This window comes from Phascolarctos cinereus, unplaced genomic scaffold, assembly GCF_003287225.1.
Source record: "Phascolarctos cinereus isolate Bilbo 61053 unplaced genomic scaffold, phaCin_HiC Scaffold_4;HRSCAF=312, whole genome shotgun sequence".
NCBI lineage: Eukaryota > Metazoa > Chordata > Mammalia > Diprotodontia > Phascolarctidae > Phascolarctos > Phascolarctos cinereus.
Window position 1 is genome coordinate 181296890 of NW_027555847.1, and position 281148 is coordinate 181578037.

At 38.2% G+C, this 281148-nt stretch overlaps 2 protein-coding genes across 5 annotated transcripts; both read left to right on the forward strand.

The window, feature by feature from the left end:
- Positions 1 to 3009: 3009 nt before the first annotated feature.
- On the forward strand, positions 3010 to 123809 carry TJP2 (tight junction protein 2). 3 transcript variants are annotated; one of them, XM_021001810.2, is made up of 23 exons: positions 3010 to 3092; positions 72544 to 72597; positions 78766 to 78890; positions 82499 to 82601; positions 83960 to 84515; positions 88692 to 88795; positions 89725 to 89878; positions 93314 to 93422; positions 93527 to 93654; positions 95400 to 95466; positions 98288 to 98438; positions 101834 to 101942; positions 102528 to 102738; positions 106264 to 106451; positions 107404 to 107499; positions 107635 to 107714; positions 110058 to 110268; positions 114286 to 114386; positions 116750 to 116962; positions 118423 to 118533; positions 120324 to 120656; positions 121224 to 121309; positions 122705 to 123809. In XM_021001810.2, exons 2-23 carry the CDS (start codon positions 72553 to 72555, stop codon positions 122868 to 122870), a joined length of 3447 nt encoding a protein of 1148 aa, XP_020857469.1. In that variant the 5' UTR covers positions 3010 to 3092; positions 72544 to 72552; the 3' UTR covers positions 122871 to 123809. The 3 variants fall into 3 exon arrangements, with proteins under 3 accessions (XP_020857469.1, XP_078008936.1, XP_020857467.1); XM_021001808.2 differs by lacking the exon at positions 3010 to 3092 and adding an exon at positions 24766 to 25042; XM_078152810.1 differs by lacking the exons at positions 3010 to 3092; positions 118423 to 118533 and adding an exon at positions 24762 to 25042.
- A 59793-nt stretch (positions 123810 to 183602) lies between these two features.
- On the forward strand, positions 183603 to 260208 carry ENTREP1 (endosomal transmembrane epsin interactor 1). 2 transcript variants are annotated; one of them, XM_021001825.2, is made up of 11 exons: positions 183603 to 183804; positions 198072 to 198128; positions 234421 to 234531; positions 236989 to 237117; positions 239341 to 239448; positions 239570 to 239703; positions 249959 to 250088; positions 251070 to 251148; positions 252927 to 253079; positions 255345 to 255634; positions 258241 to 260208. In XM_021001825.2, exons 2-11 carry the CDS (start codon positions 198117 to 198119, stop codon positions 258442 to 258444), a joined length of 1350 nt encoding a protein of 449 aa, XP_020857484.1. In that variant the 5' UTR covers positions 183603 to 183804; positions 198072 to 198116; the 3' UTR covers positions 258445 to 260208. The 2 variants fall into 2 exon arrangements, with proteins under 2 accessions (XP_020857484.1, XP_020857483.1); XM_021001824.2 differs by lacking the exon at positions 183603 to 183804 and adding an exon at positions 184953 to 185477.
- The last annotated feature ends 20940 nt before the right edge of the window (positions 260209 to 281148 follow it).

The window sequence follows — 281148 nt, forward strand, 5'->3', positions numbered from 1 at the left end:
AGGAAACTGAGTCTCAGAGAAGTTAAGACTAAGACCTTTAGAAATGAAGTTACTTGCTCGTGGTCATACAGCTAGTATACACATATCAGGTCTTGAACCTAAATCTCCCTAGCTGCAAAGCCTGTTCTCTATTCATTATGTTACATTGCCTTTCCTATTCTGTTAATTTAATAAAACACACATTTTTAATACTGTATTGTTACTAAAAGTTCTACTCATTCAATATATCTGAGGATTATGGTGTTTTTTCCCTTTCTCTTCTTATCTCCAGTAGCAATAGTATAGTTTATGTTTAATGAATGACTGTTGACTTAATTATAGACTATTTTCTTAACTTTTCGCTAAACCCCCCCATTTATGCCTTTCCAATGTTGATCATTAGATAAACATATCTTTATTTAAAATGTTTATGTTTAAATACTTAAATGTTAAATATTTAAATAGTAAATGAGCTATTCAGTGATACTTGAAGAAGAGTCCAGGAAACTTTGTAGCAAAAGGTATTTGTTAATTGGGGAAAAAAATTGGAAATTGTATAGAAATCTTAGAGGGAGCTTTAGAATGATTTAAGTAGTTCTCTTTCATTGCTTCTTCCAAAAGAAAAAAGGTGATATATACATGCACATTTTTGTGATATGTTTGTGTGTCTATTCTGTATATTTACCAAATATATGATAATTAAGTTGTTTCACATGGGCAGCTCTCCAGGTATCTTGGAGAAGGAATGTGACTATAGATTTGGTAGCCTATACATTATACACCTATATCTTATGGGCAGCTGGGTCAGTGGTAGTTGGTCAGAGCTTCCATTGGAGGTTAGAGGAAGAGAACATTGATGCAAGAATGTTGAGAGTTGGGTTGGCTCTGCCATGGTGCTCCATCTATGGAGAGATCCTATTAAAAATGAACTAGAGAATTTCTGTCAGGTAGACTGCAGGACAGAGAATCTTTTTTTTTTTGGCTAGGCAATATGGTTAAATGACTTGCCCAGGGTCACACAGCTAGTAAGTGTCAAGTGTCTGAGGCCAGATTTGAACTCAAGGTTGTCCTGACTCCAGGGCCAGTGCTCTATCCACTGCACAACCTAGCTGCCCCGAGGACAAAGAATTCTTGAGAGAATACCATCTCTAAAACTCTGGTTTGGCCTTGAAGATCTGTTCCATTCTATATACACAGTTTTAGGACTTTTCCATCCTTACTGTTTCAGCATTTTATGACATAATTCAATGTTCATTAACTTCTGGACTACTAGATTTCTACTTCTCACTTATTTGGTTTTAATAATAACACTACTATCAGTAACTCACACATACATGGTACTTTAAGGTTTACATATTTACTTGTAAAGAGTGCCATATATGTGATATTCCTTGGTATACCACATGACCATGGGCTAGATGTACAAAATTAGCATTGTATGTAATGTCATAAATGCTGGGTTGTTGTTGTTTTGGTAAGCTCTTGTACATTTTTTATTCCCCACAGCATGTTCAGTTAGTAGGTTTCAAGAAATATTTCTTAATTTCTTTTTTAATAGTTTCATTAAGATCCCATATGCAGATAGAATAGTGTTAATGACACCAATGAGGGAGTTGAGAAAACCATGTTTCTTCAGAAGCTTTTATTAATTTTTTAGCTCTTGATACCTCTGTACCATATTTTCTCACCTTCAGATTACATTTAAAAATTGCCAGCTCTCTTGTTCATCAAAAATTGTCCCTACTTTTCTAGTCTGTCATATGAAATAACTTATTTTCTAAAGAATTATCTGGTCTAGAGGCCTTCAGGCAATGATGTTGTATTTTAGAAATTATTGACCTACTATCTTCTTAAGCTCCTTGCCTTTCTTGGAGCAAATACAATAAAGCAATAGCGAGAGAGGTGTTAAAAACTGAAACTTTATCCAGGACTAAAACTAGACCCAAGAGGGATGAAATGCTGATGACTGATTTAATTGGAAGAACAAGAATAATTTTGAAGAAAAACATCATTATATTTTGAGCAAATACATTTTCATGTCAGGGTCAAAAGTTTAATCAAATTCATATTGATTTGCTAGGCATTTATTTCTCTTTGAAAGGAATAATAAAAATTATTTATGTGTTGGGTTGTTAATCCCACTGACCTCCTTGTGGCTGTCCAGATGGTTTTGCTTTAGTCTATTCCTAAATTTCCTGCTGCTTCCTGGAACAGGAAAACATGTACCCAGCCTGTAAAAATAAAAACACTATCTTTTCTTACATTCCATTTCGTTGTTCAGGGAATATTGACATAGATATCACAGAATCTCTTTGTCCAGTAATTCAAAAACCATGTCCAATACTAGCTAGAAGTAACACCATTCTTCATTCCACATATAGTTTTTATTCTGCATAACAAAAGGCTAAAATGACCCAGTCCCCATCCAGGAATAAGCTTGCCATTTGTGGTTTTTTAAATATATGCAGAATTAATGCAACTATTTTTTTTAAAAACAGGATTTGGGTACTTTGCCTTGCTTCTGTAAATTTTTTTGGGAGGGAGAAAACCACATTGACTGTGTTCTGACAAATTATATTAGGAGGCAGACTAGTAAGTATAGACATGAGTTAATTTCCCAAACCCTAAGAGGATAAATCACTTTAAATAATGGTTGGCTTTTCTTTTTATTTCTCTTTCTGGATGTCAACTTGTCTGCTGACTTCTTTTTAAATTGAAGGATTAATTTTATATTGACAGCTTATTTCTTGGGAATTCTCTGACTGCTGACTATAAATTGCTATATGGTTGTTCAAATTTTCTTTCTTTTTCTAAGATGAAAAACATTTGCTTCCTAAGATGCGAACTCAGGTCCTCCTGACTCCAGGGCTAGCGCTCTATCCACTGTGCCACCTAGCCCTAACGTCCTTTTTTTTTATAAGCTTCCAGGATCTACACACAGATAACTTTGTTTCACCCTATAACTGGCCAAATTTGATGTCTTTTTCAGGGAGAGGAATACCACTTTGCTGTCATCTCCTTGTGAGTGGGACTGGCAACCTAGTTGTACCTCCAGGCACAAATACTCTACACAACATCATAGACTTGTGCCAACTGACAGACTGCCTTGCCAGGTACTTGCTAACACGTGTTTCTTTTAAAGTTTTGTTGACCTCTTCTGTTTTGACATCACAAATCCTTTCCATATACCCCTTCCCTCCCCAACCTTAGCCAAATGAGCCTTCCCTTTGTAACAAAGAGAAACAATTAAGCAAAACCAATTGACAGTCATAGTAGCCACAGTGTATACATATACCTTTAGCCTCACCTCCCCTTTATCTAAAGGAGTGAGATGGATGATGATTCCTCATCTCTTTTGGGAGCCACAAATGATCATTATAATTATTCAACATTCACGTCTTCAAATGTATTATTTAAGCTTAGTTCATTTATTATCCATCATCTAAAAACAAAAAAACCTAGTAAAATTTGCCATGTCATGGCAGGTTGCTAGTACCCTCTTTTAATTTTGGAGATAAAATAGTTGAACAAAATGTAGTCAAATTTTAATGGATAAGATCTTATTTATAAAAATGAATGAATGAATGAATGAATTTCTGCCTGCAACCAAGTTCTCAACTGACAAAAGAATGGTTTTTCATAGTCAGACAATCAGCTATTTGTTGAGTACTTACTCACTTGCTGTCACTTTCTAAATTATTCCCCCCATTTGTTAGCACTTATTCTAATAAGTCATTAGCTGAAGAGACTGTAGAGAAAGGTATTTTGGAAGTCATTTTGCCATCTAGCCGTCCTCATTACTAACACTGTAGTTAGAATTAAGGTTAGGCATTTGGCTGAATATATAACACCATCATCCTGGCTTTGGTGGATTAATTTTGCATAAGCTTTTAAAAATGGCTAGCAATCAACATTATCCATATTGCTGGCTCATGTCAAATAGGAACGAAATGAGGTTTGCAAGACATTAATTCAAGACATTATTTCAACTGATTTTTGGATTATTTATTCTCATTTGATTCTTTGGCCCCAGAAACATGCTCAAGTTACATGGCTAGCTAGAATGAGGGTAGATTTTCTCTTTTTTCCCCAATGTTTTTTATAAACTCTTTCAGTTCTTAGTTCCTCTCTAAGAATCTAAATGGATTCCAGATACACCTGAAGACTGCTTCACGAGTGAACTGTGGCCAATGCATCAATTTGACATTTATTAAGTGCCTACTCTGTACGTTAAATTGAGATAAAACAAAATTATTGGCTATTTGAAACTTACAGTATAGTAAGGGAATAACACAAACACAGATAATGCTAATGCACATTATTATATAACAAGTATGTCTGAGAGGCGCAGGGGGGAAAATGTTTATGGAGTCTGAAGGGGAAGGTTATCACCTAAAGGGCAATTGGAGAAGGCTTGATGGAGAAGGTAGCATCTGCTGGGGACATCCCATTCAATTGGGGCACACTAGTCATTGATGGGAAAGGGTTCCGTGTGTTTCCTCTGAATCATTTTAGTTATGTTGTTTAACCAGATGATCCTTTAACCCCAAGCAATGAAGAAGAACCCAGGGACCTCTCCACATACAGTTTTGGCTTCCATTTTTTGTAGATTGAGTTATACAGACCTTGATTGAAGTCAATCAGAAGTCACCAGGTACATGAAAATAAGATTAATGGGGAAAGTAAAAGATTAGAAATTAATCAGTCAATCACCAAACATTGTCTACATGTTTACTTATACGACAGGCAGTGTGCTAAGCACAGGAAATACAAAAACAGTCCCTGCTCTCAATGAGTTTCCGTGAAGGAGGCAACAGGTGTCAAAATAGCAACATACCAGATAGATACATAGTGGAATGAAGCTAACTCTAAGGGAGAAGGCTCAGTTAAGACAACGAAGTTCCAGTCTCTCTATAATGTTTTCTGTTTGAGTAAGATATTCTTCACTGACTCCTAGGATTTTAAAGCTAGAAGCGACCTTGTTTAAATTTTTAAACTGAAAATAAGCTACCTTAGTATCTATGCAAAATTGGAAAGTATATCAGTGCGCTATATAAAAGACTTTGAAATTAATTTAAGAATGGTTCCATGATGGTGATCTCACACACACACACACACACACACACACACACACACACACACACACACAATTTCAGATTAATAGTTAAAGTGAAATCACACATCAGAGTAGGAATGTGCCATAGCCTTCTCCACTGACTAATCTAAGTGTTGTTTGTCTCCCTGATCTTTAACAACATTGTATTCATTTGGCATTATTTTAGCCCACCAGTTATTTGGCAACCTTGCCTTAATTGTTATTCATGTGGGTAAAATTGTCAGTGTCAGAGAACAAACCAGGACCGAAACTAAAAAACATAAATTTAGGAATTGAGGATGTGTTGAGTTCGCTAACAGGGGAGTCCCACTTGCACAGACAGAGCCCGACTCACAGAAGTAACAAAAAGACAAAGCTTATATAGGTTTCAATTTAGGCAGGAAATGAACTGGGTATGGTGTACCTCAGAGTTGGACAAGGCTTGTTGATGAGGGCTTGCAGGGTAGGAATAAGGGATGTGGTATCCCTTGTTTGGACAGGCCTGTTGCAGGGCTCGTAACAGGAAAGGCTCTTCTTCAGGCTAGCTATCTCTTATAACCCCACCCTAATAGATAGAACTGTCCTTGCTGTTTCAGCAAAAAGGAAGGTTACAGACAGTGTGGTGGTTGCAGTACAAACAGGGTCAGGGTCAAGGTCAAGACAGAGAAACTACAGACAAAATGAAGTTGCTTTAGCTTTCTCAGCTGCCCATACCCAGTAACTGGAGTTTTAGATGGGCATAATTCTACAACTTTATCACTTCTAACTATGGCCAACTCTGTCCTCTCTCAACTCTGCTTGATTAGAGCCAAAACAGACATGCTGATCTACCCGCTGTTGATCATGCTGGCCTGTCACATAAATCATGTTAACAATGCGAAAACTTTTACTAAGAAAACCTTGGGTTTTCTTAAGGTAGGGTAAATGGAAAAGCATCATTATTCTTGTGATTGTAATGCTTTTTGTGTGGTACATAGACTATATTGTGTTTATATTGCTTCTCTGTAATAATGAGTAGGATGATGTGGTGGTTGGTTCTAGGTGCTAAGAGAACCTAGAAACCCAGGAATTATGTAGCAAACAAAAACCTCATGATCTCAATGAATGATGCATCCTGTTCCCATGTGGTGATTTATTTATCATTGCAAGGTTAATTCTCATTTATCATTAGATCAGAAAAACTGTTTGGAGTTCTTAGCCTAATCTCTCTGGGGATCTTGAATTTAGCTTTACTGGGTTTCACAGAATCACCAAATTTGAGAGATGGAAGGGACCTAGTTCAACCTATGCATAAAAGGAACTCCCACTGTAATGCACCTGACAATGGGTCCTCTAGGTTCTGCTTGAAGATTTCCAAGGAGGGGGACTCTACCATGTCTCAAAATAGTGCATTCTACTTCTGGCCAACTTCTAATTGTTATGAAGTTATTCCTGAAATTCAGCTTAAATTGGCTTCTTTGCAACTTCCATGTATTGCTCCTAGTTCTGTCCTTGGGGACCAAACAGGAAAAAAATGTAATCTTTCTTCCATATGACAGCCTTCAAATACTTGAAGATAGCCACTGAGTCTTCAGTAGCTTCAGTAGTTCAGGCTAAACATGCCCAGTTATTTCAATTACTCACCATATGATATGGACTCAAGGGCCTCTGGCATCCTAGTTGCCTTCTTCTGGACACTTTCCACTTATTAATGCCCTAGGAAGATGCCCATTTTCTTCATTTATCAGTAATAATGAATAATACTGGGTATTTATGTTGTGCTTTAAGGTTTTCTAAAGGCTTTTAAAATATCAGTTTATATGCACAACAACCTTGTGAGGTGGGTGCTATTATTATCCCCATTTTATGGGTGAGGAAACTGAGGCTGAAAGAGGTTAAATGATGATTTGAATTCAGGTCAGCTCTAATTCCATTTCAAGAGCTTTATCCTTTACTCTACATTGGCTTCCATTTAAGAAATGGAACATTTTTTAAAGTTTCCTAATACTTTTTTTTTTTGGTTAGGCAATGGGGTTGAGTGACTTGCCCATGGTCACATAGCTAGTAAGTGTTATGTGTCTGAGGCCAGATTTGAACTCAGGTCCTCCTGAATCTGGGGCTGGTGCCCTATCCACTGAGGGTTCTTGAAAACTTTGCCAGTAGAAAGTTAACCCTGGAGGTTATTTTACCAAACTGGAAAGGCCTTAAGCATTGACCATTAAATGGACTTGTGTGTCTATCATCTAAGGACCAGCCTGTGCTAAAGAGAGATCTTCATATGGACCCCTTCTCAGAATCATGCTTCTACACAGAGTCAGGGACATGATGGGATTCTTTATGAATGATGAGTTCTCCAGATGATCCTGTTTGCAAATAGCATTGTGCTGTCTCCTGTCAAGCCCCAGGCTATTGCAGAACCCCCTGGAAAGGAATGGTAATCACTCAGAAGAGTTTGGCCTGTTCCTCCATGAAGGAAAGACCACTTAGATAAGAATGTTGCTCAGATTTCAGTATGCATTTGGACAGCCACCTTCTAGAACTTTCCCCTTATTATCTGAGACAGACAAACCCTACAGATAAAAAGACATTGAACTGGGCTCAGAGCTGAAAAGGAGAGGAGAGTGGTCTGAATTGCTTTGGGGAAATTGCAAAGCTCTTTCACTAACCCCAAACAAAGGCCCATCTTTTCAATGCTAACATTTTATAGATATTGCTATGTGGCAGCCAGACATGGGCCACTACGCCTCAGAAGAACTAAAGGTGAATATCACTCAGCAGATAATAGAAAGGCAGGCAGCATTTATGGACAGACTGCAACACATAAGAAAAACAAGCTTAGAGGACATGGTATGGAATCTTATAATAAGAAGAGAAGAAGGGCTGGTTATGTGGCATGAGAAAGATACAGCAAGGAAAGAAGCAAGCAGAGGGCCCCACTGGTATCATCACAATGTCGGGAGAAAGCAAAGACATCCTCCAGCACTTTGGTGGACTCCCTGTAGTGAATTGTTGGAAGAACAGAGACAAGAATTGCACTAGATGGGTAGGCATGGATGGGTTACAATATAGTTGGAGGGAGCTCCTGAATTGATGAGACCACGAATCTGTTTGAGTATTGGAAGGGAGCTCTCATTGAGGAAATTCTTTCTACCGATGATGTAGGGCATTGAGAAGTTACTTGAATTGCCCATGATCACAGAGTCAGTATGCATCAGAAGCTCTCCAAGATATGTATAAAAAAAATCCTCCATAGGTTCACTAAATTAAAAAAAGAATTAAAGAAATTCAGAATATCAGCATATTCTGTTCATCACGTACGAGATCTAAGTACTAGTTTATTATTATGACTAGGATGACCAAATTTGGTCATTAGCCTAATAAGTAGTGGAATTTTTATTTGTTCTTCATGGCGTAATGCTGGAAAGATAGTATTTGAGTCTGATCAGGGAATCTGTAGCATTTAGACTTCCTTCTTTAAATGTTGGAGCGTGGCAGGTTTTTGAGCAGGTAAAGTGATGTCCTACGAGCTACAAACCATTGCCCGTTACTTCTATGTAGGAATAAATAATATTGGAAGGGCAAGAAATGGGAATCAGGGAGACTTCATTAGAAATCTATTGCAATAAAGTGAAATGAGCAGAACCAGTAGAACACTGTACATAGTAACAGCAATACTGTACAATGATCAACAGTGAATAAGACTTAGCTATTCTCAGCAATACAATGATGCAAGACAATTCCAAAGGATGATGAAAAATGCAGTCCACCTCCAGAGAAAGAACTGATGGTATCTTAATGCATATTGAAGGATATTATTTTTCACTTTATTTTTTTTCCCATGGTTTTTGGGGGGTTTTTTGGTCTGTTTTTTTTTCACAACATGACTAATATGGAAATATGTTTTACATGATTGTACATATGTAACCTATATCAAGTTGCTTGCCATCTCAGGAAGGAAGTAGGGGAAGGAGAGAGAGAGAGAGAGAAAATTTGGAACTAAAAATTAAAAAAAATTAATATAAAAATGTTTTTATGTAATTGGGAAAAATAAAATTCATTTAAAAAAAAGAATCTATTGCATTAGTACTGGTGAGAGGTAATGAGGGCCTGAACCCTTCGTGGCATAAGGGAAAGTGCTGTGCTTAGAGTTGAGAGACCTTGATTTAAATCCTGGTTCTTTTGCTTACTAGATATTTGATCTTATGCAAGTCATTCAACCATTTTGTGTCTTTGTTTCCTCATACGTAAAGTGAAGAAGTTGAAATAGATGATGAGATCTAAGATTCAGTCTATCTCTAAGACCGAAAAAAGGACAGAAGGAAATAGGAGAAAGCTTTGGCTCCAGAAAAGCAATTTTTAAAAATTGTACTCCCTCCTTGTCTGTAGTGAGATGGAGAACTATGGGTGTATAGCATTGTATATACTGTCAGACTCAATCGATGTATTGGTTAATTTTGCTGAACTGATTTTTCCTCTCTCTCTCTTTTCAAGAAAATGTTCATTTGTTTAACAAGGGATGGTTCATTGGGTAAGGGAGGGACATACCCAGAAATGAAGATGGTAGAAAAACAAAATATAGCAACAAACATTTTAAACTTAAAAAAAAAAAGGGCATAGATGGATTGAAGAGGTAAAACTCTATGTAGTATTTGGGAAATGATTTTTTGGGAAGGATTGGGAGTGAAGGACATTGAACTGTCAAATGACGCTAAAACTTTACACCTGGGTGACTTGGGGAATGGTTATATAATTAACAGTTTTCCGGAAGAAGATGAGTTTGGTTTTGGACCTAATCTATGTCTTACCTTAAGCTGGCCAGGAGGGAGGATACATACGGGTGGGGGAGGGGCGGGAGGGTGGTGGTGTTTAGGGGGAAACAAGTGGATAAACAGGAAACCAGGCTGAAATCAGCTCCAGGAGTTCACAAAGGCAGCAGATTCAGTTATCTAGGCAGAGGTTCCACCCCTGGGCAGAGGGAGCTCTGCATAGGGTGTGTCCTTGGAATGGGAGGGGAGTATAAAGCAGGTCAGCCAACTGACAGTTTTTCCTCACTCTGGGACTCAGCCCTATGGTGGTGGTGTACTACTAGCCATGCCCCTTCCTTCCTGAGCTTTGCTCATGCGACTGTGTGCCTGAACAACATGTCCAGATAACATTAAAAAAAAAAAACAAGCCACACACACAACAAAAAATTCTATTTGCTGTGCTCCTGACTTGACTTCATATGATAAGACTTTTTACCTGGCTCAACCTGTTTTGAAACTTGATTAACATTCCATCTGGCAGTGATTATTCTTTCTGCTGCACTACTATAATATAACACTGAACTTACTCTGGCAGCCCCCCCCCACACTATCTGGTTGAGTTCTCAGAGAGAACAAGGCTATAAATTTTCCTTAGGGGTCTAGGGGTCTAGGGGTCTGGGCAGTCAAGGGTATCTATCTATCCATCTATCTGTCTATCCATTTTATTTTTCCCCAGTTACATGTAAAAACAATTTTTAGCATTCATTTTTAAAACTTTAAGTTCCAAATTCTTTCCCTTCCTCCCCACTCCCCTTTCCCCATTGAGAAGCCAAGCAATTCCATAAAGGTTATGCATGTGTAGTCATGTAAAACATATTCATAATAGTCATGTTGTGAAAGAAAATGTAGACAAGAAAAAAAATTCAAAAAAAATTTTTTAAAAGTATGCTTCAGTCTATAGACAGAAGCAGTTCTTTCTCTGCAAATGGATAGCATTTTTCATCATAAGGCCTTCAGAGTTGTCTTGGATCATTGTATTGCTGAGAATAAGTCATTCATGAGTGATCATCTTACAATATTGCTCTTACTTTGTACCCAGTACATATCACTTTGTGTTAGGTCATGTACTTCTTTCCAAGTTTTTCTGACAGCATCCTACTCATCATTTCTTATAGTACAATAGTATTCCATCATAATAACAATGGGTATCTTTTTTTAATGCCATCAGCCTTCAATTAGCCCCCATCAATTAGATTTATAAAGAAATATTTATTGCAAGCATATAGAAAGAACTGAAGTCTTAATGCATTTCCTTGAACTATTGCCTCAGGCCCTGGGAGAAGTAAGCTCACACTTAAAGGATATGCATTAAACACCAAGCCCTCCCTGCTCCCCCCCCCACTTCATTCACAGATTCACAGCTGGATGAGTGTCCTCTTCTACAGTTGGAGGGGATCAAGCATATGGATCGGTTCACTCCTTAGTGCCTCAGCTCCTGGGCTAACCTGCTGCCTCACCTGTGCTTGGTCTCCCACAAATCCTGGTGTGAGCATCTCCTGGAATTCTGGTGCTTGTTCTGACTTTTCAAAGCTCACAAGGTCACGACCATTTCCAGGCCCTCTTCACCTAAAAGCAGGAAGAATAGACACAACAAAGACAGAAGCAACAGCAGGATCCCCCTCATGGGCCACATCGTGCTCTATTCACTATCTCAAGATCCTGGTGGGGAGATAAAGGCCTGAAGCTTCTGTTTCCTCACATAGGGCCTGCAGCAAGTCCTTGCTTCATTTGAGCACAGCCAGGCAGGAAAGATGAAACTCCTGGCCTGGTTAGTGCCCTTTATAAGCATTCTCAATTCTGACTCCCTTTCTTCACATGGTAAAGTGAGAACACTTGCATATCCTCTGAGTGGTGGAGCAGGGCCCCTTCCATTGCATGTGATCTTATCTTTCTGGAAGCAAGCTCACTGTGCTTTCTCTGAGGATGGAGTTCCATTGTCTGGGCCCCATTACACTCATGTCTATCTCTGGTTTACCATTTATCAAATACTGCTGTGTTATTTAAATATAAGCTCCTCAAGGGCAGGGACTATTTGCCATTTTATCTTTAGAGCTCTTGTGCCTGGCACATAGTAGGTACTTCATAAATGCTTGTTGGATTGGATAGATACATGTCTTATAGACTCAGATTACACAGATGGAGAGCTAAGTGGTGGTACAGAGCACTGGTCCTGGAGTCAGGAAAACCTGAGTTCAAATCTGGCTTCAGTCACTTAAAAGCCATGTGACCAGGGGGCAAGTCATATAACTGTTTTTTGCCTCAGTTTCTTCATCTGTAAAATGGGGATAATAAAAGCACATATGTCCCGGGGTTGTTGTGAGGATCAAATGAGTTAATAATCATAAAGTGGTTAGCACAGTACCTCCTAAACAGTAGGTGCTATATAAATGTTAGCTATACTTATTATTATTATTATTTGTTGTTGTTTTTATTGGTTTTAATTCTTCTTTATAACACGACTAATGTGAAAATATGTTTAATAGGAATGTATATATAGAGTCTATATCAAACTGCATGCTGTCTTGGGGAGGGAGAAGGGGAACAAAACTTAAAACTCAAAACCTTATGGAAATAATTGTTATAAACTAAAAGTAAATAAATTAAATTTGGGGCGGGGGCTAGGCAATGGGGTTAAGTGACTTGCCCAGGGTCACACAACTAGTAAGTATTAAGTGTCTGAGGCTGGATTTAAACTCAGGTCCTCCCGACTCCAGGGCCAGTGCTGTATCCACTGCCCTACCTAGCTGCCCCTAAATAAATTAATTTTTAAAAAATATTATTATCATTATTACTTCTTCTGATTTTCCCACTGTTCTCTCTCTCTCTCTCTCTCTCTCTCTCTCTCTCTCTCTCTCTCTCTCTCTCTCTCTCTCTCTCTCCTTGTAATACCTTGTGTTATATTTATCTGTGTATTACCCCCATTCACAGGGAAGAAAAAATCAGAAAAAAGTGGGGAGGGGACTCAAAGTGGGGTGTCTTGAACCTTTTGAACATGAACTCAATTCTGGCTCCATTTTCAATCCCACTGTCTCTGAAGACTACCAGAAAACTCCTTGTCACCGCACATCAGTCCCTCAGTCATTTACTAAGCTGTCATGTGTTGGATTGAAAACAGACAGGAAACATTGACCTTGCTCCACACGTCTGAGCCTGCTCCAAGGAATGGACCCTCATTGGCAGGTCCTCCCATCACATAGGTGTGAGGTGATTGATTGAATTGAATGAATGGAAGTTTTTCAAAGTGATTTTTTTTTCCTAAAGAGTTTCAAAGAGGGAGCTTTGGAATGTTTAAGTTCTTCCAGTCTTTTGAATATAGAATCCCATTGATCTGCCATCATTGATTCTTCTCTCTCCCTGACTCCCAGACAATTGCTGATCTTGTTCGTTTTTAACCCCATAATCTCTCTCTCATCATTCCCCTTCTTCAAATTCCCACTCCCTACCACCCTCACATGGTCTTCCTGCTTCTGACCTCTCCCACCTCTAGTCCCTTCTCCACACAGCTAACCAAATGATATTCCTGATGTGTAAGTCTAATAATGTTAGTCCCCTAATCTGTAGACTTGAGTATCTTCTACTACTAAGTCTAAGATAAAATACAAACTCCTCAGTTTATCATTCAAATGATAAATCACATCGTGGCTCCAGACTATCTTTCCAAACTCACTGCACATTAACCTCCTTCATGCACTCTTTAATCCAACCAGACTGGCTTTATTGCTGTTTCTCTTACATGACATTCTATTTCCCATTTCCATGCTTTATGCAGATTGTCCCCTATGATTAGAATACACTTCCTTCTTATTTCTGCCTCCTCTAATTCCTAGTTTCCTTCAAAGCTCAGCTCACACCCCAATCTCCTCCATGAAGCCTTTCCTTATTCTGCCTCCTCCTCAACAGAATTACCATGTATTTATTTTGCATATACTTAACTATGCATGGATTGTCTCCACTATAGAATGCAAGCTTTTCATTTTGTCTTTGTATACCTAGCACCTAACTCATACTGGAAACTAAATAAATACTTGTTGATTGATTTGTATCCCAAGTGGACGTTAGCATAGCATCCACTACATTTCTGTTGAATGTGTGGTAGGATTAGAGTTTTTCTGTATGAAAGTGGAGAGAGATGTGGTAGAGAGAAAACTAGCATTAGGGAATGGAAATTGCCAGGGGTCAAATCTTGACTTAACATAAGGGGGGAAAAAGTTTTTTTTAACAACTGTCACAACACAAAATAGGTTACCTTGGGAGGCACTGTGTTCCGCGTTATTGACAGGTCTTTAGGAAAAGGCTGAATGATGCACTTAGAGGGAATACCATAGAGGGGAATCATACTTCAGAAGAGGGTCAGCTCTGAGATCCTATAAATCTATTAATGAGATCCCCTTGTATTTGGACTTTGGACATTTGTTGCTCATTAACTAAACTGTTCATTCCATTTGTAGCTGCATTCATAATTCCCACCCTTGGACTATTTACAACTCATATCTATATCTATGTCTACATATACACATATATGTATTTATATGTAGCATATGTAGTTAGGAAATGTTTTCACTATAGGCTACATTATATCCCCATGTTACAGGTTAATGTCATTAGTGTCTAAATTAAGCACAGTTGTTGAATAAAAAAGAAAATTAGTGTTCTAAATATTGCAGTTACATCAAAATGAAGGATTTGGAGCTTTGAAAAAATAGGATAGGGACAAGCACTATGTTTGTGATTTTGTTAATATAGGAATTTCCCATGTGAGGGGACTCCCTCTACCAATGCAGTTTGGCACATCCTCTATTAGTTATAATCTTAGAGAGTTTCCCAGAACACCAAGATGTTACATGATTTTCCAAGGATCACATAGCTCACTGTATGTCAGAGAAGAGACTTGAACCCAGATCTTCCCGGCTCCCAGGCAAATTCTCTATCCATTATGTCAAGCTGCCTCTCCTAAGTGACTTGTCCAGGGTCACAGTTAGTAAATGTCTGAGGCAGAATTTAAACCCATATCTTCCTGCTTTCAAGTCCAGTGATCTATCCACCATGATATCTATTCTCTCAGTAGTAAGGGGTGAGAGTAGTGAATAATCACTATATAGCATACATTCATATCTTTTAACTACAGCATATGAAACATGACAGGAAAATGACTTGAACAATAATGCTCTAGATTAGCATGTTAGTGAGTAACCAGCACTTGTTAAAATAGAGACATTCTTAAGACTTTGAAAAACCATTTCATATTGCAGGCAAGAAAATTAATACTGAGTGTACTAATTAAGAGTTTCTCTATGTCAAATAAATTATAAAGAAGTATGTATTAAAGAACTACTATGTGTTAGGGATACAAAAACATATGAAATTGTTCTTACTCCCAAGAACCTTACCATTTGTCAGGGGTGACACAGTCAGTGTGTGTGTGTGTGTGTGTGTGTGTGTGTGTGTGTATACATATATATATATACATATATGACATATAAAACATAGTATAGCATAGTCTGGTCTAATCTTAGAATAAGACTATTTGGAGGAGGGCATTAGCATCTTAGGAAGGGGATCAGGAAGGGTCTAATGTAGAAGGCAGTACTTGGATGTGACCTTCCTAGAAAGGGAGAGGCAGAAATGATGAAAGAGTGCATTCTAGGCAAGAGAGACAGCTTATATAAAGACATGGAGATGGGAGATGGAGTGTTGTGTGTGTGGAATAGCAAGAAGTACAATTTGACTGTATTAGATATTGCATGAAAGGAAGTAATTTATAGGTTGGAAACCTAGGTTGGAATCTAGTAGTGAAGGGCTTTAAAAAGCATGAGAGAAATTTGTGTTTGAGCCTAAAGGCGATAGAATGGCCCAAGCAAAGAGTACATGAAGTAAGGTCTCACATTAAATTGGAACCAGAATGCAAAGGTCTTAAATGCCCAGTTTAAATCATTTGTATTTTACTTAGTAGTAAATAGAGAGTCCCTGAAGATTTTTTTTTATCAAGGAAGTTATGTGGTCAGATTTGGGGTAGGGGGGGGTTGGAGTCAATCAGGGTCAAGTGACTTGCCCAGGGTCACATAGCTAGTAAGTATCTGAGGTTGAAAAAAGTCAGGTACTCCTGACTCCAGAGCTGGTGTTCTATCCACTCCACCACCTAGCTGCCTCTATGTGGTCAGATTTTTAAATTAGAGTTTACTCTGGTAGAGATTTGAAGGATGGATTAGAAAGGGGAGAGATTGTAGGTAGGAAGGCCAGTTAATTATGTTTGCTTAGTTCATGTTGGGAGGGTTTCAATTAGGTGGTGATGGCAGAATTAAAAAGCAGAAGATAAGACTATAAAAATATTTCCAAGGTGGTAGTGACAAGACGTGGCAATTTTTTGAATGTGGATGGTGTGAGTGAGTCAGAAAAAGTAGAAAATGGCATGAGGCTTTGAGCCTGAGGGAAGGACAGTCACATCAATATAAAGATTATTTTTTATCGTTGATATTATGTGAGGTATATAACAGGGAGATGGTGTGTTCACCAAACCTATCCAGATACCATTGCCATAGAGAATGTGCTGGGGACAGCACAGGTCAGAGATGGAATCCCTACAAGTGGGGAGGTCCTCCACATGCTCCTGTTCGTGGATGCCATTGTGCTCATCACATCAAGCCCTATGACATTGTACAACCTTCTAAATTAGTTCCATAGTCACTCAAAAGAGTTTGGAAAAACTGAGTGGATGAGGAGTACCTGTTATCCCTTGTAAGATATGAAGTTGGAAACATAACCTGTATAGCTGGTGTGTTATTACATATATCTTGGAAAGACACAAAGGATAATGAACTGGGTCCAGAATTAAACACAAAGAGAGTATGCTGGATTACTTTTCATTAATTGCACAATTCTCTCAATGATCTCAAACTTTCCCCTGAAATAAAGGCTGATCTCTTTAATATTGCTTTTTCCAGTGATTCTATATGGCTTAAAGTCATGGAATATTGCAGTTCACATCATAGTATAAATCATAGATGAAGGCAAAGTAATTTCATCTTTCATAATCCCCACCTTCCACGCTTGACTTCTCACTTCTCTTTCCTATTCCAGTATTCTTTAAAATCACAGAATGCTGAGGGTAACTCTAGAGATCTTCCACTTCACCGCCCTCATCTTACAGATAATGAAACAGTCTCAGAGAGGCTGAATGACTTGCCTAGTTTCACACAGCTTAATGGCAAAGCCAATATGAGAACTTGGATTCCTATCATTTCCATTTTCCTGCTCATGTTCTTTTTACCTTATCACAATTTCTCTCTCTGTTTTTTGGGGGTGGGTGGGGTGAAGCAATCAGGGTTAAGTGACTTGTCTGTAGTCACACAGCTAGTAAATATCAAGTGTCACAGGCCACATTTGAACTCAGGTCTTACTGACTCCAAGGCCAGTGCTCTATCCACTGCGCCACCTAGCTGCCTCTCTCCCTATTTTTTTGCCCCCCCCCCAACTTCCTCTACTCTGTTGGTGAGGATACAATGTTGATATTTCTAGGCATTGTTACTACATGGTTAATGCACACTTACTTTGCTGCCAAGGCTCTGCTCAATGTACTGGCAGAGCAAATGTTACCAATATCTGTTACAACTGGTTAATACTATATTATTGAACACTACTCAAAGAAATGGAATATTTGTCTGAGGAGAGAAAACAGGTTTCATAGTAGCATTGGAATCCAGTATTCCCAAGTATCCTTTTCTGGTACCAAATCTAATTTGTGGTTCCACACACAATTTACTGCCCACCTGTCCGAGATTAAGATAACAGTGAGCCAGCTCAGTGTACTACAAGTTTACCATGTGATTTTAAATCTGGCAATTAATAGATCATTATCACATGTAGAGTTATGCCATAGAGAGCTGACCTCAGAACCAGAGAGACTTGGGTTTATGACCTGCCTCTGATACATATCAGCCTGGACAAGTCACTTAACCTCTTAGTTCTTTAGGAAGCTCTTTAAGACTATCATTTGCAGAGAGGTTGCTAACCTGCGTTAGTAGAGGAAGTTCCCCGCAGGTCTAGTTCATAGCCTGACAGTATTATACAATGTCTCAAAAAGTCTTATTCTCTTTTTTTGGGGGGGGGCAATCGGGGTTAAGTGATTTGCCCAGGGTCACACAATAAGTATCTGATTCTCAGTCTGGATTTGAACTCTGGTCCTTCTGACTCTAGGGTCAGTGTTCTATCTGTGTCACCTAGCTGACCCCCAAAAGTCTTATTTTAAGACTAGACCAGACTATGTTATAATAGATAGATAGACGTGTCCTGTCATATACTTACCGTATGACCCTGAGCTTATTTTATTTAACCTCTTAGTGTCCCAAGCAACTTTCTAAGACTAAAAGTTGCAGAGCAGTTGTAGATAGGCATCAATAAAGGGAGATTCCTTACATAGAGTTTTATATACCAATGAAATTATAGGTTTCGACCAATATAGATAGATAGATAGATAGATAGATAGATAGATAGATAGATAGTAGAGCATTTGTTAAGTGCTTACTATGTGCCAGGCACAGTGCTAAACACTGGGGATACAAATATAAGCAAGCAAGATAGTCCCTCAAGGTGTTTACATTCTAATGAGAAAAGACAACACAAACCTTTGCATGGTATGATGGAGGCCTGGAAAGCTCACTTACCAGAGGAGGAGAATCCACGGTTCTGGTAGGTAGGAAGATGGGGAGGATGGCTGAAGTGTTACATGGTGGGCAGGAAGCAGGAGCACAGGTCTGACCTTGGTATTCCTGTACTAAAATTTCACTGGCTTCCTATTGCTTCTAGAATAAAATATGAAGTTCCCTGTTTGGCTTCTAAAGACCTTCATGGCCCAGCCCCAAAGTACTTTTCCTGCCTTGTTATATATTATCCCACTTCCTGTCCTCTACAGTCTTGCCAAAGTGACCTTCTTGTGGTTCCTTACACACAATACTCCCGTCTCTGGGCCTTTGCATTAGTCACCACCAACACCACCCCCCACCATGCCTGAAATTCATTACCTCTTCACTTCCACCTCTTAGAATCCCTCAAGACTCAGCTCAAATACTGCCTTCCACATGAAGCCTTTATTGATCTCCCCAACAGCTAATAACCCTTCTGAATTACTTTGAATTTATTTTGTATTCTGTATACACATGTGTGTTATATGTGTGTGTGTATATAGTGTACATATACACTATAGGAGATTATATCAATAAAACTACATATACACATATACATATAAATATAAGATATAATATAATTTATATGTATAACATAATTTTTATATAATATAAAATATGTATAATATATAATATAAAAAATATAAATATAAAGAAAGTATATACATCATCATAAGGGGAACTTACATTTCTATCTAGTCTCCCTCTGTAGTATTCTATAATATGTATTCTCTTTCCTTCTCTGTGTACACACACACACACACACACACACACACAGAGTCTTCACCTAAAATGTATATGGTTGTTGTCCTTCATTCTCAAGGAGGATGAAAATGACATTACTGTATTGTGGTCAAGGTACAATGTGCCCAACTGTGGCTGATCAGACCAATATGAACCAAACAGGAATTTACTTTTGATCCTGAAGACAGTACTGATCCATTGGAATCTGAGTGAGGGAGATGAGGTGGTCAGATATGCACTTCAGGAAAATAATTGGCACCTGAGAAGAGGATGGATTGGAGTGGTAGGTAGAGATTAGGCAGGGAGACCATTTAGAAAACTGTTGTAGTAGTCCAAGAGGAGGTAATAAGGGTCTAAACTAGGGTGGTGGCTGTATGATTGTAGAGTGGGCCACTTATAGACGCAATGTTTAGAGGATAGAAAGGACAGGATTTGGCAGCAGATTGGATATAGGCAGTGAGGGAAAGTGAGGAGTTGAGGATAGATAACCCTGAGGTTTCAAGCCTGGTGACTAGGATGGTGGTTAGTGGTGCTAACCTTCAGTAGTAATAGAGCAGGGACTGTTTCATCTTTGTCTTTTGTTTCCAGCTCCTTTCACCTAGAGGCACATGAGGGCTTAATGAAAGCTAGTGGCATAATGATATATCACACTGCCTCCCAAATAAATTCTCTTCAGGAGAACTACAGTTATCATTTCCTCATCAAGGGGCTTAGGGGTGAACTACCCTCCTAAATCTGGAAAATCCACATAAAAGATTTTGGCCCTCCCTTTGTATCTGAGAAGAAGTCTGGATTTTTCTTTTTCTTTTTCTTTTATGGGGTATTTACAGTACCTTATTGTAAAATTTGGGTTGATGTTATATAATACTATATTATATTTTATAGTATACACTATACTATATTTTATGCATGTCTGAGTTTCTAAACTTTTTCTGTGTCATCTGCAGCTTCCACAAAACTCCCCCAAAATTCCTATTTAATTTCTTATGCCACCCCATGAAATATTGAAGCCATGATGGGGAAAGTCATGATGTAGAAGGAATAACTGTATTATTATTTAACTGTTAAAACAGCTAATCTAAAAAAAACCCAAACCAGCTAATCTAGAAGCAGTTGGCTCTTTTCTACATCAGAAGTTTTTAATCTGAGGTCTGTGAACTTGTTTTCTTTCTATCTATCTATCTATCTATCTATCTATCTATCTATCTATCTATCTATCTATCTATCTAAATATCTATATCTATATGTATAAATATCTATATTTATACATATAGTATGTCTATATCAATATTTGTCTCTATAGGAAGATATCAATATATACAGATGGGTAATTATATTTCAATATGATGGTTTCCTTTGTAATCATATGTAATTTATTGTATGCATTTAAGACCATTATACTCTGAAGGATTTATGAGGCAGCCAAAGGGATTCATGACACAAAAAAGAATAAGAACTCCATTTTACACGGTCAGTCTTTTTCTTTCATTAATATAAATGAAGTAGTGAATGTGATTATTTTATCTTGACTAAATGAAGTTGACCACATTGCTTCATAATATTCCTAAATTCATCTGAAAGTGGTTGGTTAGAAGCTGCTGTGTATGAACATAGTTTACTTTTCATAGCACCCTCTCAGGTAGAAAACTAGTAATATATCCATTAGACACAGTGGGAAATTTCATTACTAGACAGTGTTAACAACTCTTGCAGTCACTTGAGTCTGAGATACAAAATTTCAGATTATTAGGCCTCTTGGTCTGTATTTAGAAGGTTCAACAAGTTGCAAAAATAGAAAGTTAAGTTCAGCTCTGCAAAATGTTTTAGTAGCCTTCATAACATTAGTTTTGTCCTATCTGTGTTAGTATCATAGTGCTGGTGCATAGGATAACGTGCTAAACTCAAAGCTTCCTAGTACTCTAAGCCGTATTTTAGAATCTAATTTACTGGAAGACTGATTTCTTTTGGGCTTAGCCAAATTTCCTTTAGGTAGGCCTGTGCAAATATGACTGGCTGAGAACAGTATCTCTGCTGGGCGGGCTGATTTTATCTGTGGCCCAGGGTCGTGTGAGAATTCTTTTTATTCAGTCACTCCTTCCCAGGCACAGTTCTAGTTTCCCTGGAGGCCTTTTGTGTTTTATGTAGATGACCCCCCCAAACTACCTCAGAGCCTTCCTCTCTCACCCCTCCCCACCTCCACACACACTGAGAACAAAGGAAAGAAACAAATTTATTTTGTTTTATTGCTTAAAATGGGCTATGGGCTTTATTTAGATACAAAAGATCAAAGTTGGAGGGGAAAAAAAAACCAAAATAAAAAGTACCAGGGCACTGATCGCTTGCTAGAAAGTTTGTTTTACTTCAGCAAGGCATTTTCACTTTAATATTAATATTTGAGTGAATGATTCTGATCTACTGGTTCAATAAGTGAGATAAATCAGTAATCATTTTTCAAGGTTTTCTACTTAATGTGGCAAATATTTCATGTAAAGAATTTCACAGACTCAGTTTCCCAGAATTGGTCTTCATAAAGTGCTGAGAGAGCCACCTGCCCAAGACATGGTGGCTAGTGCTACTCTCATGAGATTTGGAAAGACTGGGGTTCAAATGCTGCCTCTGACTCTTGCTGGTCTTGTGACTATGGGAAAGTCATTTAATATCAGTGCCCCAGGCTACTCTTCCCCCCACCCTTTCTTTCCTTCCTTCTCCCTCTTCTCCCCCCTCTCTCTTTCCCTCTCCTCTCTTCCCTTTTAGGAGATCCCTACAATAATGAGATCACAGTCTCATTAAAAAAAAAACAAACAAACCCTCCATTTCCAAACAAAAAATAAGCATTTTCTACATCCCCTCACTATAATCTTATCCAGAAAAGTTCGAAGTACAGTCTCTTTGCAGCTCAAGGTTCTTTCTAATAATTATTTTTAAAAAGGCAGAATCTATATCCTCTGATAGAAACTTGCAGAATCAGAGATTCAGACTACTAGAGCTGAGCTAAGCCAATCTCATTTTATGAAGGATAAAACAGGCACCTAGAGGAGAAGTGATTTGTGTGTCTGGTAGTTGCATGCCTAAAGTGCTTGAGGATTCTTCAAGTTTTTTCTCTTAGGGCATATTTCTTGACCTCAAGCTAGACTAGTTAACATTTATTAATTTGACTAGTAAATCTTTATACCAGGTGTAAAGGTCAGCTACAATTCATCCTCTGTCTAGAATTATCACATATGAATTACTGATGTCATCGTCTGACAAAATTGCAAGTTTTTCAAGGGTTTCTGCCTATCACAACTTCATTTCTAATTAATTAACTTTCATTTCTAATCTCCCAAGTCCTTACTCTCCGTTCAGTGCTTACAAACACACAAAAAATAATAAACCCTGACCTTAAGTGCATATAGCTTGTTTGTACATAGTTATTTTTGTATTCTCTCCCCAATTAGATTGCTAGTTCCTTGAGAGCAGGAACTGTCTTTTACCTTTCTTTGTATCCCTAGCACTTAACACAGTACCTGGCACATAGTAGGAATTGAATGTTTATTGACTGGCTGACCAAAATGTAATGAAAAAGAAGTTCCTTTAAAAAGTCAGGATCATTGATGTTTCCTTTACAGAATGATTTCTTGTATAGTAGAAGGAATATTGGATTTGGAGGCAGAGAATCTGAGTTCAAATCTGGAGCTTTGCTACTTACTTGTTTGATCCTAAACAAGATAGTTTACGTCACTGGGTATCGGTTTCCTCATCCGTAAAATAACATGGGTGGATTAATCTCCATGGTTCTTTCTAGTTCTAAATATTATGTTCTGTGTATTGTAATGTAATGTATAATGAAAAGGTGATTCTCTAAGAAATTTAATACACAAATATTTGTGTGCTGCAAGGAAGGATGGAGAGAGAGAGATGCTCTGTAGAAAGGGTGACAATATTCTGCAGTCCTACTTTCCTTTTAAATTCTATGGTATGAATTCTATCCACTACAGCTGTGATTTGCTCAAATGCTTTGGTAGAGTGACATGGCACATCAGAAATTACAACCAAAATTTCTAAATTAAGAAGGCCCAAGCTACTTTGAAAGACATTCATTACAGTAAATTTTATTCTTGGGTGTGGACCCTATTACTTAAAAGGAGACCAGAAGAGTAACACTCTAGAAGAGGAGTTTGTCAGACTTGTTTTTCCTCCTGATCTGCCAACATGTTTGGATTGAGTAGGAAGTAAAGCAACTCCTCAGAGGAAGCCCAACATCTGTATCTTGTCAGATGAAGTAAATTGTACTTTTACCTTTTCCTTGAGAGGCTAGGCTGAATTTTTGGCTTCCAATTAGAGGGTGGAGGGAGAGAAAGCAAGGTGGACCAGACACTTCTTTTTCTACACAGTTATTATTTTAGATAGTAACTCAACATGTTACACCTAGAATAAGGGTTAGTCATAATTAATTGGTTGTTAGAACCTGACAAGGAGTTCTCTTAACAAGACTCATTGTAATGATGTCACAGTGATGATTAAGGCCACTTTGATTGGTTGAAGATGTTATCAAATGCAAAATAAGTGTAAGAACCATCCTTTCATTCAACAAACATTTATTAAACACCCAGTGAGTGCAAAGCACCCTGCTAACTCCTCAGTGACCTACTATAGCCTTTCAGGTTACATTTCTGAAGGATGATATACTTTTTTTTTCCTGGGAATTTGTGTTGGTAGAAAAGAGAGAATGATGATAGTTTTCAAAACTCCATGATAGAACCTACTGAAGGCACGAGAAATTATAGTTACTATTTTGGTACTTTCTGCTTTGTAAACTTCAAAGTTTAAATATAAATGTAATTATTTTCATATAATATCAGTTACTGCTACACAGTTTTGAAAAGCAAATGGTATGTTTTGGAGTATGGAATAAGACTGATTTCTTTGAGAAGATAAAGACATGATCCCAAGTCTTTTAGAGTGAAATAGCCATTTGGTGATAATAAATAATTTTTATTTCTTTTTCCATTTTCAATTACTTTACTCCCTGAAGATTGGCTGCATCTTTTTCTGGGTAGACTTTGCAAATTTACTTTCTTGCTTCTCTGTGTCTTGGACTTTGGCTTAACCCCTTCCAGCTTAAAGCCAGGACAGTAACCTGACTTGGGAGCAGGCCAGTCTCCCAGCTTATCTCCTGGTTTGCACTAGCCCTTCTAAATGAGATAGCTTAGCTCTGAGTTTTCCCCCTAGGACCGAACCAAAAAAACTCCGAAAGGGGGAGAAAGGGAAGGATCGGCATTCATTTTATCCTCACTCTCACGACTCTTTCTCTCCCGAGCCCGTCCCTCCTTACCGGAAATATGTGTTACCCAATGGACAGGAACAGAATCCTACTTTACTCACACCTGATGAACCATGTGATTCATTAGTCACCGTTCTCCCCTCTCTGGCTGATGGTTGCAGCTCATTAGAATGTTACCCGGGAATTTAGGGCTCGGCCGCAGGAATGTCTCGGAGTTAGTTGCCTTGTGGGTTCAGTGGGGTTAACGCTGTTGTGGGAGGAGGGACCTGGGGTGGATCCCCGCGTACTTGGAAATCTCAGTTTTTTAGAGGGTTGGAGCTCACGGGCTTGAGAGCACATCGTTTGGTGGTGCAGGATATTAAGCTGTGACACCCTGTTAAGAGAGGAGCTGGGGTGGCAGGGGGAACGAGGATTACCTCGTTCCTTCCCCCGGGAATTCAAGATGCCGGTGAAAGGAGACCGGTTGTTGCCCTACAGGCGAGAGCTGTCAGCCTGGGTCCCTGTGAGTATCTTACATTTGCTTGGGGGCTGGGCCCAGGGTCAGGCGCCTACTAGGAGAGGCTCTGGCTGAATGTTGAGGGGTGGATTTAGCTCTCTGGCCTCTGTATAGCTGCTCCACAGGTGCCTGAGGCTGGGAGTGTTTTCTGAGGAACATGCAAAACCTTCTTCAGCAAACTCCAGCTCTTCAATGCTGGAAAATTGAAGTTCTGATTTCCCAGAGTCAAAACCATGGATTACTGCTAACCACTCTTAACTTCAGGACTGCTACTGCGACTTCTCACCCAAGACTTGCTTTTCCTCATTTTCCAATGCCAGTCATAGCTCAGGATAAAATTCAGCCTCGGGCCGCTCTGTCCAGAAACTTAGAAAAAACTGTGCCTTGAATCATGGCCCGCTGGAATAGTGGTCTGGATTGATAATGCTCCGAAGTGCTTTCAGTTGTGGTCACTTTCTATCCAGCCTCCGCGAGGGGTAGAGAGGCAGTGAAAAGTCAGAGGTATTTAAGTAAGCTATCCTGTCAAGGCCTTTAAAGAGAAAGGTGTTTGAAACCATTCTGTCTCTTTAAAACATCCCACCCCAAAAAAGGTTCCTTTTGAAGTAAACCCAAATTGTTTTGAAAAGGGCAAGGGGTGGGGTTTAGCAGAGTGTTGGATCAAGAAATAAATACTTCTTTGCCCTTGTATAAGTCTTGCCGTTGAACACTCGAATGAATAAGTTTTATGTGAAGTTTCTTTTCTTTCTTTTTTTAATCTGTCAGTTTCAGTGGTGAGCCCTCGGGATCTCTACTATAGTTTTAACTTTCTTAAAATGTTCAGGAATTTGGGAGTGGTTAGCTCCAGGGTTTGGTAATGGAATATGCAGCCCTTTGCCTCTATTTTCATTTCAGAACTTAGACTTACTTTTTTAACGCTCTGGCAGCTGTTTGGCTTATGTGATGTTGGCGCTTTCTTTGCAGTGCTTAGCAGACAGTTGCCACCTCACAGAAACCAACATTGCAGTTGGTTCATTTGGGGTTAATAAGGTAGGGGAATTGAAAATCCAGACAGAGATGTGAAGGGAAGAATAATCCTAAAACTATTGGACTACTGAAATAGACTCTGAACAAACAGGTTTTCTGGCCTCTCCACTAGATGATTTACCTTCACCTTAGTCATAGAACGTTTCATATCACTTCTCAGCCCCCACACCTTCTGTGGCCCTTTTGACTGAAGATTAAAGATCAATTTCTTCTGCTGGGTATTTCCTTTGAAAGTATGTGGGGTCACCTGTATTTTGTTAGACTGTACCATATAAAAATATGTTGGGGATCCACCCCCACTTTCTTACCAGATCCTTCTTGTATGGGTCATTTGAGGTGCTCCACAATCTGGTACCACCCTCCTTTTCCAGCCCTATCTCATATTACTGCCCTCTGCTCTTCAGTCAAACTGAACCACTCTTTGTCCCCCAAATACATCCTGTATTTCCTCCAGTCTTCCATTATGGAACTTCTTATGGTTGAAATGTACTGCCGCCCCCATTTCTTTTGAATTCTACTCATCTTTTAAAGTCCATTTCAAGTGCCAACTCTTCGATGAAGCCTTGAATCTCCCTCCTCTTCAGTGAGCAAAAACCCCATCAGAACTTGTTGGCACTTTATTCGGGATCTCTCTTATCTTTTTATGGATATTTTTTATTTTTGACATTGCCTTCATTTCATCAAGGCGGCACAGTGAACAGAGCTCTAGACCTGGAGTCAGGAAGACCTGAGTTCAAATTCAGCCTTGCTTTAGGCAAATTACTTAACCTCTGTTTGCCTTAGTTTCCTCATCTTTAAAATGGGCATAATAACAATACCTACCTCCTAGGGTTGCTGTGAGGCTTAAATGAGATAATGATCGTAAAATGCCTGGCACATAAAAAGGGCTCTATAAATGTTACCTGCTATTATTATTGTTATTATTATTCTGTATCTGCCTCTCTGTGCTCTCCCAGGAAGACAGCCCTTGTAACAAAAAAAATCAAAAAGAGAAATAGCAGTTTAGTAAAACCAACCCATCAGTTTGAAGATGTGTGCAGCATTCCATATCTATTGTGCCATCTCCCATCTTTGCAAAGAAGGGAGGTCTGTTTTCACAACTGTGCCAGAGCCATGCTTGGTCAACTTGTCTACGTAGCATTCAATTTGTTTTATTTTTTTTTCTATTTACAGCCTAATAGCTATTGTATATTTTATTTTTCTGCTTCTGCTTCCTTCACTCTGAGTCATTTCAAGTAAATCTTTCCCTGCTTTTCTGAATTCATAATGTTCATTGTTGTTACATTCATGTATCTTAATTTGTTTTCTCATTACTCAACTGATAGGCATCTTTGCTTCCAGTTCCTTGTTACCACAAAAAAATGTTGCTGTGAATATTGTGGTGTATGTGGAACTTTATTTGTGTCTTTGACCTCTTTGGAATACATATCTGATAGTAAGATTTCTGAGTCAAAACCTTTTAATCTCTTTTTGATTCTTTCCAGAATCACTGTGCCACCATAGTTTAAGAAAGGGATCCTGTAGGAGTTGGAATTTGAGCTAAGTCTTAAAGGAAGCCAAGGAAACCGAGAGGAAAAGGTGGGGAGGAAGAACATTCTAGACATGATGGAGAATGGCCAGTGCAGAGGGATAAAGATAGGAGGCGGAAGTGTTGTGTGAGAGGAAGAGCAGGTAGTGAGGCCTTCAATGGGGAGTAAAATGTAAGAAGATTGGAAAGTTTAGGAAGGGACCAGGTTTGAAGGGCTTTCAAAGATAGATAGAACTTTGATCCTGGAGCTAATAGGGAAGTTTTGGGGTTTATTGAATAGGAGGTTGACATGGTCAGACCTACCCCTTAGGAAAATCACTCTGGCAGCTAAGTGGAGGATGAATTGGAGAAGGGAGAGATTGGAGGCAGGGAGACCAACCTGAAGGCTATTGCAGTACTTATGGAGTGAGGTGATGAGGCTTACACCAGGTGGCAGCTGTATAAGTAGTAGAAAGAAGGGAATACTTAGATGTTTTGAAGGTAGAAATGACAAGCCTGGAGAACATACAGACTGTATAGTCTATATGCTGTAGACATTTAATAATGTTTGTTGATATAATTAATCTTCTCAGATTGATCCAAGTCTGGATTGATAGATTTGTGGGAAGATCACTATCCTTGCCAGTTCTCTCAATTAGTTTTGAGATGATGTGACAGCCTGACTAGTTTGTATCATCTTTGCTGGGGAAATGAGTTTTTTTCAAGTGGAAGATTAAAGGCTCCATATAGCCTAAGAGAATGATAATTTTATTTGCTCATTCATTTAGTTAACAAATAGTTATTGAGTGTCTGTTAATCTGAGAAATATGGAACTAGAAGACTAGGACGATAGCTGGAGACCTGATTTGTGGAGGGCCTTGAATTTCAGGCACGGAATGAACATTATGCCTTAGTTCCATTTTATTAAATGGTGAAAACAATACTTAAATATGATGAAAAAAATTAAAAATCATTCCAACACATTAGTGACTTCAGAAGTTATTTATTGTAGAAGTTGATGCTTTCATCTAAAATGAGATATTTATCTAAACTTCTAAAATGATTTGTTTAAGAGATGAAAGTAGAACTGGGATCTCCTTTGCCCTAGTTCTGTAATCTTAATTTTCCCAAACTATATAATGTTTTTAAAAATAGATTTTTATCAAGCACTCATTTTAAGTCACCATTTCAAGGAAATTTACCTCCCTAACAAGGCCTCAATCCTATGAAATAAATTTTAATGCTACTCTTGAATCGCCACACCATTAATCATTGTTTTTTTTTCTTAACTTCTTCATTAAACTGTTGAAAAGATACATTTTTAAGGGTAAAATATTTTGAAAAATAGGAAGAAGCTAGATTTACTAGTATGCTGTTGCACTGATTTTCTAGTGTGGCTCTCAGAGGGTTAAAGAAGATGAATTTCTACACCTTGGCAGAAAATAACATTTGCACTCAATTCATCATTTATTTATTCAACTTTTGCCACAGTTGTTTGGACAATGATAAGAGGCTGTTCCAGTCCTTCAGCCTTATCAAATGCTAGAGTTTTTAAAGTTTGAGAGTGTGAGAACTTCTGAAAGGATTGAATAAGTTGAATCCATGAATTCAAATTTGAATTTAGTATAATTCTCTCCCTTTAAAAAATGAGTGCTAAAAGTTTATATTAGAAGCTTGCTAAGGGATTGGAGCTATGTAGAATTCTATACTCACTACTGGCCTAAGTTGTGAAGGGACTGTAATTTGCATTGGTAGAGAGGCCTACCAAAATGACATTCTATTAGGTCTATTGTAAATCAAAGGAAAACCCTCATAAAGAAGAGAATAAACTTTTTCTAGGTCAAAGGTGGCATTTTGTTTAAAAGAACTAGCTGATGCAATCAGAAAAGCTCTTTTGTAAGGTGTGAGACATTAACAACCAGAGAATCTCCCTCTTGCCTTTAAGAAAGATTATTAAGAAAAAAAAAACCTTGTTGTGCAAGAGAGCTTTGTCAATATGTTGTAAACTGTGACAGTAATTCACATACTGTTGACCATCCTCTCTTCCCTAGATACTGTCTCCTCTCTGGCTTTACTGCTCTTCCTAGAGTCTCTGATTCTTCTTTTCTCTGACTACTCCCCAAGTTCTTTTGTTGAATCATCATCCACATCCTGTCCCCTTAGGGTGTACTCCAGGTCTCTCAGTACTAGGCCCTTTTCTTTCTCTTTACTCTTTTAGTGACTTCATCATTTCCCATGGGTTTAATTATTACCTGTATGCAACTGACTTTAGATATCTATGTATCTCCACCCCTAGTCTCTCTCTTGAACATCAGTCCTTCACTGCCAACTGACTTTTGGACATTTTGAAATGGTTATCTTTTAGGCATCTCAAATTCAAATCCAAAACAGAACTTTTGTTATCTTTCCTCCCAAACCCACAACTCTCCTTTATTTCTGTATTTCTGTCTAGGGCAGGAGTTCTAAACCTGGGGTCCCTAAACTTGCCTTTAAAAATTCTTTTGATAACTGAATTTCAGTGTAATTGATGTCCTTTGTAATTAATCCTAAATTCTGTTTTATGCATTTAAAAATCTCATTCTGAAAGAGTATTGATTTCCCCAGACTACCAAAAGTGTACATGACCAAAAAGAAAAAGTTCAGAACCCCTGGTATAAGGTATCACCTATCTTTCCAGTCACCAAGGTTCTATCTAAACCCTAGAGTCTTTCTTGATTCCTCACTTTCTTTAACCCTAATTCACATATCCAATCAAGTGCCAAATTTTTTTTTGTTATTCCTCTGCACCGTTTTTCAAATCAATCCTTTCTTTCTACTCACAAAGCCACTACCTCCAGTTCCAGTGCATTCTTTCCTCCGCACAGCTGCCAAATTAATAATCCAAAATCACAGATCTAATCATGTCATTCATCCCACTGCTCATACTCTTATGGCTCCCTATACCCTCTAATGTCAAATACAGACTCTTCTGTTTAGAATTTCAAGATCTTTATTACCTATGCCTAACTTAAATTTTCAGGATTATCAATATCACTTTCTTTCACACACTCTTCAGTTCAGCCAAACATGCCTTTTTGCTTTTCCTCACACATGGCACTCCCCCCCCCATTTCTATTCCTTTTGCATAGGCTAGAATGCATTTGTTCTGCCTCTTAGAATAGCTAATTTTCTTCAAAATTCAGCTCAAGGGCCACCTCCTTTATGAGACCTTTCCTGGCTCCCCTGCCTCCAACTATTACTGCCTTTCCTCAAAATTACCTTGAATTTGTTTGTGTATATTTTTTTTACATGCTTTTGTGTACATACATTCTGCCAGGCTAATAGAATGTTAAGTTCTTGATGGGCGGGACTATTTTTGTACTTTTGTATTGTATTTTTGCTGTGCCTCACAAACTCTGGCACATGGACTTAATTATGTTTTTTATGAAGTCCATACTAATTAGTAATAATTAACAATCCTTTTTGGTTGATTTTGGTTGATGCTAAGTTTATTAAGTGATTCCAAGCACCTCAGATTGTACTGAGATATATTTTTAGGCAAGCAATTCAGTTTTAGTACTTGAATGAGTAAGTTCTTGAATATTTTTGAAAAAGTAAATGAACTGTGGTTGGCTAGTGTGAGAGAACTCACTAAATACTCTGGCTTTTTAAAAGGAATCTGTATGGGAATCTGTATGTATTTCACATGGCTGTCACATCATTAGCAACAAATGGAAGACTGATGACTTTGGGGAACTAGATTAATGAAATTTATATAGTGGAATATTGTTTTCTGTAGAGATGGTTTTACACATTTATGTTACTTTTAAAAATCATGTTTGTTCAACATGGTGGTGAAGATGTTTGTCCATGTCCAAGAACTTAACATATAGGAAGACCTGGGTTCAGGTGTTACTTCTGATATTAAATTGTGTGATGCTGGAATAGTCAGGACTCTCATTATTCCTAGGTAACCTCATGCCTTTAAATTACAGAAGAGTAATTCAGAGAAGGGAATTTTCACACAGTAGGGATCACAGTTTTGAACCTGTGAGCAAACAACAACAAAGTAAAACATGGAAATAATTTTTTGAGAATTTATGTTAAGTTGCTGTTCTGCTAGGCACAGTGGTACATGTACGTAATCCCTGTTTTTCTTGGGGAGGCTGTAGTTGGGGAATCTCTGGAGCTCAGGAGTTCTGAGGTACAGTAGGGCTAAAGCTGATCAGCTGCCTGCTTGAAGTCCAAACTATAATGATGAGTCTCAGGGAGCTGGATGACAGTAGGCTGCCTAAAGGGGAGAACCAGCCCAGGTCAGAAGTGAGATTGGTTGATGAGTGGCTGCTGCACTTCCAGCCTGGGTGAACTAGGGACACTCTCTCTGCTTTCTCTCTCCCTTCCCCCACCTACCCCACTTAGGTGATACTATTTTGTATATCATTAACACCAGGTGCTGTGATTTTTGAATTTAGCGTCCCTCCTACCCCACCTTGGAACCTCTATCTGGGGAAATTTTAGTTTTTAGTTTGTTCCAAGAAGGCGTTCTGAGTGAGCAGAAGTATTGCTGTGTCTATTTAGCTGGGAGAAGCAATGGGAAGATGCATTATTCAGTTGGAGTTTAAATAATGTACCAGTGTTGTGTGTCCTTTTAGGCCTTCCATATCTGGTCAGCAACCATGGACATTTCACATAGCCTTTTGATAAAATGCTTTCTGCTAATTCCTTCTCCACTCTTCCCATTCCCTTAGTGAAACTTTTATGCATTTTGGGGGCCTACCAATTTTCCCATCTTTTTTCCATACGTTTATCTCTCACAGAACCACCCTCTAGCCCTGGCATAGAAGGAGGCTGTTCTAATGAAGTTGAAGAGTGTTGTTGATTTTTTTTTTGTCCTTGGGCCCTTCACATGACTCCAGTTAAGCCTATTGGTTTCTCTTGCAAAGCTGCATTGTTCCCAGACTAATGCAAAATAACTCACTGTCTTTTATTCCTCAGTACAACTCCAGATGAGCTTCTTTTCATGGTTTTGCCTTACTTTCGGGCAGGTCTGTTCAGTGTCTGTGTGTGTTTTAGGGTTGTGGAGAGATGTGTGTTTTGGCCTCAAGGGTGAAGAAACCAGAGTGAATTCATCTTACAAAAGTACTTTGAGATTTCCCAGAAGTAGCACTGGTAACATTTATTTGTTCCTTTTCTTCTGGTGTTTTACAGCAAGGATTCCTAATCTGGCTCTGTTAACTTTAAAATATATATAGATATATATCTATATATCTATATATAGATATATAGATATATATCTATATATAGATATATAGATATATAGATAACTATTTCATATGATTGCTTTACTTTATAGTTGTATGTATTTTATTTTATGCTTTTAAAAATATCATGCCGACAAGCAGTCATGTTAGAAATAATGAGTTTTTGTTTGTTTCAGGGGAAGCTAGGTGGCACAGTGAATAGAGTTCTGGATATGGGAATCAAGAAGACCTGAGTTAAGATGCAGCCTCAAATATTTATGTCACTGTGTGACTCTGGGCAGGTCACCTATCCTCTCTCTGCCTTGATTTCCTCAACTCTACTTACCAGGGTTGTTTTGAGGATAAAATTAAATAGTATTTTTGAAGTGCTTTCTTTGAGAAAATGTTCTTTCCAATTGGGGAAGTCCCTTATCACCTATAGAGGACACTTTTCCTTCTGAGTCTCAGGCTGTTGTGAAAAGGAAGAGATGGCAGCTTGTGATTAGAAGGGGGCTGGGGCTTCCGTGACTACTGTGGGGAAAACTTGAGAGTCAGAAGATAGCAGCAGATTTTAGTAAATTTTTGCCATCAACACAAAGTCATTTCAGCCCCTTGGGTCTTTTAAAAAAATCATCTATAACATAAGTAAGTCAGACTAGATGACATCTAAAGTCATGAGATATTAGAATTAGGGGACTTTAGAGGCTATCCATGGTCTAACCTTCTTATTTAATTTTTAAAGAAATCCAGACTCGGAGAAAGATCAAATGACTGGTGCAAGATCATAGAATAATGCAAACATTTATTAAGTGCCATTATAGGCTATGCCCACAGATATTAAGAGCCAGGGATGGGATTTGAATCTAGATCATTTCTTTCTCTTACGAGATTGATTATGTGGAATGATATTATTTTGGATTTTTCACCTTGGGAGTTACTAACTCAAGATAATTTGAGGCTGGCATTAAAACAAAAATCTGATATTTAGCCTTTTGTTCTCAAAGTGAATTGTTGTGTTTTTAAATGCCCTTTTTTTTATAAATTAGAAACTCTAATGAAATATAGGTTAAACAAGTTTGTTTATAAAATGCATGGGAATCTAAAACCAGTAGAAAGAGACCTAACAGGCAGAATAGTAAGACTAAGGAATTGTCTTCAAAGTTATAAATCTAGACTTTTTTCCAGTTAAGATAAAAAAAATGTAAATATTCTGAGGAGCTTTTACTGCTGTTTCCATTTAGATGTTTTGTAGAATTTAATGAAGGCAGCCAAATGATGACCAAAAAGCATCTTTCTATTTTATGTCTTTTGGCCCTTGTAAGCAGTGAGGGGATGATCTGAAAAGCTGGCTTAGAGATGGGAATAAAGAGAACTTTCTCTTTTTTTTTTCTTTTTTCATTTTTTATCATTTTGACCTCCCACACATCTTTCTACAGATGAAATGGAAAGAGATTAGATTTTTATCAAGTATTTTGTACATCTAATATTTTGCTGATCAGTACACTCTAACTTCACATTTGGTAGTGGTGCCTGTTCTAGTCCTGGTTTCTATTCTCAGATTTTAAAATTAATAAACTACAATATTATTAGGTTTTTAAAAAATTAATTTTGGTGGAATATCTTAACAGTGGATTTTTGTTATTGTTTGCTTTTGGCTTCAGAACTTCAGGAAATCCCTTATCGAAACAATTACCCTGCCATAGTGACTTAATAATGATTTTTCCTCCCTCAGGGATCTTAAAATTGTTAGAAATCTTCTAGAAAAGAAATCTCCTAGAAAAAGAAAGTGGCTAAGTAGCTTACTGAAAATAAAGATGTGCTTTAATTTTAAAGCATTTAAAAATATTCCTGAGACCTTGGAGAAAAAATTAGCAAAGATAGAATAACGTCTATTCCAGGTGGCAGTTATAATTAGGTCCAGAGCTAAAATTTCAAAAAACCATCTCTCTCCATAGCAGCTAATGAGATTTAGTTGATAAGCAGGGAGTTGGCTAAACCCAAATGTGCTAGAAATCCGTTGACAGAAGCCCTGTTTTATCTTTTCCCCCCCAAGACCCATGCAATCAGCCAGTGCTAACAATGACCACACAAATAGTTTACAGTGGTTGATACAATAGACAAAGCGGTCATTGTTTAGTGAGTTGAAAATAGAGCATGGAAGCAAGGCTTCTTAAGGTTGTTGTCCAGATTAACCTCTTTGGCAAAATCGCTAGTTTTAATGTTTCAGGTAGCTGTAAATATTTTGAAACTCCAGAAAGGGAAGTATACAGCTTCTTTTGCTTATTTTTCCTAGTGAGATTTCTATTTTTATTTCCTGGACAGTATCTTCCAACTTTATGATCAAGTTATCTGTGAAGGGTTTGACTGAGTTAATGTCTCACCCAAAGTGGTGGCAAGTAGAGGAGTGGTTGAAATTCTGTTATCCTTATTAAACATTAACTTTCAGGTCTCCAATTAGTGATTAGGTTCTTTTTATAGGATTTTGTTCTGTTTTGTGACATATAGGCTGCTGTCTTTCTCTCCCCACACTGCCCCCTTCAAACATGAGTTTACAGCACTCTCTTTAAAGATGATTCAGACCCACCCAAATTTCCAAGCATTCTGCTTATGATTTACTTATACAGGAAATATAAATTGGCAATGTTTGTTCTATTTATTATTGTTACATAGAGTACTCAGTTCTTCACATAAAATTTCTTGTCTATTAATAGAAGTAGAGTAGAGAGTAGAAGAATTGTTAATGTGGAAAAAAAATGTAACTTGGCTGAATAGGGAACTCAAAACTACGATTTGTTTGAGCTGACTGGATTGTTATTCCAGCTATGAATTATTTCTCCCTCTCCCAACCCTCAATAGAAAAAAGAAGAAGAAGAAGAAATCATCCCCTTATAACCATAGAGAGTAACTGGGCTTACTTTGGCTTTATATGTGGGACAATGATTTATGCAATAATGTGAAAAATGACGGCATTCCCATTCCAAAGTCACAGAAAGTATAGCTCCAAGACACACAGTCTAAAGCTAATAATAATTAATGAGATTTCTCTTTCCTTCTTTTTTTTAACTAATCTCAATTAAAGATATATATTGGTTGGAAGCCAACTCTAGACCAGGAATTTCCCTAGGTCCTCTGCAAATATATTTAAGGTAGTTCTTTGTCATTGGGGCAGATAGGTGGTACAGCAGATAGAACATTGGACTTGGAATCAGAAGCACGTGAGTTCAAATCCAGCCTCAGACACTTCCTAGTTATGTTACCCTGGGCAAGTCACTTAACTCTATTTGTCTCAGTTTCCTCATTCATAAAATGAGCTGGAGAAGGAAATGGTAAACCACTCCAGTATCTCTGCCAAGAAAACCTCAAATGAGGTAATGAAGAGTGGTTCGTGACTGAAATGACCGCACAACAACAAAATAAGTAATCACATCAACAAGTCTATGTGGTGAGAAAAGGTTGATTTAGTTAGTAGTCTTCAGTACTATTTACTAACTTTAAACAACCACAAAATCTGAGTTTGAGAACACGGCTCTAGACTGGCTATTTCAGGAATTTGAGTTTAGTCATGAGGGCACGCTGGCTTTGTGAGAAAAGATTTGTACTCTTTCAGAGTATCCTTTGCAAGGAGTCTTATGCATTCAAGAAGAAAAAAATGGCTCATCTTCTTTCCGGGCACTAATTTTAGCCTAATTCATGATCAAACCTTGTGCTGTTATTCACAAATTAAACAGAGAGCATCAGTATAGCAGATTGTATCAAGACAAGCCAATTCACTTTCCTTTCCAGTGGTCCCATTCTCTTCCTAATAGCTAACTAGCATTTACTAGTGCTTTATAAGTTTTTTGAAGTGCCTTGCAAATATCTCATCTTATAACAACCCTGGGGAGAAAGTATTATGATTATCCCTATTTTACAGATGAAGAAATTGAGGAAAGCGGAGGTTATGTAACTTACCCAGAGTTAAGCTAGTATCTGAGATCACATTTAAACTCAGATCTTCCTGATTCTTAGTCCAATGCTCTATCCAGATCCAGCCGCCTTTAGCTAACACCCTCGTCAAGTAAAATGCATTGAGAAAGACTTGAACATTTCTGCACTTTAATGGTTTTTTCTATAATGTGCATAGAGTGCTTTATAAACCTAAAAGCCCTATATGCATAGCAGCTATTATTATTAATTAGTTACTATTAATTCCTGATGACCCAAAATACAACTTTCATAAATTTTCAGAGCAGTTTAATAGATGCTTACTCTAACTTTCATTTTCCATGAATCCTTAATTTTCACCCTGTTCTGCCATTAGAAAAACCAGTGATTAATGCACTTGTAAATAAAAGGATTTTGTTCTGGGGGTTGTAATCCTTTGCTTTAACCCTAATGTGATTTTTTTTATTAAAAAGAAACTAATGAAAATATTTTTCAAGTTATTAAAACAAATTCTGTGGTTGTATTGGAATTAAACAATCAACATATTTATTAAACACTTAATATGTGCCAGGCATGGCCCTGGGCCTAGCTTGGGATATAACAATGAATGAAACAATCCTTACTCACAATATATGGTCTTTAACACATTCAAATAGTAATTTAAAAAGATGAGATTCTTTTGTCATGAATAAGGGGGAAATAAGTTTTTAAAATAATTTTGTTAAACTATTTAAGACTTAGATTTTGGCTATATGAATTCTCATACATTTTAGAGTGTAATAACTGAGTCTTTCCTGAATCATACGGCAAGATAAATGTATGAGGGGGATTGGATTTTATTTTTAGGAGCTAAAATATTATAGCCAGGGTCACAAAACCTGAACAGTATGTATTACTGCATATCACAGAAAAGGTAATTATATGAATCCTTGCTAAGAAGAATTTTTCTGTCAATCTTCAGCACTACTTATAACTTTTTTCAGTTGGTATGATATGCTTCTATAGTCTTTAATTACAATAGAAATTATAAGAATTAGCATTACCCAGCATTAGTGGTAAAAACTAGTTAGATTTACATTTTCTTTTGTCATTACTATCAGTAATAGAATTCAGAAGAAAAGAGTTTTAGAGTTGGAAGGCTAATTTTAGTAATCAGCTGATTCCCCAGAAATAATCCATACTACATGTCCAATACATGGCAACCTAGGCTTTTCTTAAATCTCCAGTAAATGGGAATGCTTATCTTTAGCCCAACATGAACACTTTGCTGTCTATACAAAGTGAGTTTAATGTACTGTCCTTATATGAAGATGACACTATAGAGTTTTATATATTTTATGTGTACCGAGTTTCTATCAATAGGGCATTTGCTTTGGGTAGTCGTGGTGATAGTAGCAAGACTTAGTTTGCCGCATATCAGCATGAATTCAACTCCCTGAGGCCCTCAGCTTGTCAGCTGAAAAATGGCGTAAACATATAAAATGGTATTTTTGAAAAAGGTGACTTGAGGTAACGTATGTGGAAGTATTTCATAGTCTTTATTTTGGTGAATCTCTGACTTCATTGGGTGCATTTTTTTCTATACCTTTTCATGAGTTCTTACTGCTGTCTTTACTCAATGCACATAATATAGCACAGCATCTCCTTGTTTTGCATTTTCTGTTTCCCTCTATTGTTAGTCTTAGTGTATCATTGGCCCACTTCCTTTTCTGGTCCCAAGTAACTTCAGCATCCTCTAAATCACTTCTACAATGAAAGTCATCACTGAGTAAATACATTACAAACTGGAGACAGTACAATGGATAGAGTTTGGGCGTGGAGTCAGGAAAACCGGAGATCAAATATTACTTCCTGATACTAGTCACTTAATCCCTCTTAACCTCAGTTTCCCCATCAATTAAACAGAGATAAAAATACCACCTACCCATAAGGGTTGTTGAGAGGATAAAATGAGATAAGATATGTAAAATGCTTTGCAAACCTGTATTACTTATGTCCTCCATGCATCTTTCCATTGTCTCTTGCATCATTTGGAATCTATAATTCTATACAAATGTAAGGAATTGTTTGTAGGAACAGTTAAAACAGTTCTTGACTAAAGCCCAATTTCTCTCTGTATAAAAATCTTAATTGGCCTATCTGGGGCCATGATGTCAGCCTTAGTATTATGAACCATCAGGAAACACCCTTGAGTCACATTCGTTGTTTCAGGTGAGACTCTTTTTCAATCTCTTGCACAGAATCACTTATTTCTCCTTAGGCTACTTCACTAGGAAAGTATAACCACAGAGACAATTGAAGGAAGCGGGGAGGGAGGGAGGAGTAAGGAAGATCATGAATTGCACATTAGTAATTACTTGCTGGTGAGCTAACCCTTAGTGCAAAACATGAATAGATGCCCTTTTTTTTTGAGTCTCATTATTAGTTTTTATTTTTTAATCTATAATGAATCACATTTCTAAATATAAATAAGGCAGATTTCTTAAACTGTTTGAGATACATAATATAGATATTACCCTTATTTTACAAGGGAGGAAAGTGAGACTGAGGGATTAGATGACTTCTCCAGAGTCACATAGCTAGGATGTCTGTCAGAGCTAGAATTTGAACCTAGTTTCTTCATTCCAGATTCAGTTTTCCTTCCACCTGGAATTGACCTTAAAGGGGGTCTAGTTTCCTCCACCTTAAAAAACCGACAAAACTAATACCTAGAGAGATTTAATGACATGCCCAAAGACACGTTTAAGTTATGGAATCTGAGATGGAACCCACAGCTCCTTTCTTCCTGTCTGATGATTGATGCTTCCAGCTCCTAAACATGTGTCCATTATCAACAAATATTAAGCGTCTCTTATGTTAAGGCACTGAGGGCTCCAAAAACAGAAGTCATCATATTCAAGTTGCTTATAAATTCTCATGGGTGTTATAACAGATATGTGAATACATACACATATGTAGAGTACAAGGTGATTTGAGGAAGGATAGTGCAGTGAGGGGTCCAGGGAGGTGACAGCTGAATAATGGTCCAGTCAAACTGATATACTTGCTGGCTTCTCATACATGACACTCTATCTGCCATACCTATGCCTTTGTGCTGCCTATCTCCTATGCCTGGAATGTACTCCTTCCTCACCTCTAGGAATTCTTGATATTTTTTTTTACAAGACTCAGCTTCAGCACCATCTGCCTTTTAGTCAATCAACAAGCCTTTATTAAATGCTCACTGTGTGTCAGAAATTGTGCTGGAGATAACAGCCCCACCTCTGCCAAAAGTGAGGGTCTCTGCCCTCAAGAGTTTATGTTCTAATGGGGAAGGCATGTAACCACAGATCTGTTAGGAAGAGGAACAGTGCTTTCCCACCTACCGTAATGGTTAGTGTAATACAGGGTTCAGTTTCAGTGCTAGCCCCTCCCTGTTTGTCTATGGCACTTTCTCACAAGTAGATATTGGACAACTCGCAACTTTTTATGACATGAATTTAAATAAATTCCTCTGCACATATTCCGTGGTATAGAGTCCAATTTTGAACTTAGGAAGACCAGGGTTTGTATCCTGCCACTAACTTTTACTAGCTCTGTGACCATGAACAGGTCAGTTGATCTCTCTGAGCCTCAGTTTCCTTATCTGTAAAATGAGGGTAATCACAACACCTAGATCATAGAATTACCATGAGGCTCAAATGAGATATATGTAAAGTACTTTGTAAATCTTTTCAGTGCTGTATGTGTGTGCACATGTGCGTACGTGCATGTGTATATGTGTACATGCACATGGTGCTAAAGGTCTTACAAAAGGTCTACCTCTGTCTCATCACTAAATAAAGGTGAGCTCAGGTTCAGGTTCTTGAGGGCTATGCCAACAGAGTGAAAGCTATGGCAGGTCCTATCAAGCTGGGAGGGGAAATCCATGTAGGAACATTGGAAGATCAGCCAAGACCTGGAAAATGGTTAACACCAGAAGCTTGGACATAAATAAGCAAGCAACACATAATACCATGTATTAAGGCGTGGATGGGTTTGCAATTTGTTGGTGGAGAAATTATACACAATGATGAAATCACAGGTGTTTTGAATTATATAAGTATATTGCTCTCATCTGACTTAAATATTCAGGGATAGAAGTTCTGATTTCCTCAGCAAAGGGACCCAACCTGTCTATGACATCATAGATAAGTCCTAGAAAAGCATAGAGATGTTAAGGAACTTACTCAAGGTCACAAAGTTGGTCAGTCTTAGATTTATAAGTTTTCCTGACTCTAGGATGCCTTCCATTATGTAGACTATGGCTCTTTTTCTTAAATATTTTTAGAACAGCTGAAGAATACTACTTTACTGATATAATCTAGCAAATTAAGAGCATGTCAGCTTTACAGTACAGTCAGTCCCATATTTACAAACACTATTTTTGCCATTGGGAAGGAAAGGAGAAAGAGGAAAAATTGGAAATTTGGCTCAGAAAGAAGTTTCTGAAAACCTAGAAGTTAGAGGAACTGAAGGGAAGACAGAGGTAGGGAGGTACACTTTCTGAAAAATCTTTTGGTTTTACACTGGCTATTTTTTTTAAAAAAAGCTTGTTATATTTACTGAAATTTAACCAATTTAGATAAGACCTTTTGGGACAGTTTATTTTGTATCATTATGGTCATAACGTAATGTTTATGTCTCTTCCTCCTACTCCTGTGACCTCCATGAAGTCAATGAATTGATTTTTTTTCTGGGTTCATCTTATCTAAACTTTGTATCTCTCTCAGGGGTTATTTTATAAATGTATATTCAGTTAGTTTTAATGTGTGAGTCATTCACACCTTAGTATGCATTAGTATGAATTAATTTGATTAGCACTTCCTCCTACACAGACAGGGAGAGGGAGAGTGAGGGAGAGAGGGACTTAGTAGTCTAAGGCAACTAGGTGGCTTACTGGATGTAGCACTGAACTTGGAGTCATGAAGACCTGAGTTCAAATGTAGCCTTGGACACCTATCACCCTGGACAAGTCACTTAACCTCCTTTAATTTTGATTTCCCCGTCTGTAAAATGAGGATAATATAGTATCTGCTTCCTGGGATCATTATGAAGATATAATGAGATGATATTTATAAGGTGCCTTGCAAGCCTTGTTATTAATTAGCAATGCTGATTGTCTATGGGAACTTTGGTACAGGAAAATGTAGATAAGTCATTTTGAGACATGGACCATGGATCATGCAACATTTTGGGGGAAATGGCAGAATGAAAGAGCCAAAGCTTCAGATATAGGGAAGCTTGAGAGCACTAGGAATCTGGTGCCTTGGGAAAGGAGGCAAAGAGAATCGAAGAAGGGTGCCAAAGACAAATTTAACCTCTGTGAGAATTTTGTCGAGCTGTTCCTGTGTCCAGAAAAATGAAAACACAGCACTTTATTTTGCCTTCTCTACTGGATAGACCCCATGTTCCTAGGCTTCAGAAGTCAGATGATTAAATAGGTCTTTGTGGGCTAGCCTGAGCAGTAACAATTTATATAGAACATTTGTTTCTCTGGGGAAGATGTGTTGTGATTTAAAGACAAAAGACTGAATAAACTTTTGGGGAGCAACATTCGAAAGTTAAGGACTCTCCAAATAAGAATGTCAGTATCCAGCCATATAAATTCAGGCTCTGTGTTCTAAAATAAGCATAATTTTGATATGTTTGTAATTTTTTATTGATTTTCTTTAATCAGTCAGTTCCCAGTGACCTCTCACATTCCAGAAGTCAGTCAGTAAACATTTATTAAGCACCTTTTATATGCTAGTCACTGTGCTAAGTGCTGGAGATATGAAAAGAGGCAAAAGGATAGTCCCTGTCCCCAAAGAGTTTATAATTTAGTAGGTAGAACTCTCCCATGTAATAAATATAATCAAGCAAAATAAATAAGTAATTGGCTGCATCTGAAAATATCTTCTTCATGTCATACCTTCAGTCCAACTTACTTCAATGCTTTTAGGCATGTTTCACTCTCAATTTTGTGGCTTCAGTGACTGGTCCAAGTATTGATTAGTGTTCTGAAGTCTTTCAGTATTATTTTCCTTTTAGTTCTTGTGGTTGTCAGGTAAATTATTCTCCTAGTTCCACTTACTATACTCTGCTTCAGTCTATGTCTTTTCTTCCCAAGTTTCTCCAAATCCTTTATTTTCTCTTCTTAAGGTGTAATAATATTTCATTACATTCACATGCAATAATTTGTTTAGTCATTCCCCAGTCTTTACATATTTACTTTCCTTCTTGCCCCTTGCTACTACAAAAAGTCTAACTAAAACTATTTTTGCTTGTTATGTGCATTTGCAGATTGCCCTTTTCCTCTGTCCCTAAGAATATTTGCTTAGTAGTTGTGTCCTTGAGTTGTAGGGTGTTGTTCACAACTAGTTCACTCAGCTACAGAGCCTACCTAGGACCTAGGATTTCCCAATCACCTGAAGAATCAAGACCAGCTTGATCTTTCACTCCGAGCATGCATTGATGAGGCAGGAGAAAAGATGGCAGCAACTCCGTTTATTTTTAGCAAAGCACTTACTTATATAGTAAAATACCAGGAACTCTTTCTCAAGTTACAATGATGTATAACCCATGCTGTGCTCAAGGACAGTGCATGCACAGTCCGTGCACTTACCTACTACCAATCACAAATATACTGTTAATGACTAATGAGTAACTAGGGAAGTTAGAGATGCATAGGATGGAGCACTGAACCAGGCAACTTGCCCATAGATCATTCACCTGAGAGGGGCCTCCGCCCATCATTGAGACCTCATGAACAGCCTGTGGCCCTCTACATCCTTACAGATCCCCAACAGTAGGGTCTCTATGATATAATGCCTTTTTGGGTATAATTACAAGTTGTTTTTCCAAAACACTTAAATTCTAATCTCCAACAGTAGAATTGTGGGACTGTTTTTCCTAAAACCCATCTAACATTTTTTTTTTTTACTTTTGGCATCTTTTCCAATTTGATTGATGTGAGGCAGAACCTCAAGGTTGTTTTAATTTCCTTTTTGCTTATTATTGGTGATACAGAGAGTATTCTTTCATATGAATAATGATTATTTGCAGTTCATTTGAAAACTGCCTGTTCCTATCCTTGACTACTCATCTGTTGGGGAATGGCTCTTATTCTTACATATTTATATAAACTCCCTATATATTTTGGATAGTAAACCTTTATCATAGTAATGGCATTTATATAGCACCTACTATGTGCCATGCATTATGCTAAGCACTATACAAGTATTTTATCCTCACATCAACCCTGGGAGATGGGTGCCGTTGTTATTATTATTATTATTATTATTATTATTATTATTATTATTACTATTATTATTATTCCCATTTTTTTTTGCTAGGTAATGGGGTTAAGTGAGTTGCCCAGGGTCACACAGCTACTAAGTGTTAAGTGTCAAGGGTCTGAGGCCAGATTTGAACTCAGGTCCTCCTGACTCCTGGGCCAGTGCTGTATCTACTGTGCCACTTAGCCATCCCTATTATTCCCATTTTTATAGTTGAGGAAATGGAGGTTAAGTGACTTGCCCAAAGTCACACAGCTAGAAAGTGTCTGAGGTCATATTTGAACTTGAGTCTTCTGACTCCAGGCCTAGTGCTGTATGTACTGTGCCATCTAGTTACGAAATATCGGATATTTGCTGCAAAGATTATTTTCATTTAATTCGTTCTATTCCGGCTGCATTGATTTTTTTTGTAATTAAAAAGATCTATTTTCATATAAAAACCAAGACTTTCCATTTTATTGTCTTTGATTACTTTAAGATTACCCTTAAAAAGTTTTTCCTTAGCCATAATTGTAACAAGGTACCCCTTTCCATTCCCCTCTAATTTTTCCTTGTGATATGAACTTTTATATATAGGTCATGTATCCATTTGGAGCTTATTGTGGTATATGGTGTCAAAAACTAATTTCTTCCAGACTGCTTTTCAGTTCACACAGTCATTTGTCCAGTAAGGAGTTCTTTTCCCAGTAGTTGGTGTCCCTGGGTGTATTAAATGCTAGATTATGTTGTACTATCACTTTGTTTCTTGTTTGCCTAGCCTAGTTCATTGATCAACTTTTTATTTTTAAATGAAAATGATTAGTGCTTCATAGTGTAGATTGATATCTGGTAGCACTAGGTACCCTCACTACTCTCTCTTTCCCCTTTCTTTTCTCTCTCCTCCCATTACTTGTTTTGAGATTCTTGACCTTTTGTTCCACTAGGGAAATTTTCTTATTCTTCTGACTTGTTCTAAAAAACTAGCCCCTTGGTAGTTTAATTGGTATGACACCAATTATCTAAATTAATTTGGGTTATGCAGCATTTTTTATTGTATTGACGTGGCCAACCTAAACTATTAACCTCTTTCTAATCGTTTTTCTTTTATTTCTTTTTTGTTTGTTTGTTTGCTTTATTCATATAAAGCTTGAGCATTTCTTATGTGTCTACTTGGTAGATTGATTCCCAGATATTTTGTGCATTTTATAATTATTTTGAATGAAATTTCTTTTTCCCATGATGTTGGATTTTGTTAGTAACACAGAAAAGATGATTTTAAGAGTTTATATTGTATTCAATTACTTAAGTCATAATTTCAGTCACTTTTAAAATAAGTTTTATTGATGTCTTTTTTTCCACTACTATAATTTTCCCATGTCCTTCATCCTTTTGCTTCCTGAAAACCATATAACAAATACTGTTTTTAAAGACAAAAAGAAAAAAGAACTCAGCATAATTCATCAATAAATTTTTAGAAAGTGAGAATATGTACAATATTTCACATGCATGGACCTCCCACCTCTGTAAAGGGGAGGAGCAAGAGTACCTTCTCATATTTCTTCTTTGAAGCCATTTTTGAAATATTAATTTTTGATTTGTTTCTTGGTAGTGGTGGTTTTTTCCATTTACATTGTTGTAGTTATTGTATATATTGTTTTCTTGGCGCTGCTTACTTTAATTTCCATCAGTTCATGTAGTTCTTTCCTTTTATCTCTGTATTTGTCACATTCATTATTTCTTTAAACACAGTAATATTCCATTATATTCACTTGCCACAGTTTGCTCAACTATTCCCCCATGGATGGGTATTTACTTTGTTTCCAATTCTTTGCTATCACAAAAATGCTTCTATAAATATTTTGGTGTATTTGAAGACTTTCTTCTTATAAATTGTCTCCTTGGGGGCAGCTAGGTGGTGCAGTGGATAGAGCACCAGCCCTGGATTCATGAGGACCTGAGTTCAAATCCAGCCTCAGACACATAACACTTACTAGCAGTGTGACCCTGGGCAAGTCACTTAACCCCATTGCCTAGCTCCCCCCCCCCAAATACTATAGGCCTATAAATTGTCTCCTTGGAGTATAAACCTAGTAATGGGATCTGTGTCAAAAGACATTGACATTTTATCCACTTTTTCTTTTGCATAATTCCAAATTGCTTTCAATCATTTTTTTCACTGATACTCTAGTATTTTTTTTTTTTGCAGTTGGGGTTAAGTTACTTGCCCAGGGTCACACAGCTAGTAAGTGTTAAGTGTTTGGTCTGATGCTAGGTTTTGAACTCAGGTCCTCCTGACTTCAGAGCCGGTGCTCTATCCATTGTGCCACCTATCTGTCCCCATACTCAGGTATTCTTTAAGGAAACCATGATCATTTACAAATAAAGATGATAGTTATCTTCTTCTTGCTTGTGCTTCTTACCTCAATATTTTTCTTGCCTTGTTGCTATAGCTATTATTTCTAGAACTTTTATTAGTAACAATAATCATGGACAGCTATGCTTTTACCCCTGATTTTATTAGAAAGGCTTTTAGTATTTCTGTATACAATTCATGCTAGCTCTTGACTTTAGGTAAATACTGCTTGTCATATTAAAGAAAGATGACATAAAATCATTCACTTCGTATTTCTCCTGTAGCCATCAAAATTACTCAGCAGAAACATAAGGAATACTTTAGCTAGACCCTAAATAATCCAAATTCTTGGAGGACAGTGGAAATACCAATGCTTGGCATTCCTGTGTGGGGAAAACTTAGGGGCAGTACATGGGGATACGTCAACTTCTAGTATCCATGAGCAGCTGTAATGTCCTGATTAAAAGTTAGCTTCTTGTTGAGGAAATCTTTTTTTAAAAAAAAGCTCATCAGTTCTGCAACTATGAGTATTTATGTTGTTTAAAGCTAATGAGGTTTGCTTTTGGTTAGTCACTTGTATATAGAAATTATTTTAATTTTCTGCCTGAGACCATTGTTCATTTCTCCCTTTAGTTAAAGCTGAACATTAGTTAAAAGCTGAACATGACTTAATTCAAGTCTGATATTTTAGAGATAGGAAAAAATGAGTCCCTTAGGTTAAGTACTTTGTCCAAAATCATATAGAGTATTAAAAAGATACTAGGTCTTCTGACTCTGTTAGTTATAGCATATACTATTTCTCAGGGGAAAAAGAAAAAGTTTCTTTGGGTACCAGCATTCTCTGTTCCCTGCCCACTTTTTCTTCTCTCCTCTTTCCTTGTTATAAGTTTATTGATAGCAGCACTGCTTATGAGCTAACACTCAGTCTGCCTTGAATATAGTAGGCACTAAGCACTTTTACTCATATTGTTTACTGTGCTTAAAATGTCTTCTCCATCTCTTGAATTCCTATTCATCTACTAAAGCCCAATTCAAATGCTGCCTACTCTTATTGGTAACGACCTTCCTCTCAAACCAAATTATTTCCCCCATTTCTCTCATTTACTTTTCATGTAATATTGCCTAGTACAGCTATCCTGTCCTACACAATAAACTCCATTAAGGCAGGGACTGTGTCGTTTTAAACTTTGCATTTCTTCCTCAGCAACTTTCACTGGGTTCTGTATATGGTATGCGCTTCATATGTTTTTGAAAGAATGATTATAAGAAGTATAGTCAATTTTAAATGGTATGGATAATTGGAAGTGAAATTTTTAATGGGACCAAAAATTTCCCTTCTTAACTTAATTGGTCATTTCTTGTGTGGAGGAAAACAGAATAATACTGTTAGCTAAAACAAAAAAAAATTCTAGCAATATTTAGGTCAATGTCTAAAGTAGGGGTTCTTAACATTTTTTGTGTCATGGACCCCTTTGGAAGTCTGATGAAGCCTCTTCTCAGAATAACAGTTTTAAATGCATAAAATAAAATACATAGGATTATAAAGGAAACTAACTATATTGAAATAAAGAAGTAACAAATATTAAATAAATATATTTAATATAAATATATAACATATACATACATTTATATAATATATAAATTAATAGATTATATTTACTATATTATATAATAAAATATAAACAGTATAATTAAAACATATAATGAATAAAAATATGTAAATAAATATATAAATATTAAATAAAGATTTCCCATCCAAGATCATGGCCCTCTTGAAATCTTCGGGGACCCTACGTTAAGAACCCCTCTTTTCTAGGTAAATGAGATCTTTTATCTTTTAGAGCAGGGCTCTTTATACCTGGGGGCTAAGCATGCTTTTTTGGATGCTATGGCCCACCTAAGATGACTGAAAAATGAAATGGCAGAGGAGAAAAAGTTGTGTCTGTGGTGAAATATGTTCACTACAACAATAACACACGAAAATTCCATGAAGGCAAAGCAGTAATTTTTATAGTATGTTGTCTCCCCAATTTTATATGTAATAAGTGCCCAATGAATGAATTTTAAAAACCAAATCAAAGGCTGACAACCTGTTGAAAAATGAGGTGCCAAGTCATGGGTCTTTTTTTCCCGTCCTGTGTGTAAAAGGAACATTTGTTTGAGCATGGTAATTGTTAGAGTGATGGCAACAGGAGTCAATAGTTTCTTGAAACCTGAAGAAGCTACAGAGATTGGGGATAAGCTAGTCATTCACTTAAGCTTAAAATCCTTCAGGTAAACAGAGGATGTTCTACTTAGGAGTTTTTAACTTGGTATCCTTATATTTAAAAATACATACACACACACACACACACACACACACACACACACACACATAATTTGTTGACTGTGTTTCAATATATGTGGTTTTCCTTTGGAATCCTATGTGGTTAATTTTATGCTTTTAAAAACATTTCCTGAGGGGAGGCTGAGGCTGGTGGATATCTTTGAGCTTAGGACTTGGACTGCTGAAGGGGCCCATGACACAACAAAGAAACCTCGCCCTAAAAGTTATTTTCTGAGGAATTCCTCAATTAAACAGTTTTATAAAAAGCTTTTAAAAAAACTGTCACCACAAAAATTAGAAGAGAAATCCTTTAAAGAGAATTAGGTTTTCCCTAAGCAAGGAATATGGGACTAAAACTTTCTAATTGGTAGACTTCAAGCTGTGAACCTTGGCAAGGCTGAGAGCCACCTCTTCCTTAGAGACAAAAGCAAAAGATGAGTGTGGAGATACAGTGGGGTTTTGACCTTCTGAATGAAGGAAGTAAGAGTTCATGATCTGACAGCCTGCTTTTTTTTCTCAGCAAAGCAAGAGGCAAGATTTCTTCCATTTGGGCTGTGCTGCTGAGTTGCTGTGTTTCAAAGCTATTCTTTGCTCAACTTCCAAAACAATTGGTCATTTCCTGCATGGGAATAATCCTAAATGAAGCTTCAGAGTTTTGTAAAGCTGTTTTCTGTTTTAACAATTTGAAGAAATACAACAGTACACATGATTGTACTCATCTGTCTATGTCCCTGACTTAGATAAAATGTTTTGGATCACAATATTTGGAAATGGCTTGTACAAAATATGCTTACAATGTACTTTGAATTTTATGTCAAAATTATATTGACATGGTTTGGGTGGGGAAAGGGAAGATTGACCTTTTTTTTTTGAGTGAGGCAATTGGGGTTAAGTGACTTGTCCAGGGTCACACAGCTAGTGAGTGTTATGGGTCTGAGGCCAGATTTGAACCCAGGTCCTCCTGACTCCAGAGCCGATGCTCTATCGACTGGGAAGATTGACTTTTTATAAATTAATACTTTTTCAGCTCTACAATTCAATTTAGTATGACAACTATTCAGTTTTTTTAAACGTGTTTTGAAAATCCAACTTTGGTTTCTATCTCCTTTCAAATTAGAATATGTATCAAACAATGTAAGTGTGCCTATCTCAGCTGGCCTCTCTTCTGGGGTGATGAGAGGTTGGGATGGCCTTCCTCAGCTTCATAGTCTGTTTCCATTCTGTGATCTCTGTTTCCACTTCTGTCAGCTTGCTATCTGTCCATCTATCCTAAGCTGTTTCCTAGATGCATATGGTTTCCTTGAGGGGCTACATGGTTACACATAACTCACCAGGGAACTGTATGCAGGGCTCCTTTCCTCAACTATCCCTCATCTCCTCTTTGTCCAGGTCCTCTGAATTCTTTTTTAAAAGCCAAGTCCTGGAGTGAAGCTCAAGTGGATCAATATCTTTGAACTTGAGCTGGTGTCAGAATAGAGGCTGCCTCTTTGGGTTGTTAAAGAAATGGAGAATTCACATCTTGTCCAAGCTGCAGAGGCCATAGTAGTGTATTGCTTAACATGTGTAATGCACTAAGTAGAAATATTGTAGCTGATCCAGAGTTCCTAGAGTTGCTCAAACTATTATGTGGTCTTTCCCCATCTTGAAACCTTTATTATCTCTTCTTTTAAAATTTAATTTTTAAATTCTGAATTTAAAGAACACACACCCCCACACATACCAAAAGAACATTTCCATATACAAACTAGAACAGAAAAAGATTATTTAATCATCTCTTAATACTTTATCTCACCTGGAAGTTTTGGCTAAGCTTTGTGAGACCTTTTTTAAATTTTTTTTCAAATTGGAAAAATGGGAATTTCAAATGGGAAGCCATTTTTCTCCCTTTTTGTAAATGTAAAGATTTCTAGTCTTGAAAAAAACAGGGGATTTTGAGATTATAGTGTTTTCCCTTCTGTAGATTTGTTTTAACTTTAATTTTTTGGGATCTGGATCTGAAATTGGAAGAACTGCAGTTATGACATTTTCTAGGCATGTAACCATGGGCAAATAAATTTAACTTCTCTTGTTCTATTTTCCATTTTTAAAATATGACCAATACTTATACTTGGTGGTTGTGAGGTAAACACAGTAGCGCCATTTTGTATATGAGTAGTTGTTCTTGCCAGCAACCATTCTGGAATATTTGTGATTAATCACTTAGTTATTTTTACATTTTGTGACCTAGTTCATGAGATCATAGTTAAATAGATTTTTTCCTTAGAGCAACAGAAGTTTGCCTGGGTACCCTTATCTATAGCCCTTCCAAAAAAAACCAAAACCAACCTTCTTGGGTAAAATTATACTTGGGTGTGAGATGTTGAGTCTGATATCAGGTTTTTCTGAGCTAGAAACAAAAAATACTCAGGTTAGATTTCTTTTGTGATCCATTCAGTTCATCCTTGCGCTCTTTTACTCCAGTGATTGCTCCATTTTGTATTAATTTCTTAGAAATGCATAGTAAATATTCCCCTGACTAGTTTTAATATTATCCCCAAGCAGAGGCTCCTTAATTTAACATATTGAGTGGCTAGTACCTCTTTAAGTTCTATTTGAACACACACACACATACTCCTTGGATTCCTCTTCCCTCACTTGTGATGCTGAGATAAACACCTTTAGGGATACCTGAAAACCTCAGCTTTTCTCAAGATTGCCTAATGTCTACTTGAGTGTCACTCCCAGGCTAATTAATATTCTCTGAGCAGGACTTCCTTTTTAAGACTAAACTCCTGTCCTGGTATTCAAGTTTCTCCCTAAACTGGTCCCACTCAACCTGCAGGAGATTAATTCTCCTGCTCTCTAATCTTCCACCTTCAGTCTCCAATCTCCAGAAAAGACTGCAGTGATCCCTTGCCTTGGCTTTTTCAACCTTCTGTATACTCACCCCACATCTCCACCTATTCCCATCCTACCTGTCCCTCAAGATCTAGCCAACTCAAACTCCATCTCATCCTCCTCATCATCATCAACAACAGCAACAATGTGAGGGATGGGCATACTGAATCTGTGACTTATGTTTCTACCATTGTGTACACTCTCCCCACTTCAATTATCCAAATCCTCCCTGGCCCATTCAAGTCCCACTTCCTCCTCAGCAACAGAAATAATGCTTTTTGATAGCCACAGGGTGGGGAAGAGGGGAGAACGGAAGGATAGAGAGGTGAAATTATTTACCAGGATATTGTGTCTGAGATGATACCTGGACCTAAAGTCTTCCTGACCCAAACAGTGTATTATAAGCATAAGATATATGCATAGAGAACTGGCCACTGAATCAGTAAAATCTAAGTTTGTCTTGTCTCTGACACCTATTGGCCACGTGACCCTGGACAAATTTCCTTAACCTGTCAGTGCAACTCTCAGACTATAACCTGGAGAATCTTAGCCAGTCTACACTGGTAGAGAGTTTCCTCATTGGACATTCATTCTCAATGCCAATGAAATAACCAGTTGGTATATATATTTTTTAAAAGTTGGTATAGCCCTTTTCAGTTTATAAGTTTAAACATTAACATATATTCTCTTTTATGATCTTTCAACTATCCTTTGAAGTAGGCAGACTAGAGTCAGGTTAGGGTTTAATGGAAAGAACATTCCACCTGAAACCTGAGTGGGGATAGTAATTTTTCCACTACCATGTATTATGAGGATTAAATAATAGTATCTGGCAACATACATCCCTTCCCCCTCACACAAATATATGTGTGTATGTGTAGCATCAAGATTAAAAAGTGCTTTACACATGTTTTCATTTGATCCTTAAATAGCTCAGTGAAATAGATGTGGGCTGGACTATTAGCCTCATTTTACAGATGAGGAAATAGAGACTCAGGGAGGTCACTGACTGGACCACTGGACACACAGCTGGAACCAGAGGCAGAACTCAAACCCCACATTTCTGCGGACTTCCAGGCTGCTGATCTTTCTTTTACAACATACCTTACTCCTTAGAATTAAATGAAATAGTGAGAGTTTTATAAACTGAATTTTACTCCCTTTATTAATGCAAATTGGATGAGGATACATACTCCCTCTACCAATGCTAGTCTTTACTTTCTCTGCAATTTCTAGCCTTTTTTTTTTTTTTTGGCAAGGCAGTTGGGCTTAAATGGCTTGCCCAGAGTCACACAGCTAGTAAGTATTATGTGTCTGAGGCCGCATTTGAACTCGGGTCTTCCTGACTCTGGGCCTGTGCTCTATCCACTGAGCCACCTAGCTGCCCCTGCAATTATAGTCTTAGAGATTTACCTGGGGCACTGAAACTTGCCCAGGGTCAAATAGCTCACATGTTGCAAACACAAGACTAGAGCCCAGGCCTTCCTGGTTCAAAGGCAGCTCTCTGTCCACTATGCCTTATAATAAAGTGCAGCAAGGAATATAATGCTAATAGATCAACATTAATATAGCACTTCAGTCCACAATGTTTCTTAACCCGGAGTCCTTGAACTTCTTTTTAATACTTTAACTAAATTTCAGTATACTTATTTTCCATTGTAATACTGTGTATTTTATTTTATGCATTTGAAAACATTCTGAGAAGGGGTTCACAGATTTCATTACCTTGGGTGGGTCATAAATTTTATTGCATATCAAAAGGATCCATAACACACAACAAAGATAAGGACTTCTGCTTTAAGGTATACAAAGCAATTTCTTTTTAACAACTGTATTAGGTAGGTAGTCTAAGTATATTATCCCCATTTTACAAATAAGGAAGCCAGAACTCAGGGAGGCTAATGATTTGCTTTAGAGTCCAAAGGCAGGATTTAACCTAGCTCCCCTGATTTTTCTTCCATTGCTCCCTCCTTCCAAAAGTCTGAAAGGCACTGCCATCCTCCTGATCACCCAGGCTTGAAACCTAGGTGTCATCCTCAACTCCTCACCTTCTCTCATCCCACATATTTACTCTGTTGCCAAGGCCCATCCATTTTACCTTTTTAACATCTCTGACACACACACCCCCTTCTCTTCTGACACTGCCACCATCTTGGTGCAGGCCCTTATCACCTCGTGCCTAAACTGTTGCAGTAGCCTGGGGAAAGAGAATGCTGTGTGTCAGGCACTGTCCTGAGCCCTTCACAAATCTTTTGAAGACACTCTATCTCCCGACTCTGGGCATTTTCACTGCCTGTCATCCATGCATAGAATGTTCTTCCTCTCTGCCTCCTCTCTACCCTGACTTCCTTCTAGTCCCAGATAAAATCCTTCCATCCAAAAGCAACCTTTCCTGTTTACCCTAATTCTAATGTCTTCCCTCTGTTGTTTATCTCCAGTTTATCTGGTCTGTATCTTCTTGTTTGTGCGGACTTGTTTGCATGTTGTCTCCTCTATTGGACTAATAGCTCCCTGAGAGCAGGAACTGGCTTTTACCTTTCTTTGTATGCACAGTGCCTGGCACATAGTGCTTAATATTTATTGACTGATTATTTCTACTGTGCCATACTGCGGTATCCTAGTGCATTCACTATTTTCCTCAATTTACACTTTTCCACTGTTTGCAAAACTTAATCCTAGTCTATTATATGGGAAGTTTGTTGTTGTTTTACTAGAAATGGTCAGATTAATTCCTTTTTCTCAAACATTTATGTGCCAATCCATCTCTGTTCTTAAATATTCTTGCATTACTCTGCCACCTAGTGGAAATACAGATTGGTTACTATACATTATTTGCCGTTCACTTGATACTGTAGTTTGAAAAAAATAAGTGAAAAGGTATATCTGTGTTGATAGAGTGGGAAAAGAGAAGGAAGTAGAAGAGACCTTTTAATTCTTTAACATTGGAATCTGATTCTCTCTGGGCTTTTCATCTGAAAAGTATTTAGTGTTAAAATCAAATTTTATGCTGTTTTTCAGTTAATACATATCATTAATAAACAAAGCCAGTTTTCAGCAGTTACCATATTGTTCTTTAATTATTTTGGGTAGGTAGATTTACTTTCCTAATTTCACCTGCCTTTGAACTTGAAAGAGGAAACCTCACCTTTCCCCTTCCTGCCTCTGTCTTGGTACTCCTCCTGTTTGTGAGTCAACAGCTCAGTGTGACTGAGAATTAGTTCTTGACCTTTTGTGAATTTTCAGTGGAAGGTTTTGTAATTATTCAACATCACGTGAAATGAACCCATTTAGTGGTTGACATCTCATATAATTGGTATATGATAAAGACTACATCAATATTAGCTATAATTGATGATTATTTTTCCTCAACTCTCAAGATTAATAGTTAAATATTAAACTATAACTTTTCAGTGTGTTGCCAGCTAAATTTTATATACTAGCATAGTGTAATTTATTAATGTTTTATTAGTGTGCCATTGTAGATCTAACATGGTCTTTATTTACCTTTTTAATGAAAGCATAGAATCATTTTTAAAAAATGCCTTTTAATATATATCATGATCTTTCATATTTTCTGAACAGATAATATTCATATGTTGAGAAATCAAATTATATTTCCTCTGAGTGCCATCTTTGAGAGTTTTGTGTTCCTTTTTAAAGGTGCAGGGTACAGCATATTGGTATTGAATATATGTAATAGTGTATGTCTAGCCAAGTCTGAAGTTAGGGCTTCCTGGTTAGATACTTTTGAAAACTAAAAGGAATGAAGAAATGTCCTTTTCACATGGCTCCAAGAATTACTAATCCTTTTAAAGATCCAGATATGTTTCTTTTTTTTTAAAAAAAAAGTTATATTAAAGCCTTTTGTTTTGTTTTGAATTACAGTTAGTTTCAGGTATACTCCATTGTCACCTCACCCCTTACACTGTAACAAAGAAAAACAGTTAAACAGTGATGTGACAGTGTATACAGCATTCTGCACCTATGATTCCTCCCCTCCTTTCCAAAAGGAGGGGCAAAATAATGTTTAATTATTTGTTCTTTAGGACTAAGAATGGTCATTACAATTACTCAGCATTTGGCTTTCATTGACATTATAGTAGTCATTGTGTATTTATACTATATTCCTTGTTCAATTTCACTTTGTATTCATCCTGACCAGTTGATCCCGTGCTTCTCTGACTTTCTTATATTCATCACATCTTACAGTATGATGCTATTCAATTACACACATGTAACTCATATTAATAGGTATCCAGTTTGTTTCTAGATTTTTACTACCACAAAAAAATGCTGCTATAAATACTGTATTTTGGTGTACATGGAGCCTCCTTATCTATTTATTCAATTAATTAATTAATTGGTCTTTGAACAAAGTAGTCTCACTGGGTCAAAGCATATAAACAATTTAATGACTTTCCTTGAATAATTACAGTTTTCCAAAAAGGTTGGGTCAATTCATAGCTCCATCAGTAGTGTATTGGCGTGCCAGACTATTCATTGTGCCAGTCTCTCCAGTATTCACTACTTCTGTCTTTGCCAGTTTGAAGGTTGCGAATTAATTCTTCCCAGTGCTAATCTCCTGTTACATCTTTTGAGAATGTGGAATTGACTCTGAAAGGCAAAGAAATGGATGAAAATTATGTCCAAGTGAAGTTTTAAAATTAGAATCTCCTGTACATTGCACAGAAGGCATGTAATTAATCAGTGTTAACATACTGTTATGGTAACAATTTTAATGGCCTTGTTATATTTTTCATATTTTTGAGATTCTTTAAGAAAATTCCTTACCCCCCCAATATATCTGTTAAATCTATATCTTCCTTACAGCTGCCAAAGAGATTTTCCTAAAGCATAACTGTAACCTTGTCACTCCCTACTCAGTGAATTCCAGCAGCTTCCTCTCTATCTAGAATCACATATGAATTCATTTGTCATTTAAAGCTCTTCATAACCTAACTTTCTAGCCTTATTAAATATTATTCCCCTTTACACAATCTATAATCGAGCCAAAGGGCCTTCATATTATTCTTAATACACAGCATTTCATTTTCCACTTGTATGGGGTGGGTAAGATGTGTGTTCCCAGTCTCCTTTCTTGTCTAGCAATGTCCCTTGTCTCAAACATCACGCTCTATCTCAAGTTCTCCTGGATTTACCACTGATCCTTAAATTAATTTGTATCTATTGTTATATTGCTTTTTAAATTCTTAAATTACTTCCCATGCATATCAGGGTGCCCCTCTCTAGTTCTTATGCTCATTCATAGCCCAGACTATGTTTTCTATTTACTTTCTAATTCATTATACTTACTACTCTAGTCTTTTGCATGCAGTGAGTACACACTGACTTAGGAAGGTGAAAGAAATCAGGGAGGAATATTAGACAACAGAGTCAGGATCCTGCAAGATTTCAGCCAGCTAAACCAGTAAAACTTTTTGAGGGGTGGGCAGGTAGGGAGTTCTGATACTTTAAAAAGCCCTCCCCAAGAGTGACTGTGAGACTTGGAATATAAGGAAAGCTGGGTGCCACAGAATTGATATTTTTGAATTGTGGCATTGGAGAAGACTTTTAAGAGTTCCTTGGACAGCAAGGAGATGAAATCAGTCATACTTAAAGAAATTAACTCTTGTGTATTCATTGGAAGGACAAATACTGAAGCTGAAGTTTAAATACTTTGGCCACATAATGAAAAGACAGGACTCATTAGAAAAAACACTCTGTTGCTGGGAAAGATTGAAGGCAAAAAGAGAAGGAAACAGCAGAGGGTGAGATGGATAGTAACATGTGAGCAATGAACATGAACTTGGACAGACTTTGGAGGACAGAAGGGCCTGGTGTGCTATGGTCCATAAGGTCATGAAGAGTCAGACATGACTGAATGACAAATCAAGATTGGCAACTCATCTGTAATTTATCATTTTTGAGTTTCATTTAGGGCAGTGGTTCTCAAAGTGTAGTCTGTGGACCCCTGAGAGTCCCCAAAATCCTTTCGGAGTGTCCACTAGGTCAAAATTATTTTCATATTAATATTAAGACATTTAATTTCTAATATAGTCATTGAGATCAACCACATTAAACAGCTCTTTGAGATCTTCAATAATGTTTATGTGAAAGAGTCCTGAGACCAAGATAACATACTGCTGTCCTAGGTTAGGGAGAGGTTGAGTGATTTGCCCAAGGTCCCATGGATAAACATGTATTCCACTATTTGGCTCATGAGTGAAGGGGCCAGTGTAGTTAGGCAACAGTCTTTGCAGAGAAAAATTTCTAGGTTTTTAGCAGCTTAGTATGATTCAACAGTGTGTCATGGCAGCAAAAATGGCTAACAATTTTAGGCGGTATTAGTGGAGTCAAAGTGTTCTAAAAGGTAGTCTGCTGATTTAAAAAAATAAAGCCTATTTAATTGCAGTCCTCTATATTGTTGGGGATAGGGATTACACTTGTGCTCTCTCTGATAGGTGATATCTCTAGATGAGGATACTTGCTCTACCAATGCAGGACTTTATCCTCTCTGAAACTTGTAGTTTTAGTTGCATGGAGGACACTGAAAGTTTGTGTTTTGCCCACGGTCACATAGCATAAGTGGGACTTGAACTTCCTTGCTCAGAGGCCAACTTTCCTCTACACCATTACAGCCATATTGATAAAGTCCAACAAATAATATACTACAACTCAGCATGTGTGTGTGTGTGTGTATGTGTTAACTTTAAAGCATACAAATTAATTTCTTCACAATAACCCTGTTGAGTAGGTGACCTTAGCATATTATTCCCATATTACGGATAAAGAAACAGTGGTGCAGACAGAGAGGCAAAACAACTAAGTGTGAAAGAGAAATTGGATTTGTCCTGTTTGGGTTGAAATTTCGGAGAGGAAGATTTAGTCTAGTTTCAGGGTCACACAGTGTCTAAATTAGAATTTAACCCAGCTTTTCTGATTCCAAGCATAGAGCTCTCTCTAGAGTGCTACATTTCAAATTCTAGTTTGTTTATGAATAAATTGGAGCACTTTGAGTTGTGGGAGCCACATTTTATGAAAGGCATTGATAAACTGGAGGACACCTAGTGAATAACCTGCAGAATAATGAGAGGACAGGAGACTGGGCTATATAAACTTGAGTTGATAGAACTGGGAACATTTATCCTGGAAAAGGGAAGAATTGGTGGTGGAGACTTGATATTTATCTTTAAGTATCTGAATGGTGGTTATGTGGAAAAGAAATTGGATTTATTCTGTTTGGGTGGGAATTTCAGAGAGGAAGATTTCAGGGGAACACTTCCTTGTAATTAGAACTTCTCTTTAGTACAACAGGCTGCCTTAGGAAGTTATTCCGTTCACTGGAGGAGCTCAAGTTTAGACTGGTGACCACTGGCGATGATATATAGTGGGCATTCTGATTCAAGCTTATGCTGAACTACTGTCCTTTGAGGTCTATCTATTTCAGTCCTGAGATTCCATGCCTCTAAAAACTGTTTAATTCTGAACTGCAGTATCTTTCACCTTTAATTTCTAGAATCTGAATAGTACCAGGAATGTTGAATTTTGAAGGTAATATTGAATGGGGACTTTGTAAACATGCCCTTGCAATGTTAACTCTAAGATGTAGAATTTGACTTCTGCCTCAGTTTGAGAATTTGAAAACATCAATGACTTTTAAAGAGAAAAAGCAGGTCTCAGGCCAACATCATACGTTTTCATAGAATCCGATTTACTGTGGATTAGTCACTCACCTTAAGTATGAGTATAACAGTATATGGGATTTGGGTTACATTTCTTAAGAATTTTCTTCCTTTAACCTCAGCTGAAAGTGATCTCTCCTGCCTACAATCTTTTTTTCTTTCTTTTGTGGGGCAATTGGGGTTAAGTGACTTGCCCAGAGTCACATGGTTAGTGAGTGTTATGTGTCTGAGGCAGGATTTGAGCTCAGGTCCTCCTGACTCCAGGGCCAGTGCTCTATCTACTGTGCCCTCTAACTGCCCCTGCCTGTAATCTTTCTGATGCAGCAAGATACAGAGGAAAGAGCACTACCTCTGATGCTTACTACCTGTGTAACCCAAATGGATTTGTGACTAGTTGAACATGACTAAAATGACTGAACAAAAACCTTGGGGCAAGTCACTAACTCTGTGAGCCTCATCTGTATAATGAAGGGTTTAGACTGCATGATCCCTAAGATTCCCTCCAGCTCTAGGTCTTTTTCTTATGATCCTATTTATCCTGTTTTAAATTTTATCATCATTTTTTGAGGCATATGTTTCATATACACTGCTAGCCTGTCAGCTCCTTTAACACAAGTGTTTGATTTCATCTTTTTAAACTCAGTACCCAATATTAACATGTTATACATAATATGATAATTATCTGTTGTATTTAACAGTATTTTCCTCAGCAAATTAAAAAAATCTATTATTTTGTTTTTTGGTCTGAATTTTCTCCCTCCCATTTTCCTTCCCTTTCATCCCCACCCCACAATTAAGAAAACAAGAAAAATAAAACCCTTACAAACATGTGTAGTAAAGTAAAACAAATTCACACACGTTGGCCATGTCCAAAAAACCCCATAAGCCTTAATCTGCAATGTTAAGTGCATCACCTCCTCAACTGGAGGCATGTAGGATGTAGAACTCATCTGGAGTTCTCTGGAATTCTGGTTGGTCATTGTGCTAATCAGGGTTATAAGTCTTTTAAAAAAAATCTTAACTATAGCCAGGCTGAGAAAGCATTCTCTCAAGAAATCTTACATAATGGATGCGACTATAAAATCTCTTTAATAACATATTTTTTCAAGATATTGTGCTGATGATTGGAGGGGGGCTAGATTTTTTTTTCAGTGGTGGTCATGGTGACTGCCCCAGTGCCAGCAATAGAAAATAATGAGGGTCTTCAGTAGTCTACCAGCTGGAGTGATACAAAGTAGAAGCACCTGTAGAATGATGTTTGGCTATTAAGTTGTACAGTGTGCCAACCTAAAATGTAATTAGCCTAAAACTAATGGAGGTGTGCTATGATAGAGATGCATACACAAATGGGTAAAGGATCAAGTTGATATACTGGGGGAAGAGGTATACTTGACTTATTCTCAGATTAGGGTAGAAAAGATAAGGGACAGTTGTCAAACTATAGCTTATAAAGAAAGCTGTGATTGGGAGTATGTGAAGGAACTTGCTCCCAAAAGTAAACAAACATCACTTTTCCCCTTATATCCCCCATCAAAAACAAAAAACAAACAAACAAAAACAAAAACCAATCACCCCACAAAACTGTTCAATCCAAAGTTTCCTTTGGCAATCCTTAAACTATCTGCAAATAAATGTGTAAAAATATGGGTGTTCCTAAAGGTATATGGCACATTCCAAAAAGTGGATTTTCATTTCAAAGGACCCATGTTCAAATCCTGACTATATGACTTTGGGCAAGTCACTTCTCCCCTCTGAGATTGTTTCTTCATGTTTAAAAAAAAAAAGATAATCTATGAGGTTGTTTCCAGCTCTAAATTCTATGATCCTGTGGTATTTTTCTAAATCTTTCCTTAGATTAGTCGTAATCCTGAAAATCCATTGATGCAGAAATATCCACATCCTCTAAAAGTGAATGTCAATTCAGGGAGAACATAGATGTATGTGATAAAATGTAAATATAGCCTTTACACATTTAAAAAGTTGCAAAGGGTTCCCAGGGTCAAGATTTTCTTTAACATGACAGAATACTGGGAATCTTTTAGAGGAATTTATGCAATCTATTTCTAAAGATGGAGAATAGATTTCCAGACAGACTGATTGATGAGGTTTGGAGAGTGGTATGAAGTTGTAAAGAACTAAGAAAACTTTTTAAGAAAAATTGTAAGGGGAAGGGAAGAGAAAATAAAGACTTCATATAGTGTTGGTATTGGTGTAGCAGCCCAAGAGATTGGCATTAAGAAATTGCAAACTGGGGCAGCTGTTGTTGTTTGTCTTCATTCTCGAAGAGGATGATTACATCAAGCAGGTGTTGCCATGATGTGCAAGTGAATCCAGTTTAAGTGAGGGAGGGCTGTGCAAAGTCGTCATCCTCACTTTCTCCTCCAGAGCCATTTGTGTCAGTGGTGAGTAGAGATCAGGATGGCCCCTGAATGCAGTGGGAGACCTTGGCTTTTTAAAGCTATTTCCTCCAAAAACAAAAACTGAAATTGTAAACTCCCTAATCAAATTTTAAGCTCCTTAAGAATAAGAATTCTATGTCTTATTTGTCATTGTATCCTTAGCCTCTTGGTTTCACAGAGCATAGAAGTATCACCAGCTTCTCACGGGCCCTACCAACATCAGAAAAAGGACTAAATTTATACTATATGACTCCAGAAAGCAAAACTAGGACCAGTGGGAGGTTGACTTCTGCTCAATATATTGTCTATAAATAGTGTATACTTAAATATTTGTTTTCTATAAACAAAACTAAACAATAGAATGTTAAATGGGTTTCATTTTGGTTAGGAGACATAGCAATTTTGAAGAGCTATTCACTTCATCAAAATGAGATTCTGCCAGTATCTATTTTACACACTAATTCTGCTCACATGCAGTATGAATGAATTAATGAACCCTTTGAACCTAATCATCATACAGCTTTTTACCCCTTTGGTATAAAGGATGGTAGCAGTTGTTATTTGGGGGAACATGTTATAGGTACTTTTTGTGGTGATCGTACACAGCCTCATCTTAAAATATGAATCTTTAATATGTTAATTGTGTTTGGAATGAAAAAAATTTTACTTCAAAACCAGTAATTACACAGGAGACTGCTTTGGTTTGTTAATGACTAGTTTACTGCAAGGAGGAGTGGGGAGCGAGTTTATGAAAAGAAATCTTGGGTCAGTGCCCTGAAACTGAGTGAGTAGTTGTCAGAAGCATTCTCATTTTTAAAAGGAGAGGAAGACCTCCAGCATATTGGGTAGGTCCCCTCTGGGGAGGTTTATAGAAAGAAATGGATCAGAATGGGAAGGCATATGGTGTGATCTGCCTCCAGTAGAGGGGAGTCCCTCTATTCATTTCATCACCATCTACCAATACATTCTCGAATTAAGCACGTCTATTTATTCTGTCGGCACTGGGAAAATGCATTTCTCGTTGAATATATCTCACAGATATGCCTCAAATTTATACTGTTTAGCGGATTATAATCAGTAATTCCTAAATAATTATAATATTATAATATGTGATTCCTATTAGTAATAACCTGAACACAAGCCTGAATTTCACTGAACAAGACTATGGCAATTAAACCAAGAAAATGTTCATGAAGACATTCACAAAAGAAATGTTTGAAACTTGTTTTTTGCCTAGCCTAAGAGCTAAGCAGGTAAGCATTATTTGCAGTTTCTCTATGGGAATGTACCATAGTGAATGCTCAAGAATATTTGGTATTTTGGGACCTTCTGTGATATGGAAGAGAGAACCAAAATGTTCTCAGTGCTTTGCATCGTTCCCCATGCTCTTCTAAGAATTAAGGAATAATTGGCTTGGGAAATACTACTGTTAGAGGATTCACAGGAGAAAGGATTAGAAATTGAGAGCTGAGCAAAATCAAAGGAACTAGATTATTTTAATGTAGAGATGATAAAATGGAGGTGAGACGAGTATAGAGGCTGTTTGGAAAGATTGAGACTATTTGAAGTTATGGAGGGATCCTTCTAAAATCTATCTATGAATGTAACCAAACACTTAAAAAAATATAACTTTGTGGCTGCTTGGTGGCCCATTATACACACACACACACACACACACACACACACACACGTACACACACACATACTATTACTCTCTATGTATACTATATATGTCTGTCTATCTATTTACCTATCTATCTACATAGATAGATACACACCCATGCATACACATATAGTATAAAAGTGCACTGAACTTATAGTTAGGAAGACCTGAGTTCAAATCCTGATTCAGACACTTACTAGGTAAGGGAACTTAACACCTTACACAGCCCATTGTCTGCCTCAGTTTCCTCATCTGTAAAATTGGGATGATAATAATAGCACTAACCTCCCAGCTTTGATATGAAGATGAGACAATATTTGTAAAGCACATTGAACCTTAAAAGGGCTTAAATAAATGCTAGCTATTTATATTTCTCTCCACTGAGTGACTTTATAGACCTATTTTTCTTAGACATTAAAAACTGGAAAAGACTAAATTTACCATCCTGTTACCTTCAGTTCCTCTCCTATCAAGGGAGAAATATATTTCAACTATAAACTATCTAGTCAGGTTATTTTCCTTAAAGTCCCTTGGTTTTTATGTAAAAAAAATGTCTAGAAAGAAGCCATTCAATAACTCTTCCATGGGGAAAACAATAGGGTTTCCCTTTTAACTGACTTAGATAAAACAGCATTTTTTAGGTAAAATTTGTAGAAAAGGTAGTATAAAGAAAGCAGAGATTTTTTTTCTCAGCCGTGTGTTATCAAGCTATGCTACTTTATGTACCCATCCACATTTGGGGATATTCCTAATCTAAAAAACTGAAATTAACCTTTCTTTTTATTCATCTTTCCTTCCCAACAATTGTGGGGACACTGGTTATTTTCCTCTAGCTCTTTTCTTTCTAGATTGCATGAAGCCTACTAAAATTTTTTGTTGCAACATTAACCCATGATAGCCATGTTAAAATTAAATTATTAAAAAAAATTAGTCTAAGGTTAATAATATTTTAGATCAGCAGAACTTGGAAAATACTCTAGTAACTTATATCATTATAACATTGGCCTATAATGGAGCTGTTACAGTTATTGATTATATACTATAGTGTAACTAGTTTTGTACTAGTTACATTTTAGATTACTATGACTTGGAAAACATTATGGTAACTCACTGACTAAGCAACACATTTATAACCATTTCTTATACCTTACAGATGGCTAATTCTATTTATTAAAAAAAATCAAGTATCTGTTGGTTTTCTACTTTGTAGCTTCAGTAAAGCAATTACTAACTAAAATATTTATCTATTTTAATTTGTATTCTAACTGTAAAAGATTTTTAAAAGATGATTAAAATGTTAATGCTACTAAGGAAGAATATCATTTTCAGAAACAATCTATCTATATCTTTCCAGATCTCAGGACACTTCATTAATTTTATTCTGACCTTTTATGATTTAAGATTTTTTTTTAAAAAAAGCTGAAGTTCCTTGCAGCATGTGAAATAAACTAATCCTGTTCCCTTTAAGCTGAATCCTAGGTGCATCAGTTTTGAAGGTGATGTTTTTGTTCCCTAGTCTTGAGGATATTAGGGTTCTCCATTAAAAAAGACTGAAATGGACCTAGATGAATGACTGGTGGTTTTTAGTATCAGCAAAACTTCTTGTTTAATCATTATTTCAGGCATATTTGGAATTCCTAAAAACCCTGGGAAAGCTGTGGCTTCTGAGCATCATACACAAATTTGAGAGATACAAAAACAAATGTTGTGCAGAATGCTATGCTAGGTATTGGAGCATAGAGTTTAGATAAAAACAAATTTAACTATACCCGACCCCAAGCAGTCTATAGTCTAGTCGGGAAGTATGCTGGCCACAAGCATAATTATGGTATATAATCAGAACATTTGATATTACAGGACATAGAAATAATTGCGATATTCACCATTTCATTCACTGTTCACAAATCCTTTTAATGTAATTCTTTCCCTTTAAAAAAAACCTGCTATAAGTTGTAGTAGTAAGCCAGATTGTTTTCTCTTTTTTTTACAAGTGTGATTTCTTAGGGCATTAGGGACCTCCTCTGCTATGTGTAAAGATGTGTTGATGTGTGACATGACAGCAGGATTTGTTGGGTATGTAGGCCAATATTGCATTAGAATTACATAACAATGTGAAGTGATAGAAACTGAAGAAAAGACCTGAACCAGGGGATTCCCCTAACAGATGATTTCCAGCAGCAATGAAGACAGCTGAAGCTCTACATAGGATGTGGATCTGTGCTGTTAAAAAGTTGGGAATTTTGAAAGGATATGTGAGTTCTTTTCATATATATACATATATATATATGTTCTTCTTCCACATTTTTATTATACTTCTTTCTTGGGGGAGATTAAAAAAAAAAGGCCCAGCAGTTATTGCTGATTTCCATGTGATTTTGGTAGCTTTCAATAACATTTTGAAACTTAGTTGATGTTTTCAAATTCTTTAAAAAAAATTATCATATAATCCATGCGTATGAATCAAAGGCTGATGTTTTCAGAACATTGGTTTCCCTGAGACTGAAAATGTGATTCTGTGATAGCTTCTTCCTGGATGTGTTTCAAACACTGCCATTTATGAAATGCTTGTTCATCATTGGGAATTTACTCTTGATGGATATCAGTATTACTGCTTTCATTGTACTGTAGTAATGTGAATTTTTTTCTATGCATATTTGTTACTAGAACATGAAAATTCCTTTGCCTAAATCAATCAATCTATCTATAATATATATAATATGTGTGTATATATGTGTATATATATGTGTGTATATATGTATAGATATAGATATATAGATACATGGTGATTTGGGGGTTGGGGATTCTGTCATTTTCAATCCTAGTTCTTCACATCAGGAGTAGAAATAGTTTCAGAGCCTTTTGTGCATTAATCTGTCAGCACTGGTTAGCATCTCCTTCACTAGCAAGCAGCAGTATATTGTTAAAGGGTTTAATATTTGTTGAGGGAGATAGAGGACAAGACAAATTTTCTGGTGTCACTTTACTGGTGACCTTCCTAGGTGACTTATCTTATATTTAATATCATACTTCATGTTGTATTTCAAATCTATACAGAGTTGTCAAAAGAAATGAGTTAATCAAAAGAATATGCATAAAAATAGTGGTGCAGTGGGTTCAAATCCTACCTTAGACACTGATTAGCTCTGTGGGCAAGTCATTTCCCCTTTCTCTGACTCAGTTTCCTCATCTGTAAAATGAGGGGGTTGTAGCTTCCCTAAGTGGCCTCTAATTTCCTTCCAGTTCTAAATCTATGATCCCATACCTCCTTTTACACATTCCATATAATTCTTTTTTTCCCACACTTCCTCTTCTCTTTCTCAATGTCTCCTATCAGTGAAGACACATTTATTTCTGGAGGAATGAGATTTTTTTTCACATTACTTTCCATCAACCCAGTTTATATCTTATAGGTACCTAATTGTTTATTTTTTGTTTGCCTCATTAGAATATAAACTCCTGAAGGGTAGTGATTGTTTTTTGCCTTTAATTATACTCCTGGTACTTAGCACAAGGCTTGGTATATAGTAAGTGTTTCATAAGTGCTCCTTGGTGATTGACTGGAAAGGGGCAGACAAGCCCCTAAGCCTTAGGGTAAGGTCAAGCATCTTCTCATTCCAACCTCAGGACCTCCTGGGAGGATAGAATAGCTTGATTAAAACATTCCTGCATCCTCATCCTTACTCAAATTCCAGACTTGGGAGGCTCCCTCATGTTGTCTTGATTTTCTATTTTGCAAAGCTTGAGCCAGTAAGAAATATTTGGTTGAGTGGGAACCAATGTTTCTCAACATCCCACCTTCCTTATTTCACATACAGTATTTCTAGTTCCTTTAGCTATGTGAATAGCGACTAACAGTGGTTGAATTCAACATTCATTTATCAAACATTTATCAAGTGCCTATTTTGAGAAGAACACTTGAGCTAGGTTTTGGAGGAGATATAAAGGACATGACTCTGTACCTGCCCACATAGAACTTATTAGGATTAAAAAGAAGATAGTCTTTCCTTCCTCTCCTCATGTGTTCAATTTTCTCTGTACATATTGCCCTCTAAAATATCAACTTTGAGCTTTGTAAATGTTCTCTCTTGAACACAAGAAATATTTCTTTTCTCTATCTCCAGTGCCTAGTACAGTGGCTGGCACATAATGTTTCCCCTCATTGTAGCTTTAAAGTTTATAAAGTGCTTTGTAAATGTTATCTTATTTTCCCCCCTGGCAACAACTTCAGGAGGGGGATGCTATTATTATCTCCATTTTACAGATGAACAAACTGAACCAGACATGTTAAATGCCTTGCCTAGAGTCACACAGCTAGTGTCTGAGGCTGAATTTGGACTCCATTGTGTTGCCTAGCTGCCTACAGTCACATAGTAGGTACTTAATAAATGCTTTTTGAGTTGTCACTTCTTTGCTCAAAAATCTCTTTGGTGGCACTCCTCATTGTTTATATAATAAAATACAAACTCCTGTTCCTGGCATTTAAGATCATCTGTCACCTGGCTTTCACAGACTTTCCCAGACATATCTCCTATTCTTCCCATTTGTGAACTTTTGTGTTCCAGGCAAATTGTGTATTCTCCAAATTTAATGCTCCCGTTTTCCATCCCATATAAACAAGCAAGACTGAAAAGCATTCCCTCCTCTCATCTCTGGGAAAGGAGACTGGAATAAATATTTACATAGCCACCAGTATTTATCAGGTACTGTGCTAAAGTGGTTTTTTTTTTTCCAAACAAATATCTCATTTGATGTCAGCCTCTCAGTCTCTGGTGCCATTGCATTTGTAAATCCTTTCCTGATTTCCCTAGTTGTTAATGTTCTTTTCCTTTTTCTTTGGATTGTATTTAGTTATGTACATTTTGAATCTCCTCCACCCAGGATAAATTTCTTGAAGTCAGGAATGGTTTCTTTCTTTTTTTTTCCCATCTCTAGCATCTAGCACTTTTGAATTAAATAGCCCCTCCAGTGCTGCAGGTTGCAACCATAAATCTTGTATAAATGGTATATACTTCATGCACTAGAGTCCTTGCTCTGATTCTTTTGATACTTCATGGATACCACAGTGAAACATTTAGGACTATCCCTCACTCTTACTACATGACCAGCCAGCCCCCCACATCCTTTTTTTGTTTTTTGCTCATATATGTCTTTGATGATTTTCATGCTACTTCTCAACTGCAAGTCAGCATTTGTAATAGTCTGTGTCTTTCTGTCTCCTTTTGGGTCACCTGTGATTATAATATTTCTATGATTGTGTTTTATTATTTGTCAACAAAGAGCTTCAGCAAGGCAGTATGGTGGTTAAAGATGGGCTTTTGCAGTGGCACATAATAATTGCTTAATAAATACTTATGTATTGATTTTTGTATCATCCCCAAAGAAGTGTAAAATAAAACATTCAGCTAAAAATTGCCTTTTTTTCTTCTGCTTTGGCAACAGCTGCTCTGCATAGTAGCTTGAGAGATATTCTTCCTGTAGTCCTGCATTTAAATCTCTCCAAAACCCCTAAGCAGCTGGCCTGGCAACCAGACTCAGAATATTAATAGCAAATCTGTGACCTTCAGCCACAGATGCAGTTTTCCTAGATTCACATTAGATTCAGATGTAGAGTGTTCCATGGTCTGATTTGAAGAGCCTGGATTCTAGTCTTTGTTCTCCACTGGTAACTTCTGGGAGCATCAGCAAAACTCTGAGTTAGAGTTTAGCAAATTTTACCTCTGAAATGAAGCTTTTTACCTACTCCATATTCCAGAGGAGTAGAAGATTATGAAGTTTTCTGTTTCATAGGAGAAAAAGATGCCATGTAAATTCAAGGCATAATGCTGACTTGGAAGTGCAGGTATAACCATCTCCTCAGCCTGGTAGTTTCTAACTTGTAGCTATGGTAGCCTGAGAGCTGAAAGGGACTTTAGAAATAATCTAATTGAACCCATTCAGTTGACTGAGGAAGAAACAATGGCAGGGGCAGAACACCGGCCCTGGATTTAGGAGTTCAAATCTGACTTCAGACACTTGACACTTACTAGCTGTGTGACCCTGGGCAAGTCACTTAACCTCGATTGCCTCACCACAACAAAAAAAAATGAAAAAGTGGGGTCTGCTTAGTTTTTTTGTCTTTTTGCCCTCACCACCAAGCACAAATCCGTTGAACATCATAGTCCTTAATCAATGTTTATGGAATTGAACTGAATTATTTTTCCACAATCATTTCTACCTCCGTTTTTCTAACTGCAAATTTGAGATGTGATATTAGCCACATATCTGGTATGATAGTTTTGAGGAGTAAATTATTTTTAAAAGTATTTCATAAGGACCATTGAATTTAACTTTTTTGTTTAGTATTCTCTTTTTGAAACTGTTTCATAACTTATTAAATTGAATTGAAATTATGATTTATTTTTCCCTCGAGCTAGAAGGTGATCAAATTTGAGGCGTATTGTTATTATCATTATTTAAAATTATCAGTGCCTTTTATCTTTACATAATTTATTTCTGAATATGCCCCACCCAGTAGGCTTTCCTTTGAAACAAAGGAAAACTGTTGAGCTAACCCTGGTTATGAGAGTATATACAACATCCTTCATCCACAGTGCTGACCTTTCCCCTAGGTAAGGAGAGGAAATGGGTTTCTTTATTTCTTCTCCACCAAGATTGGTCAGAATGTCATTATGATTAACCAGTTATTGAACTGTCATTTCCTTGCTCAAAAATCTCTCCAGTGGCACTCCTCATGGTTTATTTGATAAAATACAAACTCCTGTTCCTAGCATTTAAGACCCTTAAATGTCTAAAGTCTCTACTGGCTGCATTGTATTAGCTGAAGGGGAAGACGAACAAAGTTTAGATAAGACTTGCTTTCTGCCCTCTAACAAAGTCCTTTCCTTTCTTAGACTTGGGGTGCATTGTTCTGAAAGGAGGTTTAGCTGGGTTAGTGGATATAGGAGTACCATGCCTATAAGGTTAGAATTCTGTCTCTGAAGCTAGGGAGAAGACTGGAAAGTTTAAGGAGGCTTCCTCCACTTGGACTAATTGAAGTATAGAGCTCCACTCACTGCTAGAGGAGCCTTTTTTTTTAAGTTTTAATTTTATTAACCGCACTTATATTCTAAACCTCTGGTTCCCCATGTGTAAAATGTAGATACCTCTACTGCTTACAGCACAGGGTTTTGTGGAGATAAAGCACAGTGTAAATGTCCACTATTATTTAAGAAGGAATCTTAATGGGCTAACCTTGGCTATCTCCTGCCCTCAATTTGAACTGTCTTCCCTTGCCCTTCCCCTCCCCCTTGCCTTAGCTTTCCAATTGATACCTGTGAATTATGTCTTTTCCTGGGCCCCAATACCGGGTATTGGATTGCTTTTCCTGGTTGGGAATACATAGACTTGGTAGCATATTGCCTGGGAATTACTCCATAACCAGCCAGTTATCAACCACCAAAGAACACTCCTCTTCTCCCTCCCCAGCCAAATGAATAGAGAAATGACTGTCATTTGACTTACTTTCATGCTAATTAAGTGAGGCCTTTAGGATCCAGGGCAAAATATCTATTCATTTCCTCATTGGTTAAAAGTTTGGTTATCCCTGTTAGGGGGAATTAATCCTCTTTATGACAAATCGAATTTCAATTGCCCAGCTGGGAGCACAGGAATAATTAAAGGGCACTGAGATCTTATTGTGGAGAGCCTTGGATTATAAATAGACTTCCAAAACTGGGACTGCTTATTTTACCTTTGGCCTCATTGTTTTATTGATTGTATGTGTGGTTTACTTAATTTGGTTGGATGAAATGGTAAAGAGTCCAGAGGTGTCCTGCTATTTGTTTTTTCAAACAGTGACAATAGCTGACATTTTTATAATGTTTGAAGATTCCCAAAGTCCTTGTTATCCATTGTCTCATTTGGACCTTGCTGCCAGTTTTACTGAAAAAGGTGACTCTACCTCTAAGCACAGCTGAGTGAGTGAGAAAGTATACCCTTTCACCCAGCTGTGGGATGTGAATCCAGAAAAAAAAATGGTCCTGACTGCAGATCTGTAATTTCCTCCAGTATTTTGTGTTTGGGAATTTTTTTTTTTACCACAGTAGAGCTAGCTCTGGAATAATACAACCATTCTAGTAAGTCACTCCACACATTAATTAGTTGAGCTGATTTAAAAATATATATATATACTAATTAAAATATCATTACATTATTTTGTAAATAAAACAGATTCTAATCAGAGATGAAATGGGTAAATGAGAGGTAATTCTTGTTTCTTTTCTAATTTAACTGGTTTCCTTCCCACAAACCCCACACTGATCCTCTCAGTCTCTGTTTGCCTGCTTTAAGAAAGTATGTGCTTTGGCTTGATTTTGAAGCCTGTGTTTCAATTACCATGGTGCTTTGAAAAGTGAACAGTGACAAGCCTGAAAGCCTGAAAGGCACAGGGGGTGGGGAGAAGTCCTTATAGGAAATTCACCAAAAGTGCTTCTGGTCTTTTAAAAATGTTTTGTCTTCTTTGAAGATCCCCAGGTAGGAGGGACTGACTGTGTTTTCTGGTGCTGAGAGGGAATGGTTGTCATTTTTTTCTATAAACAACCACACTGTTGCCACTCTGTTTCTGCTCCTATTTATTGTGGACACAAATCTCCCTTTGTCAGTCTGTGTCAGGCAAGTGTAAAAGAGATTTCCTAATTACTACCGCGAACTATTGAGTATTTGAGTTACTGGAAACCAGGGAGATAGCATGGATAAAGAAATTGTTAACACTCTTCCTTCCAAAAACCCTTCTGTTCTATTTGTTTTCCCAGAACTGCTAACAAGCCGTAAAGTTCAGGGTCATCTTTTATTCTTACTTTGGCCATTATCATTTCAGCTGAAGATGTCAAGTTAACAGAGGAAATTATGAAATGTGTAGGGGGTGGGGAACAAGGGTAGGGAGTCTGGAAACCTGGGTTCTGATGACTTTGGTGGCCATGCTGTTAGTTTCTAGCTGTGTAACCTTGGATACATAATTTAATCTTTCTTAATTAACATTTTCCTGTCTGCTTTTGAAAGCAGATGATGTTTTAGTTTGGAGGACATAGGTAGAAAAAGATAGGCACTGATTTAAAAAAAATAACAACTTCAAGGTTTTATTTACCAAAAGAATAGCTTAACTGATTCCTGGGTGTTGGGATTCTGTGTGTGTGTTGATATGATTATGAACTCTCATTTCAGTCTCAGTACTTGTCCTGTTGTGCTTTCTGTCTTAATTGGTTTTGTTTATTATATTATAGGCTCCAGGCATGGAAGAGCTGATATGGGAGCAGTATACTGTGACCCTGCAAAAGGTAAGTGTGTTTTCTGCCTTTCAAATGTTGAGGGAAGGAGACAAGCATTTTTTAAGTGCCTAATGTGCCAGGAACTGTGCTAAAAATATTATCTTATTTGATCTTGACAACAGCCCTGTGAGGTAGATGATAATTATTCCCATTTTAGAGTTGAGAAAATTGAGGCAGACAGGTTCAGTGACTTGCCCAGGGTCACACAGCTAGTTAGTGTTTGAGGTCATATTGGAACTCAGGTTTTGACTCCAGGCCCAGCTCTTTATCCATGGTGCCACCATGTTGGAATGTTGTTTTCAAAACTATAATATTAACTCTATTCATGTGTATATATATATAGTTTCAGCAGCGATAATATAAACCAAACTCATAATTAATGTTATTAAGACTAGTAATGCATTGTAAGGACTTTCTAGTACAAAATTGCTATCAAGAAAGATAGGTACACAAGTTTTTGATGATTAAGTAAATAGAACATGAGATTGAATTTTTTTTGGCCTTCTAACAACAAGAATTATGCATCATTTAGAGAAGCCCTTTAGTCTATTCACTTCCCAGCAAGACTGGGTAAAGCACAATTAAAATCTTTTGGGGGATACATAGGAAAGGAGGGAACTTGGGAAAAGACTCTATAGTATCTGCCAGTGTCCCTCTTGCAGGTTCATAGGACATTCCACAATGAGTTCTAAGTCCAAACTAAATTAAAGAGTACTGACCTAGGAGTCAGGAAATTTGGGCTTTAATGATAAAGAGATTTTGGATTTTTATAGTGTTTTGACTTTTGCATATATTGACTCATTTTATCCTCATGACTGCCCTGTAAAACTAGGCAAAGCAGTAGTTTTAGAAGCAATATAACTGAAGGCTGTGATTGACCCAGTATGTCATAGTCAGTGGCAGAGCTGACTAGAACCTGGGTTTCCTGATGTTGGGTCCAGCTTTTCTTTGCCTCCTGCATTATGGGTCTTGCATACCAGCTTAGGCAATCAATCCATTTGACCTCTCTCTGGGTCTTAATTTCTTCCTTTGTAAAATGAAGGGGCTAGATAATATAATTTGGCCCTGATATCTTATCTCTTGCTGAACTATATTTCCTTTATTCATTCAGTTCACTCAAGACTTTAGTGAACCTCAAAAGGTTCCTTCCAGCTCTACAGTTCTGTAATTCTCAATTAAGATTAAAAGTATAGTCAGGATCCTATTTTTTTCCACTCTATGATTCATTGCCTAATTTCAGGTTTTTTTAGCATTTAATACATAGTCTATATACTCCATTATTTTGGACTTGTTCACATATTACCTTGGAATCATTCCCTAGATCCCCTCTGTATGTGTATAGATCTTGTGTTTCTTTCAGTTTAATTCCTTAAGAACCAAGATGAACCTTTCTACAGTCTCCATGCTTTTGCATATAAGCTGTCTCCCATACCTTTAATTAATTAATTAATTCCAGGACTTGTAACTTTTCAGCTTAAGTACTGTCACCTGCTTTCCTGACCTCCCAAGTTGCTGGTGTCCCCCATTACCTTGTATTTGTATACAGATTCATATATTTATTGATTTCTGTATATACACACATTCGTGTGTACATGTGGGTATATGCTCACACAGAACCTGGCATAATGGATGGAGTTGGGAGTACCCAAATCCACATCTGACCATGTGTATGACCAGAACAGGAGCAAGTCACTGAATCTTTCATTGCCCCTAGGCAACTCTATTAAGATTATAAATTGCAGGGCTGGTGCCATCTACATTTGTAGAGAAAGTATCTCACCATCTGCTTCTTATAGGAATGAAGTCACAGGTCCAGCTTACCCTCCAAATATTTTGTATATAGTTAGGTACATGCATACTGTTTCACCTGATAGAATGTGAATTCCTTGAGGGTTGAGACTGTTTCAGTTTGTTTTTATATCCGTAATGAACAGCCTGGCACATAGAAAATGCTTAATTTTGATTGATAAATTTTTCTCCAATAATGTAGTTTCCTTTTCAGCTATGGTGCTGGGAATTGGATAAAGGGAAGATCCTTCACTGCTAAGTGCAGGCCTATACAACCTGTGGCCCTCCAAAGGATTTGGGGTGACCTGTGAAAAATGTAGAGGAAAACATCCTCCACATTTTTCTCAGGCCACCTGAAATGCTTTAGTGTGCCATGAAGCAGCTTGTGTGCTGTAGGTTGTGAAGCCCTGGCTAAGTGTAATGAGAGGACTTCTTTAAGGTCCATGACTGCTATTTTTCAGTATAAACCTCCCTGTGTTATTTTATTGTACCAGCCAGTCAGTCAAATCAATAGCTATATATTTGGTAACATGTTGTTGTTTAGTCATTTTTCAGTCATATCTGACTTTTCATGACTGCGGTTTTCTTGGCAAAGATACTAGAGTGGTTTGCCATTTCCTTCTCTAGCTCATTTTACAGATGAGGAAACTGAGGCAAACAGGGTGAAGTGACTTGTGCAGGGTCACATAGCTAGTAAGTGTCTGAGGCCAGATTTGAATTTGGTAAGATGAGTCTTCTTGACTTTAGTCCTAGCACTCTATCCATTGCACCATCTAGTGTCCCAAGCTGTTAGAAAAAAGTATATAACTTCATATTTTTATTAGTGGTTTGTGATTACCTGGTTTCTCTTTAGTTGCTTTTTAGTTCCCTGAATTCAATCTAACAAATACAGGAGAATATTCTTAATTTTTCTGTTTTCCTTTGGAGACAAGGATTTCCATGTTGGATTAAGCTTAATCAAATACTGTATTTAAAATATATTTTGAAAGATATAAGTAGATGTTTCAAAAATATTTAAGTATTTTGTCACAGAGTTCTGGACACTTCACAGGTGTAATCAAATTTAAATATACTTCCTATGTCTAAGAGGGTGGTTAAAAGCTGTACTTAATTATATGTGGTTATTTTATAGGATTTCAAAAATAGATTTGTAGTCTATAAACTTTGTGATTTTTCTTTTGTCTTTAGGAAATCAATTATCCTTGCCACTCTGTATTTAAAAGGAAGTACTATATAATTTTAAAGGTTGCAGAACATCTATTTTATTGGTCCAAATATAGCCTGTATTTTTCTTCCCAATTTGGCATGTATAAAATAAGTGCGGTCAATAATCAGTTTTATTCTTTTAGAATATATATCTCATACATATACATATATATATACACACACACACACACACACACATACACACATATATACATATATAAATATATTCTTTTTTCTTTCAAAGAGATCTAATTCTGGGAGAACAAAAGGTCAAGAATATCAAGGGAATCAATGGGGAAAAAAAAGAAACAAGGCAGCCTAGTAGTACCAGATTTCAAACCGTATTACAAAGCAATAGTCATCAAAACAATCTGGTACTCGATAGGAAATAGAGTAGTTGATTAGTAAAATAGAATAAGTACATAATATACAGAGGTAAATGACCACAGTACCTAGTCTTTGATAAACCTAAAGATACAAGATTTGGGGGTAAGAATTCACTATTCATCAAAAACTGCTAGGAAAACTGGAAAGTATTCTGGAAGAAACTAGGCTTAGATTAATATCTCATTATATACCAAGATAAGGTAAAAATGGATTCATGATTTAGATATAAAGGGTCATATAAATAAATTAGGTAAGCACAAGGAAAAAAAATTACCTGTGATATCTATGGGTAAGGGATGCTTTTATGACCAAATGAGACCATGAGGTAAAATGGATAATTTTGATTATATGAAATTAAAAAGTTTTTGCCAAAATGAGAAAAGCAGGAAACTGAGAAATTTTATGGCAAGTTTCTCTGATAAAGGTCTAATTTCTTAAATATTTAGGGAACAGAGCCAAATTTATGAAAAATAAGAGCCCTTCCCCAATTGATAAATGCAAAGGATATGAACAGGCAGTTTTCAGAAGAAATCAAAGTTATCAAAAGTCACATGAAAAAATGCTTTAAACCAATAATAATTAGAGAAATGCAAATTAAAGCAACTGAAGTACTTGCCTACACCTATCAGATTGGCTAACATGAGAGAAAAGGAAAATAAGAAATGCTGGATGGAATGTGGAAAAATAGGTACATTAATGCACTGTTGGAGCTGTGAACCAGTCCAATCATTCTGGAAAAAAATTTGAATTGTGCTCAAAGGTCTATAAAACTGCATACAGCAATACTACTACTAGGCCTGTACCTCAAAGAGATCAAAGTTAAAGGGAAAGGACCTTTATGTACAAAAATATTTATAGCTGCTTTTTTTGTGGTGCCAAAGAACTGGAAATGGAGGGGATGCTCACCATTTTTGTGGTATATGATTGTGATGGAATACTATTTTGCTATAAGAAATGACAGGGCAGCTAGGTGGTGTCTGGATAGAGCACTGGCCCTGAAGTCAGGAGGACCTGAGTTCAAATGTGGCCTCAGACCAAATACTTGATCCGTACTATCTGTGTGACCTTGGGCAAGTCACTTAACCCTGACTGCCTCACTGAAAAAAAAATGATGAGGGGGATGGTTTCAGAAATACCTGGGAAGACTTATATCAGCTGATGCAAAGTGAAATAAGCAGAACTAGGAGAACATTGTACACAATAATAGCAATATTGTAATGATGACCAACTGTAAAAAAAGACTTATCTACTCTGACCAATGCAATGATCCACAACAATTCCAAAAGACCACTGATGAAAAATGCTATCTACCTCTAGAATGGGAACTGATTACCTCTGAGTGCAGATTGAAGCATATTTTTTTACGTTATTTTTCTTGCTTTTTTCAACATGGCTAATATGGAAATGTATTGCATGACATCACATGTAAATGGGTATCATCGCCTGCCTTCTCAATGGATTGGGGAGGGATTGGAGGAAGAGAGAGAATTTGGAACTGAAAATAAAGAAAAAAATTGAATGCCAAAAGTAAATAAATGAATAAACACTCTTAAAAATAAATAAACTAAAAACAACAACAACAAAGAGAGCCTATTTGGGAAGGAGGTAAATATTTTTGGACTTCAATGGCACCTCTAAGAGGCAGCCTAACCCTAGTATGTAGAGAACAGGCTTAGAATTGGTAACACCTCTATTCAGATTCTGTCACTAACATTGGCTTGTGATTCTGGGAAAGTCACTTAACTGTTCAGTTCTCAAGACTATCATTTGCAGATTTTCATTTGTTGAAGGAATTTCCTTCCTTAAGATTTCCCCTACACCGGAAGTCCTCAATTTTTTAGTCTTAAAAATTATTGAGGATCCCTTTAGAGTTTTAACAATTACTGAAGACCAAGAGCTTTGTTCATGTAGGTTATATCAATATTTACTATATTGGGTATTAAAATGAACAAAAATGTAAAATACCCTTTTCAAAAGAACAATCATATGCCCATTGAAAGTTAACACAAGTAATATTTTTATGCAAAATAATTTTCCAAAACAAAAAATTTATGAGAATGACATTGTTTTATGTATTTTTGCAAATCTGAAGTATGACTTAACAGAAGACAGTATATCCGCTTTAGCATTCATTCCGTTGCAGTATGTTGTTTTGATTGAAATTTTCATGTAAAGATCTGGACTCACAGAGATATTAGCTGGAAAAGAGAGGAGTATTTTTATTAAAATATTAGGCAAATAATATCTTGGTATTATTATGAATATTATTTTGACCTTGAATACCCAATAAAAGGGTCTCAGCGTCCATTGGGGTTTCACAAACCACACTTTGAGAACTATTTGCCCATGTCAACAAAAGCATAGATCACACTTACTAGCTGTGTGACCCTGGGCAAATTACTTAACCCCAATTGCCTTAAAAAAAAAAAAAGCATAGACCAGCTCAGATGGAAATCTTTCTGTTTCAGGCCAGTATGACTAAAGCAGTTGCCTTTTCCATTCCTACTGAAATAGTGATATTAATGCTAAGTAACACCTTCCATCTTCTGCTAGCTTGGATCGCTGTCTTGGTCTATATTATCATTTTTCTCTCTTAGATTTTAGAAGATGGGATCATTTCAATGGTGATTTTGAAGTTCTAATTCTGCCTACCAACTGTGGCATACTTCTTTACTTGTTGCCTAGCAATTGGTTCTACCCTTATATTCCTATGAGTACTTATATTGAAATATGAATATTCTACACGGAACGAATTTCTGCTCACTTTTCTCATCCACTTTTTTCTTGTTATAAAAGGATTCCAAAAGGGGATTTGGTATCGCTGTGTCTGGGGGAAGAGACAATCCCCACTTTGAAAATGGTGAAACATCAATTGTTATCTCAGATGTACTTCCAGGTGGGCCTGCAGATGGACTACTTCAGTAAGTGTGTTTGTTTCTTCTTCCTCTACAGATTTGTCTACAGATATGAAGGTTCTGATTTGATTAATTTATTTTAAATTAGATCTCTTTTTAGGTTTAAAATGGGCCCAGGACATGGGAAAATGCCCAAGTCTCACTAACAATAAAATAAATAGCAAATGAAAATAACTCTTAAATTTTCATCCAAGACCTTTTAAACCAGAAAAGATGAATGTAAAAAGTTCAGTCTTACTGGGGCTATGGTGTAACAGGCACAGAAACATCGATCTTTTGGGGGGATCACACTTTGGCAAGTGTCTACTCTACATCTGTAAAATGATGGGGTTGTATTCAACTGCCTCAAAGATTCCTTCCTATTATCCTATGTCCTATGAAAATGTAACAAGAATTACAAAACATTCATTTACTCTTTAACCTATTGCTTTCACTTTTTGGTAGGTGTTTTTACTTTTTTGGTATTTACCACCCCTCCACCAAGAAATTAAATTTTTGAAGAGGGTAGGGTAATTTGTGTAAAAGTTGTTCCTATTTATAATGGGGGAGGGAGGAGAGGAAATAACCCAAATACCTCACAATTGGGAAGTGAATAAGCAAACTATGCTATATTAATCAGATGGAATGTCATATAAATATTAAAAATTAAATGTATACTGTGTACTGTGTCGATAAATACGCTTGAAGCGTCAGGTGAAAATATAATATGTAAGCAGTGATGACAGCTATCTAAAATAGATCCAAAGATAATTTGGAATGATGAAAAGTTTAGCACAAAGGTTTTTAACCTTTTTTCTGTCATGGACGCCTTCTCAGAAATTTTCAAGTGCATAAGATGAAATACCTAGTATTATAAAAGAAACCTATTATATTGAAATATATTATATAAACATTATATTATATTATATTATATTATATTATATATTATATTATATTATATTATATTATATTATATTATATTATATTATATTATATTATATTGAAATCGTTATCTATCTATGTTAGGAAAGCTTGGTTGAAAATTCTATATATGAAGCAACCTGGCATTGTGGATAGAAGGGTAGTCTCAGAGTCAGGAAGACCAGGATTCAAGTTTTATCTTTGGACCTGGGCCAGTCGCTGTACTCAAGGACTTCTTAGCACTCAACACAATTAGTTGCAAAGAAGGCAGAGTCAGTTTCCTCACTCATGGAGTTGATTAAACCAATGAAATCACGGGTTCAATCCCTATCTATTTATTTTCCTGTGTGTCTTTGGGAGAGAATTCAGAATAGGGATTCCAAGTCATTGTTTTCTGAACTCCCATCCCCACTTTGGGCACATCTTAAATCAAAAGACCATGTCACCATGAAGAAATATTTGGATAAGAAATAAGAAGCAAACAGAAGTCTTTGGTTTTATGAGATATAATGGAGAAGAACAAACAATAAAATCCTTTTATTTTCATTTTCTCCCTGCTTTCTCCTCAATAACCCTCCCTCAAATTTCTTTTACTAAATGCTGCTATCTTTATTGAAAAATAGAGTGCAGTGTTAAATGGTTCCTAATGTTTTCTCTAGTTGTAGGTTCTGCCTTTAGAGAATTCAGTTATGTAGATTTTTTTTTTGGGTTAGGCAGTGGGGTTAAGTGACTTGCCCAGGATCACATAGCTAGTAAGTGTTACGTGTCTGAGGCTGGATTTGAACTCAGGTCCTCCTGAATCCAGGGCCGGTGCTCTATCCACTGCACCACCTAGCTGCCCCAAGTTATGTAGATTTTTAAAAAGCTATTTTTGCAATATCTTTGGATAGCTCTATAGTTTTGTTTTGTTTTTTGGCATGGAGATGGGCAGGAAAGTAACGTAAGTCATTTGAATAGTTCCTACTAAAAACCAGTGAGATGTGATTTCAGCTATCTTGAGTGCATAATAAAGAAAGGTTCTCAAATTTGACTGTTGGGATTCTAAGACAAAGGTCCTTAACCTTTTTTGTCATGGACGCCTTTGGCAGTCTGTTGAAGTCTATGGATCCTTTCTCTACAGAATGCTTTTAAAATGCATGAAATAAAATACATAGGATTGCACAGGAAACATTATAGTGGAATACTGTTAGCAAAATATACATTTTATTTTTTTAAAAAAGCTAATATATTGCAGGTTAAGAACTTCTGGGGCTAGGCTCTCTTAAAAGTTTTTGCTTTGTTTTGTTTTTGAGAAAACAGATATACAAGGGCCAAAGGCCTTTCTTAACAACTCAGTCCTTTATAGGGGGTCAATTTAAGGCTACCTGATCTGGACCTGGAAAACAAGGAGGATGACCAGAACCCCTGGCCCCTACCTTGTGACCATTTCATTTCTGGCACCCAGCCTAAAACCCAGGTCATTAGCACCATCTTCTTGGTATTTCTGGCTACCAATCTTCCTCTGGTTTTCTCCCACCCAAATTCCAGCAGGATACAAGTTTTCTGTGCCATCTTCCTTTTCCAGGTCACCTGATTCAAGTGCACCAACTTTTAGGTATTTTAAAAGGGAATTAATTACAAAGCACTACAAGGAAAATATTTTTCTAAAGGAGAGAAAGTCATTTAATAACAGACAAAAGAATGTGTTTTGGAAATTGTAAATGTTCTTAGAATATTTCCCTAAACCTAAATATCTTAAATTGTTTTTCTTAGTTTTTTTCTTCCTTCTTAGTCTTGGCCGTGGCTTAGTTCCAGTGTATTTGTCATGGCTTTAGCTGTCCAGGCTACTGTCTTAACCCTCTGGATCCTTTTGAAGGTGGTGGGTTAGGAATCTTATGCAACTACTGTGAGAAAGGTTCATACTATTTTCCCATAGTACTACTACAGCTCATTCATTCCCAGAATGCCTCACATTGCTCATGGCTTGTGAAAGTCCCTGGACCTACTCACTTCCCTTCTGGGACAGACTTTTCCCAAAGGTATTTGTTATACCTCACCCTGGTCCTAAGGCTTTCTATGCACTGACCTATGAAAGCTAATGTTTCTTATACTTCTTCCCATGTCTCTGTTCTGGTGGGTCTGCCTGAAATGTATTTCACTAATTAGACTTTTTTGGTTGCCTGGTTCTAGATGATCAAATCACTGCTGCCTGTACCCTACCTTGGTCTTGGTGCCTTAATGCTATGGTCCATGCCAGACCACTGACTCTGTGGCACACTTTGTAGCTTTTAGCTGATCTCTCCCTAGTCCCCTACTCAGTGACTGAATAGATACATATCCTGGAGCTAAACAATTTTAAGAGCCTTTTCTTGTTCTCCTCTAGGTATCTAACCACTTTCACTATTTTAAGGAAAAGAATCACTAGGCTCCTCCTCCCTGGGATGACTTCTAAAGACTATATGCCCTTTACTGTATACAAAAGAAAGCTACATTGACATAAAACAGTATCATCATATCTTGGTAACTGGAGAAAGTATATTCATAATAGGTTTTTCTAAATTCTTTCAGATTGATAGGATCCTTCAGACTTAAGAGTTGTAATTTATTTGCTTTTGAGATATAGCATTGATGAGTATCAGTCATTAAATGTTTAAAATTGCTTTATGCTTAGAAGTGACCTAAAATTATTTTAGCTGAGAAGTTTATCATAATTCATTGTATATTTTTGTTTATAGAGAAAATGACAGAGTGGTTATGGTTAATGGCACCCCCATGGAGGATGTACCGCATTCGTTTGCTGTTCAGCAGTTGAGAAAAAGTGGGAAGATAGCTGCTATTGTAAGCCATGGATTCACACTCAGTTTTGTTTCAGTAGTTTTTTGTTTCTGTGCCCAGAAGAAAATTACCACTTTTAACCATCTCAAAGAATTACATAATCCAGAATCCAATTGCTTTTGTGTTTTTAATGCTGTTTTTCATATGTATGTACATGTGCTTTGAGTTTGAATGGGCAGAGTGGTTTTTAAAGGAAAGGATGGAAGAGACTTTTGGGGAGGTTTTTTTGTCTCTCCCCCCCATCTCCCTTAAGCTACTAACTTGTCAAAGCATATCATTCTAGGTTCAATGACAACCTACATTTTTTGAAAAATGAAATAGCTTATGAAAAGGTTAGAGTATATGGCAAGAATAAAAATAAAATAGGATAAAGGATTTTAAGTCATTTAAAAAGGGTTCTACATATTTAAGGGATTTATTACGATAAATAATTTTTGAAGGAAATAATTTTTTGAAGGAAAAAATAAGCTTACTTGAATAACAAAGCATGATGGCACAGTTCCTGTACCAATAGTGAACTCAATATGTATACTAGTAAGCAAAGGGACAGCTTTTGTTTTATTTCTCTAAAATTGTACAGAAGCTTATTTTTCTTTTTTCTTTTTGGTGAGGCAGTCGGGATTAAGTGACTTGCCTAGGATCACATGGCTAGTAAGTGTCAAATGTCTGAGGCTGGATTTGAACTCAGGTCCTCCTGACTCCAAGACCAGACCTCTATTCACTAGCTGCTCCTTATTTTTCTTTCTTTACATCCACACATGACTAACAGTTCTGAATTCCCCCATTCCCTATCTGTACTCCAGTGGAACCCTTGTGTCTAGGGACTATAGCTGAGTAAAACAGATAAACACAGTGATCATATCTGACAATATAAGCCTCATTTTGTACCTATAGTCCATCACCTCTGCCAAAGACAAGGCTTTTTGCTGCATATGTTGTTTCGGTTGTTGCAAGTGTGCAGCTTTCTCATGATAAGCAAATTCACATATAAAAAGAAGCAAATTTAAGTATTACCAATCTCTTTGATGTATAATGCTAACGTTCTAAAGAAGTGCGTCAGTTAACATGGAATATTAATGAGAAAAAAGAATTTTGAATAAATAAATGAATATAGATATAAACATCAAAGATATATTTTATCTTTACTAGGCTAGAAACACTTGAAGGAAAAAGATTATCTACATTGTTAATTCTATATTTATTAGAAATAAGTGCATAAGTAATAATCTTACTTATTGGAAATAAGAATATTTCACAGTGATCTGAGTTTTCAAATTTAGCTTTGAGCGGGAGCAGATTCTAATAGGAATGGTATTTTTATGACTATACTGCATTTTCATTGCAAGTGCTTACGTCAACAGGTTGTCAAGAGACCCCGCAAAGTGCAGCTTGCTCCTCTAAGGGGCAGCCCTTCCATGGATCCAGATGAACAGGCTTTTCATGTAATGGATGACCAGGCAGAGTTTGATGGCAGAAGTGCCCGCAGTGGATACAGTGAGAGGAGCTGGCACAGCGGCAATGGAGTATATAGCCGCAGTTGGGAAAATAGCCCTGAAAGAAGACTTCCCTATGACCAACCTCGTGACCAAGAAAGGAGCTACAGCCGTGACCGGAGCCGGGGTCGGAGTCTGGAGAGAGGTTTAGATCAGGACTATAGAAGAGAAAAGAGCCGAGGCCGAAGCATTGACCGAGATGATAGTTATGACCGTGGCTATCGAAGGGATTACAGTCCATCTGTGGAGTACAGCCAGAGGCATCCGTCTAATATTAGATATGAGATGAGGGGCCACAGTCGAGACCAACTGAATTCCGGAAGTCCCACTCCTGAGATGCAGCGGCGTCGGCCAGATCACATGGAGCAGCATGATATAGAAAGACCCATCGATGTTCTTTTGACAAAAAGCAAACCCAATGAAGGTAGTGATGGTTTATTACATGCAAATTCCTTCTGAAATAGTATGATATTAAAATGATGTCTTTTTTGAGGCAAAAGTCCATAGACACATTCCTTTTGAAAGGAGATGGCTCCATAAAGAAGTCAGTACATAGGGCAAAAAGAGAGAAAATAGAGTCAATAGTTTGGCCACAGGTTATAGATTCATAGGGTTTAGAAAGGGCTTGTTATCTAGTCCAACCCTTTTATTTTACAGATGAGGACACTATATCCCAGAATGGGGAGGCGAGTTGTCCAAAGTCACACAGGCAGTAAGTAGGGGAGCCAGGATTTGAATTTAGCTTTTCTGAATCCAAATGCAGTGCGTATCCTTCTGATTCAGCAGCCAAAGAATCATGATAACACAGGGTTGTCTTTATAGTCACTTGTTTTCTTCTCACTCTTCCATTTCTCTTCCATGTCTCTGACTGTCCCAATTAAGAAAGAAATAAGAGGTTTGTGGGGGGAGAGGTCTATATTATTTATCCCGGCGTAAATTGTTTTGCTTTAGAAGCTTCTATAAAAGCTACCAGTCTTTGTAAGTGGCTGGATTTATTTTCCTTGAAGAAAAATAAATTTTTAAAAGACCTCTTCTATCACTTATACAAATGTCTTTCTAATGTTCTTTTGAAAGAAATCTCTTTGACAGCTTACAGAAATGGCCAGAGGGGACATTTTTGCATGTGCGCACATGAGCATGCACCCTCCCCCCAAATATTCCTCCCCAAGTGATTATTTCCCCAAAGAAGCTCCTCTCCAAACTTATAAGTAACAGAAAAATAGTATTCAATGCACAGAGATTCTGTTTACATGCCACCTTTGTTAAAAGACCTATCTAATTTATAAAATCAGGTATGTCTACTATAAAAGCTGCTAGGGTTTATTTATTGTTGTTTTACAAGCATGAGACAAAGACTGTTTATTCACATGGGCCAAAATAGCCAATCACTTATCCTGGCACTTTTTTGATTGATTCTAAGGTGCTCAGAATTAGATTGATGTGGCTCCAGGTTAGCTGCTCCTTGGCTTCTGGTATTCTCTGCAACATAGCTTATAGGGATGTCTTATTTGTCTCTATCTGTGCCCCATTTTAGTAGGACTCATTTTGGTTTTGCAAGGAAGAAGGTTAGATTCTTTAACCTTATAACATCAGGAAAAATATAGCTTGATTTGTATTTAAATCTAATTGGTGTTCAAAGGACACATCATATCGGTCAGTTCTGGGCTGTTTTTTGAGGGGAAGGGGTGCTGTTTTGTTCTAAATAAAAGAGTGTAAAGGGCCTGGTTATATAACTGTATAGAAATGGTTGACTGAGGGAATGTTATTTTCTGGGACAGAATTTAGAGTGTCACATTACTAGGAGTGAAAGCTAAGAACTCTCCTTTCAGCAGGCTCTTTTGTCAGCACTGTACTTGAAAAGTTCAATTTAGGGGAGTGTGAAGACCTTAACTATTCACCATGACAGGGCACAAAGCAAGCACCCTTCCTTGCCCTGATAAATGAAAGACTTAAAAACAGTGTGAGAAAAGGAATAAGTGAATTCATTGTTATTATAAGGGCACTGTTCAGTACTGACTTTTCTCCAGTGGATCATGCCAGCAGCTTAAATTTCACCTTACAGAACTTCCCACTTATACCCTACCTCAGTGAACCTAGAGAAAAGGTCCCTTGGCTTTTCAGCATCATTGACTTCTCTAAGATACCCAATTATTTCTTCTGGTCTGTTCTGTCCTCTTTACATGGATGTTGTTTCTTTCTCTTTTCCCATATTTCAGCCTGGTACACTTGTAGTTTAAGCATCATTTCCTCTACCTTCAGAATAAGAAAAATAACACTTAGCTATCCTGAGGCTTATTTTCTGAAAAATAATAAACCAAGAGCTACCAAGAAATCAATCAGAGGTCTAGATTCTGCATTTGATACGGGAAAGCATGTTATCATACATTTCAGGCCACTTTATTACTCAACTGACAATTACCAAAATCTACCTAATTTCCCCCCACAATCTATTTCCAAACCACAGAATCAGAGTTGGAAAGGACCTCAAAGGCCATCCAGTCCTCTCTCCATTTGAACAACAATCTTCTCTACAATTTCACCAGCAAGTGGTCATATAGCCTCCATTTAAAGTATTCTAGTAAAAGGCAACTCATTCTACTTGGGGGCAATTTTTACTCGGGACTGCCTTCTTTCTTTTTTCTAATAAACCTACCTCTTTGCCACTTCTAAGCACCCCTTTCTCCTGTGTTTTAGATGTTTATCCCTATGACCAGGGACAAGTCACATGATTCTCTCAGTGCCCCTAGAAAGCTCCTCAAGACCAAAGTTATCAGGGAGTTGTTACCAGTCTGCATTAGTGCAGACTTTCCCCACACTGATAAAATCACCAATCTGAACCAGAAAAAAAGTAAACTGGTCCTTTGTTCTAGCATGTTGGTATCTTTTAGGGTCCTGGTTCTCTTGTCCTTTATCCCTCCCTGCTTTCTCTTAAGTTAGTAAACAAATAAATCTGTGTACTTGCTCTATGAGTTAACTTTAGCCACTGTAGCAAGGAGGAAAGGAAATAGAAAAGGATTACATTTAACACTGAGTGAGTTCAGGAGTCAGTAAAGGAGCCCCAACACTTAAATAAAATTTCATTTCCATAAGAGCATGGAAGAATGTTAAAAAAAAAAAAAGATATATACCTATTTGATCTCTGACTTAAAAAAACAAACAAACCACCAAATATGAATCCTGGTTCTGCTGCTTATTACTAATGTGACTTTGGGCAATTTACTTCCTTGGCCTCTGTTTTTTCCTCAACTGTAAAATCATAATCTTCTAGGTTCCTTCCAGTTCAAAATTCTATGATCCACCTCTCTGATGCTTCATTGAATAATTATTGTATGCCTGTCTTAAGAAGAAAAAGGTGGTCATAATTGTGATAATTGGGCCTGAATATGAGAACTCCTTCTGGCTAATGATGATGCTTGGACAGCAGGGTTCCTCCTCTTAAGAGTCCTCATCAGCAATTTTTTAATTGTAGGTACCATTATAATCATATTTGATTGGATTTCTTATGACCAATAGGCTAGGCACTGTGGATACAACTGCATTAAAGTGTGGAGCACCTTGCATTCTACTGGGAAGGAAAAACATACACAAATAGATGGCATCTGGGTAGCTTATGCAGAGGTGTCAAACATGTGGCCTGGGCCAAATTAAAATGTAATTGGGCAATATCTAACAAAATAAATTTTTAAAATCATAAAACTTAGATGGTGTTAATAGGTGGTTTTCTAAGTCAATATGTGGTCCACAGAGGGATTCTGATGTATGTGTTTAGTGACCCAGTTTCTATTTGAGACACCACTGGTATAGGGGAATAGAGTGCTTGTCTTGGAGTGAAGAAGACCCGAGTTCAAATCCCCTTCAGAGACTTACTAGCTAAGTGACCCTGGGTAAGTCAGCTTCTGTTAGCCTTAGTTTCTTCTTGTGTAAAGTGAGGTTAAAAATTGCACTTACCTGAAAGGGTTAAGAGAATTAAATGAAATGATACATATAAAGCATTTTGCAAAATTTAAAACAACTATGTAAATGGAAGCTGTTGTCCTTACATAAATACAGAGGAGTTTTTTTGTTGTTTTATTTTTTGGTTGAGTAGAGAACTTATAACTAGGCGACTGGGAAAGGCCTCATGTGAGAGCAGCTGAGTGGCAAAATGGATTGAGTTCTGGGCCTGAAGTTGGGAAAACTCATCTTTATGAGCTCAAATCTGGCCTCAGACACTTACTAGCTGTGTGACCCTGGGCAAGTCACTTAATCCTCTTTGCCTCAGTTTCCTCATCTGTAAAATGAACTGGAGAAAGAAACAGGATTTGCTTCTACTGAAATTCAGCCTTACGCTTTGGCTTTTCAAATGACACCACAATCAACCTAACACATTTCAAATATAAAAATTAAATTGTGTGGCATGTGAGTTGAGTGGTTAAAAGCATGCTTGATATGTTAGTGTGCCTCTAAGAATCACTTTGATCTTTAATTTTAAGAGAATGGCTTATATGCCAGGTATTCTGGAAGGGTGAGTAATGGCTTTAAAAATATATTTTTACCCAATTATCTAAACTAATTTCAACTTTCTATAAAATGTAATGGCATATATGTTTTTGCTTTCCAGAATATGGTCTCCGACTTGGGAGTCAGATTTTCATAAAAGAAATGACTAGAACTGGTCTGGCAACTAAAGATGGCAATCTTCATGAAGGGGACATAATTCTTAAGGTAGGTATGGGTAGAAGATTGTGAAATGTCTAGTTATATGCTGTTAGGACCCCCATATTTTATGTTTATATTTCTTTCCTCTGTTACAAGACAGTCATTCCTCTAATTTATTGTGTGAGTATCGATAGTTGTTTCAAGATTCTTTTTTTTTTTTTAGGTTGGGGAGTGGGAGGAAGAGAATGTATATTTCTGTTAATTTTTTGAAAATAGAGAAGTGTGGGGAGTTACAGTTGTAAAACGTTGCATGTACTTTCACTTTATTATTAGTCTTGTTTTTATTTTATTATAAGAGACCTTTCATGAAGTAGGAATAATCTATAAATGTCATAATGAACATACAAAATATCGATAAAACTGTTTTTAAAAATAAGTAAAATTTTAGGGTGAGCAGAAATAGGAGAATTTTATAGTTTTCTCTGAAAAAGACATTAGGAACACCTGGATTTCCAAGGGTTTCATTAAAAGATTTTTGCAGTGGGTTGTATCATTTCTCCCCACAAGGTAAATACTTTCTCTTTTCCCTTTGATACTGTGAAAGCTTGTATTGCCTACAAGGAGAGAGAGAAAAATTAAGAAAACACATTCAAATATGCGATTAACTCATTGAAATAATTTTGCTTGTGAACTGAACTACTTAAGTCATCCCTCAGATTCAGATCAACCATATTTTGTCTTGAGTTTAGGGGTATGAACGAGCAGAATACAGTTTAAACAGATTGTAAATGCTTTTATAGTGCTGTTTTTGAGAAGGACAATTCATTTTAAAGCTGTGCCTAAGTGTATCTGAATCTTATACGTCTGTTTAAATATTTGACAAATCTGCTGGATTTGACAAAATAATGAGTTTTTTTCTGATGAATACTTACACTGTTCACAGTGTATTTTTGTTAACAATTTAACAATTTAAAAAATATTTATATTGTTCACAGATCAATGGCACTGTAACAGAAAATATGTCTTTAGCTGATGCCCGAAAACTGATAGAGAAATCAAGAGGGAAACTCCAGTTAGTAGTCTTGAGAGACAGCAAGCAGACTCTAATTAATATACCTTCGTTACATGACAGTGACTCAGAAGTAGAAGGTAAGATAGCATGTAGGCTGATATAAGGTGAGTTTAGTTTAAGGAATGATACTGTTTTCTTTGTCTTTGTTTACATTCATAAAACTATCTAGAAAAGGAAGGATATCGACTCATATAAATTCAAGGAATAATTAGAAAATTCAGGTTCATATTCAAATGTTTATACTTTAATCTCAAAAGGTTAGTCATGATTAGTTTGAGTAATCCTTTATTGTTTGGTCATTGATGTTTTCATATGAAAATGTCCACTGAGCTAGATCTCTCTCTCTCTCTCTCTCTCTCTCTCTCTCTCTCTCTCTCTCTCTCAGGAAGCTCAAACATACTTGTAAAATTCCAAGAGGAGTTATTTTAGACTCATGGCCTATAATCAGGCAGAACTTGTTCCTGAATAAAAGATTATCTCTTTTAAATTTTACACAATAAAACCTAGGAATTTTCTAATTGTTCTTCTTTTTAGTTGGCAAACATATTGCATGTAAGGCCAAGCTGAAAGGGATAAAATAAAAGTTTGAGTAGAGTTCTATCCCTGTTTCCAGCAATCTTGAAATTTAAGGGAATTGAGTATTTTGCATAAATAGGTATAATTTTTTAAAAATATATGTTTTAATACATTCTAACTTTAAGAAATTTGGGAAGGGGGCAATCAAGGTTAGGTGACTTGCCCAGGGTCACATAGATAATAAGTATCCAAAGCCAGATTTGAACTCAGGTCCTCTTGACTCCAGGACTGTTGCTCTACCCACTGTGCCACTTCGCTGCGCCAATAAATAGTTATAATATTTTTACATTTGTAGTACGAGAAGAATAAAGTCCTAGTTCAAAGGAGATGTCATGCCTAGCTTATTGTCAGAGGATGGTAGTGGAGCAGAACCTGGGTATCAGGAAAGGCTTCCTGGTAGAGGGGGCATTTGTGCTGGACTTTGAAGTATATGGGCAAGTTATTCTGCATAAGCAAAGGTAGGGAGGTAGGAAAGTGTAGGGGGAATATTTAATGAACAATTGAGTGGTCCAGATTTCCTGAATTGGAATAATATGAAATAAGGCTGGAAATGTAGAATGGAGTAAGATCAAAGAGGATGCCAGAATAAGAAATCTGGTATTTAGTATCTACTGGAGAGCCCTTGAAGATTGTAAGCAGCAGAGTAGCATGTATGTCCAGAGTTGTACGTTAGGAAATTTTAACCTTCCAAAGAAGTGAGTGGGGTGGACCAAAGAAACTAAAAGTATCGAGATAAATTAGGAAATTAGGCTAAGTACGAACTAAATATGACTTTAACCAGAGTGGTAGAAGTAGAATCAGAAAGGTAATAGATGAAAAAGATAATATGGAGGTGGAATTATTCATAAAACTTGGTGATATGGAAGAGGAGGAAGGTTAAGAATGAATGATAGCTTCAGGGTTTTGAGCCTGGATGACTGCAATGGTGGTACTATTAACATAAAGCAGTGGACTCAGGAGCAGGAAGAGGAAGATCAGATTTTGTGGAAAACAGTTGTGATATAGGGGGAAGAATTGTACTGAGTGTCAAGAGACTTAGGTTCTGGTCCGTTTTTGCTACCAGCTACCTATGTGACCTTAGATGATTCACTGTATTTTGCTAGGTTACAGTTTTCTCACTAATAGGAATGAGGACAATTGGGCTAAATTATCTCTAAAGTTTTTTTTTTTAATTTTAAATTATTCAACTACAATGAGTTTAGTTTGGGGACTTACTGAGTTAGAGGTGTTGGTGTAATACCCTATCTAGGTGGAGAAGTTTGACATATAGTTGGAAATCTAAGTCAGAATTTGGGGAAAAGATTGGAGCTAAAAATGAAGATTCAAAATCCTTCTGCACAGAGTTGATGGTTAAGGTCATTCCCATGGAGAAAAGTGTAAAATAGTTTTGAGTATTTATATAGCTAGCACTTTACATATGATAATCTCTTTTGATTCTTATGGAAGACAAGCAAGGTGCTGTTATCCCAACTTTTCAGATGAGGAAACTGAGGCTGAGAGAGATCAAATAACTGGCCCAGAGTTACACAATGTCTGAGGCAGGATTCAAACTCCAAGTCACTATATCCCCCTTAGCTGCCTAACAGCTAAAAGAAAGAGAGGAAAAGCAGAAGAAAAAAGAATCCAAACTGGCCACCCACCATTTGTGTGGGCAGCACCTTTTATCTTAGTAAAAGGCTAGTTTAAAGGAAAAATAGGCAGTCTAATCATTTGGAAATAATTCATTATAATTGTGTCATACTAGAGCATTAACAACCAAGACTCTTTTTAAAAGTAATAAAGCATTGTTCAAGTCAAATTTCTATGTAAGACAGGATTTGAATCTAGCTATAACAGAATTAAACATGTAGGTCATTTCCTACTTGTTAAGCTCCTTTCTTTCCCATGGAAAAAACAACGGAAAATATGTATTTCTTTTTTTTTTTTGAGTGAGGCAATTGGGGTTAGGTGACTTGCCCAGAGTCATACAGCTAGAAAGTATTATGTGTCTGAGGCTAGATTTGAACTCAGGTCCTCCTGATTCCAGGACTGGTGCTCTATCCATTACCCCACCTAGCTGCCCTGAAAACATGTATTTCTTAAGTTTAATAGTTGCCCTCTTATCTCTCAAATACCTTTAAAATACACAGTAGTCTGTTACAACCAAATTGTAAAACTTTTCCAACTATTTTCATGCATAGGGTACCTTAAGTGAGAAAAGTTAGTATCTTTCACTAATACAAGGATTCTTAACCTGAGGGAGATCTCTGAACTTGTTATTTAAAAAACTATTTTGATAACAGGTTTTTACTATAATTCATTGCCTTTGTTAATCCTGCATATTTTATGTATTTAAGAATATCATGGGGGGCACCTAGGTGGCGCAGTGGATAGAGCACCGGCCCTGGATTCAGGAGGACCTGAGTTCAAATCCAGCCTCAAAACACATAACACTTATTAGCTGTGTGACTCTGGGCAAGTCACTTAACCCCATTGCCTAGCCAAATATTAAAAAAAAAACCCAAAAAACCCCAAGAATATTATGCTGAGAAGAGGCCACAGGTTTCAGCAGATTGTCAAAGGGTTCCATGACACAAAATGGGTTAAGAATCCCTTGCTACAATCAATTAATATAATAAGGTTGTGGGGGAGGTTACACAATAATAAGACCTGAACCCTATTTTCAAAGAACTATTTAGAGGGAGGAAAAATACATCTAAGACAACACTAGGGTGCAACTTCACAAAAGTTTTGGGTAGTGATTTTAGAAGATGCTTGAAATTCTAAAACTGATTCCTCTTTCTTAATTTTATTAATGTTTTCCTTTAAAATCTACTTTTTTCCTTGAGGAAGAATAGAATACTGTTCATTCCCTGTCTCTTCCCTTTTTCATGTTTTATGCCTTAAAATTTCAATTAAATATTTTAATAATATGCTTTTTTTACTTCAAAAACTAGATATTTCAGAAATAGAATCAAACCGATCATTTTCTCCAGATGAGAGGAGGCTCCATTCTTCTGATTTTGATTATCATTCCTCAAATGAAAAGCTGAAGGAGAGGACAAAGTAAGATGGTGCCTTTTATTTATTGCCTTTAGGCTATATTTCACTCACATTTTAAGAACATGCATAATTTATAAAGTATGTGTTTTTTTCCATACACTTTTAAGAGAGGATACACCAACTAGGCTTTCCAAGATGGGAGCAACACCCACACCATTTAAATCCTCTGGTGATACTGTTACTGCTCTTTTCCCAGAAAACAATAAGGAACCCAAATACCAAGAAGATCTCCCAAGTAAGAATTTAATTTAATTTTAAAAAAATAAATGGGGGTTAAAAAAAAACCTGTTAAAAAGTCTTTACTTCAACATTCCAGCTCATACATGAATAGCATTTTCTCTAATTCTTTCCTTCTTCCCCCTTTTTCTTGATGATGCTAATCTTCTTCCCAGTCACCCACACCCCAAACCCTGAGGTCAGCTTTTGACTCTCTCCCTCTCTCTTGTCCTCCATGTCCAATCAGTTTCTTAAGTTTTGTAGGTTCTGTCTGCACAATCTTTTTCAGTTGACTCCTCCTTCTACTTACTACCATCCTACTTCAGGTCCTTAATAGTTCTCAGTTAAACTATATTAAAATAGCCAACTAACCAGTCTCCCCTGCCTCTAGTCCATAAGTTCCCAAAATGGTCAATACTGCCCCCTGGGGGCATGCTGGAATTATCCAGGAGAGGTGATAGTAGCCTGGGGTACAACTGGGGGGGGGGTGGCAATTGAATAAAAATAAAGGGGCAGTAGGAACATAAGGAAAAAAGAGAAGATAAGAAACTTTTGAAAAACCATTTGTACGTGTTTCATCTGTTGTGTAAGAGTTAAAATCAAAGTAATTATATTATTTTCCAAATAAACATGCAAAATGCAAGTTATAACTGATCAGTGTTCAAGTCCACCGACAGGTCTTAACAAGCAAGCGTGTTGGCCAGCTTCCATGTCGGGAAGTCCAGCATGCATCAGGAGGAATGTGTATGTGTAATGACTTGTTTACAGTACAATATTATTTGGTTACATGATACAATATTGAGTCATCAAAATTTCAGTGCAGGAAAAACCCCACAAATTTACAATAAATTATTAAATTTAAGATGCATCACTTTTAAAAATATGTTTTATATTTGTGAAGTGACACAAATTAAAAAAAAACATTAAGGGGCTAAACAAAGTAGATTTCCAGGGGGTGCTGAGTAATTTTTAAGAAGGGGGCCAGGTAAGTAGACCTATTTGGGAACCTCTGTGGTCTAGTCTCTCCTTTCTCCAATCTGTTTTTGACACTGCTGCCAAGATTTAATCACTTCACTTGCATGATCAAGACCTTCTTTGGCTCTTAGTTGCCTATAAATAAAAACATAGCCTCCTTATCCTGTTATTTAAAGCTCTCCACAATGACTCCAAGCTACTTTTCAATTCTCACTTTACACAAATTTAGTTTGACTGAATTACTAATTTTATTTTTTTATTTCTTCCTGCTTTTTCTAGCCTGTATGCATTTGTAACAGCAACCCACCATACCTGGAATGCATTACCCTCTCATTTATCTTCATTTCTTAAAGCCTTCTTCCTTCAAGGCACTAAGTTGCTACTTCTTCTAGGTAGCTTGCCTGCCTTCCTTCCTTCCTTCAGCAGAATGAAAGTGATTTCTTCTTCCTCAGATTTTCCTAAAGCACTTTGTCAGAATTTCTCTCTTGCTCTTTGCCCCCGTTAAACTTGTGTTATACTTACTTCACTTCACTTCACATTTTACCCATCACTTTTTATTATTTATTTATTTTTAGTGAGGCAGTCGGGGTTAAGTGACTTGCTCAAGGTCACACAGCTAGTACGTGTCAGTGTTTGGTCTGAGGCCGGATTTGAACTCGGGTCCTCCTGACTTCAGGGCCAGTGCTCTATCCACTGTTCCACCCAGCTGCCCCTATCCATCACTTTTTAAAGTGTAAGCTTCTTGATGTAATTTCTTTGTTAATAATGGACACTTTTTTTAAAATTCAGTTTCTCAACCTAAAGCAGCACCAAGAACTTTTCTGCGGCCAAGTCCTGAAGATGAAGCAATATATGGGTATGTTCTGACTCCCCTTTTTTCTTATTCATAGCTTTGTTCTCTTAACTGGAGACAAGGGGGTGGGGTGGGGAGAAATACATACACACATAGGTATATATATGTATGTGTGTGAGTATATACATACATATATATTCAAATAGTTGATGATTTTATGTGTGAAGAAAATCAATAATTAATTACTTCAAAATACAATATTAGGTGAAATAATATTACAGGGAAATTAGTTTAGATTGTTTTTGACCATCTGATTAGCATCCTAACCATGGCATTTATTAGCTAGGTGATCATAGGCAGTTCACTTAGCCTGTAAGCTTCTCTTTTCTCATCTTATAAAATTAAAATGCTAGTATATGTCCTGTCAACCTCAAGGGGTAGCTTTAAGGAAAGCCCTTCGGTAAACTTCAAAAGAGAGTTATTTGGAGGGAATGGCCTTCTGATACTGTAGCCTATAGTAGGGGTTGGTTCTGATTTATTCATTCATTTATATTATTTTAAAACAAAGTTGCTTGCATTAGTATTGTGCAGAGCATGTCTGTATATACACCTGTATGATGGGTCATTATTTTTTCTCCACACCCCCTCTCCCTTTTTTTGTTTTTTTCCCCCCGCAAACTATAGTAGGTAGGGCTATATTTATAAAGCTATGTGGAAGAGAAAGAAAAGGCATACCTATGATGTGATTGGACTGATTTTTATTTGTGATATATAGACTTAGTCCATTGCATTATAGTACCCCCTCAACCTGCCCCAATACAAGGATCCTTCACTATAATGCTGTTGCCTTATAACATAATCCAATGCTCCATAGTGTGAGACCATCTTAAAGTCTTATGGAATTTAAGGAGCTAAATTCCATTGGTCCAAGATAGGTAGGACCTATATACATTATCCACTCTATGGGGAATAAGAGTGTTGATGCTTTAATACTTGACTATATTTCTTGCAAAGCCAATAAAAATGTATTTGCACAGAGACAGATGATCTCTTTCCAACTTTATACAGGATTTTGCTTTTTGTTTGTTTGTTTGAACCTGTGGTTTTCTCATTGGATTGTGGAAACTCTCTTTACCACTGCAGACTGCCAAATATCTATAACTCTTGAGAGTTGCCTGGGATTAAATGAATAGCATCTGGCTAACAATACTCCTTCCCTGGCATTTATATAGTGTTTTAAGTTTTTGCAAAGCACCTTAAGTGGATTATCTAATTTTATCCTCTCTTCTGTTATTCTGTAGTGACAGTTCTGTTATTCTCATTTTACAGCTGAAAAAAGTCAAGTAACTTGCTTATCAACACAGCAAAAAGATTCTTTTTATGTCTTATTTTTTGTGCCCCCCAAATATTTCAGCTTAAAAGAGCTGACATTTAAAACTACACATTTCTTTTATTTGCAATTTTGTTGAGGGCAGCACAATCAGTGCCTCTTCTGCCAACAAAATGACATCTTATTCCAATGGAGTTAGAGGCCATAACTGTAAGAGCAGACAGCCAGTGTGGGACCCCAAAAAGAACATTACCTCTGGAGTTAAAGGATCTGGATTCAAATACTTCCTTTGACACATATTATATTAGTATGACCTTAGACAAGTCACTTAGCCTTGTGGGGTTTCATTTTCCTCATCTATAACATGAAAGAGCTGGATTAAATGGCTTTTTGAAGTTCCTTCCTTCTCGAGATTTATGATCCTAAGATGTAAGTGCTAACATAATTGTGCAAAGCTGTTAAGAATATGTTATAATTAGATGAGCTACCAGAAAGAAATGTAGACTCTAATTACAAGAGAAATTTGGAAATTATACGGAAGAATACATGTTGATTTAGGGTCCTAGCATCTGTTACTTTTCAGTTCAGTACTCATCATATATCTTTATGTTTTCCGGGTGCTTTCCTATAATTTTTCATAATTGAGTTATTTTTATTCTATATAATTAAATTGTTCCTATAGAAGAAAAAACAAACTCAAAACTATACTATCTAAATCTGTCTTTCCCCACTAATTTGCCATGTTTAGGGGGAAAAAGTGTTACATGTAAAAAGATTTCCCCAATAACTGAACATAAAAGCTTTTTGAAAAATTTAAAAAAAAAGTTAAACCATTTTTATGAGCATCTTTCTAAAACATAGAATAGAGACTTTTATTGATGATTCAGGGACTTCATTACAAAAATCATTTGTTGTACCCAGCCTCCTTTACTGTCAGGCTGTCACTACTGACAGTGCCCACCTCTAGCAATCTTCCGTTCCCTCACTTCCTAATCTGTTGTTCTTCCTTCATTTTTAATCTTCTCTGGGGTGGAAAAAATACACTATAAGAGATGGCCTGTAGAACTCTCCTGTGACAAAAATATATACATGAACTTTGAATTCATAGAGTTTATGACATCTATTTCAGCTGCTCAAAGGCCCAGTTCTTGGCTGTGTTCCAAATAGTTAAGGTCACTGGATGAGAGGCTTTTGGGTAAGGCATAACCCTATTTTAGGAGTCATTTCTCTGTGATGGTCCCCCAGTGCAGCTTGAGGTACAGTGACAATATCAGTATTTTATAGATGTGGAAATTAATTTCATCATGGTCAAGTGATTTTTCCCTTGCTCGGTGAAGTAGATGAGAATGAATGTTCTTTAGGTTTCCAGTCCACTGGATCATACTGTGTTGCTATATTTACAAAGCATCATGGCACCATTAGCAGCCTGTGAGGAAGCAAGTCTCTAAAATGCTATCATTTAAATCTTTCTTTATCAGCACTATTTCCCTTTTATTGGATTTAAAAAAGAAATCTCTCTCTTTCTTTCTTCTCTGCTGGGTCATATATTTCCAGCCCAAACACCAAAATGGTGAAATTCAGGAAAGGAGATAGTGTAGGCCTCCGACTTGCTGGTGGAAATGATGTTGGGATATTTGTTGCTGGCATTCAAGAGGGAACTTCAGCAGAACAAGAAGGTCTACAAGAAGGAGACCAAATTCTGAAGGTAAGGGTGGTCATTGCTAGAACTTTCTCTTCATTGGAATTATTTGAGAGAAACTGAGTTTTTTTAACTATTGATTTAGAAAACAGTGAATAGTACAAATAAATTGATAGAAGTACACTAGATGAGGAATTTTCATTGACATTGAACATTGCTTGCTGATCCTTCATTGGATTTTACCTCTAGATCTCATGGAGCTGACAACAGCTAGGATCAGATTTTGAGAGAAGAGGTGACAGTTATCTGAGATTTTCTTTAATATTCTGAATATTTAGGAAGACAGCTTCTACCTCTGTGACTCAGAGTAAACTATAACTATTCAAAGTATTTTAAAATACTTGAATAAAAGCATTTTTTCTTAAAAAGCAGTTTCTTTGCAGAAAGGGGGTCACTAGCTTAAATAAACATTTTGTCATATAGTAATGGCTCAAGAATGTGGTTTTCTGATTAATCAGCTATGTGTTTAACTAAAAGTTACTGTACAGACTAGGTATGGATGACTAATTTTTTTTCCTCCAAAAAAGATTTATATCAGTGTTCCCCCCCTGCTTTTTTTTTACGTTTCTATCACTTCCCATTGACTCCATCTCCACCAAATAGAACTCTCCCATATATCAAAGAAGTAAAGTCAAACAAAATAGATCAACAAATTGGCTTCTTTCTATAATCTACCACCTCTCTAGTGAGAAATGATGACCAGTTTTCTTTTTTCTTTCTTTCTTTCTTTTTTTTTTGGCCAGGCAGTGGGGTTAAGTGACTTGACCAGGGTCGCACAGCTAGTAAGACCAGTTTTTAAAGAATTAAAATACTAAGAAGTGAGAGATACATTGGTTATAATTTTCTCTTTCTTTGATGATTCTGAAGGTAATAATGCAATATCTTTCAGTGCCTCATCATTATGAAGATCAGTAATGATTGCATTGCAGATATTCAGAAGTGTTGGTTAGTCAATCAGTCAATAAGCATTTACTACATACTATATACCCACTGGAGATACAAATAGAAGCAAAAAGAAAGTCACTGCCCTCAAAGAGCTTACATTCTAATGAGGGAAGACAACACAAGTGTTGAAGTAACTGCTTATGATAGGGGGATCCTTCCTGAAAATAAAGGTTCCAAGAAGAACTCATCTTGGTGGGAGAAAGGGGACACAGAGGGAAATGGATATTCCAGGGTAAGAAGGTTGCAAGCACAGAGAGAAGTTGGGTCTTGGTTTTTGGAACATTGGAGAAGCCAGCCTTATCATTTGGATTTCTTATGTTAGGCTGTTAGCATAAAGCCAGTGAATCTCCAGTTTTTATATTTGCTTAGTTCTTCGGTTCTACTTCTAACAGATATAAGGAAAAAAACTATTAGGAAAATGTCAAAATGACTAGATTAAGGGGAAAGATGGAGGGAGGCTGGACAGGGACATCAGATCTAGTAATCATCTCTCAAGGAAAAGGAGAGTAGAGTGCAAGAACAGCACAGCCTTCTTTCTCCCTGGCCACTGGCCCGATTGTGGGAGAAAGAGATACCATTTCTGGAGCAAATGAAAGGCAGACTTTGATCATGAGCTCTGCTAATGCTTTCCACTGAAATAGTAGACCCCCCACTGGTACCAATCGAGATTCCAGAAGGGTAAATTTACACATGTCTCAGGGTGAGGTTGAAAAGATGGTATATGTCACTAAAACATATTATTCAATAGTAGTATGAATTTTAGGCACAGTTGAAGCAGAACCCAGAATAATAAAAATTTACTGAACCAATAATAACTTTTAACAAATGTACACATGAGAAGGGTGAATGTCTGGAATAATGCAAGACCTAAATGATACAATGACCTAGAAATTTGGGAGACGGAGACTTTTTTTATGCTTCCCAAATCTAAATCCCAGTAACCAAAATAAATAAATAAATAAATAAATAAATTAATATATATATGTGTGTGTGTGTGTGTGTGTGTGTGTGTGTGTGTGTGTGATGTGTATATATATGTGTGTATACACACACATATATATACACATACACACACACACACACATATGCATGCTGTGGCATCACCTAAGAAGTACTTGGATCTCTTTGTGTCAGATGGTAAAGACAAAGTGGCGTTTTCAATGTCTGGAAAGTAATAGCATTCAACATTTATACCTAACAAAGTGTTTTGTTTCCTACTGTCATCCTGGCAATGTGGGAGAAGCTGTAGGATCCAACTTTTCCAATTAAGTGCTTGTATCTGGAGATCAGCAAGTAGATGGTCCATATCCTTGTGCCCAATTAAATTTTGTATTAATTACTCCTCCTTCCACTTCTCCCCCCCCCAAAAAAAAGCACTTAATTCTGCAAAGCAGAGAAGAATGGTATTGCCTTTTGTGCTGGAGAAACAACTAAGTTGAATTAATGCGTTGTAATCTGTAGCTGATACAGAATCCTCCTCAGGCACAGAACAGACATGGATACACCCTTTTACTAAATAACTAATGAAAGAAGATATTTGTTGGAGAGTGTTATACAATCTAACCTTACGTATAGAAATGTTGCTGTTGCTTTTTCTTTAGTTTGCTTCAGAGTTGTTTTACTACCGTCCATACTGAAAATAAGAAGTTAATTATTTTCATACATCTCATGCATCCAGTTTGTAATGCCTCTTCACAATTCACCTTTTTACTTTTATAAACTGAATATGGTGAAATGGGATAACTGTGCTTTGGTGATAACAGAGAAGTATGTTAGGACTACAGTAGTTTGCGTTTTGGATTATTGCTGTTGAATGATAGACGGGACAGAGGTTACATTGAAGGTTTTCCTTATGTTATCAACTTAGAAGTGAGCTAGGGAAACTTTCCCTTTTACAATCCTGTTTATGAAGAGGAAATATTTTTAAATACTGAGGAAGTTATTTGTTTTATACATAAAGCAATTTCATTAAAGGCAAGAGTTACCATGAAGAGAAGTAGCATGACCTTATTCAGAGGTGGGGGGGGGGAGAGAGGGAAGAAGGGGAAAGAGACAAGGACAAGAAGACCTAACTTTGAATACTGCCTCTGATACATATTAGCTGTGGGAGCCTAGGCAAGTCTACTTAATCTTTTTGTGCCCTAAGCAACTCTGTGATACTGTAGCTTTCAGAATGGTTGCTGATCTGCCTTGGTGAAGGGAATTTCTTTTCCTGGATAGTTCTTTACATAGATGATATCTTCAACTGAGACAAAAAAAAAGTGGCAAGCATATATTTTAGACTGGCTAATAACCATGCTAATTTAAAATCATTTGTCTTTCTTTTCTTTACTCAGAATCCTCGACCTAGGGTTAACTCTGAATAAGAAAACCTTGTATTTCTTTTCAAAGGGACTGAGGAATAATTTATGTCCAAAAAATATCATCTCTTTGCTACTTATTTCTTTTTGCATTAGGTGAACTCTCAGGATTTCAGAGGCATGGTTCGAGAGGATGCAGTTCTCTATCTTTTAGAAATTCCGAAAGGTGAAATGGTGACTCTTTTAACTCAGAGCAGAGCAGATGGTAAGGACATTTTTCTTTATGTTGAGAAAAATGGTTTGGTCGTTTCTGAGCAGGTTGTTGAAGCCCTAACTTGCCAGGGGAAAATGCAGAAAAAAATTTTTTTAACAGTAAAAGGTTTTGGTTGTTAAATAAAATGAAGGAAAATTTGTTCTCTTGTGGTAAGAGGTAATGAGTCATGGGGGGGCACTTTTGGAAGGAAAAGCACTTGAGTAGAGCTCTGTGTGTATATGTTACTAATGCAGTTTCATTAGCTACATGGACTTAAAAATGAATACGTTTCTGAACAGAGATGCTTCCTTGAGGAGCTGTAACTGAAAGTGTGCTTGGGTCTCCAGCTTTTAGTTTCAGGAGCAGGGTAGATGCCATTTTTTCAATGCAAATTCATTAGTGCTTTTTGTCATAAAGAGGAGGTGTGTCCCAATGGCTTTGAAGTGTGACAGGGTAATGGAGAAAAGGGAAAGGCATTTATCATATTCTTCAATAATGAGCTGAACTCCCAAGAGAAGATGATTTCATACATGGGAAGTAGTAGATAGTGAGGGATTATCATGGTTAGCCAATCTAAAGGATGCTTGTCTTTTTCAGTATATAGGGATATTCTGGCCTGTGGCAGAGGGGACTCCTTTTTCATCCGGAGCCACTTTGAATGTGAGAAAGAATCACCTCAGAGCTTAGCATTCACAAGAGGGGAGATTTTCAGAGTAGTGGATACACTGTATGATGGCAAGCTGGGTAACTGGCTGGCTGTGAGAATTGGAAATGAACTGGAAAAAGGCCTAATTCCAAATAAAAGCAGGTATGTGAAATACAACATTCATAAATGCCTTATAAAAGCAAACTTCCCCCAAACCCTGGGTTATCTGATCAAATTTATCATGAAGTACCCTGCCTTCATCTCTTTCCTATAAAGTGGGCTTAAATATGAAAGGGAACTGCAATTAATCCATCAACTTAGTACTTACGTGTTTGACATGCACACAACTGTTCCACCTCATGTTGGCATTTGAGTCATTTCCGAGGCAGTATTTATTCTCTTTACTGTACCTGTCTGAAACTAAGAGTTCATAATGTACACATGAGGACTGAGCAGTCCTTGTCTGAAACTTGAGTTGTTATTCAACCCAAAGTACCAGGAAACCTTCTGTGCACTCCATAAGTACTTGTTGATTCACTGACCTTGAGTAACTCCAGAAAAGTAGAGCTTGGTGGGCAAGTACTTTCTTTCTTTTAAATTTAACTGACAATTTTTTTCTCCTCCAGTAAAAAAAAAGCAAAACAAAACGCTTGTAACAAATATACATAGTTAAGCAAAACAAATTTCCACAATGGCTATGTCCAAAAAAATGTTTCAATTTGTACCTTGAATCCTTCACCTCTCTATGGATTGGTTAGAGGGCAAGTACTTTATATAATAATAATGACTCAGACTCAAGTAGTTCTTAAAAGCTAGTTTGACTAGTATGCTCTTTAAAAGCATCTTAGTCTCCTTTTACATATTTTCTACCAAGTTTTTTTTAGCTGGTCTATTTGGAATCCAGTGAGAAACTGAATTAATTATCCTACCCCACAACTGCACAAAAAATCAGCCATGAATCTATGGGAAATGGAGCAGTCAGCAAATAACTTCACAGTGCAACTAGAAATGAGCCAGGGAAATGTATAGCCTACTAGGCTCTGTATCTGGCCACAAGAAGGGAAGACCCATTAGAGAAAGCCTGGGGTAGGGGATGGGAGGTTCAGTGTCAGTAACCTGTAGAGGGAGCTTGGAAGCCCTGAAGAGTACCAGTAATTGGTGTGTCACAGCAGCATTCAGACAGGGACAGCCCAGGAGCTCCAAGGTGCCTGAAGATCATATACTCTCAATCCCAAAGATTCAGGGGTGGGCCAGCTCCAGAAGATGGAACTCAGCATAGGAAGTGAGTTGACCCAAAACAAGACTAAATAGGGCTCGCCATCCCACCTAAAATCACAGCAGGAAGCACTTACATAAAGCCTCCATGATCTAAAGCTGGAGAGATAAGTAAACCAAAGAAGACGCCAACTGGAATAAAAATATTACTGTTGATACAGAGTCCCCAAAATTAAGAGAGAGTAATTCCCTAGCAAATGCAAGCAGATATTCAAAACAAAAAACAAGAGGGGGAGGGTTACATAAAAGACTAAGTAAATACCTGTAATAAGTGAAGCAAGAGATAAAAAATAATAATAATAAATTAAAGCTTCAAAGGAAAGAATTGAGGTGATAAATAACTTAGAAGAGAAAGTTGTAAACTTTCTTTAGTTCACCTAAGTAAGGAAACCTAAGTAACAGTCTCCTTGAAAACCAGGATAGACCAAATAGAAATCAATGACCCCACGAGGGAGCAAGAAGCAAGAAATATTAGAACAAAATCAAAAGATTGTAAAAATAGAAAAAATTTAAACTATCTTATCAAAAGCAATTGACCTGGTAAGCAGGTCAAATAAAGATGATTTAACTTACATTTGACTCCATGAAAACAATAATTTTTTAAAAAAATAAGCCTAGACATTACATTTCAAGAATTCACAAGTAAAAATTGCCCACTATCTTAGAACTAAAAGGCAGAGTAAATATAGAAAAAGTCGCTGGTCTTCTGAAAGAAACCTCCAAAAGAGAAATCCCAGGGGACTCCCAAGTTAAAGAAAAAAATACAACAAATATCTATGAAGGAGAAATTCAGTTACCAAGAAAATATAGGTAGATTGACACAAAACTTGGCAGCCTGTACTACAGATTAAAGGACAGCTCGGAAAACAGTATTCTGAAAGACAAAAAAAAATATGCTTACAACCAAGAAGTATTTGCCTTGTAAAACTGAATATAATCTTTCTGGGAGAAGACAATGTGGTATGGGAGAGGGGGAGTGGTGTCATAGTGGGGGGGGGAAGTAGACCTTTAAGGGAGTGAGGATTTCTAAGCTTTTCTGATGAGAAGATCAGAGCCAAGTATGAGTTTAGAAATACAAGAAATCAAGAGAAAACTTACATATTTTATTTGAGCAACCAGAAAATTGTATGCTACTTGTTGATATAGCATCCCCAAAAGTAAGAGAGAGTAATTCCCTAGCAAATGCAAGCAGATATTCAAAACGAAAAACAAGAGGGGGAGGGTTACAGGAGGAAGAAGCAGGAAGGAATCTTTCTTGTAATTAGGATACATGAGAAGATTATGCAAAAATGGAGGGAGGAAAGTGAGCATCAGATGGACCTCACTTATCTGAAATGGATAAAATGAGGTTGAACACACTCAGAGTCTGGTTCAGAAGTAAAAAAACTCAGCAGGGCATCAAGCAGGGATCATTTTATAGGGAGGGTGAGTATGAGGAAAGATAATATGGAGAAGGAATACCTGAAAGGAAAACAAACCTCCTGAACCTGAAGGGGAGGGGATTAAAAGAGGAGAAAAAAGAAAAGAAGTAGAATCTAAGAGCCCATCAACTGGGGACTGGCTCAACAAATTTTGATATAGGAATATAAGGGAATATTATTGCTTCATAAAGAATTACCAAGAAGACAATTTCAGAGAATCCTGGGCCACATGAACTGATGCAGTGTAAACCAGAACCAGAACAGTTCTTTTACCAGGACATGGTAAAGAGAAATAACTTTGAACAACTTAACTCTGACCAATACAATGACTACTAGCTGTGTCTCCAAAAGATATATGTAATGAAGTATGTTACCTTCTGATGGATGATGGGCTGAGATGCAGAAGAGACATTTTTGACACACGATCTCATTTTATTTGACTGAGCTTATTTGATACAAGACTTTTTTTTCCTAGTTTTTGGTTTGGAGGAAAAGGGAGGTAGCAATGATGTTGCTAAAAAACATTGACACCTTTTAAAATACACAGGGAATAAAAAGTTCAGCAAGATGTAGAGACAAGAGAGCAGTTTTGAAAGTAACATGTGACATTTATTATGTACTTTTAAAAAGCAAGTCATATGAAATGGATATTCACAGTTTCATATCAATCTTTTTTTGTGCTCCGTGTTTTTGGAAATGCCCTATTTTTGACATTTAAGTTCATAATAAAAACCAAAATTTTTACCAAGTTTAGAATTGAATATCTCCTGTGTTAGTTCCCAGTTTCTCAGTAACATGTACCTAACACAATCCTTTTCTGGATTTAGAAATTTAATCCCTTGTCTCATTTATTTATGTATTTATTTATGCATTTATTCATTCATTCATTCATTCATTCATTCATTCATTCATTTATCTATCTATCTATCTATCTATCTATCTATCTATCTATCTATCTATCTATCTATCTATTTATTTATTTATTTTTTAGAGCTGAACAAATGGCCAGTGTACAGAATGCTCAGAGAGACAACTCTGGAGACAGGGCAGATTTCTGGAGAATGCGTGGCCAGAGATCTGGAATGAAAAAGAATCTGAGGAAGAGTCGAGAGGACTTGACTGCTGTAGTATCTGTTAGCACCAAATTCCCGGCTTATGAAAGGGTTCTACTGCGAGAGGGTGAGGAGTACAGAAGTTTTTTTTTTCTTCTGTGGTGGCCTGTTTGCCTTCAGAATAGGGTTATGTTAAGATCTAGTTTATCAGAGATTACCCAGACAATAAACTATGCCAGTTTCTTAGTAAAAGTGTTTTTGAAATTTTCTGAGGGAATATTTTCAGGGTTTTTCTTTTAAAGTGCTTTTTAGAAGCTTTTATCTTAACCTTACTCTCCAGTTTATTGTCACAAAAGGACAGCAAACATTAAAAAGTACTCAGTTTTATAGACAATCCTCTTTTTTTGTGGTCCTTTTGTATGGAAAAGCTCTTTTTTAGTGTTCAATTTTATTATAAAAAAGAAGGGTTTTTTTAGTCTAAAATTGAATCTTTCCTAGTTTTTACATTCCCATTTTCACAGTGCAATGAGCACCTGACCCAATCCTTTCCTGTCTTGAGAAATTTAATTCCCTGTTTTTTTTCTTTGTTATCTTCTCTTTCTCTCTCTCTCTTCAGAGCTAAACAAGTGGCCAGTGTGCACTGAACTTGCTCAGAGAGATGACTCTGGAGACGGGGAAGATTTCTGAATTCTGAATTTAGGAGGGAAACCCAACCTTTTTTTCTTTCAAAAAAAAGTTTTCTTTCAAACTAGATTTGTGATTTCATTAGTATAGGGAATTCCCAATAGGGAAAACTTCTATAAATGCAGATTAATACCTATTCTGCAACTTAAAGTCGTAGAGAGTTGCCTGGAACATTTAGTGATTAAGTGACTTGTTCAAGGTCACACAGCCAGCATATATCAGAGGCAGGATTTGAACCCATGTCTTCCTGACTCAGAGACCAATTTTTTGGTTCCTGTTCTACACAGCTTCTCACATCAAATTTTACTATCCTAAAGAGTCTAGAAAACCATTTTAAGTGTTCTAACAATATTACAATTGTATATTATCCTGAAGGCTTTTCTTGTCTCCTTTAGCTGGTTTTAAGAGGCCTGTAGTCTTGTTTGGACCTATAGCTGATATAGCCATGGAGAAGTTGGCCAATGAATTACCTGAAGTTTTTCAAACTGCTAGTAAGTCTCACTGTCAGAATTTTTTCATGTTTGGGTTTGTGTCTTTTAAATAACTTAATTACTTATTTATGTATGCAAAATATATATTTTCTCTATACATATATCTCTCTGAAACCAAAAATATTGTTTTCACAGAGACAGAACCAAAAGACGCAGGATCTGAGAAGTCCAGTGGAGTTGTGCGATTGAATACTGTGAGGCAGATTATTGAACAGGTAAGATAATTCAGGAAGCAGATAGGTGGTAAAGTAGATAGATTGTTGGGCCTGGAGTCAGGAAGACCCAAATTCAAATCCAGCCTCAGACACTAAGTGTTGTGTGACCCCTGGGCAAGTCACTTAACCCTGTTTGCCTCAGTTTCCTCATGTGCAAAATGAGCTGGGGAAAGAAATGGCAAACCACTCCAGTGTTTTTGAAAAAAAAGGGGGGGTACAAAGAGTTGGACATAACTGAAATGACTGAACAACAAGGAGATAATTCGATTTCTAACTTGTTTTTCATCAGGAGTAAATGGGGCAAACAATTCAGAGAGGTTCCTGTAGGGAAACCAGGCATAGAAGCCACAGTTTAAGTGCAAAGGTACCAAGAAGACAAACAGAATGTTGCCTATAGGAAACTGCAAGTAGGCCGGTCTCTCTGGAATAATGAATATGTGAATAGGAATAATGGGAAATAAACCTGGAATGGTAACTGGAATCAGACTGTGAACTCCCTTAAATGTCAAACAACAGACTTTGTATTTTATCCTAAAGGCAATAGGGAAGTGCTTAATCAGACTTGTGCTTTTTTAAAAAAGCAAAATTATTTTGATGGCTGTATGGAGAATGGAAGGGATTGGAAGAAAGGGGAGGTTTAGACGCCATAGTGTAGGCAAATGATAATGAGGGCCTAAACTAGGATGATGACTGTGTAAATGAGAAAAGGGGAAATGTGTGAGAGATGTCACAGAGAGGTAAAATCAACTAGATTTGGCAACGGATCATGCATGGGAGGCGAGGAAGTATAAAGAGTTGAGAATAACTTCAACATTGTTAACTTGGGTGACTAGAAGGATATTGGTACGCTCATTAGAAATGGAAAAGTTAGGGGGCAGCTAGGCGGCACGGTGGATAGAACACGGGCCCTGAAGTCAGGAGAACCTGAATTCAAATCTGGTCTCAGAACAAACACTTTGACACTTACTAGCTGTGTGACCCTGGACAAGTCACTTAACCCCAATTGCCTAAAAATTTAAAAAAAAAGAAATGGAAAAGTTAAGAGGAAGGATGGGTTTAAGGAAAGAAATAAGTTCTTTCAGGACATATTGAGTTTGAGATACCTGTGGAGCATCTAGATGGTGATGTCCAAGATAATTGATGTTACATAACTTGAGTTCAATAGAGAAATGAGAGATTCTATGTTGGATATATTGATTTTGAGATGTCTAAAGAACATCCAATCCAAAATGTCTAATGAGCAGTTAGAAGTTGTGGGATTTGAGCCCAGGAAAGAAACTAGGGAATGATATGTAGATTGAAATATTATCTTTATAGAGTTTTGAGCCTGTGAAAACTGATGAGGTCACCAAGTATGTACAGAGAGAATTTCCCTAGAGCCAGGGGAAAGGACATTGATGATGATCAAAGAAGACACCGAGGAGTGGTCAGATAGGTATGAAAACTGAGAGAGTACAGTGTCACCACCCTACCCCCCCAAAAAAAAACCCTCAGAGATAAGAAAGTGACAAGTAGCACCAAATGCTATAAAGAAGTTGAGATAGGTGAGGATAGATACGATAATTAAACCAACGGGAGGTGATAAAATCATGCAGAGAGTGTAGGGAGAGAAGAGAAAAGGGCTCAAAACAAAACTCTGGGATACACCCATACTTTACTGAGCTTATATTAGATACAGTGAATTGAAAAATAAATGATTAGACCAAGAGGAAAACTAAGAGGTAACAGGCAAAAGCCTGGAAAGAGTATCTAGAAGAAAGTGGTCAAAAGCTGAAGAGGTGTAAAAGAATGAGGATGGAGAAAAGACATATTTAGCAATTAAAAGATATTAGTGGTCTTGAACAGAGAAGTTGCAGTCAAGTTGTAGGGTTTAGAGGTCAGATTGCAAGGGAATAAAGAAGTGGAGGCTACAGATTAGGATAACTTTTTCCTAAGAGTTTAGTTGTAAGAGGGAAGGGGGAGGTATAGGAAGCACTTAAAGAGAATGGCAAGGTCACTTGAAAGTTTTTTATAAAAGGAGACTTACAGGTCTATTTGTAGGCAATAGGAAAGGGGGCCTTTCTGGAGTGTATTCTTAACAAAGTCCTTGTAATGTGCTAATAACTTAAGATTTGTTCTGGGAAAAGTGGTCATGAGGAAAACATGAATATTTGGAAAAAATTACTTTCCTTTAATAATAATCTTTAGATGATTATGAACTCCTCCTAATGTCTGCTGCTATTGCTGCCTTTGGTTACCATCATGTATTTGATTGATTTCCAAATGTTTAATTGCCTTAAGCCTATTTATACAATTTTTTTCTGTTGCTATTACATACAAACATTATCCATCTTTTTATAACAGAATAAGCATGCACTTCTGGATGTGACCCCTAAAGCTGTGGATTTGTTAAACTATACCCAGTGGTTCCCAATTGTGATCTTCTTCAGCCCAGACTCTAGACAAGGAGTGAAAACAATGAGACAGAGGTTGAATCCTACATCTAACAAGAGTTCTCGGAAGCTATATGACCAAGCCAATAAACTAAAGAAGACTTGTGCTCATCTTTTTACAGGTAAGCAAAATTTGACCTGTAACTCTTCCAGTAGTGGGGCAAGAAGGGTTGAGGAGGGAAGGACTAAGTGTGAACTTTAAATAGTGAATTTGGGAAAAGGTTTATGAAACTTTGGGAAAAGCAATGTAATCTTACAATGTTGAAATGTGCCATGATACATGAATTCTTTTTCATAGTCTAGAGTTTGAAATGACCCCAGAGGCCATCCAGTGTAACTTCATTTTACAGATGAGGAAACTGAGGCATGGGGAGGTTAAGCAACATGCCCAAGACCTCACAAATGGTATCAAAGATGGGATATAAATCTCCATCCTCTGACTCTTGAGCCAGTACTCTTTCTAATATAAGACATTGATTCTATCTAGCAGAAAGGATTGTTTTCTTTTGTTTTGTTGTTTGGGGGCTTCAAACTAATTGCTCATAATTGCCAAGTTTGTATACTCCAAATATAGGAGCCTTTCCCTTTTGAGCTTTTTGTGGCAGACTTTTTTATGAAAATGTGTGTTGGTAGGTGAAATCATTTATCATATTTGGTTCCTTTTGATGTCTGTGTTCTCCTTAGTCTGAACAAGTGGGTGTAGATCCATTGTGTGGTATGATGGTATTTTAGTGGGGAAATGGACATTCTTCACAGAATCACAGAATTTTGAGAGTTGGAAAGGGCCTGAGTGGCCATGTAGTCCAAACCGCTCATGAAAGCAATTAGATCTTTGATCCTTTCTGTAAGTCTTAGAATGTGCATATTACAGAACTACTTTGGGGTTATATTTGCATCACTATGGATCTATGTGGATTGGGACTGGGCATGTGATTTCATTGGTGTAGTCACCTCCCAGTGTGAGGAAAGTCTGTGTGTCCATACAGCTTCTCTGCTTCTTATGGTCTTAGAGAGTTACCTAGACCGTGAGAGGTTGAGTGAATGATCACACAGCCAGTATGTCTCAGATTCAGGACTTAAGCCTAGGGCTTCCTGGTTTTTTGCTGAGCTATCTATTCACTATTGCCACGATGCTTCTCTTTTATGAGGATTTATGTAACTTATGTGGCTACCATAAATTACCATGCAATAGTGGTTATTTCCTAGGCATCAGAACCTAGGGCACACACTTATTTTAAATTGCACATTTTAAAGCATCAGTAAATTTTGTAGGACTTTGGTTAAAATGACAAAAGACAACATATCAACAACTAGAATTGCTGATTTTTCTGCTGGAAGAGATTGATTCCAAGACAGTAGTTTACTGTAGCACTTAATTTCTTTTAACTCACAAACTTTTATGCTTTTCTCACTCTACTCCAAATAACAAGGAGTTAACAATAAAGTGTTGCCTTCATATAATATTAGTAAATTAACTGTTATTGTGCTCTTATTTTTAAAACATTATTTATTTATAATGAGAATGTGTTTTGTTGTTTAGGGTTTTTTTTTCCATTTTGTTCCTAAGTAGATCCACATCACTCCCTCTACCCTCTTTAGTTTGATTTATCTACATATAGAATCTGTTGTACTTATGTTTGGCTCCAGATAGAAACCAAGTTGTAATTTAGTAAACAACATCTTTGCCTCCTAATGCTCCTAGAATTTCCCATTTTATACTCAAGTGTGATCTTAGTCCCTGGAGGACTACTTTCAGATCATTTCTCTTGTATTATATAGCTGCTATGGCTACAGATGGCAAAGGCACAGATCATATAGGACCATAACTAGGAAATGATAAATCATAATTATTTTTTGAAATTTCCAGATAAAATAGCTTATCCCCGAATGCCAAGTGCAAGAGGTTTGAGGGGGTTTTTTTCCCCTTAACATGACATATTTTGGTAATGTTCTAGGCTTCTTTGGACAACTTGAGATTTGGGATTTCCAAAAGTCAACAGTAGAATTTCATCAAAAGAAATAATGGTATATGCCACTAATGATAGTACTCAAATACATAGTAATTTTTCACATTTATCTCTATTATTTAAACTATATAGTCTCAGAGATGGAAGGAACCTTAGACATCATTAATGAGTGGATCTACTTATTACATAATCTTTATAGCTTCACCTTTGTTTATGGGTATGTGAATATGTATGTACACTCCTGTTCTACAGAAATAAAACAGTATAGCATTGTCATTGTTTTTTATTTGCTTTGCCTGTTTTCTTTCATGTGTTTTCATTTCTTTACTGTCTTAGACCTACTGGCCACTATCATTTGCATGACTGATTTAGGCCTATTGTTAGACCTATAAATGCCAATTTTCTGAGAGTGGTTAAGAATTATGTTCCAGTGAACTGAATTATCACCATGCAAAAGTCAATAAGATTGCCATATTCCTAATGTCATCTCCTTCATCTTTTTTCCTCTTTGCTTTTTTCTGTCCTGTGAATGTTCATTTATTGTCACAGTTTGAAAAATAGTCTTTAGTAAATGTTATCCTTTAAAATTTTCATAAATACTAGAAGTATTTGCATAAATTTAAAAGTATGGTAAATCTAATACCATTAGTACAGGACAGATTGGCTTGAAGGGAGCAGGATGGTGAATAATCTAAAACCTTACAGATGATAAAAAATTCTTTAATTTAGAAAGCTTTTTTTTTTAACCAGAGGATCTACCCTCTAAATTATATTTCGAATGTTGTACTTTGTTCAGGCTAATTTGTTTATGTTCTCTGAACACCCACCAACTCAGAGTGGGTGGCAATAGCTTGAAAATCCTTTGGTTGAAAGTTGATAAAGCAGCCTAGGATTAAATTGCTGTGGGTAATCCAGGCACAGGCAAAGGAATTGCCTGTTCTTTTAATATAATGCTTAATACTTAATTCATTTTCATTTTCTCATTTTTGGTCCTCACAACAGTTCTGTGAGTGAGATTCTATTAATATCCTAGGTGCTATAGATGAAGAAACTAAGGCTCAGAGTGGTTGTGATGTACTCTTGGTTCACACAGCCAGGAAGTGTCAGCAGCAGAATTCCAAATTCAGACTTCACCATCCAATACTTCCTTCATTGTTAAATGATATAATAATGATTGTAAAGTCTTACAGAAACCTTAAAGGGCTATATAAGTGTTGCCTAGGAGAGGCAGCATGAGATAGAGGATAGAATGATAGAGTTGGAGTCAGAATGACCTGAGGTCACGACTTACCTCTAACATTTGACCAGCATGGGCAAATTACTTAATCTTTTTGAGCCTCAGGCAACTCTCTAAAGGCTAGAAGTTAGAAACATGTTTGAGATGTTCATGAAGGGAGTTCCCTATATTCTTTTACTGAATTGGATCAGAGGTATATTAATAAAGTATGTCATTGTTTTATATAGACAAATGAGCAGTGTTTATATAGTCCTTTTTTTAAGGTATGTTACCTATAATATACCTAATAGTTTATGATTCTCAAAATACAGTGTTATATTTGTTGTTGATGATGTTTTTAAGACAACTTTTCTGAAATAGAAACTTCAATAGGAAATCCACAAATGTGATTTTCAGCTACCAAAATAAAAAAGGCACTGGATTTGGAATAAGAAAACCTGAGTCTGAATCCCAATTTCACTAATTTGACTACTTGTATTATCTTAGGCAACTCATTTAATCTCTCTGGGTCTCAAGTTACCTCATGTACAAATTGAGAGGGCTGGAATTGATGAGCCAGGGGGTCTCTTTTAAATCTATGATGCTTATGATTTTTAACAGCTGAATTACTGTTTTAATTTTATTCTTATGTCTAATATTAAAATGGTCACTAAAATTTCTTATTTAGCCACACCTAGGTGGCTCAAAGGATAGAGCATTAGATATAAGAAGTCCCAAGTTCAAATCCTGCCTCAAACAATTACTTGCTTTGTGAACCTGGGTAAGTCACTTAATCTCTTTCTGCCTCACTCTTGTCTTCTATAGAATGAGGATAATAATAGCCCCTACCATGAAGGGCTATTATGAGGATCAAATGAGATAACATATATAAAGTAGAATATCTTTTTTTAGGCAAATATGGTCACTTTATGAAAATGTCTCTTTATTTTCAATAGGGACAATCAATCTCAATTCAGCCAATGACAGCTGGTTTGGCAGCTTGAAAGATTTAATTCAACAGCAGCAAGGGGAAGCAGTCTGGGTGTCAGAAGGGAAGGTATGTAAAAAGGGTGTCCTACTACTCCATCCAACTATTTCATTTTCAGAATCTAAACAAAGTAATGATGTAATAAACCTATTTCCATAAAAACAGAATTAAACATATGTTTAGCACAATTCTGAATTTAATAAATCCTTTTGCAACAAGTAGGAAATGTAAAGGACTTTGGAAAAGAAAGCCATATACAACGTATGGAAACCCTACACTTTTTACTTTTTTATGTTTTATCATACTTTATTTATTTTGTTAGATATTTCCCAAATACATCTTAATCTGGTTGGGCATGCAACCCATCTGTGTTTCTTTTTTTTTTAATTAATTTATTTAGATTTATCAACAATCACTTCCATATGTTTCTGAGTTTAAATTTTTTCTCCCTTTCCCCACCACCCTCTCCAAGACAGCGCACAATCTGATATAGGCTATACATATACCTTCCTATTAAACATATTTTCACATTTGTGATGTTGTAAGTAAGAATTAGAACCAATAGGAAGAACCACAGAAAGAGGAAACAAAACTCAACAGAAGAAAAAAAATAGCAAATAGTATGCTTCAATCTGCATTCTTTTTACTTTTAAGATTCATTAACATTAATGTTAAAATTCCTTTATATACAAGTCAAGAGCATGGGGAGAACTTGGAAGAGCAAATTCAAAAGGCAGTGATGAAAATAATTTTTAAAATATGATATGATGAGAAGCTTAAAAAAAAACAACCTGAAATTAATTGCCTAGAGAAGAGGCAAGGAGAGATTAAGTCATAGTCTTATTTGGAATAAATGACTAAATTGAAAGGATGCCCATCAGTTGGGGAATAGCTGAACAAGTCATGGTATACGAACGTAATGGAATACTATTGTGCTTATAAGAAGTGATGAGCAGGTAGACTTCAGAAAAACCTGGAAAGACCTGTATGGACTGATGCTGAGTGAAGTGAGCAGAACCAGGAGAGCATTGTATACGGTAACAGCAATATTGTGCAATGATCATCTTTGATAGACTTAGCTTTTCTCAGCAATACAATGATCTTAGACAATTCCAGAAGACTCATGATGGAAAATGCTATTCACATCCAGAGAAAGAACTATGGAGTCTGAATACAGATCGAAGCATACTATTTTCACTCTTTTGGGGTTTTTTTGGTTTTTTTCTTTCTCGTGGTTTTCCCCTTTTGTTCTGATCCTTATTTCATAACATAACTAATATGGAAATGTGTTTTACATGATTATACATATAAAACCTATATCAAATCGCTTACTGTCTTAGGGAGGGGAAGGAGAAAATTTGGGACTCAAATATTTTTGAAAATGAATGTTAAAAATTGTCTTTATATGTAATTGGAAAAAATAAAATGCTATTAAAAAGGGAAAAAAAGAGCTGCCCCTATAGCTTCTCCTGTTCACTGGGAACTTCCCAGTGACTTCTAGTCCATGGATTCTCTGGTGCAATCATCTTGTATTTGAGGTACATTGTTACTACTTTAAGATATCAAGAGTCTTTGTAATTGTTAATTTCTTGTGATTGACATTAGTAAACTATATAACTGTATTAGTTTTCTGGATGTTATTATTCAGGCAACAAACGTAAAGGAGCAATCCATTTATTTGAGATACAAAGTTGCACATAATAAATAATAAGGTTTCAGCCTTCAAGGAGCTTAAGTTTAGTAAAAAGACGATATAAGACTTACAGAGTAATAGCTACAATACGAGGCAATATGTAATAAATAAGTTTCTCATGAATGTTGCACAAACTTGGTACTATAGAAATGAAATGGAGGAAGAGCTTTATGAAAGGAGACGGCATTTGAGCTGGGCCATGAAGAATGAGTTGGCTGCATTTTGATAGGTGACTATGTTGTGGAAAGAGATTCTAGGTAAAACAAACATTATGAATAAAAATCACACCATCAGATGACTCTGTACAGTTATAGGAAAGAGTTACTACTCTACTATTCTAGTAAAACGCAAAGGGAAGTTTGGATCTAGAGTGTACAGGGTCTTGAATGCCTTGAAATTTTAGACTTGATTTAGTAGATGAGAGAGGTGTTGAAGTTTTTGAACAATTACAGTCACACTTCAAAAGACTTCTGTATGGTGGTGCAGAAGATTGGCACAAGGAAATTAGTTTGTACCTAAGAATAGAATTGAAGATTGTAGTCAATATTTAAAATTCAAAAAGAGAGTCATTAAAAAGGAATATTAAAATTTAAAAGGTAGCTATGAAGTCTTACCCTGTTGAGGAAAAGTTAGTTTTAAGAAAGGTCTAATTATTCTGTGACCCTTAAACTATTCTTGAACATTTGCTTTCAGCATTATCTAACTCCACAAAATCCTCTTTCCTTCCCTGCTCCCCAAGTTGGAAGGAATGGATGATGATATGGATGACCGAATGTCCTACTTAACTGCTATGGGTGCTGACTATCTCAGCTGTGATAGCCGCTTGATCAGCGACTTCGAAGACACAGATGGAGAAGGAGGCGCCTATACTGATAATGAACTTGATGAACCATCAGAGGAGCCCCAAGTTTCTTCAATTACTCGCTCATCTGAACCAGTGCAACATGAAGAGGTGAGAGAGAAACCCTGCCAACAATTAAAGTGCCCATTGACAGAAGAAAAAAAAATCTGTGAAGTGAACAAAGAGATGGTTTTCTCTTATTCATCTTTCTCCTTTCCTCACTTAATTACCTCAATGAGAAGAGTTTTGGTAATCATTTGTTACTAAACTGGATAGCAAAAGGCATCTGTTGATTGTCTAGGTCAGGGCTTCTTAAGCTTTTTTATATGTGTGACCCTGTTTCACGTTTCGGGAGCATTTGTTGGCATTGCATGGCATGACAGCATGCATAGTGCAAAGTGCGCATGCTGTGTGTTCAGAACCAAGGCTGCAATGAAGTTGCACAGTGCAACATGGGCAAGCGTTGCCAGAAACACCTTGGATTCATGATGTGTTTGATTTTGAATTGTTGCTCCTTGCACAATCAGAAACCTTTTACTGTTGTCATGACCCACAGTTTAAGAAGCACTGCTCTAGGTAGCCATATCCTCTGCTATGTAAGGATTCTAACTAGTTGGATATTCCTTTTTAATCCTGTTTTAAAATGTATTTCATGTTTATCATTTGATTCCATCTCTCCCCAGTCAACTTCCCCACTTTGATTTTTCAAATTATGATTAATATATGTGTATATACTCACAATGTATGTATATACATATGCTTCACACATGAATATAACCACATATATGCACATATATTGATCTATTCAAATGAGGTTGTGTATATGTGTATGACTGCTGCTGCTTTTTTCTTTTGTTCTACAGTTGATTTCAATGAATGAAATTTGTGAATTTGCTATTTATTAAATGAAAAGGGAAAATAAAATTGAGTGAAAAAGGCCGCTCTTCCTAAAAAACAGCTACATAAAACTAGAAAAAGGGGTTTTAGAGAAGAAAATCTTTAACTATTTCCGAGATAAAGTCCAGAAATAACATTAGGTGGTAATGATAAAAGACATAATGTGGGTAGCTGTGGGCAAGTCACTTAACCTCTTGGTGCCCTAGGCAACTTTCTAAGAGTATATAAATTGTAAACAATGGAGAGGTTTCCCTCCACTAATGAATTCACTGGTCTAAACCAATGAAAAGTAAAACGAATAAAATTTTAACTTGAATTTTTAATTCAAAATTTTTTTAGCTTATTAGATCCAAGGCTTCGAACCTGTCCCTGATCTCCATGGAGTTTATGCTCTATTGGAACAGACTTTTAACTCTGATGGGGAAATTGTTCTTCAATAGTGTATGCTTATAGCAATTCACAGAGCAAGAAATTTGCCTAAAAGCACAGAAATTTAAAAATTTTAAGTACTTCTAAAATATTTAAAAAATAAATATATCTATGTTCTGTTCAAAAATCTGACTCTACATTAAGCCTAACACAAAGTAGACAACATCCCAGGAAGTAAGAAAAACTGTTACTTAGGTCTCTTTGCACTGATGTTCTTATTGTAAGAGAACCTTCATCTCTTGTAGAGCATAAGGAAACCCAGCCCAGAGCCAAGAGGTCAGATGAGGAGGGCTGCTAGTAGAGACCAACTTAGGGATACTAGCCCACCTCCAGCATTCAAGCCCGAGCCACCAAAGGTATGTTGATGGGAAAGAAAAGAAACTTTTTTTTTCCAAAGTGGCACCCTAATCTCAGCCACAAGTCCTTTAAGAAGAATAAAAAACCTGCTTTTCCCTAAGATTAAGATGGAGTTTAACATTTTGGATTGAATGCTAGACTTTGAATTGGGAAGGCCTGTGTTCCAAATCCCACCTCAACTGTTTTTTAGCTGAAAAATAGAAATAACACCTATAGAAATTAGAATATTATTGTAAGTCTCAAGTGAGATTATTTCATTATATATGGTTATTATTTAGTAATTTTTCAGTCATGTCTGAGTCTTTGTGAACCCATTTGGGGTTTTCTTGGCAAAGACACTGCAGTGGTTTGCCATTTCCTTCTCCAGTTCATTTTATAGATGAGGAAACTGAGACAAACAGGGTTAAGTGACTTGCCGAGGGTCACACAGCTAGTAAGTGTCTAAGGCTAGATTTAAACTCATGTCTTCTTTACTCCAGGGAAAGCTCTCTATTTGCTGGGCCACCTACCTGCCCTCTATTATATAAATAATGCATTAAATATAGTCACTGTATATGTGTATATTTTCATAACATTATGTAACCTTAAAATATTATATAAATATTAAGTCTTATTTTTATTTTAGCCCACAGGGAACCCAACATTAGGGAATGAAAAGCATAAGAATGAAAGTCACTCTTAAGAAAGGAAATATTGGGCCTTGACTCTTTTAAACAATTGTTAGAAGTATTAGAAGCTTGTTATTAAAGATCTCTAAATATCTGCATTTTTCTTTCTAGCAAATGACAGCTCTCTGTCCATATTTTGGGAGTTGGCTATTCTCAGAAAATTTTTTGATTGTAAGAGTCTGTACCCAAACTAACATATGGAATATAGAGGGGCACAGAATAAATACAAGGCAATACAGATTTATATCATGACTCCTCTCCAACCACAGATCAAAGCTATTTCATAAACACCATATTTTCATTCTAATAAAATATTTCCCTTTAACTCAGTACTTTCGTATTTTTAGAATATAGGAAAGAAGTGAGAAAATTTTTGCCTTGGTCAAAAGCATTAATGACTTATTTAACATGCTGATCTGGAATCAAATTGATTCTGGAATTCGAATTGATAATCAAATTGATTAGTCTGGCACCCTATTATCCTACCATCATTTCTAGGATTAGTCTTACAGTTTGCATCTAGACTTGGACATCTGGTCCAGCTTGGTTTTCTTTGAAATGTTGGTGGGATTACCCTCATAGGAAAGAAGGGGATATGCTAACCATTGCTCATTTACCTTCCTATTTTGGAATACCATTTAAAACAGGGTGTCTACAGAAATGGATACCAAGAGTATATTAACCCACGTATTTAAGATAAAGTAATCTGAAGGGTAGCATGTTCCATTGGAAAGATCACTGATGCTAGAATCAAGTTGAAGTTAGAGGACCTAGGTTCAAAAAACCTGAGAGTTTTCTACTTACTAGATATGCACCTTTGGCAAATCACATAACCTCTCTAAGCCTCTGTTTTCTTCTCTGTAAAATAAAAATGTTTGATTACCTGGCCTTCTAAGGTCCCTTTCAGCTCAATCTGTGATCCATGACCTGGATTTAAATTTTACCTCTTAACTCTTAACTATCTGTATGGCATTGGGCAAATCATCTGTAACCTCCCTGGGGTTCAGTTTCTTTATCTGAAGTGAGGGGTTTAGGCTAAAGAAATTCTATGGTTTCTTGAAGTTCTAGACCCATGACCCTATGATAAAAACTCAGGCTAAATATGTTTTTGCTATCTACAGGCCAAATACCAAAACAAAGATGAACCCTATGACATTCCCAAGTCCTATGAATACAAACCAAACAATTCTGTTACTGCCAGTAATGAAATTCCTGGGGCAGCCACTAAAACGTATGCTCCACCTGTTCCTCTAAAACCTGCCTTTGGACGTCCTATAGTGAAGCCTTCTGCAGCTACTTTCCCTTCCCAAGAAAATGAGGAGGATGAAGGAAATGGGGAAGAAACAGAAAATGCTCCAAAGTCAGTTCTGGGCAAAGTTAAAATATTTGAGAAAATGGATCACAAGGCAAGGATACAGAGAATGCAAGAACTCCAAGAAGCACAGAATGCAAGGGTAAAATATGTTTTAAAAATGAAACCTGCCTGGGCTATTTTATTTATTTGTTTGTGGAATATAGGATCCCTTGAATAAATTGTGCATGTTAGCATATTGGTTTCCATTTGAATGTTATAGATTGGGTGAAAAACTTTTCTCTAAAGATAAATAAATTTACATTATCGAGTGTTTGAAGTTTGAACTGCTTCAAAAAAAACCTTTGTTACTGAAAATAACAATTTTTTTTTACTGCTAAATAAAAAGTCACGTGGGCTTCTTTTGCCCAGCAGATATACCTGTCATTATCAGTCAAATCTGTCACAGACAAGCATGAATGCTTATGGGTATCTTTCACATTTGGATATAGCACTGGATATAATCCACTCATGAAAAGTATGAGATAGCCCCATCTACTTTTCCCTCTTTTCCTAGAATTTACTAACAGGACTCCCCCCCATTAGATATCAATTTCAAACACTCCACTGGTATGGTTGCTCAGGGTCAGGGAAGCAGGAAGGAAAAAAGGAAAGTCTCGGCTCCCTTGAGGTTCACTGGCCAATTTTCTAACTTCATCTTTCATCACAGCTTGAAATTGCTCAGAAGCATCCTGACATCTATGCTGTCCCCATCAAAGCACCAAAACCAGACCCCAGCTCATCCCAGGTCACAAGGTAAGGGGCAAGTCTAGTCTTCCTTAAGTCTTATCTGTCTGACTGTGATGTTAAGAACCAAAGTTTTCAGATTTTATTTGTCATTCTCTGAAGCTATGTTGTCTGCCCTAAAGATTTTTAAAGCTCATTAAGTTTCTTGTTTCCACTGTTCCTCTGAATACCAGAGAAGTCCAGAGGGTTTATTTTCAAAGTCAACTAATTAATTTCCTGACTAAAATAAAAAATGTGAGGATGAAGGAGATGTCAAATGTTTCTGTGACTATACCAAAAATTCATTCATTTCCCAGTGAGACAACTGAAATGTTAAATGAGCTATTGGATTATTTGAGAGAAATCATATTTGAATGGCAATGGAATGAATAGCACAATGACAAAAGAACTTATGGGACCTAAAGTTGATTTTTGCAGGATTTTCTTCTGCGATTTCACCTTTTAACCCTTTCTGATATCTCCATTCTGTCACCTGTAAAATTAGGATTCCTTTGCTAAAATGTTTGCCTCAAGGGAGTTATAAAACTCAGTGGACTAGTGTTTGTAAAGTACTTTTAAGTTCTGGGAATTACAGTAATGTTTTACATCATAGCCAACTGTATCCTAGATTGTTTCCTAGTTCTTAGAAAAGGGGAAAAAATCAAATTTCTTTATTATGAGTGTGCCATGTAGATGCTAGAGTTTAGATTTACAGTTGTATAAAAATAAATGGAAGTTTCCTCCTTACTAATAGAGGGAGGGAGGAGAATGTGTAGCATACTCATTTGAATCATCAGTCTCAATGAAGGGGCACACCGATATGGATAATTGAAACTGGCAGATCATCTACCCTGCTGTGAATCAGATCTGCACACCCCATGGCAGGCAAACTTGTCACAGGAAATAAAGTCAGAACCCTGATTTACCTAGATGAAAGCAAAACTTGTATGAGTCGATGCTTTAGTTACCACCTTCCCCAAATGACTGTGAATTTGGCTGTTTTTACCATGTTAACCTTAGGTAGGAACAGAAATAATTCCTTATTTGTTCAGGAAAAAAATATTAGCTTTGCCACCCTTTACAGAAATGAATTTAACATGATTTCCCTTATATTGTTTCACTATTCCTTGTTATGCCACCACCATCACTTAAACCATTTAACCTAGGGTCCACAGACTACCATAAATTTAGATGGGAAAAAAATAATACCTTTAGTTTCACTAATCTCTAACTGAAATTTAGCACATCCTTCAATTAAGAATATATGCAATAAATATTGGTCTAAGAAATGGCCCATAGGCTTCATGAGACTGCTAAAAAGTCCATGATACCACCACCACCAACAATCCCCAAAATGGTTGAGTCCTTGATTTAAAGTGAGAAGAAATGCTTGGGTTATGTAACTGATAATGCTTAACTTATTAGTTCCAGACCCCCTGAGCCTCAGAAACCACCTTCAAGACTATACCAAGATTCTAGGGGAAGTTACAGCAGTGACATTGAAGAAGAAGAATACCGCCAGCAGTTGTCAGAACATTCCAAGCGTGGATATTATGGACAGCCAGCCAGATACCGGGATACTGAATTATAGATTTTACTGCGTTCTGAGTGTCACCACATCAAAATAGTACTCCTAGTAAATCATAGTGATGGCAATTTTTTCAGTTAAAACAGACTTTGAAGATCTGGTGGGACTTAAAATTATATTTTTTTGGAAAGGAGTGGGATGGGGGATGGAGGGAGGTCTATAGTTCAAGACAAATCTACACACTGGAACTAGAGCACCTCATTTTTGTGAATGGGTTGGGGTTTTGTTGTTTGTTAAGTGAAACACTACTGTCCTAATGCTGTTTCTTGTTTCACATGGACCAAAAGCTATTTCAAGAGGTGTATTAATTTGTTTTCATATTTTTAATATTTGTATTAAAATGTTAACTATTTTTCTTCATTACAGCTGCCTTTAGAAGATTATACCAGTATAGGCAGAAAAGGAATAAGAACACTTGGATGAAATTAAGTTCAAAGAAGTATTTTATTATTGCTCTCAAAGTGCCTTTAACAAGAAATGTCTTAAATTTTCTTCCAATAATTATGCAAAGCCATAATGGACTAAAAGAGTATTTTGACTAATTTTTGTACATGTTCATAGCTAGAGCTTCTCCTGCATGGCATCTGATTGCCAAGGTTTTTATCTATGTAATATTTTCCATAAGTCCTGGTTCTTTGCGTGTGTGCTTGTATGTGTATATAATATATATAAAAGATGTCCTTGGTAGTGTGGCTATACTACTGAGAAGCTTGAAGACCAAAAAAATGATGAAGAAATTCAGTTCGTTATGGTTTTTAATCTTGTATTCCACAGAATCAAATAAATATTCTACAAAAGCACTTCCCATTGTGCTTTGTTTAATATATGTATATAAATATATGTGCGTATGCATATATGTACACATACATATATACATACGCACATATATGTTGACAACGAGGGCTGTATGTGTTTTAACTCAATAAAAAGCAGTAATTGTAATGGTTCAGTGCGTTGCATTTCTTAGAGTTAAAAATATATCCAGAGTATAAACTTGGTAACTTGATATATGGCATGGGATTCAAAAAACACGGCATTTGGAAAAGAAGAAAAGAAGGAAGATATGTCTTGGTTTATTTGCTAAATTGGTGCACATTATATCATACTTCAAGTGGTCATTAAAGCTGGAAGAGACCTTATTAATAGTATTGGGAACCCCCCCCCCATCTTATAGATGGGGGAAAAGGAAGGGAACAAGGGTTTATTAAGTGTCTATTATGCACTAGGCACTTTACAAATGTTACCTTATTTGATCCTCACCACAGGCCTATGAGGTAGGGGCTATTATTATCCACAATTTATATATTACCAACAAAGCCGAATAGCAAAAGATAGAAAGAGAAATCCCATTTAAACTTACTGTAGACATTATAAAACACTTTTCACACAAATAAAATCAGATCTAAATAATTGGAAAAACATCAGTTGCTCATGGGTAGGCCGAGCTAATATAATAAAAATGACAATCCTACCTAAGTTAATTTACTTATTCAGTGCCATACCAATCAAACTACCAAGAAATTATTTTATAGAATTAGAAAAAATAATAACAAGATTCATTTGGAAAAACAAAAGATCCAGAATATCAAAGGAACTAATGAAAAGAAATGCAGGGGAAGGTGGCCTAGCAATTCCAGATCTTAAATTGCATTATAAAGCAGCAATCATCAAAACTGCTTGGTACTGGCTAAGAAATAGGGAGGTAGATCAGTGGAATAGGTTAAATATGCAAGACACAGTAGTCAATGACTATAGTAATCTATTATTTGATAAACCCAAAGACCCCAGCTTCTGGGATAAGAACCCACTCTTTGAAAAAAACTGCTGGGAAAACTGGAAAAGAGTATGGCAGAAACTAGGCATAGACCCAAATCTCACACCATATACCAAAATAAAGTCAAAATGGGTTCAGACTTAGATATAAAGGCTGATACCATAAGTAAACTGGGAGAACAAGGAATAGTTTACCTATCAGATCTATGGAGAACAGAAGAATTCATGACCAAACAGGAGATAGAGAACATTATGAAAAGCAAAATGGATAATTTTGATTACATTAAATTGAAAAGTTTTTGCACAAACAAAGCCAATGCAACTAAGATTAGAAGGAAGGTAGAAAATTGGGAAAGAATTTTTACAACCAGTCTCTCTGATAAAGGCCTCATTTCTAAAATATATAGAGAATTAAGACAAATTTATAAGAACACAAGCCATTCCCAATTGATAAATGGTCAAAGGATATGAACAGATGAAGAAATTAAAGCCATCTATAGTCATATGAAAAAATGCTCTCAATCATTATTGATTAGAGAAATGCAAATCAAAACAACTCTGAGGTACCACATCACACCTATCAGATTGGCCAACATGACAAAACAGGAAAATGATAAATGTTGGAGAAGATGTGGGAAAATTGGAACACTAATACATTGTTGGTGGAGTTGTGAAATCCAACCATTTTGGAGAACAATTTGGAACTATGCCCAAAGGGCTACAAAAATGTGCATACCCTTTGATCCAGCAATAGCACTTCTAGGGCTATATCCCAAAGAGATCAAACAAATGGGAAAAGGACCCACATGTACAAAAATATTCATAGCAGCTCTTTTTGTGGTGGCAAAGAATTGGAAATTGAGAGGATGCCCATCAATTGGGGAATGGCTGAGCAAGTTGTGGTATATGAATGTAATGGAATACTATTGTGCTATAAGAAATGATGAACAGGCTGACTTCAGAAAAACCTGGAAAGACTTATATGGTCTGATGCTGAGTGAAGTGAGCAGAACCAAGAGGACTTTGTACACAATAACAGCCACGTTATGTGATGACTAATATTGTTAAACTGAACCCTTCTCAACATTACAAGGATCTAAGACATCTCCAGAGGCCTCAGGATGGAAAATGCTGTCCACATCCAAAGAAAGAACTATGGAAGTCAAATCGCTATCACTTATTTTTACCTTCTGTTGAGTTTTGTTTCATCTTTCTGATGGTTCCTCCTATTGGTTTTAATTTTTACTTACAACTTCACTAATGTGAAAATATGTTTAATAGGAATGTAAATATAAAGCCTATATCAGATTGTGTGTGGTCTTGGGGAGGATGGGGGGAGGAAGGGGGAGAATAATTTTCAACTCAAAAGCATATGGAAGTGATTGTTGATAAATCAAAATAAATTAATAAAAAATTTTTTAAAACATCAAGGAAAAATGTAAATTAGACATAAGCCCAGCAAAAATGCCTAGAAGTTAAAAAGCTGAAAAGAACAACAACAACAAAAAGTCAAAAACCCAAATGAGAATATCAGAGGAAAGAATAGGAAAAGTGAGAGCTATGTAACCAAGAAAGATATGAAAAGAGAACTAACAGCTTGACCTTGGTAAAAAGTACAAAAATCTTACCAAAGAGTAAAATTCCTTGAAAAATTAAAATTGACCAAAGAAAACTGTCAAGGTATCTTAGAACCAGAGAGTACAGTACAAACTGAAAGAATCCATTGGTCATTTCTTGAAAGAACCACAAATATGAATCCAGAACTCACAGCTCAAGTTAAAAATACTGCAGATAGACAGAAAGAATTCAAGTACCACAGAGCCACAGTTGCGATCTTAACAAGATTTGGCAGCCACACCATAAAGAAAAGAAAGGCTTGAAATATGATATTTCAGAGGGTAAAGCATCTACAATTCCAACCAAAACAACCCATTTAAAAAACTGAGTATGGTCCTATGGGTATGGGAGAGGGAATGGATTTTTAATAAAGTAGAGAACTTTCAAGCCTTCCTGATGAAGAGACCAGAACTGAGTAGAAAATCTGACATTCAAACATAGGACTCAAAAGAAGCCTAAAAAGGTACATGTGAGTGAGGAATCATAAGGAACTAAACAAGATTAACTCCACCCCCACACCCAAACTTTATCATCACCAGGAGTCTTAAGGCCCTGGATATGATTCGATTTTGTTTGAATGATCTCAAAAAGAAGAATGGAAGAGTGGTGAAGAGAAATGCACTGAGAGAAGGGGGAAGGGATAAGAATGAAGAAAATTATCTCATAAATGGGGTACACAAGGAACACAATGGAGCAGGCAGTGGGTGGGGGAACAGGCAACACTCTCATCTGAAGTGGTTAAGGGAGGAAAAAAATATATGCAATTAGATACCAAATTCATCTTATCCAACAGAGAAGTAAGAGAGGGAAAGAGTTAAGAGAAGGATAAGAGAGAAGGTAGGTTAAGGAAGGCAGTGGTAAGAAACAAAAACAGACCCAAAGAGGAGATGGGGGGGGGAAGTAAGGGCAAAGTATAAGAATAGAATGGAGGAAACACATAGCAATCATAACTGAATTTGAATGGTATAAATGCACCCATAAAAAAAGATGAGAATAGCAAAATGGATTAGAAATTAGAATTCAAGCATATGTTGTTTACAAGAAATACTTGAAATGGAAAGATACACAAAATTAAAATAAGTGGCTAGAATAGAATCTATTATGCATATTTTGGTAATATTAGTATGCATATAATATAATATTAACCATTATGTATATTATGGTAACAAGCACGATCTTAGACAAAGCAAATACAAAAATTGACCTAAGTAAAAGAGACAAAAAAAATACTACATTTTGGTGAAAAGTATCACAGATGGCTAGCAGCAATGAGGTGGCTCCTCAGTTTCCTCATCTATTAAATGGGGATAATAGTACCTACCTCCCAGAGTTGTTGTAAGGGTCAATATGAGATAAGTATAAAGCACTATATTAATACTGAACATATGACCAAATGGTATAGTATCTGAATTTTTAAAAGAGAAGTTAAATGAGTTATAGGAGAAAGTAGTAGAACTATAATCCTGGGGAACCAAATTTACCACCTAAGACCTAGATAAATCTAACCATAAAATACACAAGAAAGAAATTAAGGAAATGAATAGAATTTTAGCAAACTTTGATAGGATAGAGGACTGGAAAATACTAAATGGGATACAAAGGAGTATACTTACGTCTCAGGGTATGCATGGCACCTTTATGAAAATTGAGCATGTAATAAAGATAAACCACTGGCCAGTTCAATTTTTTAAAAGAAAATGAAATCAGCATTAAAAATGAAAAAAGTGAATTCACCACTAATGAAGAAGAGATTAAAGCAAATATTAGAAGCCATTTTGCCCACCAATATGCCTATAAAGCCGGATGAATATTTACCAAAAAAAAAACATTAGAAATTGCCCAATTTAACAGAAGAGGAAACAGAATACTTAAATAACCCTATCTTAGAAAAAGAAATTGAACAAGCCATAAATGAACAAGCCAAAAAATGCAGGACCAGATGTATTTACAAGCAAATTCTACCAAATATTTAAAAAACAATTCCAGTACTATATAAACATTTGGAAAAATAGGGGAAAAGGGGGTCCTATTAAGTTCCTTCTTTGACACAAATATGGCCTGATGCCTAAATCAGGGGTGAGTCAAAATGGAGGGGAAAAAACTACAAACCAATTTCCCTAATGAATATTGATGCAAAAAAAAATTAAATAAAATACTAGCAAGGAGAATATACCAATATAACACAAAGATTATACATTTTGATTAGGCTGGATTTATACCAAGAATAAAGGACTAGTTCACTTTTAGGAATACTATCAGCATTATTGGCATATCAATGACAAAATCATCAAAAGCAAACATTAAATGCTTATCATTTCAAGAGATGCTGAAAAGGCTTTTGACAAAATACAATACCCATTCCTTTTAAATAAAACTACAGAAAACGGGAATAAATGAAGTTTTCCTTAAAATGGTAAGTACTATTTATTTAAAACAAAGCTAACATTATCTGTAATGGAGATAACCTAGAAGCCTTTTTAATAAAATCAAAGGTGAAACAAGAATGTTCATTATCACCATTACCATTCAAAATTATACTTGATATTGTGTGGGACAGAGACCACCTACCCAAATTAAAACTAGAGTCTTGACAAAAGTTTGCAAAAAGGAGAAAATCTCTTTATTGACTTTCTCGAGAAAGGGCACTCACATCAGCTCAAGAGAGTGTGAGTGCTCTTTGTTTAAGGCAAGAATATATAGACCTAAAGCAGCAGCCCACCCTAACCCCCTTCTCTTCAGCTCATTGGCTGAGCCTCAGGGGTACAATCTTTGCACATAAATCTACCCCCAGCAACAGAGAGGACAAAGAGGTATAGAAATTATGTTAGCATGTTCCCCTTTTCAGGGCCTCACAGTTTAGGCAGCCTTTTACCCAAGGTCATATAACTAGCTACAGGGTGAGATAGACAGGATGTTCTTACAGCTCAGGAATTTCCGCTAACACTATCTAAGAGTAGGGGAGGGAGAAGGAAAGGGGAGGGGTTCTTGTGTTCTGAGGGGTGTTCACTTAGTGCTGGTACACATGTACCACTCAATATGTTACATCTAACAATAAGACAAAAAAAAGAAATTAAAGGAATAAGCTTAGGCAAAGAAAAAACAACTATCACTTTTTGCAGATTATATGATGGTTCACTTAGAGAATCCTAGAGTCACCTAAAAAACTAATCAAAATACAACTTCAGTAAAATTCCAAGATATTAACAAAACTCAACAGGAGGAGACAGAGAAATTCTACTTAAAATGACTATGCAAAGTACAAAATATTTGGGAGTCTATCTGCCAAGATATGGACATAATTTAAAAATTCTCTTCACAAAGACAGATCTCAATAATTGGAAAAATATTAATTACTCAGGGATAGACTGAGCCAATTTAATAAAAATGATAATACCACCTAAATTAATTTATTCATTGCCATACCAATCAAATTACCAAAGCATTACTTATAAAGCTATAAACAAAGTTGATTTGGAAGACAAAAGGTCAAGAATATCAAGGAAATCAATTTTTAAAAGTGGGCAGGAAGGGGCCCTTGTACCAGATCTCAAAAAATACTACGAAACTTTGATAATAACCAGAACAATTGGGTACTGGGTAAGAAACACAGAAGTTGATTAGTGAAACAGATTAGATACATAACATACAAAAGAAAATGAGTACAATAACTTGGTGTTTGATAAACTCAAAGATTCCCGCTATTGGGCCATGAACTCACTATTTGACAAAAACTTAGGAAAACTGGGAAGTAATTTGGCAGTAATTAGGCATAGAGCATCATCTCACACTGTATGCCAAGATAAGCTCAAAATGGGTACATGATTTAGACAAAAACTGACATCATAAGGCAGATTAGTGGGACATGGAAGAATTTACTTATCAGATCTATAGATAGAGAAAGAATTCATGATGGGGGAGGGGAGTTCACAGGAGATAAATAGATGATTTTTATTACATAAAATATTTTTGCACTAAAAAAATCAATACAGATAAAATTAAAAGAGCAGGAAACTGGGGTATGTGGGGGGAAATCTTTGCAGCAAGCTTCTCTGATAAAAGCAAGAATAAGAGCCATTCCCCAACTGATAAATGGTTAAAGGATAGGCAGTTTTCATAGAAAGAAATCCAAGAAACCATCCAAGGGCATGGTTTCAGAAAAAGCTGGAAAGATTTATATGAACTGATATAAAATAAAGTGAGCAGTACCAGAAAAATAATTTATACAGTAACAACAATACTGTAAAGATAATTAACTTTACTCTGACGAGCATGATGAACCACAATTCCAAAGGGCTCATGATGAAACATGCTCCTGATAGAGAGCTGAGGGACTCAGAGTGCAGACTGAAGCACTATTGTTATTATTGTTATTGTTATCATTTCTTATGCTTCTGCTTCTTTTTTCTCTCAAAAATCTATTTTTCATGACTAAACATATTTGTAATGGTTTTGGGTTTTTTTTGCCTGCTTGAAGGGTAGGGAGGAGGGCTAGTATTCAAGACTTGAAATAAAACTGAATTTTAAAAAAAGAAATTTATTCACTTATGCCTTCCTAAATAAGCTAAATTGGGAGAGGGGTCAAGTGGAGATAGAAGAAAGAGAGTAGTCTCTGAGGTTCAGTTGCTCCAGATGCCTTCTCCTCCTACAATCATAATCCTGAGACTGAAGAATAAGAAAAACACTAGGGGCAGCTAGGTGGCACAGTGGATAGAACACCAGTCCTGGATTCAGAAAGAGCTGAGTTCAAATCCAGCCTCAGAAACATAACACCTACTAGCTGTGTGACCCTGGGAAGGTCACTTAACCCCATTGCCTAACAAAAGCAAAAACAAAAAACAAAAAACACTGGACAAGGACAAGGGGAATGGTGATAGCACTAGCCACCATGGAAACAGGTCTTGCTTGGATCCTTGGTATTTGTGGATCAGGGAAGGGAAAAGTTGAGGTTAACAGAACAAGACAGGTCTGTGCTTAAACCAAGGAAGGGAAAAACTGAGATAGAATGAATAGGTTTATATTTAGGCAGGGCAGACTTTATAGCATGGGAGTGGGAAAAGAGAGACTTCTCTTTCCTGATTGAGGAATTCCTCCATGCAAAAAAGCTAAACATCTATTTACCAAAATAATTTTTGTTCTGTCAAAAAAAGAAAACATCATTTAGAACTCCACCACCTAAATCCTCATTCCTGTCTCCCACAATCCTCCGATCCCAAAGTTACAATCAAATACCAACCAGCCTGCCCACTATGCCCTCTGGCAGGCCTGTTCCATGGGTAACAAATTTCACTCTGTCTTGAATCTTTTCCTCTTCCACTCCTTCCATCTATTTGTTTATTGAAACCTGGCTGTCCTCCACTCCCAACAACACAGCTTCCATGGCCCACCCTTTCTAGTACTAGCTACATTTTACTCCTTGACCCCCATTAGCTACTTCCACATTCTCCTACCTCCATCACTCAGTAACCTCCCTTCCTTTGAGGTTCATGCTATTCATATCTACCACTCAAATAAAATCCTGATAGCTGTTGTCTATAGACTCCAAGGCCATCCCCCTTTTTTCCTCTATGATTTTGATACCTGACTCACAATGTTTTTCTCTTCCCCAACTCCTGCCCTCATACCAGAGACCATACACATAGAGACTGTCTCAAGCACCATAACCACTTAGTTCCTCAACCTATTCATTTCCCATGACCTACTGCTCCACCCCACCTGTCACACATGAAAATGGTCATATCCTTGATCTTGCCACCATCCACAAATGTACCACCTCTATGTTCAAGAATTCTCAAGTCCACCTATCCAACTACAATCTATTGGCTTTTCACCTCTCCTTGGCACATAGTAGGTACTTAATAAATGTTTATTGATTGATTGAGGGGCAGCTAGATGGTGCAGTGGATAAAGTACCAGCACTGACTCAAGAGGACCTGAGTTCAAATCCAGTCTCAGATCAGACACTTGACACTGTGTGACCCTGGGCAAGTCACTTAACCCCAATTGCTTCATGTGTATGTGTGTGTGTGTACACACACACACACACATATACATATTTACACACACATATATATAATTTTAAAAAATTGATTGATTGAAAACCTACATTTGTAATTAAGGCTTTGCTCAAGGAGGCAGTTACTACAAGACAAATTTTGAAGTCTGTTGCTGTCATTTGGGCATGCTACATAAAAGATCCCACTCCTTGTCTCTTTGGTCCTGGATAGGGAGTAGGGAGGAAAAGGAAATGTGGATGTCAGCAGAGAGACTAAAAATCTGTCCTGGGAATGGAAGAGGTAGAGGGTAGCGTTAGTGAGGAAGTGTCATTGTGTGTAATAAAGACTAATTTGTAAATGGACTCAAGGAAAATTTAATATTGGTGTTGTTTATAGGTACTAAAGTAATAAAATTGAAAGAAAAAACTAATGGCTTATTTAGCTGTGCAAATGTAATATCAATTTGTCATTTATGGTGAATTCGCTATATATAAATATCACATAATACTTTATGTACATCATTAAATATGTCAACTTAATTTTATTTGGCTGAATAACAGCAGTAAAGTCTATGTAGGTTTTGCATTTATAATTGATACCTATCTGCCATAACTTTTTGCTCACAGAGCTTAAAAAGTTTAGAGGGAATATTTGTTCCTCCCCTGGGTTAACGTTTTTATCTAAATGATTGGACTCATATCCAGTTGAATCACCACACTTTAAAAAATGCCTTAAGGGGAAAAAAAGAAAAATATTTTAAGGCAAACATGAATTGTCTCATAAATCAGCTAAAGAAAGTCCACATTAACCAGGGAATATAAAATGATTTTAGGTATAACTTAGAAACTTATCAAATGGTGCCTCCATTCCATCGTTTTAGAGCTAAGTACCAATACTTAATTAGCAACTCATAAATTAATCAATACTAATTATTCTTATGACAGAGAATAAAGAGAACTTACTACATAATCTTTGTATTTAAATTAAAATGGGCTAAAAATGGCCTCATGATCAATTGGGTAGGACATTTCTTGGTAGAGGTAGGACAAAAGGACAAAGCTGAGTAATTATTCAAGGTTTTTCTGTGTACTAGCACAATTAATGGCCTGATGAGGGAGAAGGCTTTCTGATAAATAACTTCCAGTGCAGCACTTGGAGCTACAATTCTGCCTCCTTCTATGATGTAGTTGTGGACAGTGGCCCTCGTCCAAATAGACTGTGACTTTCACAAGTCGTTGTGTTGATCGGCCATGCAGTTTCCAATGAGTGGACTGGGAATGCTATAGAGGTGTTCATTGAGAGCCAGCATGCCGTGGAAAGAGCATTGTCCTGAGCTAAGAGATGGGGGGCTTGAGTCCTTGAATGTTCACTAGTTTGTGTGACCTTGATGAAGTTTATTTAAACTCTCTGAGCCTCCCTTGGTTTCCTCATCTGTACAAAGAACATAATGAAATTGGTGCCTTCCTATCAGGAAAAACACTTCGTAAACTTTAATGTGCTATAGAAATGCTATATCAATGTTACACAGTTGAATTGTCCTTGTGAACACAATGCCATTTCACTACCTGAACTCATTTTGAGGTCAGATTTAGACTAGACAAGAGTGGGCAGAAAACAGCTAGTAGGGCTCACATACCAACAGGACTTCCTCATGTAGCCCTTGCTCCTGGCAGCTGACATTCTTTGAGGGGGCTGTTTAGCAGATTGGTAGAGATAAAAGAAAGTTTAGAGGCTAAGTTAATGCCAAAAAAAAATTAATTTAGGGCAATAAGTGTATACTGCTCTTGAAAGGAGTTTGGAAATATAAAGGAGAAAGAAATTGGAAAGTAGTGAGAATATCCCAAAATTTCCCTAACTTTACCTGTTTATTCATTTTTCTCCCACTCTGCTCTCATAGGAAGAAATGCCCCACTCTCTCAAGGCTAGTTCTTCCATGTCTGGCCTAAAATCTCATTCCCTTCCATCTCCTCTAGGACCATCCATTGTTTCCTCTCTCTCAGTCCTTTATTTTCTCTCTACTGTCTCCTCGAGCTATAACCATACTTAGGTATCTCCAATAATTGAAAAAACAAAAACCCAAGCAACTTTCTTGGGAGGTATCATGATGTGATGGCAAGGACAATGGGGCAGCTAGGTGGCACAGTGCATAGAGCACTGGGAGTCAGTCAGGAGGACCTGAGTTCAAATCCAGCCTCAGACATTTACTAGCTATATGACCCTGGGCAAGTCACTTAACCCTGATTGCCTCCCCCCCCCCAAAAAAAAGAACAATGGATTCTGAATTAGAGGACTTTAGTTCAAATTCCAGCTCTGCTACTTACAATAAGCTGTGTGACCTTGGGAAGACCAGGCTTTTCATCCCTTTGGGCCTCATTTTCCTCATCTGTAAAACCTGTAAGCTTCCTTCCAGACCTAAATCTATGACCCAGTGATCCTCTGACCCTGCTATTCCTTTGAACCACTGTTCCACCTCTTATTACTCTTTTGCTGCTAAATCTGTGAGTATATTTCACGATCATACAGTACTTTGCAAAGAATTTTCCTCAAAACAACCCACTGATATCTGTAGTGTTATTACCATTCATTCAGTCATTCAACAAGTATTTATCAAGCATCTGTTATTGAATGAGATAGGAGGCAGCTAGATGGTTCAGTGGATAGAGAGCTGGGCTTGGAGTCGGGAAGACTTGAGTTCAAATCCAGCCTTAGACACTACCTGTGTGACCCTGGGCAAGTTACTTATAACCCTGTTTGCCTCAGTTTCCTCACCTGTACAATGAGCTAGAGAAGAAAATGGTAAACCACTCCAGTAGCTTTGCTAAGAAAATCCCAAATGGTGTCACAAAGAGTCAGACACAAACTGAAATGACTCAGCAACAATGACCCTGGGTAAATCACTTAACCTCAGTTTGCCTTGGAGGCAGCTAAGTGGCTCAGTGGACAGAGTGCTGGGCTTGGATTCAGAAAGACCTGAGTTCAAATCTGGTCTCAGACACTCACTTACTAACTGGGTGACCCTGGGCAAGTCACTTAATTTCTGTTTGCCTTAATCCACTGGAGAAGGAAATAGCAAATCACTCTAGTATCTTTGCCAAGAAAACCCCATACAAAATCACAAATAGTTGGGCACAACTAAAATGACTGAACAACATATCACACACACACACACACACACACACACACACACACACACACCCACACACACACACACACACGTATTCCCCTGAAAGAAAGAATCCCGTAACTAAATGGAAGCTCTTCATACTGCTGGTCACAACATGGTACATCATCTCATTTGGCTCAATAGTATATGTAAAGTAGCAACTTGAAAGCTAGGGAGACTGGATTTAAGATTTCATAAAAAATAGAAAACTGTCAGATGAAGAAATTTCCTGTATCAATGCGGGTCTACAATATATACTTTCATTTTATTTTATTTTATTTTAGGCAACTGGGATTAAGTGACTTGCCCAGAGTCACACAGCTAGAAAGTGTCAAGTGTTTGAGACCAGATTGTAGCTCAGGTTCTCCTGACTTAAAGGCTGGAGCTTTATCCACTGTACCACCTAGCTGCCCCTACCATAGACTTCTGAAATTCAACATGACAAAAACAAAGCTTACTCTCTTGTTTCCCCAATCTCTTTCTTCTGACAAACTTCCCTCTTCCTATTGAGGACACCACAATTATTCTAATCACCTAGACCTACAACCTTGATATCATTCTGAACTTGTCACTCACCATCACCCCATATATACAAAATATTGCCAAATCCTGTCATTTCTACCTTCATAACATCTGTCGTAAACTTTCCCTTGTCTCCCCTAATACAATGGCCACTCTGGTGAAGGTTCTCATCACTCTGATAATGGACTTTTGCAATAGCCTGTCTCCCTACTCTAATCCATCCTCTGGTCAGTTGCCAAAATGATTTTCCTAGGTGGAAGTTTAAGTATGTCACTGCTTACTCAGGAAGCTCCAATGGTTCCCTTTTATCTCCAAGATCAAATATGCTCATGAGGCAACCCTAAGGTGGTAGGATAAGACTTAGTCCCTCCTCTTCCCCCGCAGAACTCTCTAAAAATGGGGTCCCAAATGCTCCTCCAACTGCTGTGGGTCCATGCTGCCTGACAGCTCCCTGCTTTTCTTTTTTTTTTTAATGTATGAAATAACACAAGCATTTCCATAAGATAATAGAATTTTAAAAAGAGATGATTATACATGAAACTTCAAATCTACTATGCACACACAATTTGCTATTCATTTTAAATATATATTAAAGTTATCATGTAACTTTTTTCTTCCCTCTTCCCCCCCAGATAGCTACCATTAGACACAAATATAAATATGTACATGTACATATATGTAAAACCATTCTATGTGTGCCTCTCTTTATCCTTTCTCTGCATGAAGGTACCAGATTCCTTCATATGTACTTTGTAGTTAATTTGGGTATTTATAATAGTAATAATGACTCAGTTGCCCAAAATTATTTTTTTTAATTTAAAAAAATTTTTTTTCCTTAGGCAATTGGGGTTAAGTGACTTTCCCAGGGTCACACAGCTAGCAAGTGTCAAGTGTTTGGTCTGAGGCCGGATTTGAATTCAGGTCCTCCTGACTTCAGGGCCGGTGCTCTATCCACTGTGCCACCTAGCTGCCCCTCAAAGTTGTTTTTAAAACAATATTGCTGTTACTGTATACCACATTTTTTTAGTTCTGCTCATTTTGCTCTTCATTATTTCTTCCAAGTCTATCCATGTTTTTCTATAATCAATGAGTTCATCATTTCTTATAGCACAGTAGTATTCCATCACAATCATATACCAGGACTTATTCAGTCGTTCCCCAGTCCCTGAAATTTCCAGCTCTTTACCACCACCACAAAGCCGGTCACAACCAGACCCCTTCCTACTTCTCTAATTTCCTTATACTTTATTTCCTTTTACCCACTCTATCATCCAGCTACACTTGATGCTCCTTATATGAAAATGTCTGAGCAAGTCACTTAACCATTGTCTGCCTCAATTTCTTCAACCATAAAATGGAAATAATAGCGACTGCCTCTCAGGGTTGTTGTGATGACCAAATGAGAGAATATTTATAAATGCTTAACATAGTGCCTGGCATATAGTGCTTCTTTTTTTTTAAGTTAGGCAGTGGGGTTAAGTGACTTGCCCAGGGTCACACAGATAGTAAGTGTCATGTGTCTGAGGCCAGATTTGAACTCAGGTCCTCCTAACTTCAAGGCCAGTGCTCTATCCACTGTGCCACCTAGCTGCCCCATAAGTGCTTAATAAATGCCCGCTTGCTTCCTTCTTTCCTTCACAACAGTCTGCCTTCTAGCTCCATTATTTTCCTATGGCTGTTCCAGCTGTCCAACTTTTTTGTTGTTCTGTTATTGTAGTCACGTCCAACTCTTCGTGACCCCATTTGGAGTTTTCTCAGCAAAGATACTGGAGCCATTTCCTTCTCCAGCCCATTTTTCGGATGAGGAAATTGAGGCAACAGGGTTAAGTGACTTGCCCAGAGTCACACAGCTAACAAATATCTGAGACTAGATTTGAACTCAGGAAAATTAGTCTTCCTGACTTGAGGTCCAGCACTTTATCCACTGCCACCTAGCTATTCTCCCTCTTTACCTCTGCCTCTTAGCTTCCCTGGCTTCCTTCAGGATTCAGTTTAAATTCTGTCTTCCTTAGAAGCACTTTCCTGGTTCCCCCCAACCCCCACTGCTGGTCCCTTCCCTCTGAGATTACCTTTCACTTGCTCTCTCTCTATATATATTTTATATGTGCCTACTTATCTACATTTTGTCCCCTCCATTGGAGTATGATCTCCGTGAAGTCAAGAGCCTTTGCATTTCTTTGTATCTTTGTAGTGCTTGACACTAGTAAGCACTTAACAAATGCTTACTGATTGATCAGCAACAACCCTCAGTTTGAACACGTTGAGAACAGAATTGTTGACACAGGCAGAGTTTACTAACGGATATTCATTGGTTGATTGACATATTGATCTTTTTACATGAGGATCTGAGCATTTAAAAATTCTGTGGATTAAGGACTGTTAGCTTCTTAATGCATCTGTTCAGGTAAAGAAATCCAAAGAAAAATGCCTCAGTAAGAGCATGAAGCATAAGGTATTCCTTTTAATTTGAAGTGAAAAGTTTGTTTACCTTTTAGGATATTGATTTTTAAAGAACTTTTTATTCCTTGGCCCATGTCTACCAACTGTCAACCTTGAATTTGTGTAACTTCTATAATTGGCAAGAAACCCTGATCTAGCCTTTTCCCTAAAGAAAAGGGAAAGGCCCATTACAAATTCACTGGTGATTGGTAACAATACGACCTCCATCCGCCCACCATGTTCCTCTAACCAATTCAGTGGCTCTGCGTCATGGGTCCTTTCCCTATTTACATATACCACTTCTGGCTGTTGTGTTTCTTCAACTCCATTGATTATAACCTCTGTGACAATTAAGATATCTTAAACTAAGAATAGTGGTCTGACTAATGAACAGGCTGAACCCAGGCTAATAGAGGAACTAATTTCTTTTCCTTGGCTTCTTCAAAGTACCAAATAATAGTTTCCATTTTGTATGCTAATTTTTACATTTGGGAAACAATCTTGCTATTTGTAGTCCTCTGAAATATTGTCAGCTGCATAATGATGTGGGCTGAGTGAGTTAACTAGTTTTAACTACAAGAATTATCCACACATCTTAGGCAGTGTTCTTTTCTAAGCATATGCACAGTGGGAAGCCCTCTAATTAAGCTTTCCAGGCAGAGCTAACTCTCTCTCTCTCTCTCTCTCTCTCTCTCTCTCTCTCTCTCTCTCTCTCTCTCTCTCTCTCTCTCTCTCTCTCTCTCTCTCTCTCTCTCTCTTCCTCCCCCCCCACTTCTTTGCTATAGATGCAGTACTCAGTTGTCTGTCTTCTAAGAATTCTGGTTTGGAGTCAAAGATTTCTTCATTTTTTTTTAAAAAAAGAAATTTAACTAAACTGATTAGGAATTTTTCTCATCTTTCCCTTCTCTAATGAAATATGGGACCACTGACTTAGAGTTGTCAGTGATTTTAGAAGTCATCTAATTCAAGCCTCTCATTTTATAGATAGGGAACTGAGGTCCAGAGGAGCAAGGTCACAGGTAGTAAGCAGAAGAGAAGATTTGGACCCAGGTACTCTGGCTCCAAACCAGTAGTGTTCTTTCCACTGTATGACATTGCCTCTCCTAATAATTATTCAAGTTTAAGGACTTTTTTGGCTTTTAAATAAAAAGAGCCTGATAGGCTGTCTACATTACATTTGGAGAGTTTGAAGATTAGAATTAGTAACACCCATAAAGCCCCTCACTGTACAATAGGCCCATTCATCTTGAGTGGTCAAATGGGATCTATGTATATGATATCTTAAAAGCATTGACTATAATATAGAAAATTGCAGCTACTTTATTTATCTGGAAATGATCTAATTTAGAGAGGAGAACAAAGCAAGGACTTCCTAGGAAATCTGAAATTCAGTAGAGGTCAACTGCCACCCTCATTTTAGAAAAACAAGGCCACTCTGTGTGCCCAGGGAGAAGGTGTTGCCCATGAAGCCCAAAAGTGATAAGTGCCTGAGCTGCTTAAACTATTGACTTAGCTGTCCTCCTCAGGGACACTTAGCCTGTCAAAATGGCATCAAAACAACAATTAGCTTTGAGGACCAAAGAGTAAACACAAGCAGGATGTATTTATTGTGTCAGACTCCAAAGCATAGTCATAGCAATGGCTCCAGTGAAGGCTATAGCCATCAATTAAACCTACTATCAGGGTGAAAACAGAAGTATCAACATCTACCAAAATTGAAATCATTGATGTTCATGAAGTGATTGATGACAAGTATAATACCAAATATGTATTGCCATTGGAATACCATAGAATGCCATTTATGTGGGTGCATTCAGAATTATTCATTTTAAATGCTGTATGTGCTTTTGGATAGAGTGCCAGCCCTGGAGTCAGGAAGATCTGAGTTCAAATCTGGCCTCACACACTTACTAGCTGTATAACCCTGAGCAAGTCATTTAAACCCGTTTGCCTCAGTCCCTCCTCCAGAGCTGGAGAAGGAAATGACAAGCCACTCTAAGAAGACCCCAAATAGGGTCAAGGAGAGTTTGACATGAGTGAAACAACTCAATGTTCTTTTGCCAGGATGGGCTTCCATTAGAGCAAACCTAATAAATGGCCTGCTGGAGTTGGCAAAAAGTCACATTAGAAAAATTAGTATGATAGTTTAAAAAAAACACTGAATAATGGAAATATTCAGTACAAGTCTTAGAGAAGTAAGAATAAAACCTACCTCATCCCTCACGGCCAAGAGGTGGGCAACTGCTAGAGGAGAATATCATGCTTATCATCAGAAAAGGTTTATCAGGTTTTTGATTTTTTTCTTTGTCAACATGGAATCTTCAGTCTGGAAGGAGGCAGAAAATGACTGATGTGAAGGCAAAAATCATCAATGAAATGGTTTAATATGATGGTTAAAACCTAGTGCTAATATGAACTTGGGAGATTTGGTTTATGAGACTATACTAACCATAGTCCCTTCACACAAAAAAGGGATAGCATCTAGGGTGTGTGTGGAAGAGATCTGGGCACAGAAATGGTGGGGAATGATGCACTTAATCAAATACAGCCTTAATGAGAGCACTGAGATGATTCTCCCTTCCCCACCCCATCCCCATCCTCTGCCTTTTCTTAGTTTTGAAAAATAAACAAAACTAGGATGTCAATTGCCAAAAATAAGACACTGGCAATGTTAACATCAGAAATGGTAAATACCAGGCAAACTATATTATCGACTCCCACTTCTCCATGTGTATCATCACCATAATATAATAATCACTCATTTGTATATAAAGATTTAAGCACTTCACTTAGATTATCCAATTGGGTCCTCATAACAACCCTATGAAGTATGTTTTAATTTTTTTTTTTCATTTGAGAGTTTAGAGAATTGAGTTCAGTGAGATTGTCACTGGCCCAAGATCACATAGCTAGTAAATGTTTAGGTGGAACTGGAACACAGGCTTTCCTGACTCCAAATCCATTGGTCTGTGCACTATTCATTCTCTAATACGCATCGGAGAGCTTTTTTTCTAGAAGAGTTTCATCATTACCCAAGCCATGCACCTATGATTCACATTGATAGAATAAATGGGATAGCAGAGTCTTCAGCACACAAGTCCATAATGACAAGCAATTCCAGAGCAGAACTCAATATAAGGTGGGACTTGGATGTTTAATTTTTAAAGGACTAAAAAGACTTCATCATGCAATATTACATGCAATCTAGTCTACTTTTTATACTTAATTCACACGCCTTTCCCTAACATAGGAATTAAAAGGGAACATGTTGAGGTGTTCCCAGCCTCCTGGAGGAATAAAAATTGAATGAAGGAAGGGTGTTTAACTTAGAGGCAACATAGTACAATAAAAGAGTGTTGAATTTACAATTAGAGATCAGGGTATAATAAGGAGATTGGCCAACAAAGGTCCAGTCCTTAGAGTAATGGTACCACTTCACATGGAACTTTGTAAGCCTATTTCTAGGAACGCATGATAGAGGTACCTTTTTGCCTACTTCAGAATTCTGAGGTATCCTATGATTATTTTCTATTAGCTTATTGCATCATAATAAAAGGCATTTAAATCTGCTACTGAGTGAGAATGAGTACAAAAAGTTCTCAAACCTTGATGACTTTTGAGTGAGAAGAAAGAACTGCTATGGGCTTCTGACTGGGCCCTATCTCCCACACAACTGACATGTGGCCATGAACACATGGCACTTGCTTCTTTTATTTCTTGTGTCTATTCTTTCCTGATCATATGTGATAGAGTATTGGACAGAACTGACCAGGTTATGACCTCGTGAGCTTTGAAAAGTTGAAAGAGCCAGGGGAGATTCAGGAACTGGAGTCCATAGAAGAGTTTTCCAGTAGCCACAGCAGCTGAGTCCAGTGAGGAGTCAGCACAGAAACTGAGCGATCTACTTTACCCAACCCAACAAGGAGTCAACCCAGTTGAGAAAGGGTGCAATTCTCCTGCTGGCTGTGCAACACCAGAAGTAAATTTGTTGGATACTCTGTGAAGATATAAAGGAGCTTCCACGACCAAGAAGTATCTGCCCCAGGTGGGGTGAGGAAAATGTTTAGTATTAACTATTTTCATTTTGAGTCCACTTTTATCAGGGACTGAGTAGGCATATCTGGGGGGAGAGTAAATCTCTACTCATTTGGGGGCATTTTGTACTTTGGCTTTTGCTGTGCCTTCTCAGTAAATGTCCCTTTGTAAAAGCTAATTGGTATTATTTAGTTAATTGATATTGTGAAGATGTTAACTGGACAATCAATTTTGGAAGAAACACAATAGATGGGGGCTTATTTTGAGTGCCATCTGGAGCCTCCATCCCCACAGAGACACACCACAGAGTAGAGGTGGTAACCACTCTCTGGGGATCTGACCAGCTAGTCCAAGTGTGAGTTGGAAGACTGAATTCAGGGCTACATGAATTTCAATCTTAGCTTTGCTATTTACTGACCATGTAGCAGGGACCATTCTATAAAACATTTGTGAACCTGTATCATAGTCCCCTCCAGGGGGTCATATGTGCTCTGGACCCCTTTTTAAAGACTGTGGATGACTGACAATGCCTCCATTTGTCTTTATGACAAAGTTGTTAGTGGCAACTGAGCTAAGAAAAGTGGCCAACTCCATGAGCTTAAAAAAAAAAAAGATCCAGGAAAAATGACTTCCAATCAATGGTAACTCTGTCTTGGAGTTCTGTGGGGGGGAGGTGATTTCTCTCCCTTCCCCCTCTCCACCAACAGCTATAATAGTTACATGCACATGGCAGCAAAAATATGTGCTTGCCAAGTGGAACCTGACACTGGAGTTCAAGTCTCTAGCTGCCTCTTCTGTTTTGTTCTTTTGCTGAGCACAGGTGAATGAAAAGTGTTTCTGAAAAGGAGGTTTCCAACTTTTCTGTTAACCTTGTGAGCTCCATAATTTGAGAATTCTAGTATCAGCGCTAACCTCAGTGGGAGGTGATTCCTGCAATTGTCATACTTCTCTGAGAAAAATCACCACTACGAGGCAGGTTCTGCAGCTTAAGAGTTAAAGCCCAAGCTATGCTTAGAGATCTGGACTCCTGAGTCGTTCAAGCAGCATGGGTCAGAGGTAAAAACGAAATGCCTGTTAAGCAGTCCTACGAAGTGTCTTCCATTAGCACCCACTCTGGAATCATTTCTCCCACCTCACTCACAGGTTGTATTCCCAAAATTTCTCCGCTCAGCATTCTAGGGGTATAATCTTGAGGGGCAGGAGTTTCTAACACTGTAGTTACGAAGCCCCCACCTGATGTGTTCCCATTGATCAATTAACCATTGGAAGAACAGTTAGCTTGTAGGAAAGAATTTTACTGAGAAGGTGTAGCAATATGGTCACAAAACAGTTCCCTCCCAAACTGGAAACACGCTCCCAAAAGACAGGACAATAGTAATAAGTCCTACACATAGGGAGTATGTGTAGCATCCAAGGGATGCCTCCTGACTTCTACCAAAGGAAGTACTTTTCTCCCTTCATCAAGTCCTAGTAAAGTTCCCCCCAAACTGCTTCTTCCTGGGCTCCAAAGATAAGTCTCTTTTAGATACCCTAAGTCTCTTTTAGATACTTCTATCTTTCATAATGACTCACAGTCACCAAAGCTGCTGATGTCCTGGGTGACTAGCTTTTCCTTTGTAATCAGTCACTGCTACCACCTTCTCTATGGACTTCAATTGCTATTGATTCCATTTTCGATAGACTTCATTTGGGACCTCTTATGGCTCTTCTGACCTTTTTAAGTTCAAAAGGTTGTAACCTGATCAATTCTTCCTCTGCAAACTCTTTCACCTAAGATCAGGGATAAATAAACAAAAGAAACAGAGGCACCATGTGGGGGAATGCTGCTTATGAAATGAGATATTGTAAACAACTAGGCAGCATCCTAGAGATGAATGGAGATTGGACTTGAGTCAGGAAGACTTGGGGTCAATTCACATTTCTAACACTGTGTATGACTTTGGGTAAATTACTTAACTCTCTGGGCCTTACTTTCCTCTTGTATGTTAAATGAGGAGGTTGGACGCAGTGACCTCTTATAACTCTAAATCTTCAATCCTGTGAATTAACATCATCAGTCTCTAAGGCTTTGGTTTTGTTTTGTTGGGTTTTTGGGGTTTTTTTGCTTTTTGGTGAAGCAATCAGGGTTAAGTGACTTGCCCAGGGTCACATAGCTAGTAAGTGTCATGTGTCTGAGGCCGGATTTAAACTCAGGTTCTCCTGACTCCAAAGCTAGAGCTCTATCTACTGCACCACCTAGCTGCCCCTCTAAGGCTTTGAAAGTGCCTTGAAATCCTGTTTAGAAAATCAACAAGTTTTTCATTCCTCCTCTGCCGTCTCACATTTATATATGCCATTATGGTTTGTAAATTGCCTTATGTCTATTATCTCAATTGAGCCTTCCAAAAATGCTATGAGGTAGGTAGTATTATTATCCCCATTTTACAGATGAGGTGACTGAGGATTAGAGAGGTTGTTAATGTGTTTTGTAATAACTGAAACCGGAAGGCATAAGGATGTTGCTGCAAAATCAAAGGATGATCATAGGGTCTCCTTAGAGAGACAAATAAAGATGCTTGAGGAATTGGCCTTATAATAAATATCCAAAGACAACAAGAAACATGATTTCATTGGCCACTCCTTTACCTTGCCTTGCCAATGCTCATGCTGAAGATAAGCAAAAACAAAAAATTCATCCTGAAGACAATTGGAAACCATTAGCTACTTTATTTTTTAAAGAAAGATGAAAATCAAATTATGAACATCAAAAAGGAAAAAAGGGTAATTCACAGCAGATGAAGAAATAATGAAAATTGTAGGAAACAATTATATTCAAGTTATATAAAACTGGTAAATATTTACAAAAATCTGCAATGCCCAAATTAACAGAACCAAATATAGTGAATTTAAACAACCCAATTTCAGAAACAGAAGTTGATCAAGTCATATCTGGGAAAAATTAAAACATACTCCTAGATTCATTTAAAAATGACAATTGTATATTCTTCAAATTATTTGGAAAAATGGAGATAGAAGGTACCTTACCAAATGCCCTCCCTAAGACAAATATATTCCTGATACCAAAATCAGGAAGAGATAAATATTGATTTGAAATATTATGAATAAAATATCAGCAGAGACTACCATAACATATTCCAAGATTATTCACTATGACAAGATTTGGTTCATTCTGGGAATGCTTGGATGATTCAGCGGTGAGAAAACTATAAGTGTAATAGACCACATTAATAACAAAAATCATAAAAATTACATGATTATAACAATAGCCTCAGAAAAAAATTTAACAAAATTTACTATACATTCATGTTAAAGGCAGGAATAATAGAGCCCTGCACTGGTCATTCCCTATGCCTGTAATATACTCCCTCCCCTCCTTTTGTCACTTTTTAGGTTCATTTATTAAATTCAAGACTCAGTTGAACTACCTTTTTTAATCTCCCCAGATGCTACTGTCCCCTTTCCCCAAACTACCTTGTGTTTATACTGTATATAGTTACATATCAATCAGTACTTATTCTGTATATATTCATATAAAAGTCAAAAACATTTATTAAACATTTACTAAATATGATGCACTGTGCTAAACTCTAGGTATAGAGAAATGCAAAAACACGGTCTCTGCCCTCAAAGAGCTTTAAGTCTAATGCATATGTTGTGCTGTACCTTCCCCCATCTCCCAAAAGAATATAAGCTCCTTAGGGTCATAAGTGGTTTCATTCTTATCTTTATATCCCCAGCCAGTGTTCCGTACTGTCTGGTTCTTAATAAATATGTGTTGATTTACCAACTTGCACAGGGTCACACAGTTAGTAAGTATCAGACTTTAGAATTTCTCTTTGCTCAAAGCCAGCTGAATCACAATATTACAAATGTGAGTGTGTAGTTACTAAAACAAAAGGAGTTAATACATGGTTAAAGGGACCATGTGATAGAGTGTGGCATAGCTGGCCTCTGAGTCAGAAGACCTGTCTTGCCTCTGACATATCTCCTATGCAACTCTAGGCAAATCACTTAACTTCTCAATGACTTAGGTTACTCTCTGATAGGAGTTTTTAACCTGGAGCTATTGAGCCTATTTTTAAAAAATATGTATTTTGATAACTGTATCTCAATGTCTTCTATTTTACAAATTTAAAAACATTATTCTGGGGGGCAGCTAGGTGGTGCAGAGGATAGAACACCAGCCCTGAAGTCAAGAGGACCTGAGTTCAAATCCAGCCTCAGACCAGACACTTGACTTACTAGCTCCGTGACCCTGGGCAAGTCACTTAACCCCAATTGCCTAAAAATTAAAAAAAAAATTAAAAAAATTATCCTGAAAAGGGATTTACTAGACCACCAAACAGGTCTCTGACACAAAAAATGTTTCTAAGAAACTTTGTTCTAAACTATAAATTTCAGAACAGGGACCAGCTACATTGATAGAGGATATTTACTTAACCAGAGTTCCCCATACCAATAGAATTTTGGCTTGGGGAGGAAAAAAAGGTAACCAGATACCTTGATATTTTGAGACTACCTTGGGGTCAGGGAAAAAGGTTTATATCAATGTACTATTATATTCACATAATGTATCAAGGTGATAGTATATAGTGTGTAAAATATAATATTGACATATATCTTTGTGAACCAAGATGTGGCCTGTATCCAATTCTTTCTCTTCCTGCCCAGCTTCCCTACTCTATCACCTCCACATTCAAGATGGACAGGGATAGTATTCCCATGTTTTTTCTCCCCTAAAGGGCTGGCTGCATTTCCACACTTTTTTTTTTACAGCCAGCTTTGCAAAGTCCTACCAATTCCCAACTTCCTGAGCCTAAATCTCCATCCCACCCCCAAACTTCTGTTCACCTAGTCAGCACATCCTGCATGCTTGTTTCTTTCTTGTCTGCACCTCAGTACCCATTCAAGACCCTTTGGCCACACTCTCTGAGGAATGAATTGGGAAGCAAGTTGCCCTAAGCACCTGACTGTCTGTCCCTCAGGGTCCCTCAGGCCTGTCCACTCTAAAGACATACCTTTTGCTTCAGAGGACTGTGGGAGTAAAGATGCATACTGCTTTGTCCTAATGGAGCCTCCCTAACTGGCTGGCCTACTCTAGAAGTCTCAAGATATCTACTAAAAGGTTAACATTTCAGAGGTGGACTCTGTTGGCTTAACACCCACCCACGGGGAGTTCCCCCAATAAGTGTGGCCCTTGCTTTGCCACATCTCTAGCTCCCTAGCTACATACTCTTGTCCCTCTCATTACCAATGTGGCTCACCTGCTTCATTCAGGTGTGCCTTGCTTACTCCAGACTTTCTTCTTTACCCCACACCTCCATTACAGGACAGCTAAACTCTTGTCCAAGCCCTGCAATTCTGAGTCACAGTAAGAGCTGAGCTCTGACCCTCAGTCACCTGAGAACTGAGGTTACTGCCACCTGCCGGCTTAAGGCCCTCTGTCCTGACTCAGCAGGGAAGCAGCAGTGTCTGCCCCTCAGCTTGAGTTCAGGCCAACTTAGCTGGGCTTTTTGACCTCTCTGAGTAACTGCCCACAGAGCTGGGGAAAGAGTTAGGCTGAATTGTAAGCACTTACAGTGTGTCTCCTCTCCCCCTTTTTTGTTTGTTTTGTTTTGTTTTTGTTCTTTGCCTCTGTCTACTCTTTATGTAACGAAATAAGGCACCCCTAGGATTACCCCCAGATTGGAGCCTGGGGTGCAGGACCTTCCTCCCCCTTCTCTTCTCTGGTGCCATCCTCCCTCCAGCTCCTGCTCTTCTCACCCTTTACTGAAGCCCAGCTTAAACTCTGTTCAAGTGCACAACTATTTTTACTGCAGTATGAGGGCACCTCAGCACAGAGGAGGGAAGTTACAAATACACAGTCTCATGTTACTGAGTTGGCACAGGTTTAAATCATTACCCCTGTGACTTCCAGGTGATCCTGGTTGTCATTCCCCTTCCCGCTCAGGCTATTGATTCCTTCTCAAACCACAAGCCCTTGGGTGACTTGTTTCCTTCCCCAAGGAGCCTTCCTTCTCAACCAATTCTTTTTTCTTAATAACTATAACATTAGTAACATTATTGCTAATATCTTAATATAACAACCCAATTTAGCTTTTTCTTAATGTCAATAATAATAATAGCTTACATTTATATTGCACTTGAAAGTTTTCAAGTGCTGTTCTTTACAAAATCCCTGTGAATAAGGTGCCATGATCTCCATTTTACAGATGAGGAAATTGAAGGTCAGAGAGATTAAGGGACTTGTCCAAGGTCATATAATTAGTAAGAGTCTCAAGTAGGATTTGAACCCAGGCCTTCTTGTCTAATATTCTGATAACTATTACATTGCCTGTGAATACAAGGGAACTTGAAAAACCTCAATTCTACCATAATTGACACTTCCCTCTCCCAACTTCTAAGTATCACTGGTACATCTACATTTAATTGAAATCTAATTTTTCTGATTGCAGTCATACTGGGTAGGCCACCATGACTGGGGGGGGGGGCGGGGTTGTGTGTGACAGCTTAGGCGATTAAACAATTCTAACACTTATTAGGTCGCAGAAGCAATTGAGATATGCAGCAAAATGAAACTTGCTTTTGGCAAACTTGTAATCAAAGTTTTTCTTCCATTATGGTCTCATTCTCCAATCATCCCTCCCAAGATGCCATGTTTCCCTAGCTCTGTTCTCTCTGGCCTGAGGTCCTTTTGCTTGACCACTCTCTGAGGTTTATGACAGTCACCACCGAGGAATCATTGCATGTCCTGTCTCTCATTCCTTCAAGATCTGAAAAACTCATCCCAATGAATGTGCTAATGGATTTTTAGTTGTAAACCGCTGGAGACAATACTCCTTCCCTTCTTACCTGAGCTATTAATGAGATGAATAGTAAGAACTGATTTGATCACTCAAATCATACCTCAAAAGCAGCTACCTTCTACTTCTAGCTATGTCTTTCTTTGGTTTATAGGTATGTTGATGGTGGTAGCAATATGTGCCCTTGGTGGCAGAGGGATTCCTAAGTAGGACCATGTTGAAAGAGGAGGAGAGGGACCTTTGGAAAGGCAAAAATCTCCCACTCCAGGACCATGTTTACAATTGATGATGAGCCAGTCAAACCTTGGTCCTAGGACTGCTGGAGAGTTCTTCATTTGTTTGCCACTGTATATAGCCTGCCGTCACTAAAGCCAACTTAATTGTACTCTCCCACTCATTTATACTGAGTTAGTTCTTTTAAAAACATTTTTTCAATTAACAAAAATCTATTTTCTCTCCTCCACCTCTCTCCCCACACTGGAAATAAGAAAAAAGACAAAAAAAGAACAAAGCTCTTGTAACCAATATGCATAGTCAAACAAAATAAATGCCCACATTGACCATTTCCAGACATTCTGCATTTTGAGCCTATCCTTTGTGTCAGAAGGTGGGTAGCATCCCTCATTGGCAGTCCCTTTGGAACATGACTGGCTATTGCACTGGTCTGAATTCTTAAATCTTTCAAAGTTTGTACAATGTTATTATTATATAAATTGTTCTCCTCGTTCTGCTCACTTCCCTCTGTGCCAACACATACAAGTCTTCCCCACCATGGATAAGTTTTAATCAATAATAAATAAGCAAGGAAAAATATTTGAATTCCTCTTATCTGTCTGGCTTCTTTTGGCAAAGCAGGAGATGAAAAATATTGATGAGATTGTAGATGTACTCATGAAGCTGCACAAGTCACTTTATCATTATTTTTAAAGCCATAAAAAACCCCCATTGCAATCCATGTTTAAGAATAGAATTTACTAGGACAAGCATCCTCAATGATTTTAACCACTGTTTGTCTTTAACTAAATTACCAGGAATTTCATTCGTTTCCCAAGATATTGACTTAAAAGTTGGGTATTAGATTTTCAAATACATGCTTACGGTTTTATTAACAAATACCCACTTTTTCTCCTTGTCGTAAATATAGGAAAAGCTTATCATTCATTGCAGTTAGGTAAAGTTTGACTTGCTGTGGTTGACAAATAATAATATAAGTTTTCAAAGTCCCTCTTATTTCGAAGTCCTACTGTCTTGGGCCAGTAAAGACAGAATAACTGAACCTGGATGAAATACTGATTGAGTTTGTGGTAGAGAATTCAAAATGATTTATTATGAGCATTTTTTGTAAGGATCCAATCATTTTTTAAAACTACCCTTTTGATGATGACTCATAAAAATCCCAATTATTGCAATTAACCAATCTCCTCAAAGTGGTCACATGTATTTGAGTTACACTATTCAAAGTTATAATTATATAAAATATGGCAACTGGTGGGGCAGCTACTGTAGCTCAGTGGATATAATGTCTGCTCTGGAATCAGAAAAACTCATCTTCCTGAGTTTAAATCTGGCTCAGACAAGTACTAGTTGTGTGACCCTGGGCAAGTCACTTAACCCTGTTTGCCTCAGTTTTGGAAATGTCAAACCACCCCAGTGTCTTTGCCAAGAAATCCCCAAATGAGGTCACAAAGACTCGAACAAGACTGAACAACAACAAATGGCCATTGGTTCCATCCCAATGGGAATATGTAATGCAAATTCAAATAATATGACTACTACAGGGAATTCATTATTCAAACTCATCATGATCCAACTGCAGAAATCTCCCCAGAATCAAAGGAAGACCAGCATATAAAATAACAATACCATTCAGCAGTATAACTGAAAACACAACTCCAACCATTCATATGATGTTATTCAATCAGCATTTCCCAATGTTCCTGCCTAATATCATTTACTGCTCAGACCTTAGGTCCCCTGAGGGCAGGGACCATTTGTTTTGTTTTGTTTTTTTAGCTTTCTTTGTATCCCCAGCACTTAAATGCTAGTTGACCCCTCAATAGAGGCTGTGCAGTACGATGTACAGAGGTCTAGTCCTAAAAACAGGAAAAGATGGGCTCACATTCTGCCTCTGACACAAAGTGACTGAGAGACTGTAGTTAAGTCACTTAACCACTCTAAGACTATAAGCTGCAAAGGAGTTACAGATCTACATCAGTGAAGGAAGTTTCCACACCATGAAATCATAGGTCTAAATCAAAATTTTTTGGTTAACTACAATGTGTACAATCTGAAAAGAAACATCTCAGGCACAAATATAATGCCAAAGATGAAGATGATAGCTAGATAGTGCTGTAAGGTTTGCAAAGGGCTTTACAATTATTTCGTTTGATCCTCACAACAACCATGGAAGGTAGATGTTGTTACTACCCTCATTTTACAGAAGAGGAAACTGAGACAGAGGTTAAATAAAGTGCCTATTAAGTATCTGAGGCTGGATATGAATTCAAAGATAAGTATTTCAGAGGGTGAAATAGGGTCCACAGAGATAAGGAAAGTATTCGTGTCTTTATTCACTGAAGGGAGATGAAGTACACTTTGCTCTCCAAAGATGGCTTGAACCCTTTCCTTTCTCATTCAACCCACTGTTTCCTTAGTCAGATTCTTTTACTTCATATTCGCCTCCAAGAGCCCTCTGCTTTTGACTGAGAAGTGGATATTTCTCAAAGAATTGGCCTTCGGTAAAACTGTGAGGTAGAGAAAGTTTATATTTCAGGCTCTGCCCTCTTTGTGGAGTCCCTCTTCTCCAAGCTTGCTCTCTCCCAGAAGTGCCCAGCACAACTCCACCCTCATTAAAATATAGTTGTATTGGGGGCAGCTAGGGGGTTCACTGGCCCCAGAGTCAGGAGGACCTGAGTTCAAATCTGCCCTCAGACACATAACACTCATTAGCTGTGAGCAAGTCACTTAAACACAATTGCCTCAAAAAACCCAAACCCAAACATAGTTGTGCTATAATCTTTTCCTTAGGGTGCTTCACAGTTCTTGCTTAAGTTGAGACTCTTCCTCTATGCTAAAAGATGCATGTTAATGCCATTAGAGACACTATGAATCCCCATATTCATTGCCTATCAACTTCACATTTCTTGAAGCAATGATGCCTAAATTCATAGCTCCTGGATTCATCTTGTTCCCCAAACTTCAGATTTTTCACTAAAATTCTAACAAGGATCTGGGAAGACGATCTTGTTAAGTACCTCCTGCTGGCCAGGCTCTGTGCTAATGATCAGGAGACGGAGACAAATGAGAACCTTAAGTTCTAATGGAGAGAGTCAGAGAGGTCACTAATGATCCGAGAAGACAGAAAAGGATAGTCCCTTAGATCTGCTTCTCCTTGAGGCAGTCCCAGTAGTCACAAAGTTGCCCTTCTTTTGAACATCCTATCTCAGATAGGTAAATTTTTCTTTTTTCTTTTTTCTTTTTGGTGAGGCAATCAGGGTTAAGTGACTTGCCCAGGGTCCCACAGCTAGTGAGTGTTATGTGTCTGAGACTGGATTTGAACTCAGGTCCTCCTGACTCCAGGGCCAGAGCTCTATTCACTGCACCACCTAGATGCCCCAAGGTAAATTTTTCTGATGGTCATTCATTCAGCAATCTGATAGCAGATCTAGGAGGCATCCTGGGCCGTTGCCAGTCATTTATGTGACTTTTGTCTTGCCATTGGACTCCAATGACTCTGGAGGAGACAGTGAGGCTGAGGACTTTGTGTAATTCTGCCTCACTTAAATCCAATCCATTTGCAAGTCAAGACATCACCCTGTGATATCATTGGTCTTCTTCAAGAATGAAAGACAAAGGCAGAAATAGAGCTCATGTCTGTGTTTCATCATATATTATGTTCATTTTATAACATTTAGATTTGGAAGCAATGTCCCTTAGGGTAATGCCTGTACCATTCTACTAGCACAGCTCTGACTCAGCTGGGTAAGTAGTTCCTGGCTTAGTATTACATGTTACAAGTTTTCCATTTATTAGAGCCAAGGATGATTTTTTTGGCTAGGCAACGGGATTAAGTGACTTGCCCAAGGTCACATAACTAGTAAGTGTCTAAAGCCAGATATTAACCCATAAAGGTGAGTCTTCCTGACTCCAGGCCAGCATTGGGTCCACTGTACCACTGTTTAGTATAAAACAAACCTTTTGGGAAGAACCACAATAAAAATAAGACTTCTTAATTTAAAAATCTCAGTTATCCATATGGGTTTTCTTTCTTCTGACAGATATTTTAACCTCTCCATGCCCTAGTAGGTGATTTTATAAGCTGCTATCTTGCACCCTCCCCCCCCCAAATTGACTCCCATAGACAGCTTTCTAGTGATGAGTCAAGTTGCTGAATTTAGTTATCCTGGTCCTCATGTGACAAATATACAGTGTGTTGCCAAGGCTGTAGTTGAAGTCTTTCCAGTGAGGCAGGATCTAACAGAGTTAAGCTCCACTGTCATGTGCTTTGAGAACCTAAGATCCCACTTCCATGTCATAATTAAGAACAGGAAGAGGACTTAAGTAGACAAAGATTTCTTAACTGGTTTGAAATAGTACATTCACCTTAAGATATACTCTTTGGGGTAAATTATTTTTCTTCTTCCCTCCTCTTTTTATGAGAATCACATTCAGAGAATAATTGGTAGAGGGAAAAGACCATTGAAAATAAATTCACTTAAAATGAAGATCTACTTTCAGTCATTTTCCATTCTCACACCCCATATCTAATCTGGCTCTTTCTTGGCTTCTCTTCTTTTGTCTCTATATCCACTCTCTCAGTCATTTCACCAGTTCTTTAGGTTCAATTATCATATCTATGCAGGTCACTCTTGGATCTACATTTGACAACAATTAATAAATTCCCATCCCATCATACCCTCTCCATCCCAGTGATTCTAAATACCTAGTTGTCATTATTTAAACCCTATCTTCTGTCCCTTGACTACTCAATTCCCATCCCCCTCAACTCAAGCCTCCTAATATCCTACTCTAAAGCTACCCACCCTTCCACTGTGTTCTCTAGAATGCCTGTTCCATGGATAACAAACTAGCTCTTATCTTTAATTTTTGCTTTCTTGTTCCTCCCATCTTCTTGCATTCACTGCAACCTGTCTCCCTTCTGATGACACAGCTTCTTTGACTACCCTTTCCAGCACTGGTTGCACTTTCACCCATACCTCCCAACTCAATGAATATGCTGAGGAACCTGTATTACTCTTTGCTCTCTACTGAGACTTCTAGGCTCTCCCTGTACCAGCATCACTCAGTAACCTCTCTTTCTCTTGAGGCTCACATAATCCATTTTTACCACCCAATCTACCAATTATTGGGGCAATGTCATTTCTTTGACCATTTGAGGGTCTTACTTATAATCTTCCTCTCTTCTCCAACTCCTGTTCTAATACAGAGAGACATCAACATACATATTGTTATGCACTCTAATACCCTACTCTCACAGTTTTTCAATTTATTCACTTTACATGACCCTACTCCTCTACGCCAGCCCAGCGATACACAGAAATGATCATATACTTTATCTTGCCATCACCCACAAATACACCACTTCAAAGGTCATGAACTCTAAAATTGCCTTATCTGACCACAATCTGTTGTCCTTCTACCTCTCCCAAGGCCTTTCAACCTGATCTCTGTTCTTCTTCATCACCAAGACCTTTAATCCCTTGACTCCCTACCCCATTCCTTCTACACTAACCGCTCTCTTCCCTTCCCCATTTCGAATCAATCATGAATCAATTCAATTCCACACTATCTTCTATTTTGTAGTCTCTCCTTTCCTTATCCTAATGCTGATCTTGTTCTACCAAGTGACAGCTTGAATTACCCACCACCATCCACTGCTGTCACTCCTATTCACATACTGATGAACAAATATAAGATAATTACAAAACTGTGCTGACTGGGTCAGCTACAAATTTGTTATGTTACATCTGAAAACAAATCACCAAAAAGTCACAGGTTACTCAACGGCTGTTAAGCCTGAAAATACCAAACAGATTACACAGGTTATCACAACCACAGTTAACTCTGAAAATTATCCAAGAGCTCACAGAGTTAAACCACAGTTAACTCTAAGAAATGAAATAAAATAAAAACAAAGAGTTGACAGTAGTCAGAAGTGAAAAGCTTTTTTTATTCCTTTGGAGGAGTGAAACTAGACACATGTGCTGGGGCCTCCTTTAGGAGGAGACCCACTTTAGTGAGGCCAAATCTTAATGCAAATAGCAATGGTTATGCAGGGAGCTGTAGCCCTGACAATGAGGGATAACAGCAACAGTGAGACAAGTTTGATTTATAGCAAGGCTTCATGACCAAAACATGGGTCCTGCAGGTGCTTGTGTGAGCTCAGGAACCACCTGCTACTGGTGTGCAACGACTCTGGAATTTTGCTGTGGCAGAGTTCATCCAGAGAGTGAGTGCAAAGGACTGTTATGCTAAACTCAGGGCACAGGTTGCTTGCTGGGCCTTAGCTCTGGAAAACAGGGTGTCTCCTAACAGTAAAAAGAGAGGGGTGGTCCTGGCATGGGGATCTTGACAGTTACATAATCTCACCTGGGCCCTGACTCCAGCAAAGCAGCCCTTTCACACACCCCTAATTGAGTCACTATCCTACTCACCACATTTTTAAAAACCTTTTCATGCCTCCTCAGACCTCTTACAGCTCCCTCTAATCCCACTCCTCCTTAGCTGACAACCTTGCCACATATTTCCCTGAAAAATATTGATCCCATTTGCTAAAAGTTCTCTCTTTCTTCTTCTCCTCCTCATCTTGTATCACTCAGATGTCTTCTGCCAGTATCTCCTTCTTTACCCATCTCACATGAAAAGATGTGCCTTCTCATTAGCCAAAGCCAATCCCTTTACATGCACAACAGATCCCATGCCATCCCATCTTCTCCAGCAGATTGTCCTCACTATCATCCCTACTCTTACTAATCTTCAATCTCTCGCTTTCTAATAGATGCTACCCTACTGCCTACAAACAGTCTCCACTATCCACATAAAATCTTCACTTTATCTATCCATCCCCACTAGCTATTATTCCGTATCTCTCCTCCCTTTTGTGGCTAACCTTGAGAAGGCAATTACAAAAGGTGACTCTGTTTCTCCTACTTGCTCACTCTCTTCTTAGTTCTCTGTAGTCTGGATTCTGATCTCATCATTCAGCTGAAACTGCTCTCTGCTAAATTTCCCATGATCTCCTAATCAGGAAATCTAATGACCTTTTCTCAGGTCATTATCTTTTGACCTCTTTGCTGCCTTTAGCAATCACCCTCTTCTCCTTGATACTTTCCTCTCTCTAGGTTTTCATCACACATTTCATCCTTTCTCTCACCTCTCCTATCCAACCTTGTGTTAAGTCCTATTGATTCTACCTTTGTAATATCTCATATGTTCCTCCTTCTCTCTTCGGACACTGCTGTGCTCCAGGCCCTCACATCTAAGTAAGCTATTATAATAGCTTGCTGGTTGGTCTCCCTGCCTTATGTCTCTCCCTTAATGCCTCTCTTGGGCACATTCTGGGAAGATGGCAAAGAAGGTCAGAAATTTCCAGGCTTTCAGATTTCCTCCACAAAATTGCCATGAAATGAATGTAGGGCAGCAAAAATAAGGGGGTAAAGTAATTGTCCTCCTGAGATAACTTGAGAGAACTTCAGAAAAGAACAGTGCCTTCAAGGCCTGAGGGTTGGCCTGAGTGAAACTTATAGACACTTCTAGGACAACTCCCTGAATCAGCAAACAGTAGGCCCTGAGGATAGCTACTTTGGGAAGCAGAGTAGGCCTCAAGACATTTCACCTCGTGGGTGAACTTTCACCTCACAAACTTTCTTCTATGGAGCAGCAAGACAGCTGAATGGGGGAAGATTTAAGGATTTCCTCTGTTTCTGGAAGCCAGGCTTAGCAGCTGACCAGAAGTGATCCTGAGTGGTGGCTATGGGTGAGGAGGGATGAGCACATGCCTGGCAAGGGTGCTACCACAGGGAGCAAGAACATTTTGGGTAAAGTTGGCTAGGGACCCTAAATGTGGCTTAGGGGAAGACAGGAGTCCCTGAGATTGAGCCCTTGGACAGAATTCAGAAAATAACAGGAGGACCTGAGACCTAGGGCAACATTATCCATGACTTGGGTATTTGATTTTTTGGTTATTAAATAATTTGATTATAATAAGCTGCTAAAAATAAAATAAAACAAAATAAAATAAAAATGAATAAGCAAAAGAAATAATGAACCTAGAAAAAAACAGAAGAGAATCTGAAACAACTAATTTGGAGGACAGATTAAGAGACAGAATTGTCTGAAAGTTAAGATAAAAAAAAAGAATCCATAAACTTTTATTAAGAACCTACTGTATGTCAGGCACTAAGAACTGAGGATACAAAGAAAGGTAAAAAGTCCCTGCTCTGAAAAGAGCCCAAAGTCTAATGGGGAGACGACATGTGAACGATGCTGTACAAGATATCTATCTGTCTGATAAATTGGAAACAGGGGGAAGGCACTAGTATTAAGAGGAATTGGGAAAGACTTCCTGTAGAAGGTGGGATTTTAACTGGGTCTTGAAGCAAGCCAAGAGGGCAGGAAATGGAAATGAGAAGGGAGAGAATTTCAGGCCCAAGGGGACAGCCAGTGAAAATAGCCAATCAAGAGATGTAAGAAGATTGGAAAGATATGGAGGTAGGAGTAGGGGCAAGTTATAAGGGTTTTAGACTAGTCTCAATCTCCTTGGTCTTCAGTTTCCCCAACTATAAAAAAGTAATTGAATTAGTCTTCCAAAGTATTTTCAAGTTCCAGAACTATGAGCCTTTAAAATATATGTGCATATTTGTTAAAGATTGTCTAAAGCATTATTAACTGAGTTTGTGAGTGGTTGAAAATGAAAAAAGAAGGGGCAGCTAGGTGGTGCAGTGGATAAAGCACCAGCCTTGGAGTCAGGAGAACCTGAGTTCAAATCCAGCCTCAGACGCATAACACTTATTAGCTGTGTGACTGTGGGTAAGTCACTTAACCCCATTGCCTAGCCAAAAAAAACCAAACCAAACCAAAACAAACCTTGGGGGCAGCTAGGAGGTGCAGTGGATAGAGCACTGGCTCTGGAGTCAGGAGGACCTGAGTTCAAATCCAGCCTCAGACACATTTAAAAAACCTCATTAGCTGTGTGACTCTGAGCAAGTCACTTAACTCCAATTGCCTCACTAAAAAAAAAACCCCAAAACCAAAAAACACTTAAATAAAATAAACATGTAAAAAACAAAAAAGAAAATTTAAGATAGTTTACTATGATGATCAATAGATTGAATTTGAAATGAAGAATAATATAAAATAATTCTGTCACAATACCAGTAAACAAAACAAAAATAATAATTGAAGGATGGGGGAAGGGAATGCTAGTCTAACAACTCAACTGCTATGCACAGTGGGTAGAATAGGTGTGACTGGAAGGCAGAGTGGGTCAGTAAAGTCATATGTGTAATTGATAGCTCCCCAAAAGTGATTTTTTTCCCTCAAAAACCCATGAGGTAGGTAGTGAAAACTAGGACAGGTCAAGGGACTTGCCTGTGATCATTTACAAATAGTTAATGTCAGAATTGGGTTTTGAATCCGGGTCTCCTGGCCAGCTGTTGCTCCATCACCCCATGTTTCTCCCTACGTTTATAATGAGGAAAATAATTTCTATTGCTAAAGATAGCAAAAATAAAGATAGATGTTTCTTTTTTCTTGCTATTTCCTGCTACCTCTTTGACATGCTGGCTGTATGTATCACTTGTCATACTACCAACATAGCCTAGCAATGAACTCTAAAACTATCCTCTCAGTGGTCAAATGATTCAGTTTGAACCTGTTGCTACCCTTCAATCTAAATGATTCCCCTGTGCTGTGTCATAATGATTTTGGAATTGGACTTCTTAAGTACTTGATGGACTTTCCAGGCTCAGCATCCTGACTTCATCTTAGTGGACACTTGATTTTATTTTTTTTTTTGTTTTGTTTTTTTTTTGGCTAGGCAGTGGGGTTAAGTGACTTGTCCAGGGTCACACAGCTAGTAAGTGTTATGTGTCTGAGGCCAGATTTGAACTCAGGTCCTCCTGAATCCAGGGCGGGTGCTCTATCCACTGCGCCACCTAGCTGCCCTGGCCACTTGATTTTAAATGTTTTTTTTTATGTGTTAAAAACCAAAAACTTGATCAGTGCACTGGACTGGTAGTATTATTGATGCTCCCCTCCCAAATTATTTTTTTAACTTTTGAATAATATTTTATTTATTCCTAATTATACATAAAACAATTTTTAACATTAATTAAAAAAAATTTTCTTCCTCCTTCCCTCTTCTTCTTTCCTGAGAGAGTAAGCAATTTGATATCCATTATACATGTGCAATCATGCAAAATATATTTCCATATTAATCATGTTATGAAAGAAAATGCAGACCAAAAAAAAGCCATCATGAAAAAAATTAATGAAAAACAGTATGCTTCAATCTGCTTTTAGACTCCATTAGTTCTTTCTCCGAATGTGGATAACATTTTTCATCATGAGTCCTTCAGACTGTCTTGCTGAGAATGACTAAGTCATTCACAATTAATCATCATACAATATTGTTGTTACTGACTACACTGTTAGCCTGGTTCTGCTCACTTCATTTTGCATCAGTTCATGTTAAGTCTTTCCAGGTTTTTTTCTGAAATGATCCTGCTCATCATTTCTTATAGCACAATAGTATTCCATCACAATCATATACCATAACTTGTTCTGCCATTACCCAATTGATGGACATCCCCTCAATATTAAAATAGCTCCTATAAATATTTTTGTACAAACGGTTCTCTTTTTTTAAAAATCTTTGGGATACAGACCTGGTAGTGGTATTGCTGAATCAAAGGGTATGTACAATTTTATAGCCCTTTGCCTCCCAACTTATTTTTAAGAAAATGGCCATTTTAGCCAGGCAAGTCACTTATGTTCAACAACCATTTAAAAGTCAACAGGATTGAAACTAAGAGGGATACAAGAAAGAAAAAAATCGCACGACCAATCTCATGTGTATATATGAAGAGGGATAAGGTTGGGGTGTAAACTTTTTAATAATGTAAACACCTGGGCACTTTAAGTGGAAGAACAGGAAAAAGGTAGACCTTGGGGACAGGTTGGATTAGGGAGGATCCTCTTTAGAAAGGATCCCTAAATAGTACTAGAATCCCTGGAACACAAAGGATGAGTTATTGAAATGAAGACAGAATGAATTGTGGCTGTTGGGTGATGTTTTATCCTCTTCTTATCTCCCTTCTTCATATTTCTTTCTCCACTCTATCCCCCACCTACATTCTGACTACAACCTTTCAACACTACTAAACTGTGCAGAACAGCCTTCAGAACAGTGGTAAACACAGAGCAAACAGCTCCTTGCTTGCTTCTGACCTTGATGTTGATATTCAGAGGACTGTTGCACCTGATTATCTTTATTTTCTATCAAAAAATTTTGCACGATTTTAACAAGTACATTGGAGATATCTTGTGGGGGAAGAATCCTTCAGGGAACTATATTTGTTCTTTCTAGTCAAATGTGTTTTAAGAGCAAAGACAATGGGACTTTGAGTTCTCTATACTTTTCAGTCAATTGTGTGACTGAACATGTGGGCTATTGTGAAAAATTGCTTGAGAAACTTTGCTTTTTCTTTCTAATATTTTCATTTGTCATATTAAAAATATCTTTGATATGTGCAAGGATTATTCTCACAAGTATTTTTTTTAGTAGACATGCTTCCACAGTTAGGGATGTCTTCTCAGCCACCTATATTAAAAAAAATCGACAATAATATCAATAATATGTCTTCCATTCTTTTTTTGCATTATCACTCTTTGTAATGTTTTGAGAAGCAACCCTCATAGGTCTTTAAATTTGAGTTGCCTTCAGAATAGATTATTTTGGTATGTATTGGTCAAGTCCAAATGTTCTTTCTGACATTTTCTTCAATGTTATTCCCTTCCTTATAAAGCACACTGGATACTGAAGAATTAGGGTTCTAATGTTGTGATTCTACTGTTATTGATGATAAAAAATAGTTAATATAGAAATATAGGCAGAGCTAATACTTTTTATATTTGTTTTCCTCCTTATAGTTTCACGTATGAATGCTATTGGATGATTTGGGTCTCACGAAGTTTTCTGCAGTCTTGTTTTTCCCTTCAGTGTTCCTTATTGTTTCATGAGGCATTAATATTCATATTTCCTCCTATTATTCTCTGTAACATTTACAACTAAGTTTATATTTTAAACTACCTTTCCATCTGGCAAAGGAGTTGTGTTGTTGGCTACAGAGTTTTCTGATCTCTTTGTTTCCTTGTTATGCTGACTGCTTGACACTGGTTAAACTTCTATAGGAAGGTATAAACATCAGTATTAATGTTTTATCCTTTATCTGTTTCCCACTTGGGGTTCACTAGTAGCTTGTATGAATAAGTCAGTTAGGAGCCATCCTAATCACATGCTGCATCTTTTCCCCCCTCCTAATTTGGTATCGATTTTGACCTTTGCTCTATTTAGTTAAATGGTCTAGCTGCACAGACAGTTCATTCAGAAATGACTTCTCACATCAGTCACCACTTATTTCCTGTCAGTTAAGAACTAGTCAACTACTTAACCCCATTGCCTAGCCCTCCCCCCCAATGAACTAGTCAATTTCATATTTTTATGTTATTTGGCATTTACCATATCCAGTGGCTTCTGATACTCTGCTTGATGAAAATATTCACGATATACAAGTGCATGGTGTCTGAACAGCATACATACATACATACATGTATATATACATACACATATATGTGTATATATATATATATATATACACACACACACATATATGTGTGTGTGTGTGTGTGTGTGTATGTCCATCCTCTAAAAATAATCCTGAACCACATTTCCCAAAGTAGCAGAGGTAAGCAGGGGAACTCAATTTATTGGCCTGGAATACGCATGCAGTCTAGTCCTTTAGAAGGATGTCACTAAAGCTGATTGGCAACTTAGAGTCAGGAAGGGAGATATACTCCTTTTCATAGGAGACAAACCCTCTGTTCCAGGAGTAAGATGTACATCCCTCAGCAACATTCCACGATACAAGTCCAATATCATTGAAGGTACCACAGGCCAACAAATCGGGAGATCCCCTGATCACCCTTGGTGCACCAACAGCCTATAGTCTTCCTCTAATGCCTCATCATGATTTAGAACTGAATCAAATCTTTGGAGGGAAACTGAGCCAGTGCCAAAGGAGCAGGGTGAGATGTGAATAGTTTCTTTAAAATTATGTTTATTTACTTTTGACATTCATTTCTTTATTTTGAGTTCCAAATTCTCTTCCTTCCTCCAGCCCCTCCACAACCCATTGAAAAAGCAAGCGATATGATACCTATAATATAAAAAATCATGCAAAAAATATTGCCTTATTAGCCATGTTGGAGGGAAAAAGAAAAATAAAGAATGTAAAAAATATACTTCCATCTGCAGAGTTCATCAGTTCTCTCTCTAGAGATGGATAGCATTTTTCATCATGAGTCCTTTGGAACTGTTGTGGAACATTGCATTGATCAGAAGAGTTAAGTCTTTCAAATTTGATTATAATTGTTACGCATACACTGTTCTGGGTAGGCTCATTTTACTTTGCATCAGTTCATACAAGCCTTCCTAGGTTTTCTGAAACCATCACCTTCATCATTTCTTATAGCACAACACTATTCCACCACAATCATATGCCTCAACTTGTTCAGCTATTCTCCAATTGATGGGTATCTCCTCAATTTCTAATTATTTGCCACCACTAAAAAAGCTGCTATAAAAATTTTTGGTCTTTTTTCTTTTCCTTTTATTTCTTTGGGATCCAGAGCTAGTAGTGGTATTGCTGAGTCAAAAGGGACTGACAACTTTATAGTCCTTTGGGCATAGTTTCAAATTGTTCTCCAGAGTGGTTGGACCAGTTTACAATTCACCAACAGTGCATTAGTGTACCTATTTTTCCCCATCCCCTCTAGCATTTGTCATTTTCTTTTTCTGTCATGTTAGGTGACTAGTTATTATGCTTCATTTGCCCCTCCCCTCTCATTATTTAAACCCTTCAATAAAGAAAGGGAAGAAACCAGCATTTATTGTTGGGTTGTTTCAGTCAGGTCCAACTCTTCATGACCCCATTTGGGGTTTTCTTGGCAAAGATACTGGAGTGATTGTCACTTCCTTCTCCAGCTTGTTTTACAGAGGAGAAAAACGGAGGCAAACAGGGTTAAGTGACTTACCCAGATCACACAGCTAGTATCTCAGGTTGAATTTGAACTCAAATCTTCCTGACTGTAGACCCATTGCTTAATCTACTGTACCACCTACCTGCCCTATTTATTTATTTGGTATCTATTTTGTGCCAGGCACTCAGCCAAGTACTTTACAAATATTATCTCAGTGACTTCACAATGACCTCGTGGGATCGGTGCCATTATTACCACCATTTGAGGAAACTGAGGAAGAAAGAGGTTAAGTGATTTGCTCAGGGTCACACACAGCTGGTAGGTGTCCAAGACTGTATTTGAACTCAGGTCTTCCTGACTGCAAGCTTAGTGCTCTATCCACTGTAGACTTTGCTGCCTTTAAGGCCTATTTCTCTAGCTTTTGTCTCATCATCGAGTTATTCCTAACTAAACATTATTTTAGATGTAATTCTCAATTGAACTTACCCTGAATTTAAGGAGCTCTCACGCTGATATATCTGGCTCTCTCTGCTTCACTCCAAGTCAGTGGCATCAGTTTATATCCCCAGTCCTCAGACAAAGTCTTCTATAGATTGGCTTTATCATAGAAGTCTTGTCTCCTTAAGCTAGTTCCTGAGCCTTACAGGGAGCAATTATACTTGGGCTGGGTATGGGTTGTGACATCCATGTGTGTTGGTCTCCAGTGATTAGTAAACACATGTTCAAGACTGCATTCATTAATGCATTGTTGAATTTTGTTATCCTACCAAGCACCCTGCTTGTGTATTCTGCTGGCCTGGAAGGCACAGAGTACAAAGGGAGAGTACAGTCCCTGCTCTCAGCAGCTTAGGTTCAGCCAAACAGAGATAACACAGTTCTAATGAAAGATATACCTGATATACAGGCAGTAGTCTGATACCAGGACTGTGTGGCCTTGAGTTTTGTTCCAGCTTCCTTTAAAAACATACATTCCTCTGACAGTTTAGTCATAAGGAAGTTTTATCATCAGGATATCCCTAGTTTTAGGGAAACCAAAATCATTGTAGTCTAGGAAAGGGATAAAGGGAGTTAGTCAGCCACTGCTGGGTTGGCTTGTACAATTCTGAATGTACTGATGCAATTTGGAATCAAAAATTTGTTTCCTTTGTTTTTATATCCTCTGCACTGCCCCAATGTCTCTATCCCTTTTCTTCTCCCAGACAGCCATCCATTATAAGGAGGAAGGTGGGAAGGAAAGGAAGGAGGGGGAGGAATAAACATTAATATAGTGCCTACTGTGTATCAGGTACTGCACTAAGCTTTTTTTTTTTAACAAGTACCACCTTATTTGATCCTCATAACAATCCTGCAAGGTAGGTGCTATAATTGTCCCTGTTTATAGTTGGGGAAATTGAGGAAGACAGAGGTTAAGTGAGTTGCCCAGGGTCACACAGCCAATGAGTGTCTGAGGCTGGTTTTGAACTTAGATCTTGATTGCAGCCCAGAGCTCTAGTCACTGAGCTACCAGCTAGCTTGGGAAGGAAAATAAGGAAGGCAAGGAAAGAGAGAAGATTTATTAAACATCTATGTGCCTGGCACTGTGCTAAGCGTTTTACAAATAGTATTTCATTTGATCCTCACAATCACCCTGGGAGGTAGGTTCTATTAATATGCCCATCTTACAGTTGAAGAAACTGGGATAAAGAGTGGTTAAGTGACTTGCCCATGGTCACATAGTTAGTAAGTGTCTAAGGCTGCATTTAAACTCAGATCTTTCTGACTCCAACTCAGCACTGTATCCACTAAGCCACAGAGAAAAAAGTTCAATAAAACTAGCCAATATATATTCCATGTTCTACACACACACACACACACACACACACACACACACACACACACACACACCCTCTGCAAAGAAATAGAAAGAGGTACCTTCTCTTATTTCTTCTTTGAAGCCAAGTTTGATCATCATAATTGTGTAGCATTCAGTTTTGGAAATTGTTGAATGTTAGAGTTAAGAGAATTTTCAGATCACCTAGACCAACCCCTTCATCTTACAAATGAGGAAACTGAGGCTCACAGAGATAAGATGGCTAGCCCAAGATCACTTGCCTAAGTTAGTTGGTTATAGGGACAGAACTAGAACCCAGGTCTCCTGACTCAAAGTCTTATGCTTGCTCCTCTATCCCAGGGATTCTTAGAGGGCGTGTGTGCATGTGTGTGTGTGTGTGTGTGTGTGTGTGTGTGTGTGTGTGTGTGTGTGATGGACCCTTTTGAAAGCATAGTGAAGCCTATGTACCTTTACCTAAAATAATATTTTAAATGCATAAAATAAAATGCATAAGATTACAAAGGAAACAAGCTACGTTGAAATACGGTTCTCCAGGGGAGCTAGGTAGCACAGTGGATAGAGTGCTGATCCTGCAGTCAAAAAGACTCATCTTCTTGAATTCAAATCTGGCCTCAGACACTTACTATCTATGTGACCCTGGGAAAGTCACTCAACCCTGTTTTGCCTCAGTTTCCTCATATGTAAAAATGGCTGGAGAAGGAAGTGGCAAACCACTCCAGTATCTCTGCCAAGAAAACCCCAAATGGGGTCAAGAAGAGTCAGACATGACTGAAAAAGACTGAACAACAACAAAATGGTTATCAAAATATATTAACAACAACAAAAAGTTCACAGACCGCAGGTTAAGAACCCTTGGCCAATACCATGCTACCTAGAATTTTTTGGATACTTTTGTGACTGTAGGAATCACAATTTTCCACAATCCAATAAGAAAACTGAACTGGTTTCCCATTCATAGGACCCATATGGATACAGATACCTCAAAAGGAAGCATTGCTGTAGATGCATTTAGTTTGGTTATTAAAACAACTTCATTCTCTTAGGGCAAAAATTGATGTATCAATTGCTTTTTTTTTTGGTAGCTCAATCAACATTTAATAACGGGGTGAGCTCTACCCCATACTGGAGCTGTGGATGCCACAGAAATACTGCCTGTGTAAGGGCGGTAATTATCGATACTGGGTTACCAAGAAGTCCCTCTATACCCTTTCATCAGAAGCACTGTCCATCTTCCCCCCAAACAGAGGCCCAAAGGAAAATGAAAGGGGTCCAGTGAATACAGTCATCCAAATGCACTCCTGGTGATCAGCAGCTGCCCGCAGAGGAACTAGGCACCAAGGTAGCAGTTTCAGAGTATGGGGTCACTGCATGTCACTGTGTGAGGAACTAGTAACAATGGAAAGCCAAAGATAGATAAAAGGGATGTGCATGATGCTGGTCTATCATCTTAATAACCGAATGTCCCTTCTTCTATCAATAAATGAACTACTAGACTCAGTCCTCTTTGCTGGTCAAACGTCTGACACAGTAAACGATTTAATGACAAGGGTCATCGAGGCAAGGAAGAAACATGCCTCTAACGCTGAGATTGTCGCCAATTTATCCTGTGTTGGATAAATCGTGCGGCTCTATTGCCCGCGCTATCTTAGCTCGGTTTTTGATTGGGGGGCGGGGAGGAGGGAAGTGAGGCACTCGGAAGTCGTTGAACGTTTAACAGCGGAGGTTTACTTTGCCCTAACCCAACAAGAAGATGCAACAAGCATACAGAACGGGCACTCACTTTCCGTGGCCGACTCATCAGTATTTGACAACTCCCACGGCCTTGGTACTCATCGAGTCTGAGAGGCATACACTCTGGAACCTTTCAAGCTTCACTGGGAAGCTGGGGCCAATCAGGTCCCAGGGCAGCTTTGTCCTGAGCCTATCCCACGTTGGCTGAAGGGGTTAGAGGGGTGGGGAAGGAAGCTTCATCATCAAAGCTGAGGCCAATCAGTTGAGGGTGGGGCACAGGTTTGTCCTATCTCATTCTATATATTGTCTTGTTTGTACAGAGTTGTTTGCATGTTATTTCCCCTATTAGATTGTGAACTCCTTGAGGGCATGGCCATAATTTTTTGCCTTTCTTTGTATTCTTAGCCTAGCACCTAAAAGATGCTTAATAAATGCTTGTTAATGACTCCAGCCACTAGACCTCGACTATAACTACCGGAATGAGAAATAACAATTGTGGTAGTATATGGGTAGGAATGTGTATAACCTCTCCTAATCATCCAGTGCTTCGTAGTATAGTAATTTCAAAAAATAATTGTTCAGCAGTAAATTTATTTCACTTACTGAAATATTTCATCAGCGCTACTGTTAAGAGTAGATTAAAAACCCTATTTTTTTTTGCATGGCTGATTACAAGCAGCATTTTTATTTTTTAAATTAAATCATTCTTTCCTTCCAAATATATCTTATAAACAACTAAAGTAAAAATCTTTAGATGGAATATATGCCATTTGTTCCAAATTTTAAGGCTTTTTGTTTTCTCCCTAATAAAAAGAAATCTGTGATATTGTTACTATGAGGTGAACGGACCATATTATGTGTGATCATATGATGACATTTCCCTTGTTCCTCCACATCATCAAGTTAGTAATTAAAAAAAAATTTTTTTAAACCCTCTCTAATAAAACATCACTACAAATATTTAAATGCTGATTAACAATGTTTATAGAACAAATTTGATAGGGGATAAAATTGAGAGCTAAATTTAAAGTACTACAAACACCCAAGTTCAATTAAATACCTTTCTCAACTGTTTTTAGTCACTATAATTTCAACTTCCTTGGTTCTAGTCGGAAGAGAATGTTCAGCTTTTTTTCCACCTATAGCATTTTGAACCCAGGCCTTTACTGACAGATCCTAGTAGCTGGAAATACTGCTGCTACTTGGCCTCTCTGCACTGCTGGCACACCAATGAAGATTCCTTTGATGGTGTGGACTTCCTTCCCCTGATAGCAGAGCTCAGCTCTCACTAACAACTTGTTTGTCTGTGAATAAAAGAGAATTGCTATCTGTCTCTTCCACCTGACTTTCCGTTCCTGTGGCAACTCTTTGCTTCCTTTACTTTTTACTGCCAGAACAGAAAAGCAATGAAAGATCATGGGTATTTTCACCCACCTAGTACCCTATTGCCCTATGACTATCTTCTTCCAGGCAGGAGAGAATTTCCCCAAAATTCCCCACTCTACTAACTCCCTTCTTTCTTTACCAATGCTTACTTTCTATAGGGGGAAAAATGGGTTTCTCTATTGAATCTAGGTTCCTGAAGTTTTACAACCTGGCTTCTGTTAGGGACCTGAACATTTTACATATGGTAGAATAGAACAGAATCTTTTAAAAAATATTTTATTTCTTCCAATTATGTGTAAAAACCTTCTTTTATATTTTAAAAAATTTTGAGTTCCAAATTCTCTTCCTCCCACTCTGCTCCCTGAGACAGCAAGCAATTTGAAATAGATCATATACATGCAATCATGCAAAACATATTTCCAAATTGGTCATGTCATGAAAAAAAACATAAACCAAAATCCCCCCCAAAAACCATGAACACAAAGAAACTGAAAACTAGTATGATTTGATCTGCTTTCAGACTCCATCAGTTCTTTCTTTGTATGTGGATAGCATTTTTCATCATGAGTCTTTTGGAACTGTTGGATCATTTTATTGCTGAGAAGAGCTAAGTCTTTCATAGTTCATCATACAATATTGCTGTTACTGTGTACAATGTTTTTGGACAAGTAAACACATCAACTATGCTATTTCTTAGGAAAGAGACATAGGAGGGCTTCTTAGCACCTCTCTCACTATCAGGTTCGCTTTTGTTTGGGTCAGACAGGAAGACAGCAATGGAGTCATAATAAGGGGTTAATTAAGCTTACTTTATTCTAGTCTAGTCTTCTCAAAGGAGTTTGCTGATAATGGCAGCTCCAACTCCTACTGTATTCCCTAACAACCCTTCTTGCAGGGGCTGGGGTGAAGGGGGGCAACTACCCCTCATCTCAATGGGGTCAATGGAGACCAGCACAACTTATGTACCCACTAAATCCCCTCGAGCCTCAATGGGGGCCAGTTGAGACAAACACACAGATTTCCCCTCCCAAGCCTTAATGGGGGCCTATCAAGGCATGCACAGCATTTAGCCTGCACATTCACCCCTATGGGGGTCCCCAGTCACTGACCGGGGCCCACTTGCTTTATAGGGCAACAGGCAAAGAAGTCACATTGCCAGCAATAGCCTCACAATTTTACATCACTTCACCCCTATATCTACCACCACTGTGCAGTAGAAACTGTTTTGAACCATCATCATGAGAATTCATATCTAACACCTGGGAAGTAGAGATTGTTGTGGTTATGGATCCTGGGAAGAAAACTCTAAGAATAATAAAAAAGCCACTTTACACACACTAAAATTCACCTTACTTACAAATGTTCTCCTGGTTCTGTTCACTTAATTCTGCATCAGTTCATGTAAGTCTTTCCAGGTTTTAACAGAACCACTTTTAAACAAAGATTCACAGTGGTTTTCTTACAAAATGTAAGGTCAGCTTAACACAGTGTTGCACACATAATATTCCTTTCTTATTTCAAGGATCCATTGTTCTTTTAGAGGCACTATAGTAACATGAATGAAGAGCTGGACTCAGGAAGACCTGGGTTCAAGTCCTGCTTCTCACAAGTGTTGCTTCTCACACATGCAGGCTCTGTGACCCAGGGCAAATCACTTTAACTTCTCAGTGTTCTAAGTATCTCCCTATGACTGTAAGTTGCAGAGAAGGTGCCAGCTTGCTTTGGTGAAGAGTTTTCTCATCTGGGAGTTCCCTATATCAATGAAATGATAACTTCGGTCCCTGTCCCTATGATTTCATTGGTCATTCTCTCTCTATGGACACAGATTGCAATCTCTCTATGGTTTGATAGATATTCTTCTAGAGTTGTGGCAAAAAAATTTCATTACCCTCCAGTCAACCTGGTGGGACCAGCTTTACCAAACTTAGCTAGAGACTGATTCTCAGATTTAAGACACATAGTCCTGCCATTTGATCTATACTTTAAGGCTTTCTACCTGGGTGGGTCTTGTCAGAGTTTGTCCTCTGCCAATGTAGCCTTCAAGAACCCAAAGGACACTTGCGTAATGAGGAGCACTTTAGTGAAGGAGGCCCATGTAGGCACTCATAAGATCATCTCTTTAGACTTGGAAGAAACCTGTGGTCACACAACTTCATTTTGAGGTCTAGAGGTTTAGGGGTGCTGAGACCCCAAAATCACAACACTCGGGTCCTGTCCACAAGAATTAGACCCAAGCCTTCTTTCAGCCACAATAATGAAAAAGTCTCTTGTCCTCAAGGAGTATACGTTCTACTGGGGGATATGACATGTTCAAAGAAAAGTACACCCAATAAGTGTGAATCCTCTGAAGTGGTTGCAGTATTTGAATTTATACTGCATATTTCCATTGGCCTAGAACCAGTTTCCATATTTTACATAATTTATGACTCTGAATAGGTTGAATTTGAATACTTGTGGCCAGTCAGGGAACTCATCATTCACACTAATTAGGACCTAGCTGTAAACTAAAATAATATGCAAAGTGATCTCAGGAGAAAAAGAAAACTAAAAACTGAAAGGAATCAGTCAAAGCCTATATAGGAAGTTGAATTTGAATTGTGTGATTTGAAGGAAGGCGCTTGGAAATTGAGGGAATGCCCATCAATTTGAGAATGAGTAAGTCACGGTATATGGTTGTGATGGAATACTACTACTGTAGGAAACAAGCAGATTGATTTTAGAAAACATGGGAAGACTTGCATGAAATAATGAAAAGTGAAGTGTGCAGAACCAAGGGAACATTGTATATAGCAACAGAAATATTTGAAGAGTAACTGTGAATGACTAAGATCTCCTGAGTAATATGAATATTTAAATCAACTGCAAAGGACTTATGAAGGAAGATACTATCTACCTCCAGAGAAAGAATTGATATATGGAAGTATTTATTTTATGGTTTCACATGGCCTTCTCTAGTGAGGGGTTGGGAGGGATGGGGAGAGGGTGCAGAAACAGCTCTGAACTTAAAATGTAACCAATAAAATATTTTTTTCAAAGAAGAAAGGTAGAAATTTTAAGTGACTATTTCATTTTTAATTAGCCAATTTACTTTTTAATCAATTAATTGAGTGCCTCTTATGTTCAAGGTATTGGGCTAGGTCCTTTGCAGAGTACAAAAAGTATAAAATGCGGTCCCTGCCCTCAGGAAACTAGTAATCTAATTGGGAAGAAAATTATATACATGAATAAATAGATTACTAGTAACAAAAGCTAAAATTTATACTGTATACATCTTGTGTGTACAAAGTTGTTTGCATGTTGCCTCCTCCATTAGACTGTAAGTACCTTAGGGGCAAGGACTATCTTTTACCATTCTTCATAGCCCCAGTGCTTTGTACAGTGCTGGGCATATAGTAGATGCTTAATAAATGCTAGTTGATTAACTTCCTGAATATACTAAGACAGTACATCCTATAGGAATTTAGAGGAGGTAGAAATTACTGTGGAAAGGACCAGCCAGGGAAGGTTTCACAAAGGAGACAGAGTCTGAATTGGCATTGAAGTATGGGTAGGAATTAAAGTAAATAGAAGGATTGAGAAAAGATCTGAATGAAATGAGGGATAGAGGCAGGATAGTACAAAGAAAGTTGACCAGTATGACTAGACTAAAGAAGTTCATGTTGTGGGAGTTAAGTATTGAAAGCTTAATTGAGCCCAGATTATGGAGACCTTCAGATCCCAGGCTGAGAAATTTGAGCTTTATTCTGAAGGCAATGGGAATACATTGAAGGGGCCTTAGTTACTCATTACTTAATTTCTTCTTGCCATCTCCTGCAAAGCAGATCCATTTCCCTCAGCATTCTGGTAAGGTTTGAATTTGTCTTGTTTTGTTTTCAGAGACAAACAGATGGCAAAAGTGGTCCAAAACATATATTACTGTGATAGAGTACTCTTCAGACTGGGTCTGAGAGCCACTGAGCTTTCAAAGGATGAGTAATAGCCAGAACTTATTTTATTCCATATTTTGCCACAATGCTCTCAATAAGTCTCAAAGTTTGGTTGATTTTGGTTTTGAGTGGGCCTGTAATTTCATTGGCATGGGGAATTTCTCCTAAGTAATCTTCCTGTCCCAGTGCATCTGCTCTATACCTTATAGTTAAGTGACTTGCCCATGGTCAGGCAGCTAAGAGTATAATAGTCAGGTCTTCCTCATTCCAAGGTCAAACCTCTATCTACTCCACCAGACTACCACTTTTTGTGTTTGACCTGAAGAGCAATTAACTTTGTTACTACTTGGCCCTCAATGATAGGTTTTAGAGCTTTTGATTGTTACTGTCCCAGAAGTGGATGATGTTTGTGCCCTTTTCTATTAAAACTGCCCAAACAAATGGGAGTTTTTTAAAAGCTAACATTTTGCAGACTCCAGCATCATTTTAGTGAAATATAGCCCTTATTTTGGAGGATTTAACAGGAGTTAGGTTTAGCTCTTCAGCTCTCTTCCCAAATTATAACCCTGCACAGTGAGAGATGTAATTAAAGTTGCCACCCATCCATTTTTTTTTTCACATTTGACTTCATACAACAATGCTCCTCAACAGTGGAAAAATGAGGAGCACAGGGAAATTGACTCAAAGTTCAGAGCTCTGTATTATCTTCTTTGCTCTGGTATAGTTACTTTGCTGTTGTTGCTCAGTCCTGTCCAACTCTTCCAGACCTCCTTTGGAGTTTTCTTGGCAGAGATATTGGAGTGGTTTGCCATTTCCTTCTGCAGCTTATTTTACAGATGAGGAAACAGACAAACAGGTTAAGTAACTTGCCCAGGGTTCCACAACTAGTAAGTATCTGAGGTTGGATTTGAATTCTGGTCTTCCTGACTCCAAGCCTATCACTATATCAATTGCTTTGAATTACTTTGTTAATTACTTTGAATCTTGCCAGCAATGACTAAGAAAGACCCACCCCCCCATCACCCTGTGATTGTCACAGGACAATCTATTTCCTTTTCCTTTATAGAAATGGACAATGGAGGCATCCTTGAACTCCTGGGGGATAATCTCCTCTTGCCATACAACCTGGAAAATTTCAGTCAGCTTTCCTACTAGCAATGGACCCCTCTAGCTTGTAAATCTCAGTTGGAATACAATCTGCACCAGGTGCTTTGCCATATGAAAGGAGCCTAATGGCATTCAAAACCTCTTCTTCAGTTGGAACTTCAGCTAAGGAGGGATTGGCTTCAACCTGAGGTAAACAGTCAATGGCTTTAGCATTGATTGATAATGGTCTGTTGAGAACACTGTGGAAGTGTTCAGCCCATTTCTCTAGGATCATGTTCTTAATAGGTTGAACCTTCACCTGGAAGATAGTCATCTACCTGAGAGCCTCAGTGTGGCCTCAGAAAGGGCTAAGGAATATGGTGTTGGCTGCCCGACAACCCCAGGAGAAATGCCAAGAGCAGAACAGAGGTTTGTACACAATGTTTATAGTTCTGACAGAGGCCTTTAATACTGTCAGTCTTGAGGGCTTATGGAAAATTACATCAAAATGTGGTTGCATAGAGAAGCTTGTGAGCACTGTACGTCAATTTCATGACAGCAAGCTTACCTGGGTTCTGCATAATGGGCAATGTTCTCATGCTTTCCCAGTCACCAATGGAGTGAAAAAAGGCTGTGTGCTTGCTCTCATGCTTTTCAGCATGATGTTTTCAGTCCCGTTGTCAAATGTCTTCATTGAGGACAAACATGACATCAAGGTCAGCTACTGCACTAATGGTAAATTCTTCAACTTGAAAAGGCTACAAGCCAAGACCAAAATGGAGGGAGTATTGGTGCATGATTTTGTGTTTGCAGATGATTGTGCACTCTGAAGCTGAGATGCAACAAAGTATGGATCGATTCTCTGCTGCTTGTGCAAATTTTAGCTTAGCAATTAACACCAAGAAAACACAGGTGCTCCATCAGCCACCACCACACAATCATACTTGGAACCATCAGTTACAGTAAATGGAGAAGTTTTGAATGCTGTTGATAAGTTCACTTACCTTGGTAGTTTACTTTCTAGGGATGCACACATTGATAATGAGGTTGATGCATGCATTGCCAAAGCTAGCTCAGTATTTGGCAGACTCCAAAGGAAAGTGTGGGAGAGAAAAGGTATTAGACCAAACTGAGCTGTTGTGCTGACCTCATTGTTGTATGCCTGTGAAACCTGGACAGCACACCAGTACCATTCCAGGAAATTGAATTGCTTCCATTTGAATTGTCTTAGGAAAATTCTGAAGATCACCTGGCAGGATAAGATACCAGACACTGAGGTCCTGTCTTGAACTAAACAACCAAGCATTCAAACTCTGCTTCAGAGAGCACAACTCTGATGGGCTGGCCACATTGTTCAAATGCATAACATACGCTTGCCAAAAAGACTGTTTTATGGAGAACTCATAGAGGGCAAGCACTCACATGGTGGTCAGAAGAAGCAATACAGGGACACTCTCAAGATCTTTCTTAAGAACTCTGGAATTGATTCTGTGACATGGGAGATTTTGGCACAGGACCACTCATCAGGGCGTGCCCACATCAGTGAAGGTGCTGTGCTCTATGAGCAAAGCAGAACTATGCAGATTTAGAAAATCCATCCCAAACGTTCACATGGACTACTTGTGCCCAACCTCTGGTAGAACATTCTGAGCTCGTATCAGCCACAGTCAGACACACTGTAACTTGACTGTCACATAGTGATGTCATTGTGGTCCTCTTCAAGAATGAAAGACAACAACTGACCAACCAACCAGTTAGTTACTTTAGGAGTCATCACCTTAACTTCTATATCTTAATTTCTTCAATAAGTAAAACTAAAGGGGCAGCTAAGTGGCACAGTGGATAGAGTGCTGGCCCTGGAGTGAGGAAGACCTGAGTTCAAATCTGGCCTCAGAAACATGATACTTACTAGCTGTTGTGACCCTGGGCAAGTCATTTAGCCCCAACTGCCTCACAAAAAAAAAAAAACTAAATGAAAAAACCCTGATATTTCTGTGCCAAAGAAGTGCCATTTGACATTTGGGTACTTCAAAATGAGGCACAATGAAAACAATTTCAGTGCATATATTTAACATAAAAATAAAATGAGGGAGCTGAACCAGAATCAGAAGTGGGGAACCTGCAGCCTTGAGGCCACATGTAGTCCTCTAGGTCCTCAAGGCCAGTCCTTTGGCTGAATCTGTGAAGTTTGGATTCAGTCAAAGGACCATCCTTGAGGACCTAGAAGGCTACATGTGCCCTTGAGGCTGCAGGTTCCCCACCCCTGAATGATGTTAGATAGACAAGGTCCTGTGAGGGTTTGTTGAAGTCAGCTCCAACAGCTTATGAGAGCTATTTGTTAAATTTACACTTCAGATCAGGGCTTGATTGACAGTCTCTTTGATTGTCTAGACTAAGAAAGTGATGGAGAAAACATTAATAATGTAGGTTAAATTCAAAAATATATCACATGCATTTTTTTTTCTAGAGAGCAGACTGTTAAACATTTATTAGCACACTGCTGGTTTAAATCCTACTTGGCTACCTGTTTCACTTTGAGCAAGTCACATAGAATCAAAGATATCTGAGCTGGAAAATTATCTTGTTCAATCCCTTCATTTTGTAATGGCCTCTGTTTTCCTATTTGCAAAATGAGAGGGTTGGTCTAGCTTATTTTAAAGGTCTCTTACAGCTTTAAATTGTGACTTCACTCTTTCAAGGTGCCTTCGTGTCCTATTATGCTCTGTGTAGTTTTGTTTTGTTTTGTTTTAATGGGGGTGGAGGGAATTAATATTCTTAAAACAAATAATAAACCTTACCAGAGTGAGGTATGTTATAGGGCCAATAATGTAATACCTCACTATCTCAATTTCCTCATCTATAAAATAAAGGGATTAAACAAGATAATTTTCCAGGTCAAATATCTTTGATTTTATGATTCTAAAAATGGAAAAGCAAAACAACAGGACAGTTTTGTCGAATGCTAAGTAATTCCTGTGTGAAGGACAAGTTATTAGCCACTACAAGAATTTAGAGAATTGGAAAAGATATAGTCCTTATGATTCAGTGGCTTATAATTTAAAGAGGAGGCAGCTAGGTGGCACAGCATGGGGCCTGAAGACAGGAAGACTCATCTTTTTGAGTTCAGATCTGGCCTCAGACACTTACTAGTTGTTTGACCCGAGGCAAACTCTGTTTGTTCATTTGTAAAATGAGTTGGAGAAAGAAATGGCAAACCACTCCAGTATCTTTGCCAGGAAAACCCCAAATAGGGTGATGAAGAGTGGAACATGACTGAAAATGACTGAACTTACACTAGAATTTAAAGAGAGGAAATAATACAGTCTAACATCCTTAAAGCAGAGGACCTGGGTTTGAATCTTGGCTCTGCCAATTAATTCTTCTGTGAAGTGGGGTGAGGCCATGTAGCAGAGTGAAAAAAGTCCTAGATTTGGAGTAAAGAGACCTGGGTAATTATCCTGACTGCTATTTAATATGTGTGTGATATTGAACAAGTCACCTGGGCCTATGTTTCTTCAACTATAAAATGGAAGGGAGGTTGAACTAGATGATTTTAAAAGGCCCTGCCATGTCCAAATCTTTGACCTGAAGTCATTTAAACACTTTGATCTTCAGTTCCCTCACCTGGAAAATGGACTGGAAATCTATGACCTCAAAGGTCATCTAGTCCTACCATCTTATTTTAGAGATAAGGAAATTAAGGCCCAGAGAAATAAACTTTCCAGAAATCAACTGGGTAGTAAAATCTCAGGTCTAGAATTCGGTTAGGTCCCCTAATTCCAAATTCCAAGTTTAGCACTCTTTTCATTGTTCCACAGCTAGACTAAATGACTTTTAGGGTCCCTTCGATGTCTACAGCTCTGATCCCATGATTCCACCAAGTGCATATAGATATATCTGTGTCTTTATTTAAAAAACAGCTCACGTTTACATGCATTTACTTCCAGGTACATGAATAGGTGAGTAAAGTAGTAGAGCAAAGGACTTAGTTAAATCAATGATTACCTATTAGTATTGTTTTCTCTGACAAGGAGAGTAGAACTACTATACTTGGACTTTAATATCACAGAACCGAATCTACTTATAGAAAAGGTAGAAAGTGCACTAAAGAGAACAAAGAGAACAAAGAAAAGCAGACATTATCAGACAAAGTCTATACTGAAGAGAGCCATGTTGGAAGCAACAGAATTGAAGGAATTAAAAAAAAAACTTTTTTGAAAGAGAAAGATGTCAAATGTATAGAAAAAATCTTGGACCTTATTAATACCAAAAAAGGTAACTGAGACAATAATAATATCTACTGGCCTATATACCTACACTTCCATCTATAAAAAATCTTTATAAATTATCTATATTTGGATAGAGAGATTCATTAATGAAAGTATTTATGGGGAACAACCAGGTTTTGAAAGTGATGTTTAGCAATGGACCATATGTCACAATTAATTGAAAGATGTAGCAATCCCCCCACCCCATGGTTCTTTTTTGTTAACTAGCAAAAAAAAAATTGATTCAGTAAAATAAAATGCCACTTTTTGATCTTTTTTACAAGGTATGCATTAAAATCATTCAAGATTCCTTGAAAAATATAAAAACTTGAAATGACCAGGCTCATTGACCAGGTTCTGATCATAAACATTAGGTAAGGTGTAAAACAAGATTTATGCTCACCAAAGCAGTTTCACACTGTGATGGAGGAGATCTGGTGAAGAATCCAAGTTGTGGATGGATTCTCCATAGATGGAGAGTTCCTCCAGAAGCTCCTGTTTGTGGAAGACATTGTGCTGATTGGGTCAAACCCTAAACACAGTAGAGCTTCCTGGAAAAGACCTATAATTACTCAAAGGAGTTTGACCTAATCATCTGCACAGGAAAAAAAATGAAGTAGATGAAGAATGTCTATTGCCCAAGTTTCAACATATAATGAACAACCTATGAAGTTTTTCCATCAGGATATAAATATGGGACAAGTAGTACAGATGGACAAAATATCAGGCTCAGAGTTAAATAAAAGGACAGTGGGTAATTTTTTTGAGAAATTGCAAAACTCCGTTAATGACACCAAACTTCCCATGAAAGCAAAGTCCCATCTTTTTAATGACAGTATTCTATTGTTGTTGATATATAGCCGCAAGGCATGAGTTACAACATTTTCTAAAGAACTAAAAATGAAAACCACACAGCAAACAATGGAGGGACACACGGTAGTATGCACAGGCTGAAACTACATATAACAATGAGGAAAACTGAAGTAAAAGATACCAAAAATTATATGCTAGGAAGAAAGGTGTAGTCATATGGCTTGGGCAAGGGATGACAGTATGGCAGCCAGAATGTATCACCCATAAACTCTTGATATCAGGAGAAAGAGAGAAAGTCTCCAATATGTCCATAAGTATTTTGGAAGCCTGCCTCTATAGAGGCACTTTCAAATCACATGACATGCAACATGACAAAACAGGAAAATGATAAATGTTGGAGGAGATGTGGGAAAATTGGAACACTAATGCATTGTTGGTGGAGTTGTGAAATGATCCAACCATTTTAGAGAACAATTTGGAACTATGCCCAAAAGGCTACAAAAATGCGCATACCTTTTGACCCAGCAATAGCACTTCTAGGGCTATATCCCAAAGAGATCATACAAATGGGAAAAGGACCCACATGTACAAAAATATTCATAGCAGCTCTTTTTGTGGTGGCAAAGAATTGGAAATTGAGAGGATGCTCATCAATTGGGGAATGGCTGAGCAAGTTGTGGCATATGAATGTAATAGAATACTATTGTGCTATAAGAAATGATGAACAGGCTGACTTCAGAAAAACCTGGAAAGACTTGTATGGTCTGATGCTGAGTGAAATGAGCAGAACCAAGAGGACTTTGTACACGATAACAACCACGTTGTGCGATGACTAATATTGATAAACTTAACCTTTCTCAGCAATACAAGGATCTAAGACATCCCCAGAGGCCTCGTGGTAGAAAATGCTATCCACATCCAAAGAAAGAACTATGAAGTTGAATTGCTATCATTTTTTTCTCTTCTGTCGAGTTTTGGTTCCTCTTTCTAATGGTTCCTCCTGTTGGTTTTAATTTTTACTTACAACTTCACTAATGTGAAAATATGTTTAATAGGAATGTATATGTATAGCCTATATCAGATTGTGTGTGGTCTTGGGGAGGATGGGGGGAGGAAGGGGGAGAAAAATTTTCAACTCAAAAGCATATGGAAGTGATTGTTGATAAATCAAAATAAATTAATAAAATTTAAAAAATAAAATGAGAAAACTCAAAAAATCACATGGCATGGGCAACTGCTTGCTTTCTCTTATAGGGCTTAGAATAAGGGAGGAAAGAGTTTGCTTGAAAATGTTAAGACTAACCTGAACAAAGATTTGAATGCTAAAGGAAGAGAAAAGAATGTAAAAAGGAATTGGTAATGCGCTCCGTTAATACTGAAGGTAATATGAGTGAGAGAGGAGGAAAATGAAGTCTATGAAGGAGGGCAGAGGGAGAGGGTAAATTGGGGGAAAGGTTTGGAGACATCATTTTGGCCTTGATCCTGAGAAAAATGGGAGCTTTTGTTGTTTCCACAGTGATATTATTGTATTTTGTTATTGTTCCTGTGTTCTTTTTACCTACCTATATGTAGTACTATGGCCAAACTTTTCAGAAGTCCTTTTCAAAATATTTATAACACCTAAACTTCTTTGCTCACACTGGTAAGTGGACATCTCACCAAGGTGAGCATACAAACGCCGTTTTTGCATTCAAATTGGGCAGTTCTAACTTTCCACTTTAAAAATCATTGCAATTTCTGTATATACTATGCTTTACCTCCACTCCCAATGATAACAAATAAAAGCATATATTACAGTTCAAATGATTGAATCCGATAACGTATGCAACCTTCTACTCTTGAATATGCCACATTCATGCTTTGAAGAGGGAAATGTGTCCTTATCTGTTCTCCAGCATGAAGGTTGACTACTCACTTTTTAAAGTAATGAAACTTGCCTTCCACAAGAACCTGGGCATATAAGCTTTTGACCTGGATACTACCAGGTACCATGTTGGACATAAAGACTGTGTTGCTTGAATTGCTCATGGATATGATATTCTATTAAGATTTTCTTCATTATAATAGTGCATGCCTGTATCTTTAAGAGGCAATGTGCAACAGAGGAAATTGAATAGTGTCTCTGATGTCAGAGGACCTAAATTCATAAACTAATCTCTGAGATTTACTAACAATGAGACCTAGGAGAAATCTTTAGGCTTCAGTTTTTTCATCTATAAAATGAGGGGGTGGGATGATCCTTTGCATCCCTCCCAATTCTAAATCCATCATCCATTAAGGTCATCTATAAGCAAGAATATACAACAAAGCAAATTCAATTAATTAGCCTTCTAGGTAGAAGTCAAAGTTAGTGGTTTAAATGAGATTCCTGTATTCCCTGTGGCTTTCAATTATCCTTGATATCACTCTTTTATTTTTAATGGCTAATAGAACTATCAGCATAAATCAAGTACTATAAATTTGTGAGGGAAAAATTCTACATAGAATTAGGGACATATTCCCTGCTCTGTCCCCAAGATGCTTATAATCCAGAAATACAGACAATATCTCCTGTTCTTACATAAAAGTCTTTTCAAGGCAACACTTTTTAAAGTTTTTTTTTAAAGACCATTTGTCCTCAGGAGATATATATATATATATATATATATATATATATATATATATGTATGTATGTATATACACACACACACATATATACATATATATGGATATATGTATGTGTGTGTGTATATATATATGTATAGGTAGATGAATTATATGATGCGAAAAGAAGATGGGCTTATATAGTTAGGGTGAGGGATACAACATGGTGTGGTGGAAAGAGCTTTGGATTTGAAATCAGTGTATGTGAATTTGAATTCTTACTCAGCTACTTAATACTTGTATGACCTTGGACATTCCACTTATGCTCTCAGAGCCTCAGTTTCCTCATCTGTAAAATGAGAGAGTTAGACTATGTAGCTTCTGAAGTGCTTTTCAGCTCCAAATCTATGACCCTATGACGGAGAACTTATACATTACCTAACAGCCTTAAATAGCTCTAAATCTTTGGTCCTATGACAAAATGGCCGAGCTATAACATCCTTTCTACCTCTAAATCTATAAAACTATGACAATCCAAGGCCCTGCTCTAATATATCAGGAATCTTTTTTTTTTTATTGGAAGTGTCCTCAATTCCTATCCTTACTTTTAAATTATATTTAATTAATTAGTTAATTTTTACTTTTCAACATTCACTTTTATAAGATTGAGTTCTAAATTTCCCCTTCCCACCTCTCCTTCCCATGGTGGCATGAAGTCTGATATAGGCTATATGTGTACAATCATATCAAACATATTTCCACATTAGTCATGTAGTGAAAGAAGAATCAGAACAAAAGTGGAAAACCACAAGAAAGAAAAAAATGAGAAAATAGTATATACTTCAATCTGCATTCAGACTTTGTAGTTCTTTTCTGGATGTGGATAGCATTTTCCATAATGGGTCTTTTGGAATTGTCTTAGATCATTGCATTACTAAATCTATCAGAGGTGGTCATTGCACAATGTTGCTGCTACTACGTACAATGTTTTCCTTATACTAGGAATCTTAAAAGACCAAGAGTGAAGCTTCTACCTTGCTAGGTGTATCCTCTGTGCCTCTGACAGAATGGGAAGTCAGGTTGCTGCCTGAACCACTGGATGGGGTATCAATGGAATAATAACAATGACTGCTATTTCTAGGGAGCTTTAAGATTTGTGAAGTGTCTTTATATATAAAATGTGTGTCTACAATCTCATTTAATTTTGTATGTATGAGATTAGAGATCCATTGAATTACTGAGTTATTCATTCATTTGTTTGTTTGATCTTCCCCTGTCATCCATGGTGGTTATACTGCAGCTACTTTAGGGCTAGTCTCACAGCTGATTGGCCTCTTCCATTTCTGACCTCAGCTGGTCGTAAAGATGATCCCTGCTTAGACAGACTGGTGCCTCCCCCCCCCATATTGATAGCAGTCTTAGTAGGGACACCCCATCTGCTTTAGCTCTACTGAAGCTCAGAATTCCTAAGCTCAAGTGATTCCCAGCTTCAGCTCTAAATCTTTGGTCCTATGACAAAATGGCCAAGCTATAATGTCCTTTCTACTGAACCTAGCTGGAGTTATTCTATATTTCTATAAATTTAAGTCTTCATTTCCAACAGTAGTCTGTAAAGGGAATGTCTTCTCAAAATACTTTAGAAATTCTATAACTTTGTATGCAAACCTATTGGCAGTGCATATGACATATATTTAGGGTCATAAATTATGATGAAGTGGATACAATCTCTGGCCATATTTAAACCATAAAAGAAGGAAGTTTTATAGGAGAAACAGTTTGGTGTAGTGGAACCAGCTGGAGGATTGGAGGCAGGTGGATATGGGCTCAAATCTTGGCTCTGATACTCATGCTTGTTAATTGTGTGACAGGGGCAAGTCAAATTACTTAACCTCTTAACCAGCTTCAGGCTAATCTGTAAAATGAGAGGATTTCACTAGGTAACCCTAAAGTCCCTTTTAGCTTTAAATCCTAGGAATCCATTAAACAGGAGGACACTAAATACCCCCATCCCAAGATTATCTGCCATAACACCCAATATGACTTAATTGCAAAATCACACTGCCTTGGCTTTCATCCACCATAAAATCCATTAAAATCACCTTAGGTTTAGTAGCATTTTCGGAGCATTAAAGTTTCCCCTCATCGCATGTTATTGGGGTAAAGCATTTATCAAGGGCAAGTCACATTTAAAAGCAAATGTGAAAGTGTCTGGCAAATATTCAAATGAATTCAAGTGCCTAGATTGGAATTTCATTTGTTTTGGTTTTCCCTGGGAAGTTTAAGAATTTCTCTTCTATCTACCAAGGAATGATTAATTTAGAGTAGGGGTGTCAGGGGAGGTAGATGGATGTAGCATTCATTATACACTCAGTCCTTTCCAGACACGAGAAAATTCCTTTCTTGATATCGACTGGGGGGGGGGGAGCGGGCGGCGGCGAACAGACAAATATAAAAACCTGTGTCTCTGGCCTCACTCAAATACCGGGATGGGATGGACCTATCCTTTGGCTTTCTCCCATCATGGGTACTGTGAGTTTTTCCGAAAGAGCTTCTCTGTGGAACACCTCACTTCAAGATCTTCCTCCTAGCAGCCCCTCCCTTGCAGCTCTGCACTGCAGTGTCAGCATCCTGAAGCCCTGAGCCAAAGGCTGGGTGTGGGAATTGAACTCGCGACCTCCCTTCCCGGAGGTAAGCGGTGAACTCACCCAATCCTTTATTTCCTGATGCTTTGTAGCTATTTTCGGTGGTCCCGGGTACGACTGTTTGCTCCCATCTAGCTGCTCTAGGGCCCTCTCTGTCCCTTCCCAGTTTTCCCCATCCATTCACCCACGTGGAGACAGGACCCCCAGAAACAGGTTAAAGAAACGACGCAAAGTGACATCGTGCGCGGCTGCTTGGTGTAGTGAGCCAGGCAGAAATCATCAACAAGTGGAGACTGGAGAGCGACCCTGCCGGCTCGGGTCACCCTCTTGTTCCCGGCTCTGAGCCCAGCAGTTTAGAGACTTCCTCGGCCCCAAGGATTTCCTAGAAACGCAGGAACTCTGAGACGCAGGCTGGTGGCCGAGAAGCTAGAGCTGGCTGTGAGGTCATCCTCAGACCGCCTAACTCCAGCGAGACACCGGTTTGGAGGTAGAGACGCGGCTGGGGAAAGGGAGACCCGGGACCCAGCTCGGCGCCTGCTTGGCACTGGCAGCCGCGGCAGCGTCCAAACAAACCCAGTCTCCTTTCTTTCCCCCCCAACCCCCGCCGCTCGCTCTCTCCCAGGATCCCCTCTCTCTCTCCTCGAAGGGCCGGCAGCCAAGACCGACACGCCATCCAGCTGCTCCTGTGGCCGTCCCTACTACCCCAGGAGGAGTTATTTTAAAACTTCAAGCTCAGAGCCTTCCTCCCCGCCCTCACGCCTAAGGGGAACGCGGGCCGAGAGAGGCTGGCTGCTTGCTGCTCTCCCCCCCGGGCTATAGCAGAACCGTTGGGAGAGCGGCAGAAAGCGCGAGTGCCCGTGCACTTGACCGTGGGCGGAGGCTGTGGCGGCGGCCGCAGCAGCAGCAAGTAGTTTGGCGTCGGTGTGGGGGAGGGAGGAGACTGTCAGTGGCGGCAGGTGGTTTGGGTGGGTCCGGCGGCGGCAGCAGCCTCAGCAGCAGCCCAGCGGCAAGTGTTGGAAGACCGGCTCTGGCCAAGGGTCCGAATCCTCCGGTGTTTGGAGCGAGCTCAGCACCGGCAGCAGTAGCCGGGCTACCATCTCTCTCTTTCTTCGTTTCTCGGACAGCTCCTTTGCTCCCGCCCCTTGCCTCACTCTGGGTGGTGCTCGACGCCGCCGCCGCCTCCTCCTCCTCCTCTTCTTCTCCAGCTCCCGGTCCTCTCCACCCGGCGGGGATCCAGTCCCTGCCCTTCAGCGTCTCCTTGCCGCCGCTGCTGCCCACCCTTCTGTGCCCATGTCTCTGCCGGTGGTGCTCCCGGGCTCCTGCTGCCCGGTGGCGGGACTCTCCGCAGGGACGCAGGCTGGGGGTCCGGGCGCCGCGGCCGCGGCGGCCGCCGCCGCCCAAGAACCGCCGCTGGCCCCGCTCCGGCCCCGCTGGTCGCGGGCAGGGCTGCAGCCCCCGGCGCGGCCTCGCTGTGCCGCTGCCTCGGCCGCCTCCGTGCTCTCACCGCCGCAGCCCCCGTTGTCCGCCCGCCGGGCCGCCGCGGCCGCGGCCGCCGCTGGGGTCCCGGGCTCCGGACTGCTGCCCGCCCGCCCACTGCTGTCCCTGGGGCTCTTGCAGCTCATCTTAGGCTGCTGCATGGTGGCGCTCAGCTTCGGGGCGCTGTCTCTGAGTAGTTCCCCGCAGGTGAAGAACTCGTGCCCCTTTTGGGCTGGCTCCTCGGTAAGTCTCTGTCCGGTCCCCAAGCCAGGTGAGAGGGAAGCACGAGGGTGACACCATTCCTTTAGCGGCAAAGAAGTTCAGGTTTTTCTGCGCCCCTCCTAATTTTTTCTTTGGGGGTACCACTTTTGAGGTGCAATTCTTTTGTGGCTCATAGCTTTTTTTTTGAGAGGTGGCAGCCCTTTACGAAAGTATGTAAAGGTTGTGACTTCTTTCCCTCTGGGATTTAGAATTTTAATACTTAACTGTCATCTTTCTGGAGAAATGTCTAACAGCTATTTCCAGCAGTGAAGGCAGAGAGGAGCACACTGAGGGGAGAGAACGAGAGGTTTCCTGGGGAAAGTGACTTATGGTGAGCTTGTCTGGGATAGAATCCATACTTTTCCTTCACTCACCGGGTGTATGCATGTAATCGTTTTCAGGTGTGATATTTGCATAGTATTGCTAGAGTGTATTTGAGGGAAAGGTTCAAATGTAATGAGAGAGTGCAGGTGACTATAGGGTGTATTTTGTTATTTGGGTTTAAGTGCAGAAAAGTTTTAAGTAACTGTGTCATGTTTCTAGAGGTATGCCACGCTCTCTTACTACGTGCGTAAAGATTTTGCTGATAGGCAGAAAGCAATTTTAACCTAAAATCAGACACAGCACTTAATTTTAGAAAACCTAAACCCTGGTGTCTTCATTAATCAGTAGGCACAACTCCAGGAGATGCCTGCTTTTAGACTCGGGATTCCTGTCTTCCACTGCAGTTGCAATTTGATGCTGGCTCCCTGGTGAATGTGCTCTGCAAAGTGCATGAACCCCTATATAAACCTGGTCATAGGATCTCCATGTAGGCCTTTGGGAGTGAGAGAATTAGTGATGTATCCACAGTCCACTTAATGTGCTCTGATGAATCGAGGCTAGGCATGTGCATCCTTACAAAACATCACGACCCTAAAGGTTTCTATGAGGGCTTTGCCCTGTGGGCTAAGAGCCTTGGAAACAAAGGCTCACATTTCAACAAATGGGCTTTGTGGGAAAGCAGAAGGTCATTCACTATGAAGTTTAAAGCAAGTTAAGTTTCTTATGAACAAACTAAAACCCTAATGAAAATTTACAGAGTGCACCATTTTTTACACATTCATGTCTTTAGGCCTGTAATGAATGCACATTGTGTCAAGTCTCATACTTTCCTGTAATATATGTCCCTTAGAAAAGCAGAGTGAAACAATCATATAGAGAAAATAATAAGAGTCAAAAGTAACTTCCCACAATTCAGTCTTATTAATATACCATTGACATCAGAGCTACCAACTGGGCTGCCATTTTCTTCTTAAGTTTTTTCTTTCCTCACTTGCTACTGTAGTCTGATGATGATATTATCAATGGTACTTATGCTGTGACCAAGAAGATATACAATAATGTGTATACTCTACCATGTGATTGCTATTCTCACCTTCTAATGACCAAACGTTCTTTCTTGCATTGCTCCACATTCTGGTGCCTTACTTGAGGAGGAAATGTAGGGAATTTGTAATCATTGGATCATAGGTCTAGAGCAGAAGGGTACCTCAAAGCCCTTATCGGTCCGACTCCCCCTTCCCTATTTTACAACTGAGGAAACTGAAGTCGAGGTAGGTTAAGTGGACTTGGCCATGGTCACACAGGAAGTATCAGTGTCCTTTGCCTAGTACTGCACTACTTCCCAACTTCAGTCAGAGTTGTCTATACTTAACTGTTTAGGAATCATAGTTACAAAGTGCTAGACTATTAGAGTTAAATGGGATCTCAGAGATGATTGAAGGGCACCTGTGTACAATGGGAAGAGCACTAGATCTGGAATCAGAGGACCTGGTTTAGATCCTATCCCCAATGCTTATTACCTGCATATGTTCATGGACAAGTCTTAGTCTCCCTGAGCTTCAGTGTTTTCATGTATAAAATGAAGTGATTGGATTGGATGCTGAGGATCCTTCTAAATCTAAAATTGCCTTTCCTCCTCCTTTATATATGAAAGACTGAGGCCCAAAGAGGTAAAGGGTCTTGTTCAAGGTCACAAAGTTAGTGGTTACTCTGACCAAAGTGAACCACTCGTTATCCCTTGATATACATCTGGAGTCTTCCAGCCAGAATGCCTTCCCTTTTGCTTGCTAAACTCTTAGCAGTCCTTTAAAATTCCACTCAAATGTAATCTCTTCCAGGAAACCTTCCCTGATGCTCGGTGTACCTGTATCAATCTCAACCTCAACCTTCAACTTCAACTCTCCCCTCAGACCTACTGCCCATTTGTTTTGTAACTCGCCCACCGTGTCAAATTTTGTGTTCTAGCCCTCTCCATCTGTGTATCATCCCTCTTCAAATATCATGAGTTCCACGAGGTTAGGGACACTATATTTTCTGAACTTTTTAATCTCTCCATGTGCCAGTGGGGTGTTATGCACACAGTAGGTGCTTAATGAAAATATAAGGCACTGGAGGGAAAAAACAGTATCATTCCATCATTCACAATACAAAGAATATTAGTCCAATTAATCCAATCATCCTCATAAGAGCTTGTACTGTTTCCCTTCCTCTCCATCTCACCTGTGCCTCCTATGGTGAGATGCTTAGGAAATGGTAAACTAGCTTAAATAATTTGTGATTTGGAACCAAGAGATTCAGTTTTGTCTTGGATGATTTTTTGTTGTTGTTGTTCTAAATTCAACCTTTCCACTGAGTTGTTTCCCAATGAATAGTTTCTTTAGATTGATCCCAGTCTTTACTGGAATCATAAAATCAACAGCTACTTACTGTAGCTGAATAAAACAGGAGGACAGCAGTAAATGCCTTAATTCCATGAATTAATTGAGAATTATCATCTTGATAAAAGTTCACGTACCATTTAAAATTTTTTATATATTTTTTAAAGTCAATGAAAATCCAGCTTCTCTCTTTCCCATGTCATACCTTAACCCCACTAAGAAAGACAGAAAAAATAAAGCTCTGTTGCAAACATCTATATTTAAGCAAATCATATCCTTACATTGTCCATGTCGGAAAAAAAAATGTTTTTGTCTCAATCTGCACTCTGAGTTCATCACCTTTGTTAGAAGGTGAGTAGCATATTTCATCATGAGTCCTCTGATCAAAGTCCTGTGTTGATCAAAGTTCCTAAATCTCTCAAAGTTTCATGTCTTTACATGTTGTTGTCCTTGTATAAATTATTCTCCTAGTTCTGCTCTCTTCACTGCATCGGTTCATATATGTTTTCTTTTTTAAAAATTTTAATTAATTTATTTTGATTTATCAACAATCACTTCCATATGCTTTTGAGTTTAAAATTTTTCTCCCCCTTCCTCCCCACCCTCCCCAAGAGAGCTCACAATCTGATATAGGCTATATACATACATTCCTATTAAACATATTTTCACATTAGTGATCTAATAAGTAAAAATTAGAAAGAACCAATAGGAGGAACCACCAGAAAGAGGAAACAAAACTCAACAGAAGAGAAAAAATAACAATTCCATTCCAAGGCCTTTGGAGATGTCTTAGATCCTTGTATTGCTGGAAAGGATTAAGTTTATCAATATTAGTTAACGTGGCTGGCATATACAACGTTCTCTTTGTTCTGCTCACTTCACTCAGCATCAGACCATACAAGTCTTTGCAGGTTTTTCTGAAGTCTGCTTGTTCATCATTTCTTATAGCACAATAGTATTCCATTACATTCATGTACCACAACTTGCTCAGCCATTCCCCAATTAACGGGCATCCTCTCAATTTCCAATTCTTTGCCACCACAAAAAGAGCTGCTATGAATATTTTTGTACATGTGGATCCTTTCCCCATTTGTATGATATCTTTGGGATATAGCCCTTGAAGTGCTATTGCTGGGTCAAAGGGTATACACATTTTTACAGTCCTTTGGGCATAGTTTTATAGCCCTTTGGGCATAGCATACATATTTTTCTTAGGTTTCCCTGAAACCATCCCTTTCAATATTTTCTATAGCATAGGAGCTTTCTGTCACATTTATAAACTATAACTTGTTTAGCCATGCCCTAATTGATGGTTACCCACCTCAAGTTTCTAATTCTTTGACACCACAAAAGGAGTTGCTCTATTTTGATATGTGAGGCTCATACCATTTTAAGTCATTAATGTTCACAACTGGAATTTTAATATAGTCATGAAATTCTGGAACCAGGAAGCTTTTGAGTTATTTCAACACGGGAGTGACTAAAAATATTGACAGATCTCTTATTATTGGGCTCAACTCAAGTGTTCATGGAAAAGCCGAAAAACACCATGGGTGAAGAAGACTAGGTAGAAGTTTAAGATGCAAGGTAATTGATTCATTACCATTTGAAATGTAGGGAGCTAGATTAGAAATGCCAAGGATATCCTTATATGTCAGGATCTGAATGACCATTATTGGCTTTGGCCTGTGCCTAAGCAGACAAATCTATTGACTTTAGTTTTGCCCACAAGAGGAATGCAGATTAGGACCCATGAATAAATAAATGTATTACTTAATAGAGAAATATAACACTGGAATCTATGAACAACAAAGGTCTTCCAAACCAAGAAGACATCTGAGGAATTTCTGTCGTTTAAACACTGAAGAGTATGAGAAGTAAAAAAAATATAATTTTATACTTAACAAACAAGTCTTATTTGCTAAAATCATAAACAAAAGAACCCATTTTTAGAACTTTAAACAGTATTCCCAACAAGGAGGAAATAATTTAAAGGTATATTTGACATTAGCAGTTATTTATCTTCATAGCATATTTGGGAAGTAGTTAAAATACCCAGTCTCTGTCTTTCTTTCCACCTGATCCCCTACCTGTGATTCCATCAGTGCAGGGACCTCCCATTGTGCCCCTGCAAATCCTATGCAATTTGTGTTCCTTGAGAACACTGAGATTAAGTGTCCAAGGTCAGGCAGAGAGCATGAGTTAGAGGCCCAGCAAATGTTATACCTGAGATTTGAACCCAAGCCTTCCTAACTCTAGGGAGGAAGAATGTAATTGTTGTTGAGGCCTGGCCTCAGAGTCTGGAAAAGCTGATTTGAAGTCCTTCGCCTGAAAGATTCTAGCTAAAGGATCTTGGGCCAGACTATTCTCTAAGACTGTAGGTTAAAGGTAGTCAGGCTGTTGGAGGGAACTTCCACACTAGGACTACCCAAACACTGATAAAATGACAGCTATGAGCAAATAAATATATAGATATAGACATACACACAATACATACATACAGCATGCACATGTATCTTTACTTTTAACAGATCATGACATTAAAGATTACTTTTCTTACAAAAGAATCCAAAATTCTATTCCAGGTCAGTTGCAAAGTTAGAATTCTTCATTCTAAATCTTATGCTTTGTTCCTGAAAACCTGCATCCTGGTTAGGAGTTGTGTTTGGTTAATTAATATTAATTACATCCCACAGGGATATATTATTCTTTTAGATGACCTAGTTGATCACACTTTGATAGATTTAATTAAAAAGTGCAAAGTTTCATTGCTTCATGTTCTCCCACTTAAAAAAGAAAATCATGACCTTGTCATATAACTTTTCAAAGGTATGTGGTCGAGTTTTTTTTTTCATGTCAGTGAAATCTTGATTCTGACATTTGTATAGACATCCTACATACATAAGCACAGTGATTTCTATGGAATTCCATGTGCTACAGTGTTGACATGCATTTGGGATTCCATATCAATAACTCTGCAGTCCCCTGGCATAATGTCAGTTTCTTGCAAGAGACCAACTGTGGTTACCTTCCATTAGCTAGCCTTAAAAAAGAAATCTCAATTATTGACTTCAAAAGGAATGGTTAAAAGGATAAACAGAAAGAATCGGAAGTCTCTATTATCCATGTTAAGCATACATATTTATGTACATCAAATGATAGTCTATTATTTAAGGGGCCACTTTTGTTTTATTCCTAGGGATGGTTCTAGTGATTTGATTCTGCCCTTTGCTTTTAGAATGATAGATGTCGCAGAGAAATATTTAGCAAAAGCCAAGTCTAAGGCTTGAACCTACACAAGCTACTTTTGTAGACCCTTATAATTACCAGAGGAGCTGCTATATCATACAGGGCAGCACTGGAAATAACCAGTTACCTACTTCTCCTATCCAGGAGTGTGATGGAGTATGATGATTCATGCTGGCCAAGTTGAAAAGAATGCTGGGGTCATTTATTTTACTGCCAGTGCAGTTTTGAGGTTGGGACAGGGCAGAATGGTGGGACATATTTTTGGAGGGAGAATTAGTAAATTCTTTTGATGTTTACAAGGTTGATATAGGGGACACGCTACATGGTACTTCCCATCTCTACATCGACTATCACATAGGGTCATAAGATGGAGAACTAGAAAGGACATCACAGACTATGAAGTCTAATCCCCTCGTTTTATAGATGAGGAAATGGTGACCTACGTGGGGTTAAGTGACTTCCCCAAGGTCATATAGGTAGTAAGTATCCAAGGTGGGATTTGGACTCAGGTAATCTGAGGAAAGAGCCGGTGTTCTTTCCATTGTATATACTTAACAAATGAGCTAGAAAGTTTTGGTCCAAAGCTGGTGGGTGCATTAAATTAAAGTTAGCTTTTAAGCATAATGAGTTTATTTTAGGTTAGGTATTTCAGAGATAAAACTGTTCATCTTACAAGTGTAGTGGATTGGTATATTTTCAAATTCTCTTTCAAAAAAAAACACACCCTCAGCTTTCAATAATGTATGTAAGTTGCAAGAAATGGGGGGGGCGCACAATGATAACGATACATCACTAAATCTTATTTTGATTTGTGGTTCATTTAGTTTTTGAAAATAAGCTCTTGTTAACCTACTCAGGGCTAGTAGCAATTAGTATCAAGTGAATAAAATGTCTGTTTAGAGAGTTTTTTTCCCCTTTATTCTCAGGACAATTCCCTAATTTGGAGTAATTAGGTGGTTAAAAATGTGGGCTGCCATAGTCAACTTTCAGCTACTGCCATCTCTGGCTTATGGATGACCTATACACAGTAACAGCTGCTGCTATCCTCCCCCTACCACAACTTCCTTTTCCCCTTTCTAACTGAGCCCCAGCTGTTGCTGCCTGAGGGAGCTGATGCCCTTGAAAGCCTTGCCCCTCCCTTCTGGGAGCCACAGATTGCTGTCCCACACCCCCAACTCTTCCCTCATTTAGTTAGGCAATACAGGAGGTTCCACATCCATACTTTCCTCTCCCCATCCTCAGTTCACTCTCACCAGAGCTCTGCCCCTTCTTCTTCACTAGAGATTTTTGAGGAGTTGTGAAGGAGGAAGAGGGAATATTCACTATAGGTATAGCTGGAGAAAGTAGTTCATGTGCTGGGATGGTGGCAGGTGAGATGAGTTCTTAGCATCTCCAGTAGGAATTTTCAATACATTTTCCAAATTAAACAATTTTTTTAAAAAAAAGGTGGTTAGGTTCTATTATGCTGTCAGTACTGCATAGTGTTATTGTTGTTCAGTCATGTCTGACTCTTTGTGATTCCACGCACTTATACAGTCCATGGGGGTTCTCTTGGCAAATACTGGAATGCTTTGCCATTTCCTGTTCCAGTAGATTAAGGGGGGGAAATAGGTTAAGTGACCTGACCAGAGTTACACAGCTAGTAAGTGTTTGAGACCAGCTTTGAACCCAGGTCTTCTTGACTCCAGTTCTAGATCCACTGAATCATCTAGCTCTCTTGTGTTACATAGTACAACAATATAATATCGTAAGCAGATTATTGTGGCCTTACTTGGACACCTAACCACAACTTACAATATTTTTTTGGGGGAAAATTCATTTCAAATTGCAAACAGGTAGTTATAATAACATAATCCTTTAAAGCAGGCATTCTTAACCCTCTTTGTGGCATGGACCCCTTTGGCAGTCTGGTGATACTTATGGACCCCTTCTCAGAATGTTTATAAATGCATAAAATAAAGTACATCAAATTACAAAGGAAACCAATTTTATTAAAATAGTTGTCAAACTATTTTACTTTAAAAAATTTTTGTAACTTTGAAATAAGCACCTAATTTAGTTTTGTTATGCAGATATCAAAAGAGCAATAAAATGTACTTTTAAAAGAAGGCAGTCAAATTGTGGCTCAAACATTTCACTTATTAGCTGAGAGGCCTTAGATAAGTCACTCAACTTTTTTTGTGCCTCAGTTTTCTTATCTGTAAAATAAGAATAATGATGCTTACATGACCCTTTTCATAGGGTTGCTGTGCAAAAAATGCTTTGTAGACCTTAAATTAATATATAAATGTGGGCTGTTTTTATTTATTTTGATCTTCACAGAAACAGTTTTCTTTTTTTCTCAGCACATACCAGCGACATATCAGAGACACATAACATAGCAGAAACAGGACTTACAGAAATATATTAACTTTAATAGCTAGCATTTAAATAGTGTTTTAAGGTTTGCAAAACACTTTATAATTATTATCACATTGGATCATCACAAGAAACCTGGGAAGTAGGTCTTATTATTACCTTGGTATTACAGATAAAGAAACTGAGGAAGACAAAAGTTAAGAGACTTGCCCAGATCACAGAGCTAGTTAGTGTCTGTGGAGGGGTTTGAACTCAGGTCTCCCTGACTCCAGACCTAGTGCTGTAGCCACTGCTCCCCACCTAATTGACTAACTTGTATAGGAATATGATGCCAGTGTGAACTGAAAATTTTCTATGGGTAAACTGCAAAGTAGATAAATCATAACCAAATAAATAAGTGTTGACAAGGTATTTCATACATGTTTTGGGAGGGAAAGGAGAACCCCTTTTTGAAATATGTAGAATTCCAAAGCATTTATAAAAATTTTCTATTTAATAACATGTCATCTTTAAATCATAGTATGTTTTTATTTTAATAGATGATGATTCAGGGAAATCTGTTCTTCCCAGGTTGTTTTGGCCATGGCTATTACTTTCACAGAACATATGTCTGGTAGTCTCCTCCGTACCCAAAAGGGAATCCCCTTTGCAATACTTCCCCAAAAGTTGCCACCTCACCTGAATGATAGAGAACCCACTACCTTGGCAACTCTAATTGTTAGGAAGTTTTTCTTTGCATCAAGTCTAAATTTATCTTGTATGTATTGTGTTATATTTTATTATTTTTGAGGGAGGGCTATTTTATTTATTTTAAAATACTTTTCAATGATCTCTTTTGTCTTTATGTCACTGTGATTTTTGGAAAAGGAAAAAAAATACTATGGAACTCCCCCTCACCGAATTAACCCTCCTTTATTACAACTAAAATCAATTAGGCAAAAATAGCCAACACAAGGACCATCTCTGACATTGTATATAACATTCTGTCCTGGCAGTCCCTCATTAATAACACACACACACACACACACACACACACACACACACACACACACACACACACAATTGGGCATAGAAATCTCTCTTACTCTACAGGAAAACAGAAGGGATTAAGACTAGGGGGGATGCTAATAGAAGAGAGAGCAGATTGAAGGAGGCAATAATTAGAAGCAAAACATTTTTGAGGAGGGAGAGGATGAAAGGAGAGAGAATAGAATAAATGGGGGAGGGGAATAGGATGGAGGGAAATAGAGTTAGCAATCATAACTGTGAAAACATTTTTGAAGCAAGTTTCTTTGATAAAAGCCTTATTTCTCAAATATATAGAGAAATCAGTCCAATATATAAAAATAAGAGCCATTCCCTACTAGTCCTTCATTTCTCTGTGAAGTGGAAGCTATGTTTCATTATTTATCTTCTAGGACCTTCATTGTTTTTTTTTTTTTTTAATTACTTAGAGTTCTCTTTAGTGACTTCATGTGTGTAGTTTTATTCATTGTTTCTTTTGGTTTTGTTTATTTCACTCTTCAGGTGGAGCAGTTTCTATATGACCCTTAAATATGACCATATAGACCCTTGAATACTTAAAGACTGTGCTCCTGTCTCTCCCTCAATCTTGTGTTTTACCAGTTTTTTACCAGTTCTTTCACCGATTTTCTTATGACACAGTCTTGAGTCCTCCCAACACAGCCATTGCCCTTCTCTGGATACATTGCTGTGTATTGTAAAATGTGGTGCCCAGGATACACAAACACAGTCTGAGGAAGAGTTCAGTGGGATTACCATCTCCCTCATTCTCTAATCTATTATTATAGTTTAAACTTGAATTATCATTATTATTACTATTTTTGGTTGCCATGTCACACAAGTCTTGGCCCATTGAATTTGGCACGGAATTCTAATACCCTCAGTTCTTTTTTTATAAGCTGTTATCTGATCACAACTGTTTCATCCAGTATTTATGCAATTATTTTTTTTGAAGTCAAGGATAGAACTTTATATTTACTCTTATTAAATTATAACTTATTGTATTTTACAATCATACTAGCCCGTCACAATCTTTTTAGACCCCGACTCTAAATTAGCTATCACTCCCAACTTTGTTTCAACTGCAGATCCAAGTCATTGATAAAAATATTGAATAACAGAAAGCCAAGGAGAGATATCGGCATGCTCTGCAAGAGATCTCCTTCTAGGTCGACACCTGTCCGTTAATGACTACTCTTTGGGTTTTGTCATTCAACTGATCCCTAATCTACCTCACTCACATTCCTCCATCTTGCCCACAAGCATATTAGGAGAGACTTTGTCAAATGTTTTGCTGAAATCCAAGGAGACTGCAGCTATGGAATTCTTCTGATCTCTAAGTTTAGTAACTGCCAAAAAAGAAAATGAGTTTAGCCTGCAATGATCTATTGTTGATGAAACTATGATGGGTCTTAGTAGTGATCTTTCCCAAATGCTCGTAAACCATCCTTTTAATAACATGTTGCAGATTTTTGATGAGAATTACAGCTAAGCTCCCCAGCCTCTTGTTTTTAGACTCTACTCTTTTTCCTTTTTGGAAGATCAAGACATTTGCTTGTTGCTGCCCTGTGGTACCTGACCGATTATTGTCTGAATTTTATTTTTTTCAGGGATCAAAGACAGTGAGTCAGCAAGCATAACTGCTAGAGCTCTTTTACTTCCCTAGCTTGTAGTTCATCCAGGTCTGCTAACTTGAACTCACTGAGGGCAGCAACATAGTTATCATTTATATCTTATCATTTTCTCATTTGTTTTTGGTGCTAGCTCCATGTTGTCTCTTTTTTTGTTCTGTTCTTTCTAGTATGAAGCTAATTTTCCCTGGTAGAGAAAACAGAAGCAAAATTAGACTTTGAATGCCTTTCCTCCATTACCTGTTATCACTGTCCCATTTAACTGGATTATAGGCTCAATTCCTTCTTTAATCTTCCTTTAGCCCCCAAAATGACTGAAAAAAATCCTTTTTTTGTTGTCCTTAGCATTCATCACCAGCTCTATTCATCCCAAGTTTTGGCATTCCTGACACTTCTTACAGGACCACATTATACTTTTGTCTTCATCCTCTATTACCTTGTCCTTGTTTCTACGTGTCATTTAAAAATTTAAGCTGGTTAATGAGTTCCCAGAGTATGTATATACATGTCTCTTAAAACTTATATGTCTTATAAAAACTTGTAAAACTCTTGAAAGCTCCCTCTCTGATGTTTTCTTTCTTTTTCGGTGATCTCCCACATTTTATTCTCCAGAGTTCCTTGTCTCTCTGGGTTTATTTAATGCTGTGGCAAGATTTGCTCCTAATCCGTGAAGGTGAAAAGTGTTGCAAGCTTTCTTGAGTGTTTTTAAGTTGTTGAATATTTAACTTTTCTGGGAAAAAAAGATCCCCACAAGCAGTTTGTTATTAGTGAATGGTAATTATGAATTGCTGAACCTGTTGGATTTGGCAGTAAAAAGCATATGTGAATGAAAAAACTCACCGCACGTGGCCCAAACTTCATTGTGCAGTGATAATGGGCTTGAACAGTGACTGGAATGTAACCAAGGGGCAGAATGACTACTTCCATTGTGATTCATTGGCCAACTGCTTAGAATTATAATATCCACCGGGTAGATGCTAGTTTGAGGTTTTAAGGGAAAAAAAACTCTCTGGTTTCTTTTCCAGCTTTTCGAGCTTGTGTTTTATTGAAATGATACCTAACAAGATTCTTTTTAATTGAAATTTTGAATTTTGTCCCCGAGAGGCAGTGTTGAACGATGCAGAAGAGATTTGGGGTCAAAACACTTGGGTCCAAAACCTATCGCATACTATCTTTATAACTCTGGCCAAGTCGCCACCTCTCTCAGCCTCAGTTTCCTAATCTGTAAAATGAGTGGATTGGAATAGAAGGCCTCTAAGGGCCTATACCGGTTTAAATCTATGAGCCTATAATATCTTTGCTGGTGACCCCTCTAATAAAGAACTTTGAGAAGAACCATTTCTATCTGTGTAGTCCTACTTGGTTGAAAAGGAAAGACACCCAGTAAACCAGGTCATTGTGAGTGGGAGGAGTATTTTGTGAAGTAGCATACATTACAGAGCCAAGGTGGTGTCTGCCCGGGCTCTGAAGATTGTTTGTGACAAGCAGCAGTGGTAACACTTTTTTTTATTAGAGATTTTCCACAGTTTTTTACAATCTCTTTTAATATACGTCAGAGATTATAGGGACTGTTTTGTTTAAAGGGAGACTCATATCCGTGTTTACCTTTGCAGGTGATCCTCTCTGGAATCATAGGACTAACAACATGGAAAAGACCGATGATACTTTTGGTATGTAGTAATTTTACAAACTGTAAAGGGGGTTTAAATGTACTGTTAAAAAGAAGTCAGTTCTGATATAAAATTAACATTTGTAAAAGAGTTAAATTGCCTTTCTCTCTCTCTCTCAAAAAGGAGTGGTGCTAACAAAGGCAAAATATTGTTATCTTGCTTGTTCATGGAAATATGAGTCATGTCAAACATTTCATTTTTTTTTTTGCTTTTTGTTTTGTTTAAACAATAAAACAGGCTACAGCACTTTCCAGCACTGGGGATTTACTTAGGTCTTCTTGCATAGCTAGTGACAAATATTTTTAGTCTTAATTCTGCCAGTGAATCCATTCTGCTTTTTAGGCACTCTTCTCCCAGTTGTACGGAGTACATAATTTACAGGTACTTTGATAGTAGATGGGTCTGTATTCTCATTGGTATGGGTGCTTTCTCTTTATCTCTTCATTCCATATAGTTCTTCTCTATAGGATCTTCTATAAATCCTCTTTAGAGATTCTATTTAGTACTTAGAGGCCTTTCTCTTATTCTTTTAACTAACATATGTTGACTTAACACTCATTAACTGCCTCAAGCCCTATAATACCACAAACCCCTCTCCCCCCATGAAATTCATTGTCATTTGAAGGAGCTTGGTTTAACTACTTCTCCTGGAAAAACAAAATGGATGAAAAATGCATATTGCTGCTATGATAACATGCAGTTGGAGTTAGTCCAACAACACGTACAACCTGAACAGGTGTTGTTGCTGTTCAATGCTTTGGACCCAGAATCCTATAGGAGGAGGAGATCAAAATGGATCATATTTGGGAACTAATGCAGGTCCTTCGGTAATCCTAAACAGTTCACAGATGCAAAAGTCATCTTTTGAAAATAATATTCTTCGGGTGACAGAATGTAGCTGCAAATTTTGGAATGCCATGATTTCAGATGAGTCAAAATTGTGGGTTGCCCCAAAGGTAATGGGAAAAAGGTTGTGTGCAGGCATAATTTACACGGAAAAACGTATCATAGAAGATATATCTGGGCTAGTCATTTAGTGAGAGTAGGGAAGAATATTTGGACAGCCACTGGAAGAGCTATAACTTGGAATTCCAGTGCCTGAGTCAAATTCAATTTTTCTGGATCCCAGTGAACCACTGAGTTGACATGGGTGCCAGGTGTTAGACCAGAGGCCCACCCTGCGGAGGAATTGTATTCCTGAATGTTAGTGTCTTGGAGCAAGCTCCATCTTCCAGCAACTGGTACTGTTAAATGCTTGGCAATGTTAAAAGAACCCATGGATGGCTTTCCAATGGGAGAGATGATTTACAGATGTTGTTCAGTTGTTTCAGTCGTGTCCAACTCTTCATGTCCCCATTTGGGGTTTTCTTGGCAAAGATAAGAGAATGGTTTGCCATTTCCTTCTTCAGCTCATTTTATAGATGAGGAACTGAGGCCAACAGGGTTCAAGGCTCTTGCCCATTACCACACAACTAGTAAGTGTCTGAGGACACTTTAAACTCAGGAAGATGAATCTTCCTGATTCCAGAACCTGGGCTCTATCCACTGCACCACCTAGCTTCCCCCTGATTTACAGAAAGAGATAGACAAAATTATACAAGATAAGAAGGTGTAAAGGGGTTATAATCTGTGCAAGTGGAGGAAGCAATCAGATTGATGGAATCATGGATCTAAATAAAATCAAAGTATACCAAAGACAGTCAGTACACCATTTTAAAGGGCAGAAGCATATTGTACATATTGATTCATGTAGCAAACATTTGATCCATTGCATTCAACGTGAAAGGCACTGGGCCAGGTGCAGTGTCAGTACGGAGGTGAATAAAATGTGGTGCCTGATCTCAAATCCTTATAATTTAGTAGGCGAGATGTAGATCCACAGGTCACTAAAATGTATGTGTAATTCATTAGAAGTGTTCTTTCTAGTGTTAGAAGACAGCTGGGTGGCGAAGTGGATAGAGCACTGGACCTGGGGTCAAGAAGATCTTGAGTTCAAATGTAGCCATAGACACTTATTAGCTGTATGACCCTGGGCAAGTCACTTAACCTCTGTCCATCTCAGTTTCCTTAGCTGTAAAACTGGATAATAACAGCACCTACCTCTCAGGGTTGTTAAGAAAATAAAATGAGGTGATATTTCTAAAGCATTAGCAAACCTGGAAGCACTCTATCAATGACATCTATCATTATAATTATTATAAAACATGATAAGTAATTTTAGTCATGTACTCCAAAGAAATTTAGCATAAATTTGCTACATGTAGTATTTTTAATAAAAGACTCTCTGATGATTTGGGGAAGAAAATACATTGCTTATTTTATCTTATTTTTCCTATTTGGGTCATTTGGCAGCTAGTAATAGACTTTATATGTGAGTGTGTTCCTTTAGGCTTCTCTTCTAACACTTGTTTCTGTTTTCCAGAACTTTGTTTTCATTCCTCAGTTAATTCACAGTTGTTAGGTTGCTCTCACACACACATACACACACACACACACACACACACACACACACACACACACACACACACACACACACACACACACACCCATCCCCCCTTCTAAGGGCTCTTTTTGGGGGCAGTTCTTGGTAGCACACCATTCTAAGCGCTTGATCACCCTTTACTGAAGAACACTTATATGCCTGCTCCCTCTTTGATCATTGTTTCAGTGATTACATCAGGCTTCTTACTGTGTATGAACAAAGGAGGGTCAGTTTGACCTAGTTTCTTTAAACTCAAGTTTATTTGAAAACTTCAAGAACTGGAAATTCACACTAAGCCTCTATTCCTCATACAGATTAAACCTTTCATCTTATTGTATTTAAACACAGTAAGGATTAATATGTTTATAAGAATATATTTAGTTCCATTTGGATTTGAGCTAGGTTTTAGAGAAAGGTATTTGGGGGGGGGGTGTGTGTGTGTATGTGTTTTTAGGGGGAACATTCTAGGGTATTTTTCCCCACTGAGATCAGATATTCTGTATTTTTTTTCTTCAAAAGTTTTGTGTATGGGGGTAGGTAGGTGGTGCAGTGGATAGAGTACCGGCCCTGGTCAGGAGGACCTGAGTTCAAATCTGGCCTCAGATACATAACACTCACTAAATCACCAGCTGTGTGACCCTGGGCAAGTCACTTAACCCCAATTGCTCACCAAAAAAAAAAGTTTTATGTATTGTTTCTAGAGGTTATTCTTGTAAAGGATCTTAGAAATTAGAACTTTAGGGCTATCATCATCATCTCTAGCCTTTGGAAACTGAGGCTGAGAGTTGTTAAATGACTTGCCCAGGGTGACACAACCAGTAAGTATCTAAGGTAGAATTTGAACGTAAGTCTCCCCTGACACCACCTTTAATGCTCTATCTACTCTTACCTAGCTGGAAGGTCGTTTAGTAATTGTTGACTTTAACCCCTTCATTTTCCAAATGTCACCTTGAGATGCACAACCCTATTGCTTCTTGGTTGATTTTGAGGGGCTAGGATTTGGTGGGGATATTTACTCTGAAAGCCTACTTTAATGCTGCCTTTTTGAAGTTATATACCACTTAGTAGGTACTTTTTAAATTAAGTATTATTATAACTTTTTTTCTGGCTCACTTTGGAGCAACTGAGTTGGGAATAGGCTTAATCTCAAAACAAATGGAGAAACCACAATCATTCATTTTACTCTCAGAAATTCTGTCCAATAGCTCTTCTGGGTCATAGTTCAGGTATGTTATTTGTTCTAGTTTACTGGCCCTATTGACTTAACATCTCATGCTGCTGAAGGGATTGGCTAAATGTTTAAACCAGTTCAGTTCAGCTGACATTTTATTAAGTACCTGCTACAAGCAAGACATTGGTGATGGTCTAGCCCAGGGGTGGGGAACCTGCAGCCTCAAGACCACATGTGGCCCTCTAGGTCCTCAGTGCGGCCCTTTGACTGAATCCAAACTTCACAGAACAAATCCCCTTAATAAAAAGATTTGTTTTGTGAAACTTAGAGTCAGAAAGAAGGCTGTGCCCAATGACCTAGAAGGCCCCCACCCCACCAACCTGGAGTTGTTATTATCCAAAAGGGAGAACAAATGAAAAACATTCTTTTGATGGTAGAAGAAGAATCTCAGAAATAAACTAGTCCATTTACATCTAGTCCCAGAAATATACCTGAACACACCATTAAATATCGCAGAATGAACTTTAGAGCTAGAAGAGACTAACGTGGCCATTGAGTCCAACTTCTTCCTTTGAAAGATGAAGTAACCAGGTGGCGCGGTTGATAGAGCCTTGGCCCTAGATTCAGGAGGACCTGAGTTCAAATCTAGCCTCAGACATTTATTGGCTGTGTAACCTTGGGCAAGTCACTTAACCTTGTGTGCCTCAGTTCCTCATCTCTAAAATGAGCTGGAGGAGGAAATGGTAAACCACTCCTTTATCTTTGCCAGGAAAACCCCAGAAGAGTGGGGCACAACTAAAACAACTCAACAACAACAACAACAAAGCAGAAGTTCTAAGTGACTTGCCTGAGGTCACCAGCTAGTTAATGACGGAGGAAGATTTGAACTCAGGTCTTCCTGACTCCATGTCCAGCATTTCTACCCACTGCACCAACTAGCTGCCATTAGAAGATTTAGAAAAGATCATAACACACTGAAATCAAGGGGCAGATGACTGTACATTACAAATTCTGTCCAACTGAATCTCATTTCCTCTTTCCTCTGTCATTATCCTCTGTCCTCTATGGTATATGCCTGGCATATTAGTAGAAAACATGAGGTTTTAACTAACACTTTTATTCTCACTATCAGTGTCTGAAATCTGGCCTAGAGGCTTCCTAAGTCTTCATTTACTGGGATTTCTTCGTGCAGTACAGAAGCTTCATAGCTCTCTCCTTCATTCCATACATCCATTCAATTGCAAGTGGCGTCAATTCTACCTTCATATTCTTTATCATGTCTGTCTTCCCCTCATCCCTCCCACAGGGACCACTCTTTTTCAGGGCCTCAGCTCTTCTCACCTTGCTGTTGGGTCATTTTAGTTGTGTCTGACACTCATGACCCAACCCTATTTGGGGTTTTCTTTGTAAAGATGCTGGAGCGGTTTGCCATTTCCTTCTGCAGCTCATTTTACAAATGAGGAAACTGAGGCAAACAGGGTGAAGTGATTTGCCCAGGGTCACCTGGCTAGTAAGTTTCTGAGGCTCAGAAACTCGGGAATGTAAGTCTCCTGATTCCAGGATCTGCACTCTTATCAGCTGCAAAACCTAGCTGCTGCCGCCTTCTCATCTACAATATTGTAGTAGCCTTCTAAAGCAGCCGGGTCTCTCAGCACGTAGAGCACTGGGCCTGGTGTCAGAAAGACATAAGTTCAAATTTAGCCTCAGACACTTAACTAGCTGTGTGACCTTGGGCAAGTCACTTCATTCTGTTTGCCTCAGTTTCCTCATCTGTCAAATGAGCTGCAGAAGGAAATGGCAAACCACTCCAGTACATTTGCCAAGAAAACCCTAAATGGGGTCATAAAGAATCAGTCATGGGGCAGGTAGGTGGCGCAGTGGATAGAGCACTGGCCCTAAAGTCAGGAGGACCTGAGTTCAAATCCGGCCTCAGACCAAACACTTGACACTTACTAGCTATGTGACCCTGGGCAAGTCACTTAACCCCAATTGCCTGAAAAAAAAGGAAAAAAAAAATAAAAAAAGGGCGGCTAGGTGGCGCAGTAGATAGAGACCATCTCTGAAGTCAGGAGGACCCGAGTTCAAATCCAGCCTCAGACCAAACACTTGACACTAGCTGTGTGACCCTAGGCAAGTCACTTAACCCCAATTGCCTTAAAAAAAAAAAAGAATCAGTCATGACTCAAAGGACTGAACAACAATGACTAATAACTGGTCTTCCTGTCTCTAGTCTCTCCATTTTACAATCTAGTCTTTAAATTGTGGCCCAAATCATGGACTGCCACTATGATGTTGCTCTGCTCAAAACCCTCCTTAGCTCTTGCTTGCTGGATAAATTATAAATTCCTAATTTGGGCACTTGAGACCTGCTACAATATGGCTCTAGTTTATCTTTGAAACAGTATTTCATACTTCTCCTCTTACCCCACATTCCAGCTGGACTGGGTTATACACATAATGACCTATTCTCATTTTCCCATTTCCAGGAGTGTGGCAGAGTACCTTGTGTATAGCTGTGCATGGTGAATTAGATGTGTTGAATGTATGCCTATATGGTTTTTGGGTTTTTTTTATATATATACTATTAGGGAGTGAATACATTATATTTTTCAAGGATCTCCTACAGGAGGACCCATAAAGAAAGGCACAGAGGGAGAAAATGGAATAGCCTATGCAGGGGGACAGGTGACAGGTCAATTTGATTGTAATAGACAGCATTTACAGAAAAGTATGTAACACAAGGTGCAGACATATAGCCAGTTTACTTTTACGTGTGATAATTAGTGTGGCAGAAACACTTGATTAGACTTATCTTTCTCAGTGCATTCAATCAAGCTTTATTAGCCAAAGAGTAATGTGAAATAAGATTGGAAATTTGATGGGAGGCAGATCATTGAGGATGTTAAATGCCACACTGAAGATTTTGTATCTTATCCAAGAAGCAATAAAGAGACATTGAAAAATTTTAGGTAGGAGTGACATGATCTGATCTGGGCTTCAGGAATACCTATTTGGCAGTTGTATGGATTGGAGAGGGGAGAGACTGGAAGTAAGAGCACCATTGCTAGAGTACAATGTCTGTCTTTGGGCTTCGAAAGTCAAATGAGAAGTGCAGAAGCTGTGAGATTGCCTAGTGAAGAGCATTTTGATTAAGTTGACCTCTTCATTTTAGCAGACGTGAAAAGAATTGGGATTATTTATCTTTGGGAAGAAATGCTAAAGGGACACCTAATTATAGTTGTTAAATGTCTCTAGAGCTGGTATGTTTGCAATTTTAAGTATCTGCTTTCTGTAATGTGCTTAATGTTAGTGTAAGGGATTTAGGTGAGACATAATTATGGGTTGTTTTTCATTCAAATGACACTATGGTACACCAGAAATGCACATACTTTTGAGTTGTTTTCCCAGCTCTAGTGAGGGATTGTACTGACCTATTGGTGACCTCATTTTCAAATGTGAGGGAGTACCTTAGGGAAACCTAAGGTACATTTTCAGCTTAAGTTGGAGGATTTTCTTCTCTGGATTTTATGAATCAGATAGACCTTTACCTGGACTGATTTAGGTGCCATCCTAATGAACAGCAATAAAAAGGGATGGATGGTTTGGAGTAATTCCTTTTTAGCCTGATGGTGTGATGAGCTAAAAATGAAGCACATGGTCAGCAGATCAGTTTGAAATTCCAAACTTGAGATTGGATATCTTTTTAAAATTTTGGGCTACCTATGTTTATATTTAATTTATTGGTCTCAAATAATTTGGTTTAATAGAAGGAGCGCTGGAGACCTAAGTTTTTATCCTGGCTTTCCTGGTGCCTAGCTGGTTGACCTTGAGAGAGTCACTTCAACAGTACAACAGATGGCAGCATCTAGGTGGTGCAGTGGATAGAGAACTGGTCCTGAAGTCAGGAGGACCAAACACTTGACACGTTCTAGCTGCGTGACCATGGGCAAGTCACTTAACCCCAATTGCCTCACAAAAAAAAACAAGAAAAAAGTAAAAATTTAAAAAATCCAATACAACAGATATTTAATTTAAGTTCCTACTGCATGCAAGTTACTGTGTTAGGTACTGGTGATATAAAGGGAAGAATTTTAAATTCCTTGAGGACAGGGATTGCTTTTTGCCTCTTTTTGTATCTCTAGTACTTATCGCACTACCTAGCACAAAATAGGCACTTAATGAATGAACTGAAATTGTCCCTGTCCTCAAGGAGCTTACACTTCCTGCTCATTTAATTTACTTAATTCACTTCAACAGACTTTTATTAAATGTCCATTTTGTGTAAGGTAGGATGCTTTACACACAGTTAGGGAACTGGACTTGGAGCCAGAAATACCTGGATTCAAGTCCTCACACTGTACTCACTTAACCTCTTAATGCTCTAGTCAATTCTCTGAGACTGTGGCTTGAAGGAAAGGTACTGACATGCATTAATTAAATGGATTTTTCTCATTTGGGAGTTCCCCATTCCAATAAAATAACAGGTCCAGTCCCTATCTTACATGCAAGGTATTAAGATAGGCACTGGGGATTTAAAAATGACACGGTCACATCCCTCAAAGAGCTTACAGTGTAGCAGGGGGAATAAGATGTATGTAGGAATTAATTATAAAACAAGTGAGAATTAGTGCCGAAATAAGTTTAAAAGAAAGGGCTGTGAGATTCTAGGAGGAAGGAGATCACTGAAGTTCCCTGAGTCTGAGTTTCTTATTTGCATAGCTTATGGGTACTATTAATAATGCAACACCTGTCAAACTGTTACTGTTAAGAATTATCTCCTCCCTTGATGTGCTAGTCAGTAGCAGAACACACGTTTAAGAAGTCATATGCCTTGATTTAGATCCTAGGCTATCTATAATTTGGTGCTGTTTCTGAAACTTACTAGCTTTGTGAGCTAGTCCTGAGATCTGTCTAAGGCTCAGTTTCTTCATCTGCAAGATAGACATGATCTTTGCACTACTGACCTCTCAGGGCCTCTGTGAAGACAACACTTTGTAAACCTCAAAACCCCATATAAGTGCTGGTTGCTAATCATCATGTAAATGACAATGTTAGTTGTCATTTTAATGTGTTTATACAAATATGTTTTGTTTTGGGTCCAGACCTGTGATTTCATTGGTGGGGGGGGAACTCTGGGGTGAGGAGATTCACTCTGTCAATTCAGATCAACAATTGTAATGCAATTTACAGACTGTCAGTCAATCGACAAGTATTACATGGCTACTATGTGCCTGGCACTGGGGATGCAAGTACAAAGAATGAGACAATTCCTACTCTCAATAAGCTTCGGTTCTAAAGGGGAAGATAGTATACATACATATGATATATACAACATAAATACAAGGTCATTAAATACAGATATATATGAAGTCAATTAAATTCAACAAATTAAATTCAACACAATTTAGGAGTGAGGGCACTAGCAATTGGGGGAGTAAGGCTTTGTGCAGAAGATACATGGAATTATGTATTTTTTTCACATAAAAGGTAATTTTTTATTAATTTATTTTTAGTTTTCAACATTCACTTCCATAAGCCTTTGAGTTTTAAATTTTTCCCCCTCACTCCCCTCCCCAAGATGGCATGCAATCGGATATTGGCTCTACATATACGTTCATGGAGTTATATCTTAAAGGAAGAAGGGGATACTATGAGGCAGAGGTAATGAGAGACTATATTCCAGACTTGGGGTACAACCTGTACAAAGTGACAGAGACGGGAGATGAGGTGTCATATGTAAGGGACAGAGAGAAAGCCAATATGGTGGGATTACAAAGTACAGGAAAGGGGAGTAACGTCCAGTGGGGCTGGAAAGATAGATTGGGGTCAGATAGCCATAGGGCTTTAAAAACTCAGCAGAGGAGTTTATATTTTATCCTAAAGACAATAGGAAGCCATTGGAGTTGGTAGAATAGAGTGAGATTTGTGCTTGAGGAAAACAAGCGTGGCAGCCTTGTGTAGGGTACACTGAAGTGAAGGACTCCTGAGGTGTGGAGACAAATTAGAAGGCTGTTGAAATACTTCAAGTGAGAAATTATGAGGGCCTGAATTAAGAGGGCAGCTTTGTGAATGAAGAGAAAAAACCAGGTGCTGGAGATGTTGTTAAAGTAGAATTGGCAAGAATGGATATGCTGGGAAAAGGAAGAATGAAGAGTCCAGGAAAATGCTGAGGTTATGGACCTGAGACACTGGAAGGACAGTAGTGCCTTTGCTAAAAATAGGAAGGTTTGGAAGGGGTGGGGTAGTATTAGGAGGAAAGATAAGTTCACTTTTAGAGGAATTGAGCTTAAGATGTCTCTAGGACATCCTATTTGTAATGTCCAATAGGCAATCAATGATGCAAGACTGAAAGATCTCAGGGGAAAGACAAAGGGATAAGTCTAGACATCTGGGAGCCATCTCATGAGATGATAGTTAAACCCATGGGAGCCCATAAAAAGGAAGAAGATAAGAGTGCCTTGGATAGAACCTTGGGGAAAACTCACAATCAGGGCTCATGATATGGATGATCAGGTAGCAAAGGATCCTGAAAAGGAGTGGTCAGACAAGGAGAACCAAGAGATTAGTGTCATGAAAACCCATAGAAAAGAGCATATCCAAGGAGAATTATCTAGAGGCTTTGAGAGGTTAAGTCATGTGCCCAGAGTCACACAGCCATGGGTATAAGAAGTGGGATTTGAATCCAGGAATTGTCTTCCTGCCTCTGTGGCTGGCTCTCTATTCACTATACCCTGTTGCCTCTCATTTTTAAAAAATACAAGATAAGAGTAGGATTTTTCACTTTATAAAAGAATTCACCGTATTGTCTTTCTTGTAGTTCACCTATTCAACTATAGTTCAAATGCTCTTCAATTTCACTTAACTGGTCATCTACTGCCAAGGGCTTTGCTCCTTGTTGGAGGTATGAGAGGAGATGGAGAAAGTATTGAGGAACTCATCTCAGGGTTACCTTTAAAGTCTGGGCAGTATCCATCAACGTATCACACATATCAGAAGCATTCATTAAGTATCTTGTGTTGATGAGGGAAACTCCTATTCACAACAAGTTTTGCAATGTTGAGGTAGTTTAGATCCTCCAAAGAGCTCAAAAGACATACCTTTCTGTCATATGCTGTTATTCTTAACTTGGAGTCCATGAATATGTTAAAACTTTTTCGATATCTGTATTTCAATATGATTGGTTCCTTTTGTGATTCTATGTATTTTAACTTATGGATTTAAAGCTATCACTCTGCCAAGGGGCCCTTAGGTTTCACTAACCTACCAAAGGGATCCATGATACAAAAAAAGGTAGAGTCCCTGCATTATGGGCATTTTCTATGACATCCATGCAGTGGATGAAACACCATCAACAACAAAAATTAAAAATGCCCTGCATCATTAATTTTTATTAATTTGGCACAGGTGTCAAATTCAAAGGGGTGGGGGGGTACAGTAAACATAGGGATCCCTGCAGGCTGCATATTAACTTAGAAAACCACATATTAATATTATTTATGTTCTATTTTAATTTATTTTTGTTAAATATTTCCCATTATATTTTAATCTGATTAGGTAGCACTCAGTTATAGATGAAGCCAAGGTATTTGGCAACTCTAGTTTAATAGATAGCTTGAAATTAAAGAATATCCTAGTAGTAATGCACTTTAAGTATTATGGAACTAGAACCACTACCCACTGACAATAACTACATATATGTGTGTGTGTGTGTGTGTGTGTGTGTGTATGTGTATATATATTATATATGTGTGTGTGTGTGTGTATATATACACACACACACTTATGACATTGGTAAATCGAAGATCTGTGTGTTTTCATTGATTTGGGATTTCTCTCCCCTCAGGGTAGATCTGAACACATCTGTAACTTATACTCTTAGATAATTTCCACTGACATTAGTGGTCAAGGGAATTACCTAAGGTCACAAAGCTAGTGGCCACCATTTGGGGTGGAATTTGAACCCAGGTATCCTTGACTCCAAGTCTATGCTTGTTACATATACATATGGTGTAAGGATAGAGACTTGTGATTTTATTGGTATAGGGAACTTCAGGTGAGAAAATTCCTTCTACCAAGGAAGGTCATTACCTTCTCTGCAACTGATAGTTTGTGGGAGTTTTTAGAGCTCTGAGAAGTTGTGCCTGGGGTCACATAGTCACTGTAGTATGTATCAGTGGTAGGACTTGAACACAGGTCTTCCTTGCCTCAAGTGCCTCTTCTATTCACACATATGCATACATAGATGTATGCATGCATATTATATGACATACATATATCTGAATTTAAAACCATAAGAATTAGAATAAATTATAGTGTTATTGATAAGTCATCATTAATGCCTATGTACATATTTACTTTTCCATTTAAAGCTAATAAAAATGCAGTTTGAATAAAAAGTAATGTAGTTTTAAGAACTAAAACAAGAATAACAAAGTACAGCTGTCAAGAGGTCATTTAGACAACTTGCTTTAATGAACAGATAAGAATGATTTGCAGTCAGTTTGTAAATTGCATGTATATAGGCATTTTTAAAACTCTTTAAAAGAAAGTGCTTTTCATTATTCACTTGGGATTTTGTTTGTAAATTCAACTTGCACTTATTATATGAAGAAGAAAGAAGTTGCTAAACAAAGGCAAATTCTTTCCTACCTTTTCTCCAGATGGTCACAAATTAAAAAGTGAGAGATTTGCTGTATAAGTTTACTTCATATTTAAACCAATGTGGTTTTGAAAAACCTGTATTTACACAAATGATTAATTAAGGAGTGATTCTTCATTTTACAAAAGGAGTCACTGTGCTTGAATGCTTTGATACACTATAATGAATGCAATTAAATACAAAAAGATTCGAAATATGACTTTTTATTTTTTATCTGCAAAAAGTAGAGCCTTATTTTTTGGCACATGAAACTGAAAATTTATTATGTACAACTTGCTATTCATTTTAAATATATAATAAAGTTATCATGTAAATTTTTTTTCTCCCCTCACCCTGACCTAAGGATGGCTACCACTAGACACAAATCAGTATATGTAAAGTTATTCTATACATATTTATATTTATCAATTCTTTCTCTGGATGCAGATAATGTCATTCTTCACACTTTTTTTATAGTAATTTGGGTATTTATAATAGACAAAATGACTTATTCATTCAAAGTCATTCTTAAAACAATATTGCTGTTATTGTATACAGTGTTCTCTTGGTTCTACTTATTTTGCTCTTCTTTTTTCATACACGTCTTTCCATGTTTTTCTAAAATTATTCAGTTCACGGGGCAGCTAGCTGGCACAGTGGATAGAGTGCTGGCCCTGAAGTCAGGAGTACCTGAGGTCAAATCCGGCCTCAGACACATAACACTTACTAGCTGTGTGACTCTGGGCAAGTCACTTGACCCCAATTGCCTCACAAAAGAAAAAAAAAAGTAAAATTATTCAGTTCATCATTTCTTATAGCACAGTAGTACTTCATCACAATCATATACCACAGCTTGTTCAGCCATTCCCTAATTGATGGACATCTCTGCAATTTCTAGTTCTTTGCCATCACAAAGCTGCTATAAACATTTTAGAACATACAGGTTCTTTTCCTTTTTCCCTAATCATATTTTATTAAATCTATTTCCAAAGCTGATTTTTAAAAATAAACAATGCCCCTAGAATTTTTAATAATTATTTAATTTGCAAAAGTAGATTTACATTTTTTTCAGGTACCTATCTATCATGTAAACATCTTTATTTAAAATGTAAGCCAAGGACAAAATTATTTGTGTAGTATTCTTTTCTAGATTTCTCAAGATAACTTGATACCCAAATATCTCATGAAATCATTCAAAGGAGTGTAGGCTATGTGCTGATCCCCAGTTTCATTGATGGGAAAAATTCAGTCACTAATTGGGGTAAGCAACTTATCCTTTCAATCAGTAAGTAGATTAGCACAGTGTCTAGCTCATAGTAGGTACTTTATAAGTCCATCTGTCCTTCCTTCCTTCCTTCCTTCCTTCCTTCCTTCCTCCTTCCTCCTTCCTTCCTTCCTTCGTCCCTTCCTCCTTCTCCCTCCCTTTCTCTCCTCCCTCCCTCCCTCCCTCCCTCCCTCCCTCCTCCCTCCCTCCCTCCTCCTCCCTCCTCCCTCCTCCCTTCCTTCCTTCCTTCCTTCCTCCCTCCCTTCCTTCCTTCCTTCCTTCCTTCCTTCCTTCCTTCCTTCCTTCCTTCCTTCCTTCCTTCTCTCTTTCCCTTCCTCCCTCCTTCCCCAAATGTCCTTGTATGATAGCACAGGCAACAGTCTGTTTCTACAACCCCCACCTATATGATAAGGAAGGACTTGTGTTTTATCATACATTATCTAGGACCAGGCTTGGTCAATGTACCTAATCAGAGTTTGGCTGGGTTTTATGTATTTATTTATTTTGGACTAGACTCCTGATGAAGAAACTTTCTCTATTGATGCAGATCAGCACTTGCTCTGCAATTTTTATTGAGACAGTTGCTTGGGTCATTGAGAGGTTGAGTGAATTGTGCAGACACGCACAGCCAGACTATGTCACAGGTAGGACTTGAACCCAAGCCTTCCTGACTGCAAAGCTGGCTCTCTGTTAACTATGCCGTGATGCTGCTCCTGTCTGTCCTTTAAACACCAGAGTGTTTTAAACATATAATTTCTGACTTACTCCTTCCTCCATTTGCACAGTTTGCTTCCTTAACTCATGAGCATTGTATAAATATTTTTTTAAAGTACAGCTTTAGAGAAGACATTCCCAGTTAACTAAAAAGATTAAAAGAATTAGGTTTCCTACATATAACATTATGGTAAAAGTCATGGGAAATAGCTATTGGACAGAAAATAAATGTATGATTTTGAAGCCAGAATTTCTTGTATAAATTTGATGAGGAATGATTTGCTAGTTACCTGGATTTATCATTTGGCTATTTTTTATGACTTAGGCCATAACCTTCAGAAATGACCTCTAAAATTGGTCCTATTAGTAATTAGTATTAAGTCTAACTAGGTAATTATGTCCTATGACTTACCCAGATCATCCACCTTGTATAAATTTGGTAAATCTCAGTTTCAAGTTTAGGAGTCATTTCAAGAAGTTTCTTTAGAAAGTTTTTTTTTCCTTAGATATTTGAGGAAAAGCACTGTGAATTTTAATCATGTTTTTCATTCAAGGCATTTTCCTTTCTTAGCTTGAGGTGACACTTTTTTTTTTAAGGCAGTTGGGGTTAAGTGACTTGCCCAGGGTCACACAGCTAGTAAGTGTCAAGTGTTTGGTCTGAGACCAGATTTGAACTCAGGTACTCCTGACTTTAGGGCCGGTGCTCTATCCTCTGCTCCACCTAGCTGCCCTTGAGGTGATACTTTTAAAAGTATTTATTTTGAATGAAATAAACTCAAAGTATTCAATTTGGATAGTGAATACTCCTGATGATTAGTGTATGTTTTGTGTTTTTTATGGAAAAGACTGGCTGGGCCAAAGTACATTAATTTGGCAATGAGATGCAAAAAGGTTATATACAGCTGGCAAAAGTGATTCACAGAACTGTTCAGTGCATAAGTGCTCCTGCTATCTTTGCTGTGTGGTGGTTTCTGTATTGAATTTTGTTTGATAGTCTTGGATTTGGTAGAGCAAGTTGAGTAACCTTGACTGAAGCACGGAAAGGACATATTGATTCAGTCCAACTCTTTGCAAGTGGCTTAGTTGGAAAGTCATTTTTTGTTCGAGTGGAAGGGGAAGAAAAAAACCTACATACAGTATTATTTCTTAGTGGTTTGTTGATATGGCAAAAGATATCATCTGAAGAAAATAAAAAATATTTCATTTACAGTGGCACACTGCTGGGGTAGAGGAATTAAAAATGCCCTATTATTCTCTGAGGCATACAAGAGTGTGTAGATAAGGGAGCAGTGAGTAGAAAGAGCTTCCTTTTCTCTCCATCTCCTCCATTAGAGATGGTTACCTTTAGATTGAGGGCAAAGGGGAGATACTTGATTAAACTTTACCCAAAAAATTGAGAAAGGTAAAGCTATGGAGAAAACCACTATGCTAACACAGTACCCTAACTATCCCTTTCTATTTCCACTGAGCAAGAAAGGAGAAAGTCTAATCAATCACTCAGTCAATAAATTTCTACTTTGTACTATGCTCTATACTAAGACGTAGGGATACAAAAAGGCAAAAAAAAAAAATCAAAACCAAAACAGTCCCTGCTCTCAAAGAGACCACAGTGTAATGGCGGAGACGTCACAAAATAACTATGTACAAACAAGATTTATGTGTGTGTGTGTGTGTGTGTGTGTGTGTGTGTGTGTGTGTGTGTGTGTGTGTGAGCAGTGCCCTGCTTCCCCCAAACATAATGAGGATGGAGAAATCAAAGGAAAGTCACTGTCTCATATCTTATTCTCAGTTAGGGGTCTCCTAAGTAATCCTTCCTAGTTGAGCAAGGTATAAAAAAGGGAGACTCCAACTACGAGGTGGGAAGACTCCAAGTCGGGTTGAATCTCACCTTAGAGGTTTACTAGCTGCATGTTCCTGGGTAAGTCACTTGTCCTGTCTCAGCCTCAGTTTTCTCATCTGTAAAATGGGAATAATATTAGCATGTACCTCATAAGGTTGTTTTTGAGGATCAAATGAGATGATGTGTGTAAAGTGATTTACAAGAGATATCTGATGCAAAGATTTTTTCCCATTTGACAGTTTTTTCTTATCCTAACTGCTTTAACTGTTCTTACAAAAGTTTTTTATTTTTATGTAATCAGTATTGTCTATTTTATCTCTTATGACCTCCTCTATTTCTTGCTTCATTAAGACTTCCCTTAGGGGCAGCTGGATAGAGCGCCAGCGTTGGAGTCGGGAGGACCTGAGTTTAAATCCAGTCTCCGACCAGACACTTACCACTTACTAGCTGTGTGACCGTGGGCAAGTCACTTAACCTCAATTGCCTCGCCAAAACAAAACAAAACAAAGCAAAACTTCCTTGGCCATAGTTGTAGGTACCTAGGAATAAGAGATAACAAATACAGAAAGGTTAGGTTCTGAAGGTAAGATACGTTCTAGCAGGAGAATCTGGAATGAAATGTTAAATGAATAGGTAGGACAAAAATATGACTGGTAGCTGATGGCAATTAGATAGAGAAGATAGCTAAGTAGCTTTAATATTATACTTGGTGTCAACTTCTATATAAAATAGGAAATATAGGGGAAGTTGCTAAGAAAACTGGTGTATTATGTGTACTACCCTTTTGTTTAGGATTTTTTTTCTTAAGGTTGACTGTTTCGGTTGCTAATTAATTCAATATAATAAGTATCTCTTAAATGCCTCCTTTGTACAAGATGCTGTGGTAGCCAGTGGCAATACAAAGACAAAAATAAAATATGTAGCCTATATTCTGAAATCACTCTACTAGAGTAGGGCCATCTATGACTTCTCCTCAAAGTTCTAGAAATTAGCCTAGCGAGAATGGGGTGTCTTCCTTCTAATAGTACATATTATCTTGAATCCCCAGTCTGGTGAATTTTACCCAATTAGTGCTTCAGTTTCATCTAGCCAATTTACATCAATTAGCTTTTACAAAGGGACATTTACTATAAAGATATGGCAAGGACAATTCTCTCCACAACAAGAGTCATGCTGCTCATGAAATTTCCTTCCACTTGATCTTGGGGTTATTTACTAGGCAACTGTCAGGGCTGGTATTGCCCAAGAAATCTTCCTTCTCTTTCTTGATGATTAGATTTCTGGATCATGAGGCCTAGGAAATCCTTCCTTTTCTAACTAGGAGATATAAGTTCAGGGATGCTTTGTTCCTTCTTAGAACAATGGATGAACATATAGCTTTGTCTGCCATGTGTTTCTCCAAAGCTGCCCTTAATGCCTGGGTAGGCGTGGGGAATTCTCTCTTTTTTTTTGGTAATTAATTTATTTTTAGTTTTCAACGTTCGCTTACATAAGATTTTGAGTTTTAAATTTTCTCCCTCTCCCACTCCTCTCCCCCTGCCAAAGATGCTGGTGTGCAGTCTGATATAGGCTCTACTTGCACATTCATATTAAGCATATTTTCCCATTAGTCAAGAAGTAAAGAACAATTAGAATTAATGAGAGGAGCCACGAGAATGAAGCAATAAAACAAAGCAACAAAGGAAAAGGAGAGCAAATAGTATGCTTCCATCTGCATTCAGACTCCATAGTTCTTTCTCTGGATGTGGGATAGCAATTTCCATTGTGAATCTTTTAGAGTTATCTTAGATTCTTGCATTGCCGAGAAGAGCCAAGTCTATCAAAGTCAGTCAACCCATAATGTGGCTATTACTGTGTACAATGTTCTCCTGGTTCTGCTCATTTCACTCTGCATCAATGTAAGTCTTTCCAGGTTTTTTTGAAGTCTACCTGCTCATCATTTCTTATAGCACAATAGTATTCCATTACATTCATATACCACAACTTGTTCAGCCATTCCCCAATTGATGGGCATTCCCTCAATTTCTAATTCTTTGCCACCACAAAAAAGAGCTGCTATAACTATTTTTGTACACACGGATCCTTTAGAGCGGGGAATTCTCCTCTACATCCTTGGGATCTCTTCAGGAGAAAGATGGGAGCAAAAGATAAAAAAACACCCCAGTTCTAGTTTTAAAAGACTGCCTCAGTTTTCTTTTATAGGCCACATTAAAGGGGTAGCAAATACCTACCTCCCAGAGTCTGAGCCTTGCAATGAAACACTTTCTCCAGGAAAAACCTGCAGACAGTTCCAAACCATTTCATACAGTTGGAAAAAACTTTCATTTGATTCAGCTATTCCTTATACCTTTTGTCCTCATCTCTCCTCCCCTTCATGACTAAGTTCCTTGAGAAATCCATCTATACTCATTATTTCTACTTCTTTTCAGACACTTAATGGTTATGTAACTCTGGGCAAGCCACTTAGTCTCTGTTTACTTCAGTTGCCTCAACTATAAAATGGAGGATAGTAATAGTATCTACTTTTCAGGGTTGTAGTGAGGAGCAAATGAGATAATATTTGTAAAGCACTTAGCACAGTGTCTAGCACATAGTAGACAGTATATAAATGCTAGCTATATTATTATTATTACTATGTCTAAAACTACTACAATTTGACTTCCAACTTCATCTTTCAACTGAAACTGCTTTCTCCAAAGTTGACAATAATTTCATAATTGCTAAATCTGATGCTCTTTTCTATTCCTCATCCTTCTCAACGTCTGCCACTTTTAACACTGATGATCTCCTTCTTTTGCACACTGTTCTTTCTAGATTTTTGTGACATTGCTGATTGTTCTCTAATCTGGGACCATTCCTTTTCAATCTCCTTTGTTGGATCTTCATCTAGATCACACCTAGGGAACAGTGGGTATCACCCAAAGGGGATTTCTTCTCTTCTTTCTCTATGCTGTCTCACTTTGTAATTTTATCATGTTTGGAGGATTCAGTTATGATTCCTGTAGAGATGATTCCCAAACCAATATAACGTCTCCCTTGACCTCCAGTCTCATAACACCAACTTTGTTTTAGACATCTCATGTCCTGTAGACATTTCAAGCTCAACATGTCAAAACCAAAATGCATTATTTTCTCATCTAAACTTTCCCCTCTTTTCTTGTTATTGTTCAGTCGTTTCAGTTGTGTCCATCTCTTCATGACACCAATTGGAGTTTTCTTGGAAAAGATACTGGAGTGGTTTGCCATTTCCTTCTGCAGCTCATTTTACAAATGAGGAAACTGAAGCAAACAGGGTTAAGTGACCTGCCCAGAGTCACACAGCTAGTAGGTGTTTGAGGTCAGATTTGAACTCGGGTCTTTCTAACCCCAAGCCCAGCGTTTTGTCCACTGAGCCACCTAGCTGCCCCTCTTCCTAAACCTCCCTATTACTGTCAAGGGCACCAGCATCCTTCCCTAGACTTACAATCTTGATGCATTCCTTCACTCATCTGCATTCACCCTATATATGCAATCCATTGCTAACTTTTATCTTTTAAACATCTCCTATATATCCCCTTCTCTCCACTCACATAGTCCCCAACCATGTTGGTGCAGGCCTCATCATCTCATATCTGGACTATTGCAAATAGCCTAATTTAGGCCTTCCTGCCTCATGTCCCATTCCACTCCAGTCCAACCTCTACCCAGCTACCAAAGTGATCTTTCTTAAGTGCAGGTTTGCAGGTGCAGACTGACTCTCCTTCATAAATTACCGTGGCTCACTTTTTACCTCTAGGATGGAATATAAAATCCTGTTTGGTTTTCAAAGCCCTTCACAACCTGATCCTTTCCTACTTTCTGGTCTTACATTTTGATGATGATGTTCAGTTGTTTCAGGTGTGTCTGACTCTTCATGACCCCATTTGGGAATTTCTTGGCAAAGATTCTGGACTAGTTTGCCATTTCTTTCTCCAGCTCATTTTACAGATAAGGAAACTGAGGCAAACAGGGTGAAGTGACTAGTAAGTGTATGAGGTCACATTTGAACTCAGGTCTTCCTGACTCCAGGCTAGGCACTCCATCACACCACCTAGCTGCCCTTCTTATATTTTACTCCTCTCCATATACCCTATGGTCCAGTGACACCTGCCTTCTTGCTGTCTCTCATATATGATATTCCATTTCCTGTTTCTTTGCCATTTCTCTGGCTCTCCTTCATACTGGGGATGCTCAGTATCCTCACCTCTTCTTTCTGGCTTCCCGAGCTTCCTTCAAGACTCAGCTCAAACATTACCTTCTTCAGGAGGCTTTCCTGGGTCCTTCTCTTGCTAATGTCTTCCCTTTGAGATTATCTTTCATTTACACCGTATATATCTTGTATGTCCAATCTTTCACTTCAGAATGAGAGTTCCTTGAGGGAAGGGAAGGGTCCTTGTGTTTTGTTTTTGTTTTTTGCCTTTCTTTGTATTTCTAGCACTTAGCATAGTGCTTGGCATACAGTATTTAATAAATTCTTGTTGACTCATTGACTGACAGTGTCACAAAAGCCCAGAGAGGAGAGAGTCTCCTGGAAGAGAGAACAGCCAACAATGTCAGATGTTGCAAAAAAGTTAAGGGGTGAGAAAGGGCCATTAATCTGCCATGAATCTGGCAATTAAGAAATTGCTGGTGCCTTTGGAGAGAATAGTTTCAGTTGGGTTGATGTGATCAGAAGCCAGATTGCAGGAAGTTTAGAAGAGAGTGGAGAGGAGAGAAATAGGGGCATTCGAGTATTAAAAGCTTTTTTCAAGACAGAATTGGAAGGAACCTTACCTTTCATCTCATCCAACTCCATTTTAAAACTGAGACTCAGAGAGGTTAGGTGATTTATCCAATGTCACACAGCTCTAGAAAATGTGGTTATGTTTTTAAGATTATACCTGCCCTGGTACCCAGAACTCTTCTGGCTAGGAAGCAGTGATAACCGAGCCTCTACTTTTATCAACCACCTAATACTTCAAAAAACCTCACAAATTTAAATAGCAAATGAAACTATTTCTGAGTAGAGGCAGTTAGGTGGTACAGTGGATAGAGCTTTGGGCCTGGAGTTAGGAAAACCTGACTTCAAATTTGGCCTTGTACGTTGGCTAGCTGTACGACTCTGGGCAAGCTATTTAGCTGCTGTTTACTTCAGTTTCCTCAACTGTAAAGTGGGGATAATAACAGCACCTACCTCCCAGGATTGTTGTGAGGATAAAATGAGATAATATTTGTTCTGCCTATCTAGTTATAAATGCCCATTCCCTTTCCTTTTCCCACTTTTGAGTAGGTGGACAATTGAAATCAGGGAGCATAGGGCTAGAATGAGTCTATCCTCATCTCTCTCTCTTCTCTGAGAGGTTTTCCTATTTCTGTCTCCCAGGGTAAACTAATGTCACTGTCCAATTACCAAAAGGGAAGTCTGGTTCAGAGCTGAAAGAGGAGGACAGTTGATGTTTTTGAATCTTTTTCAGCTTAAAGTAGGGAGTAGAGTAGTTGTCACCACTGCTAATGGTCTATTAGAAGCTACAAAGAAGTAGGACAAGGGAGGAGGCAGGTATAGGGAAGGAGAGACTGAAAGAGTTGGAGAAAGGTTGGGATGAGGGACATAGAGAGTGGAGTGTGGGGAGTGGTGATAAAGACTCAAATTTTGCAACCAGAGGTCTATAATTCTAATGAAAATCTTGCTTGATTCCTTCTTTGCCGTCCTGAATTTATTTTGCCATTTCTATCCATCCTGAATTTATTTTGCCATTTCTATCCTGAGAGGTAAGGAGGAATTGCAACCAACCTTTTGATTAGCTAAAGCAGCAAATATGATGCCTAGAAACCTACAGCTGCTGTTATAGTCAGGATTCTTAACAGGTTGCTTTGTTAGTAGAATGTGCTGCAGAACAGACAGCAACAGCAAAATGATTAATAAAGTTCATAGAAAACTTTCAGTGTCCCAAGAATAGTTTTCATTGTCAAAAGCAGTGCTGATCCATGGAAAGACTATAATTAGTTTACGCTTTTATGCTCCATATGGAGGAAAGAGGTTGTAACTTCTGTCTAAGAGCTGGAGCCACGTCTAAGTCACTGAAAGGTGCTTTTGCCTTCTGGTGCTCAGCCAACCTACCTGTTTACTCAAATAAATTCACAGTTTGAGGGCCCCAAAATAGTCTGTCACTCATGTGGTGAATCTGAGAGGCGGCAACACATATACTAGGGGTACAGTGCCTGCCTATCTCCTTTCTTAAGTTAGCCTGTCAGCTTGCTAATAAAGTCCTTTCCTTGGAAGTAAAGGGAGATGACCTAAAAGTAAAGAAAGTCAAGGCAAGGAAAGTGGGGAGCCAAGCTGTAAAAAAGCCATGGAGAAAATCTGTCTTGGCAAGAGAGAATTTGCTTTTCATGGACCAGAAGTCCTAGAAGTACCATTGTGATTCGCAAGTATTCTTGCCAGGAATAAACAATTGGAGGTAATAAATACTTTTAGTTCTCCTGGTAACTGTGCTTGAACAAAACAGTTTGTATCTTCAGCCCTGGCAGGGGAAGGGAAAACAAGAGTCCTTTTAGCTTTACTTAGAGGGTAGAAGGATAATAAAAGTTGTCTTTAAAAGAAAAACAAACAAGAAAGGAGATCATAAAAATCAGGGCAGGGTCATTGCAAAATGAAAATATTTGAAAGGACAAAGAGATGGCTAATTCTATTTGCAGTTAACCCTGGCTAATTCTGTTTGCAGTTAAGCCCCTTGTCTGATTTGCTGGCAGAGGGTACCTGTTCTAAGATGAGAAGTTATTTGCCAGACTTCTGGATAATATTTAACGGATGTTAAAGGAATAGAATGCAGGAATAGGCTTTTAGGTGTCTGAGGATTAAAGAAGCCCAGGCCAACAATTCTGTGTTTATGTGAACTCCAGAAACGAATCTAAGGAAACTAGAGTCTTGGGCTTTGAGCTGGTTTGAAATATAATGTATTTGTTGATTTGCTTGGTACCGGATGTTCAGACGTTGAATTCCTTTTGCTAAATGGTACCTCAGAAAGATGTTATTTTGTTGTCTCACTGTAATTTTCTTTGAAACATCACTGTAGCTAATAAGTGGTTTTTAATGCCGGGCATTAAAATGTATGCCACAAATTAAATTAGTTGACGTCTTATTAAAATTAAAAGAATTGAGTAACTATGTAATATGTCCTGTGTGTCCTAGCTGTGCGAACCTACGCTATAGGAATTCCCTAATTTAGACTCAATTATATGGAACTAGAAATACAAACCAATTTTTTTTCCATAAAAGCGATCTAACAAATGGCAGCTGATCCTAAGAAAGTTATTTAATTTGTAATATACTTAAACTACTTGTCTGAACATTCCTCAGTCTCCTCGACTGGATAATCGCCCATATCATACTCTCCAACTGTGAATTACCCCAAGGCTCTAGCCTGGGTTCTTTTCTCTTTCCTGGTATAGATATAATTACTTTCTTTGTTTCTCCTAACGCTCTCTAGTCTTTACTCAGATTTTTGAGCTATCCTATGAGGAAGCTGAATAGAACACTGGACCTGAAGTTAGGAAGGCCTGAGTTCAAATCCGGCCTCAGATACTGACTAGCTGTGTGAGCCTGGGCATGTGGCTTACCTTCTCTCAACCTCAGTTTCCTCATCTGTAAAATGGGGATAATAATAACACCTACCCTCCCGGGTTTTTGTGAGAATAAAATGAGATATTTGAAAAGTGCTTTGTAAACCTTACAACACTATGTAAATGCTAGCTATTATTACTCTACTTTTAACGTAGTTTCAGAGTTTCTCTGAGCTAGCTCTAGCGTGGTAAGTTTGAGTTCATCCTTTCAATTGAAATCTTCTTGCATTTTTATTACATGTATTTCATATAGATGTGCTACATGCTAATAACACGTAATGAATTATCAATGATCCATTGATGCAGAATCTCAGAAATCATTATTACCATAATACACGTACAGAGCAATAAAGGGAGGTGAGCTTTTGTTCAAGATTTTGATTGTATCTCTCTTTGGAAGATATATGTCATCTCTGTTGAGTGGATGGAAGAACATTTACTGGGACATGTCTGTTAATACCTCATTTAGGATGAGTGATTGAGTGTCAGTTTTGTGGATGATTTGGTTGAATGGACTGTCCTTTTTGGTGTTACAAGTTCTGTATAGCCCCTTTGTGCTGGGCGTATGAAAGAGTCTTCATTCTAGAGTTATTGCTTTCCCCTACCCCTGCTTTAAAAAAAAAACACCTAACTAATCCAGAGAGAACTGAGTAGGGTGATACTTACATATTAGTACACACACACACACACACACACACACACACACACACACACTCTCTCTCTCTCCTCTCTCTCTCTCTCTCTCTCTCTCTCTCTCTCCTCTCAGAAATTGACCCATCATCCCTCCATCAGCACTAGAAATGGCACCCTCTCAAACCAAGAGATGGCAGAAATGGAAAAGCCAGAATTGTACCCCAAGTTTCTGGATGCTGTCTCTATGGAACCTACCCTAGGCATTGGCATAGGCATGTTCTGTTTGCGAATGCTCTCAAATATGTTGTATTTGCACATGCTCTCAAGCACGATGCCCAGGAGAGTAAAATTATTCCATATGGCTACATTGGAGAATTCTGGCTCAATCTTCTGAGGGAAATCTAGATCTTTAACCTAGTGTTACAAGACCTACGTGAGTGCCTGGGAGTTCAGAAGAGACTCACCAAAGCAGGAGGGGATTGCCTCTCCAGAAGTGGCAAATTTGATTTGCTTCAAAGGACAAGTGGATTCCAAACCACATAATGGCATTCTGAATCTAGTAGACTTGATAGTCCCTGTAAAGAAGGTGAAGCTCACTGGAGAAAGAGGAAAATTATATCAATTGTTCATGAGCTACTGTGTTTTCAATATTCTGCCTGTGGGGTATAAAATAAAGGCTGTACTACATACTATGCATTGTTACCTTGAATGCTTGCATAGGACCTGGAGATGCTTGTACTCGTATCTGTGCAGACCTAAACATAAGTTTCTGAGATTTCCCAGAGGAAATTCTGTGTAGGGGCAAAATGGGTAACAAAGATATGATCCTTGAAAATCTTCCTTCCCCCAAATTAAATCCAGTCCATGTAAACACAGAACTTGGGGCTCTGTTCATAGGTTGCACATGTATTTTTCCTTTTTTTTTTTTTGCACATGTATTTTTAACCATTCATTTCTAATGTCACCCTTTTCTAGGCAGGAGTATTATAAATAAGGGCAAGGTACATTCATGACCAATTGATAGGCAAGGGAAGACAAGATCTTCTGTGAAGAGGGATCCATATGGGAGAACACTTAGTGGAGCTCCCTTTGGAAGCCATGAGCATCTTCAGTGGGGCCTATAGGTTCATTTTTGAGCGTACAGGTTCCTTGTTAGAGTACTGAACTTAAAGTCAGGAGCCTTGGATTCCGTTCATGATTGCTACTAATTAGCTATGCGGTCATAGGTAAGCAAGTCATCTATGAAATAGGGATAATGAATCTTGTACTATCTATATAACTGGACTGTTGAGAGGAAGTTGCTTTGCAAACCTTAAATCAATTTGTAAACAGGAGTTACCGTTATCACCATTGCTGCTAAGACCTATACCTCCCTGGCCATTAACTTCTTAAGCAATGAAATCCAAGTCTATTGAAAACCAGTTGAGGGGTATGATTATAGATCATTGAGAGCCAAGATATAGTTTCCCATCTTCATTCTAGAAGTCATATTCTTTCTTTCCCCACTGGAAGCATCTGTTATGTAGCTTTTATAAGTTGTAACATTTATAAGAATAAATCATGGACATAGCCCACCACCACCCCTTGTTTGGCTCTCTATCAACAGGAGTTCTCTCTCAACAACTTTCTTTTTCTGTTGTGTTTTTTTTTTTCTTACTGTCTCCTCATTTGTAAAATGGGGATAATAACAGCATCTACCTCCCAGGGTTGTTGTGAGGTTTAAATGAGACAACAATTCTAAAGCTTTTAGCACAGTGCCAGGCACAGAGTAAGCACAATATAAATGTTAGCTATTATTAGATGTTGCAGGCGGAGGTTGCATGACCATTTGTTGGACATGTTATGGAGGAGAATCTTAACCAAGAAGAGGTTGAATTACAGCCCCGCCAATTCTCGGATTCTGTGACTATCCTAGCACTCTTTTTAACACCACAATAGATAATATGACATTTATTGGGTAGGAGTTACTATTCCCTTGACAGACACCAGATCAAGGTAGTTCTGGGGATTCAAAGATCTAAAGAAAAAACAAAACATATAGCCTTTACTCTCTCTATAGCTGATGCTTAACATGGGGAGTGAAGATGGAGGGGGAAGAAGGTAGGAATGAGATGAAATGACATGTAAAAGGATAAATATAATTAATACAAGGCAGGGTGTGATGAGCCAAAGAGGAAATGCCAAATGCTCTAGGAAAATTTTAGGAGGAAAGCAGTACTTTGACCTGGGAGGCTCAGGATAGACCTCATTGTGGGTTACAGTGCTTGAGCTGAGTCTTGAAGGAAGAGAAATAGTCTGAAAGCCCAAGAAAGATGAAGATACAGCATAGGAGATGCAGGAGAATGCTACCTCTCAGTGAATCCTGTTAAGTTTTCAGTGTGTGTTTTTTTGTACTTTCATTGTTACTGTTGAGTTGTATCCATCATATCTGATCTTCGTGATCCCATTTGGGATTTTCTTGGTTAAAGATACTGAAATGGCTTACCATTTCCTTCTCCAGCAAACAGACAAGGAAACTCAGGCAAATATGGTAAATGACTTGCCCAGGGTCACACAGCTAGTAAGTGTCTGTGGCCAGGTTTGAACTCAGGAAGATGGATCTTCCTGATTTCAAGCCTATTCACTGTACCATCTAGATGCCTGTTTTATATTTTGTTTCAGCAAGTACTACAAACCAGGACTTGGTTTATTATTCTCTTGATTACCTAAAGTTAGGAAAGTGATGGAAAAATGTTCATGATACGGATGAAACTTAAAAGTATGTCATGCATGCATTTTTTCCCCTAGAAATCCAGTTGTTAAACAGTTTGCCAGCACACTGCTGTTTGTATACATGATTAGACAAATGGCATGTCATAGAATCGTAGACTGAGAACCAGAAAGGACTTTGGAGGCCATCGTGTCCAACACCTTCATATTATAGATGAAGAAGCTGAAGTGCACTGAGGTTAAGTGATTTGCCCGGGGTCCCGTAGCTAGTGGAGGGGATCCAAACCTAAGTCTGTCTTCCGTGACCCCAAGTCCAGCCCGCCCAAGTCATTCCATGACATGATTTATTACCAGAACAGCTGGTAATGAATACAGTTCGGCTGGAACATGGAGTGTGAGAAGGGGAGAGTATTAGGATATAAGACTGGAAGGGTTGGTTTGAGCCAAAGAGTGGAGGGTTTTAAATGCCAGGCTAAGAAGTTGGTATTTTATCCCATATAAAGGAATAGGAGATCACAGAAAGTTATTGACCAGGCAAGTGGGATGGTGAGATATGTGCCTTAAGAAGATTATTTTAGTGGGTGCATTGAGGACAAATTAGAAATAGGAGAAGCTGGAGGTGGAGAGACCAGTTACGAAACAGTTATACTAGTCAAGAAGACAGTGAAGCTTGTAAGAATGCAGGAAAGGGTACATATGGGAGAGATGCTGTGGAGGTAAATTTAACAGTCCTCGAATCTGACTGGATAGAGGGAGTGGGCATTAAAAGACAGATAAGCATCAAAAATAACTTAGCCTCGAAACCTGGGACTCTGTAATCCTCCCTCTGAATCTGGTGGTTTCTTGATTCCTTGGATGGGGTGTTCTCCCAGACTGAACTTGCTTTTCTGACCTCCATGATAGAAATCCACTGATCTTGACCTTTCTAATAGAAACCCACTGGCTTCCAGGTTACAGGCAGCTTTCAGGTGATAGATAAGATATACTCCAGAGTCAAGCAGCAGCAGACATCTATCCCTTACCCAGCTGCCAGCTCCAGCAACCTCCATGCTGAGTCATGTTTTCATCCCCGAGGGAGTGGTTTAGTATTCTACAGATTCACAATTAGAAAAGAAATATCTTAACCCACAGAAATAGAAATCTTAACCCATATAAATAGCAAATGATTCCCCTCACCAGGAAGGCGGGATCTGGTATCACATGGGATGAGGTCCTGTAAAAACATTCGTGAATGGAAAGGAGTTAGTGGAAATGAATTGTTGAATTCAATATTTGTTTTTGGATATTCTGCTAGCTCATTATACAGCCTTGTAGCACATTATTTAAATGAGAGCTATTCTATGTTGGTGGGTGAAAGGTCAGGAAAAGGATAGAGCAAAGTAAGTTGAGATTACTGCATTGTTCACTGGATTGAAAAATAATTATTCTCTTTGCTAAATGCCCCAAAGGCATAAGAACCATAAAGCAATTTACTCATATTTAAGTATGCAGCAAAAAAAACCACCAACAAACCAAAAAACCAGACTATAGAAAAGTGTATATCTTGGGCTGCCAAGCAGAACAGTTTTTAGAAGCTTAGCTGTGTATTTTGCCATTAAAATAGTTAAATTAGGAAGCTCCAGGGTACAATAGTCAGGGGATGCCTGACATGTGAGTCCTTCACAGAGAATATCCTCCGTTTTCTGGCTTGTTAGGTATTAGCGGGCCTGGAGCAGTTTATAAACTCAAAGATTTTGAGAAGACATCTAGTTCAGCCCCCTGATTTTACAGATGAAGGAGATGAGTCACAGAGAGATTAAATTATTTGTCCTCTCTTCCACAGCTAGTGAGTGTTTGGCGTCAGGATATGAACCGAGGTCTGGGCTCTACCAAGGCCTTGAGTCATCACGAACTGATTCCACTAGGGCCTTTCAAGAAGCAAACATAGAACCTTGGTGCCATTTCTAGTAGAAAAATAATTATTAATTAATCTGAGGTTAGAATAAAAGGCCTTCAATACCTCATTGTTCTATGGAGCTGACTCTCAGATTCTGAAGCTTTGTTAGTGGAGTACCAGCTATATAATTGGAAAGGCTTCAGGTACGGGCCGGACACAAGCTAATTATACCAGGTCCATTCCCCCAGAGAAAGGATGGGTTGACAGCCTGATTTAGAGCTAGAAAAGACTTATTCCACCTCCCCTGGATTTTCAAATAAGGAAACTGAGGCCCAGAGAAGTGACTTGTTCAAGATTGCGCCTAGCCCCTGATATCAAAGACTTTCTACCAACCCCTGTGTTTATCCTATATTTGACCTCATTATTGGTGTATTCAAAGGCACCTGCTGTCTGTTTACTCTAGATTCGTACACTTGTAAAAGGTTCCAGTTCCCTTTGTTCACCTTGATATAAAACTAGGTAGCTTCTGGCGATTAAAGCTGATTTCTAGGGACCAGTTTGGAAGCAAAATTGAGACTCCAGGGTGGAGAGGAGCACACATCTCCTTGTCTGTCTGTCTGTCTTTCTGACTGTCTCTCCCCTGCCCCCCCATTCTCATCCCCGGGGGTTCTGCTAGTCGTTTGTGTTTTCATTAAATGCTACAGTAGGTTGAAGGTGACTGTAGCTGTCTTTGTTCCTTGAAGCCCTAGATCTGATTTACACACACACAGTTTCTCATGCAAGACAGACTGTGACTTGATCAAGGTCTAGCCTAGCAAAATTCAGAAATGATAGCTAATAGCTTAGTAGTGCTTACTCTGTACCAGGCACTGTTCTAAGAAAGGCTTATCACTATTTAAACTATTGGCCACCAGCTGATAAATTCTCATTATTTATTTATTTATTTTGCCATAGCAACTCATGAAGTATCTAGGAAAGTTATGGAGTTGTTGCAATCTGTATTGGTGGAAGAAATGCCATTACTTATGAAATCCCAGAGCATTTATTGTATTGACAGTAGAAAGTGGACTTAAACCATAGCAGGGGAGATTTAAGTTAGAGATAAGAGTTTTCTAGAACAGTCTGCGCTGTAAAACTAAGAATTTTCTAGAAAAGTGTGTGCCATCAAACACTGACCTGGGTTACTGAAATAAGTTGTGAAAATACTTGGAGACATTTGAAAGCAGCATAGGCATCCTTTAAGTTTGAAATGGGTTGGGACATCACTGAGAAATGCATTACAGCTGAACGATTCTACTTGCCATATATTCAGGCTTTGGTTCCAGTCTTGGTCAAGTATGTTTTGCAATTCTAATCTTGATGAGGACTTGAAAATGTGGTCTACAGTCCCTCTGTTTGGCATTAAAACCTTTGACCCCCTGGCTCCAAACTACTCTAACAACCTTATTATATATTACTTCCTTTGCACACGCACAATAGTTCAATTAAATTAGTTTTCTTGCCATTCCTCACACATGACATCCCAATTAGGTAAGCCTAGGATGCTAGAAACAGGGAACATGTTAGCACAAAGGTTCTGGGAAAAGGTGAGTGCTATTGTGAATTTATGCCAGCCCGAGGCCTGGACCATGGTCCCAGAAATTAGAGTAGAAACCAAGGCCCAGGTCTGGTGAGAGGGTCAGGGAATCGTAAGTTTAAGCAGATTTAGTAAACTTGCATCTCCGGATTACTTTAAGTGGATTTCATGTACTCATTTAAAAATTAACTTTCCCTTTGTATATTACTTCTGGACTTAATTGTATCCCTTCCAAAATAAACTTTAGAAAACCACACCTGGATTCAGGAGTGTTTGGTAGAGAAGGAAAAAGAAGAACATATTCAGTGATGTAAAATATCTCCGGGTACAGACATCACTGATTTGGAGGGCTGGGTCAGCCAGAGACCAGTACAGGTTGTAACTCATTTGTGTCTCTCATCCTGTGCAATTCTTGTCCATGTTCTTACATAAGTCCTTCATAAAAGTCCCCTCCTTTTAATAGGAGGCCCACCTCTGACTCTTTTCACATTTCATGGTTATTAGTGCAATATTTGTGCTGTTCATTTGTTGCTTCTAGCTTGTGTGACGTGAGAAGTCCATCTTCTTTCCCAGTCATGTATTTCTTTGATAGCTTTTATTCTTTATCTCGTGTCTACATCATCTTTGATATTATGCTCACCACCTGTCTTTTCATTGCCCTTTGACTCATTGGCTGTTATGATTCTCTGATGATGGTCTTTTAGGATTCATAGTCCTATAGTCATCACCAGGAGAAAATGCATGCTAAAAAAATATACTTTGACAAAGAGAAGCTATTGGCCACATTAATTTCTGAGATGTTATTGAGCCCCCTCTTTTCTCCTGTTCTGTTTGGGGTCCAGCTCATTCACCAGCAACAGCCCCTATCTAAGAGATATTATCTAATGGGCCAGCTTGATGGGGCTGTCCATCTAATTGCATGCCATAATCAGAATGGTCTGCCTTCTTTGTTCGTTTAGTTTTTCCTTTGTGGATTGCTAAGTTAGTCTCATTTGAGTGACTCTGGGTTTCGTTGAAGAAGCCTTTCAGGATTATGGGGTATGCACAACGTCATCAGCAGATAGGAACATCTGGGGAACCTCATGTCTTCCATTTAGGTCCAACTTAAATAAACGTAAAATCCAGGAAACCTAAATTCAAATTCTGTCTCTGGCCCTTGTTTATTTCTAAAATGGATGTAATAACCTCACAAAGTTGCTGTAAGGATAAAATGAGAGAATGGATATAAAATACTTTATAAAGCCCTAAAATATTATATAAATTTCACCTATGGAAACAGGGATATAATATAATCTTAAATATTGGAGAAATATTATAGGCTTTAGGAAATCAAATTAAAATATTCAGGAAATATTTGAGGTTCAAACATATGTATTTAATACTAACTATGTGGGCAGCATAGTACAGTGGAGATAAGAGCACTGGGCTAGGAATCAGGAAGACTCATCTTCATGAGTTCAAATCCAGTCTCAGATACTAGCCTGTGTGACCCTGGGTAAGTCACTTAACCTTGTTTTCCTCAGTTCCTTATCAGTAAAATGAGCTGGAGAAGGAAATCACAAACCACTCTAGCATCTTTGCCAAGAAAACCCCATATGGGATTACAAAGAGGCAGACGTGGCTGAAATGATTCAACAACAGAAGTGTTCAACACTCTGTGCTAGGTAGGAATTTTTCCTTAAGAAAATCTACCAAGACAAAAACAAACAAACAAAAAAACCCCCCAAAATCTCCCAGTTCCCTGCCTTCAAAAACCTTCTGTTCTAAGAGGGGAAGGCCACACATATAGGCAAGTAGTGGCCAGGAAGGAATGTTTTGAACAAGAAAGCAGAGAAATAGTAAGAGGAGTCAGAGCCATCGATTGACATGACCTTTTTGGGAATGGCAGTATTGATCTGATACCTATTCACAGAGATACAGCTAGAAAAGGAGGTCAGAGGAGGGGAGAAATGCTTTTGTATATTGCCTAAAATCACAAATGTCCTAAAGTCCGTGATTGTCTTTATTAGACCTAGTCTACAAACTCAAAAACCTCTGCCACAAGAATTTTCTCAATTGAGTACTGAGTTTTGTCTTTGTGATGATAATCATTGAACATAATGATGGATGAGTTTAAACCACTGAATAGTATGGTTTTATATATGATTTGGGGATTGTGCTTAGGCCAGTACAGTGTGGCTGGGTTAAAGAGACAGAGCCTGGGTAGGGGAAAGGGGAGAGAGAGAGAGACAGAGAGGAAGAGGAAAGAGAGAGAAGGAAAGTGAGGAAGAGAGAGGAAGAGGGAGGGGGAGAGAGTAGGAGAGGGAGAGAGAGAGAGCAAAATGTGCATACATATTATTGTCTAGGGTTATGCATATATAAAACTATGCAGTAGCACTGGGGGAGTAGGCCTTCTGTAAACCACATGTCCTGTGCCCTACAAAGCCTGATGATGCTGGGTTAACCTGGGTTAACCACAGGAAGGGCAGAATTCCTGTCCAGAGTTTCCCTAACACACACATTGTACATTCATTGACCATCTCTTCCAACTCTTTTTTGGGAAAGAAGAGGGAGGAGGGTGGGAGATGGAAGAAAGAAGAGGCAAGGAGAAAATGAGGGCACCTTGTATAGCCTCACCTAGCGTCCAGCCCTACTTGAGGGAGATTTTTGCCTAACATGAGGGCTTTAATCAATCAGTCAATCAATTTATTAAGTGCCTCAGAATTAGAGTTACTACTAATTGTCTAGTGCTGTGCTTGATGTTAGGTTTACAAGTACAAAAGTGAAATAATCTTTGGCTTTAGGAGCTTACATTCTATACCATGTTCATAGACACGGAAATAAAGGATATATACAAAATACGTTGACATCAATATGGAGGTAGCACCAACAACTGGGGAAATCAGGAAAATCTTGAAGGAGGCAGCAGGTAAACTGAGTCTTGAAGGGAATTAGGGGTTCTGAGAAGTAGAAATAAAGACAAAAAGCATTTCAGGCATGAGAAACAGCTTGGACAAAGAGGCGAGGGCAGGAGATGGAAGTTTGTGGGCGGTGAATGGAGAGTAGGCCAGTCTGGATGAAGTAGACTGAATGCGTGTGCATATGTGTGTGCATGTGTGTGTAACTAGCCTGGACATAATTAATTGTAGTCAGATTGTGAAGGGCTTTCAATGTTAGAGGAGTTTGTAGTGTATTGTAAAGCCATGAGGAACCACTGAAGCTCAAGCTAAGAATGACATGGTGACTAGAAATGTCAACTTGTCAGCTCTGTAGAGGATAAATTGGAAGGAAGTAAAAGTTTCAGTGCTTTTCTATGTGCTAGGCACAAATATGACCTCATTTTATCCTCACAACAACTCTGGGAGGTTGGTACTATGTATTATTATCCCCATTTTACACCTGAGGAAAATGAGACAGACAGGTTTAGTGGCTTGCCCAGAGTGACACAGCTAGCAAGTGTCTAAGGTCAAACTTGAACTCAGGTCTTCCAGACTCCAGGCCCAGTACAACAACCTGTTGTTGTTGTTGAGTCATTTCAGCTGTGTCCAACCCTTTGTGATCCCTTTTGGGGTATTCTTGGCAGGGGTACTGTTTTGCCATTTCCTTCACCACTTATTTTACAGATAAGGAAACTGAGGCAAACAGGGTTAAGTGACTTGCCCAGGGTCACACAACTAGTAAGTATGTGAGGACAGATTTGAACTCAGGAAGATGAGTTTTCCTGACTCCAGACCTGGCACTGTATCCATTGTACCACGCAGCTGCCCACTGTATCACACAGCTTTCTGTAATTGGAGAGGGGGATAGACTTTAAAATCCTTGACCCTACGTAAGATTTGCCTTTACTGTGAAATGAATTAGTCTGATTATCATCAAGATTGAAGTTGGCAAGTGAAAAAGAAAACATAGTTCTTGGTTTACAATATCAAATATGGGCTGCTTGGCTAAGGCTGATCAATTTATAATTATATAGGGTTGTATTTGTAAATATCTAGCTCTGGAGAAAACTATAGGGAAAATCGTTTTATTTAATCCCTGGTGCCTAAACTCTCTTCAGCAGAGACCCTAATAAAGACTGTATTTTTTATCTTAGTTTGCTTATTGTGTAACCATGGTAAATACAAAGACATTCTGGCACTAGATGTGTCCTGCCTGTCTCCGATTGCTGTTTCCCCAAACCTCAAAAATGCCTGTTATGTGAATAGGATTGATTGTTTTAAAGGAGAGGAAAGAATGGGAAGATAAAATTCCAGTCAAGCTTCTGAATCACAGCTACTGCCTGTAACATGTTATTCATAAATATCAGTGTTCAAGAAGCAGTCTGGGTAAAACTTGTTTTCTTCCAATTATTACTGTTTTCTGTCTGAGAACCCCAAAGACCTGTTTTGTTTAAGAGTCCGAAATTTGGCAAATTTCAGACATTACTATGGGGCCTGTCTTTCAAGTTATGCTTTTAAGAGCAGGAGAATCAATAGAAAATCTTTCTCATGCACCCGTTTGTATAAGTTGATAAGGTTGTTTAAAAATTAACTTCTGATTTTCTAAGTAAAGTATAAAAATGATTAGATTATTTGAAATTCTGTTTAAAACATTAGTGGAATAAACCATTTCTTAGAAGAGTTACAGATATTTGAAATGCAATGCATGTGAATAGTTTCAAAACATCCATCAGCCTCAAAAAAAAAGAATGTCTTTCCATCGACTGGACTGATGGCAAAGAACCATCAGCAGGGTGAAGGGACTAAAATTGTTGTGGGTTAGATTAACAGACTTTTTTTCCTGCTTGATTTTCTTTCCAGTTCAGGTTAATTTCTTTTATGCCTGTGCCTCTGGGCTTGTCTTTTGCAATAAGTTTATGCCAGGCATATCCTGACTGTCTCTGACTGCTTACTTTCAAAACCTTTCTTCTACAAAGCCTTGATCTGCCACTCTGGTCACTGGTTTCCTCTCTTCTCCCTCTTCCTTACTTTCATCAGAAATTCTTAATTTGGGGGTCTGTGAATTTGTTTTTAAAAATATTTTGAGAACTGTTTCAATATAATTGGTTTCCTTTGTAATCCTATGTATTTTATTTTTTGCATTTAAAAAAAGTAATTCTGAGTAGAGGGTCCATGGGCTTTACCAGGCTGCCAGAGGGGTCTACAAAACCCAAAATAATTAGGAAGTCCTGCTTTAGCTATTTATTAACTACCCCCAAGCATCTTGGTCAAGTTAGAGACTTAGGGAAACTATAACTAGGACTTAAGGAGATAAAGGAAAAACACCTGTCCTTTCTTACCTCTCATATCTGTTGGTCATATCCTATTTTTATAGTTTACCTATCTTATCTTCCCTATTAGATTGTAAGCTCCTTGAGGGTAGGGACCTTGCCTTATTCTTCTGCATTCTCCCAGTGCCTAGACCAGAGTAGGTATTTATAAATATACATTTATATTTATAATATAATATTATACATTAATAAAAATACACATACTAGATGTTCATTATGTCAGTAGTTATCAAACTGAATTTAAGGAAATGAAAATTAATTAGAGACAGGAAGGAATAGGGAAGATAAAGACTTGAAGTCATTTGAGAGAAGATAGGAGGTTGGTTGGAGGAACAGAGGTAACGTTGATCACTATTTTGGATGATACACATTTTTACAACTTTGCACAGTATTTAAAATACAGCTGTTTTTTATAAAAAGATCCTTTAAGACATTATTCTCCCATTTTATATTCAACCCAAGCTACCTCATTGAATCTTATTACCATCCTTTAACGATTGTGGGCCCATCTTTTATTGTTTCAGGTGAACCTTTTTGTCTTACTGTCTGTGGTCTGCGTCCTGTTGAACCTTGCCGGATTTATCCTAGGCTGTCAGGGGGCCCAGTTTGTGTCCAGTGTACCCAGGTGTGATCTGGTGAGCCGACCTTAAAACCCAGTGTACTTATGAACTAAAGGTCTCATGTCTGTCTTTCCTGGTATGTAAAAGTATTGATATTTGGCATTTGTAACAAAACCCTTGAAGCAAAACCTGAGGATGGCCAAGGAAGAAAAAAAAAAGTTTGTTAGCTTATTGAACTCTGCCACATTTTTTTTTAAACAGGAGAACCAGCCAGGCATAACTTCAGTAACATCAATAATATCGTGCATCATTAGTTTGTGAAGAGATGGATTTGACTGTCATAATCAATAACTGTCTACTTCAATTGAGAGCAAGAAGTTGATATTGTCAAAGTACTCTCTCTTAAACAGTTTTTTTAAATTACTCAGTTAAATTATTATTCTACCATGATATAGGAGGAAACAACCCTTTAAAATATATAATAACACTTCTATCCAGAACTCAGAAATCCGGTGACCTCATTTATGGGAAAGATGGCTGAGGATCTGGCAGAAGGTAAAAAAGCTCTCTGGGCAGTCGAATAGAGGTCGGGAAGTCTGTATACTAAAAACTCATGTTTTTTTTCCTCATAGTAGAGTCCCTTAGATTCCCTTCTCCTAGCTTTTCAGGCCCTTGCTCCCCTATTCACCAAAGTAGCTATATAACCTTAGGCAAAGCATTTAACTTCTCTGAACTTTCATTCTCTCAACTAGAAAATGAGGGCATTGAACAAAATGATCTCTAATAATACAAATATGTGGCACTTTTCAACTTATAAAGTATTACCACATATGGTATTCTTTTATTTTTAAAAATTTATTTACTTTTCAAAATATTTATTTGTAAATTTTTAATTTTTTTATTTTTCAAAAAATTATTTTTAAAAATTTATTTTACTTTTTTGTAAACAAAACTTTTTTCTCTTACTCTCACTTCTTCCTTCATTGGGAGAAAACCCCTTTAAACAAATGTGGATAGTTAAGTGAAACAAATTCTCCTATCAGCCATGTCAAAAATAGAAGTTTCTTATTTTTAACCTGATTCATTGCCTCTGTGACTCAGTGTGTGTTAGAATGCTCCCAAATTGTGGTTGGCCATTGAACTATTTTGAGTTAACTCTTTCAGAGTTTATTGTCCTTATGATATTGTTGTTACTATATAAATTATTCTCTTGCTTCTGCATCATTTCTTATGGCACAATGTTTTATTACATTCACATACCACAATTTATTCAGCCATTCCCCAATTGAGGAGTACAGCCCCCCCCCCCACTTAGTTTCTATTTCTTTGCCACCCACAAAAAGAGCTTCTGTAAATATTTCCGATAATCATTTGCTGGGTCCACTATTTTAGCTGCTGAGTGGAGAGAAAAACTTCATCTTTTCTGATCGTCACAAAAACCTTGTGAAGTAAGTGGAGTAGGTATCAGACCCAGATAAGGAAATTGGCTCAGAGATGATAGGGGACTTGCCCAAGGTCACAGGAGTAGTTAAGTGGCAAATGCAGGACACCCTGGTCTTGGAACTCCTTACCAAGTGCTCTTCCCAAAATACCACACTGCCTCTTTAATGCCCAAACCCTATGGTTCCATAGCTCTAGTCTTCTGTTAAGAGGAAATGTTGTCATCTCCAGTACCTCAAGGAAAAGAGCAATATGGAGACAAGACTGAAAATTAGGAATCCATCCATTAGGAAATGTTCCTGAAGCCACAGAGCTTTAATCAATGAGAATTGAAGAAAGATACAGGAGTCATATTAAAGAAACTAATAGCTAATCACTACTGCAAAGAAACAGGACAAACATCTTCTGGAAGACATGCCAGGATTGAAGATGTTGACTCAGAGACCTTCTCACAGAAGCTTAGAAAATCCAGTTTAATGCAACAAACATTTAATGAGTACTTACTATGTGCTAAGCATGCTAGGAAGTTCTGGGGATATTAATACAAGCAAAAGAAAGATAGTCCCTGCTCTCGTGGAGCTTACATTCTATTGGAGGAAGACAACACCTAAAAGGGAGTTGAAAAAAAGGTAAGAGGGAAGAAAGTAACCATGTGAGAGCATGGTCATGAAGGCCTTAGAATAAGACACACCTGGGAAGAGAATGGAGCGTAGCCTGCCTGGGTCCCTTCCCAAAATGGAAGCCCCAGAAAGGACTCACTAGTGGGAGAAGACAGTTGGCACGGTGGAGGGTAATAAGGGGAAGGGTCTTCCAGGGTAAGAAGGCAGTAAGTGAGTAGAATATAAGCTGCTTGAGGGCAGGAAGCATCTCATTTTCATAGCTGTAACCTGAGCAACAAGTACAGTGCCTAACATGTAGCAAGTTCTTAATAATGCTTGTTGATTGCTTTGATCAACTTGGAACACTGTTGATTGCATCATACAGAACATGTTCTTCATGGCATAACCTGTACATTAATGTTAAATGTATGGGTACTGGGAAAAGGGGGTTATCATTGTAAATTAAAACATTGTCTTACTTTTTGTCCCCAAGGTGGATCTAGGGGAAGGCAAGATTTGCTTCTGCTGTGAAGAATTTCAACCTACCAAATGTACAGACAAAGAAAACGTGTTGAAACTCTTCCCAGTCCAGCCATGTAGTGCTGTTCACCTTCTATTAAAGGTACACGAAAATGGATGGCAACCCTGAAATGGTCTTTTGCTTGACAATGCAAACTTTAAAGGGCTACAAAAATGTTTGCGATTATAATTATGGGGCTTGTTATGTTTTTTAACCAAGCACCCTCCTCAAACAGTTAATTAGCTAGATGCAGAGATAAGGAGCTGCCCATCAGGGAATCAGGGATAGAAATAATGGGAAGAGAACTCCACAGGCCAGAGATTATTGTATCCTCTTAAATTGTGTAGAGAATTACTCTTTTATATTCTTCATAGTGGTCAAGCTGTGCAGGGTAGTTATGAGGAGCCCAGAATATTTGTGTGTCTATCTATGTGTAAAATGGTATTTTCGTCTTTTGTTACACTGAGTATAGGACATATTATAGCCCTTGAATTTGGGACTAATAAAGTAGGAAAGAGCTATTAGTAAAGTTAGCAGTCATAGTGCCCATTTACAGCTCTATCCCGCAGGATAACAATTTGCTTGCTAAAGGAAGGCCTCATGGATTGTTAAGAACTATCATTCTATGAAGGAAATATCAGAGAAATTCAAGCGTTTCTTTTTTTTAACAGGCACCCATTGTAATCTAGAATTGTAAGGCAGTTAGGTGGCAGAGTGGATAGAGCATTTAGGCCTGGAGATAGGAAGATCTGTGTTCAAATACAGCCTCAGCCACTTACTAGCTATGTGACCTTGGGCAAGTCACTTAACCTCTGTCTGCTTCAGTTTCCTGTACTGTGAAATGGAGATAACAAAAGCCCCTTCTCCCAGAGTTGTTGTGAAGAGGAAATAAGATAATATTTGTAAAGTGCTCTACAAACCCTAAAGTGATACTTAAATGCTATGTATTATTATTGTTATAAGTTGAGAAGGCCTAAATTCAGAAAATAGATAACAACAGAAGTGTAAAACGGATTAATGAAATTGCCAAAGCTATTCCCTGTGGAGTCAGGAAGACCTGAGTTCAAATCTGGCCTCAGATACTTACTACCAATGTGACCTTGAGCAAGTCACTTAACCTCTGTTTGCCTTAAGCCACTGGAGAAGGAAATGGTAAAGCACTCCAATATCTTTCCCAAGAAAACCCCATGGACAATATTGGCATGATATCCTCCGCAGGGTCACAAGGAGTCAGACACAAGTAAACAATGGAACAACAACAACTTCCCCGTGAAAAGACATTAGCAATAACATCAGATGATGAGCATATCATCAATTTCTTCCATCTCTACCTTAGGTAGTAGTTTTAATATAGCCAGCTATTTCAGTTTCTTCCTTTTCTCCTTCTCCTACTTTCCTTTTCTCCTTCCTTTTCTTCCCTTTCCTTTCCTTTCCCTCTTTTCTTTTTTCTTCCTTCTTTCTCCTTTTTCCCCTTCACTTCTTTGTTTTCTTCCTTCCCTTTCCTTTTCCCCTTCCTTTTCCTCTTTCCTTCCCTTTCCTCTTCTCTTTCTTTTCTTTTTCCTTCTTCTTTCATTTCCCTTTCCCTTAATTTTTTCCTCTACCCCTTCAAATTATATTTATTTATGTAAGAAAGGGCCCACTTAGAGGGAAGGCAGTTGGGAATTTTGTGAGGCTTTCTGTTTTTTTGGAATTTTATAGGATTAAGAAATAGCCTTTTCTTGCTCTGGTTCCTGAATCTCTGGAGGAAAACCCTCACTTAGGAGTCAGGGTTATGAAAACAGAAATGTTTGGAGTTCCCTTTGGTGCTATTTTAAGATGCTTGTGCAGAAGAGAAGAACATATTTCCCCGCAGTCCTGTCTACTTGGTTGCCAGATGCTTCACTTTGGACATCCCATCCAGTGGCCGATGAAATAAAAGTAAAGGTTGCAAATCAAATAGAATGCTATCAGAGTGGAAGGTACAGAAGGAGCCTGCAGACTATGGTGACAGCAGCATTAGAAAAAAAATTGTCACAATTCCATCAGCTGTTTTTCTGCCAGGAATTTCCCCCAGGACACTAACTTGAGTTTATAATAATAGCTAAAGAGCTGCCCTTAGGACTAGATCTTTCCTAGACCAGAAACTTTTGTGACATTTATACAACCCCTGAATTCCTAACCCTTGCAAAAGAGCAGTTTCATAAGATGAGGAAAAGAAATGCTTGAAGGAATAATTTGTTTTATTTAAATTGTTCTTTAAACTGTAGTGTAGTGTCATGTGCTTCAAATACATTTAATTCCTGAGCCATGATTTTCTGGTGTTTTCATTTTTCTCTCCCACTTCAGAAAGTCCTCTTCGCCCTGTGTGCCCTGAATGCCCTTACCACGACGGTTTGCTTGGTGGCAGCTGCCCTGCGTTACCTACAGATATTTGCCACCCGAAGACCCTGCATAGTAAGTGAGTGCAAGGCACTGTTGGCAGTCCATACACAGGCCTCCTTGCATAATTCACTGGTATGTTCAGTGTTCCTCTGGTGCCGGAAGCTATTGGCTAATCATGGTATTGTTTGATTAGGACGAATCCCAGATTTCTACAGAAGAAATAGAAGGACATGGACGCATTCCAGACCTGGAAGATTTCGTACCACCTGTGCCCCCTCCCTCATATTTTGCTACATTTTATTCCTGCACACCCCGTATGAATCGCAGGTACCTCTCTAAATTCCTTGCAGTTTTATTTTTGGAATGTTATTACCCTAATCTAAAGAGAGGGGAAAAAATGTAATACATGCTATAATGGATAGCTTAGGAGTCAGGATGACCTAAGTTCACCTTGCCTCTGATACATTCTAGCTGTGTGACCCTGGGCAACTCTCAAAGACCATAACTTGTAGTGCAGTTGGTAACGCACATTGGCAGAGACAGTTTCCTCACTGGAAATTCCCCATACCAATTAATCAGAAGACTGGACCAAAAAAAAAACCCCACTTCTGTATTAAGTCCTGACAGAGAGTTATAGGTATGGAGTTGGAATTTGCTTCCTTCCCCCTCTCCCACGCCCCTGCCAATAAATCAGAGGAAAGGTAACAACTTTACTCCCATTTTGACCTGAGGATATAATTATGCAACATCCCACTGTTTCCGAGGAAAACCTGGCGCCATGTGAGAGAAAAGCTGTCATTTGCTGTGAGTAAGAGCTTGGCTGCCCTGTAAGGACTCCTAATTAAGATGCCTGCAAACTCTGCTTCACCGCCATCAGAAACCACAAATGTATCTTCTTCGGGTTCAGTGAGGCTGCTAAGTTCCCAACCCTTAAAAAAAAGAAAAAGGAAAAGAAGCAATTTCTTAATTGCAGCTTCCTGACAGATATCTCTTAGTAAGTGCAGAGACACTGTTGGCTTGGTGACGTTTAGAACGTAAATTGTGATGCTGTTGCAGAAAGCCTGTAAGTTTCTGTTTGAGAGAACCAAAATCTGGCCTCCTATTTCTTCTGAGGCAAAGATGGACTTGGTTTCTGGGAGATTGTGACAGGACTTTTTCAAAGATTAACTGAACCATTCACTATGTCTATGAACTACTGTAGCTTATTTCAGTTCCTAAAGAATTCCTTAATTCCATCTAGGTACATGTTAGACTGGCAGTGTGGAGTTTTATGCTATTCGACTGTGGAGGGCTGGTACACAGGGTCTAACTACATATTGTTTCAATCACTGCGTCAGCTGTAGAAAATTGTTTTTGGCATTAGTGTTCCATGGGTTGGTGGGGGGGGGGTGTTGGGGGTGGTTGAAGGTCTCTAAACCTGACCTTCAGGCCTGGGGAATCTAGAGGATTTGCCTATCCCCAGAACCATGACTAGGGTGGGAGCTTTGCCTCAGAGTGGAAAGTTTAGAATGTATCATCTGCACCATGCAGAGGCACAATTTCATCCCCTGGCAATTCTATCTCAGCTCCATCACTGCTATCTTCCCCTTTTATCCCCGACCTGGCTGGTTGTTTAATAGCTGGTGTCCCAAAGGAGCTCAGGTGAATCTGCACCCTGCCTACCTCTTTTGCCTCAGGAGCAAAAATTGCTAATTACAGTTCTGCCTTTCCTCACTGGGGTAATTGTTTTTGAGTTTGAAATGTGTTCTAAACTGGATATCCACCTCAGATACTCTGTGTACTTTGTGTCCCATTCCACTCCTTATGGAAAGCTGGCATCCTGGTCCACCATCAATCTTATGCCCTCCAGTGGCCTGCTGTGTCTGTGTGTGTCGGGGGGAGAAGGGCAAGGGAGACTCACTTTATCCGGTGGAACAAGCCAAAAATAAAACAGGAAATATCATGTCAGGGACCAGCTGCTCAACAAGGAGAGGGCCTTATTAGCATGGTCTCCTGACCATGAAGTCTAGAAAAGACTGGATTCATCTGGTGCTTCAAGAATGGTAAAGCACTCTGGAAAATAAATGTGTGCAGCCTTCTATATGTTTGGAGGACAGCAGCATTAGGAAAAAATAAATTGTTACAATTCCATCAGCTGTTTTTCTGCCTGGAATTTCCCCTGGGACACTGACTTGATGTTTATAATAAGATAAAGAACTGCCTTTAGGACTAGATCTTTTCCTCCTCCCTATCTCCTTTGCCCATTGAATGTCCTTTTTTCTGCTCCAGATTTGTGATTTTATCAGTGTGGGGAACTCCTTGGTGTAGAAACTCTATCCAGGTGCAGGGCAGATGGGCAACTGTTGCTGACTTATTAGAGTTGCTGAGGACACTTTGGGGAGGAGGAGAGGTCAAGTGACTTGGTCTGGGCTAATCATAAACCAATTACGTGTCAGAGATGGGATTTGAATCAAGGCCTTCTTTTTTTTTTTTTTTCTTGTGAGGCAATTGGGGTTAAGTGACTTGCCCAAGATTCACACGGCTAGTGAGTGTTATGTCTGAGGAAGGATTTTAACTCGGGTCCTCCTGACTCCAGGGCTGCTGCTCTATCCACTGCACCACCTACCTGCCTCCAAACCCAGGCCTTCTTAAATACTTGTTTAGTTGTTTCAGTTGTGTCCAATTCTGTGATCCCATTTGGGGTTTTCTTGACAGAGATACTGGAGCGGTTTGCCATTTCCTTCTCCAACTCATTTTACAGATGAGGAAACTAAGGCAACCAGGGTTAAGTGACTTGTCTAGGCTCACACAGCTAATAAGTATCTAGTTAGGCTGGATTTGAACTCAGGTCTTCCTGACTCCAGGCCCAGCGCTCTATCAACTGTGCCACCTAGTTGCCCTCTTAAATACCTGCCCCATCATTTAATGCCCAACTCAAATGCCATCTCCTCCAGGAAACCTTTCCTTATTCATCTGAGTCCATCTAGGTAATAACCTTTCCCCCTTTGGACCTTATGAAATACTTTGCCTCACCTCCATCTCCCCTCTAAATTTATAAATTTATTTAAATTTATTATTATTAAAGTATTTTAAGTATTACTATTAAATTATTTTGTACTGCAATGAATGTGTGAAAACTGCCCCCAGCCCACCCCCCATTTGATGGTAAGTTCTATGAGAACAGGGATTATATCTTTTGATCTAAACTTTTCTCTCCCAGCAACTAGTATGATACTCTGCATACAGATGCAGCTGCATACAGTAGGCATTAGTAAATCAATAAATATTTGCTGAGCAGATAGTAAAATTCACTTTCTTCCTGTTTACTAGTTAGTCCAATCTGTCTCTATTAGACAGTCATAAATAGCCCCTGGATCTCACTGAAGCAAGAGGTTATGCCAGCATGCAGGAAAAGTCAGTGTGTTATTTCATGATGTGTAGCTGTGTTCAGTAAGCATTGCTTTGCTGGCCCTATGTGAAATGACATCTAGTTAGGGCTGGTTTGTTGTTGTTGTTTTTTAATGGTGCAGTGAGCACAGAAAGAAAAAAGCAACAGGCAGATTTAATTTCCCTCTGTAGCAGAGAGAGGAAAGTGACTCATTTGGGATTAAGATTCATATCCAACAGTGTGTCATTTAGACTTGACCTGACCCTTCCTCCTCCTCTTTCTCTTTCCTTTCCTCTCTGACTTCTTGAATAGAGCTCTTGTCAGGCCGTTTGTTCCCTTTTGGAAGATCAGGTTGGGTTCTTGGGCTCTCCTCCTGAAACCTAAGACCACACTTGATCAGATGTGAACTACAGAAAGTAAAACCAAGCTTATTCTCAAGTGTTCCTATCCCAAAATGTTGCAAGGGCATTTGAAAATAGGACACAGTTGTGAGGAAGGAATCACTGCCAGGTAGAAAACACACGCCAAGATTAAGATACTCTAAGAAGCATTGAGAAAAATGCAGAAGTAAGGGACTATGGGGTAAAATATCGCATATAATGTCAAATAGGGCTGATGTTTTGCTGGCGTTTTATTCTTTTTTTAATCTTTAGTATAGGGAGTGGCTAGTTGATAGGAGAAGAGGGAGGAATGTATTTGGAAATGAAAGTGATGTAAAAACAAAAGGCATTAATGCAATTAAGATGAAAATGAGGGAAAAATGCACAAAATACATGTAGATACAGGTATCCCTTGAAGTTGTTAAAACTTCAAACTACACTGAAACTTTTAGAACACACAGAACTTTGAGCCTACAAAGCATTTTTATATCATATTCTGTGAAATTTTTCATCATCATGTACACTCCCTACCAAAGATGTTTCTAAATTGGCTAAAAGTGGCATCTTTATCGATGCTAGGTGTCTGTCACCCTCTCTGTACCTTGGTTTCTTCAGATGTAAGATGAGGATGTTGAACTAAATGTCCCTGAGGTCCCTTTCAGCTCATTCTAAAGATAATTTTGTTTCCTACTGAAAATTGTTGGCTATGTGGATTGCTTCCAGTTCTATTACACATAAAATTGCTATTTACTAAACAAACACAGCACTTAAATTCAACACAAATTCATTAAGTTCCTACTATGTGCATGTCATGAAGAGGAAAGCAAGCAAAACAGTCTCTGACCTTAAGGAACTTAAATTCAACTGAATTATTTGACAGAAAATAATGTTAGGTTAATATATTTATACCCTGTTATAGTAAACCTTTCCCAAGCAACATTTTCCATTTTCCTAAGTCTAGAGAAAAGATGAGTTGCTAAGGATACCTTTTCATGTGCTTGTTTGTCCTCCTTCTGAGGAGTCATGTGATCCACATAAACAAACGCAATCAAACTTCAGGCCACTCTCAAGCATTTACAAATGAATGGACCATTTTGTGACTCATGTGCAATAATTCACCTGGGTCCTGTGCTACTAGCAGTAGGTAGGAACAAACCAAGACAGAGACTTTATCAGGAAGTGCAGCAGGCAAGAGAGGATTTTTATGTTTCTCTGAAAGCATATCAAAGCCAGATATAAATATAGTAGCATTTTCTGTTTCTTATAACCTATGCTTCTTTTCTGTTCATCAAGAAATGCTTTGTGACCTATGGAAAAGAATCCTAGACATGGGGTCAGAAGACATGATACTACATACTTGTAGGAGTCAAGGCAAATCACTTGAGTCTTAGTTTCTTCACCTGTAAAATAGGAATGATAATTCTTGCACCACTGTAATTAATTAATGTTATTATATATTATTATTAATTATTACTATTAATTACTGTTGTAACGAGAAAAGCACCTAACAAACTTAGGTGGCACAGTGGATGGAGCACCGGGCCTAGAGTCAGGAAGACTCATCTTCCTGAGCCCACATTTGGCCTCAGACACTTACTAGCTGGGCTCTGGGCAAGTTACTTAACCCTGTTTGCCTTAGTTCCTCATCTGTAAAGTGAGCAGAAGGAAATGGCAAACCACTCCAGTGTCTTTGCCAAGAAAACCCCAGATGGGGTCACAAAGAGTCAAACACAACTGAAACAGCTGAACAACAACAGTCCAATAAACTATACAGCGCTGAGTTGTTGGGGAAAGAATGTTGGGTTTCCATCCCTGCTCCAGAACTTGGTAGCTATGTGACTACTGGTAATTCATTAAGCTCCTTTGGAGCCTCATTTTCTTCATCTGTTAGATGGGGATAATAATACTTGCATTTCTTACTTCACAGTATGTTGGGAAGAAAAGCACTTTGTAAACCTTGAAGGACCGTGTAAACTGAAGTTATTATTATTCACTAGCATGGCTAGTTGACCAATTTATAAAAGATAGTATGTTTTCATATCCTATTTATAAAAGATAGTGTGTTTCCCTACTACATCTCCACCTTCTATCAACAACTTTCTTTCTTTTTTTTTTTTAGGCAATTGGGGTTAAGTGACTTGCCCAGGATCACACAGCTCATAAGTGTCAAGTGTTTGGTCTGAGGCCGGATTTGAACTCAGGTCCTTCTGACTTCAGGGCCGGTGCTCAATCCACTCCGCCACCTAGCTACCCCTAGCAACAACTTTCTAAAGGTGGTTGTTGCATGGTAAAAGCCAGATTTAATTAGCTTGTGGTTGAACCACCTCCATTGTGGTTGTTTTAAAGGGCCTAAAATTCCTTTACAATTTTTAAAGGTTGGGGAAAGAGATACTGCCATTCTTTGATGCTCCCTTTCCCGAAGTTTGAGTAAATGAGAAGCACCTCTTAAAAAGGAAGGGTCAGCTGTGCTTATGAATTGGAGTCAGGAAGACCTGAGTTCAAATCCAGCCTCAGATACTTACTAGTTGTGTGACCCTGAGCAAATCACTAAACTTTGACCTACCTCATTTTCCTCGTCTATAAAATGGGACATTCATAGCATCTCCTCCATAGGGTTGTTAAGAAGATAAAGCAAATGTATAAAGCAAATATTTGTAAAACACCTTAGAAACCTTAAATGCAGGGTATTCCAAAACTCAGTGCAGCTTAAAGTTTACTACAAATTAAATACTAAGACTTTGGGGACACCCTGTACAAATGATTTTTATTGTTTGTTTAGGTATCCCTCTCATGCTCCACCAAAAAAAGAAAGCCTGATCATCTGGCTGCCCCTACTTTAAGCTTAATTCCTTCATCTGTATTTATATTCAATTTTGAGTTCTTCATAGTGGTTTTATGAATATTATCTGGATATCTATATAGCTAAAGAGCGCCCACTGACTCTCAAAAGGAGACAGTCACTACAGGAAAGGGCCAGAAACTCATTAATAATAATAATAATAATAACAGTAATTGCAGCAGATAAACAGATATTTATCTAGTGTTTTTGCAAAGTGCTTTACATACATTATCTTATTTGATCCTGACAAACAACTTTTTGAAATGTTCTATTTTTATCTAACTATATTTAACTAATTTTTATATAATTTAACTGTATTTACCTAATCTATTTTAACTAACTATTCTATTATTATCCCCATTTTATGGATGAGGAAGCCGAGGCCAGGAGACATTTAGTGACATAGTCAAAGTACTCAGATTCCAGTTCTCTTACCACAATTCCTCTGGCTTTCTCTTCAGGCCAAAGTTAGAATTTTTGGAAATTGTTGTTTACTGAAAACTATAATTTGTCTGTAGGGATACTTCTGGCGAAAAGTTGAAGCTGTCCCATCAATCAACTCTATTGAATTTTTCATGACAACACATGAAAGAGAAAAACTGAAGTCCTTGTTTTCCTCCGCATTAACCTATCATATGATATGAATTTGTTGGGCCCTCTGGGAAAAGCACAGAATGATTTCTCTATATATGTATTAATCACCCTGTGAAGTGACATCACTGAGCTCCTCCTAGTCGGTCTCCTCTTTGTTGACTGTGCTTTGGAAAGGAATTGTCACTTAAGAATGTTTCTTTTTATTGGGCTCCTTTTGTTTCATGATCCATAATGTAGAGGGTGTGAAAATTTAGGGTACCTTTGATTTTCTTTTTAAAAATTTATTAACACCTTTTGTTTTCATATCACACTTCATTTCCACGTATAGACCTTGCTGTCCCCTATCCAGCAAGCCATTCTTTTGTGACAAAGATTTTTCATAGTATTTTTGTTTTTTTCAGTTACATATAAAGACAATTTTTAACATTCACTTTTTTGTAAAATTTTGCGTTTCAAATTTTCTCCCTCCTTCCCTTACCTCCCTCCTCCCTAAGATGGTAAGCAATTTAATATAGGCTATATATGTGCAATCATGTAAAACCTATTTCCATATTAGTTATGGTAACAAAGATTTAAATTTTTTTTATTTTTACCCCAATTTTATTTATGGTTTTCAACATTCACTTCCTCAGTGAGCTTTTGGACCTCCTTTTCCATTTGGCCAATTCTGCTTTTTAAGGTATTCTTCTCCTCATTGGCTTTTTGGACCTCTTTTGCCATTTGGTCTAGTCTTTTTTTTTTGTAGGCAATTGGGGTTACACAGCTAGTGTGAAGTGTTTGGTCTGAGGCCAGATTTGATCTCAGTCCTCCTGACTTCAGTGCCGGTGCTCTATCCACTGTGCCACCTAGCTGCCCCTACTCTATTTTTTAAGGTATTTTCTTCAGCATTTTTTTGGGTCTCCTTTAGCAAGCCGTTGACTCATTTCTTCATGATTTTCTTACATCACTCTCATTTCTCTTCCCGGTTTTTCCTTTATTTCTCTTACTTGATTTTCAAAATCCTTTTTGAGCTCTTCTATGGCCTGAAGCTAATTCGTGTTGTTCTTGGGGGCTCTGGAGCTTTGACATTGTTGTCTTCTTCTGGTTGTGTGTTTTGATCTTCCTTATCACCAAAGTAAGATTCTGTAGTCAAAATTTTTTTCCTCTGTTTGCTCATCTTCCCAGCCAGTTACTTGACTTTTTAACTCTTTGTTAAGGTAGGGCTCTGCTTCCAGCATGGAGGGTGTACTGTCCTAAGCTTCAGAGGTTTTGTGCAGCTATTTTCAGAGTCACTTCTTTGTAGGTTTTCAGTTCTTCCAGGGTGGTAAGGAGAGGTGTTTACTCCCCTCCTGGCCTATGCTGTGGTCTGAGAGTGACCACAAGCACTCTTTTCTGCCCCGAAAATGAGAGGAGGGTTTCCTCTTCACTGCTGCCACAAGCTGTGCCACACCAGCACTCCTCCTCGCCCCAGGACTGCCACAGGACTGGACCCAGATCCAAGCACAGGCAAAGCAAGAGAATCCTGCTGCAGAGCCAGCAAAGAGATCCCTGCCATCCCTCTCTGAGCAGCCGCTTGATCCCCCCACCATCTGTGGGCCAAAAGCTCTAGAAGCAACTGCAGCTTTGGCCACTGCCCCGGGGCTGCGCTGGGGCCAGGGCTGGACCGCAGTCCTCTCTCACCCAGGTCCAACAGACCTTTCCTACTGACCTTGTAAGTTGTCCTTGGCGTTTGTGGGTTGTGCAGTCTGGAAACCACCACAGCTCCCTTTGATTCAGTCCCTTGAGGCCTGCTCCGGGTTCCCTCAGGCCTGGTCTTTGCCTGCGTGGCCCACGCTGAACTGCGCTCCTCTCCCAGCCCAGCACAACAGACCTTTTCCATTGACTATCCAGATTGCCTCGGGCTGGAAATCTGTTTCACTCTGTCATTTTGTGGGTTCTGCTGCTCTAGAATTTGTGCAGAGCCATTTTTTTATGAGCATTTGGAGGGGTTTGGGGGAGAGCTCAAGCAAGTCCCTGCTCTTACTCTGCCATCTTGGCTCTGCCCCTGGTGATAAAGATTTTTTGAAAAATAAAAAATAATGGAGCAAAACTAACCAACAATAATATATGCAATATTCTACCCATGGTCCCCTCCTAACCTTTGAAAAAAAAAGGGAGAGAGGTATATCTGCTCAACTCTTCTCTGGGTCAAAACTTGGTTGTTACACATCATTCAATTTTATTTTACTGTTCTGTTCAATTACATGAACATAATGTCATAGGTCATTGCATATATTGTTTTCCTGTTTCTACTTATTTCACTCTGCCTCTGTTCAAATAAGTCTTCCCTTGTTCCTCTTAATTTTTCATATTAATCATTTCTTATTGTTCTATTATATTCTATTATATCATGTTCTACAGTTTGTTTAGCCATTCCCAAAATGGCAGGCATGTATTTATTTCTAGTTCTTTGCTATCACAAAAAGGTTGTTTTGAAAATATTTTACTATCCATGGAAACTTTCTTTGACCTCCTAACAGTGAAATATCTGGGTCAATGGGCAATAGAAATTCTAGTCACTTTGTTGGCATAATTCCAAAATGAGTTCCCAAATGGTTGGACCAATCCACATCTGCACCAATAATGTACTAATGGGCTTGCCTTTCTGTGTCCTATCTTTTGTTTTCTTTTCTAATACCAGGCATGAATGTTTTGATTTATAGCTATCTTACTATTAATTATTTGGAACGGCCTTTCATATGGTTGTTAATAGTTCACAATTCTTCTTTTGAGAACTATTTATTTATATATCCTTTGACCAATTACTTGTATAACCCAAATTTTCTACATAGGGAAAGTGTGGTGCTGGAGGAGTTAAATGATCTATCCCATATTTTTGTCCATTATTCAATTTGCTAAACAGTAATAGTAACAACTTGAGAGGCAGGGTGATGTGATGGTCACCTTCTCTGGGCAGCTGACCTTGGACTTAGGAAGGCTTGGATTCAAGCCTTCCTTCTGACTCATACCACCTCTGTAACCTCAAGCAAATAGTCCCCAGACTGACTACCCTCTAAGACTATAAATTTCAGACAAGTTGGTCGTCTGCATTGGTAGTGGGAGTTTCCATACAGATTAAATCACAGATCCAGACCATTCCTCCATAATTCACCTTTGTCATACTTTACAATTTCCTTTCTTCGCTACAACCGTGCAAGCTGGATAGAGTGCCAAGTGGTCTGATCCCCATTTTAAAGCAGAGGAAACAGATGCATAGGGGTGTGGTGCCCAAGATCATGAATCTATTATATAACAGAAGGTCCTGGGAAGTACCCCTATGTTATTCTGCCTCTCAACCAATCAATTAATCAAGGATTGACCAAACAATCAAATGCTTGTGAACTGACTAGAACATGTTGACTGATGCCACAGTGTTTTTCCTAGGATGGTAGGCTCTGATGTTATTCCACTTCCACACATCTATGGAGCTCGGATTAAAGGCGTGGAAGTTTTCTGTCCTCTGGATCCACCCCCTCCTTATGAATCTGTAGTGAGCCAAATCAATCAGGAACAGGTAATGTGATCATAATTTTTCTTATCAAGGATGTTTGAGATTCTATTAAGAATAATTTGTGTTATAGTCTCACTCAAAGCAAACAAAATGAGACTTAGATTTTATAGAAAAATTTAAACTACAAAATATATTTTTTTATAAAATGTAGAAAATATAAATCATAGTAGTAACAATTTGCTCAGTATTTTCTTCTAATTAAAAAAAATATTCCCAAGGATGTTATCCCCTTATTCACTCCACAGTGTCAGAAGGCACTTAGGCCCAAGTTAATAGGTCTTTTAAAAACACTATTGATATCTTTTATTTTTATATCTCCTTCATTCTTGATTATATCCTTCTTTCTCTCCACCCCTTCTTGAGCCATCCGTCCTTGTAACCATGAAGAAATAGGAAAAAAAAGCAGTTCAGCAAAATCAAATAACACATCAACGAGCTCTGAAAGTATCTGAAATGTCCCATACCTACAGGCCCCTACTTCTCTCCAAAGGAGAGAAATGCATTTGATCATCTCTTCTTCCAATCTTTTTTTCCCAATTATTTCTTTGTGTAAGATTTTGTTGCTATTCTTTTTTTTTTCCCTATATAACCCTAGCGTGCATATGTCCTTTGACTCTGCTTTCTTCACCCTGCACTTTACGTGTCCTCACTTATTTCTTTGTTTTCATACTTGTCACTTTTATAATATAATAATATCTCATTCCCTTGGTATGACAAGTAGCTCAGGCATTCCCCAATCATTGGCCATGTAGGATGTTTCTAGATTTCACTATTAAGGATAAAATCTCTATGCATATGTTTTTGTACAGATGAATAAAAATTTGATTTCTAGTAGCAAAAAAAAAAATAACCTTTATACAGAACAATTGTGTGTAATATACTTTGCAGAACAAGGCCATTCTGTATCATTATCTTCTTAAAAAGAGAGGCTGAAACAGAGACTAGGTTTTGAACAAAAGCAAACGATGTTATTTTGTGTGATAGGGGACTTCATTCCACATTCCAGAGGCATCCGAAGCTGTGGCCGGCCCAGTGGACCCAGGCAGTGCACAGGTGTCTCAAGGTAATAAAGACATTACTTTAATCAGAAATAATTTCTGTCCTGATTGTTTGCCAAACCGGTGAAAATTGCTGATCATTTCAGATGATTGAAATATCTCATTGCAGCCATCAGTATAGATCGGCAGCATGAATTTCTTTTATTGTTTTATCAATATGCTAGTCTTTATTCTTGAAGCACATTATTCAAACCGTAGTCGTTGCTGTATCCACTAACATCTGTACTGATAAAAATATGAAATCACATTGGATTATACAGTTGTACTCGGTATCTTTTAAGAATACACTAACTCTTCTCCAAAACCAAGAGTTTAGTTTGGCATTCCTCAGCCTCCCCCGCCTATGCTGTAGTACTTTTTCCTCCCCCTAAAGGTAAGATGGATCTTTCTGGAAGCCTCTCCATTACTGCAGAGTGGATAGCTGTGAGGTCACCCTGTATAATTTATAAACTGGGGCCAGGGTCATGTTGCCTTAATATAAAGTGAATTCGGTTTTTCAGTAGTACAGAGAATACAGGGCTTGGTTTACATTTATCCTTGTAAGTTAAAGGTGCATTATTACAGCTTGCCCTCTTTGGGGAGGTTTTAAATGGCCCAGAAAAATGTCCACCAGGACTAAATTGCAAATGGTAATGAATAATGGATCAGGCTACAGCTATTTCAGATGATGGTAATTTTTCAGTAATGCCATTTGGAACATTTGGAACTAGTTTCTTTTCTTTTGCTCATTTTCCATCTTGAGTAGAAATATGGAGGACGGTCAGGTTTCATCAGTGGGTTTGCATTCCACAATGTTGCTGCTGTTTCTCTTCTTCAAACCCCAGTGAAGAACTACAACTTCTTCAATTTTATTTTCTTCAACAAAAGTCAGATTAACCCAGGACAATTTTAATGGGTCATTTAGCTGCCACTTGTTTTTCAACTAGGCTGGTTGGGATTTTTTCACAGCTTGTAATTAACCCTCTGGGTTATACAGATATAAAGACTTCCCCCTTGGTGTGCATTTTGGCTTCTAGCCTACGGAGAGGAAGGCTATTTCAGGTGTTATTTCGTTGTGTCTTTCCTGATGAAATACCAAGAATTGTCTGGCAGTTGTGAACTTGGGGAGATTTCAAGCACTGGTTTTTTTTTTAATAGCTCTCAAGTGGGCTGATTTGTTTTTGTTTTAAAATCATGAATTGCTTTTAGAGTTGTCCCTTAAAGAAAGCTTGCTAAGTTATGACAAAGTGATATTTCTAAAGCGTGGGTCTATCTATGTCCCTCCCTGTTCAATAAACCCCAGTGGTTCCTATTACCTCCATGATGCTTCTTTTTGACACTTAAAGCCCTTTGGCTGTAGCCAAACTTTCCAAAGCTAATTATATATTACTACTTTTCATGTACTCAACAGTCTAGCCAAATCTCAATGTTCTTCACACCTGATATTTCATCTCTCTTCTCCATGCCTTCTCCATGCTGTCCCCTCATGCCTGGAATGTATTTCTGTCTCACCTTTGCATCTCATGTCTCAGCTACAACATCACCTCTTACATGAGGGCTTCCCTATCCACCTTCCTTCCCCCATTGCTTTTGTTTGTTTATTTATACTTATATGTGTATATGTTATTTCCTTCTGAAAATTACTGGCTTAGAAAAGTCCCCAGTATGTAGGCCTTTAATAAATGCTTGCTTGCTAGTACTCCCTGGCTGGCAAGTAGATTTAGTTTTGCAGATACTGCTGGCCTGAATTGTGAAGTGATATGATTGATGAAAATTAACTTATGTTTCTTTTTCAATAAATCAGGTGGAGACATTCCTAACACATCGGAGGAAGACAGCCCATCCCTGTCAACTCCTGATTCAAACCTAGCGCATCTTCCATTGAGCAGAAGAGCCTTGCAGCCCTTGAGAGCAAGATCAAAAAGTGACCCTGTCCTCCATCACTCAACAGCCAGAGGTGATGTCATTTTTCTGACTTCTAACTAGAACATTTTTCACCATTTTCTTAAAGATTCTAACTGAATACTAGTGATGTAGGTCAGACTGTGGTCCCTAATTTTAGGTGGTATCCTCATGGAAGTTGCGTTATGTCCTGGAGGGAAAAAAAATGGTGAGCCAGCATGTTAGGGAAATGCATCAGCTTCTACTTAGATGCTCAAATTCTTTTGAGGTTCATTTTTTTTTCCTTCATGATCAGAAATGCTGAGTAAGCCCTCTGTTATACATGATATCCTAATAGGTGATATACAAGAGAAGTAGGTAGACCTGGCATCTGATTTCTGGATATTATTAATCCTGCTGGGAGGAGTGTTTTCTTTGGAAGAAGCAGCTAAAGGAGTGTGTCTACTCAAGTTGGTTATTTTTCTTCTAGTATATTCATTTTTATTGTGTTGAACTTAAAAAACTATAAACAGATTGGCCCATTGAAAATAAACACCATCAAATGGGATTTACTTTAAATGGATAAACAACCATGCTTGTGTTTGCCTGTCTGTAGGTATTATTTGAATGAATATAGGTTTATCATTGAGCATGATTTCAGAAAGTGACATATATAATGTACTCATATAAAACTCTTCTCCAAGAAAACTTCCTAACACTTCACAAACTTCCCAACTTTTCTGATGGCCAAATTATCTTTTCAGCCTCTTGTAAGTTCTGCTCCATCTCCTCTAACATCATCTGTTGTTTGCCACAGTCATAGATTGACCATGTACCTAAGAAAAAACTCCTCTTGTTTCTACAGCTGCCACAGAGTGGGGTTCTCCCACCTCCCCGTGACTGACTGTATCACCTCTGCAACCCCAACAGGCCTCAGCAGCCTGGGCTCTAAGAATCCCAAGACCTGTCTTCACCGTGGGTCTCCTCCACCTTTACTCTAGCAAGTTGAGGACTCGGGCTGGCCGCCTGCCGGTTTCAGCTGGAACTTAGTTCTCTCCACAGCATAGTCTTAGAAGATGGACCCCTACTCAATTCCTGCAGTGCTGAAAGTCAGCAGGCAGGAGGGTGGACATGTTTATTTGTTTGGATCTTTTAATGCAGAAGGTGGCCAGGGCATATTCAAGTAAATGAGCATAGAACCTGCCCCCCTGGCCCTCGCATTAAAATGTAACTAGCAAAGCCTTTCTAGCAGTGTTGAATCAAGACGGTGACTCTGGCTGGGAGACTGAAAGAATATCAACTGGGAGGGGGTGGTGTGGGGAGGGGAACAGTTTCTTTTCCTCTGTTTAGAGCTCCATGTGCCTGAAAAAGGGTCCAGGAAGTCTCTGCATCCTTTGCCACGATCTCATTGCCCCTCCTGCTTCCTGTCATGTTTTCATTCCTGCCTTTCTGGCTTCCTCCATCCAGGGCAGGCTGAAGGCTGCTGGTTACTCTTGCCCAGTTAGGGAACCGTGATTGTATCTCCCTCCTCTTCCCAACATACTTCCTGGCATATTGGCCCCATTAGGGTCTAGTTCATGGATTTACTCTATATATCTTTAAAATAACTTCACAAACTTGGTGATGTAGGAAACCCAGCCTGGGAAGTTGGGAAATTTGGATATTCTCATTAAGTGTCCCTGTTGACTGGGTGACGGTCAATGAGTTACTTACTTTCTTTGGATTTAATTTCTCTGTCTGCAAAATGGAAGTGGTGATTTGCCTTCTGCTTGCCTCATAGACATGATGTGAGCACAGGTGAAATGAAACAGGAAAAGAAAAACCTGAGAATTTTAGGATAAAGTTTTATAGCCAAAGAGTAATAGTAACATCTTCTCACAGACCTTGCTTCTCTAGCTTTCTCCACACTTGTTCAAACAACATTTTCATCCCTTCCCCGTTGTGTCTTCTCCTTCCACCAGAACAGAAATGCTTTCTCTCTGTGACTCATCAATTTGCCATCCATTTGCAAGTATCACTTGAAAATATTACCTATGACCACATGTTGTCTTTTGTCTCCTGGTTGCTCTTTGTCATTTGGCATAACTCAGAAATTGTCTTCTGTAACACGCCAAAACCTTTGGGGCCATCCTTGGATTGAAAGACATCCCTGAAACAAACCTTGTGTTGTAGATTTCTTTTCCTCCTTCTGTGAAATGAAAGACAAGATTTGCATGGATGTCAGTATTTTGCCAGGTGATTTTCCGTGCTGAGTTAGAGGCCTGGGCTGGGGTTTCAGACAGTCGTATGTTCAAGTGGCATTGGCAGAAGTGTGCTAAGGAGTTTTTCTCTTTACCTGTAGGACCTGTGCTTAGCTGTGAAGCTGCCACTCAGACTGAAGTGAGACCCCAGCTGGCTCCAGTGACCTTGAGAAAGGGCCTTCAAGCCAGAGCTGTTCGAGCCAGACCTCGCTCTTTGGTAGACTACAAATCTTACATAGACACGAAGCTGCTGGTGGCAAAGTTCCTGGAGCAGTCATCCTGTAGTATGACCCCAGACATACACGAACTAGTGGAGAACATCAAGTCTGTCCTCAAGTCTGATGAAGAGCACATGGAGGAAGCCATCACAAGTGCCAGTTTCCTTGAACAGGTAGTCTGGGTTTTTTTTTCTTAGGTTTTTTTGTTTGTTTGTTTGGTTGGTTGGTTTTTGGCTAGGCAATGGGATTAAGTGATTTGCCCAGGGTCACACAGTAGATTTGAACTCAGGTCCTCTTGAATCCAAGGAAGGTGCTCTATCCACTGCGCCACCTAGCTTCCCCAATAGGTAGTTTTATTGTGTGCATTCAGGGTGAATAATCAGAGATCTCATCGTGTCTTTAGTGGGTTAACTTGATTGTTTAAAAGAAGCTCATTTCAGAACCATTCTCTCAAGGGAGCAAAGGGGAAGATGAAGGAAGATGAAGATGAAGTCTTCCAGGAAGACTGCCCTGGATACACTGTTACTGGTTTAAAGATATTATAACCAAGCACTTATGGTGGAAAGCAAATCTATTAAATACAAAGGGGACAAGATGTTTGGAATGAAAGTAAAGGAAGATGAATGAATGAAAAAAACATTTATTAAGTGATTACTTTGTGCCCAGAACGGGAGATACAAATAGCATAGCGTGACAGATTGTGTTAAGGGAGATAACACATGTAAGAGGCTTCAATTGCAAGGGAAGTGGATGAAAAGACCCAATAATCCTTAAGGATTCTACTGCAGAGCAACTGGGAAGGCCCCGGGGTCTTTAAGGGTCTGACCTGCAAGTCAGATAGCAATGCCTGAGAATCTTAAGGACAGATTGATAAGGCAGATAGTAAAGTTCAGTGCACAATATGGGAGCATAGACAATAAAAGCGTACCTTTTTGATTCCTGAATTTAATGCTTCCCTTGAATGGCATATTTTCTTAGTCCCTTGAAAGTGATGCAACTGGACTTTATTTGAATTGACAGAAGTCTGGGAAGCTGTTCATCTTCCCTGAAATTGTCTGCAAGGTAAATAGGTGGAATTTGTATTAATGAAGAGTTTTTTTTTTTATTTTTCTAAAGGGGAAATGAATGTATTCTAGTGCACCAGAGATAAAATGTACTGACTTCCTTCAAGTTCCACCTTCTACAGGAAGAGTTTCCTGATCACTTTAATTCTAATCCCTCTGTTAATGACTTCTAATTTATCCTGTCTATAGCTTGTTTGTGTGTAGTTATTTGTAGGTTATCTCACCCTTTATATTGTGAACAGGGACCATCTTTCTACCTTTCTTTGTATCCCCAGCATTGGAACACAGTAGGCACTTAAACTTTTACTGACTGACTGGTAGCAGGCTTTTTCAATGGATTATTCAAAGTCATAGAAAATATTTGAAAGTTCAAGGCAGCCTCCCCAAACTGGGCCCATTCAACCAAGAAAGATATTCTCCTACTGGGAATAAGACACAGAGGACTTGTAAAGTTTTTGCTATACTAAGTTTTTTTTATGACTCACTGCATTTTACATCAAGGTTGGACGCTTGGGATGGACCAGCCATAGCTGCCTTAAATCTAGTTGGGTATAAAGTAGACACAAGAAGCCTACATACTTGGCCCAAAAATATGACTTTAATGGGACATAGTTGTTATCACCACCACCAAGGTCCTAGGCCTTATTGCATGGTATATAGTTTTGTCCTCCCACTTCCCTTTTCTTTCTCTTTCTTTCTTTCTTTCTTTCTTTCTTTCTTTCTTTCTTTCTTTCTTTCTTTCTTTCTTTCTTTCTCTCTCTCTCTCTCTTTCTCTCTCTCTCTCTCTCTCTCTCTCTCTCTCTCTCTTTCTTTCTTGCAAATTTATTTTATTTTCAGTTCACAGAACAAGCATTTCCATAACACAGTACAATAAAAAGATGATTGAACATGAAACTGCAAATCTACCATGTACAACTTGCTATTCCCTCCAAATATACAACAAAGTTATTATGTAAATTTCTTTTTTTTTCTTTTTTCTTTTTCCTCCTCCCCACCCTAGAGATGGGCTACCATGAGACACAAATAAGTATATGTGCGTATATATATCTATATATCTCTCTTTCTCTCTCTCTCTCTATATGTATATATATACACACATACACATACATATGTAACATTATTCCATACATCTATTTATCAGTTCTTTCTCTGGATGCAGATAGTGTCTTTCTTTCATATGTCCTTCCTTTTCCTTCCCCACCTGATGCCTAATGCTGCCCTCTCTCTACCTGTCCCAAGCCCTCCACTGCCATGCCTTTCTTTCCCTCTTCCCTTCTTACCTATGAAGAGTGTTCCTGGGGTGGGAGAGATGTTCTCTCCACTACCTTATAAAAACTGAAAGAAATAAAAAAAAACCCCAAAATAATAAGATTTTTAAAAATCTAGTCATAGGATCATAGCTCTACAGCCAGAAGTCCATCTAATCCAACTCCCTTGTTTTATAAATGAGGAAACTGAGGACCAGTGGGAGTCATAGGATCACAGTAGTAGGACTGGGGGGGCCCTCAGAAGCCATCTAGTTTAACTCCCTCATTTTACAGATGAGGGAACTGAGGGCTAGAGATCACCTGCTCAAGATCACACAGGTAGGAGGTAGTAGCAGAGCCAGATTTTGAACCCAAGTCCATGGACTTCAAGTCCTGCTCCTCTTTTAAATAGATAAGAACTCTTTCTCGAATTCATTTTGTCTTTTTTCTCCTTTTCTTCCCCCAAAGATAATGACTCCTGCTCAGCCAAGTACATCCAGGACACAGATGTTGCCCTATAGAAGACACCCTGGACTCCTTCATCTGGAGAGTTGTGGAGATTTGAGCACTTTCGTGTCAGCAGAAAAACAGAGAGTGGAGAGAAGGGTCCCAAGAACGGACCCAGAGAGGCCACATAGCCTTATTGGAGTTGTAAGAGAAACTGTGCTCTGAGCTAGCCCTTGTGGGTCCCTTGTGGTCAGAGCTCCTTTGAGAAGTCAATGAGCTGGGAAAGAAAATCATGACTGGAAAGCCCTGTCTCATCATGCGGCATGTGTCTCTATGTATGCTATTTTGTTGTTTAAGGCTGATGTAGGAGAAAGGCTTTTGTTCTACTAGTCTTTGCTGTACCGTGTTATGCCCAAGGAGTGTGGGATCTATACCACAGGGAATGTTTATTTCTCAACTACTGGCTTTACCACCAAGGACATTCAGGGGACAATGAGTAGATCCCTCCAGACCTATTGACGCTTTGGATGCATCGTTATAATTTGTGAGCTCAGCTCAGCTCCCCTTCCCTGGGCATTCCATATGGTAGTTGAGTGTTCCAGGCCTTGGTAGGGATGGGATGTGGGGGTGGCGATGCCTCAGCTGCCCCTGTGTCTGTCCTGTGGAAGGACATAATCTGTTTGGAGGCTATTTATAGCTGCCTGTGGCCTCTCGCTGCTCAGTGAGAATGTGAGTTGGCATATAAGTAGGATGATCAAATAGCCCTGCTGTTATTGAAATGTTAAAGCCTAAGTTTAGGGCAATTCTCAAAGCATTTTCTCTAGGGAAAACGGGAAGCACTTGTAACAACCAGCAACTTTTTAGCTAAGTATTTTGGAGGAGCAATCATTGGTTCCATTTACTCACACTTGCAAGACTAGAGGCAATAACTCCAGAATCAAGAATAAAATCATCACTTTTTACATCTGGTATGGGTGTTTTGGGTCGGTTCATGGTTCATGGCACTGATCTGATGCTCTGTAGGGATATAAAACTGGTACCTGAATAAGGTCTTAAGAAGTTGCAAAAAATTGAAGTCTTTGTAGGGTTGACTGTCTCCTGCTTCCTGGACATCGTGGAATGATATAGGATAAGACAGGCACTGGAGGTTGATGTAGTCAATAGAAAGCTGGCTTTGGAGCCAGTGACCTGCATTTAAATCCTACCTCTGACACCTACTGGCTGTGTGACCCTGGGCAAGTCACTTAACCTCTCACTTCTCAAGGCAACTCTTGTAGAACATAAGTTATGAAGGAAGGTATTGACCTGCACTGGTAGGAGTTCCCTCACCTGGAAATTCCCTCTGCCAATGAACTCACAGAATGATATCATAGAGTATTAGAGCTGGAAGGGGCCAGGACTAGATTATCTAGTGCAAGAGTCCTTAACTTCTTTTGTGTGTGTCATGGACCCCTTGGGCAGTCGGATGGAACCTGGGGATTCGTTCTCAGAATAATATATTTAATGCATAAAATATATTACAAATGAAGATGCGTGACAATAAGATGTACAAAGGAAACCAATTACATTGAAAAAGAGTTGTCAACTTTTAAAAAAAAATTCATGGACCCCAAGTGAAAAACCCATCATCAGTGCAACCCCTTCATTTTACTGATGAAGAAACTGGGGCACAGGGAGCTTGTGACTTGCTCAAGATCACACAGCTATTTAATGGAAGAGATGGGACTAAAACCTAGATGGCTCTGCCCAATCCCCAGGATTCTTCTTATTACAACATGTTATTCCTTTGCCTCTTTGTATATGACATCTAAGCAATAGTGAAGGATTCATTCTTTTTTTTTTTTAATGGAAAATCTCTCTCCTATGGTCTGGATTTATGTTTGGAAAATGTCAGGTTGAGAGAAAATTTGGAACTCAAAATTTTTTAAAAATGAATGTTAAAAATTGTCTTTACATGAAACTGAGGGAAAATAAAATATAATTAAAGACCTTGTGTTTCTACAGCAAAAAAAATTTTTTTTTAAATGTCAGGTTTTAATTATAGTTGTTGAGCATGTTGGCATTGTTTTTTAAATAATCTGCTGAGCACTGGGCTTAGAGTAAGAAGATCAAAGTTTGAGTCCTTACTATGGCTGTATAACTTTGGGCTAATGACTTAACTTCTCTGAATATCAGTTTTCTCACCTGTAAAATGGGGATAATAGTATTGCACTGCCTAACTCACAGATTGAACTGGATTGCCTCTGAGGCTCCTTCTAGTTCTAAATCTATAATCTTGTTCAGTCATTTTCAGTCATATCTGATTCTTTGTGACCCCATTTGGGGTTTTCTTGGCAAAGATATTGGAGTGGTTTACCATTTCCTTCTCCAGCTCACTTGTAAGTGTCTGAGGCAAGACTTGAATTAAGAAAGATGAGTCTTTCCGACTTTCCCTGCTCCCCATCCCCTGCTGCCACCTCCCCACGAATCTATGATCTTATGATCCTATAAATGTATATAAAATGTCCCTTTTCTAGGAGTATATAGAGGATCAATCAACAAGTATTTATTAAGCACTTACTGTATGCCAGGAATGGGCAGCTAGGTAGCTCAGTGGATAGAGTGCTGGGCCTGGAGTCAGGAAGACTCATCTTCTTGAGTTCAAATCTGGCCTGGAACGTTTATCTGTATGACCTTGGGCAAGTCACTTAAGCCTATTTACCTCAACTCCTCGTCTGCAAAATGAGCTGGTGCAGGAAATGGCAAACCACTCCAATATCTTTGCCGAGAAAACTTCAAAAGGAGTCACAAAGAGTTGGATGTGATTGAGCAATGCCAGAGACTGTGCTAACTGCTGGGGATAAAAAAGAAAGGGGAGAAAAAAAAAGTATCTGAGGGGGCTCACGTTCTAATGAGGGAGATAACATGAAAATAACAATGCCTATAGAAGATATACACAATGTAAATGGAGGGAACTGGGAAGGGTCCCCGTAGGAAGGTGGGATTTGATCTGAGTCTTGAAGGAGGCTGGGGGACATAGGTGTCAGAGCAGAGGAGGGAAACCATTCCAGGGGAACAGCAAGGGCAGATACTGTACACAGAGTCAGGAGATGGAGGGTTGTGTGTGAGGAAGAGCACATAGGTATGCATAGCTACATCATCGAATGTGGAGTGGAAGAAGCACGAGAAGACTGGAAGAGCTAGCATATGAGGGGTTTCAAATTCCAAAGGATTTTTTAATTTGATTCTGGAGGAAATAGGGAGTCAAAGGAGTTTATTGAGTAAGAGGGCGGGGTGACTTGATCAGGGATAGGCTCTGAGTATAAGCAGCCAAGGGTGAAGAAAGTCAGGCAATATTATAGCAAGCTCTTCATTGTTTCTGGAAATTAGGGAGTGTTTTCTCAGAGGGTGGATATTTGTCATGGTGCCATTTAGTGCCCTCTTCTGAGGGCGTATTGTGCCATCTTAGTAATATTGCTCATTTTATCTGCAGTTGAAAGGAGCCCTCACATATAAGGGCTTGCCTATGAGCTAAGGGCTAAAATTAGCAATGACTCGTGGGAGAGAGAAAAAAGAGACAGAAGACAGAGATGAAGAAGAGGAGAAAGAAGAAAAGGGCTGCTTACAGGCCCTCCAATTTGAAATTTTCCCATCTTCTAAAAAATTTGCTTGAATTCTGACTCAGATGAATTTTTTTTGTTGTTAGGGAGGAAAAAGATGGTTTGGAGGGTAAAGAGGCCAAGGGAAGGAAAGAGAAAGTGATCTCTTAGTCTTAGATGGCAGCAGTTTTTTTTTTCTGGTCTCTTTTTGCTCACCAACTCTAGGGCCTCCCTTCAAAGTATAGACTTTTAAAAGATCTGACATATTTCTGCAGTGTATTTACTGGAGCGAAAAACACACATGCTCTATAAGTACTAGGGCTGGGTGGCCTATATGCCCATGGAAAAGGGACTTTCCTGTTCACATCTTGCATTCTTTGTGTGGGAAGGAGAGGTGGGAGGGAAGAGGGATCATATCAAGAGGGGAGAAGCAAGCAGAAATGTACCCCTAGTGCACATGAAAGCACTTTAACATGTGTTTTGTCTCTTTCCTTCCATATCTCCAAATCTCCATATAACATCCTATAGGTATATATATGATTATATATGTGTTTATATGTTATGCAATACACACACTACACATGGACATATAAGTACAACAGGAATATACATAAAACAGTATACATGGACCTATGTAAGGTGTGCATATGTTATATAACACATAACACATAGGCATGTATGCACATACAAATCTATGCATAGTGTGTCCTAGTGGCTAGAGAAATAGCCATATATAGTATTTATATAATTGTATTATATATTTGTATTTTATATATATAAATATATGTGTATATGGATAAATATTATATCTTTATTCACTATAATTAGTTTCCTTTGAAATCCTATGTATTTTATTTTATGCATGTAAGAACATTGCTTCATAGTCTTAGACTGCCAAAGATTCCATGACTTCAAAATGTTAAGGATCCCTGTTACAGACCATTCTCAATGATCCCCAGGAATGCCTCATCTGACAAGCATTCAGATATAAATTTAGGTATTTCAGCGAAACTGTGATATCATGTATGTGGATATACAATTCACAATCCTCCTATGACTTTTTACCCCATGGGATTCTTGTCCACATATTCCCACATATTTTTCCTCATGTATTTTCTATAGACAATCTCACAGGTCTTACAGGTCTTAGGATTTCAGGAGTTTCAGTGATGAAACTAAGCCATCCAACTATTATCCTTTGTTACTGCTACATGACCTGCAAAGACTACCCGCTTTACTTTTCTTAAAGAAAAAAAAACTCCAAACACTTTTATTGATGCTTTTTGTCTCTATATCGCTCATTTCCTACCTTGCTGTAGGTTGAACCCTGTCTTACAACAAAGGAAAACAAGTAAGAACATCTGCTATGGAATCTGAGTCTGACAGCGTACACAATATTCTGTTCTATCTGTCATATCTTTTCTGATCCTACTTTTCCTCAGTGATGTATATCTTTATACCACTTCTTTCACTCAAGTCTGCCTTGGTTATGTGCTATAGCTCACTTATACCTGCCATGTGTCTTGCCATTGACCTTTGGGTCACATGCAATTTTGATTCTTTGGAAACTGTGATTCTCCACAGTTGGGAAGATATTGTTGCTAAAATATATATATGTATATATATATGTGTATATATATGTATGTATGTGTATATGTATATATATGTATATTTTTGTGTCAGGGATGGGAGTGATTTGAAAGTATTGCACAATTTCCCAAATGCAATGTGGCCCACTCTCTTTCTCTTGTTCAATTCTGGGCCCAGCTTATTATCCATCTGCAGCGTCTAGCATAGCTGTCTGTCTTTGTAGATAGATATACACAGCAGGGCACATTTCTAGCTATTCATGAAAAGGTTTTGGCTCCATGAAGCCTTTGAATATACAGTCCCAAATGATTTCCTAGCTCCACTGTTATTCCCTGGGGGATGGGGAGTGGGGGATAGTCATACAACCAAACTCCTATTGATGCTCGTTGTGATGCTTGTTGTAAAAAGCCCCACAAATCCAAAACAAACAAAAGGTGGCCAACTGTAGATTGTGTTGATAAAACTTTATCTGGTTGATCTCCACGTTGGCTTCCATGTTAATACCAATGGCCAGCAGGAGGAGGGATAGGGAGGGGCTGTGAAGAAATCTGTCAGTAGCTGCCTTTGTCAGTGACTTGGACTCCCAGTAAACCTTCTCTCTCCCAAATCTACAGCCTCTGGACACAGATTAGAAGATACCAAAAATTTAAAAATTATTTCTGTTCTAGCGAATATTAGGGCAGTGTAATGAAAATTAGGGTAGTTAGGTGCTAGAGTGGATAGAGTACCAGAACTGGAGTCAAGACGATTCATCTTCCCGAGTTTAAATTTGGCCTCAGACACTTACTAGCTGTGTGACCCTGGACAAGTCACTTCATTTTGTTTGCTTCTGTTTCCTCATCTGTAAAATGAGCTAGAGAAAGAAATGGCGAACCACTCCAGTATCTGCCAAGAAAACCTCCAATGGGGTCACAAAGAGTTGGACAGGACTGAATAACAACCGAACAACAGTTTAGTGGTGTCAAACTCAAAGAAAAACAGATCCTTGAGGGCCATGTAATGACTTAGAAAACCATAAATTAATAATATCTGTTATTTTGTGTTTTATTTATTTTGTTAAACATTTCCTATTTACATTTCAGTCTAGTCCCAGCTGCATTCTGGAGTTTTTTGCAGAACACCTCTGGACGAGGCATTTGAAAGTGATGGAGAAAATGCTAATAATGCAGATTAAACCTAAAAATGTGTCCTGCATTCACATTCCCCCCTCTCCCAGGAAACCTGGTTGTTAAGTATTTATCAGCACGCCCTTGCTCCTATCCCATAGATTTATAAGGCTCACTCTGCTTACACGTGGGAATTTGGTGGAAGTAATAGTAGATGACAGTAAAATCCCTCTTATTAGATTGTACAAGTTCTTAGGAAGATACAAAGTTTAGATAAGACCCAGTCTTTGCTCTCATGAAGCTCACCATTTAGTAGGGGCATAAAACAGAAATACAGACAGCTATATAGAGAGAGTAGAAAGAAGAAATACAAAATTTAAGAATCAGAGGAAATGATGAACTCAATGATCTTAGGAAAGTGTGGACAGACTTGCATGAAACAGTGATGAGAGAAATGAACAGAACCAAGAGGATGTTGTATGCAGTAACAGCAATATTGTTTTAAGAACAACTTTGTCATTTTGACTATTATAAGTCATTTGGTCTATTTATTATAAATACCCAAATTAACTACAAAGGACATATGAAGGAAGATGCTATTTGCATCCACAGAAAGAACTGATAAATACATGTATAGGATGGTTTTACATATACATACTTGTGTCTAATGGTAGCCATCTCTAAGGTGGAGGGGGAAGGGAAGAAAAAAAGAAAAGAAATTTACATGATAACTTTATTATATATTTAGTAAGTCATACATAATAGACCTGCAATTTCATGTGCAATTTTTAAAAATTATACTATATCCATAAATTTAAAATAAGAATCAGAGGAATCTGGTTTCAAATCCTGATTCTGCCATTTACCACCTTGTGTAGCTTACTTTACTGATCTAGGCCCTGTCTTTTCAGCTATAAAATAAGAGAGTTAGAATAGAATACCCCTTCCAGTTCTAAATATGTGATCTTATGATAATATATAGTAAGTGCATTAGAAAAGTATGGTTTAGAGTGCTATGTAGCATCCAAGGGAGAGGTGATCATGGTCAGGGTGGATCAGAGATGCCTTCATGTCCTTCAGTGATGTAGAAACAATTGGCTTCTCCCCTAAGTAAGGAAGAATTAGAACAGAAAGCTGACAGATGCCTCTCTTCTTCCCCCTCCAGGTGAGCTCCTGGGTGGTTGTCTCACTCCTCACCCCTCAGTGATAGCCTACTCAGCAGTGTCCTCACAGTTTGGCCCAAACTGCTTGAGAAGTTGATTGGAGGTCATTTCATGCTATTTGCCCTGGCCCCAGTTTGTGTGTCACCAGATACAAATATTTCTAGTTACGGCTCTGGCTGGCAAGGCACAGAAACCACTTTATTACAAAGAATGCCCTTCTTTGTACAATGTTGGCTCCCAAGGGTCTGTGCTCATATCCCAGTCTGGAATAACCTCTTCTCCTTCCCATTGGAAGAGATTCAGTTTTGCTTTGCTTCATGAGAGGAGAGAAAGGAAGTACAATATTCCTGACTGGTCTGATAACAGTGGCAAAGTGCCAGGCCAGTCTTAGGAACACCAGTATCAACTTTAAAAAGCCGTTTATCTCTCTCCAAAGCATCCTCTCTTCTGAAATGGAGCTCCTGGGATTTAGTTGGAAGGGACCTTTGAGATCACATAATTAATTCAACCCCCTCCTTTTACAGATTAGGAAACTGAGGCTAGGAGAGGAAACAATTTGTTCAAGATTGTATGGAAGTAATTGGCAATTACAATTTGAACCCAAATCTCTTATGTCAAGCCCAGGGCTCTTAGAGATAACTGGTGGTGTATACAACTCTTTCTGATGTCCAGGAAGTATAATTATTTCTTTTCCTCCATGATAAGAGGCAACTTCCTTCAAATTTTTTGGTTTTTTTATCCAGTGAGGCTTAGTTAATAAATAGTGGCAACATAGCAACTAATTTTCTTTAACTCTGGCCATGGCTTAATTAAAAAAAATTGATTTGAAATCTTATCGTAGACAGCATAAGTGATAGGTATGCCATACTTTGAGCATCCTAATAGATTATGTAAAATGAGATTAATGAGTAAAATAATTAATATAAGATTATTTGCTCTCTAAAAGGCTTAATTATACTCACTTTGGGCATTTTAAATTGGGTTTAAAATTGGGGAGGGGAATAAGGTTTGGACCTTTGACTTCATTGGTTTAGGAAATTCCTACCACCAATGCAAATCAGTGACTCTTCTAAAATGTGTAATCTTGAGAATTGCCTGGGGCACTAAGAGAATAAATGACTTGCTTAGGGCGACACAGCCATTACACAGATTAATTTTTAAAAATACACTTATTCATAACTTTTATTTAAATTAATGAGCTGGAGCATTTCCCAGGGAAGTCACCTGCACTGTGAAAGGACTGGTTGCCTTGCCTTACAATGATCTGGAGGGGAATTATTTAATCTGGTGAAGACAAGCTTTAGGGGGATGTAATAGTCATATTCAAATATTTGAAAAGCCAGTTATGCAAGAGGGAGTAGATTTGTTTCAGTAGGACAGAAGTTGGTAATAGATAGAAGCTGCAAATAAGCAAATTTAGGCTTGATATAAGAAAAAAAATTATAAACAATTAGGGCAGGTAGGTGGTACAGTGGATAGAGTGTTGGGCCTGGAATTAGGAAGACCTTGCTAGCTATCTCTGACCTTGGGCAAGTCATAGCTTCTGCCTCAGTTTCCCCTTCTGTAAAACTCCTACCTCACAGGGTTGTTGTGAAGATCTTAAGGATTTAGGGAGAAACAGAAATAAAAGATTATTTCTTGAGCTGCCTCTTCAACCACAGCAGACAAGCCAGGGAAACTCTTGGGGACTGCTTCCTCCATTAAGAAAGGGCAAAACAAACAAATCAAGCCCTAAATAATACAAGGAAAGGGAACACAGTCTATGCCATTACCATGTTGCTTCTCTGCAGAATAATTGACCATCTGGGAATCAGAACCATGCAATTTGGGAAACCTGTTATGTGCCTAGTCGTCCACTTGGTGGCTGTAGATCAAAACACATCGGATAGAACTGAACTCAAGAAATGAGGTCTGTGAACTATTTTTTGTTTGTTTTGTTTTTAAATAACACGATAAGCTACGTTTCAATAGAATTGGTTTCTTTTATAAGTCTATGGATCTTATGTTATGCATTGAAAAAATTATTGTGAGAAGGGCTTCGGTAGACTGCCAAAAGGGTCCATAATACAAAAAAGGTTCTGAAGAAACAGTGACTACTGGTAAGTGACTGAAGGGGCAATGGCTTTAATTTAGGTGCAACCTTCTATATTTGGCCTTTCTTTGATCCCCCCTTCCTCCATCCCCCAAGTCATAGTACTCTCTCTCTTGAAATTACGCTACATTTACCTACTTGTGTACATAGGATCACAGCTTTAGAGAAGGAAAGGACCTTACAGGTCATCTAATGCAACCCTCTCATTTTCCACATGCAGAAACTGAGACACAGAGGGATTAGATGCTTTCCCTAACATCACATACATAGTGAGTTGCAGAGTAGGAATTCAAACACAGACCTACTGACACCAAGTCTACATCAGAATGCTGCCTATGTATTAATCCTATTTCTGATTCCCCTGATCCCCCAGTAACATCAGCAAGGAAAGAGTTTTATTTCTGTCTTTACAAGCTTGGTACCTAGCACAAAGTCTGGAACATGGTAGTTGCTTAATAGATGTTTGTTGAATTTAATTGAACTGCAATTTTCTTGGAATCTTAGCCATATTCCCTGTAAATGTTTTTAATTAATAATTATCTAGTGATTATTAAAAATAACAACAGTGTAGCTAGGTGGTGCGGTGGATAGAGTGCTGGGCCTGGAATCAGGAAGATTTATCTTCCTGAGTTCAAATCTGGACTCAGACACTTATTAGCTGTGTCACCTTGGGCAAGTCACTTAACCCTGTTTGCCTCAGTTTCTTCATCTGTAAAATGATCTGGGAGAAAGAAATGGCAAACCATTCCAGGATCTTTGCTGAGAAAACCCAAAATGGGGTCACAAAGAATCAGTCACGACTGAAAGGACTGAACCACAACAACTGGCATTTATGTAGTGCTTTCATACATATTATCTCATTTTATCCCAACAATACTCCATGAGGGAGGTCGTAGGGGTATAATTATATCCATTATACAGATGAGGAAACTGAGGCCAATAGAGGTTAGGTGACCATGGTCACACAACTGCTAAGTGCCAGAGCTGGGATTCAATTTCAGGTGTTCCTTGACTCCAAATGCAGATGTTCTTTCTATGCCAAGCAGCACTAGGAATTACAAAATTAAAAAAAAAAGATGTACAAGATGTGGTCCCTACTGGTGCTTAGCACAGTGCCTGACAGACACCTGACACTTACTATGTGACCCTGGGCAAGTCACTTATCCCCAAATGCCTCACACACAAAAAAAAAAGGAATATAAAAATGCTTGTTGACTGACTGGCTGCCCTTGGAGAGCTTTTGTTTGTTCACGGGAAAGAGTTCACAAGATAGCAAATATGTGAGATCCTGGTTCTAATAGCAGTAGGATTTGGGGGGTAAGAGAAAAAAGTAGGTAGAAGTAGTCAGAGAAAGCTTTATAGAAGAGGTAAGCTTGAGCCTTACAGACCTTGCAGGCAGATGATGATGATGATGATGATGATGATGATGATAATTGACTTTTAGCACTTTACAGATATTACCCCATTTGCTCCTCCCATCAACTCTGTGGAGTAGGCTTTTCTTCACAATAAAACTAGAAGTTTTATTATTCTCATTTTAGAAATAAGAAAACTGACGCCCAGAGAATGGGCTTCAGTGACTTGTCCATGGTTAGATAGCTAGTAAGAGTCAAAAGTGGGATGTGAACCCAGGTCTGAAGTCCTGTCCATTGAAGTTCTGTAGACTTTAGATGAACAGAAAATATGGATAGGCTGGATTGAAAGTTTAAGTTTCACTGCTTAATTATTCATAGCTATTCTCAGTGTGATTGCTTGGCATTTAAGGCTTAATTTTGACAGTCTATCCTTGGAGTTCAAGTTCATGCCAACCCTTTCCTTGGGAGGGGAAACCTGACCACAGTAATTGCGGTCTACTAGCTTTTTCTTATTGTTGTCTATGATGAGACATATTGCTCAGTGAGCTGGAAGCTGAACAGATCATGACACTCCAGGCTTTTGCCTGGTTCTATGGATTCTTTTGGTTCCATTAACCAGATACTTCTCCACAATCCATTTTTCCCTCCACCTCAGCAAAGGCCAGGCCCAATGGGATCTGCAGCCCATCTTCCTGCAAACAGTCAAGATGAGTAATAGCTTACATTGGAATTGTGCTATATAGTTTAACAAGGTTATGGACTGGTCATGGCTTCACTGATACAAGGAACTCTCAAATGTAAAAACTCCCACTACTAATGCATGTTGGAATCTTCTTTGAAATTTATAGTCTTAGAGAGTTGTTTACAGCACTGAGGAATTAAATGACTTGCCTACTGTCACACAGACCCAGCATCTTCTTGGAATGGAAACTATCTGTGTATCCACATACCCCATACTTATGGTCACAATCATTATGAAATTCAATCCCTGTGAGGGAGGTAGTACCACTGTTAGTCCCATTTCAAACTGCTGTTCCTTGAACTCAACATTCTATCTCTCATATCCATTCTTTTGCATAGGCTGAGCCCCCCAAACCTGGAATGCATTCCCTCCTTACCTCAGCCTCTTAGGATCTCTGTCCTCCTTCAAGGCCCCTGCACCTGAGTTAAAGCCACTGACCCTTCAGTTGCTTACCAGTAGTCACTGTTCCTTCAGAACCTTTTTTTGTGTTGTGGACCCTTTTGGCAGCCTACTGAAGCCCTTCTCATAAGGCTTATGTGCTACCTTCTATAAGAAGCCTCTCCTGGTCCCCCTAGTTTTTCTTTTTTTTATGTTCTCTCCCTCTTCATGCAAATATTTTTCTGTTTACACATTGCTTGCCTAGCAAGGTTCTTGCACATAGTAAGCACTTAATAAATGCTTGTTGGATTGGATTTTATAAATGAAGAAACTGAGATCCAGAGATTCAATCAACAAACATTTATTACACATTTACTGTGTTCCAAATACTGGGCTAAGTGCTGGGAATGCAAATACAAAAAAATATATAATAAAATAAAAAGGCAGACAAGCTTATATTTGAGTGGAGGAAGACAACACATAGAAGGAAACTGAAATGGTGGACAGGTGAGAGGGGAAATGAAGGTACCCAGCAAGGAGGCATATTTTTCCTAGTGGAAAACAAAAAGGCATGGCTGGCCTAGGAGCCCTTCTTAAATGGAGGTTCGGGAAGAAGCCATCCAATCAGAGAGAGACCTCAGGGGCAGAGGGTACTTCAGAGGTATGAATTCTAGGACAAGAGTGAGGCTTCAGGATGGAGAGGTATAGGGGATTATAGAAAAGTCTAGAGTGAAGTCTAGGGAGAAATGAAGTAAGGTGGTTTGCCCAATAGCTCACAGCTACTTATAATAGTAACTCAAATTTCACAGATTCAAAGATTCAACAGATTCGGTGTTAATCAACTAATGTTTAAAGTGCACAGACTTACAGGTATTTTTTTTTGGCATAGATACCTGATAATAATAAGACGTGTGTGATTTTTTATGACCCTGTGGACCATACTGTCCATAGTTCGTTTGTTTTGCAAAGACGCTGGAGTGGTTTGCCATTTCCTTCTTCGGTGAATTAAGGCAAACAAAAGTTAAGTGACTTGTCACACAGCTAGGAAGTATCTGAGGTTGAATTCGAACTCAGGTTTTCCTGACTCCAGAGCCACGCTGAGCCACCTAGCTGCCATATATATGCACATACACATACATGCATGCATGTATGTGTATATGTATGTATGTATATACTACACATAATTATGGAAGTAAAGGAGAAATATAATAAAACATTGTGTATTGCCAACATTATATTATAGATTAAAATTACAGTTACCTCCATGTCTACTCCTTTCTAAAAGTTAATTTTAGGTATTGCTTCACCTCAGTTATATATTCTAAGTTTATATCCTTACTCTATCAAATAGAGTCCCACACCATCAGTTTTTTTCATCAAATCTGTGTACCTGGAGCTGATCTTTAATTTAGACAACACCTTGTCATTAGCAGGGTTTCATCCTCCCAAAACTCCAACTATCAATGCATCACAACGTACCCAATAGCCTTCTTGAGCCAGATGCTGACTAACTCTCTGATATTTCTCAATTTCCCTTGTTCTGGCTGACTGGAAGGCACAGTATCAATTTTCTAAGAGTATAGCAATATCTATCATCAAAGTGGCATAGCTTTTATTTTCCAAAATTACTATATCTGATTACAAAGTGTCTCTAGGGCCTGAAACAGTCAAGTCATTATAACATTGATGAAGTGCTTTTTGCAAAACTACCCTGTGAAGTGGGACATGCAAGTAGTATTAGCAACTTCATTTTGTAGATGAGTAAAATGAGTCTCAGAGAGGTGATATCACTCATTGCTGCCCAATGTGACTCAGCTAATAATAATTCTTAATGGTTTAATATTAAGGTTTACAAAGTGCTTTTTACTGTCTTTTGCCTCTCTTTGTATCCCCAGCACTTAGCATAGTGCCTGGCAAGTAGCAGGTGCTTAAAAATGCTTGTTGGCTGATTACCTTCTTCACATCAATCCCTTAAGAGGCAAGATCATACATAGATTTAGTGCTGGAAGGGTCCTCACAGGAGTCCAATCCCTTCATTTTATATAGATGATTTGGAAATTGAGACCCAGGGAAGGTAAATGACTTCTACACAGTAAGTATCAGATGTGAGATTTCAACCCAGGTCCTCTGACTAAAGAACCAATGCTCTTCCCAACTATACCCCTGCAAATACTCTCATTATCCTCATTTTTACAGATGAGAAAACTGAGGCAAAAAGCGTTAAGTAACTTGCCCAGGATCGCATGACTAGTAAGCATTTGAGGCTGGATTTGAACTAAAGTCCTCCTAACTCCAGAGCTGATGCTCTATCCACCGCACCAACTTAGAGGCTATCAAGTTCAACCCCCTTCTTCATTTTACAGATGAGGAAACTGAGGCCCAGAGATGTTAAGTGACTTACTGAGGGTCACACATTTAATAAGTGTCTGAGACAGGATTTGAACCCAACTTTTCCCAATTCTCAGTCCCTTACTCTGTTTAGTACTCCAAGATGCCTCACAAATCCCCATTTTTTCCCTCTGACTCCCATGTTCTTTTTATTGTACTTTACCCCAATGTGAAGAATCAGAGGATCTGGTCATAAATGGGCCAAAGAATGAACCAGAAGAGCCTCCTTTTGAGCCTGTTTTCACTAAAACCCTTTTGTAGCGATCTCTACCAGAGAAGGTTGGAAAACACAACTGGAGATGGCAAAGGGCCACCAAACGTGAATGTGCACACCAGTGAAATTAACAACAAACCCAAAAAGCTGTTAACAACATCAACAAAGGACTGAAAGTATGAGAAGGAACGACAAACACCAGCAGGCTTCTGGGGTTTCCGATGTCAAATTAAGCTGTCTGCTTATTCGTGTAGCTCCTGCCAGGGCTGCCAGCTGCCTTGGGGCCCCGAAGTGATTTGTAATCTCGAATATTCTCTCTGCATTGACGCTTGAGTCAGTAACGGGTTGTTCAGAGTTGCTGGACCCTTTCCGTGGGGTGAGAAAACATAATCGAGGCACCTTCAACAAGGAGAAAAGTAAACTTCCCCCTTTAATCTCTTTGGAGAGGTTTAATGTGTTTTCTGTCCTTCATAGTGGAAAGATTGCTACTCACTCCTTGTCAGTAAAGCATGTGCTCAGAGTTATTTCATCACAGCCCTCCTTTCAAGTACACAATATGTTGTTTCAGTAATGTCAACTCTTCGTGATCCCATTTGGGGTGTTCTTAGCAAAGATATTGGAGTGGTTTATCATTTCCTTCTCCAGCTCATTTTACAGATGAGGAAACTGAGGCAAACAGGGTTAAGTGACTTGCCCAGAGTCACACAGCTAGTAAGTATTTGAGGTTGAATTTGAACTCAGATCTTCCTGACTCCAGGCCCAGCGCTCTATCCACTGCTCTACCTAATTGCTCTGTATAGACCACTTTTCAAATTTATAGACAATAAAGTAGGGAATAAATTAATTGTGCATCATTTGAAGCTTTAAACTTTCAGAATTTTCAAGAGCACACGGCTTCAGACTATACTGCTGTCACAGAATCACAGAATATCAGCATAAGATGAAAACACAGAACCTTTAGCTTATTCTGTATCTGAACTAGAATCCCTACTACAGTATATGAGACAAATGGTTGCCTAGTTTTTGCTTGGAGACCTCAGTGAAGGGGAACCCACAGTTTCATTCCACTTTGGGTATTTCTAATTGCTAGGAAATTTTTCTTTACATCAAGCCTCACTCTGTGCCTTTGCAACTTTCATCCATTACTCGTATCTCTGTCCTCTGAAGCAATGCAGAACATGTCTGATTCCCATTTCTGCTTGTTCTTTTAATAATTACATTTTCCTTTTTTGTTGTGAATTTAACAATCATCAAAAATACATTTTAATATTCAAAGTAGAACAGAGAAGATTGTGTAACTGTGACCGGTGCCATATAGTTTGTATTTTAAAGACATGTATTTAGGAATACAGACTGGACCTGTGATTCCATTTATATAGGGAAGAAACTGCCTCTGTCAATGAAGGTCAGCACCTTCTCTTTGAAAGTTGCCTAGAAAACTGACAGGTTAAATTATCTGCCTAGTGTCATACTACCATTTATGTTAGGGGCAAGATTCGATCCCAGTTCTTCCTGATTCAAAGGATGTGTGTGTGTGCGCATACACACACATACACGCACATACAACATGAAATGTACATGAAAACATGAAATACACAGACATGTATACTTCTAAAATATAATACATTCTATCTGTGTATTTCACTATATATATATATATATATATATATATATATATATATATATATACAGTGCATGTATGTGCACACACTTTTATATATTTCCTTTTATACTTTTTTCCTGTGCATTAAAAATTTTATTGATGGTCTTTTATTGGACATATCTATTACTATCTATTAATTTCCCTTGCCACCTCAGTAGAAGCTTTCCCTTATAGCAAACATACATAATCTAGTAAAACAATAAGTTGAGATAAGAACTCCATATTTGATAAAAAAAAAAACTGTTAGGAAAACTGAAAAGCAACCTGGTAGAAATGCTGTTTAGATTAACATCTTGCACAGTATCATAACAAAGTCTAAATTATGTTTCATGAGACAATTCTTGAAATTCTTGAAAAAGCTATTATGACCTCCCAAATCTTCTTTTCTCCAGATGAAACATCCCCAGCCCCTTCAGCAGATTTTCATATGATGTCATTTAAAGGTCTTTCACTATTCTATAAGCCTTCAAGATGACCAGTGTCCCCTTCTTAGCTATGGTCCTCTAAATGGAACACTATATTCCAGAGGTGGTTGGATTAGTTTAGCAACTGCTAAGCTTTTTTTTTTTAAACAATGCCCTATGTTAAGAGATCCAGGTATGTGCAGGCTACAGGAATTTGTTATTGTAATAGTAATAGCTTCCAATAGTAATTAAAAATATGGATTTAAAATTTTTGAATTTTCCATTTTGTTTTACATTAAGGCCTTTTTTGTCTTTACAATAGTCTTTTCTCAAAACAAATCAAATCAAAACAAAACAAGAAATCTACACTTTTTCCTCCAGACTGAATCTTCCCAGGCAACAAAAAAAATGAAAAAGAAACTTTAGATACAGTGACTGCATCTGACATTTGGCCCACTAATCCTCCTTCTCCATCATGAATTAGAACATAACCTCCTTAAAGGCGGAAACTGAAGGCCTGACATATAGGACAGGATAGGATAGCATAAACGCTTGATGACTTCAGGAGGAAGAAGAAGATATATTATATCTGTTCTCTGGGACTTCCACTGGTTTTTCAGCTACTCAGACTTTGTCTTCGCAACTTATTTACATAATTGTAATCATACACACATATTGAATGCAGAGTAGAATAAGTGCAATATATGTGTATGTGTATATATGTGTGTGCGTGTTTATGTAGTCATAAAAATCTTTCTACCTTGCTCCAAATTTCTTAGTCATTTTTTATTGCGCGATATATTTCTATAGCATTGTTTTTTAGATAGACATATAGCTAGCTAAAAGGCGTATTGATTGAGGAATGGCTAAACAAATTGTGGTATATAAATATTATTATTGGGTTGTAAGAAATGATAAATGTGATGGATACAGAAAAACAAGGAAAGATCTACATGAATTGATACCAAGTGAGAAGAGCTAAGAAAGCTCTGTCTCATCCATATACTAAACCAATGTGAATTGAAAGAATAATGTTTTGATCAGTTATGCTGATTTTTTCCTCTCTCTCTCTCTCTCTCTCTCTCTCTCTCTCTCTCTCTCTCTCTCTCTCTCTCTCTGCCTTTAAAAATACTATTTGTTATATGGAATGGCTGGGGGGGGTGGGGTACTGGGTGGTATATAAAATAAAAAAAACCTCAAAGGCATCAATAAAATGCATATTTTAAAAAAAGATAGATAGCTAAAAACATTTCTTAAGTATTTACTATGTGCCAGGCGCTGTGCTAAGCACTGGGGATATAAATACAAGGAAATGAGACCAACCCCACACTCAAAAAGTTTTCATTCTAACAAGGGAAGACAAAACATAAAGGGAGCTAAAAAGTCTGGGGGTGGGTGCAGCTTAGAGAGTGAGTTGAGCATGGCTGGGGGCCCACATCAAATGATAATCTTGGCCAAGGATAAGACAATCAGGAGATCAGGAGTCAAGGAATGGGGACATCTCCAGGTCAGGGGGGTGAGTTGATGTGGGAATTTTTTTTTTGAAGCAAGAATGCAAAAAAAGTTCAAAAACCCCTTAACTAACTTTATTGATATGAAAGAGCACAGTTATAAGCCTACTATAGTCATTGAGAATACTTGCATGTAACTAATCTATTCTCCAGACCATGAGCTTGCATTGAGCATGTGCTGACATTTCCTGTCAGCATAGAAACCTTCCTCTCGGTCCCTTCCTAAACATACCCTCAGCTCCATGTCAGCCTATATGGCACAGAGCTAAGGCATATATGCAGTTAGGGGGCTCATTTCAGATTTACATCACTCAGGGTGACTCTCAGGTTCCACTTCAGTAGCTTTATGAAAGAGAGTATCTTTTCATTGAGTTTGGCCACATAGCAAGCTGTGGTTGGCCGCTGATCCCTGCTGGCATACTGTGTTGTCCATATGTGTTAGCTACTTTGATAACTTTCCCCCACACACACACTATTGCAGCTAGGTGGCACAATAGATAGAGTGCTATGCCTGGAGTCAGAAAGATCCACCTTCCTGAGTTCAAATCCAGTCTCAGACACTAGCTGTGTGATCCTGGGCAAGTCACTTAACCCAGTTTGCCTCAGTTCCTCAACCATAAAATGAGCTGGAGAAGGAAATGGCAAACCACTCCAGTATTTTTGCCAAGAAAACCCCAAATGGGGGTCCCAAAGAGTCAGACACAATTGAAAAATGACTGAACAAATATTAGACAGGTCTCATTTGGCCTATAGCCCACATATTGGATACAGAATCACAGATTGTTAGGTATCAAAGGGCCCTCAGAGATTGCCTAGTCCAATCCATTTGTCATTTCTAATTGTCATTGTCACTGTCAAACGTCACTGTCAAATCCAATATAATTTAAAAAACAAAGCCCATGAGATAACATACTTGGGGCCACACAGGTAGTAAGGGAGTCAAGACTCAAAGCCATTTTTATCTTATTCTATGTTCTGGGCTTATTTTACTAAACTATGTTTGTTCATCTCTATCCTTATTTAGCTTCTTCTTTTACCAGTCACTGCTTGATGAAGACTGAATTTTCCTGATTCATTTAAGAAAAACCTAAGAAAGGTCCTTTCCAGTACTAACATTTGATGAGTCTATGGTCTTCAGGGGTAACATGTGCCTTTTCACTCCAGCCACTAGAGGGTGCATGCTTATGTTTAGCACATGATGTTCCAAATTTAAGAGTTTGATATGCTCTAAATAATGGGATGTAGTGAGGTGTGAAAGAGAGACAAATGGGAAAAAGTAGCTCATCAGAAATACGAAAGAAATGCTAGCTCCAATTTGGATAAAGTATTCATTCTCAGACGCTATAGTGGACAAAGGGTTTTGGATAAGGGTGGATTCTCTCTCATCCTTCAGCATAAGCAGATGAATGAAAAGTTAAACTGGCTATATGTAGGAAGAGAGGGAATGACTGCTTGGAGGTCCCTCAGCTGTCTCTCTCTTCTGCTCACTCCATTTTGCTGCTTTCTGAACCAGTCAATGCTCATGACAATAGGCTTTGCACTAGCGTCATAGAATTACAGATTTGGAGCTAGAAGGGACTTCAGAGGCCATTTAGTATAGATGAGGAACTGAGGCACAGAGAAATTAAGTGATTTGCTTAGGTTCATGAAGCTAACAAGTGACTGAGTTTGTATCTGAACACAGGTCTTCCTGACTCCAAGCTGAGCACTCTACTATACCCTATCTCGATCTATTCCCTGAGTCTGCACCCTTCTGTGAGGAGATGGGTAGCACACTTCATTATCAGTCCTTTGGAATCCTGATTGGTCAAATTTTTCAAATTTTCAAATTTTTTTGTCCTTACAATATTGTTATTGTAAACATTTTTCTCTTGACTTTCATTCTGGATCAATTCACAGTTCACTCAGGTTTCTCAAAAATCATGCCTTTCATCATTTCTACAGCACAATGGTATTTCATTACATTCATATACTGTACTTTGTTTAGCCATCCTTCAACTGATGGACACCCCCATAGTTTTCAGTTATTTGCCACCCCCCAAAAAACTCTTTTTTGTACATATGGGTCCTTTGCTTATTTTTTGATCCCTTTGGGATAAAGTCCTACTAGTAGTAACTGTTGGGTTAAAGGTTATGCAATATTTAGTAACTTTCCAGCTATAGATTCAAATTGCTTTTTGGAATGGTTAGAACAATTCACAGTTCCAACAAGAGTATTTTATTTAAAGGGCTCATTTTCCCTCAGTCCCTTCAACATTTGTCATTTTCCTTTATTGTCAACTTTGCTGAACAGATGAGTATGAAATGGTTGTTTAATTTGCATTTCTCTGTGCAGCGGGAACATTTTTTCATAAGGCTCTTGAGTGTTTGGATTTCTTCCTTTGACCATTTATCAACTGGTGAATGGCTACTTACAGGTATTCTAAATGTGAGAACTTTGGTAAAGGTACATGAATTGACTACTAGAAAAGGACTAGATCTCCTTGCCTCAAGTTTCTTCTCTCCAGTTCAGCCCCTCCAGGACCTTCCCTCCCTTCTGACAGTTCAGCTGTCAAATGGATCTTCCTAAAGGGCAGATCTGGTCATTCAATAAATTCCAGTGTCTCCCAATTATTGTCTTTGGGTTCAAATACAAAATCCTCTGTTTGGCTTGTAAAGCTCTTCATAACCTGGCCCCTTCCTCCCTTTCTAGCCTTTTTACACCTTATTCCTGCTGTGTACTCTGGATCCATTGACACTGGTCTCTTTGCTGTTCCTCTCACAAGCCCCTCCATCTCTCCACTCTGGCCATTTCCATTGGCTATCCCCAATGCCCAGAATGCTCTCCTGCCCCATCTCCATCTCCTGACTTCACTAACTTCCTTCAGACCTCAGGTAAAATCCCACCTTCTGCAAAAAAATCTTTCTTGATTCATCTTAATGCTAATGCCTTTTCTCTGAGATAATCTCCAATTTATCTTGGCTATATCTTGTCAGGTCAGCTAGGTGGTGTAGCACTGGGCCTGGAGTCAGGAAGAACTGAGTTCAACTATGACCTCAGACACTAGCTGTGCGACCCTCGGCAAGTCACTCAACCCTGTTTGTTTCAATTTCCCAATCGAACTGGAGAAGGAAATAGCAAGCCACTCCAGTATCTTTGCCAAGAAAACCCCAAATGGGGTCATGAAAGGTTGGACACAACTGAAATGACTGAACGACATCTTGTTTAATTAATAGTTTTCATGTTGCCTCCTCCAAAAAGAAAATAAACTGCTGGATTGTTTGTTTTTTGTTTTGTTTTGTTTTGTTTTTGTTTGGTTTTTTGCCTTTGTTTGCATCCCCAGCCCTTACTTAGTACAGTGGTGGACACATAGTGGGACCTTAGTGTTTCTTGATTTGACTTTTACATTCTTGGGATAAACATAACTTGAAGGTAAAAGGACTTTGTAGGACTTTGCAGCTAAATGGAGGGAGATTTAACTAGTTGTCCTTGGAAAGCAAAGGAGTTTGGAGATTTGGTTTCATGGTATGCCTAAAAGTAACAAAATATCATTTCTTGGGACACCTTGTCTTGCAGTGATCATGATGAAAATAAGTAGACAAAACCCCCTACAGATGAAGATAATTGCAGCTTATGCAGTAACATATGTTGCAGGGGAAGAAAAATGGAGAAATTCATTCTATGAATAACTTAACAAGATCCACTGAACCAAGTCAGTTTGATACTCAGTGACTTCAGTGCAAAAGGGGACACGAGAGAATGGCAAAAAAGTATCTGGAAAATATGGTTCAAATTTAAGAAAGGAAAGAAGACAAAGGCTTATGGGTTACTCAGAAGCCATACTTTTCAGGTATGCATGACGAACATTTTCTTCAGGAAGAAAGTTGCTTTCTTCTAAAAATGCCTAACCTACACCATTTCATTAGAGTCTCATAACAACCCTGTATGCCAGGTACTATAGGCTTTATTATCCCCATTTTGCAGATGAGGAGCCTGAGGATGAGAGATCTTAAGTGACTTATCTATGGTCTCACAGCTAATTAGGGACAGCAGAAGGGTTAAAACCCAAGTCTTACTGATGTCAAGTCAAAACTCTATCCAGTACACCAAAGAATATCTGTGGTCATTAAAACCTTTAGTGAAATTTCCCCAGGATCTCCTGGAGAACACTGCTTTCTTCGCGTTAGTGAGTGGCCATAAGATTTCTTTTCATTTTAACTTTAGGAAGGACACAGGTGGGCACTCTAGGGTCTCAAGAACAAGGGATCAAGCATGTTTTGGTAGAGTCGATGGTACAGGTAATTTGGGGGACAGAGAGCTTGCTTTTGGAAGCATGAAATCTTCCTCCACAATATTCTGTATAGAAATAAAAATAATAAAAAGTTACCCAGGTGACCTGAGTTTGAATTCCAACTGTGCCATTAACTAGCTCTGTGATGTTGGATTTGTTGCTTTTAGGAGGGCGGTCTCACTTTCCTTATCTGAAAATGAGGGAACTCCCTTTCAGATCCATGATAGCATAATAGGAACTGCCCATTTTTTCCCTCTCCCTGATGTGCAGTTATGCTGGGGGAGTGCTCAGTTTCCTCTCCCCCTAGTTAATGCCCCTCCCCTGGATGGGAAACAGCAGCAAGTTTGGGCAGTTCTGCTAAAAATGAGATATATGCATTCCCCCAAAATGCCACACTATGTAAAATTGAGCAACAGAAATTTAAAAAAAACCAGTAGCACCGTTTTATACATGCTAAATGGTTAAGGAATAGAA

Excerpts from the sequence above, each read along its gene's own strand:
- ENTREP1 (XM_021001824.2), top strand. The coding sequence starts at position 185,049 with ATGTCTCTGCCGGTGGTGCTCCCGGGCTCCTGCTGCCCGGTGGCGGGA. Across the intron at positions 185,478-198,071 it reads CCTTTTGGGCTGGCTCCTCG|GTGATCCTCTCTGGAATCAT; the intron begins GTAAGTCTCTGT and ends TTACCTTTGCAG. Across the intron at positions 239,449-239,569 it reads CCACCCGAAGACCCTGCATA|GACGAATCCCAGATTTCTAC; the intron begins GTAAGTGAGTGC and ends TTGTTTGATTAG.
- TJP2 (XM_021001808.2), top strand. The coding sequence starts at position 24,983 with ATGCCGGTGAAAGGAGACCGGTTGTTGCCCTACAGGCGAGAGCTGTCA. Across the intron at positions 78,891-82,498 it reads CCTGCAGATGGACTACTTCA|AGAAAATGACAGAGTGGTTA; the intron begins GTAAGTGTGTTT and ends TTTTGTTTATAG. Across the intron at positions 107,715-110,057 it reads TGAGGCAGATTATTGAACAG|AATAAGCATGCACTTCTGGA; the intron begins GTAAGATAATTC and ends TTTTTATAACAG.